The 263,002-nt window shown below is 42.0% G+C and overlaps 2 protein-coding genes, 1 long non-coding RNA gene and 1 pseudogene across 11 annotated transcripts; 3 read left to right on the plus strand and 1 right to left on the minus strand.

Annotated features, from left to right (window-relative positions):
- Nucleotides 1–1,346: 1,346 nt before the first annotated feature.
- LOC110083189 (protein NipSnap homolog 3B) lies at nucleotides 1,347–34,417 on the plus strand. 6 transcript variants are annotated; one of them, XM_020801443.3, is made up of 7 exons: nucleotides 1,347–1,527; nucleotides 7,017–7,224; nucleotides 8,716–8,874; nucleotides 9,901–10,050; nucleotides 16,635–16,721; nucleotides 20,310–20,433; nucleotides 29,653–30,101. In XM_020801443.3, exons 1-6 carry the CDS (start codon nucleotides 1,459–1,461, stop codon nucleotides 20,384–20,386), a joined length of 750 nt encoding a protein of 249 aa, XP_020657102.3. In that variant the 5' UTR covers nucleotides 1,347–1,458; the 3' UTR covers nucleotides 20,387–20,433; nucleotides 29,653–30,101. The 6 variants fall into 6 exon arrangements, 5 of the variants coding, with proteins under 5 accessions (XP_020657102.3, XP_072848083.2, XP_072848082.2 ...); XM_072991982.2 differs by lacking the exon at nucleotides 29,653–30,101 and adding an exon at nucleotides 25,790–25,911; XR_012084243.2 differs by lacking the exon at nucleotides 20,310–20,433 and adding an exon at nucleotides 34,346–34,417 and having other exon boundaries at nucleotides 1,348–1,527; nucleotides 29,653–29,780.
- Nucleotides 13,141–13,293, plus strand: LOC140705152 (U1 spliceosomal RNA; annotated as a pseudogene).
- ABCA1 (ATP binding cassette subfamily A member 1) lies at nucleotides 20,659–145,735 on the minus strand. Of its 4 annotated transcripts, XM_072991979.2 has the most exons (51): nucleotides 145,421–145,546; nucleotides 141,906–142,269; nucleotides 124,409–124,551; nucleotides 119,312–119,405; nucleotides 117,636–117,777; nucleotides 115,906–116,024; nucleotides 94,341–94,462; nucleotides 93,883–94,074; nucleotides 88,797–88,883; nucleotides 80,803–81,043; nucleotides 80,451–80,590; nucleotides 79,091–79,207; nucleotides 73,655–73,843; nucleotides 72,353–72,558; nucleotides 72,082–72,258; nucleotides 70,680–70,902; nucleotides 68,281–68,502; nucleotides 67,499–67,703; nucleotides 65,797–65,907; nucleotides 64,243–64,414; nucleotides 64,014–64,145; nucleotides 61,686–61,825; nucleotides 60,797–60,934; nucleotides 59,179–59,399; nucleotides 57,150–57,222; nucleotides 56,081–56,283; nucleotides 54,669–54,717; nucleotides 53,488–53,598; nucleotides 52,544–52,692; nucleotides 51,562–51,686; nucleotides 50,360–50,458; nucleotides 49,086–49,275; nucleotides 47,425–47,519; nucleotides 43,918–43,950; nucleotides 43,248–43,353; nucleotides 42,827–42,901; nucleotides 42,357–42,526; nucleotides 41,476–41,653; nucleotides 40,958–41,073; nucleotides 40,719–40,863; nucleotides 38,005–38,128; nucleotides 34,373–34,502; nucleotides 33,491–33,611; nucleotides 32,768–32,830; nucleotides 31,103–31,209; nucleotides 30,269–30,410; nucleotides 29,399–29,533; nucleotides 27,437–27,540; nucleotides 26,188–26,280; nucleotides 25,101–25,344; nucleotides 20,659–23,594 (listed from the first exon to the last, which is right to left on the minus strand). In XM_072991979.2, the coding sequence occupies exons 3-51, from the start codon at nucleotides 124,472–124,474 to the stop codon at nucleotides 23,454–23,456; spliced, it is 6,777 nt and encodes a 2,258-aa protein (XP_072848080.2). In that variant the 5' UTR covers nucleotides 124,475–124,551; nucleotides 141,906–142,269; nucleotides 145,421–145,546; the 3' UTR covers nucleotides 20,659–23,453. The 4 variants fall into 4 exon arrangements, with proteins under 4 accessions (XP_072848080.2, XP_020657095.3, XP_020657099.3 ...); XM_020801436.3 differs by lacking the exon at nucleotides 141,906–142,269 and having other exon boundaries at nucleotides 145,421–145,735; XM_020801440.3 differs by lacking the exons at nucleotides 141,906–142,269; nucleotides 145,421–145,546 and adding an exon at nucleotides 144,840–145,376.
- Nucleotides 145,736–165,834: 20,099 nt separating this feature from the next.
- On the plus strand, nucleotides 165,835–192,541 carry LOC140704186 (uncharacterized). Its single transcript, XR_013541384.1, has 3 exons — nucleotides 165,835–172,313; nucleotides 172,438–172,560; nucleotides 191,101–192,541. It is a non-coding gene; the product is annotated as an uncharacterized LOC140704186 (long non-coding RNA).
- Nucleotides 192,542–263,002: the final 70,461 nt, after the last annotated feature.

Here is a 263,002-nt window from a genome sequence, read left to right on the forward strand (position 1 = left end):
GCTGTTCTATCTTTTACTCCATCAGGTCAATGGAGATGAGGGGGGGTGCTCTGTTTTTCCCCACCTAAGCCAGGACTACAAGCTTCTCATCCTCCAAAGGTTTGCCATCTTTGAGCAGGAGAAGTGCTGGAATAGCTCAGTGCTTTAGCTACAGATGGCTACAGAGCCAGAGATTAAGATTTTGATTCCCCATTGTGCCTCTTTTACAGGGCCTGGACTTGACGATCCATAGGGTCTTTTGCAGTTCTAAGAGAATACAGTAATTTATAACTCCATGGTTCACAAAGTGAAGACAGCAAGAACGCCACAAGAGATGTGTGAGACAGGAGGTCCAGCTCAGGAAGAGTAGCTGGAGAAACATAAAGCCCCTTCCTTTTTCTTCTTCTAAAATAAGCCAACTTATTTTGGAAAGTGGTGGGAACAACAGAACCACAAAAGGGCAAAAGAAGGAAGATGAACCCCTCTGCTCAATGGAGGACTGATGGGCGGTAGATGAAGAAACTGAAGTGGGATGGCACAGTCCTGTCAGCCATGCGGAGAGTTTTTTTTGTCTCTGTTGTTGTGGGATAAACTTTACATTGCATAATTGTGAGAGCTATTACTTATAATAGGGTTAGGAAAGGGTAGACCTTCAACTGTTGGGCTACAACGCCTATCAACTCTAATAATCAGTACAGCCAGTAATGCAGAATGGTGCAAGTCGCAATATCACAGCCTCTACCACTGCCCACCAGAGCTATAGCAACAATTCTTGTTTCTCTTACATTAATAATAATTTATTGTCATTGAACGTATATACCCTGTAAACACATACAACGAAATTCACAAAGAACTCTCAAGAGACCAGACCAAAACACTCACCCCCCCCTCATAACAATTTAGGTGTGTAAATACTGCAGTTTTGAAACCAGCACTAAAATCTGAAGCCCAGGAAGGAGAAATTCGGCTAAAAATCCCTCACTTCCCTCTCCTCCTATCTTTAATTTGCATGCCATCCTTCGCTCCAAATAACTGGAAGTGTGTCTTTTAAGAGGGAGTTAAGTGGATGAGGGGCGCGCGGGGGGGGGAGGGCTTCGGTCGCTGTTGCACGGACGTTGTTTGTGGAAGATAGGAGCTGTAGTCCCGACAATATCTGGGGACCAAAGCTGGTAAGGTATCCTAGCCCAGCATTCGATGGGGGGGGGCAGAAGCTTTTGCCTCCGTTCGAGGGCTGATGTCCCTCCATGAGCGAGAGAGGCAGTCGCCTCAGCAGCAGAGGTGGGAGGGCGCGCGGGAAGGAAGGGGCAGGAGGAGGGGGTGGCTCTCCGGCGTCAGACGATGGCGAGGGCCGCGCCGCCCAATGCCTCGCTGAGGGGACTTGGGCAAGGGGCGGGTCAGGCGAGGCAGGCGGAACGGCCCGGCGCTTGGAAGAGGGCTGAGGGGCGTTGGCTCGCAGCTCCTTCTCCTTCCGCATAGACCATGTTGGCCTCGCTGAGGCTCCTCAGGGTGGTCGCGGCGGCGGCAGCGCCGAGCGGGGTTCCGGCCCAGGTAAAGGAGACGCGGGAGTGAGAAGGCGTCCCAGAAAGAGGTTAAAATGGCGCCCCTCCTGAGTTGGGGGGCGGTCGTCGCCTGGGACGGAGTTGCCCCCTTTTTACCTGAGAGGCGCACCCTAAGGGCGAGGAGCTGCCCCTGTGGGATTTCTGCCTTGCTTCCTTACCTCTTAAAGGCTCACAGAAAGGGAAGCACTGAGGTGGGGGGAGCTGAAGGAAACAGCTTTAAGGTCCGGATGGTGGTGGGGGCGGGAAGCAGTGGAAAGTACCGTGAGAGCAGTCACGTCGAAGGAACCCTCCGGGAAGCCCGCTGGGCTTTTGCGGCTCCATGATGCGGGAATTTGGGCCTGGGGCTGCTCCCACTTCCAGCCCTGGCTGGAACTTTTCTATTACGAGGGGCTCCTCTCGGGCTGGGACATGGCAATGGTGCCAGGAGCCCTCTTCCTGTTCTGTTGGGGACATTGCACCGTTGGTTTAATATTCCAGTGCAGTTTGCAAATAAAACCTAAATAGACCGAAACATCAGAACGATTGCAATCCGTGAAACCACCTACGTAGGACTGTTGCTGTAGCCCACAAAGGTTCGTGTCCAATGAAATCTTAAAGTCTACAAGATTTGTTGTTCTTACCGTCGTGGTTTATAATTTAGTCAGGAAAGGCTTGTTTGAAGTGAAACGCAAACCGATTGTGTGGAAGCAAAACAATATGGATGCACGGGCACCCAAACTGGTAGGGAATTAATTCCATAAGAGTCGGGGCTGAGTTGCTAAAATCCAGGGATATGTTTTGTATCCCAGGTCTGTGCCAAAGAGAAAAAAATAACCTGCAGTATTTGTCCATTTTTGAAGGGATCCAAAATAGCGTTTGAATCTAATCTAAGACTGTTCAAAGCTCCACGTGTTGCCTCGGCACTTCTGGGGTTAAAAATCCTGGGCAGCCACTTTCGTTTCAGAGGATCCAAAGGTGAGTGAGAGCTAGGCAAGAGTCCTCCATTGATACAGGATGGATTCATGAAAGGGAAGGGGAGCTGGGCAAGGAAGAAGGTACAAATAGGAAGGAAATGTCTGCACAGTGGAGGTTGAGCAGTCCTCGACACCACTGGGTTTCATCCAAATCAAAACACTTTTATTCCCCCCCCCCATTTTTGCGTATTTGTGCTATTCAGACACATAAGAATACAAATGTTTGGTTGAACTACAAATGGCTCAAATGGAAATGGTATGGCTGCCATTTGGTAAGGTAGATGATTCAGACTGAATTGGAGTGGATGGTATTTGTATGCCACTAATTTTTTTCCTTTTTAAAAATGTTTATTTATTAAACACAGACAAACATACAAAACAAACACAAAACATATGTGGGGAGAATATATCCATCTAATATATAAACCTGACTACATAAACCATATTGCCCTACTAAGCATCTTTAGGCCATATCCATTTAATATGTAATTCTGACTACATAAACCCTAAAGATTAACATTTGTATGCCACTAATAAAATCTCTGCTCCGAGCAGCCTCCGAAAGGACCTCAGGGCTTGTGCGACCTCTTTTCTGAGACCTCAGGGTACTGAGCAGGTTGTTACTAAGACGAGGATCTCTCTGAGATCACTCCAGATTGTTAAGGGGAGCAACAGATATTCTTCCACTGGAAAGAAGTCCCTATCCAGAAATCCCAAATTCTGAGATGGAAATACAGTACATTGTTTCTAGTTTTTCTCCCCACCTTAACAAACGTGTTGGCTATTCTACTCAAGCATATTTTCTCTCCCACACATCTCAGTCACACATTCTGATAGCCCTCCAGTTGTTAACCGAAACTCCTATCATACCACTCCATTAATTGTGCTGCCTAGGGCAGAAGAGAATGGTAGTCCATTCCTGTCTGGAAGGTTACTGTTGTCCACCCTAGTCTATATTAACTCCATACTGCTGATTAACCATCAAACTGTCCATTAGAGATCTTGAGAGAACAGTAGTCTACCATACCATTCATAGAACCACACAACCTTCTCCCCATGGGTTCATAGGCATCTCAGATTTCTGTGTAATGCTTTGAAAAAGTAGTACAGTCATGGCCAAAAATACTGGCACCTTGCAATTCTGTCAGAAAATGTAACCCTTCTCTCAGAAAATTGTTGCAGTTGCAAATGTTTTGATACTCACATGTTCATTTCTTTGGTTTGCATTGGAACAACACACACACACAAACAGAAGAAAGGTCAAATCTGATACAATGCCACACAGAAACCGAAAAATGCGCTGGCCAAAATTATTGGCACCCTGTCTAAATTGTGAGAAATAATTGCCTTTCAAGCAGGTTATGCTCCTTTAATTTGTATTTATACACAGATGTTGCAAGTTAGAGGTGAGGGCAATATAGTAATCACACTTGCAGCCAATTAAGATGGGGAAACTTGACTCAACCTTTGTGCTCTGTGTAACACTGAGTATGGAGAAAAGAATGAAGTGTAAAGAGTTCATGGATTTGAGAAAAAATTGTAGAAAAACATCAACAATCTCAAAGCTACAAGTCCATCTCCAGAGATCTTAATGTTCCTGTGTCCACTGTGAGCAATATCATCAAGAGGTTTACAGCCCATGGCACTGTAGCTAACCTCTGGAGGTGGACAGAAGAGCAAAATGACTGAAAAAAATTCAACGAAGGGTGGTTTGAATGGTGGATACAGAACCCAGATTAACTTCTCAACAAATTCAAGCTGATCTGCAGACACAGGGTACAACAGTGTCATCTCGCACTATCTGTCACCATTTGAATGAAAAGGGACGCTATGGTAGGAGACCCAGGAGGACACCACTGCTGACATAAAGGCATAAAAAAACAAGATGAGTATGCCAAAACGTATGTGACAAAACCACAATCCTCCTGGAAGAATGTACTGTGGACAGATGAGACAAAAGTAGAGCTTTTTGGTAACGGACATCATGGCACTGTTTACAGTGACTTTTCCCCCTCTTTTTGTGTGTTCCAACACAAACCAAAGAAACGAACATGTGAGTACCAAAACATTTGCAACTGCAACAATTTTCTTCTGGAAAGTGCTGATTTGCACCTTGCAAGACAAGATGGGCCATCCTGGCTTTTCATATGTTGCTGCAGTGCATCACCCATTAACCTAACCAGCAGAACCAATGGTGAGGGATTGTAGGAACTAAGAGTCCATCTGGGGACTCTACAGTTGTCCACGCCTGCTATCAGACATAGCCTAGTGGTAGCCAATACGGTTAGGACTGGGCTGGTTGAAAATTACTGGTTTTATTTTTGTTTGTGACTATTGATCCCTTTTCCATTACTTACATGTGCCCTAGTTTGTAACTATCACGCCCCAAAATACATGCTTTTTGAATGGATTGGCTTTCTTTTTTTTAATGGCATTTCTTCAAGCCTGTCTTTTTCTTTGGTTTGGCAACTGTGTGTGTTTTCTGGTGTGAAGTCGGAACCGACTTATAGCAACCTTAACAGGGCTTCCAAGGTACATGACATATTTGAGGAGTGGTTTTATCTGTTCTACTGCCCCATGAACTTTCCAAAGCCAGGTGGGGGTTCAAACTCTAGTTTCCAGGGTCATAGTCCGTCACTCTATTTGCTACACCACACCACATAAATGCTGCTATTTAATATATTTTGAAATGATATCAGAGATGGTAGCTTAATTGCAAGGCAATTATTTATTATCCTAGCCTTGTTTTGAGGTGCTTAGGCAACATATATGACTTTTCCTCTCTGCTACCATTTGTCCTGAAATAACTGAGACAGATAAAACTAGGTCTGTGATAGATTGGGCCAACCTCAACCAATATGTTTTGTGGTTGAGTGGCAAGTCCTTCCAGTCTAATTCTTTTCTTCTAACATGTTCGGCCCTATAACTGCCTCACAGTGACTTTACCCAGCTCTCAGTGGTCTCTCTCAGAAAGCAAAAGATGAAACAGCAAAGACTGGGAAGCAGTAGAAATAATAGCTCTGAAATATGAACTGTACATGTCTCAGGTGGTACCAGTTTACTTTCTGGTAGTTTAAAAACAGTGTAGAAGCATTTAGACAGCTCAGTCTTTTATGATGAAGGCAACATTTACACAAAGTATAGAAGCAGTTATTAATAACTTTCTCAGTCCTTTGTTGTTCTTTAAGCTTTAATTGAGTTCATTGGTAGCTGTCAATACTTTGTGTTCTGACGATGCACAGAGATTGAAATAATGTTAATGTGAAGATAGTAAAAATGACCTTATTGCCACATAAATTGAATTTAACTGGAAAACAAATCCAGTTGGGTTATATCTATGTAATGCACTTTCTAATCTTTGCATAGCTCAGATATCTGTGAGATTAGGAAAGACCAAAGTGCGGGTCTAAAATGTAACCTGAAATACTCTTTTGTACTAGGTTACAGATGTGTACATACGCAACTGGAAGTAAGACATGCAGTGGTCAGTGTCCTGTCCAGTATTTATTAGCTGTAGAAGCTGCTGCGGCAATGCAACTGCATGACATGGTCAGGCACTTAGGAGTGGTAGGTCATCAAATGGTTATGGCAGCTTTCACACTTGAGGTTCTGTGAATTAAATATTTAACAGGATACTGTCCAGTATGATTTTCTTCAATGTTTGGATTGAAAAACCCATGATTGCAGGCTGAAGTGAAAGCCCACCCAAAACTGATAATAATAGTACAGTAATTACAGGTGATCCTTTCCAGGGTTTCTTAGATGTAAAGTGCAACAGAAAAAGTGCCTGAGAGGGGCTAAGCTCTGTGGGAGCTACAAGACATTGTACTGGTAATTCTGTGAGAGACACCCTGTATACTACAGAACCTAATGGGCAGGACGACTACCAAGCCCCAATGCCTTGCCGTTCCCATGAAGTTTAGTTCCTCCCAGCTGCTTCCTTTGTCTTTATGGACTCAGCAGCATGAGCCAGATGGAGCCTCCTTTCTCCACCTCTCAGTGATTAAAAACAATTGTGAACATTTTGATTTATCAGCTAAAGCCTCTCAAAGTCTAGCTGAGGAAATTCCTGTAGACATCTGGAGACTAGTCCAAAAAAACCCCAAAATCTGAAAGTCCCATGCCTACAAGCCATATGCCTATGGGAAGCCTTCATAAGGCATGAGCATACTGTACTAGCACCACTTTGTGCTCTAGCAGCTGGTATTCAACAGCAGGCTGCCTCTGAACCTAAAGGTAATATACTAATGTCATGACTAGTTGTCATGAAGTAGTCCTACAGTTTTGTCTAACCCACTTCTAAAGATATCCAGACTGGTGGTTATTACAGCATCTTATGGCTTCAGTTTACCTTACAATTTTAGCTGCGCAAGATTAGCCAGAATGGGCTTTGCATCCTGGCTGCTGTTGCCATCATAGTAACCAGTCTCTGTCTTATCCTTCAAGTTCATACTGCATATGCAAATGAAGAAATTGAATTTGTGGATCATTTTCTTACATGTTGTTTCCCCCCTCCCCATCTCAGGTTTCATCATCTTTTGCTACAGGGCCCAGACAAGAGGATGGCACATTTTATGAGTTTCGTACCTATACAGTTAAGCCAGACAAGATGAAAGATTTTCTGGAGCTGACAAGTAGAAACATTCACCTCCGCACAGCCCATTCCCAGATGATTGGATATTGGACCTTAGAATTTGGGGGACTAAACAAAGTATTCCATATTTGGAAATATGGTATGCATAGATCCTAGTTCCTTGTATATATCTGAGCAGGTAATAAGACTGTTGCTTTGGGCCTTCTGTGCAGTGTTCTCTTGGTATTCACAGAACGTGGCAAGGAGTCGGTGCAGAAGCTGTTATGCCACTACTATAACTTAACAAGGATGTTTCCCATAGCAACAGATGAGGGGCAGTAGTGCCTTTTGGGAGGCTGTTTCACCTGTGCTCCTTCAGTTATTGAACTCTTATTGCAGCAGAATCAAAGGCATTTTAATTTTGTATCACTAGAATAATTTGGAAGGCACAATAATGCCTTTCCGGCACTCTAAGCTTATACCTGCATGCTGATTTGGAGTTGGTACACCTTTGAAACTGGAGATTGCTACTGAATTTGGGGGAAGGAACAGGATAAATTCTACAAAGCCTCCATCCGACAACCTTTGTAGTTCTCTGCCCTCTGGTTAGGGAGATAGCATAAATTGGTACATGCAAAGCACTAACACATCTGAGAAGTGTGGAAAGTTATATTTTCATTGCAAGTTTTGCTTGCTGTTGCAGGCCTTTCAAAGGGTGCAAGCTTTACTTGGTAAAGAAACCCAACTGAAACTTCAGCTGATTAACCAGAGAGATTTATTTTAACTTATGAAACTATGAATTGTTGCTTGGTTGCTTGTTCAGAAGCAAACACTTGCTAATTTGTTGTTATACCATGCCCAGTTCCAGTTTTCTTCTGTCATTAAGAAGCAGGTAGGTATATGAAAACTGAACTACACATCTTGATTCTGGTTTGCCAATAGGAGTTGGCTCTTTCATGTTTTGGACAACTCCCAGAATTCTCCAAGAAGTCACCAGGCAGAATTCTTGGAATTGCAGTCCACAAATGCAAATCTTCAGACCTCTAGATTTTGCCCCCCAGAAAAGGGCTTTTGGGTTATTTACCTCTGACACAGCTATGCTCCCACCATTGGCTTCTCAGGCCTTTGTCTTCTGTTATTGATTAAAAGGAAAAGCGGGGGGAGAAGCAGCTGTTTTTGTGATTCCTCAGAGTCATAGTTCTTTGGGAGACCATCCTATATAAAGCCAAATGGGCAACAAGACTGTAACTCCCAGCATTCCCCATGCCCCAGAGGGCCTAGCTCTTGCTGGTTGGTCAACCCCCCAACTCCCATAGGAAACCATCGAGCCTAGTTATCTTCCCCCAGACCTCCTTTTCTTCCATTCTTGGGCAAAGCCAAGCACAATAATTCCAGAGAGTTTTTCAGGTGGCTGAAATATTTACACAAAGTTAACAGACCTTCGTTAAGAGGGTTTGGAAGGCCAGCTTGCGAAGACAGCATGGCAGCAATGGAGAATAGCAATTGGGATTCTCAGTTTTCTTAGCTGTCATTTCATTTACCCTACAGTTGTCATTTTGTTTGGTTTGGACACTGGGAAGGTAACTCAAATGACTAAATACACTGGGTGTCTTTCTCTAACAAGCCTAACATGCCTTGCCTTTCTTTGCAGGGAGTTTTGCGCAAAGAGCTGCTGTCCGGACAGCGTTGGCCAAAGACCAGGAATGGCAAGAAAAATATATGTCTCAGATGTTGCCTTTGTTAGACAAGCAAGATAACGAAATTGCCTACCTTGTGCCTTGGTGTCAACTTGGGAGGCCTGAAAAGGATGGTTGGTTTGTTTTGCAGTGTTTTGCTTTAAAATTATTGACTCTGCTATGAAATGAGTTGCTTTTCCGCATGGAATTAGAACTGTGGACAGATGGCAGTATTTCCTCAGTTTTTTTTTTCTAAAGTACAGTAAATTCTGCCATGCAGTGGGTTTCCAGATTGCTTCGTTTCTTTCCAGACATAAAGACCAGGAACTTGCTTTTCAAAGACCAGGGTTCATTAGCAGCCCAGTAATGGTACATGCCATTTGTGCACCACCACTTCTGCTGCTCCTCTACATTGTGCAGTGGTAGGAAGTGTTCATGTGCATTATAGTGCCATTTCAGTTCAATCAGAATGATTATGCAGCCCAGCTAGATCTGTCCAACTGTGCACATGAATGGAGCACGCACCAGAAAGTGCACCCAGAATCCATTGCAGCGTGCACAGTCACTCAACCAATGTAGGGGGAGTTCTCGGAGGACAGATCAGTGACTCAAGGGTTTTTTGAAAGTGGAAGACTACTGCTTTCATTCAAAAGTAACAGCACTGGTGTAGGTTTCCCAATGTTTATACACTTTTCAGTGTTTCTTCCTTCATTATAACTTTTTCTTCTAAATTCTAAAAGGACTGCCTGCATTTTGCCCATCATTTTCCCTTCCTACTCCAAGACGCTCTGAATTCTGTGGTTTGTGTGTGCATAGCAATGTGTATGTTTCATTATTTTGCATGGTTCCCTTCACTTTGCAAGGTACGAGGCAGCTGGAAGGGCATTGTGAAGGCATTGAATTCATGCCTCCAACTGCTAACACCCAGATAAGCACTTTTTGCCTTTAGAAAACTCGTGAGTTTCCACAGTCGCTCAAATTGTTTCTGTTTAGTCACAAGGATTTTGAAGCTTTTTAAAATTAAAAGCTCTAAATTCTGCTCATGTCCTCTGTGGGTTTTCATTTGCAGAATATGCACTAATCTGACTAAGGTCTATCAGAAGGCCATTGCTAATTCTAGACGCCTTGCTTCTAAGATTTTTCTCCTATTTCTCTTTCAGGAGTTTATGAATTGGTTACCTTCCAAATGAAACCTGGTGGACCAGCAGTATGGGGCCAGTCATTTAAAGCAGCAATTAATGCCCATGTAAAGACAGGATACACTAAGCTGATTGGCGTCTTCCACACAGAATATGGACAACTTAACAGAGGTACATACAGCATATAATAGTTTTTAGGACAAACGTGTGCTGGTGACTGCTGGTATTTTGGCAGAGGAATGATCAGAATATTCACTTTTAAAAATGAAGTTATGTAGGCCTTGCTTCGCTGATAATGGATAGTAATTCTGATAGAAAATAAGAAAAGGCCTACAGAACTCCTTTCATTTCCTAGGAATTCATTATTTTAACTATAATAGCAAAGGTTGGGAATATGATGATTTCCCAGGAAATGTCCAATTCTAGGCAATTTTGAAAATTTTGCCATGATGAAAGGTCTCATTAGGACCTTCTGTACACCCAGGGGATTTTCTACTAGGGGTGTCACATTCAATTTTTTTGGACTCCGAATCCAGGAGTTTGGGGCAGTGGATGGGGTTCTTCAGAAGATGAAGCATAAACTCCAATGAGACCACTGCCTCTAGGAAGTATTGCAGCTGCTTTTTCACAGAAAGCATTGGGGCAGGAAATAAGGCCTAGAAGAGGGCTCTACCTTTCTCCAGGTGAATGGAATGAAGGTGTTGGCAGGTGTGTGTTTGTGGGCTGAAATTCTGAGACTTGGATTCCAAAAAAAAGGGAGACTACCAAAACACATTTCTCTTTTCTGCTGTCCCTGAGAACAACCACAACTATTATTTCCCCATCTTTTTGTTTGTTTTTGCACAATTTGCTCTGCAAAAAGCAGCAAGTTTTAGGTGTCAAGAGTTTTTTGAATTTATAAGCTTTCCATGTTAGTGATAATCCGCTAGCAAACACCCCACACACACAAAAAATCCAATATAGATCATTTTTATCTAAAGGGCGTCTGCAACATTATTTCAAAGTTGGTGTGAAAGACAGCTGATTTCCAAAGGTAATTAGGTCTGGAGAGAGCCTCTATTGTTAAGGGCTGAGATAGGAAGCTTTCAATGAGAGCACTTATCCTGTCCCCAAAATTAAAAAAATAGCCTATCTGCAGCATTTTTCAAAGAGTTGGAGTGAAAAGCAGCTGATTTCCAAAGGAGATGAGGAGTGAAGTTAGCCTCTATTGTCAAGGCAGGAATCAAAAATAGAAAACTTTCAGTGAAGTACTATTTTTCTTTGTGGTCTCTGTGAATGCGCACCGATGGGTTTTAGTGCGCTTGTGCAGAGAGCCTCAAATCTTCTAGAACTTAAACACATGTTGTTAGGACCTCCCTCATGTCGCTCTTGAGCCCGCCCACAGCATGGAGTGCCTCAGTTCCTTTTTTGCCACTGCTGCAGAAGTACCTCAGCTTAAGAGCTTCTGTTTCCTTTGGAAATTACTTACCGTATTTTTTGCTCCATAAGACACACCTGACCTTAAGACGCATCTAATTTTTAGAGGAGGGACACAGGGAAAATATATTCTGAACCAAATAGTGTAATAAAATATTTAATAAACTATAACAGAATAACATTTGAACCGTGTAAAGTGAACAGCAGTCAACAGTGGCATTAATATAGACCATTATCAGCCAGTGATAAGACCTATACCACTCTACGTATATTTTACATTTCCTTTCATCCACCTGCTCCCCATGCTTATAGAAATGTATCAATGACAGATGAGATTGTTGTGCAACTCTGCCCAGCTACAGCTCAAGCCTATATTATGTTAGAAATGGTTTGTCTGATTTGGCACTGCATTGAGAGGTCCCTTTTAGTTGTGTGGAGGATAAATAGTGGAATTAAACTATTTAACAGCTGGTTTTCCTTATTTACTTTAGGTTATGCAAAAGAATAGCAACACAAAGCTTAACCTGATCCCATTCACCAGCAGTAGCACATGCTCAGCATAAGACCAAATCTCCATTTTCTGACAAAGTTGAACGTTTATAGCATGCAAGGCACAACAGGTTAGGCAACACAAAGCCAGGAACAATGTTCTTGATGACCCAAAAAAAACCCTGAATACAAACTATAGTAGCTGAAATCAGGAAGCAGGTACTGTAATCCAGTTAGAAGTCATGAGGCACAGTTAGTTTCCTTGCTGCAACACCCTTTGGAAATACATTCTCTATTAGATGCCCAAAACTAGTTGAAAAGTTTGCAAATTGAATCCAAATTTCCATAGAAATGCATTGAAAATTAATTAATGCATTTTTATGGGGGGGAAAGGTCAGAAACTTTAAAAAACTTAAAAGAAAGTCACTTACCAGGTACTGTAGACTGAGCCTGGCTCTTCACAGTGCCTTGGTAGACCCCAGAACAGCCAAAAAGAGCCCTAAACAGCTAAAAGCCAGCCGGCAGCCATTTTGTGCTCTTCTCCATGCTCTTCTCAGCTCCTTCCCCCTCCCCTCTCCCCACCTAACAGCTGATCGGCTCTGGTCTGAAAGGCTTTGTGGAGAGCTTTTAAAGCAAGTACCCCTATGCACATTTCTACACAAGCAGGTTTCAACTCAAACGAGCACCTTTTCCCCCAAGCACAGTTTAACCCAAAACAAGCAGCTTTTAAAGTAAAACAAGCAGATTTTTAAGACAAGCTTTGCAGACAAGGGTTTGCAGACAGCTTTTAAAGCAAGTACCCCTATGCACGTTTCTACTCAAGCAGGTTTCAACTCAAACGGAGCACCTTTTCCCCCAAGCACAGTTTAACCCAAAAAAAGCAGCTTTTAAAGTAAAACAAGCAGATTTTTAAGACAAACATGGACGTTTCTACACAAGCAGGTTTCAACTCAAACAGAGCACCTTTTCACCGAATCACTAACCCCAAACAAACAGCTTTTAAAATAAATTTTACATTTTAAAACGACAATACCAGGCAGTCCCAGGTCTCTCTCCCAGCTGTCTCTAACTGCTAGTCCAGCAAGGAAGCAGACAAGCAGCCTCTTCACTAACAAAGTTTGAATTTCCCCGCTTTCCCTGCCTTCCCTGCAAATTAGGTATGCTAATATCTGTGCACTGGAGGATTGTGGGAGAAATATCCAGCCCCTGATGGGGGTCCTGTGAGGCACCCCAAAACACTGAAGAGCTCTCCTGGCCTCTTTCGGGACTGGGGCTGTGCAACCCTGTTCATATCAAGAGGTGCAGCCTTTGGGAGACAGGGCACAGAAAGGGGCAGGAGTTGGAGGGGCCATTCTAACTCGTACCTGGCAGGGGAGATACCATTATTGTAAATGTGGTTTTCCCAGGGTAAGGCTCATCTATTGCATTTTGGATGTGCTGACCTGTGATTTTCCCAAATGTGGGGAAATCAACTGCCTAAGTGGGGGACTGTGTTTGTAGTTTCCCCTGTTCTTTCTAGAATTATTCTTTCCCCTTTTGTTCTTGGCTGTTTTCACTGCCTGCTGCCATAGGCCTGTTAGCCTTGCTGGTTTTCCAGGTGGGCTGCAGGAAACATCCTGGAAAGCCAGCAGTGCAGAATGGTGAGGTCCAAACAGCAAGCAGTCTCTGGTGCTAGTTCAGAGGCTCCCAGCATGGCAGTAGGGGGCTTCTGGGTGATGGTGGTGGAACCCCTTTTTTACTATATTTGTTCCATAAGACGCACATACTTTCTCCCCCACTATTTGGGGGGGATGTGCGTCTTATGGAGCAAAAAAATACGGTACCTTTGTTGAATCCTTTTTGATCCGGACCTTCCTCGCCTGATCCTTCATGAATAAAAAGAAGAAGAAGGAAAGAAGAGTTAGAAAATAATAACATTTGTTCCCGCCCTTTTCTCCATTGGGCCTACTCCCTTTTTAATGGCCTCATCAGGCCCCTTTAAGCGATGTGAATCCTACCCAAATAAAATAACACTCTCGGACAGGCATTCAAAGTGTATTTTTTTGCTTGGGCGAGGCACACTAACCTTCCTTGTGCCAGGCCTGCAAAAACTTAATCAAACCAGCTCTCAAGCTTAGGCTCCAGCAGTTGCAGTCCTTCATTTCAGAGAAGTCCCTCCAACCATCTCAGGATGTCACCATGGAAGCCTTCCAAACCCACACTTCAGAACCCTCACCAAGCTCCCAGAGTTGTTCCCTGACTGCCAGGCCGCAACCTTCGAAGAGGCCTAAAACGGCCACTATGTCTCATCCCTCGATACCGAGACTCAAAACGGCCTCAACTCACATATTGGTATTGACACCAAAGTCCACCTCAATACTGACACCGAAAAAGAAGAAGAAATCTTCGACTACGCATAAGGCTAAGCAGCCTACGGATAAGTCTACACCATCTGCTCCAACTACAGATCAGCTTCAGGAGGTGGTACGCCTTGATCTATTATCTGGGGATGAGGATGTCTCTCTCCCTTTGCCTGACACTGTGCTCTCCCCACAGTTCAGTCACTCTCCTGACTGGGGGAATACCTTGACTGAGGTTACTGTACTGGCACAGGTGAGCCCATAGTCTCCACCTGGGTCCGTCCCAGGCCATACTTCAATGCTGGCACTGGAATCAGATCAAGAGGATCTTCTTAGGAAGAGAACACAAAAGATTCACCATATCGAGCCTTCAAGAGATACCGAAGGTTATTGATAAAGTGCCGCATATTTGCATGGAACCTGAGTTACAATATCAACATCACAGCTTTAAGAGGGTGTGTCTCAATGATCATCCTATGTACTACGAGCCTGAAATCTATGAGCCCGACTGCTATTACCACCCAAAGTCATACAGATTTAGACCCTCGGTACTGGCGATGCTGCTCATAAGTCTACCATCCTGATTTGCCTTCTCTTTCACCCTTACCCCCTCGATACCGGGCACAAGTTGACCGATACCTGTCTTCTGAGGATGACTTGCAGGCCATCCCACTGCCTCCATCTCAATACCACAAAAGACTCCCACCTGCTGATCAGGAAGTTGCCCATTCTCAGGTGAAATGTCCGCATCATGCAATGTTGGTACCGACCCGATCTCCCTGAGCCCGTACACTTCCACAGGTTTAATCTTCGGCTTTACAGATTACATACTGTGGACAGTGACCACCGGAACTGATTCTTCACCACAAATCTAAGAAAACAAAAGGTAAAGAACATTCACTGGCATATAAGGAACCATCCAACTGACTTTCGGTGTCAACTAGAAGGGAATTGTCTCATCACCAGATCAGATTCCCATCTCTTTTGATGCCAACACTGATTACTCTAATGCCAAAACAGTGAGAGACTCCCCAACGAACATTCCCACTCCAGACTGACATCATGGAGAACCATGCTCCATCACCCTTGGAGGACTTCACGTCCTATTCACAATTGAAAATTAATGGATCTGGCAGTCGACCAACTGGTGTCGGAGGAGGTGAGCAAGGTCTTCAAAGACATCACCCAAGACCGGAACCCACTGCTTCATTTGACCTTTATTTCATATCTCCTTAAACTTATTAAGGAATCTTCGAACAAGCCATCCTCAACCCCACAGATCCCCAGAAGAGTCAAAAATTCATACAAGACTCACTACGATAACACTAACTTCCTCTCTAAGCATCTACTTCCCAACTCATTCATAGTGGATGCGACCCAAAACAGAGCCAGAAATCACTCTGCATCTGCCCCCAACAACAAAAAAGGAAGGAAGTTGGATGTCATTGGCTACCGGGTCTACTCACTTGCTGCTTTTATCCTGAGGGTGGCTACTTAAACTGCTGCCATGGCTGTTATTTAAAATTTGATACAAGATTATTGAGAAATCCCAGTTTCTTTTCAAAGAGATTGCTTAAGAAGAAAACTCAAGGCAGAACTCTTCCCCTTGGAGAGAACAAGCAACTGTAAGATTCACATTCCTTACTGAGTAAAACATTTCATAAACTTTTAATTATTCTAGAAGGAAAACTAATAACCATTGTGTGTGTTAATTGAGTCTGATACAGGTGCTCAAATGAGTGAATTCTTCTTTTTAAAGGAGGTCTTTATTCATCAGAGCCCTTTTGTGAATGATGTCCTATTTGTCCCCATGTAAAATAGGAAACAACTACAGTGGTGCCCCGCACAGCGAGGTTAATCCGTTCCGGATTAACCTTCGCTGTGGGAAACATCGCACTACGGAACAGAAAAAGGCATTGGAACACATTAAACAGCGTTTAATGCGTTCCAATGCCATAAAATACTTACTGTTGTGCGATGTTTCCCAGGGGCCGGCAGCCATTTTCGCGTCCTCCCCTCGCACAACGAGGGTGCCAAAATGGCTGCCATCAGCTGTCCGGCGGGTCCAAAATGGCCGCCAGAACAGCCGAAAGGGGCCGGGGTGCAGCGTTTTCGCGCCATTGGTAAGCAAGGGGAGCACGCGAAAACGCTGCCGGAAGCCCCAAAATGGTTGCGCGCAGCCATTTCAGGGCTTCCGCAGCGTTTTCGCGCGCTCCCCTTGCTTACCAAGGACGCGAAAACGCTGCACCCCGGGCCCTTTCGGCTGTTCCGGCGGCCATTTTGAAGCCACGGAACAGCTGATCGGCGGGTCGCAAAGCGAAGGTCGATAAGCAAGCAGCTTACCGACCTTCGTTCTGCGATTTCCCGCCTATACGGGCACCGTTTTGCGATCGCATTTGCGATCGCTAAAACAGCCTCGTAGAGTGAATTCATCGCTCTACGAGGCGCCCGTTGTGCGAGGCACCACTGTAATTCGTAGCAATGTTTAAATGCACTTTTCCATTTTTGTAGTTCATGTGCTTTGGTGGAATGAGAACCCAGATAGTCGGGCATCTGGAAGACACTATGCACATGAGGATCCCAGGGTAGTGGCTGCAGGTAAGTAAATTTTTTTTATTCTCCCTTTCTTTAAAAAGCCCATAAATTTCAACATTGCTTAAGTCATAACTTTACTTCTATCTATCTTAATTCTTTTTCAGTTCGGGAAAGTGTTCAGTTCCTGGAAACACAGCAAAACTCTCTCCTGATTCCTACAGCTTTTTCACCATTGAAGTAGTTTTCTATGCTTTCTAATGGGAACTACCTTTCTATTGTACTGTTAAGTGAGTTTAAACGCCACCATAATCAAACCACATTCCTTCTTGTTCAGAGATCTTGTTGTCAGCCCTGTCTGTATCTCCCCCCCACACACACACGCCTTTTCTGGCTTGCAGCAATCCATGTCTCCCTCCCTTTCTGCATGTCACCTGGCAGTCGAGAACATGTCCTACCTAATAGGAATTACAAGTTTACTAAATTACATGTAAGCTGGTTTCTTCATGCCCAGCTGGCCCTCCTTTAGTAGTTAAGATCCGCAGAAAAAAGGGAATGCTATAAAGTGCTTGGAAGGCTGAAAATATGGTGCAGTGTATTTGAGAGAAAATGACACAGAGAGCCGCATGGTCCTTTACATCACTGGTTCTTAACCTTGGGTTACTCAGGAGTTTTGGACTGCAACTCCCAGAAGTCTTCACCACCAGCTGTCCTGACTGGGGTTTCTGGGAGTTGTAGTTCAAAAGCATCCAAGTAACAAAGGTTAAGAACCACTGCTTTACATAATGCAAATGTGGAGAGCAATACCTTTATTGAGACCACTAAAAATCAGATATTCAGTGCAAGCTTTCATGAATAAATTCACTTTCTCAGGCATGCACCAATATCTTGTGGAGAGTGCGGAAAAATTATGTCATGGGAGAATATATCTGTGAAGATTATCAGTCATCCGTGTGAGGTTATTCAGAAGTTGAGTCATGGCAACTGGGTTTCTTGTTAGTTTGATATATCAGGGATCTCCTACCAATTATCCTCAGACTGAAGAAACTACTTGGATGAGTAGCAAAATGTTTCAACCTAACAAGAAGTCCAGGTGCCGTGACTCAACTTCCAGATGTCATGGGAGAAGTTCCATGAATTTGTTCACGAAAGCTCACACTTGAATATTTGATTTTTAGTGGTTAAATAAAGATACCACTGCTCCTACATTTGTCTTTAAGAGAGGTATAATTTCTCATGGCATACTCACATTTATTTTGCACCACTGCCTTGCCAAATCATGTTTATGGGAAGTTGACCACAGGGAGAACAAATACATTTACATCATGGAAAGTCAGTCCTTTTTAGAGAGCCTTCACTGTTTCAAAAAGTCTTCACCTCTGTTGTTCCTCAAGCTCAAACATTACATCTCCCTAAGACGGATATGTACTTGTCTGCAGCTCAGATACATTGTTCTGTCATCAGTTTAAGCAAAGAGATGTTTTTAAATTGTATGGTCCAGCTTTTATTGGTCTAAATAGATTCCAGGAACCTTTTACAACACAATTTAGGGAGTCGTAGTGTGAACAGTGTCCAAGGAGTCATGAAAATGACACGTTTATCCTTTCCAAAAGTTGGTGGGAACCCACCTGTGAATATATTGTAGTTTCTGGGTAGCATATGCATCCCCTCTCCTTTTCGGTATGTAGGAAATTTCAGGTGACTCTTCCTAGGCTGAAAGGGCTGGTAATGGCTTGTTAAATGATAAAATGGTGAATGAATTGATTGTTTCTAAATGCTATTGGCAACTCACATTATTTATATATTATGAGGATATCATGGAACACATTTGGAATAACCAGGTGAAAAACAAGATATTCCTAAAACATAAATGTTCAAAGGTAAACATTAAACATGGATTTTTTTTAAAAAAAGTACAGTTTGTACTTACTTCTGTTTTAACTGCATGTAATGTTTCAGGTTCTTTCCAAAGCATCCTTACTGAGGCAGTTACAATTTAAAGTGGAGCAATCAACCTTGGGGGCAGAGGGAATAATATGTTTATACAGATGGTGAAGAGTTTATTCGTGCACCCCACGAGGAAGGTTTTAGCTGTCAGCCTCACTGGCTGAAATCATTCTGTTAAATATTGCCTTTTAAATGATGGAAGCCATCTTGGTTCCTTTTGAGGAGAAAGGGGAGGTAAAAATAGTTTAAATAAACAAATAGTAAATATTATGCATGAATGCATTATTGGACTCTGCTTCTTCAAATGCCAGTGAATGGACAGAGTCTTGAATGCTCTCACAGCTAAAAACACAATACTATAATTTTCCAGTTTCTTAGAGAAACACTTTTTGCCATAAGCTATTTATTTAGTAGCCCACCTCACCATGTGCTTGTAGTGTTACATTAAGTAAACGCAGACTATGATACCTTATGTCAAATAAAACTCAGAGGTGCCCTTTATAATTTTTTCTGTAATGACCTAATGCAGCTGCCCCCATGGAAATTTTTGCAACTTGAACAAGACCCTTCACTACAATAAGGTAGCATATGGGGGGGAAGGGTTAAGGCTGTTTCCTCTCTAGTGCCCAGGAGCACTACATGCTGGTATTATGCTCACCTGCTGGAATACTATAATAAATTACCAACATTCGGCTCAAAACCTGCAGAGTTAGCATACAGAATTCTCTTACCCTGTTTCATAGATATTTCTTTTCACATGCATTATGCAAAGCCCAGGAGCCAGAGGTAAACAGCAACATGTTTCTATGCCTTGAGACACCTGAAGGTAACATGTGCTTGGAAAGGTAACAGGGGAGGGAGGCTAAAGAGATCTGCATGGAGGGGGTTAGGCACCTTTCATTTGGAGGCTTGTGGTTTGAGAGGGTGGAATGCCCAATTCCTCCATTTTGACATAAGCTCCACCCATTAAACAGGCTGTCTCTGCCACTTGCTGCTATGGGAGGATGAAATAGCATTGCCAGAATGAAGTTAGATAGTATCTTGGGTTGGGGAAAGCTCACATGTAGAGATGATGAAGAATCCAGTAAAACCAGCAAGGACAGTTATGATTCGAACATCATCTGGCCTTTGGAAAACCTTACCAAGGATGGTTCCCCACCTCTGCATAAATGAGTAACAAATCAAAATAGTAAGCCAGGTTTGTGGGAGAATCACTGATCATCACTGCATGTTGACTGAAATAAACCTTATGGAATTCAATTAGATTGATTCTCAGGCAAGTGAGATTTTTGGGGAGGGGTGGTAAAAGAGAGCAATAAAATAATTTCAGTTTGCCAGCCATAACCTAGGATTCTCTTTTTTTTTTTCATTAACAATAACACAAATATATACAGATGTAAAGTTAGGATCTTAAAATGTAGTAGCAGAAACACTGTTACATGTTTATGCTGTTGTAAGTCCAGTACTGTAAATTTCAGCAGTGAATGGTTATCAGTTGAGCAATCAACTTTTGTTTTGTTGTATAAAAGTGACATGACTGCTATGTGACAATTAAAACAAGTGTTGACTTCTTAACTGGCAGCAGTTCACTGTTGGAAGCTTAGCATTGGACTTATCCTGGTGGGAGTAGCAACAGGATTTTGGCCAGCAGTTATGAGTATATACGTTACGAGATAATTTAGTAAGTTAAGCTATCTTTTCTTTCAGGTTCCCTATTTAAGGTTGCAGGTCTTACACATAGTCAATGGCACATTCTCATTGAGTTCAGGAGGTCTTCTGAGTAGGTCTACAGGATTGCACTATTAAGCTTCAATTCTAAATAGATTTATTTGTAAGTACTTCTCATTAAACAGAGTGACTTGTAAGTAAAAATTAAATGCACCCTTATGTTTTCATCCTGTAAGATCAAATGTGGGAGCAAAGGACAGAATACAAGAAGTAGTAACAGGATTCCAAAGTTGAGATGCTCAGTATTGTATAGATGTACCAGTAAACAAAAATGTCTTCTAACTTGGAAACAGCTTTATGCCACAATTGTACAGTACATGCACAACCATTTGTAGACAACCAACACTTTATTGTTTATTTTCTTTACTGGATACAAGGCAATTAACAAATGCCTATCAATATTTCACAAATAGTTATTAGAAATACAAATATATATTTTTTTGTTTTTTTCATAAAAATGACCATTGAAAGGTTTTAACTTAAATTGTGTGAGAGATAAATGGTTCTAGGTTTTTGCAAAGTTAACGGCATTCCAGTGCAAAAATAGATCCCATTACAGCTAGTGTAAAGTGCTTGGAATGAAGGACCAACCATATTAAATGGAGGGGAGATTGAAACCATAGAAGGAAAAAGCACAATAATACATGTTAATCTTCAGTATTTTTGTTTTTCAAAAAGGAACAGGGGCTCTCTAACAGTACAAATACTGCAATGGGTAGGTGGAAATTTCACCCCATACATATTAAAGTGGTATATGTTCTCAACACGTGATCAGTGGTTTGTTTAACACATTAAGCACCAAGGATAATTTTGGCTAACAACCAACAGACAGGAAATGTTGTACAAAGAGGCATTATAGATGTTGAGGCAACTGTACCACATACAGAGTGGTAGTGTTCGGTGTAGGGTCAAAACTGATTAGCATGGATCCCCACTCCTACGATGAAGCACTTTTAAGCACCACTGCTTCTAGAGAAAGAGTCAAACGTGTTTCAATTTCTCCTACTAAAATCAATGGGGCTTGCAATCCAATCCTTTATATGTCTGTTCAGAAATAAGCCCCTTTGTATTCTGTAAGGCTAACTGTTGAGTAAATGCTAACAGGATTGCCACCTGTGCTGTAATCCTGTACTGCTTACATAGGAATAAGCATCCCAAATACAGAAGAGCCTTCTCATGAGTGGACATCTCTTGAGTAGACAAAGTTTAACACAACCTTTGTCAGATTATGTTTTTTCTTGCACAGAATTGCAGGTATATCTTAATACAGTATAGCAAAAAGCACTCCTGATGGTGTGATGAAGGACTGGGTCTCCTGCCTTATCTTAAAATAAGCCATGGTGACCATTGTGTAAAAGCAGTAAAGTTCTCTGTGCATCAAAATTGTCAGATAATGCTAATTAGAAGGGGAAACACCTACTGAGCTGTTGAGGTACAACAGCTGCAACAGTTTTGCAGTTGGGGTGGGGTGAGCTGTGGGGAACAGAAAGGGGAGTAAGAGGAGGTAGGATCCAAAATCAGGCCCCATGTACTTCAAAACAGTTGCAGTTAATCTCTTCAGGGTTGTGCGTAGCACAGGATTCAAAGATCGTCCCTGCTGAATCTGCAGATACAAAGCCTTTTTGTTGATCTTAAGGCTCTCCAGGCTGATGAAGAGGCACTTGTGGCCATGTCTGCTGCCAACAGTTTTTATAAATGCATCTGCTTACATTAATTTTTAAAAGCCTTGCTTCTTCCTAATGAGCAGTCATTTTGCGAGACATCTTTTAAGCATCAACTTATATCTCATCTTTTTGAATTGAACCTAAATGTTCATTTGCTCACTGGGACTGTTGCTCTCATCCCCAACTCTGGATTATTTTTCTGCAGTCTAGCCAGGAAGGGGTAGTGCAACAGTTGTGCCTTCTTGAGCAAGCGAAGGGCAGAAAATGACTGCTAAGATGGGTGGAGCTTTTCCTCCCAGTTCAATTTACAGCTTAAAAGGCATTTGGTTGGCTGTGCAGCGTAAGAGGTGGCCGTTGCATGATTTGGCAGTCTTTATGTGTAGGAAACCTTTATGTCGTGACATTTATGGTCGCTGAAAACGGGTAGGTGTGTTTCCTAGATTAGAAAAATCCTTTTCACGTCTGCACAAATGATGCTTTGGTGCATCAAGATTTTAGTGGCAATAGGGACATGACATGAACAATGATTGATATGAACAGTGATTGATAGGACAGCAGGCACAGAGCTCCACAAACATTGCTGAGTCACATCTATAAATAATACTGTAGCAAAGAAATAGATAAACATGAGTCTTCAATAGTAACAGTTGAAAACAGCGACAATTCCACAAAATCATTGTGGAAGAATAAGTAAATTGGTCACCATATAGTTGCAACAGAACTGCTCCCCCCTCCCCCTGAATGTTTGTATGGTTGATATTTGACTCTGGTACACCTTCATAAATATGTTGACTCAGGTGGATGCAAGTATTGAGGCAACATGCTTCCTGGCCCATGGTTAAGACCATTGATAGTTTTGTGCAAGTCCCCCTGATGTTGTGTAGGTTAACCAGGCCAGCAGCTAATACTTAAAAACAATGTTGCAGTTGTGTGATGGCGACACTATAGTGGTTACTGTGGTGTTCTCATTGCCAGCAATGAAGATGGCACCCAAGCAGCCCCAGTCACCCCACACAAAGGGCTGTGCACCCCTTGGCATGGCAAATAAATAATCACTGGCCAAGCATTGTCTGGATTGTTATGCAACTTCTGACAAAAAAACACTGAAATAGAAAGAAAGAGACGTATGGTAGAAGACCATATAGCAGCAGGTGCCACCATACGAGGATTTCACAGAGTTATAATGTAGGAACAACTAGATTCAAATCTTTCACTAATGAACTATACAACAAGGCAACATCTCCAAGAGGCACCGCCTCTGCAATGGAATATTGTTTTCTTTGCATTGAGTTGCATTGCATTGAATGGTTACCAGTAGAACATCCAGTTTATTGTCTTCCTCTCTGTATCCACCGACTCTTGGCTCTTGGGAAGATCCCCTCCACATGCTATGGAAAGGAGTACTATCTCCCCCTCTGCTCAGTACTAGAGTTGCTGCACCCTTCTCAAAAAGGGCTGCTCATACATAGCTTTCCTTCACCTTCTCATCTTGCAAGAAGGAATTCAGAACTGCAACGTCTACCACAGTCTGGTTTTTGTGTAATGACAAGTCCTTTGTGTGGTCATCATCACTTTGGTCCTTGGCAAAGTTTACAAATACCTAGAAGAGACACAGAAGATTAAAAGGCAACAAGTTTGTATGTTAACAACAAAAATAAATCTAACTGTTGCCCTCTTGTACTTTTACTGATTCCAAAAAAGCCTAGAACCAATACATTAAACAAAAACAGTACACAATTATGGCTAAAATCCTCTTCATGTTTTATAGATGTATAAAGGAATTTGTGCAGCATTTTTGTCTTCTGGTGCACTCTCCATTGCACAAATGACTTTGCTATCAGCTTGCCTGCTTGTACAGAAGAGAGCCTGCCAGAGGGAACCAACACTTATACAGTTGTCCTTAAGCAATTGTGGGTGCAAACCAGTGCTTAAATTCTGTTGGGTGAGATCTGCCTGCACAACAGGAAAAACAGCAGCAGTACATTGTGCCAATTAAAGGCTTTTTTTTGCACTTCTAAGGTGTTCTCAACTTTGTGTTGTGACTGAGCCACACACTGAAATTGGAAAAAGAATTCTATAAATCAGACACCTAAGGTGGAGCTGCACAACAGAATTTCAGCCCATTCTCCAAAGTACACTCAGAAAAAAAGGACAAAGGAAAACCAGACCCAGAATAGCAGCAACAGACAACATCAAATGCAGTTAACACTGAAAAAAGCAGCAGTTTTAAAAATTATGTTTTAAAAATTTGCCAACAAAAGAACATATTAGGGTTGTAGCAGAAGACATTCAAAAGGCTGTCATTTGAGGGTTGTGTTTCAGAGCAGCAACATAAGAGCAAACGAGGTCCTCCTTTTGAGTTGCCTTTTAGTTTCTCTTAAAATGGATCAAGACATGACCACATAATACAGCTGGCTCAGGCAACAATTGCTACTAACCAATACTGTAATGCAGTAAATAATTTGGTGGTAGTAATGGCAGTTGTGAAGCCAATGATGCCTGACTAAAGGTTCCTAAGAGAGCCTTCCTCAAGCTGTGTGACTTCAGATGTTTTGGGCCACAACACCCATCAGCCCTGACCATCATGAAGGCTGCAACTAGGCACACACTTCTCTTTGACAGAGTTCTGTTTTACAAATGCACCACATATTGGCTACCAGCTTTTATTTTCTCCTCCTCCACTACATCTAAATTAATTTGTACAACTTTCTCAGCCCTACTACCTTTCATGTCCGTACTCTCTCAAACCAAGTGACCAATTTTAAATACTCATGTACAACTCAATATCCTTCACCCCCAAAAGCCCACCTCTACAGTCTTCACTTACAAGGGCTGTATTTAGCTGGGCTAAAGAGCCAATGAGGTGGCAGACACTAAAGCTGGCCATCCCAGTTTCGTAAGCTACTTGGCAAGTCATGGCTGCAGTTGAAATTGTTTAGTGTATCTCCCGCACTAAGGAAAGTTGGTTTCAAACCAAAAGTTGGGCGTTAAATAGAGGAAGCTCTACTGCCAAATGAATCAAATGCTCATATGGAAAACTGAAATGCTCTGGAATTTCTAGTCCATCAAATATGAGGAATGTAAACCTAAACCATCATAAACTCACTTGGTCAAGTGTAGTCTGGGAAACGGAGTAGTCTTCTATATGGAGTCTCTTTTTGTTCTGGGAAAGGATGCTAAATATTCTAGCCAGAGAAGATGGAGAGGACGGGAGCTGATACTGCAGCATGTTGCGATGCTTCTCCTTCAGGACACTGCCCGGAAAGGCAAGCTCAAAAAAGTCTTGAACAGGTTTCAGATCAGGGTTTGCCCCTGCTATTCGCACTACTATTGTGTAGCCATCTCCAAACCTGAAAAACGGAGAGAAAATTCAGCATTGCACAATTGCCATTGCCAGGCAGGCTTTCAAGCCAGCACTCATCAGGTCTAGAACTTTTATCTGCCTCTGAAGTGGAACTTCACTAGCCACTTTTATCCAATTTCCCCTTAAAAAGTGGGTGTAAATGGTTCGACATGGGTCTAAGCCATCTCTCTTGAGACATCTTTAGAAAACCATTTAGAAGAAAGATTGTGTCAGGAAATGGAAATCCCTAGATTTGCCACATCACCCCAGGGAGTTCTCCAAGTAAATGCAAAAACCAGTTCTATATATCACCGCTAAAATTTAAACCTTACTGGGTGCCTTGGAATTTATTCCCATTTAAATACATTAAACAAAGGTGTGTTTATTTTACAGAGTGTTTTGGTTCTTTTATGTTACAATAAAATTGGCTTTTCTAATCTGCATTCCTCCAGAAATGCTGATCTGCAACACCCATCATCTGTAGTCAAGACTGCTAGCTATGCTGACTGGGCATGAAACATGCCCGGATTATGGGGAGAATTTGGTATAAGGGATGGAAAAGAATATATTAAAACTTGCATTTCCTTTATCTTTGTTAAATTGTAAGATAGTGTATTTTGGGTCTTGTGTTTTTATTATGCAAATTTATTTTTTTTAAGAAATATTTTGTTACGAGATTTATTAAATAACAGCCTTGAAAGTAAGTAAAATGGTGCCTGGCAAATGCAGTTTTATCTGAAGTGGTTCATAGAAATATTTCCATAAAGAACCTGGATGTTCATAAAGAGTCAGAAAATCATCTGTGTATGTGTGAGAGTGAGAGAGAAGAACAAGTGTAAAGCAGCCTTACCTGTTCTTCAGGTGCTGGACGCTGCCGAGGCACCTGAACCGCCCATTGACCATGATCGCCATTCGAGTGCACAGGGCTTCACATTCTTCCATGCTGTCAGCAAAACAGTGTGTGTGTTACATACCATCAAGCTGGAACTAACTTACAGCAACCTTAGCAGGGCTTTCAAGATATTTAAGGAGTGGTTTTACCAGTTCTCCCCCCCCCCCCCCCGCCAAAAGTGAATATCCATGGCTGAGCGGGGATTCTAATCCAGTTCTCCTGAGTCCTGGTCCATCACTGTATCCAGTAAACCACACTGGGTACACACAAATGAAGTATCGTTTGCCTAATTACATTGTAAACCACCACAAGAGTGCTTTAGCACTGTGGGCAGTATGCAAGTCAAAAGAACAACGTCAACAATTATTCCAAAGACAGGATCCAGAAATTTGCTACAATCATTTATGCTTTAATTCCATGAACGATAAGATGCCCAGGATATTTGGGCTCTTAAATCTTTAAGGTGGCAAACTGTCTTGTACCATATTGAAGGTACATTGGTTCCTCTTGCCCTCTACTGCCCACTCTGGCTGGTAGTCATTCTCTGATCTGATGACCTCCAGGTACAGATGTGAAATCATCCCACTGCTCCTGAGGTGGTTCTTGCATCAGCCCTCCCCAGCATGATAAGACTGCACTGTAAGTATTTATCAATCTCCCTCTTGGCTGAAGCGCAAGACCAAGACACCAAAGGATTCTTTCTTATCTTGTTATTTTGCAATTTGCATAAATTATCAAAGCAATTTGCACAATCCCATAGATCACTGAAAGTTTTTACAAAGGCTACCACTTTCCTGGAGATTAATGTTCTATTTTTCTATCAGGTGTTTCCAAGACCTAGTGTATACAAAATACATCCAATACCATCTAGTTTACACAACCCACCAGGCAACAGTTATTGTGTTTTCCAGCAACGGTTGAAGCTGAAATAAATCTATTGGATTCCAGTTGAATTTAAATACAACTCACTTAATGTTTTTACTGAAAGCTGCCTCACCATGAGATTGGACTCAAATGACTATCAGGATGTCTTCCAACTCTACAGTTCTACAATTCCATGTTTTCCCATCTGTTTCTCATTCCTATAAGCAACCCATGGAAGACTAAATGGCTTCTGTAGCTCGATCAAGGGGTGAGGAGGCAAACCCCCAAAATTACAGAGGGATTACCCAAAAAAAAAGCAATTTAAAGATCCCACAACACACACCTGTGAGATGTAAGGACCACAGATCTTCCCTCCTTGATGACACTCAAGGCACAGTTCCACAAGAAACGGCGGGCCTTAGGGTCCATCCCTGTTGTTGGCTCATCCTGCAAATTATAAAGAACACAGCGTGGATTCCATCACTAGCATCAGATAATTCTTCTGTGATTTCAGAAACCAGCTCTGGTATACTGGCCACAGGTGACAAGGATATTCATGGGATTAGAGGATGTAATTTGATGACACTATAACCACCATGGCCCCATTCTATATAATTATGGGATATGTCATTTGATAAGGTGCTTAGTATTTACTCCTCTAGTGCTGTAGTTAAAAGGAACATACTGGAACTTTCTACAAGGAATTCTAAGTATTCCCAAACTACAATTCTCATGGTTCTATAGTCTGTAGCCATGGCAATTAAAACTGTTGAATTGTTGTAACAGTGTAGTGTAGATACTTTCTAAAGATGCTTCCAAGCAGAGGGTTCCAAGCACTACCAATATAAAGATATTAGCCAAATGTCTGTTGCTTAGCATAATAAAGCAATACTCATTTAGTAAGTCAACTCTTTCGGTTCTGTTGATTCACATGGGGCTACTCAACTGCAGTTTAACTATATTAAGTAATTCACAGTTAAGAGTAGACCCATTTAAATCAATGGAGTATAGAGTTGACTCATGAAATCTTCACTGATTCAATGAGCCTAATTTAGTGCAATTTACTACACCAACCAACAGGATTTTGGCCAATATGTAGCTGTTCTGCCTTTTTCTCTTCAAGAAATTTTGTGTGGAAAGAAAAATAATAGAAAACACAGTGGGAAAACATCAGAAGATTACAAATGGAAGATGACACTATCTGAATTTTTGCTATGAAGAATTCTATGAATGAGCTATCCTGTTTCCCCGAAAATAAGACCTAACCTGAAAATAAGCCTTAGCATGATTTTTCTGGATGCTTGTAATATCACCCCTACCCCAAAAATAAGCCCCGATTAAGTGACACCCCGCCCTCCACCATTGTGCAGCAACCAGAAGATGACATGACTGTGTTTGAATAAATGTAGATTGTTGTACATGAAAAAGTAAATAAATAAAAACATTCCCTGAAAATAAGACCTACTGCATTTTTGGAGGAAAAATTAATATAAGACCCTGTCTTATTTTCAGGGAAACATGGTAGGGTAATTCCCTGGGAAGTCTTGCCTGGAAGGACCCCTAATCTTGACACACATTCCTGCCCATTACAAAGGCAAGAGTATTGACTAGATGTGGCCAAAAATTTGGACGGTACTTTTTCAGTAGGATTTTGGATGCTGGCCTCCTAGAAGAAGTTTCTCTATACAGCCTAGTCATGGAGACTAACCTTTAGCAGCATGTGTGCATGTGCGCACCCACTATAACGCTCTCAGTCTCTGATATGTTAGATTTTAGCAATGCAGGCCTCTTTAATTATTAATGTCAAAGAGCACTCAAAAATACAACTCCCCATGTGTGGTAGCAAAGAGGAGATATTTTCTTCCGCATTCTACCACCTCAGCCTGTGTTACATACAGAATACCTCTAACCAGAAATAGAGTTAATTGTTGTATGGCTCAGTAGTTTAGGTCTCTGGCTGCGGAGTCAGAGGTTGGGAGTTTGATTCCCCACTGTGCCTCCTTGAGAGGGGCTGGACTCGATGAACCATAGGGTCCCATTCAACACTGCAGTTCTAAGATGATGATGATTAAACTACACTGCTAGAATTCAAAGCTTTGGAAATGTAGACTGAATAGCAACACTACCAACAACTAAGAACTTTTATTCGGAAGGATTTTAATAAGACATCTTTGTGCTCACATGCTAAGAAGAACTGATAATTTTATGTCGCTGTTCTTCAAACCAAGTGGTAGTCACCGCATGGCTTCCATATTATCGAGAGAACAACAGACCTGTCTTAGCTGAATAGCTTGCCCATACTCACTAGGAACACCACAGGAGGCCCTCCAATGAGAGCCATTGCAGTTGACAGCTTGCGCTTGTTCCCACCGCTGTAGGTGCCGGCACATTTTTCTGCGTATTTGACAAGGCCGAGTTTACGAACAGCCCACTCACCAACCTATCGGAAGGAAAGGCAAACATAAAAAAATATGCACAATTTCCACAAAATGCTCCTTGCCGTGTTTATGATTCTTATTCCTCTCAGGCTAATTTTTATTCTTCTGTTACCTGCTTCAGGTCATGGGATTCTGTATTCTGACACACAACCCTACCTCCACTACCCTGTTTTCTTCAGATGAACAGATCCTACCAACAAAAGGATGAACTGGAAGCAAGTAGATGCAAATTCAGAGTACTGTAAACAGGTACAATTGTATACCTGACAATTATCCTCAAAATCCTACAGTACTATATAGGTTGCTGATTATTTACTATTTCATCTAGAAGCTAATTCAGACAGATGGTACCCTTTTCCAAGTCTTCAATTGTTTTCATTCTATCTACCTGTTTAAGATCTCTTTGTGTGGATTCAAGATTTTGTCTAATTACCATCTGACTCTTTGAAAATTCTATGTAAGAATGCTCCCAAAGAATGAAATAACTTTCTTCTTTTAGGTATTTTGATTTGAAGAGATGTCATTTGGGGCCCACTTTAAAGCCTTTTTAAAATATAAAAATGGAAGCAATTTTAATGTGTAACATTACTGATGCAAGGCCACCTCAAGCATATAGTGAAGTGACATATAAATGTTTAAAGAGAATAAACACTGTAAATATACTGTCCTGTATCATCACCCCTGTGAAGTTTGCAGGTAAATCAGGTGGCCCCTTCCTCCTGCTTCTATAAGTTTACCTTGTGGACTTCCTTCTCAGGAACCCCTCTTAAGAGTGCAAAAAATTCCAGGTGTTCCCTTCCTGTCAGCAGCTCATTAATGGCATCAAATTGTGGACAGTATCCCATGTTCCGGTGGACATCTTGGATGTTAGATAAAATACTGCAAAGAGGGAAAAAATTATTTCTTAAAGGGTTGTCAGTGTTCCAGCAAAGTATGCAGGGTGGATCACACTGTACCATCTTTTTTTTTTTTTTTTTGGAAGCAATAGATGCCAACACAAAACATACCTGCATGAACAAGCCTAGGTTATAATTTTGAAAGCAGGCATCAATTGAAGCATCAATCACTGGAAATTCTCTCTGTCCCATCCTTTGAATTTTCCAGATTTCACCCTCTGGCTCTGGCCAAGCTCACTTTTTAACCTACACAACTATGGCTTTAATAAAATGGAAAACTCGTATTTCTCAATAGGCTAAATTGTGCAAAGAGTAAGTAGTAAATCCTGCCAAGGATATATATATCCCTGACCATGCTATTACCTTTCAAAGAGCTGATCCTAAAACTGAGGGGCAGAATTTGCTGAGTTTGACTAACATGTACACTATTCTGTATGTACATATATGATCAGAAAATTACGCATTCTCCTTATAAGCATTCTGTTTATTACTGTATGCTTTTCTGATCATATTTATATTAGATGTCAAATATTATCTTTTAAGAATAGTTTAATTTCTCTTCTTGAGTACAGCCTGATTGGCTATGAAGCAATAAAGTATCCAAATTGTACACAGTCAGAAAAGCAAAGCAAAGGAAGAAAAGCTTTTTGTAGACAAAGCCTGTTTTTTCCATACCTGTTTCCTTTTAGAAAAGCATCTCCTCCTGTCACATCTGAGTCTCCCGTAAGCATCTTAAAAGTAGAGGATTTTCCAGCACCATTCACTCCCAGGAGCCCAAAGCACTACAGAATATTAGAAGACTGGGTCAGCCCCTGCATATCTCTTCTTTTCCTCCCGTTGCCCTCTTATTTATTATTTATTTATTATGTATTTATTTTATTTATTTATTTTATTTATATCCCGCCTATCTGGTCGGGTCAGGACCACTCTAGGCGGCTAACAACATAAATAATACAATAGAATTGATATATAAAACAATTATTAAATAATAAGACATTATACAAGGTGGGAGGAACAATAAGAGGGGAAAAAAGGTGTCAAGGGGCGTCAGGGATTATCTGATGGGAAGGCCTGCCGAAACAGCCATGTTTTTAATTGATTCTTAAAGATACCCAGCGAGGGGGCCACGCGAATCTCAGGAGGTAAGTTGTTCCAGAGGCGAGGAGCCACCGCCGAGAAGGCCCGATTTCTTGTCTTTTCCTTCCGGGCCTCCCTCGGCGTTAGGCTCCTCAGCCTCACCCCCTGGCTGACACGAGTGACACGGGTAGATCTTGGTGGGAGTAGGCGTTCCGCCAAGTATCGAGGCCCTAAACCGTTTAGGGCTTTATACGAAAGCATCATCACTTTGAAGTCGATGCGGAAATGGATGGGCAGCCAGTGCAGTGTGGCCAGAGTGAGTGAGATATGTTGGATTTTTTTCATTCCACTAAGTAATCTGGCCGCCGCGTTCTGCACCACCTGTAGTTTCCTCTCCCAGTCCTTTTAGTTTTGCATCACATTATTTCGCACTGGCTAAAGTTCAGGATGAACCCTTGCATTTGTGTCTCATGACTGTTGGCACAACAGGCTCAGGGAGGCCTGAAGGCCTTTCTCTAGGAGACTGAGCAGCAAACACTGGGATTGCTTAGATCAAATCTTGGCTCTGCCATAAAACTACTAGGTCAGGTTCTCACTTGGCCGCAGTTTCCCCTGTACAAAACATGGGATAATATGAGTGCATCTGACACATAAGCAAGAATGAGGAATCTAAACTCTGTGTGCCTGAGGTCCTGTGAACAGGTTCTCCATCTTGCCCTGAACGTCTGTAAGAAGCACCCCTTCCCTAAAGCATTGGCTTACAGAGCTTCATGTAGGGATCCAATGATGTCAGGGGATGTGGCAATGCCGCCAATGTCATCCAAGCCACAGAGGGCTGTAAATGTGGGAATCTACCTTCCTCCACCATTGAAAGATAGCTCTCCACCTGCATTTGTAAAGGCTTGAAGGACACATGAATGAAGTACAGTGGTGCCCTGCTTGACGACGATAATCCATTCCATTAAAATCGCTGTTAAGCGATATTGTCGTCAAGCGAAAGAAAAAACCCATTGAAATGCAATGAAAACTGATTCAATGCATTCCAATGGTCGTTGTCTTCTGGAAATAGGTCCGGAAAACAGCAGGTGGCCATTTTGAAACCTGATGATCAGCTGTTTTTGATTGTCGTAATGTGAAGAATCGTTTTGCGATCGCAAAAAACTCATCGTGAAGCAGGGTAATCGTCAAGTGGGGCACCACTGTACCTGAAAGCTACCCAGACCACACTAAATAAGCGCACATAGAAAGACTTGAGAGCTTTACCTCTCCAGGCGGAATTCCGACACAGATTCTATCCACAGCAGGCTTTTGTTTCCTTTGGTATATCTGGAAAGAGAAACAGAAATGTGCTGATAGTTAACAGCTAAGTTAACATATTTTGCCTGTTCGCTTTGTTCCTATGCAAAACAGGTCAGCAGCCAAAATGGTCTCTCTGAATTTCCACACTTCTCAGACAACGTCCAAGATTTCTGTCATGTCTGTAAATTCAACTGTGATTCCCTCGTCTATATATTATAAGTCCCTTTCAGAAGAACTGCTCCCATGCCGATTCAGTCCGCTAAACAGAAAAGCCCCAGCCAGGTAGCCTGCAAGATGGTTTGTCCCACACCCTAGCACAGTGGTTCTTAACCTTGGGTTAGTCAGGTGTTTTCGAACTGCAACTCCCAGAAACCCCAGCCAGCACAGCTGGTGGTGAAGGCTTCTGGGAGCTGCAGTCCAAAAACACCTGAGTAACCCAAGGTTAAGAACCACTGCCCTAGCATCTGTTTCCCAGATGGCAGCAGCCAGCCAGCTCCTGCACTTGCTTCGTTATTTCAGACATTCATCCAGTGAAGGAGGGACAGCAGCTGCATTAGGTAGACCGCTCCCCATGCGTTAGTGGCAGCATGCTTTGGAATCAGATCCTTGCTAACATGGATCATGGCGAAGAACAAAAAGTCAAGTTCCTGTACACGCTCTGCCCCGCAGACACGCTCCTCCTCTCACCTTGGTCAATTCCTTGATTTCTAAGATGTCGCTTTGCCCACCACCACTAAGTATCCTTTGCCTTTCCCTGTTCACATCTTCATCCTCTTCAATCACAGGTGGGAGTTTTGCATTGACAGGCCTTTGGAAAATGGGGGAAAACAGCATATTACATGGAAGAAGGTCTGAACATCAAGATATATCAAACAGAAAGACAGATGAACAAATTTCAATTCAGAGATGGGACAAACATACCATTTTTGTTAATTTACAATGGTGGAAACTATGTTCCCTGTTCAGGGCCAACACACCCTAAAGATTAACGTACAATTTATTCAGAATTAAAAAAAATTACTCTTGATTATAAAATACAAAGTGGGAGGCCAACAGTTATCTGCACAACACAAAGAACACCTGTCATGATTTTGTGGCCAGATGCCGTTCCCTCGATGGGCTTTGTGGCAAACTCAACTTTGCCTGCACACAGGGCGTGAAATGGCCCATTGATGGAGGTGTCACATTAACAAATGATTATCTGTGAGATTAAAAGGCAGCCTTTAGTGATGAAGAGGGATGCAGGAGGAGACAAATGCATGGAGATCTGGAGGAAGGAGCAAGAGGAGATGAAAAGGATGGCAACTACTAAGATTGGCGCCGTGGCCAGTTCTAGAAAAATGATGGACATCTATTAAAACGATATGAAAAATGTAGAGTGGGTTTCAGACACTGTATTGCTCCCTTCTTTCCCCCTCTTCTTTGAAGGAGAAGGGGAAAGGGGGAGATGGCAGTGGGAACTGCTTTTCATTAGTTTTTTCTTTCCCAATGAAGAGCTTCACCACTCAGCCCATCCTCAAAATCTCCTCCTGTCCTTTCCAGGTCCATTGCTATGGATGTTTCTCTTACCTGGGTTTGATAAAGAACCTGTACTGGATGAGCACGGTGATGAGGAAGAAGACCACCCCTTCCACGGCCATGGCAAAAAGGTTCCGTCCCACCAATTTCCAGGAAAGAGGGGAGACAAAGCGGTTCTCGCCTGATAGGGGAGAGCAGAGGCACTCATTCCACATCCAGAAACCACCAGAAAGATCTTCAGTCACAATATTGCATACAAATAGCTATTGCTGTTAACAGACTACAGTGGTGCCTCGTTTAACGAGTGCCCCGCTTAACGATGAATTCGCATAGCGATGGCAAAAAAGCAATTTCTTTTGCCATCGCTTTGCGATGTTGCCTATGGGGAAAAATCGCTTTGCGATGTTTTCCCCATGGGCCCCATTTTCCCCCAGCTGAGTGGCGGGAGCCTCCAAAGGACCGCTCCCGCTGCTCAGCTGGGGGAAAATGCCGGTGGTAGCCTGGGAAGGACCCTTCCGAAGGGTCGTTCCAAGGCCACCGCCGGGATTCCCCTTCGGAGGGGGCATTTTCCCCTAGCTGAGCTGGAGCCCCGCTGCTCAGCTGGGGGAAAATGTCGGCGGTAGCCTCGGAAGGACCCTTCCGAAGGGTCCTTCCGAGGCCACCGCCGGGATTCCCCTTCGGATGCCTAAAAGGCATCCGGACCCCCGCCGCCGCCGCCGCTTGGATCCGCCCCGCGGCCGGCTACCCCCGCCATGGTCGGACTCTCAGGAGTCCGACCATGGATGGGGTAGCCGGCCGCAACGCGGATCCAAGCCGCGGCGGCAGGGGTCCGGATGCCTATCAGGCATCCGGGGCTAGGATCTGCCCCCCGGCCGGTTCCCCTTCCATGGTCGGACTCTCAGGAGTCCGGCCATGAATGGGGTAACCGGCCGGGAGGCGGATCTAAGCCCCACCGCCACCGCCGCCGCTTGGATCCGGCCCCCGGCCGGTTCCCCTTGCATGGTCGGATCCGACCGTGCAAGGGGAACCGGCCGGGGGCCGGATCCAAGCGGCGGCGGCAGCGGTAGGAGCTTGGATTCTCCCCCCGGCCGGTTACCCCATCCATGGCTGGACTCCAGAGAGTCCGACCATGGAAGGGAAAGCCGGCCGGGGGGAGAATCCAAGCAGCGGCGGCGGCGGTAGGAGCTTGGATCCGGCCCCCCGCCGGTTCCCCTTGCATGGTCAGATCAGACCAAGCAAGGGGAACCGGCCGGGGGCCGGATCAAAGCCCCTACCGCAGCCGCCGCTTGGATTTGCCCCCCGGCCAGTTCCCCTTGCATGGTCAGATCAGACCAAGCAAGAGGAACCGGCCGGGGGCCGGATCCAAGCGGCGGCGGTGGCGGTAGGAGCTTGGATTCTCCCCCCGGCCGGTTACCCCATCCATGGCTGGACTCCAGAGAGTCCGACCATGGAAGGGAAAGCCGGCCGGGGGGAGAATCCAAGCAGCGGCGGCGGCGGTAGGAGCTTGGATCCGGCTGGGGGGCGGATCTAAGCTCCTACCGCCGCCACCGCTGCTTGGATACGGCCCCCGGCCGGTTCCCCTTGCTTGGTCAGATCAGACCAAGCAAGGGGAACCGGCCGGGGGCCGGATCCAAGCCGCGGGGAGAGGGTGGGGGGATCCGGATGGATCCCACCACCCTCCCCCCGCGGCCTGAGGAGGGTGGGAGGCATAGCCGGACTCCTCGCCAGGCACCGCGGCTCCGATCTGATCTGAGCCGCGGTGCCTGGCGAGGAGTCCGGCCATGCCTCCCACCCTTCTCAAGCCGCAGGAGGTGGGGGGGTGGGAGGCATGGCCGGACTCCTCGGCAGGCACCGCGGCTCCGATCTGATCTGAGCCGCGGTGCCTGGCGAGGAGTCCGGCCATGCCTCCCCCTTCTCAAGCCGCAGGAGGTGGGGGGGGTGGGAGGCATGGCCGGACTCCTTGGCAGGCACCGCGGCTCAGATCGGATCGGAGCCGCGGTGCCTGGCGAGGAGTCCGGCCATGCCTCCCACCCTTCTCAAGCCACAGGAGGTGGGGGGGTGGGAGGCATGGCCGGACTCCTCGGCAGGCACCGCGGCTCCGATCTGATCTGAGCCGCGATGCCTGGCGAGGAGTCCGGCCATGCCTCCCACCCTTCTCAAGCCGCAGGAGGTGGGGGGGTGGGAGGCATGGCCGGACTCCTCGGCAAGCACCGCGGCTCCGATCTGATCTGAGCCGCGGTGCCTGGCGAGGAGTCCGGCCATGCCTCCCACCCTTCTCAAGCCGCAGGAGGTGGGGGGGTGGGAGGCATGGCCGGACTCCTCAGCAGGCACCGCGGCTCCGATCTGATCTGAGCCGCGGTGCCTGCCAAGGAGTCCGGCCATGCCTTCCACCCCCACCCCCACCTCCTGTGGCTTGAGAAGGGTGGGAGGCATGGCCGACTGTGCTTGCAGCACCGGGCACCTCTTCCGCTGCTGCAAGCACAGTCAGGGCAGCCCTTTGGGAGAAGCCAGGTGGTGGGGGAGAAGGCAGGAGCCGATGCCGTCTTCCCCCCCTCCCCCGAGGCTTCTCCCAAAGGGCTGCGCCCGATAATGGGGGAGAAAACCGGATAATCCGTTCCTATTGGAATGGATTATCCGGTTTTCAATGCATCTCTATGGGAAAACACGTTTCACTTAACGATGTTTTCCCATAGCGATGCTTTTTTTGGAACCAATTAACCTCGCTATGCGAGGCACCACTGTATACTGTTTTCTCATACACAGCTAATGTAGAGAGACATAATTTAGCAGTCAACCTAATCACTAGCAACCCCTAACAGAGGTATCTGAATGTTCCAAAAGGTGCTAAAGATTCAGGGCTCCTTCATACATTACACAGGACAAAATGTAGTTTGCCGCACAAGGTGTGTTGTGTCTGTGAGCTGGTGTAGGGGTTGGGGTGGCCAACTAAGGTGCAGGAGTCCTGAATGCAAGCCATCACTCTGTTTGGGCCATCACTCTGTTTGGGCCAGCCACAGACTATTCTGTCTCACAGGATTGTTGCCAGGACAAACTGAAAAGGAGGAGATCTGCGTAGGCCACCGCAGCAAAAGTAGCGTAAGACTTGTAAGAGAGAAATAAATAACCCAAATCCTGCCTGCCTCATGAGCGCATGTGGATGATGCGTGTGTTTGCAAATGTACTTTCTTCACACTTCACAGTGGTTAGAGATTCAGTGAAAACATCTGAGATGAGCAACATAAAGCTGTTGTGTGTGAACTGGCTCTCTTTTAAAGCTTGTACACTTTATAGCTGCAAAGGTAAACAGCTACAGGGACTGTGTGGGCACTGCTTGCTGTGAATTCTCAAAAGCAAAACTGGTATCAGAACACGATTTGCAGTGTGAGAAAGTAGAGAACTCTAATTCTTCTCTCCTCCCTTCAACCAGTAAACCCTGAATAAAGTATGCAAAACAGTAGTTTGAATACGCATAAAGAAAACGTAAGCATGCAAATTAGCTCTACTTGCACGATGTTTATAGGTTGCAAAATCCAGGTCTTTTCATGAATAATGTGGATTTCCTAAGTGCAAAATTCTCACTGCCTCAGCACAGAATGAACCCTGTGCATCCTGTCCACAGTCCCAGACTCCTCCTCCTGCTACCGTACTATTAGAGACCCCTGTGGAAGCAACAGTTCGCTTACCAAATCTTTCCAAGGCATCAGCCATCGCTTGATTTTTCACCATGTCAATCAGGCCACGGCCCAGACAGAAGTGAGGAAAGATAAGAAACACGGACTTGAGGGTATCGTTGATGTCGTTCAGTTTCTAAGGACACAAAAGCAGCAGCAATCAAATGCCTGAAAACTGACAAAGAAGAACAGATGCCAAAAAGGCAGGAAACCCTGCAAACATATCCTGAAATAGTCAAATGAGAACTTTGGAAAGCCACTTTTGGGGCACTATCAAAAAAGCATCACAGGAGTGCATCTGCACAGTGAAAGCTAGTTTATTTATGGTGTCTCTTCTTAAAAGATTGTCTGAGCCCGGCACGGCGACACAGGCCTTTCCCACATTCTTTTTTTGGGACTACTGTGATGTGCAGGCTGCCTTTGTTGTTGTTGTTTCGACTTGCGTACCACCTCATAGTACAAGAGTGATCTCTGGATGGTTTATAAGTTACTTATGGAAGGAACACTTTGCCCCCGTCCCCACCCCGCAAACTGGTACTCGTTTTACCGACCTTGAAAGGCTGAGTCAGTCTTGAGCTGGCTCCCCAAATCCATTGAGACTGACCTCAGGCTGTGAGCAGAGGCTGACCGCAGCACTGCAGTTTAACCACTGGACCACAGGGCCCTTCTGAAATTGTTTGGAAACTTCAGTGGGTTCAAAACACTGCTTCCCAATGATGTAGACTGTAGCTGGTTCCAGGTAGCATCCGAATTCCCCCCCCCTTTTTTTTTGCAACAATCTCAGCAGCTACTTGTTCCTCAGCACCATTCAAAGCGTTTTTGACCTATAAAGCCCAACAGGGCTTTGGTCCAGGCTATCTAAAGGACCACTTTCTCATAGGAGCCTGCTGCAGCATCTGAAATCTTTGGCAAGCTCTATGGGTGCATGCGTCCCACAACCATCACAGGCACATTTGGTGAGGGGGCGAGAGAAAGACTTCTCAAAGGTCCCTCCCAGGTTAGAGAACAGACTTCGAACAGAGACTAGGTTCCCCCCCCCCCCTTTTACCCCCAGCAGGTAAAAAGGGTAGGTGTATTGTACCAAGCTTTTGGCAACTGCCTGGCTACGGAGGAAGCGGCTTTCAATATGGCATGTACATCTTAAAACTTTTCCTTTCTTCAGTAATGTGTTTTTACTTTGCTTTTAGCTTTGTTTCTATTTTAATATGGCAATCCATTTAATTGTGTTTCCATAGTATAACTTACTGCATTTAAATTTTTTTTAACCTTTCAGTCGTGTCTTAAGGGCTACTATTGAGAAAAATGTGGGATATTCAATATGTATGTAAATAAAATATTTTTTTAAAATTTATTTTTCTAAGTTCTGAGGTAGATATGCACACTCTTGGAAATGATTTTGGAAATCTTAAACAAGATTTTAAAATCAAGCACTTATCATATTTTACTTTGAAGAAGATTGCTTTTAGTTTATAAGTTGGCTTAGCACTGTTGGAGTAGTAAGGCAGAACTGGAAGCACCTTCCACAGTGTTCAGCCCAAAGGTATTTTTCCATTAAATTCTGCAACATGATTCTGCATGCTTAAAACAAATTCTGTCTCTTGATAGCCCTTTATGTGATGATCAGCAGGAAACTACATTAATAGCCTCACACTATTAAACGAAAAAGAAAAAGTCTCCTTTTAAGGCAAATTAATAACATGGCAGATGAACAGGGGCTACTTTTCCAATGCTGCTTTTTTTTTAAAAAGTGCAGATAATTTTCCAAAGAGGCAAAACTGAAGGCTAACATTCAACGTGCTGGTATACACATGTCTCTCAATTCTGCTGTAAAACTGAGCGCTCCAGTCCAGGTTATGCTTGTCCTCACCCAGACTTTCTCTGACTTACACCCATGTAGTCTTGAATTCTGCCTTGCAGGAGCATGGAATGTATCAAATTAGAGTAGAGGATGGTCCACCATTAGACACTTAAGAATTTCTGTTCACCTTTTGTTTGTTTGTTTGATCAGGAGAAGTTACTAGCCCTGCTATATCTGGAAGAATGCAGAAAAACTATCTCCAGGTGACTGACTAAAGGCTTATACAAATGCAAACAGCAGGTAGAGGATGGGATCCCATATTTGGTTGCATTAGTAGGAACATTTCACAAGCAGAATTCCATGTGAGTCCCTGTCCCCGAGCACCACTCCCACCTCTCACTCCTGTGATTTCCCTTATTTTGGGAAATCACTGGAGGAGCAGGATTTAGTCAAAATTGCCTCTCCTGCTTTCATTGGAAAAACCTCACCTCTGCCTGTAAGCAAGAGGAGTCATTCATGCAATGGACGCCTGATGGATAGCCAAGCCTGTATCTACATTGTTCTCAGTACCTATTCCATACATTTTCACCTACTTTCTGCTCCTAGGTTATGCAGATTTTTGTTGCCATTGTTGTCCATCTTTGTTCAGATACTTTGCTTCAATTATACATAACAATTTACAACTTAAATAAATGAAGAAACCCGGGGTGGGGGGGGGAGAGATAAAGCCAGCTTGCCCATCAACTGACCAAAATATGACATTTTGTGTCCTGAAAGCCACAGTTACACTGGGCATGGCTCAACTTCCAGATTAAATTCACATCACATAGGTTCACCTTTTCCCAATGAGTAAATAAATAAAAATCAAGCAGAGCAAAATTGGGAAGGACTATTGTTCATGTTTTGTTTGTTTTTGATGAGAACTCACACTGTTGGCGAACAGTTCCAGGACAAAAGTAGCGACACTTCCGTTGATACCAATGAAGAGGTTCACACTGGTGAGCACCACATATGCTGTACTGGGGATCTTGAACACAAAGGATGCTGGGTACATAAGGGGTGTGATGGACCACCTGGCAAAGAGAAAGGAGTTGGGCCATTAAGGAGCTCGCTCCCTGCACCTCAATGGGTCCTTCTAGCACTCTAGGCAAAAGAGGCCTTCCTTACCCATAGAGCAAGAGGAGGAGAGCCAACACTGGAAGGTTGGTGGAAGACACATAGGATTTCTGTTGGAAGCAGATGAAGATGATGATAACCAAGGTGGCAGGAACGACATAGTTGCACTGTAAGGTTAAGAGGGAAAAGAGGGGAGGTGAGAATAGCTCCAAGCTAAAGAGTATAAATTAATGTTGCATCCCAAAGGCAGAGATTTCTCAACCCTAAATCCAGAAATGTAGAAAACTAAGTTTCCGCAGGTGTATCTGCAATGAGAGAAAGATGGCACAGCAAAGCACCAGTGTCCTCTTTAACTGCTTCCTCGGCACATGGACCTCTGCTCCACGCAAAGAGAGTTTGTTGAATTCCTGAACCACCCTTTCTGTCAAGAGTCTCTACTAGCATTTTCAACAAGCCAGGGCATAACTGCAGACACACGTGACACACTTCAGTTGCACTGCATCTGCTAGAAGCAGCACTGTTTCGGTGGTCGAAAAAGGGTAGGAGGGGAGAAACAGATACAGACTTACCATGTCCCATACAAAGTTAGCCAGCCAGTAAATCACCGGCTTCACGCCACTGATGAACTGCAGGTGCTTGGCCTTGCTGACTCGCTCCTGGATCAAGAAAACCACAAAGCTGGCCGGGACAAAGGACATGGCAAAGATGACGCAGATGGAGACCAAAACATCCACGGAGGTGGTCATCCTGAACAAAGAGAAATGTTATGGAGTGACCAACTGGCTTTAGCCTTGATTGGATGGATGTACATGAATCCATTCACACAACTAGATCTTTCATTTAATTAAAATGTCTAGTTTTCTTCCTCATTGTTGAGAACCAGTGTAGTATATTGCTGGACTGGGACCTGGCTGAGGCAGGTTCAGACCTACACTGAGATATGAAACAGGGTGAATTTGGGACATTCACTGTCAGCCTGACCTAACAGAGTTGTTGTAAGGATAAAAGGGTATAGGGAGGACATCCATGTATGTGACTTGGGAGCAAAGGTGGGATACAAGTGTAACTAATAATGAGTGGCTGGCTGGATAGCTCAGTGGTTAAGGTAAGTTGGGAGTTCAGTTCCTCTCTCTGTGCCTCCTGTGAGTACAGCCAGCCTGTGTGGCTTTAGGTAAGCTACAAAATCCCAGGGCATTCTTAGAGGAAGAAGGAAATGGTAAACCATTTTTGAGTACTCTCCACCTGGAAAACCCTGAAAATAGTCACTGTAAGTCAGAATTAACTTGACAGCACATGATCATCATCATTAGTAATAAATGAATGAAACAACTATCACTGGGGTAAGCCTCAGAAACAGCACCTCTTTGATTTCAAGAATGTCAACTAGTCTTCCCCATATTCCTGGCTCCCTTGCCGCCCGCCCCACCCCTACTATCGCTCCAAGACGTACAAGGCAACTTCGGAGAGCTGTTGCTTGGTGAGGTTGAGTGGATGATTGTAAGCCGTGATGCCGTAGTCTGTAGGATTTTCTCCATCTTGCAGGTTGGCCCGGAGGATGGCATTGTTGATGACATTGAGGAAGGCCCCCACGGCATGCCAGCCCTTGTTGTTGAACCACACCTGAACAAGGAAATGTGACACATGTAAAATCCTGACAGCCCACTATCTGTCTCCTCCAACCCCTGCCCATCCTCTTGGTGTGTGTGTGTGTGTGTGTGTGTGTGTGTGTGTGTGTGTGTGTGTGTGTGTGTGTGTGTGTGTGTGTGTGTGTGTGTGTGTGTGTGTGTGTGTGTGTGTGTGTGTGTGTGTGTGTGTGTGTGTGTGTGTGTGTGTGTGTGTGTGTGTCCACTTAATCAAGCCACTTAAAAGTTTTCTGAACAATATGGCTCTAGCTCTCTGAATGCAGCAACAAGGCGCTACCTTTACGTTATCGTTTGTGTCCATGCCCTTCAGGAAGCTCCCCAGGCTGTTAAGAAATCGTTCTGCAGAACCCCCCTGAAAAAGAAAAATACACATTACAAGTCAAAGTAAGTTTATGTCAGGTCCCTTAAGCTATAACCCTACACTCATTTTCCTGGGAGTGATTTTTCACTCCACTTGGTTGAAACTACCATCTCAGTGGACACGTTGTTTTCTTGTCTACTTCTTCGTTTTATTTTAGGGGAATCCTTCTTCCCCATCCCCCAAGAGACCAGTGTTTTCCTGTCACTCATGTGATGTGAGAGTCAGCCTGGACTCTGAAGGAAATTTCAAAACCAAGTTATGAAATACCTCCCGAATATTGGAACCAGCCCAGTGGGAGGAGATTTCCTCTAGAAAAAGAAGTATCTTTATTATTTACCTTGACTGTTTTGAGGATTTTCTTCACCTGCTTGATGGCATCATTCACTTCTTCATGTCGAGGAAGCATAACGGAGCTGCTGGCTCCCAGGGAAAAGCCACCATACCTAAGAAACCATGACAACAACCACTGTTAAAGCACAGATTGACTTTTGCCTATACGTCTCCCACCATGCTGTAAAAAAGGGTTTGACCTACATGCGTGCAGGTGTGTTTGTGTGTAATTTCAGGCTTGTGTTTCTTGTTTGCTGCCTAGCAAAATGGGATTGCGTTGACAGGCCACACACTCATCTGGCAGGAGGGCAGCCTTTGCTATTCTAAACACCTGCCATCTGAGGCAGATGCCTCCATTTGCCTGAAGGTAGAGCCAGGCTTGCTCCAGGAGTAACGCTGTTCCTAGTTTCACTTGAGCGAGGGATGCTATGCCCCGCTTTCCCAAGGCAGTGTTCCACACATGCCCCTGAGTCACAAGATCTCTCTGTGCTCAGCTCCACGGTGTGACCCCCGTGAATACGGACTCCGAGAACAGCGACTGAACAGGGAGAGTCAAGATGGAAGGAGCTCGAAAGCTTATTGAAAATGTGAATATCACTCTGAGGAAGCAGTAGAGACTGGGATGCACGGGGGGTGAACAAGACTTACAAAAGTTAAAAAAAGAAAGCTGTATTTACCTGAATTCATTCACCCAGATCTTATTCTTCAAACTATGGAGGCAAAAGGAGAGAACAGTGCTTGTTATAGTAGGAAGACCCTCTGCAAGAACCACCCAGTCCCATATTCAGCAAGCACTGTGACAGAACACACTGGAAAATAAGGGTGCTTTTCAATGGCAAAAGTGCTGTCAGGCATCATTTCACACAGCCACAGCATAATGTGTAGTTTACCCCCTAAAGCAGGGGTTCCCTTCCTTGGGTCCCCATATGTTCTTGGACTACATCTCCCAGCAATCCTGGCCAGTACAGCGAGTGGCAAAGGCTTCTGGCAGCTACAGTCCAAGAACATCTTATTTCCCCACGTGCACTCTGGGTGGGCAGAGAGAGAGAGTAGCTCACTTGAGAAGACTGCAATTCCCAGGTATCTTTGGGGAAGATCTGCTTCCAGGAAGCTTTTTCTTTAATTTTTTTAAAATTAATTTTTCAATATATCTACATTCAGTTTGTGCTTGTTAAACATTGTGTTACATGAGTAGCTTATAATTTGTTTTTGTGTCTTGGTGTCTTCTTAGTTGTCCCTTCAAAATTTATACATTTTTAAGCACTTAATCCATTCATGTGTGTATTTTAGTGTACCATGTTGGCTACTATCATAATATTGCTCTCACAGTATACAATGTTCTCAAAATCTTCTAATAAAATACCTAATAAAAGCAATTCTGGTTTCAAATCTATATAATTTTGAGATGATTTAACTGCAACTTTGCATTTTATACCAATAATAACTAAATAGGTTCCTAACACATAAAAGATGCTATCTAAAGCATTTATGCAGATTTTCTTCATATAACGTATTTTTCGCTCCATAAGACGCACCTTTCCATAAGACGCACCAATTTTTTAGGAGAAGAAAACAGGAAAATATAATCTGTTTTCTTCGCTCCATAAGACGCACAGACTTTCCACCCCCCCTGTTTTGTGGGGGAAAACTGCATCTTATGGTGCGAAAAATACGGTAATTGTTTAGCAATTTCTATCTCCACATTTTCTGTCATGTCTATATCAATATCACATCTAAGCTTGAAATAAGGATTTTACCTCATCCTTATTTCAAGCTTCAATTTACCTTAAGAACCACCGTGTTATGCCTTTACCCTGATTAGTGATCCCTTATTTCAGTTTAATCCCTTTTCTAATATATATATAAAATATGTCCCCTTGCAATTCAAGAAGTTAGGTATATACATGTTTTCACCGTTGAAGGCCACCTTTTTTTTCCTTTTCATCTTTCTAAGTAACTCCTTCTCTTGTTTGTCTTTTCCCAATTCTTATTTCTATCTCTCTAAAAATTCTGCAGTCCCTTGTACCATCTGAGATCATTTTAATGCACTTGATCTATCTCCAATAGATCTTCCAAGCTATTTTTAATTAAATCTGCTGGTTCTCTCCCCTTATCTTCCCTTAGCACACCTAATGCTCTCCTTGGCTCCAGGGTTAGAATTAGATCTCCTAAATGTTCTCCTCTGATTTTCTCTAGCCCCTCCTTTGATTGGCATACATTATCCACCACCCTCTCATCTCCTTGTTCATTATTCCCTGTCTCCTGTTGACTACAGCCCTTCCTTAACTGCTCATTGAATAACTTCACCTCTTTGTTGTGGGATCTCACTACTTCAAAAATTGCCTGAAGGATAGATTTTGTTTCATCCCAAAATTTTCCTTGTTGTAGCATTGTGTCCCAGATATTTGTATTCCAAGTGAAAATTGTCCATTTGCTTAAAGTAATCACTCCAATTCCATGAATATTTGCTTCCACTTGAATCCAGTCTCAGATATAAAGGGTTTCCCCTGATTGAAGGCTCAAGGACACTTGCTCACCAAATACAGTGGGGTCTTGACTTGAGAACTTAATCCGTATTGGAAGGCGGTTCTCAAGTCAAAAAGTCTGTAAGTCAAGTCTCCATTGACCTACAGTGCATTGAAAACCGATTAATCCCGTAACAGGCCGTTTTTGTTCCATTTTGGTTTCTTTCTGGTCTGTAAGTCAATTCTCAGTCTGCAAGTCAAACCTAAATTTTGCGGCCAGAGAAGTCTGTAACTCAAAAAGTCTGTAAGTCAAGCCGTCTGTAAGTCAAGGGTCCACTGTAGTTCACTCGATGTTTGTATTCATGGCCTGATGTCTTTTGTAATCCAGCCACAGAGGCAATCCATTCCGGTATTAATTCTGTCCTGGCCTATGCTCTAGTCAAGTTCACCCAGGATACAGTTTAACAATTCCACTTTGGCACGATTAGGCTTTCTAGGGTTAATTTGTCTATACTTCAGTTCATTCCTCAGGAAAAAAAGGAAGTCAAAAGCACCGTAGAGTGCTAAAGGTCATTGCTCTGGGCCTTTTGCCAATGCTGTAGATAACTGTAGCCATAACATAGACAAGTTCAACTCCCAAGAATTGTTTAGCTAATGATGATTTTAAGAGAAAGATTTCTTAAGTTTCTAACACCAAAGTAATACCAAAACTTCCTTCCTTGAAGTATAATTAAATGTCTAATTAATGTCCAATTTATTTTCTTTGCATCTCTTCCCTCTCTCCATATCCACTGCTGCTCTATAAGTAGTGAGGATATGAGGCACTATATCTGTTATAGGAATTGTCTCATCCAGGGATAGTCATAAAGCAGTACACTGATAAAATATATTTCTCACCCAATGATAACAGTGATGTCAATTAGCTGATTTATCGCGTCTCTATTGCTGGCTGCCGACAACTTGCAAGCAAGCTGTTCAGCTGCTTGTTTCTGCCCGCTGGTTGTTTGGAGAGTTTCCCGGATCAAACGGTGGTAATCACCATCCCCCTCGTGATCAACAGGCTTCTCCCCTATTTCACCACCTCTTTAGGGTGGGTTTAACCCCCTGGTCCCAAACAGGTCAGAATTCAGCCCAAGGGACAGAGCTCTGTCCTCCTGCTGCTGTTTCGTCGCTGCGTCAAGTTGGAAGTCCAGAGAACTTTTGATTATAGTCTTGGTTTCAAGACACAATTTAAAGGGAGCACTTCAAGAAGTATGAGGAAGGGGACTTTGAAAATGCTTGAATAATTGCCAAAAAAACCCCAGGTACTATATACTAAAAGAGAGAATGCCCTTTGAATTCTATTATAGTTCTATAAATTTCCTGGGGAAAACGCTGGCACAGGAAAAAAGCCTTATAATGGATACCTGTCATATGACCTGGTTCTTCTGATATTGCCCACCCTTATTGTATGGGCAAGAAGTCTCACTACAGGACCTGTTGTGCCATGGAGAGAACATCAGGGAGTCCAGAGATTATTATTTTCCATCTTAATTTCTTAAAAATCCAACTTCAGCCCTGCAGCTTTAATGCTACACACCTTTACATAATTCCTAGACACTGAAGCAAAGTTAAACCCCACCTAAATTCAAACCTAGGTTGTTAAAGGAGTACTCCCCCACTCAAGCAAGAGTAGCAACAGCAAAATGAGACATACTGGGCATCTAATCCACAAAATACCTTTTCCTAATGATCTCAGTGTAGGTCTTCACCAGATAATCAGAGATGTTGCGGCCCGTCAGGTTCTGCAGGATGTCTGTGGTATTCTGTATTCTCTGTGGCCAATTGGCAGGGGAGGGTAATAGAAAAAAACCCAAGAGGATATTGCTCGTCATAAGGCAATTCAATAATCATAATCTAACATTATGAAGAAACACAAAGCTTTGGTTGAAAGGCTGACAGAATTTTATCAGCTAATTACTGGGAAAAACAAGACATAAAATTGGGAATTGCAGCAAAACACAGTAGCATCTTTGAATAAGCAACTTATTCTGGATGTCCACTAGAAGAATCAGTTCCTGCTAGAGACCCACTGTTTTAACAAGAATTGCAACCTTTTGTTTTGTTCCAGAATAGGAGAAGATCCAGTGTGAAATCAGTGACAAAGTATATGAAGGGGGAAGAACCACCTGCCCTCCAAAAGTTTGTTTATTTACTTATTTATTATTTAAACTATTTTTATCCCCCTTTAAACAGTTGGTTATGTGCTATTGCTTTCAGGCAGGGATAGAAAACAAGTCTCCATTAACTAAGATTTCTTTACAAAATTATCCAATGCGCAGATAATTTCCAAGATTGTTAATGAAAATGCATGCCAATCTTCTGAATAACCCATTATTGGGAGAAAAGCACAAACATCCCTTTGTTTCTCTTTTCAAAGTATACACAAGAATGTGTACAAGATTAAAATGTGAAACACACGCACACTGAGAGAAATGCATCCATAGTAAAAGGACATACAAGAAAAAGTGTGAACTCCCTTGCAGGAAGAGAAAGAAGTCATAAGCAGGCCAAGAATTGTGGTCGGATCCTGCGAATGATCTGAATTCCCTCCCTCCCTCCCCTGGACAAGGGCTGCTATATTTTTAGGCAGTGATACTCCTTCCTTCCCTGACCTCTGCCACCCCCAGCATCCCACAGAAGGAGCTGGGATGTTTTCTCCCACAAAAACTCTCTCTGGGGATGGAAGGGTGCAAATAACTAATAGAAATAAATACATGGACAAATTTTCACATCCCTATTTCTGGCATCCTTCTCACTGACCAGTCTGAGTGCAGCTGATGCGAATTGTGTTCTCTATCGTGTTCAGAATGGTGTTCTGAACTATAGGTTACAGTTTAAAAGTTTCTCTCATTTGCACACATTAAGCATTATTTATTTTATTTTATTTTTTGGACTTATATACCGCCCCATAGCGCTACAAGCACTCTCCGGGCGGTTTACAATTTTTAATTATACAGGCTACACATTGCCCCCCCCCCCAGCAAGCTGGGTACTCATTTTACCGACCTCGGAAGGATGGAAGGCTGAGTCAACCTTGAGCCGGCTACCTGGGATTTGAACCCCAGGTCGTGAGCACAGTTTTAGCTGCAGTACAGCATTTTAACCACTGCACCACGAGGCTCTTATCTCATTCATAAATACAGTATAGATTACACTTCACCTAATCCACCCTTCTAATACTGTTCACCTCTTTATGCATTTCTCTTTAATCTCAATTTGTCTGATTTCAGGAGGTACAAGTGGGCTGGCCTTCTTAACAGGCATTGGCAGAAAGACTCATAGGCTAACTTGTCCCTTTGCTCCCCCCAAAACCCCAAAGCAACCAGAGTTTGCTATACCTGGGGAGGAGGTAGGCCACCAGCTCCTGGGGGACACTCCGGAAGCATTTTCTTGATCTTCTCGCTGCTGCACATGCAGGACGGGGAGGGGTTCTCCATGGTCCAGTTGCCATTTTCCAGTATTTCCCTGGCATCCGGGGACACAGGAGCAGTGGTCCATTCTTCTTCTCCCACAGAACAAGGGCTATCTCTGCACAAAGCAAGAGCCAGAAAGACAGCATCACCAACACTTCAGAAGCCAAAGGAGTCAACTGTAAGTTCCACTGAATCAGTGGGCAAAATTTAGTTGTGACTTAACTACACAAAACAACAGGATTCTAGCCAGTTTTCGAATACAGAATCAGGTTTGGAGCAAAGCTACCATTGAACTAAGGGTTCAGAAGATACAGTGGTGCCTCGCTTTACGATTGCCCCGCATTACAACAAAACCGCATTACGACGATCTTTTTGTGATCGCAATTGTGATCGCAAAACGATGGTCTGAATGGGGTTTTTCCACTTTGCGATGATCAGTTCCCTGCTTCGGGAACCGATTCTTCGCAAAACGACGATTTTCCTCCAGCTGATCGGTGGTTTCAAAATGGCCACCGGGTAAATAAAATGGCTCCCCACTGTGTTTTTGGACGGATTCCTTGCAAGACAGCCACCGAAAATGGCCGGCCTATGGAGGACCTTCGCTGGACGGTGAGTTTCCAGCCCAATGGAACGCAGTGAAGGGGTTTCAATGCGCTTTTTGTTTTCGCATTACGTTTTCGTTCTACAGCGATTTCGCTCAAACGAATTAATGTTGTAATGCGTGGCACCACTGTACCAGGAACTATAAAAGCTCTGTCCCAGAACATCAGCAGTTTCCCTGGCAATGGAGGTTTCACCAGGTTAGGTCCGGACACTTCCAAGTGATTCATTGCAACCATAAGGAGAGAACTGCCCTCCCCAAGCTGGCAGAGTCCACATCAAACTCAGCCAGATGCCCTGTTGTCTGTGGATGATGGTTGTTCTGCCACACATCTGGTGGACTCCAGAATCAAAAGAGCTGTGTTAGAAGGTTGCGAGGGGAGAGGTCACACTTCACAGCCCAGCATCATGTTCTGCCTCTTTTGCAGAATAATGGTGGATGAGATGCCTAGCCAGTTGTTACCAAAAAATCCATGATGCAGAGTCCAGTGATATGTGAGTGTTGCTTTGATTTGTTCCAGCCCTTTGTCTTCTTCTGGGCCCACCTCCCCCCCCCCAAACTCCACTTGTCACAAGGAGCCTGCACGAATTCTACTTACGGGATGGAGTGCCCACTCATGCAGCGAGTCCCGAAACCAGGTTTGCTGAGGAGAGCATTCAGTAGCTTCTGTGTGCCGGTGTCTTCTGGAGCATCATTGCTGCAGATAGATTTTTTTAAAAATAAAATCATACATCAAGACTCGGGTCTTTGAACTCATATGCAGCCAGAGATAACAGCAATGTGTAAATTGAAGAGGAAGGAAAAGTTCAGGAAGATGAAGCCCTTTGCTTCAGACAAAACGATGCACACCTGTGCACTGCTTGCACAGAAACCATAAATTTCTCTGTAATTGCATAGAAACCGACAACTGTTGCTAAGCACAGGCACCCCAGTCAATGTACTGGATCTTTTCCCAAAGCCCACTCAGACACTCCGTAAGAATCACTATCAGTGTTAATTTGCATTACACTGTTTTTTGTTTGTTTGTTTGTATTCAGAAGTACTGTGGCACTCTGAAGACTAACAAACTTATTTTTGTATCCCCTTGTGTGGATTATCATCCCTTTCTTCTGATGCATGGAGAACATGCATCTATTTCCATGCGTCTGAATCCGTGGATTGTAATCCGTGGAAACTCACATAGAAATTAATTTGTTAGTCTCAAGGGAGCCACAACACATTTGTGTTTTCTTAAAAATCCAACTTTTTAAGAATCTGAAACAGATTAACACAAACTCCTCTTCTGAAAATTCCTACATTGTAGATGCAAGTAGAATTCTATGCAAATATGATTTTTATCTGCCTGAACTTGCAAAGCAGTTCTCTCCCCCCCCCACCCCTATTTAAATAACATTTTCTCATCAGAGTACCCCCAAGTCTTAATGTTTTCAGGCTGGAACCTCCTGGTCTGAACTAAGATCACTGTTCACTACGCGTAGATGCAAAACGTCTTCTGTAGGACATAGCCTCTTCCTTCCTTCGAGACCCTGGGGTGAGCTTCCCATCGGCCTTTAGGGATCAAATGAGGATCTTCTGTTTTCAACACCATTCTACAGATACGTTCTGCTCTTTGTGTACTGCCTCCTGCTCTGACTGTCTCCAGCTCCCTTGCTTATGGGCCGCATCCTGCACATGCACTCCCACGTTACTCACCACCCCACCGGACTATACTCCCACCCTTTACCCACTGAGCCTCCCCCACACCCAAACGCCACGCGTGCCACTTCAATGTTGCTTCCTTTCCTCTGGTCTAATGTGTACCTGATAAATGTGTACTGCTCATCATACATCCACGGTTGCAGTTCCAGGCTTGGATATTTACCAAAGGGAGGCACAATCAAACTGAACAGGAGAGCAATGCAAACAAAGACAGCTGGGAGGACAATCTGAAATTGCAGAAGGAGGGAGGGAAGAAAAATTCTCTTCAGATGTTCTAAGGAATAAGAGTGTAAAGACCCAGCCACAGAATCAAAAAGAAGCAGTCGCGGACATACAGGCTTTTTCAATCGCACTGCCCTCTGGTGGCAATGAGGCTGAACTGTGCCAATGCAAAAACCCACATTTAAAACCAAATAATTTTATTACAGTACTTTGTGGTGAAAATCCTTTCAAAGGGCACTGGATGCCAACTGCACAAATGCTGCACCATAGAGTTGAAACAAAATTTAGTTTTCTGATTCCAAAAGCTGAATGTCGACACCAGTATGTGCCTTGTTGAGATCGGCAGAATAGATGATGTCCACACCGTGTCCTAAATCATATTGCTTAGTTTACAGTCAGACATTATCAGACCATAATGGCTACTGCATGTCAGCTAATCAGTCACTGTCAAACAGGAAAGCTGTAGTGATACCAAAAGTCTTCTAGGGGATTGAGAGGCACCATGGAAGTGCAGTATTAAAAGAATTTAGTGTCCCTCAAAGGGCTTTGCCTTCAAGGGATCACCATTTTGCAAATATACATTTCAGAACTTTGACACATTGGGAAGGGGACAAACCTCATACCCTCATGCACTGTAGCTTCAAACTGGACTTTAGATCCTGTACTTATTCAAGATTAAACAAATTGGGGGTGGTGGGGGTGGGAGAAAGTAACTGCTAGCTACATCTTTAAAGTGGGTCTGCATTGACCCTCAGTTTCAAATAGTGGGTTTATCACACACACACACAAGGGAGAGAGAAAGAAAGGGTTTTTGAGACACCAGGGCAATGTTACAATTTGCAGGCAGAAACGCTCCTCTCACCTGGGCGAAAAAGCCCTTTCTGCTACGTTTGGCAATAAGCAACCTCTTCCAGAGCAGGGCTACAAACTGCTGCTGGGTCAGCTTCCAGCCCTTCATCTGGCTGGATCCTTTGCCATCCATTCCACTGAGCAAGTCAGTCTCCCGGGACTCTGCGAGGAAATAATGGCAATTCATTAAGACGATCACTCCCTTCTTCTGGGTTGAGGGATCACCCCTGGATAGGGTATGTTCTCTGATTTCAGCAGATGTGAGAAAAAGCACAAACTAGCAGGCGGGAGGAAAGCAACCATTTCACTTAGCTACCCACCCTAACGCCTTGGGTGGATCAAAGCAAGCAGCAACTCAAGAGAAGACTTTCAGAGATATCTGTGTTCCAACAGACCTGAGAAAGCCCCCATCGATGCTGGTTGGGCTCGGAATGCAAGCCGTGGTTTGTGGCTGCCTCCTTCCCCAAATCTCCTGACATATCCAGGAGGAGAGAGGGCCGGGAAAGATGAGGCACTTGCCAAAAACAAATTCACAGTTGCCACAGACAACCGGGCAACTGCATTTCAGAAATGCTCAACTTTATAAACTTCCAGGGACTAACACTCTAAGGAAGGCTCTTTCTTACTCTCCATTCCACATTTAGATAGATTTTTTTTCCTTCTGGTCTGTTTCTTGCTTGTTTGTTTGGGATATACCAGGACTAAGCTGTTTCAAACATAAATGCAAATTACTGCATTACTCAGACTTTATGACTCCCGCATGAATGTGTGGACTTCCCTAAAAAGGAATATAAGGGACTATGGATTTTTAAACAGGATCACATAATGAATCTGTAGGTGTGCATCAATCAAATAGCATAGTTTGCCATCAAACAGAAACACACCCTTTTGCTGTTGAATTTCATTAGCGATAAGCCAAAAAGACATACAGTGGTCTTCCCTCTGCCCTCTGTTTACCTGGATCTATGTCAGAATCATTGGAGTCAAAAGCATCATCTTCAGTGAATGGACGAAGGCAGCTTTGCCTGTCTCCAAAGGGACGACTTCTTCGGGCAGGTAATGTGCCATCTGGAAAAACGAAAACAAAAAACACTTGGCTTACAAGCTGTTCGACCACCAGCTCCAACTTTTACGCCCTGACAGGAGCAAAGGTGTTAATGAAACAACCATAAGTGCCTGATGGTTCCCTTTCATGTCTAAAAGCACTGCTCAGCCAAGATGTTCTCCAGGCAAAAGGGACAGAAGGAAGTCTCACACGTGTGTGTACCTCAAGAACAGATGAGATCCTGGTTCGAAACTGGGCATGAACAAGAGGACATCAGAATCTATGGGGGCTTCTCAAAATTTTATCACCGAACCCTGGTGTGAGGTTCCTGAGGCAAACTTAACAAAATGACTCATTGTTTCATCACTGTTCTAAGGACCTTTTTTCTTTCATCTTTGGCATCATTTTCATTACGGCAGTGTTACTCATAGTATGAGAACTGCAGGCTCAAATTTTTGTATGGAATAATTAGCAGATTATGTCAGTGCCATAGTGTGAAATCACTAGGTCCTGTAACTAGGTGCCTATCAGACTATCCAACCATCAAAATGCTCTTGGTTTGTCTTCAGGGGAGAAAAAGTCAAGTGTGGGACCTAGTAAAGGTATTACTGACTTTTTCTGCAAGGTTTCTGTAGACCACGTAAATAGGAACTCCATTTGAACACCTCTGCTCTAGCACTTAGCTTGCTAAAAGACTTGCGTGAATGACACGGCAGTCACCTAAAGCCACCCCACAACGTTTCCTGATGGAGGCTGTAATAATCCAAACCTGCTTTACAAATGTATCACATCACTTGGGGCGGGGAATCTGTGCTCTTCATCCATCTCCTAATATTCCTTGCCAGCATTGAATTATGGGTGTTCTAGTTCAAAACATCTGGAAGACTGCTATGCCTGCTGTGTCTTGCATGGGTTTTGCTTGCATTTGGGCTGATTCACAAAGGGAAAGAATTTCAAAGAGAATGGCCACGTTTGCCATGTGGAATAGTGAGGTTTTTTTGGTAGACTCCATGCAGAGACCCATAAAGTCCGAACAGAAATAACATCCTTAGAAGCAAAAGTTGCATAAAATCATATTTACAAACAGATTTACCTGAGGTCTCTGCATCCACACCATTGTCTTCTGCCACTTTGAGAAATATCTGAAAGACAGAGGGATTGAAAATTACTGAGTAAGCTGTTTTGGACAGTAGCCATATTGTACGGCATCCTTCCCTTCCAGTTCTATTAGACTACAGTTCTAGTTATTCCCAGAAAGAAAGAAATATGGTGTTGGGAGTTGTGGTGCCACACATCTGGAGGATGCTAGTTTGGGGATGATTGCTATAGGGTTATATTTTAAAACTGTGTAAAGCTCTTCAACCTTATAGCATGCAAAAACAACACAGGATTTGTGCACCATCAGGATGAAAACAAATTGGTTTCAGCTCATATCCAGCTTTATTGAGTAGAATCCACTGTTACATTTTCTCCCAAACTAACACAAACACTGTGGGGTGCAGGCCAGAGAATCCCAAACATTTTTACAATCTGCCATGAAAAAGCTCTTCAGAATGAGAAAAATATCATTCTCAGCAGGAGTCTGCAGTTTTTGGGATGCTCTACCCAATACAGATTAAACACATTCTTTTTTTTAAAATAGCTCTTTAAGTTTTATCCTGCTACTATTAATCTTTGGTTTACATAAGAAAAACTATAACTGTGAGGGGTACTTAATTTCTTTTTCTTTTACATTTTGTTCTTCTTGCTGTCAGCAACCATGGGAAATGTATACAGATAAATGGAGGGGGGCGTTTTAAAAGCTCCCTGCATGTAAGAGCTGTATGTTCTAATAACATATTGTGTCTCATAAGACTGAGTTCACAGGCTGCAATTGAGAGCGTCCTATGGCTGAAGCCGATACAGCTCAAAGGGCTTGAAGTATGTGCTTACAGATCCAATGGTTGGGAGTTTGAATCCTGACTGTGCCTCCTGGGAGACAGACCAGCTCAGATCCCCCTGAGTATGTGTGGATAAAGAGGGTTAAGATCTCTGCCACTTGCACAGCCTTGGGCAAGCTTCACAATCCCAAAATGCCACCAGAAGGAAGGGCAAGTAAACCACTTGCAAGTACTTTGTAACTAGAAAATCCTGGGTCACTGTAAGTTGGAGATGACCTGATAGCACATCATCATCACCATCATCGTCGTTGTCGTCAATGGATCCAATGTGATTGGATCCACATAAGCAGCAGGGACCTCTGAGTTTCAGCTCCTTGTATCACAAGGCAACTTGCTTTTCGTGCGGTTTAGAGGCTCTGTGCGTAATGTGCCGTGCAGAAGTCTCTGACCTATGCTGAAAAAGGACACCCGCTGCGCATGGCTCTGTGTGTGTGTAAAAGAAGAATATCTGAATCATGGCCATTGGGGGAGGGCGGGAACTGCATGAACCATGCCATATCTACCTGAACACGCAGCCATCACAACACTTGAGAAAAGCTCCTGTCCCTTCCCATTGTTCACATACCTCCTCCAGAGTAGTCTCAGAAATGCCATAGCTGGAGATGCCCAAGTCAGAGAGGCGGTCGTCGATCTCATGGAAAAGCTCCACAAAAGCTCCTTCTCTAGCTGCTTCATATGGCAAAACATACGTTAACTCGTGGCCAATGTCCTCTACCAGCTTGGCTTCAGGAACATGTTTCGTAATGAGATTGGAAATTGCAGATACATCTGGAAGAATGAAGCTGCCATTAGACTTCTCTGATGCCGGCAGTTTCATACTGTGCTGTTGTACTAAGAGCAAATAACCATGCTTTAATATTCGATGTTTTAGATGACTGGCATGCCTGTTCCTCTGCCCACTCTTGCCATGGTTAAGATAAAAATCCTTTATTTGTTTCAAAGCACCTAAGTTCATGTGGGGAGTGTGTGCAGGGTGATCAAACTTCACTTCCTGTAAAAGGAAGAGCTGCTCCTGTTCCTGGAAGTGTTCTCGCCCAGCAGAAGCTTCCCTCTACCAGTCAGGACAGTGGTCCCCAACCTTGGGCTTCCAGATGTTCTTGGACTGCAACTCCCAGAAGCATTCACCACCACCTCTGCTGGCCAGGATTTCTGGGAGTTGAAGTCCAGGAACATCTGGAGGCCCAAGGTTGAGGATCACTGAGTCAGGAGATAGTAGGATTCCTTCTGAACCCCACCCCACTCTGCAATGTCTGCAATGCCCCCCTCAAACTTTGCTCTGGAGGGAGGGACAGAGAGCGGGAAAGGCGGTGTGGAACATGGGTATGAAAACTGCTTCCCTGAAGTTTCTGGTAGCAGGAGCCTTCAGAACGACAGGTCTGTTCCTGCCGGCAGAAGCAAACTCTGGATGTGAAAGTATCCTAACCAAGTCAAACAACATATTTATCAGTACTATAAGTCTTTAGGGGATTATGCGGGTGAAGTTGGGTGGACATTTCAGGAAGAAACACTATCCCAAAATAACCCATCGTATCTATGGATAGTTAAAGAGTTACACTCTATCAGCTTGAACTACTGTTGTCTGGAGTGTACGAAGCAATCTGAATGTTTCACAGTTTACTGGAGGGAAAACTTACCTATTGTCAGGGTGTCACTTTCATGGTCACTGCCCAGCCCAGCATCAGAGCTACTCTGAGACACACTGTCTTCCTAGTTAACAAAGAAAGAAGGAAAGAAGGAAAGAAAGAAGGAAAGAAAGAAAGAAAGAAAGAAAGAAAGAAAGAAAGAAAGAAAGAAAAGAAAGAAAAGGGTGAACCAATTGTCTCTGATCTGAAAGGAAGTCAAGATTTAAAAAATGGAAAAATATGCAATCTTCATTTTTTAAAAAAAACTATAAAAGAAGACAATGACGTCTAAGCAGCTATATCCTTAAGAATGGGGTTTTATTTCTAACTTGAGGCCAAAGCACTTTTCAACCCAATCTCTTTTTGTCAGAGCAAACTCAACGTGGGGTAGGATGAAAGTGACATGTTTCCTCTCCCACCCCAGCCTTCACTGGACACAGAATGTAACATTCTGTGTCCCAAACTTTGTTGTCTGGATAAAAGATTTAGGGAGGTCCTACACTTGTGCAACTCCAGTTTGGGATTTTGTAAAACTCTGGGGGTAAAATGTGCTCCAGTGGACCCCACTCCTTAAGAGGGTCCCCTTCTTTGTCTTCATCACTCTCGCTGCTCACCATCTACTCACTTCTCTCTCTGGCTATAACCTGCAGCACCTCTCAGGGAAGAAATTATGGAGGAAGTATTTTCCCTCCGATTAACTGATTCTCCTTCTATAGTAGAGGAACCAGACTTGCAAACTAAACTTGTGTTTACCATCCAATCACAAAACAAAACACATTAAAGACAAGAAAGAGAGATGCAAAAAGCATTGTGCGATGACAAATGGAAGTTGTCTGGATAGCTCAGTGGGTTAGGTCTCTGGTTGTGAAGCCAGAGCCTGGGAGTTCGATTCTCCACTGTGCCTCCTGTACGTAGAGCCAGCCTGTGTGGCCTTGGGCCGGCTGCACAGTCCCAAGATGGCCCCCTTGAAGAAGGGGGATAGTACATCACTTCTGAGCTGCCATAAAACAGAACTGAGTTGATGGCACACAATTATTATTTATTATGACAAATGGATATCCTCCACTAGTTGAGGGAGCATCTCTTCTGAGCAAATGCAAAACAAGGACAAAGTATGAGGAGATTCCTGTTCCTACTTCTCTTTCTGCTTGCTCATTTGGAAAGGGCAGGTGAAATGGCAGCAGGAACTAAAGGGAGAAGCCACTAGTCCATAACATTCCAAGGACTGGAAGTGGGTCCTGTTCCCCCCACCCCCCACTGGGACAAAGACCTCGGCGAGTCCCAAGAATACTGACCCTGAACATTGGCCTGATGCTTTTATTTTCTGATGCATTTATATGTGATCTTACTACTTTTTTCATAATTAAAAAGCAGTACAATTTAAAATACGTATTATAAATTTTAAAGTGTAGCTGAATCAGTTGTCATATTAAAAGGAGTAAGTAAAAACTATTTTGAAACATCAAAATAGAAATTTTCATTAACGACAGAAAAGTGAAGCACATTCTAGAAAGCCCCTGTCCTAGCATTCAGTCAGTTGCTTAGATAGGAAGTTCTTTGCATGCTAGCAGAAGAACACCAGTAACTCCCAGTTCAGCTTCTGTGTGTAATGAGATGGTGAGAGGAGGGCATCCAGGACCATGAAACTAATGCCCTTTTCTCAAACACAGAAATCCCATAACAGAAAAGCATCATCTGAAGAGTCTCAGATTGATATCCCATCTCAAGAAAGAGCAGCATCAGCCCAACTTTTGAACACTGGCGCTTTAGAATCTCAAGAAGAATGCAAAAACCCCACTTATGTATCATTTTAAGCACCTCTTTGAAGAAAGCAAGCAAAACTGTTCAGCAACAATGCATTAGCTCCCCTGAAAAGCACAGTCTACAGTGGAATTCTATTATCAAGTTGTACCATTATACACTTTTTCTGGTTATGGCCTAAAGAGAATGATAACCCCTAAAGAATCTACCAGTGTCCCCAGTTAGGTTGTTTTCAGAAGGAAACGGACCGCCAGCCAGGTAGAGCTTCCAAAAGCAGTACCTTTTTCAGGTATGAGACCGTGCCGCTACTGTTTCTGCAGGAACTCAAAGAGGAATCCACATCCTTCTTGACAAGGGTGAGATAGTAACCTGTCCCAAGCTGGTTCTTCAGAAACAGAGAGGAACCAACACAGCACAGTTTGCCATGAGAAATGATAGCAATTCGGTCTCCCAGGATGTCTGCCTCATCCATGTGATGCGTCGAGAGAATGATGGTGCGGCCTGAAACGAAGAAGACACACCAAGTGCATTGGACTAGTAGGACCACAACGTAACCAGAGGTTTTCTCTAATGGAGCACATGAACACTTTGTTGTTGCTATGGGCCAGGAAGTAGCTCCCGATTTATGGCAACCCTAATAGTGCTTTTGAGGTACATGAGATGTTCAATGAGTGGTTTACCCTCAGCACCCCTCCCTGGACTTTCCATAGTTGAGTGAAGATTTAAACCCAGATCTCCTGAACTCTAGTCCAGTACTCCACACACTGACTCTCAAATCAGTGGTTCCCAACCTTGGGTAACCCAGATGTTCTTGGACTGCAATTCCCAGAAATCCCAGCCAGCACAGCTAGTGGAGAAAGCTTCTGGGAACTGCAGTCCAAGAACACCTGCATTATCCAAGGTTGGGAAATATTGCCTCAACTGATAGTTTAAGATGGTCCAGAACATGGGAGAAAATAGCTAACCACTAATGTGGCCCCAATACTCTCCCAGTAGTGTGGCCCCAGTCAATTGGGGTGGGGGTATCCCAAATAAAAGAGATCTGACTGTAGATCTCTGCTGACCCATCTAACTGGGCTTTTAATTTGGCTCTATTCATACAGGGCTTGATTAAACCCCAACAATTTGTCAAGCCATTGAGAGGCAGGAGAATGTGAGAAACTTTCGGCTCTTTGACCAACTCTCACTTTGCTGCCAATAGAAAATGGGACTGAGAGCCAACTATGTCACAGGCCCGCAGCCAAACCAGAAACCTATGTGACATGGTCTAAATTGGCCACGCCACCCTAATAAGACCCATCCCATTCAATACGCTAAGCTAGAGATGTTTAAGAGCTTCACATTCCCATAACACCTGGAGGGGGTGTTGCTTCTCTTGCTACAGCGGGTTATTTTCTGATTATATTTTATATTGCATTTTAATCCCTCACCTAGTTGTTGATTCAACCAGAAGGAAATCACGTCTGGCCAGGATTTTAACGGGAGGTTTCTTTTAGGTCAACAAAAGAACTGGTTTGTTCTTTCAGACTGTTTGCCAATTTTTCTCCAGTTCCACTCCTAGACTGGTTCTCTCCCCCTCCCACTTATTATACATGACCGCCAACTTGGCATGATGCAAGATATGATCTATCACTTCTAAACATGTAGAGATCCTGTTCTGCTCTTCAACCCCTCAAATCATCTCCTAGCAGGCCAGGCAATTTTTCAACTATTAAAAATGGATACTGCTGCAACATTCTGTCCTCCACTGAGTGCATTACCTAGGGTTGCCTGGGGTTGAACTTGATACTTCCTATATGCAAAGATTTCTCTCTGCCCACTGAACTATGGCCCTAAATTGAAGTTCTGGTTCTCATACAAAGCAACTAGACCTTTTTACTGGGCTACAAGAACAGTACCTTGGCGATATTTCAATAGGAGCTCCCAGATCCCTCTGCGAGAATATGGATCAACACCAGCTGTTGGTTCATCCAAAATGACAACTTTAGAACCACCTACAAAGGCCAGAGCTATTGAAAGCTTTCTCTGCATGCCACCTATGAAGCAAAGTCATATAGAACTCACGTTAATCTACGATTTAACACAGTATCTCCACATTTTAGTTTAAACTCAGGGTGTCTCCAGAAATGCCAGTGTGAACCTGCAGGAATACATAGAGGGCCATAACCAAGACATGTCAGGCTAAAACAAGAGTGGGGCCTCTGTGATGCTCTCGAAGCTGCTGATCACAAATTCCTACAATCTTCACTACTGGCTGTACCAGTTAGGCCTTGTGGGACCTGCAAACTGACGGCACCCACAGTTGTCCATTACTGATCAGTTAGGTGGCATTTTGAAAAGGCAATGGTGTTTTAAACATAGCTGGGAAATGTTTAGGTTTATTAAGGAAACAATTAAAAAACAACAACACCTAATTGTCAAGAGATAAAAATAGTACAAACTTCAAAGTACTCAGTAAATGTATGCTAACTTGAGATAGGCTCAGTTGACCAACAGGTCTGTACCCAAGTTAATGCCATGACTCTTAAAAATAAAGAGGGGTCATATCAAAGGTATTGAAGTGGATAGAACATGCTGGGATAGTGACAAAGAAAAAGCACCATATTGCCTCCAACAGCGCAGGCGGGTCAACTACAATTCCACTTTCAGCTTAAGGCAGAAGAGCAGATATTTATTCAAAGTTTGGAGCAGTCTGTTTGCAAGGACCTACCTCATCCTGAAAGCGCTATGCCTATGCAGATAAGATAAGCAACAAGATATGATCGGGGAAAATTAAATTAAATTTACCAGAGAGTTTACATGTCTTTGTTTTGAGCTTGTGAGGCAAACCAACATCGATGACCATCTGTTCCATCTCCTTTTTCACCAGCTTCTCTGACAGCCCCTTCAGGCGTGCATAAAACCAGATGTGTTCCTCCACTGTCAACCTAGGTGAAGGGTGTGACACGTACTTTTAGACAGAAAAATTAAGCCTGCTTCTCAGATGTGAAGACTGCAGATGTGAACAGCAAAATACAGTTTCTAAGGCTGGGGCCCTAGCTAGAAACAGAGGATGCCACCTGCCACTAAGTCAGACGATCCCCCACCCCCGCATCCTCCATCGAACCTCTGTCTACAAGAACCATCATTTAGGTTTCAGACAGAGTTCTTTTTTTATCGCCAGCCATTTGATCCCTTTAAGTAGAGATGCCAGTGAAATGAATCTGGGACATTCTGCATTGAAAGTATCCTTTTAAAAATGAAAAACAGCCCCAGAAGGCTTCAGGCTATTTTTATAGAGGGGCAGTTGCCTAACTAAACAGAGACAGACGATCATACTTCAGACATATTGTGAGAAAACAAGACTCACTGGAAAAGACAATAATGCTATGAGAAGTGGAAGGCGGCAGGAAAAGAGGAAAACCTTAATATTAATAGGGTTGACATAGATAAAGGAAGCCACAGCCTTTAGTCGCAAAACCTGAGCAGGACTATTAATGACAGGGCCTTCTGGAGGTGACTTGATAGTCACTTCTTCTTCCCCAGAAGAAGAAGAAGACAACGACGGAGGAGGAGGAGGAGATATTGGTTTAAACTGTTCCCCACCAACTCAAAATCAACCTCCCAGAAGCTGTTTTGCTCCATCACAGATGGCAAAGCAAGTGTGCAGGAAGGATAATTATGAGCAGAAAAAGGTATTTCACATTTCGTAGTACAACTTGCTGAAAAGATTGACCTTAATCCAGACCTATGCATTTTGTGATGCACCAAACTGAATATAGAGCCCTCCAATCGTGTACTCTCATCTTTCATGTCCTTGACAACAATCCTTCTTTTGCAGTTCCAGACAGGGAGCCAAAGCAGAAACCTACGAAATGCCTCTTTAGCACAGGAAGCAGCCCTGTCTCAACACCTGCAAATAAACCCTTTTGACTCTACCTCCTGCCCTCCAAGGAATATTACAAGGATAAGAACAGGGGAGGCTTTCATCCTCCATGGCTAGAGACGACTATACTAGCAAGCTTACATGCTGGCTGCAAGTGTACCATAATCTGGTGTCTCCATGCTGATGAGTAGAACTCCAGAAAACAACTATAAAATTCTACAGTAAAAAAAAGCCCTCTAAACAAAATTTGGAGTTCCTAAAATTACACATAGGACGGGATATTGAGAAAACTGCTGACTGCTGAACCTCCAACTAATTCTGTATGGAAATGGTGTTGCAAATGCAAACGCTATTCAGAACGCCCTTGTTCATGGAAGCTTTCTTGCCATAATAAAATATTTCCGAGATGGCAAGCAAGGAGGTACTGTTCATGTAAATGGTCACTGCAAAACCCAACATGAGAGAGGCTGTAATAAACTGAACTGTAACTATTTACAGAAAAGCTGGCTGCCAACATTTCATCACATGACAGTGTGATCAAAAGGCGGCCGGGTTTACAGATGCTTCAGAGACACTTGCAGAGCTTCAGAAGAAAAAGGAAGCTGATTCTCAGTGGAATTCAACCCCATCCCAATGATGTCCCCAAGTGTACCCTCTAACTTCTCCCCTTACAAGGGCAGGTCGCTTCTGTGGACCAAAGGAAGGCTAAGGTGGTAGAATGGATTGTCCACTTCAGATTACAGGTACAGTTATTTTTGAATGTGTTACTTTTTTAAAAAGTTCCTACAAAGAAGCAAATGAGACATACAGAAAGAGGTTCTATGACAAGATATCTGCCTGCAGTAAGAAGTTTATAAAAGGAAGTCTGAATGCCAGAAGTTTGTAAATGTACTATACAATTATATAAAGCATAAAAACTTAAGAAAGCCATCAAAAACACAAGCCTTAAGTGTGACACTTCGGCTTTTTATCATGTTTTTTTTTCTGAGGCAAATGCAGACTTAAGTATAAAACACTGCAACTGGGGGCCCTTCTTAAACTAAGACCAAAAAGAAACTGAGATTCTGAGAAGGGAAAACTGCAACACGTTCAGTCACATTTTGGCCTAATCAGAGGGAAGGGCATTACACACAAGGGTCTTTTCAAGCTACACGACAGAGTGCTCACTCTTCCGCCTGCCCTGTCCTCAGGAAACTTGACCAGTTATGAAACAAGATACAAGGGAGCCGGGAGGTCACCATGTCACTCACTCATCGAACAGTACATTGTGCTGGGGACAGACACCCAAATTCTGCCGGATGTTGTTGAGTTCAGAACGGATGTCTTTGCCAAGGATGAAGGCTGTCCCCGATGTCGGGGGAAACAATCCAGTTAAGATGGACCTAAACACAAAAGAAGGAAAGGTTAGTTCCGACATGACCGAGGGAAGATGGGCTGCTGAAGGCATTTGCCCGCCTAATAAACAGTGCTGCCTCTTACATGGTTGTAGTTTTTCCAGCTCCATTGTGTCCCAGGAAGGAGGTGATTTGCCCTTCGTAGAAATTCAGTGTCAGGCCATCTACAGCCAGCTTCTTGCCATCACGGTATACCTTCACCAGGTTCTGAATGGACACCCCAAGGCGAAGATGACTTGGGTCTTCTTCCATACAAACTGTGGAAGGTGAAGGTCAAGGAAATCTTCTCAGTGATGCAGGTTATATCATAATATGTGCAAGTTATTCCAGTCACAGGCTGAGCAACGGTCAGAAAAAGGAACAAAGGGTGAACTGGGATATGAGGACAATGTGGCAATTTCCTGAAGTCGACATGGCTGGAGAAAGCTAGCTGAGTGCAGCAGGGAAGTCTGGTCTGTTGGAAAGGTTTTCATTAAAAAAGCCCACAGGGCGAAGTGACTAGATTTGGTCAGGCTAAGTCAAACCTCCTGTTGCCTATGGGTAGGCTCAGGGTAAGTTTACTTTGGCAATCACAGTGGAACACAAGGGCCCGAGCATTTCCTTACTAGATCCATGTAACCCATCATTCTTTTAGCAGTAGTGCAACTGGCTAGATACATCTCTGCACGTTTACAAGCATGGCACAGAATGAATGGCCTTCTTCAGGTGCTGTTTGCAGCGTTCAGAATTATGCTGCACCCATCGTCAGTTTGGAAAAGCCATTTTTGGGGGTGACTACAAGCCCCAGAAATCACTCAGCCACCCCATGGCCAATCATTCTTCTGGCTGATGGATCATCCAAAAATAAAGAACTTATCCACTTTGTTTTCCTGTAGAGACTGAATTCCTATATTAGAATTAGGATGCAGAGGTAAAGTGTGCCGTTCCTGAATGAGCAGACCCACTCAGCTGTTATGGGAAAGCACCCAGAGTTAGACCTGTCCTCTATGAATTTGTTCTGGTCCTTTTCAAAGTGATCAAAGCTAGTGGTAAGCATCTCATCCTGTGGTAGTGAATTCCCACAATTCTACCTTCTATGATGAAGAAGGGCTCCCTATTGCCGGTACCTGCTGCCAGCTGTTTGCAATAGAGGATGCGAAGTTTTAGTATTGTGTGTGGTTATTCTGAAAGGCTACTCCAGCCAGGGAGCAGAAACGTCAAAACCCTTTACTATCAACTTCCCAAGAGCCATTACATATGGAAATCTATCAAAAAGGGAAGGAGCAAGGACAGGAGCATGAATGTATCCACTGCTGGTGCCCCATTCCTTCCAGCCAGGTTGATCTCATAACCCACATATCTGAAAGGATGGCAAACAGCTAACGCAACTTACATGTGTGCCTTGAGATTTTGAGTTACTTATGAGAAATGCTTGGGGAAACAATGCATATGTGCAAAAACATCCTTTAGTTAAAATATCAAAAGGTCTTGGCAGGGGTCTGAGGTGGCCACAATCTCCTGTGGTGATAACTCTAAATAACAAGAGTTATTTAATCACCACCACCACCCGTCTTGTTTCTTCTCCTTCGTTGGAGCTCCCTCCTCCTGTTTTTCAGCAAAGACCAAGCGGTTTTCCTCTGCTGGCAAAAAGGGAACTTACTTTCAGATGACTTTGCATGAACGGAAGGCAGCTGCTGTTCCTTGGGCTTCTCACCACACCAGTACGATTTCATAAAGGGGAAGTACCAGGGTCTGGGAATGCCATACTGGCCTAAAGAGTAGGCAAAAACAAATCTAGGTAAGAAAGTGGGTTGGAAACATTTGCAAAATTTCTCAAAATGCTCGATCTGGGCCATAGCACAAAACACTTTTCCGGGTTGAGAGATGAGCCTGCCCACCTCACCTGTCACTCCCACAAGGGATTATTCAAGAACCACCACATATGATTTGAGTGCAAAGGTGGAAAGAGGAAACATCAACACCAGGCTCTTTCTGTTTGCGATCCAGTATTGGAAACCGGCTTCTTTTAGCCAGCGTTCAAATATGTTTCGTATCTTTTGAGAATTTCCATTTGTAGAAAAGCAGCTGAATTTGCCCCAATTTGCCCTGCTTTTATGTAGACTTAAATGGAGTGATTTGGCTTAACTGGGAGGAAGGAGCAGGATTCTCACTTCTCCTTTTTAGAAAGCAAAGGGACACAAATCAACTTAGCAAAATTAGGAATGCTTGAAATCGACTTAGTCAGTAACATACCCTGCAGGCAATGTATGCACAGCTGCATCAAAAGGCACAGCTAAATTCACTATTGCAAGAAATGTTGCTGTTCACTGAGCTGAACAGAATGAAGAAAAGACAGGTCCGGTGGGAAAATCCTAATGTTATAAGATCTGAAACACTTCCTCAGAAAATGAGATCTGCCACTTATAGTGCAGTCCATGTTTACTCAAAAGTACATACTACAACCATAAATGGAACTCACTTCTAAACTAATCTGTACAGGACTGCAACCTGACTCAGATCCAAGTATACTGAAGGAACATCATTTCAAGCCCCGTGAAATTCCTCACCTTTAGAAAAGAAATGACTCCTCTCTCTCTTTCTCACTCACTTATGTTCTCTATGATTCATATAAAAATTCTCTGCTGTCCTTTTCCCTTGAAGCAAAGTATGTACACACAATTTGTACACACACACACACACATACAGAGAGAGAGAGAGAGAGAGAGAGAGGACAGAAGGACAGGCTGGTTGCTAATAAAGACAAAAAGAACCCATTTGTGCTTCAGCTTCTTAAATCAAGTAACCATCACCCTAGTTTTGGGCAATTCGTCCAATCTGTGAAATTGCCTGGCTTGTGCAATTCTGTGTAAAAAAAAACCTCACAGGCAACTTTTTACACAGAATATTATTCTTGCCAATACTGAAATCCTGTCCAAACTACCAGGAAATTCTTCTGCATTCTTGCTAGTGAGGTGACGGATTTTGCAATTCCTTGTTCCTTCTGCTACGAGACATGCAGTGATTCACAGTCTTATTTCAAGTGCGCACTAGGAGTCGGTGCGAATTGCTCAAGCAATCAGATTGCCAAATAAACCCCCATAGTCTCATAGTGGCTAAACTGAGTTTACACACAGCAGCTTTAATCCACTACACACAATTTGGCTATGAGGGTAAATATACATGTGATAGTAACAGCCCTGAGTTGGACTGGAAAAGAAGAAATTGCTCCTGTTGCCATGTACCCTTCACTCTACAGCTGTTGCTGTAGCTGCCATGAAGCCCCCTCACCCCAGGATCACCTGGATAAGCAGCCCCAAAGTAATGGGGGCAAGATCAAGGGAGATTAAGGCACAATTCCTTACCTGGAAAGACAGACTCAATATACCAAGTCATGATCCCGTAGAGCAAAGTATCAAGCAACATCATAGATGTTGATGCAATCAGGTTGAAGTCATTTTCTTCCTTGGGGCTTTCAAAGACATTTTCCCACTGCACCCCAATCCCTTGCTCTTCAAGCAGAGAGACATACTCGCAGCCGTACCCCAAGGCTACAGGAGAAAGCAGGCTCTGGAGAGAAAAGGTGCCAATTAACGTCCTTGGTCCATTCACTAATTATATACATGGGGAAAGCAATGGGTAAGAGCAGCCCCCTCGACAGTCATAACAGTCAAAGAGTGGGATCCCTATGTAGTAACAGACTAGCATGTGCCCGTTTGTATATTGTTCCAGTCAGCATGAGATCCTAGTGTAACAAATGACATGCTTCTTTACTGCCTGAACATCACCCATTCAGTACTCAGGATGGTAATCAGGTAGTGGAGAAGCCATACAACTGGCTCCACTCCTACCATCTAAAAATTCTCCCCTTTCTCTGCTATTAATACATGAATCCTGTTTCCACTTAATTGTTAAAAATTCCAAAAAAAGAGAAAGAGTGCCTGAAAACCACATAACGTGATGGAGAAAGACACATCTAAACAAAGCATTTGAGGGGCTGTGGGGGTGGGGTGGGTGGAATTGGATGGGGCCCAGATAATCCTCTCGGGAACACTAGTGGATAAATTTTGGGGCTCTTCTGTTCAACGGCATGCCCATTTCGGAGGAGCCCCCTGCTGTCCTCGCAGCCCATACCCTGTTCACTCACCGCAAAGATTTTGATAGAGAAAGTGATGTGGTCCTCCCAGGCCATGCATAACACAAAAGGCAAGTACAAGGTGAAATAGATGATCCCGCCACAAGCTGCTGCCAAGTTGGCTTTGGAGAAGAAGGTGCTGATGAGGAAGCACTGCATGATGGTCACCATGCCGAAGACGGACAGGAAAACGAACACCACACTGGGATCACTGTAGGGCAGCAGGTTTCCTTTCTGGAGGAAGAGAAAGCCCACCATTATAAGCACTTATTAACTCTGAGCCAGTCCACACAGTAATGTCAACAGGAGCCTCATCCTTGTCAGCATCACTTCTGAGATGCTTTTATAAGGTCCAGAAGGCATTTGCAATCTTTCTTGGGCCTTTAAGAGCATAGCTTCCCTACACTGGTTTAAAATATTTTTGGTTGGGGGAAAAAATCATAATTACTCCAGAAGCCTTCGCTGTTATACTGAAGGGCCATCCTCTCCTCCATCCCAGCCTGTTTCAGGTCCAAAAAGCAATTGGAAGGGTCTCTTCCTGCCTAATGTGAACAAGTGAGGATCACGTATCTGTTACTGATTGGTATTTGTGTATGTGTTTGTGTGTGGCGAGTGTGCAGGATCTCACCTCCCTGACCAATGTACTTTCAAGCATCAAACCTATGCCAGCTATTCCATCCGTGGCCATTCATGGTACCTGCTCACAGAAAAGGACCCTATCTTTGAACTCCTTGTGTTCTTTCCGAAGACATGCTAGAGGACCATTTGCTTGCTTGCCTTTTTAAAATTTGCAAGGAATCCAACCAAACCTTTCAGCCTCAAAAAAAGTCTGTGAGGTAAGGGAGTCTGAAGGAGAATGACTTGGCCATGGCTGGAGCTTTTCAGCTGAGCAGGAAGCTGAACCCGGCTTTTTCCACACTGAAAAATGAACACTTCAGTCCCTGTACCATACCAACTCTCCCATAGTTTAACTAAATCAGCTGGTCCAGAGCATAATCATGGGTTTTCTGTGCAAGAGGATCTTTGTTGCTAAGATCTATTGCCCTGCCACCCATCCTGGTATGGATATCTTCAAGGCCACATGATTGGTCACCTAAGTCCACCAGTGTGTTGATATGATGTGCCTTCCGGTGGCTCCTTCTGCTGAACCCAAATCATGATTTGAAGGAAAGAAAAATGTATTGGAGGGCAAAGTGCAAGCCACACTGATTGCAAAAGTCAAGACTAATTAGTCCCGAATAACTGACTAATAAATAACTCTATGCGGTATGGAGCCTGTACAAGCCCAACTCACTTCCGTAGGTCACTAGAAATGGGTGAGAGTTCTGTTTGGTTCACATTTTAATGTGGACTGAACCAATTAGGGGGAAATTCTCTCAGAACCACATGAGAGAAATTAAATTGGTTGGGGAAACATACTGAATGGAAGAAAGCTATACCAGAAAGAGAGAGAGAGACATAGATACGGAAAATGCACACAAAAATAATTCTGGATTCTCAGCTTATAAAAACAACATCAAAGTGACATGAAAACAAATTTGAACTGATAATCCACAGAACGGAGAGAAAATGAAATAAGACACATTTGTTAAATCCTACCAATTATCAAGGAACACTCCCCTCTTTCCTTTCTTGGTGCAGTTTCAGAACAGTGACACTGGGGTGCAGATGGCATTAGGGTGGATTTCAAAAGCCTTAAGATGTTCCCAGTTGCTAGTTATAAAACATGGGGGTGGTGCAAAATGGCAACTCCCAAAGAAAAACCAAACCTATTATTGATTGGCGCTAAAGTGAGGAATTGCTGATGTAGACTGGCGACTTTTTGCTATGTGTCTGAGTAAGAGGTGCCAGCTCTTCTGCCCCACGTAGCCCTGGTTTACTCGACCTCTTTAGGTCACAGCCTGAGCTACTTTGGGTTACATATTTACTCAGCAGTCTACAAAAGGTCCTTAGACATTGCGATTAAACCCTGTAGAAAGAAGCAAGCCAGTGCATGCAAAAGGGTCTTGCACAAGGACTAGGGAAGGCAAGGTACAGGAACAGAGAAAGCCCCCTCAAAAGGGGAGATGGGGCAGAAGACGAGAATTTTGGCATCTGTTTTGCTTTCCCTTTGTGCCCTCTGCGGCAAAGAAGGCAAGAGGCCCCAGGGGAAAAAACCTCCCAGCTCTGATATTCCAGTTGGGCAACTCAACAACATTAAGCAGCGGTTGTAGAAGGACCTCATTTTCAGTGTGGCCACTCTCTCTAGCGTCATTCATCCTACACAAAGTCAGTGAAAAGGTTTGCACCTCGACTCCCATAATCTGGTTCCCTGCCCCTGCCTTATATATTTAGCTACGGTGTTCAATCGACTGTGACGACATAGCATCCCATCAGCAAGAAAAGAGGCCAAAAAGTGAAGTCCACGTCACCTTGAGGATCACTGTTAGGAGCCCCGCACTCATGAGGAGTGGGATGTAGCTGCTAATGAACCAGCTGAGCCACAGGATGCCATTGTCCAGGCCCATGATCCTCATTGTTTCTTTCAACCGGGCTTCCTTCTCATACACAATCCCTTTGATAATCACGGCCACAGAATAGATCCAAGCCAGAGTCATGAAGAGGGGCATCGACCGGCTTGTGACACGGAGGAATCTGAAAGGGGAAAGGGAAAATTACCTAGGATTGACACTGGGTTCACAAGAGACAAAAGAAAATGCTTTCTAATTGAACATGTGATTTACTTCCACAAAGAATGAATACAGCTATCTTCTTGGAGACATTTGCCTTCACTCTGAGATGGTCAAAGGAGGCTTCCAAGAACACTTTCCTCCTTGTGCATCTTAACGCTACCCAGAGCCTCCATCAATGAGAGCTGAATACAGTGGTGCCTTGCTTTACGATTGCCCCGCATTACGACAAACCGCATTACAACGATCTTTTTGCGATCGCAATTATGATCGCAAAAAGATGGTCTGATGGTTTTTGTTTTTGTTTTTTGTTTTGCTTTGCCATGATCAGTTCCCTGCTTCAGGAACTGATTTTTTGCAAAACGGCGATTTTCCTCCAGCTGATCGGCAGTTTCAAAATGGCCACCGGGTAAATAAAATGGCTCCGCGCTGTTTTCTGTGACGGATTCCTCGCTGCACAGGCACCGAAAATGGCCACCCTATGGAGGATCTTTGCTGGACAGTGAGTTTCCAGCCCATTAGAACGCATTGAAGGGGTTTCAATGCGTTTCAATTGGCTTTTTATTTTCGCATTATGACGTTTTCGTTCTACAGCGATTTTGCTGGAACGAATTAATGTCGTAATGCGAGGCACCACTGTACATGCCACTCAGCATGATGGAGAACATAACTTTTTAAAATATAGTGATGGTTAATAGATGCAGAGAGACTACTCCTGTGGGTGTTTCTGGTTCTGCCATGATTCAGAGCGATACTAGGGGCACACTCAGCCCTATGATGATCTAGGCCCAAAGGTGTCACTACAAATCTAGGGGTTGTATATAGTCCTCTCTTGTCTTGAAGAGTTTACCAGAAATAAAGCAGGCTATAGCTCACTGATGGGGGAAGGACATCCAGGTTCCTGCACTGCTTGTTCCTACACTATGTTGTGTGTAGTACAGTTGATGAGCTCATCACAGATGATAATTTTTTAATATATTTATTTTCCTTCATTTCAATTTATGCTGCCTGTGCAAGCATCACAGCCTAGACCCCACCATTTTTGAGAAGCAGTCATACCCAGGGAACCACAATTTGGGCTCAGGCTACCTTAAAGAAAATTCAGCTCTGCCAGGAGCCTTTTCTTTTACACACTAGCACTCACATGTCATCCACGTAGCAGGGATAGGGCATCTGTTGAACATAGACACCTGTCTTCTTCTCAGAGCCTGTCAAAGTCCGGATAATTGCCTGCTCTATGACGTCTTGCAGATAAGCAAAGCCTCCCCAGATGTAGCGCATGTCATCAAAAGGATCAGCCCGAGGACCTGGGTCCCAGTACCTGCAGCAAAGCAGAAGAAGAATTTGCTACTGAAAATTCTCATCTCAGGTTGAACAATCATGAACTTTAAAAAGACCCTCTATGCAATGCTCACCCATCCTTAATCTTGTTTGTCCTTTCCACACTGTCAATGTCCATCCGTATCTTGTACTTCACGTGCTGGGGTAACATCTTGCTGCTAGGAGCAACTTCAGGGAACACAATGCCTGCCCAGAACCGCCTCTGATCTAGCAGTTCCATGGACTTGTTGATCAGCCGCCCCTCATTTGGCATGGCTTCCAGTTTGTCCAGGTTGATACACTGCAAAGAGGACAGACAACTTTATTTGAAACCAAAATTTTGGAAGACCAAATTATAAAAGCATGCCAAAGGCACATGGAGTTCAAAGTTCAGGCAACTTACATTTTTTGGAATGCACCAAACCAATCGTTTTCTGGTCTAACCACACTGTTACTATGTGTCTTTTACTATTTTTCATAATATTTTATTTGTTTTTTTGTTTATTTGCCTATATAACATGTATTGATACTCTCAGCTAAGAAGACGTAATCAAATATACATCAAGAACCAACAACCAAGTGCTACACATCATTATTCCAAAATCAACTCTAGGTGAAGAGGACTAATTGCCACTGAAGACGTAAGGAACAGCAGAACTTCTTTTTTTAAAAATCTGCAAACCAAGAAGCCACAAGGCAACTTTTCCAAAAGCAGTTGGGCCACGGACTCATTGTTCCACTCTTTGAGCATACGAGTTCCAGCCTCTCTACACAAGCAAACTAAGGAGGCCCAGGGTTTATTTCTTGCCAAACAGCCCCCACCCTCAAAACCCCAATGTTGGCCCAAAACAGCCCTTAGAATGGGAACACACAGTCTTTCTGGTATCAAAGGCCATGAGTGAAGTTGACTCAGGATTCAAGAGTCACATACAGTAGGTGTTAGAAGATGGATGTGTACCCAGCCACGAGAAACCTTCTCTCCTCACCAGAAAAAACGTAGACAGTCTCTCTCCATCTGCCTCCCCTTCCACAGAAACAGCAATCTTTATGAGGACCTCTGAGGAAGAGATGATGGAAGCGTTTTCCATCCCCTTTTCCAGAGACCCTCACACTTTGATTGTGATCAACGTTTCAGGCAACGGCCAGAGGAGAAACGGCTTCATTAATGATGTGGGAGTCAGGACACCAATGGGTGGCCACAATTAAGGCCTTGAGGCCCAGAGGTGATGCACCCCCTGCTATTTCCCTACCAGGTTGTTCTACACATCAGCAGGTATTTTACCTGTGAATCAACTTGGGCAAAGCAAAAGAAACAGCCCTGATGGATAAATGAGATCAAAAGTAGGCTTCTAAAACCAACAACTCAAGAAATATCTAATTAAAAGTAGAAGACTCACCTCCATATAGCGGGATATGCTCATAACAATAAAGTCAGTTTCATTGAAGGCCTCTCGCCAGTTGTAGCCTGAGCCATTCACAGGGTGAACATCTTCTGGGTGCTTTGCCAAGAACACAGAAACTTTCTCCATGGTCCAACTTGTACCTACCAAGTGGTGGTTCCAAAAGAGTCTGTTCTTCAGTAGCGTCTAAGATTAGCAATGGGGTGAAGAACATCAGTTAAATCTGCTCAGAAGCCACAGAAAGAAATTCTAACAGCAATTTGCAGAGCTACAGTCATCTTCACATACAACGATCAAAATCAAGTGGCATTGTTACCTGACTGGTATCCAGGTATCAAATTGGAGGCAAGTAACAAGTGAGGTACCATAAGTAGAAAAAGCAAATTTCCACAAATCTTTATTAGATATTAGACAAATTTCCATTTAAAAAAACACAACAGATTTCTCAAGAATAAAAGAGCTGTTGTCTCAGTCAAGATCTCTCTATAATTTGCAAAAAAATTAAAACAATGCCTTTTGTTTTTCTTTTCTTTTCAGGTGAACAAAATTTTGTTCCTAATCTACCTCCAACATCTCTCAATAGAACTCATCTTATGTGGAACAGGCCACACCTTTTAGTAAAATGTTAATGGGTTTCCATTTTGTCTACTGGGGCTCGTTTTGACAACAACTGAGTTTAAGGCCCTGATTGCCATTTAGCAAACCGGTTAGCTTAATGAAATCCAAATGCCAAAGTGACTTGCTCGACCACATGTCTTCTAGACATGGTCCAAGATGAATGTCAGCTAACCTTCAGTGTCTGATTTGGGATATGGCCGGGTCAGCCAAATGCATCACTTTTTCAATAAAAGCCAAATTTCTTTGCATAGCTCACATAGGCATAAGGCTACAGCTCTGATCACAGAAAGGCCTTGTCCTATAGCAATGTCATTAAACAGGACACAATTTAGGTTTGTGTGTATGTGGTGAACACACACCTTTATGTTCATCTCACAATGTTCAGAGAAGGAATCTTTGTGTCACTATTTCTAATTTCCCCCACCAGATGGAAGCCTCACACAGCATTTTTAGTAAATCCAGTTGCTCCTCGTTGTCCCCAATGAACAACGAACAAAGAATGCACTACTGAAAATTAGGGAGGCTTATGGAAAAGAAAGAAAGAGTTTCAGCTACTTCATGGTTGTTAAGTAGAAATAGCTTAGTACAAAGGGCTCTCTCAACAGATCTGGACAGAGGCGTTGACCAGGCACAACAGGGTACGAATGTAACCCCAGCACAGGGATCATTCCGTAAGGTAATGCCAAAGATGGTGCTTCACACACAGCAAACCAAGGACACTAATCAGGCAATTTTATGCCTGTCTATGCAGAAAAGTAAGTTCCACTGAGTTAATGGGATTTATTCCCTGGTAAGCATATATACAACAGCAACCTAACTGGTGCTCAAGAGTTTATAAGCAGGCCTGGTTCTGTTAACAAAACAAAACAAAGTAAGGCAAGGCAACAACCAAAAAGGAAATATATATTTTTTAAAACTCTACAATTTATATTTATACAGTGTATGGGTACAAGGTATAAAAGGATTCAGAGAGCAAGCTGAGACATCACAGTAACCAAACAGGGCTTTCTAGTGATCTTTACAAGTCAATGATCCAATATTGCCTAACTTGCCATTAGGGAGGCTGAAGTGGCCCACCTCAGCTGAGGCGGGAGGGGTATCAATAGGAACTAGTGGGAAAACATCAGTCATCCAGCTTATTGTTATGAGCTTGGCATCATAAAAGAGTAAGTGCCTCAAGCACCCAAACACTACATAATATGTATGGCCATAACAAAGAACTTCTAAGAAAGATAATCCTCTGCACTGAGAGTGCATTTGTATTCCTTTTCATAGTGAAGCATGTATGGGGGGCAGCTAATGAGGTAAGTGCTTTGCTATTTAAAAACATTGCACACAGATTGGCCTGAGAGGGACTTCTGCGATGGAGGGAAAACTCAAGATACACGCACATACAAAAAAATGGGAATTTTATGAAATTAAAAGAAAAAGAAAAAAAACTGTGTCATGGAACTCTGGAAGAACAAAGACAGGGTTTAGGCATAAACCCTTAATGGTTGGGCAGTCATTAGGCTGGATAAATGTTAATTTTCCCCCTCCCCAAACTTTACCCTTTTCTCTGGTTTATAGTACTAAATTAAATGGGTCAAACTGGAGGCCTGCAACTACCATTGGCCTTCCTGAAACAGGCTGTGTTAAGCTGGGTGTCCCAGTCACTACCACCCACCACATGGGTAGCCCCAGGAATCACCCTGAACCCAAGAAAAAGGGCACAGTTGCTCCCCATAGTACGGGTGTTTTTAAAATATGGCGGAAGCTGAACGAAGAACTACAATTTTTTTTCTTCTCTCCTCCTCAAAACATCATCCACTGGCTTCTTTCCAAATAGAAGTGAAGATGTCGAACCTAGTTACTGTACTGGTGAAAAATAACGGAACAGTAAGAGCTTAGATTTTCAGGTGTTCCTATACCTCCTCCTCCCTGCAGTCACCCCCTCCATCTGCTCCAAGGGGTTGGAAGACTTCTGCTGATGGAAGAAACTAATTAGTGCCCCATGATAATCTGATTAGCAAGATAATTTAGGTGTCAGCTGGATAGAACAACTGTCAAGTGGATGCACAGTTGGTTACAGAATCATATTCAGAGAGTGCTTATCAATGACTTCTTCTCAAACTTGGAGGAAGAAACAAGTGGGGTAGCACAAGGTTCAGTCCTGGAACTAGTGTTTTTAAAGATTTTTATTAATGCTTTGGCTAAGAGGGTGTAGGAAGCGCTTATCCAATTTGCAGATGACACAAAATTGGGTGGAATAGCTAATAACCTGGAAGACAGGAACAAAATTCAAAAAGATCTTGATAGGCTCATGCACTGAACTAAACAGGGATAAATGGAAAGTTACAAGATGGAGGATAGTTATCTCAGTAATACTATGGGTGAGAAGGATCTTGGAATTGTTGTAGATTACAAGCTGAATATGAGTCAACAGTGCAATGTGACTACAAAAAAAGGCAAATGCTATTTTAGGCTGCATTAACAGAAGTACACTCTCCAAATTCTGTCAAGTATTAGTTCCCCTCTATTTGGTACTGGCTAGGCTTTATCTTGAGTACTTTAAGAAGGATGCTGAAAACTGGAACAAGTTTAGAGGAGGGTAATAAGGATGATTAGAGGACTGGAAACCAAACTTTATGAGGAAAGACTGAAAGAACTGGCTTGTTCATCCTTGAGAAAAGAAGACTGAGGGGAAAATAGGATAGCACTCCTCAAATACTTGAAAGGTAGTCACGCAGGGAAGGCTCAGCATCTCTTCCCAATCATTTGGGAGTGTAAGACGCATAATAATGGGCTCAAGTTGGAGGAAGCCAGATTTCAGTTGAATATTGGGGAAAACGTAACTATTCGAGCAGTATGTCAATGGAACCAATTACCTCAGGAGGTGGTGACTGCTCCAACACTGGGGCCATTCAAAAGAAAATTAAACAAACATGTGTCAGATAGACTTTGATTTGTGTTGAAATGGGGGCTGGACTCAATGGCCTTACAGGCATCTTCATTACTCTCTGATGCTATGATTCTTGCTTCCCCCGCCCCACCCCCTGCAGGCTTTGTTTTCTTCCCAGGTCTTTTAACAGCACCTTAATACTTTTACCATTTTAAGCATTAACCTCCTATTCTCTGCTTTTATTGCCTTTGGGATTTGTTTCACTCTTTTAAGTTATTTTCAGCTCTGCAGGAAGAGGCAGTCTCAAGTTCTGGTTTTGCTTGCTATATTACTGCTGTTCTTAAAACCTTATATTGCAATTGTAATTTATTGATTTTCTATTACTTTAAATAGTTCAATTGTACATTGCCCAAAACACCTGTGTTACTGCTTCATGAACAAATGAAACAGTGAAGCATGCCTTGCGCTAATGCACTTTTGTTTTCCCATGTTTGTTTTCCCATGAGCTGAATACCTAGCTACATAACCAGCCCTTACCTCAGATACAATTTAGAGAGGGAATGTTTATTCCCCACATATGACACTGAACTTTTGGAATAATTGGTAGATTTTTATGATAATATTCACACTCCCCTTTCTGATTATTAATCAATTCTGGAAATGGGAAAGGAAGACCTAAACAACTGATTCTGTCCAGCTGAGGGGGGAAGGGGTCATATACCAGAGAAGCTGGCTTCCTTTCTGAAGCACAACTCCAAAGAAGACTAAGTATTTTAGTGTATTTTAAGAATGCTACCACTAGAGCACGTTTCCCACTGTCGCAACTGACCAGTTGTGTGGCTGCCAAGTGTGTCTCCTGAGGAAGCCGGCCAGAGAGATGTTGTTTCCTGACAGGGATGCAGCCAATAATGTGATGTTCTTCTCACATGGTCTGTTCCACATTCCCTTTTTTTTTTCTGAGAATTCGGGTGAGATGCCCTTTCCCTAAGCAAACTGAGTTGCCATGAGAAAGCAGTGAATTAAACGAAACAACTGTGTCTCCCATCTAGATCTGAATGGGTTCTTATAGTTTCCAGGAGGAATATGTTTAGTGAAACCTTGATTAATGAATGTTAGTCCCTGTACTTTTCCTTCCACTTCCGTTCTGTACATTTCATGGCAGATACAAAATACAAAGCCAGGACTCCCAGTATTAACCTCGAGCACTCTGGCTACTATAAAACACTGGCTCTCCAACACCAAACACACAAACTGCACAGCTCTCTCTGGATTAGAAGGTTTTCAGCTGAGATTACAATACTAAAGGTCAAGATAATTGAATGTCATTATCCCAAACAGCTAATTAAATCTATCAGTCTTGTTCACAAAACTGGGGTAGTTATGGGAAGAACTATACTGGTTTCTTACATTACAGCAGGTGAGATAAAATTTAACCACATCTTACCCTAGTTCAGAGCCCTGTATAATGTGACTACAGCAGCATTCAGCATAGCAGAATGTGAAGCCTGCCTGTACGTGACTATCCCCTTCATTTCACATTCGTCTCGGCCCTGTCCTTGGCAGATGTACAGTCACAGCAGTCTGGGACAGGGGTTGATTTATGCACCAGTTCTGAATCTTGCCTGAGAGGTGAACACTAACACAACAGCTTGTTTGGCCCTTCACAAAATCATGAAGAGAAATCATGAAGGAAAAATTGTTTTCAAAGAGAAAAAAAAACTCTCTCCTCTTCCCCTCCCATGACACGGTCATGTTGTATAGTCAAGAAAAGCCCCCTGACACAGACTTGGCATCAAAAAATGAGCTACAATTATATGTACAGCCTACAGACCAAAGTACCAATGACAACTTTTAAAATACATAGATTTCAGTCACTTCTTGTAAATAGTCCACGAAAAAAGGAGAAGGAAAAAAACTAATTATGGCATGCTGACCCGGATTAGATCCATTTCCTGGCTCTTTTCCATGAACGTTCTTATCTTCGGCTTTATTTCTTCCCACATCCCTCCAAGATCACGGAAGACACCAAGCTCCTGGAATGTCTTGTTTACCTGACAGGATAGTGAAAGGGGCAAAGGGAACTGTGAAAATTACAAAACCAACAGAACAAACGAGCAAAAAGCAGTTCCCTATTTCCCTTCCACCCTAAAAAAAATCAGCATTGGCTTGCTTTATCTCTCCAAAGCCACAATTCAACATTTTTTTTCCAGAAGTCAATACACAGATATCCAGTCATCTCTTCCTCTCTGGGTGTTCTTTAGGAGTGTGCTGTTTTATGTTTCTGGACTGCAATTCCCAGAATTCTCTACGAAGTCCAGAAGTTGCAGCCACATACCCAAATTGGTTTTTTTTAACCTCTACCATTAGCTTCTCCTGCTTTTATTTTTTTGTTATTGATTTGGGTGGTGGAGGAACCACCATGGTGCTTCCTGGGAGTTGTAGTCTCACTGCCCATTAGAGGACACCTCCAAAAGAACTACAACTCTCAGATATCTTTCTCTTTAGGCCAGGGAAGCCAATAGTATAGGTAAAAGCCCCCAAAGGCCTTCTCTAGAGGAGTGAAACCTACAATTGTGCTCATTTGGGTTTGTGAGCTGCAGCTCCCAGAATTCATAGAGAATTCTGGGAATCGAAATCCACAAATACAAATTCCTAGTGTTGTTATTTTTAAAAGCCTAACTTTCAATGTTGAATTATTTTATTGGATTCCTGCTCTTCTGCTCATGGAGCACTAAGAAAGGCCTCCTTGATTTTTCCTTTGCTAGCAGCTGTTGTGATGTAGCCGCTTCTCAATGGTCTGCCTATAGACATCCATCATATTTCTGCTCCCAACGCATCCCTCAAAATGATGCTTTTAATGATATAAGGTCATTCCAAGATGCATTGCGATGGGAATTTATGGCTGCCTTCAGTTAGACACTGCTGCTGCAGCCATCATTAACCAACCAATGCCACCCAGTCTCTTAAATACTTTCATTCCCCCCCCCCCCACAAATGGATATTGCCTTCAAGTCCCCTACATATTTGTGCTGGCAGCAACAAAACAGAAAACAACCAGCCAAATGTTGTCGAGTGATAACCTTTATCTCAGCTTTGATCCCAGAGCAGCTACTGCCTGAAATCCTTAACTCAAGAAATGGCGAACAGAGGAGATCAACCAGTGTTCCTGAGCTGCAGCCACTTTCCAATATGTACACAGTACCTTTCAGTTACCTTTTCTGCACATGCTGTGATAGTCTGGTAGCAAAAGGACAACAGATGGCCTTTTCCTGAAACGGGTGTCTGTGTTCTTACCTCAGACATGACTGTTCTTGTTGCTGGTGTATCGGGTGTATATAAGACCTTGCCAACCAGCAGTGGTTTCAGGGCCCTCCATATAATCCTAGAGAGAGGGCTGGATTCCAGTATCTTCATTTTGTCATTGCAGTAAGGTGCTTTAAAAGAAACATTTGTTGTTTTTCAGTGCTTGCAAGAATTAGACATATAACAACTTCCCTTTTTGACCCCAGAGAGTCCACTAAATACACAGAAATCCCGTCTTCCATTTTTATGTAGTTTCTTACAACTGTGACAAGAAAAGGGACAGGGCTCCAATAAACTGTTAAAATAAAATACGTAGACAGTGACCTCACTGGATTCTACTTACTGGTGCTGTTATCATAGAAATCAGTGGCATCATCTTCTGTACTGTTGCTTCCAAAGAAAGCTTTGTAGTTGTGGTCTTCGTACCAGTTGAGAGACTTGATCTGCAATCCTCCTCCCTCAGGGTGGCCGCAAACAATTCGTGATACTGACTGATATATCTCAGGAGAAGAAACGGTGGTGTTCATGTTGGTCAGCAACATCACCTCCTGCCTCATGTCGCTCCAGCTTTTTATACTCACCAGCTGCCATTCACAAGAAAAGATGAAAACTTAATGAAGACTCTTCTACAGATTAGTACTCATGGGTTCACACTCAGTGCCATTGCTCACTACAAAATTACATTCAACCAAAAATCTCTTGGCTCAAAAAACAATACAAGTTGCTACCTAGTCATACAGAATGCCATCCAAAATATAATTTAGCTATCAAAACAACAACATGCAACATCTTATTGCAATCCCTTAATACTAATTCTTCTTAAGATCCCAAATTCTCTATAACATTATTTTAGGTACAAGTAAATTTTGGTCCCCATTCAAAATCCCCATGCAGTGTTTTCATGCGGTGTTTCTTAAGCTATACCCCTTTTGTCACTGTTTCTGGTGGAATACAGATAATTCAAAAAATGTGTCTTCATGTTGCTTTGAAGATTATATTGCAATAAAACATAGCCATGGTGACCACCCTCAAGCGAACATGTGACGAAAAGTGCTGCAAACTGTATCATATGTACCTAAAAATGTAAGTGGTTACATACTAACTGCTTATGTTGGTTCAAAACCAGTACAACATTGTTTTTCTTTCAAAGAATGATTCATAATGGATACATGTAAATACTGTGTATATATATATTCTCCCCACAGTAGAATGTCTATCATAATGCAGGAATGATCTATGGAAAATAGCAGGCCATGAAACTAATATTGTACTTAGAGATAATTTCTGCCCTAGAGATGAGTATGAACTAGCAGTTTGACAGTTTCTGCCAATTCATTTTTCATCCAAACATCTGTTTGGACAAAAAAACAAACCAGCACAAACTGCCAAACCAATGATTCGTGCCCATTTTTATAGATTTAGAGAAACAAAATGTGTGTAGATTCATCTGCAATTGGTCATCTAGAAGAGGAGGTCACATGGCTTATGAAGACTTTGGAAAAGTTCCTAGCCCCATTGGCTGGGCAGCCTCTGAGTCCAAAAAAGTAGCATTTCCAAACTTTTTGTATGAACTGCTTTATGTTCAGGATGTTGAAAAGACATTCATGGCATGTTTGCAAAATGACCATCACTATGGCAGGCAGGGAATTTTCTTCATTCCCTAGCACTTAACGGGTGCTCATAAGGATTAAACACTCTTGTCTCAGCAACTTCACCTTAGGTTCCTGCCATTTTCAAAACTTGACTGTAACAAAGATATATGGTTAATACTATATGCGTATACCTATGGAAGGGAAAGAGTGCATTTCAGGGTCTTTTGGGCCATCTGTCTTGTACACCAACACTTCCTCCCTTATATGAGTTACAGAGCCTTCTGTCACTACAACTGAGCACCCAAGGGTAGCACTTCTGCTTTGCTACACATGTAAGGAAAAATAAAGGGATGCAATCAGGAATGCCACGTGGGTGGGAGGTAAACGATCCCAACCCGTTGCTGAGTCTCACCACAGAGTGATGGGATCATATTGGAAACTATGTTTTTGTATGGACATTTTGACTGTAATCTACCTAGTGGGTATTCCCAGCCCAGCATGCAAATCCTCCGAACCAAACCTAATGCCCAAACTGCTTCCTCTTGTGTTCAGAAATACTGATTTTCCATGAAAAAAAATGGAATGTTTCCCCCCAAAGGAATAGAGTTCATTCATCCATAGTCATAAGAGTTTTCTCTCTTACACATACACATGTCCAAATATTCCTATCCTCCAGGTAAAAGAATGGGGCAAAATATCAGAAATTAATATACCAAACTAACAAGGATGTAATTCTGTTTACTCCCTAAGACATCCTCAACCAACCTGGTTCTCTTCCACTGTCCCTTTTGCACTGGGTGACAGAGAGAAGAATCTGAAAAAAAAATTTTTTCTGTGGAGGCAAAGACCTGAAGCTCATGTGATGGCAGGAGAGTACAAATTACAAATACATCCAAGTAAAGAAACACTGCAGCTACTGAAAAATGTGACAGAGTGATGATTAAGTCACATTCCAAGTCACAACCCCCTTCCTCATATTTGTGTTTCCCCTTCCTTCTAAGAAACTTTGGGCTAGTCCATTTTATTCTCAGAATACCCCTGTGAAGCAGGCCAGTAGAAGAGATTGTGGGTTTTCCTCCCCAGCGACTCAGCTTTGTAGCTGAGTTTGAACTTAGTGCCTTGCAATTCAAGTCCAATACAGCCATGATGTCACCCTGGTTCTCGGTATCTTCCCTTCTGTCTATTCTTCTTGTTCTGAAAGGTGATGGTCTGCGGCTTAAAGGAGGTGGACAGGATGCAGCCTCAGAAGGCATTATGACATTCTGATAGTTCTGTCACCCCTGCTGTCTTAATCTGCCATTTTCATTTAAAGGAGGAACTGAAATAATAAAGGACTTTGGGGAAATCTGACACCGTTGTTGTGACTGTACAGGAGCTGACAACCGTACTAAAAAAAGAACACACCAAGTCTTTAAACCTGAATGACAGTATACAAGGCAATTGCTTTCTGAGCAAAGGATTCAGGTTTGAAAACCCTGATTGCAATCCAACTTCTTTTTCATTTGTTTCTCCTTCTAGAAAATAAGACGTCTTCAAAATAAGTAAGAATTGGATTGTCACACAGGTAAAGAAATCCTGACCCATTTGCTGCACAAATTTAAACAGAGTATTCAAATCAATGAATTAGTTTATTAACTGATTTATTAATTCTGCTAGAGATGGCAATTCTTTGCACAATTACCCAGGCCCCACTGAACACAGTGAAACTTATCAGTAATAAAACATTGGCAGGATGGTGTTGCATATTATATCCCTGATAATTACACACACACACACACACACACACACAGAGAGAGAGAGAGAGAGAGAGAGAGAGAGAGAGAGAGAGAGAGAGAGAGAGAGAGAGAAGGGGAGGGGGAGAATCAAAGCTGGGTATGCATAGAAACATGCTAGTAAAAATTCAGATAATGTCAATAACCTAAAACCTCATTCAGATGACTTTTTTGAATAAACAATGCAAACAATTAGCTTTAGGACATACAGTAACTGTGTCCAGCCAGCACAATCAGAAACAGTGCAATATTCAGTCAGCATCATTCACTCATTAACTAGTGAGAATTATTCACTCATTCAAAGAGGGCATCAGCTTATCTTTTAGCACAATGTAAGAGTGTAATACAAACTTCAGTATATTAATTTTTTTCTAGCAGACTGTGGAACAGACTTTCGTGTTTAGAAGACTCATAAGAGTGATTATCAGGAGTTGTTAATCCAAACAAAACAACCGTATTGCAGCTGCCAATTGCTGACTGCCCCAGTCCAAACAGTTCTAGGTAGACTAAAAGATCAAGACTATGAGGTTTTCCTATTTTCAGATCTACCTGTGAAGGTGGCTTAGAGGTGCCTTTTACCAACTTAAATATGCTAGTTACAGCCATGTCTAGACATTGCAGATTTTGCCTCAGTTCCTCAAAAGCCTAGTCCCATTCTGGCTTGATTACTGTCATACACTTTACATGGGACTACCCTGGAAAACAGTTCAGAAAATTCAGCTAGTGTAGAATGCAATGCAACAGGAGCTGGTGGGGCAAAGTGCTTGGGCCATTTCATACCAATTCCACATAAGCTATCTTGACTGCCTATTGCTCTTAAATCTAACTGAAGATGCTGGCATTGACCTCCAAAGCTCCTGACACCTCTCCCTGAACATTAAGATCAGCTACGGATCTATTCACCCACAGGACTAGTTATGCTGGTGAGCATTAAGGACAGAACACCTTGGTTTGGACACATATATACCGAGTTCCCTCCCCTTGAGAGATACTATTAACTCCTTCCTTTTAAAAAAATTCAGACAGACCCTAAATAAATTTTTAAAGCCTCCTTTAAATCAAGTTTACAAACATGTAACTTAAAGACAGATATAAAGGTCTTCTAATGGGGTAAGCAGCATGAAACAGAATAGTTGTATTGCTCTTTGTGTTTTATTATTAGAAGTGTGAATGTTGACACTTCTTTAAAAATGTGGTGTTATGTCACTTTGGAAAGACAGTTGTATTTTGAAAAGTGCTATTCACAGTCGTGAAATAAGGACAATAAAACAACAGAATCTAGAGCTATAGGCTCTAGATTCAGCACCACTGATCTTCTGGCAACACTTAACTTCTTCAAATAACATATTCTAAAGAAGACACTGCAACTTCTCTTTCCTATTGTCCTGTGCTGTCAGATGCTCTTAATGAGTCAAGTAAATGAGTAACAGAATGGCAGGGAGATATGTGGGAACTGAAAGTGGGTCTCTATCATCATTTGCAGCCATTATTGTCACTTGCTGCTGAAGTCACACTGAAGCTTCCAAACGCAGGAGGCCTAGTTCATAAGCTACTGTCTGAACGAGACCCATGGCCTAATATCTGAAGGTTTCACGGCATCACCAATGTGTGAAGCAGGAAATTCAAAGTTTTATGCAGTGAGAGCCTCATAAGATGGATTTTCCATAACTCTCTCCTGCTTCCAGCTGCTTGGTTTTAATAAGTGTGCCTAGCTTCGTACAGAACTGGTACGTCAAGGTTGCCACCTGGCTCTGAATGGTTTTTATAGCACCATGCTAAGCTTGAGCCTTTGGATATAGGCGATTTAAAATTTGCATACATTTAAATAGATTAGTATATGCACATAAGTAGTGTCTGGAGGCTTTACAGGCCCCCACCTACTTACCCCCAGACAGATGGTAGCACTACTAACTCAACACCCACCTAGAGAGATTAAATAAAGGCACGAGGCCTCTATTCCTATGTGTTTTTGTTACAGAATATTCAGCAAACCATACCATGAAAAGCAACATTTGGTTGTGTCCTTAAACACAGACTTCATGCTGCACCCTGTAGAAAGCCCTGAGGCTTGTTTTGTTTTTCTCCCTGAATATTAAAAGGGATAGAGGAAAGCTACAGGCTACTGCTGGTGACAACGGCCAAAGAGAAGTCACATTCCTTAGCAAGCCCGCTTTACAGCCACATCAGCAAACAGAGTCACATGCTTCTGATGATTTATTATTTTTATATCAGACAAGAAAAAGAACAAAACACCACCAGCGCTGACATGATGTAACAGGAAACAGCTGTAACCAGAAAGCCGCAAGCAAACATTTAGGAAAGTTTAACACACTGCAATTTTATCTTGATTCCAAGCAGATTCACACCAGAGGTTCTAAAATTCAACAGAAGACCACTGCCTTGCAGGAAATAACTATAAGGAAGGAGCAAAGCTGGGGAACCCTCCACTCTCCCAAACTTTCTTCTCTTCCCTTCCTTCCTCAGTAGAAGAAAAATCCTGTACAACCTCAAGTGACCTAACCCAGCTCAGCTGAGAGGTTACTGGAGTTCAGAGCTTGAAAGTTGCAACTGGCGAGCTTTAAAGGGGAAGGGAGGGGAGAAGGAAGGAACAATAGGTCCGCTTGGGACTGTTTTTTTGCGGCTGAAAATGTCTGCTTTCTGACAAAGGACAAAACAGATTTTAAACATAGAAAAAATAGTTGTGGGTTTTTTGGGTTCTTTGGCCGTGTTCTGAAGGTTGTTCTTCCTGACGTTTCGCCAGTCTCTGTGGCCGGCATTTTCAGAGGACTGGAGTAGGAACATTGTCCATGCTCTGTTGCTGTTTGTTGGATAGCGGAGTATTTATAGCTGTTGTCTTTTTTCAGGAGATAGGGTGATCAGCGTATTTTTTGTTGTGATAAGGAGGGGGAGATTGTTACTGTGATTGATGGGTGTCATTAGCTAGTCTTTTTTGTGCAATGATCCTTTTGGACATGAAATTCTATTTCAAAATACTGAAGTACTGGACAACACCAGCAACCACTATGTAAGACTCCACAGGGAAGCCATTGCAATCCATAAACATCAACGAAATTTCAACAAGAAGGAAGAAGGCCTAAAACTAAACGCGGCCTGGCTCCCAATACAGTATTGAAAAATACAACGAACTCTGCCCAGCCACAAAGACCAACTAATAACACCCTTCAACCACAGTAACAGATAATCTCCCCCTCCTTATCACAACAAAAAATACGCTGATCACCCTATCTCCTGAAAAAAGACAAAACCTGTTCCCACAGCTATAAATACTCAACTATCCAACAAACAGCAACAGAGCATGGACAGAGTTCCTACTCTAGTCCTCTGAAGATGCCGGCCGCAGAGACTGGCGAAACGTCAGGAAGAAGAACCTTCAGAACACGGCCAAAGAACCCGAAAAACCCACAACAACCATCAGATCCCGGCCATGAAAGCCTTTGAGAATACATAGAAAAAAATACTTTATGTAGAAAATCAGCCAGATCATACAGCACTTGGGAAAAATTCTACAGCATAACATCCTCTTATTCAAAAGGCTTGCAAAACAAGGCTGGCTTCGGGTGCCCAAGCCAAGCCAAACTGGTAAGCCTCCATTCCCCACCGGTGTGTGTGTGTGTTATGTGTCAAGTTGTAAATGGCTTATAGGGACCCTAATAGGGCTTTCCAGGTGATATATTTAATGACTGGTTTTACCAGTTCCATCCCACCCCATGAGAGTTTCCATGGCTCAACAGGGATTTGAGCCAAGTTTCCCAAGTCCTGTCTGTCACTCTACCTTGGTACACCACACTGGGCACGTTTCCATTCCTCACTACCACCACAGATTAGACCAGCTCTAGGTTATTCCACCACATCTTGATTTCTGGCTCCAGATTCTTAGAGGTCTGCCTATGTGTACATGGTGATATGCACATGAAGAAGAAATTAACAAATCCAAGAATTTCTATTCAACTGAACTTCTCTTTCCACTGAATGCTAGACTGTTTTGACCTATATTTGCACCAGCTTGTGAAAGACTGAAAAATTCATTTTTAAGGAGTCTACCTAAATAATTGGTACATATTTCTATGCCCAGTTTCCCTAACCCACATAAATTTTGGTGCAAAGTTTTCTTAGTGTGCAGAATTTTTACAAGCATTTTTCCTTAATGCCTTTCCCGGCCATGTATTTTAATACATATGTCATAGAGTCACAGAGTTGGAAGAGACCACTGAGGCCATCCAGTCCAACCCCCCACCATGCAGGAATGTTTTGTGCACATATGCAGAGTTGTGGAATAGACTGCAAAATTCTTTTTTTAAAATGTGGATTTGGGAGCACAGGTGTATTGGCTTACAAATTTAGCAAATCCAAATTCAGTACATATATGTACAAAATGTGGATCTGACATATCTCTCCGATATCTCTAAAGACAACTCTTCTCAATACCTTTTTTGATGCTTCCCTCCCCCTCACACACACCACCAGCGGGGCATCTAACTCAATTCTCAAGGTATGGTTTAGCATTACAGGTGAGTATATCACTGACTTCACAGATCTGCCCAAAGGTAAAAGGTAAAGGTTCCCCTTGACATTTTTAGTCCAGTTGTGTCCGACTCTAGAGGGCGGTGCTCATCCCATTTTCAAGCCGAAGAGCCAGTGCTTGTCCGAAGACAGTTTCAATTGCCACATGGCTAGCGTGATGAGGGAACGCCTTTACTTTCCCACTGAGATGGTACCTACGTATTTATCTATGTGCATTTACATGTTTTCGAACTGCTAGTTTGGCGAGGAGCTGGGACAAAGCGATGGGAGCTCACTCCGTCACGTGGATTCGATCTTATGACTGCTGGTCTTCTGACCCTGCAGCACAGGCTTCTGCGGTTTAGCCCACAGCGACACCACATCCCCGATCTGCCCAAGTCCCCAGTAATTTGGAAGCAGCTGTTGACAAAGGATCAGAAGATACACTTTACCTCTCTAAGGAGCTTTCCAAGACTCTCCATCAAAGTTTCCACAGTCCCCTTAAGGTCTTCCATAGTTGAATTGGAGATTATCCCTTTCTGGAATGACAAATAGGAATCCAGTTGTACATCAGTTGCAAGTAGAAGAGAAAGGTAATCAAACCATTATCTAGTTAAAAGTGCTGCCATTTAGTGAGAGCAATGGGGAAGTCCTCCTTCCTGCATTTTAAGAAGCAATCTATTGTTGCTGTAAGCAGTTATATAAAACAGGCATTTGTATTAGTCACAAGACTCAAGGATGGTTAATGCTTCTAGTGCGCTGTTAACACTGAAACAATTGCTGCGAAATCTATAAAAGAAATTTAAAAGGATAAAGGTTTGTAAAATACACCAGCCAACCTCTTTTTAGGTCCTCACATTAAATAAGAAACCTATCAGAATATCTCATAGGAGGGGGATTTCCACACATCCTACCAAGTCATCTTGGCATCTGCTCCAGAGGACCGAAAAAAAAACCCAGGGTAGAGTTTCAAGTGCTACCAAAAGCTTGTAATTGAGGGGAGAAAGAGAGCACCCCCATTGCAAGCAGCTAGGAACCATGTAGGAAGAAAGGAAATGACCTTCCCAAAGATCTTCTGATGGGTTTCTTCAGTCAGTCCAAGGATGCAGTAGAATCCCGCACCGGGGCGGCGCGGCGGCAGCTATATATAACATGCTCAAACTTAGGTTTTCGCATTTTATTGAATCTTGACGTACCACAGCAAAGAGATATTAACTTGAACCCTTAGCTATGCTGTCAGGAGATTATGGTACTTATAGTTCATTGGCTGAAATGCCGTTGCTTAATACAGTAAACCACACTAGAGTAGGCTCAGTAAATCAGTGGGAATTCCACTGATTCAAATGGACCAACTCTAGTTGCAATTTGCCAAACTAAAGACTCACCAAATTCCCACTGATTAAATGGGCCTACCCTAGTATGACTTACTACACAAAGCAATAGGATTTCAGCCGCTCTCTCTCAAGACCAACATATTGGGAAAGGCTGTCCTAGTATTTGACATCTGTCTGAAATTCTTTTTATCCTGCGAACATTGTGTGTCTCTTCATGGTTCCATGTTAGAGAAGAACAATTAAGTCTACAGGACCTGTCTGCTTGGATTCAAATTACACCACATGCCATTATCAAGTGAATTTTTGTTTTCTAGGATTCCGCATACTGTATTTTTATTCCTATTTGCAAGGCTACAGGCATTTCTCTTAAGCTATGGCAACAATAAAATGTCACCTAGAAAATTCACAATCAGGGCGGGCAGAAATCAAATATTTTTTAAAATAATCAAATTGATTTCAATCACAATTTAAATTTTAAAAATCGATATTTAATATAATCAAAAATCATTTTTTAAATTTAAAGCATTACTCAAATTAATTCCCTGTTTAGAATACACACACAAATAAAGCAGACTTTGGAAGCTGTTCCAGGCTTCCGTGAAGTATGAATCACAATCACTTAGAACACCACCCGCACAGTACAGCACAATATTCTAGGTCAGAACTCCATAGAAGGATGTCCCACAAATGATCATTACTTTCCATTGCTTGTCACAACCATCTAGGAAAAAACAAACACTATGTAACTGGTTTACAAAACCTAGACAAAGGTTCTGTAATAATCATACTAATTATCTGAAAAGGGCAAATTTTCTATCTTCATCTTCATAATTTAGAGATTATACCCTCATCTTGTTCATGCATTAAAATGAGCAGTTTCGAGATGTGAGAAAGCACAGGGAAAAAGTACACTAAAGGTCATCAACTCCTCAACCACATCTGTCCTGCAGCTGCATAACAAATAGCAAAACAGGAGTGTGAATTTGGTTACTATTTAGGAAGAAGAAGCAACAAGAGGAAAGAGGAATGGAGTTAAGAGATTACTACCTACTCCAGTATATCCAGAGAATAAAGCCAAAGAGCTACTTGGGTTTAAGTGAGGGAAGCTCTACTCAAGTGCGTAATAAACACCTACACATGTGTTTGGCAACACATAATGGATTTTAACCATACTAAATCTTTTCAGCTGCTCATTCACAGCTGAAAGGCTGTGAATGAGCAGCAATCCCACTGAAGAAGAAAAAGACAATGGTAATGATTGACCATATACTGTACAGTGGTGCCTTGCTTAATGGCGATAATCCATTCCAGGAAAATTGCCGTTAAGCGAAAACATCGTAAAGCAAAAATAAAAAGCCCATTGAAACGCATTGAAAACCTTTCAATGCATTCCAATGGGCTTAAAACTCACCGTCCATTTTCGCTGCCTCTATAGCGAGGAATCCATCCCTAAATACAGTGGGGAGCCATTGTATTTACCCGGTGGCCATTTTGAAACTGCGGATCAGCTGTTGAAAAATCATCGTTTTGCGAAGAATCGGTTCCCAAAGCAGGGAACCAATCATTGCAAAGCGAAATTCCCCCATTTAGACCATCGTTTTGCAATCACAATTGCAATCGCAAAAAGATTGTCATAAAGCAGATTCATCATAATGCGGGGGAATCGTAAAGCGAGGCACCACTGTAATAATAAGAGGAGGAGGAAGAACAACAATAATGGTAAGAATATCCTTTAACTACCCCTATCAGCACTTGTGCTGACGCAACAAATGGACAATTAAGAAATGACTACAAACAACTCATGATTCAAGACTCACTTCCCTTTTTCTTTGCTAGCACTGCTTGTGGAAAAGCATCCACCATTATAAGACTAGGAATACATTATAAGGAGTGTCTGATGCTGGTCTGTCTCAACAAGGCTATTTTTCCTGCTTTCATATCTTTATTCTCCCCCACCCCCTTAGCCTGGAAAGTCCCTACTATAGGCCTGGCACATTATATTTCTTTAGGTACAACGCTTCTGTCTTACTTGTATTACTTTCTGAAATTGCAGGGGTTTGTAAACAAGTTTATTTGATTTGTTTTTCAAATTCCTCCTTTAAGGGGCTGAATCCTTGCCCTTTCCTATGTAAGTAATAAAGACCTCCACCTATCTTCAGCCATTAACTCCAGAAGGCTTCAACCAGGTAATTCACAAACACTAGGAAAGCACACACTGTTTAAGCAAATAGAGAAGAGACACTGTCCTCTGAAGATGCCGGCCACAGAGACTGGTGAAACGTTAGGAAGAACAACCTTCAGAACACGGCCAAAGAGCCTGAAAAACCCACAACAATCAGAGAAGAGATTCTCTGCTAAGGTTATCTCCGCTTGACGGCTGTAGCAGCAGCAAAAAAAAGTGCAGGACAAAGAGGTAGAAACACATTTCCCAAGAGCCCTCATACATCTCCAGCACTGTCAAATTGCAAATGGTACAGCAGCTAAAGAGTTCATCAAATGGATATGTACAGTAGCTAAACTCAAGCAAGTTCCCTGTTTTTTAGTACAGTGGTACAAAGAGAATATATTGCTTGCAAATACAAACATCAGTCTCACAGAATTTAGTCTAAGTCCCAAATAAATAAGGAAGGTGGTGACTGGAAACAGGCATTACTACTGAAAGGACCCTGACTTTAGGAATATCTCTTGAGAGAGCTTACCTGCTATCATCTCTGTGTGATTCTGGGGGAGGGAAACGAAAGGTATGCCTTTTAAAACTTCCCTAGCCTTCCAGGGTCTTTTTTTTAAAAAAGAGTCTTAAATGAGGTTTTAACTCACAAATTATATATGCCTTTCTGCTTCATTGTTTGTATTTCTGTTTGACTGTATTGTATTTTGGTAATTTTAAATCAGATGCCAGCCACTCTGAGAATCGCTTAGGCTGAAAAGTGGGGAGATGCATTTGGAAGCAAGCAAATATAGGGCAACGGAGTCCCAGCAGGTAAGTGAAAAACAATGTTAAGGAAAAAAAAACCTTTATATGTCAGACGGAACAGCAAGAAGATTCTAGTCACATATCCTATGCTTTTGAATAGGAGAATAATAAAAAAACTAAAACTTAATTCCGTGTTCCCAGAGAGATGTAAAAACAAAATAAGGCTTTTGATTTGTACACAGCCAAGCATTTACGGTATGTACCGACACCCTGATTTCTGTACTGCTTTCTCCCTGTTTTAGCTTTTTAACTTAACTTAAACCAGAGGTAAGTTGCCCTTTCTTCAGGACAAATCACCTTCTAGATGCACTGTCAAATTGCCCTGAAAATGGAAATAGGGAGGCTGAAACATTCTGGGTGGACTGCACTGATCCTTTTGCCACCCACTGCATATAAGCTCTGCAGGCTCTCCAGGGCAAGGGACTCCTCATTTTTCCTTATAATATAGTGTCTTGCACATTGATGACAAGGGATGCCAATTTCGCGATTCTATCTATCTGAAGCACTTGTTTATCACCTCTCTACCCAAGAGGGAGCTTTCCACGTGACTTATAATAGATAAAAACAAATAAAAACAGATTTAAAGCATTCATAAAAGAAATTAAAGACGTCTCAAAAAGCACATCTAGACCTTCTCGGAAACCAGTTTTTTAAAATAATCCAAAAGACCAGAGACATAGGCCACTTGTGATCATAACGGAGAAGGGGAACATATTCACAAACACTTTCTCCTTAAGTCACTGGTACCAGGAATCATTGGTCACTTCCCACATAATCCGCTGGTGAGTTCATGTCACAATACTTATGCCCAAGAAAATTCTCTGTCCCTTCACAGAGTGATACAAGATTATATTCCTGCCAAACATGTCAAATATGAGCTGTGGATTATAGATAGGAAACTCCCTTGAGATGTATAGTCTCCCTCTTTCCCCTCCTTCACTTTTGAATCAAATTCTTCTCCCATTCTTCAGTTAGCATTGACTATGGTTTAGAGTTACATCAGCATCTACACTAACCATGATTTCAAATTGTGGTTAAGACAGGAACCAGTGTCACCTGGCTGAAAGCAATGTTCATTTAAATCTAACTTTTGGTATACGCTGCCACGGGTATGTGGTAGTGTGTATCACTGAGTGCTACATTATGTACTATGTAATGCTCTGCTGTTTTGAAAACTAGGACTGTACTTTAGTGAGTGCAAATAAAAATGCGAGAGACAACATTACTTACCATAATTGGTTTCAAGATGTCTATATTAGACTGAAACACTTTCTCTGCAGAAGCCAGTTTTTCCTTAGGCAAGGTGCAAACCAAGGCACTGCTGACCACATCAACCAAAGGATTTTTAATAATAACAAGCTCTGACAGCCTGGTCGAATTGCAAAGGTCCTTCACACTCATTCGGTAGCCAGACTTGATGATCTAAAAACATTTATCAGAGATTACCAAATGCTGTCTGTAAATCACTCCTGAGATTTGAAGTTTTTCCCACTTCACATTCATAATTCTTAACATGAAGAGTCTGAACTTTAAACAGGTTTTTCCCCCAAAAACCTTGGGACCTCAGATGCTATCAGCCTATAACACCTATTATCCCTGATGGGAAAACATATCTTGGAGGGAATCTCCATTGCTCACTATACCAAAACCGACAATATACACAAGTATAGATGTTTGTCCATTCTTACCTGTTGGAGGTTGACCTCAGCATCCAAGATTTTATCTATGACAAAGTACGGCAAGGAAATATTGTGATAGAGGAAGTCAGAGAACGTCTCATTGTCAACTAGGAAATCCCGGATTTTCACACCTGCCAGATGAAACATTTTAAAATAATTATTCTCTATTTATTATTATCATTCTTGCTCTTATTATAGCTTTTGATGGTGACAATTCAGCATAGCTGGGTTACAGTATTAAACTATTTCTACAGCCAGGGTACATACAGTACTCTCCCCAGAGATCTCTGAAAGTCATAGTTCCGTGGTAAGAGATTGTCAGAATTCTTACTAAACTGTGACTATCATGGATGTGTTGGTAGAGACAGGACTAATAAAATTATGAAACACAATATATAAATTTTGTAGTGAGGAGGAACCTGAAAGAATTCCCATCTTGCCACTCAGGCAAATGAGCAGAAAATGCTTCTCCACGTGCATGGCTGTTGAGGGAGAGGTGAAACATCCTTCCAACTAAGTGGATGCTGTTCTAACTTCACACAAAGGTTCACCCCTAAAACACAACCTTCTGAAATGCTGAAAGAGTTTGCTACAGTACCTGAACTGCAGAGAGGATAAGAGGGCCCTTGCACACCCACGTTTTGAAGTGGGCTTTCTCAGCCACTGCTTATGAAGCATGCTTCATTCCTACTCCACTCTCTGTTCAAGGGACTCTCATGGGTCCCCCTGCCAAGATTTCTCCACTATGTGGAAACTGGGGTTTATCTCTGAATTGGTTGAATTTGAGCTGTCTCTCCTGTCAGTATATGTTCACTTCCTAAATCATGGGGATAAAAGTAGGGAAGAATTATAGAGGGGTAGCTAGGTCCCTTTAAATTTTCTGACATTTCTGTTTGTTGTTATGTGCTGTCAAGTAATTTCTGATGTATGGTAACTATAGGAATTAATGACCTCCAGGAAGTCCTGTCATGAACCACTCCTGCAAATTAAAGGCTGTGGCTTCTTTTTTACAGAGTCATTCCATCTCATGCTAAGTCTTCATCTTTTCCAGTTATCTTTGTCTTTTCCTAATATCTTTGTTTTGTACAGTAAATCTGGTCTTCTCTGTATTTGTCCAAAGCATAGTAACTTCAGTTTAGTCCGTTTAGCTATTCTTTGTAGACTGCAACGGAGAGCAATATCAGGGCTTAGGCTGGTAGATCTTTGAACCATTTCTCCGTCTCCCTCACCCCACTATAACTGAAGCACTGGCTGAAAGCAGTAAGCAAGCTATCTTTCCAGGAAGCTCATCCACCATTACAATCCACCATTACGTATTATTGTACTGAGGAACCTGTAGTGAGCATCCAAGCCACAAATCTGATGATTTCTAGAATATACAGTCGAAATCACTGACCTGCATTTATATATTCTATGCCTAATTATGTACAGGCACATCTCTCCCCCCCCCCCTTCTTCAAACATCCAGCCAGAGGAAATATGATTGACTCCAAATTCTGCACATTAAAAAGCATGTAGTAAATATTCTTAATGTTGAGGGGTGTGGTTTTAGATGCAGGACCTCCATAGCTGCTAAAAGTTCATCTCCCCATAGCTAAAAGCACAGCTTCTGAAGCAATGAATGCAACACAGCCTCTGTTAATTACTTACTCACACTCTCTCATACTGCCAGATCCCGAGAGAGGGCAGCAGATGCTGGACTGCAAGAGGCTGACTGAGATTTTTTTTGTAAAATGTTAATTAACTTGACTGCTTACAAGAAACACTGAGAGTGCCAAGGGGGCTGGAATGAGAACACCATAAATCTCCACAGAGCTGAAAGAGAAGGCAAACGGAGAGAGAAGCAGAGGTACTGCCACCACCGCCTCTTCCCCTTTATGCCATTCGGCATTACTATTGTGTTACTCAGACCTGACTTGGCAGGAGAAGAGTCTGGTTGAAAGAGTAATGAAGAAAGAAGAAAGAAACACTTCCCATTTTTCATCTAAACACGAAGGCGGTGGGGTTACTATCGGTCAATGCTCTCCAGCCCAGTTCTCCTGTTACAGGTTCCCTGTACGTTTTTTTGTTCTACAAGCAAAATCATCGCTTGTCACTGGAGGGCTTGAGGGAAAAGCTGGGCGAGAGCTGACAGGAGGTTATTCTAGGGTGAAGTCTTTTCAGAATTGTTTAACAGCCTACTTGGGTTGATTTGGCCGCAGAAGGAAGGGGCACAGAAAAAAAAAGTGCAAGTTATTATTTGATGCCCAGGCGGCAGAAACTTTCCAGACACTTCACCGAAACCCTCAAGCCATTCCCCTGAGCTTGAGGACAGAGCTTTGCTTGCCACACAGCCCTCTCCTGGATCCCTAAACTAACCACTAGCCCTTTGGACAATATACTCTTTCATCACCAGTGCGAAAGTAAAATTCAAGTTAAACTGAACTGCCATTACAGTATATGGAAGGGGGGGCTGCCTACCATCTTGTAATTTGCCCCAAGTACTAAAACATCTTAGACTGGCCAGGCAAACTGGGGGGGCGGGGGGACACATAGACCCGACTTCTACATAACCAGTTATTCCCAGGGATACATCCTTTTTCATTCGTCTGGTTGGCAGGGAAGCTTAAGATATCATGAAAACAAATACTAGTGGCTGATTTTCATGTCACCTTTACACCTCCCAGAAACTGGGTGAGGTGGGACTGAAAAGGGGCCATATCATGGGCTACTGCTAGATCACCAAGAGTTTCTCAGTGCAAGAAACAGTAGCATCACAGCAGCTGGGAGTTATAAGCATAATGTAAAAAGGAGCCTTCAGGCCATGGGTGGAAAATGTACTGCCCTCTGGATGCTGGGGGGCTTCAGTTCCCATCACCTGCTATCCTGGCTGGGGATAATGGGAATGGCAGTCCAGCAGCAACCAGCATTTCACAGCCTTTCCTGTTCTGCCCTTAACTCCTATTTCTGCTATGATCTCTTTGAGCAAACCTGGCTCAAATTAATTATTACAAGAATGGAAATGACAACAGTTACCAAGGAATGGAAATGGATACAGGTTTCCAAGCTTTTAAATACAGAAATCTTATCGAACAGTAAAAATTAAAGAAGAAGGAAAAGCTACTACAAGGCTATGAAGGCAGTGGACCCATGGTCCTCAGGAAGACACAGAGTAGTGGCTCCCAACCCTGGTTAACCCAGGTCTTCTTGGACTGCAATTCCCAGAGGCCTTCACCACCCGCTCTACCAGCCAGGGTTTCTGGGAGTTGCAGTCCAAGAAGACTAGTTACTGATATAGAGGATCCCCTAAATGCAGTGACTAGCTCTCAACCAAATGCAAAAATAGATGATATCTTTATAGGCCACTAAAAATCATCATACAATACACACACTTTCATGGATTAAAACATCACTTCATCAGGTTTGTACCAGTGTGAAGAACTTAGAAGTCCAAAGCTTGAAGTCCCAAAGTACATGGCATGATAGATTTTTGCCAGGAAACCTGCTCTTAGATGTTAAGTTAAGCAATTCTTGGCAAGATGGATTTTGTCAGGCATCTCTCTCTAAGATGTAAGTCAGGAGTCTGGTTGCTGTTTTATGGCAACATCTTAGGCAGCTGTGGATCGAGTGTAACCCAGTTCACTCAATCCACAGCTGTCTAAACTCGGACTTTGGGACTTCGTGTTTTGGACTTTAAGTTCTTCACGCTAGTACAATCTGATGAAGTAGTGTTTTAATCCACAAAAGCTGATGGATAGTATGATGATTTGGGGTTTTTTTAGCGGCCTATAAAGGTATTGGCTATTTTTGCATTTGGATTTTACTTTGTTTGGACCAGATGGCTACCCTTTGCATCAATAGTTCTAAATCTTTTGCACCCTCCGTATGGTTTGCATTTTAGCTCCCAGTTTTCTCACCACTGCCTATGTTGCCTGCCTCTTTGGAGAGCTGGAGTTCAAACCATCTGGAGGGCCAAAGGTTAAGAACCTGTGCCCTGTGACTCTTTTATCGCCGTCCAAACAAATGAATGGGCTACCTTCAGAGGCAGGCCCTTCCTAGTGCAAAAGGACCCACAATGGCCACGCTGTTCCTCATCGCCCACCACTTTTCCCTTCTATTTAATTGATAGCAGAAGTGTGGAAAAAAGGTTCTGATGGCCTTTGGTCAGTGGGAAAGAAAACTCAAACAAGAATATTTAGGCTGGCCTGATGAGCAAGTTTAAGCCGTGCCACAAAGAAACAGGGCTTACTAGTGTGGTTAACCAATGATTGCTGGCTGGCTAAGAAGGTTTTCAAAATACCTAAATGGTTGCCAGAAGGTTAACCTGGACCAGGTTTTTCTGTTTAGTTTTGTTTATTTTATTTATCTCTTGTTCCTTGGCCTTCTGGCCTAACAAACTGCAAACTTGAGCCCTAACTCATGTAAGTGTGGGTGAGTTGGAGAAAGGCTGAAAAGACGGCAGTTTATGAAAAGGATGAAAAGTTACTGTTTTGGGCTATAACTCCAAGACACCTCCTGTCGCCCTTCAAGTCCATGATGGATACAAAATTGTCAGAGTTATGATCCAATTATTTTTTAAAAAACACTTTCTAAAAGTTTGTTCTGTATACTTTGGTCTCTCTTTCCATCCAATGCTCATCTTCTTGCATCCTTCCAGGTCTGTATCCCTGTCTGTGGCCCCTGCTTATTCCTGCCTTTCTTCCTGCCATGACTCTCGGTGGCTTCTCTTGCTTAAGTCTGTCTGTGTGCCTTATCTCTGCTCCAATTATGGGGTAGCAGGATGGAGAGAAGCACGTGTGACCAGAACTCCCTTCTGCACCAGAATCCAGCTAATGTTGCAACAACAGCAATAAAGCAGAACTAGACAAAATGTTAAAGAGTTTTGCAACCATATCTCCTGGTTCTTTAAATCTTTGTAAAAAGACACTGTTAGAGCATAATCAATAATTCCAATTGGATTTTAGCCCTAGGGGAAGGGATTTTAATTCCCTCCCCTTATTCCCAAAAACAGCACTGCCTTCATTACAGCTGTTATTTGCCTCCTTAGGAACAGCCTAAAGGTACTCACAAGTTTTTGCAAATCAAGCAAACAGCATATTGGAAAGAGGGGAACGAATTCTGACTATATTGGGTTTTTACATCACCAGACTTTATCCATAATTAGCAGCAACACTAAGCTCCAGAAAAAGAAAAATTTGAATGTTTTGGACTCATGGTTCAGTCAAGACCCTAACAACTCTCTGTTTCTTAAGGCAGCCCCCCCCCCCCATTATAAACACATAATAAGAGTCAATTCTAGAAACAGCTAAGTTTATGAATAACTGTGGGCAAACTATCTGTCCAGGAGATAGTCATGCACTGTCTGCCAACTCTCAAATCTGCCACCCAGCAAATTCCTCTTCCAAATTACTGGAAGGGGAAACTCCTGGACTGGCTCAGTTGTGGAACTAAGGTAAACTTAGCCTTTGAGTCGCGTGGCTTTTGGAATCCCCTGCCCTTACACAAGCTTTGATCAAAAGGCTCTATGTACACCCAGATTACAGAGGGTTTTAAAAGATCATGCACAGAGAAAAAGAGCATCAATCCATCTTCTTGTTATCCAAACAGCCCACACGAATGTTACTTTGGGTGTCCTCCAGCCCTGAAAAGCAATTTAAAACCACAAATAAACTTGCTGACATTGATAGGATGAATCAAGAACTCCAATGTTTAACATTTGCTGTTTAGGGCCTATCCTTAGACAATGAACAAATCACTAGCGCTCTTGCAAGATTTAGAAGGCTTATAGGATGAAGAGGGAAGGCACGCAAAGCACACGTAGGATCTCACTTTCTGCAAGAACAGTAACTAAACCGGATAGATGTAAAGCATCTCCTCCGAAGTCACAGAGAATACCTGTGGCTGGCAGGATCCAAAGCTAGCTCCAAATGTTTGCAGCCCTCATTGTCAAAATGCATTTCTCCAAGGGGCATCAGGGCATTCAAACAGCATGTGGGCAGATGAATCACTGCAAATGCTGCTCTGAACAATTCCAGCCTTCAGTCATTAAAGGCAAACTTAGCATAGGGGTAAGAGTGGTGGGAGGTGGGCCCTCCGAGAAATCCAGTCACTTATAACCCTTGTGGAAAATCACACTTTTCAGTAGTGTTGGACAGGTAAAGTTATTTTGTGGATTTTAAAAATTATTATTTAATAGGTAAACGTAAAGGTTCCCCTTGACAATTTTTGTCCAGTCGTGTTCGACTCTAGGGGGCGGTGCTCATCCCCGTTTCCAAGCCATAGAGCCAGCGTTTTGTCTGAAGACAATCTTCTGTGATCACATGGCCAGTGCGACTTAGACACGGAACGCTGTTACCTTCCCACCGAGGTGGTCCCTATTTATCTACTCGCATTTGCATGCTTTCGAACCGCTAGGTCGGCGGGAGCTGGGACAAGTGACGGGAGCTCACTCCGTCGCGTGGATTCGATCTTACGACTGCTGGTCTTCTGACTCTGCAGCACAGGCTTCTGCGGTTTAGCCTGCAGCGCCACCACATCCCACCTAATTACATGTATATCTTGCCTTCCCTCCAATAAGTTTGAAGTAGTATTCATGGCTTTTCTTTCTCTGCTCTTTTATCTCACAATGACCTTCTGAACTAGGCCAGGCTGAGAGAGAGTATGTGGTTCAACTAGTATCACTGAGTCTTTGGCTTAGTGAGTTAGTGAGTTTCATGGCTGACTGGGGGACGTGTAACCGGATCTCCCAAATCTCTGCTTAGCTCAGAACTCTAAGCACTCTACAACATGGACACTCTTCTTGGACCTTCCCTTAACCTCACAGACTCCTACATGCAAGGATCACCCCTGTGTGCAAAAGAATGAAACTCTCCTCTGGCCCCAGGAAAATGTGAACATGCAGCACTAACTTAGCAGCAGGCATCTGACAGTGGGTATGAAAGAATGAGACACCAGGTAATCAATCTCATTGGAAGCTCTGAATTGGAGCAGAAGGTGTTGGCTGAACTGCAGATGGAGAAGCCATGTTTCCTAAAGCCAGGCTTAAAAAGAAGGGAAGGCAGTGGCTATGAAAGTAAAAGCACAGCTCTTGGTTTGAGTTGGTTCAATGTAGGAAGAGATAGCTGGGTCCAGGGCAGTGTCTTTTGCTGGTACACTGCAACTCAGCCTAAAGCAGTTTTAGTCATTGACTAGCTTTGAAAAAAAAAAATCCTCCCAACATGGCAAGATGGGTCCTGGGTATAAAACAGATAATGGCCAAAAGTCTAAGAAAGAGATCATTTTAACAACAGGAGCTTTCAAAAAGCCCTCTGACCATGACCTACTGTCAGGAACAATGAGATCTATAATCCAAAAACATCTGGAGAGAACCAGGTTGCCTTCCCCCCCCCCCCCCAAACTGGTGATGATTAGATGAGATGCTTATAAAACACCCTGATTGTATAGGCAAGGGGAAAAGGTCAGGTAGGATCCACAGGGCTATGTCCAATGTTAGTTCCAACTAGAATAGTCTCACTGAATTCAATGGAATTGATGTTACTTATAATTCACATTATTTTCAATGGGTCTGTGCTAGTGTGGACTAACCTACTGGCTTTGGCCCAGAGAATGTGAGACACAGAAGAAGCCTCTGAATAAATTGCCAACCTGGACAATGTTGTACTTTGACTGAAAAAAAAAAACAATAAGCAAATTCTCAGCACTCAAGGTTTTGATGCATCTATCCCTTTAAAAGTATAATGGAAAGGGATTAGGAAATCTAAACTAGGCTTCGTTGTTGTAATTATTTTCCCCTACATAAAATAGCAGATTAACAGATTATCCCCTTATGGATATCATTTTTGTTATTTAAAAAAAGAGTGTCATCCAATTAAGTTATAAAATCTCTGTATAGAAAAGTTCATTCTGTGTTATTGTCCAGGGTGCTCCAACAAAACAAGGACATACTGTGAACAATAATAGTCACTAGGAAAGCTGCTTGTATTTTAATACAGTGAGAGCAAGTCGACCCAGATAACTGGCTCATTCTTACATTTTTAAATGTAAAAACTTGCACCCCAAAAGCACAAAGGACTGCAAAAAGAAGCTGAGCAATGGACACTGGCCAATGTAAAAAGCTGTAGCTAGCTGGCTCGTGCTTTGTAGTAGACCCTGTAGGTGTAAGAGAGGCCGGGAACTTGTTGGTTAGGATAGTAAGCCATAACTAGAGCAGACCCGCCGAATGAACGGAACTGACTGAGGAGATGGCTCACAAAATTCCTACTCATTCAATGGGCTTACTCTAGCAGCAATTCACTGCGCTAAGCAACAGGATTTTAGCCGCTCTCTGTGACTGGCCTCAAGCCAGTCACGATTCAGACTGAGCTTCCCCTCATCATCACTGAACCAACTCACACAGCAACAAACGACTGTATTCTTCTTGTGATGTCACTCACGAGCCAGGAAACCTCATTCTAACAGGTTTGGGAAATGCAATGCTTTTAACATTACCAACATCAAAAGCTACCACATACCAAGCCAGACCACTGGTTCCTCTAGCTCAGCAGGAGTGGCAAACCATAGATGCCCCAAGGACTAAGACTAGCTCTCTGGGCTTCCTTAGATGGCCATGCTCCTTTCCCTGTGAGAGCACAGGGTGGCTTCCCCGATTTTGTACTGTGTTGCCCTTCATTCCAAACAGCTCTAATACCTCTCCTAAAGCTTCCTTATTAGGAGCTTTAAATTAAAATGTGCTGATTTTTTTGGAGTCCATCCTTTTGCTTTCGGCCCCATCCACCAGTGGGATGTGACCACGTGAGATCTCCTCTAGAACTGCACTGAGATCTCATGGTACATATAATCCGCACCCACCTGAGCCTTTGGGCTACACTAGCAGTAGCTCTGCATAATGGTTAATGTATAACTTTCCATTTTTACTGGGAAATGCTGTGGAATGGACCTGGAGTTAGACCACTGAATTATATTATATTATTTATAATGCAATATTGTACAATCGCTATACTGCCTGTCATGGCCTTTCTCATAATATTTATCACAGCCTTAACCTAATGCTTTGCAGATGTTTTGACTACAACTCCCATCATATCCAGCCAGCATACAGTCCAGCACATTTGCAGGCTGTGTCCAAGGCTGATTCAAAAGACACTCTCCCACTTCCTTTTTTAAAAAGGAAAGAGCTTGAACCAAGGCTGACTAACCAGCCACTTTGTTAAAGTGAGAACAAAATCATCTACCGCAGCTTGTCAAATAAGAGCATTCAGGATATAAAATTTTAGCTCAAACTGTAATCCATGGAACAATTGATGTCATAAAAATTTAGCCAGTGAGATATGGTAAATTTAATGAAGAGAACCATTATCAGTACGTGGCATTCTGCAGTTGCTCTGGGGCGGGGGGGGGGGATGGGATGAAATTAAACATATAACCCCTTATTTTAAAAATAGGTAGACAATGTCACCAGTTAAATAACTTTAAAAAGTGTGCAGAATCAAAACAATATCAGAAAGAGAAAATCCACCCACTTTTTTAATCAGATCCAAAAATGCAATCTGAATACCTTGTGGCACATGCCAGTATAAGGCATTCTAGCAGCAATAAATAAAAACACTCACTGCTGTTACGTCCTGCAATCAGGCTGGAACACATCACACTATGTATATGTCATACAAAATGTTTAAGGTTTGCAAACTATGAGGATGATGTGGTACAGGTGAAAAGATTTAAGGAGCGGGGGAGGTGAGGTTAAGTATCTGTACCAGACAAAATACGTACGTTCTAATAAATAAGGGTTTTAAAAGCTTCAGATGACTAAAGCAAAGCCAGACACTGAACTATACTCTTTTACTCCTAAATTAATCTGACGTCATGGATGATAAATGTTTAACTGCCCTGTTGTTACGCTCTCTCCTGGGAAGAAAAAGCAATGAGAAGCAGCAAAAAAAAAAAAAAAAAATTACACTCCACCCCCAAGTTACTGTGCTATCTCTTTTCTCCAGGAACAACTCTACCTTCAGCTAATGTCATATCAATGTACACACGTGTGTGTGCATGCAAGCACACGCACATTAGTCATGTATCACTATCTGCCATGTGTGAGGCAAAATTAAAGGAAATGCCCAGAGATAATGAGCCATCTCTGATTGTTGCAACTACCCAATGAAAGCCAGCAAGGCAGGGGCACAGTGCTTAGCCTTCACATGCTGTGTCATGATATGCAACCATCAGTCAACTTAATTCCAGGGCTCACTCCTCTACAGAGCTGCTAAAGCAAAAGTATGGGTACACCAGTGTCCCATTCTAGCTGAGTTAATTCTAAACCTTCAGTCACTGTCTGTTGAGGAGTCTCATGGTGCAGTGGTTGAACTGCTGTACTCCAGCCAAAACTGTGCTCACAGACTGGGGTTCAATCCCAGGTAGCTGGCTCAAGGTTGACTCAGTCTTCTGTCCTTCTGAAGTCAATAAAATGCGTACTCAGGTCACTGGGGGTGGGGGGAATGGGTAGCCTACATAATTAACTTGTAAACCACCCAGAGACTGCTTTAAGTGCCATGGGGTGGTTATATAAGCAGCACGCTTTGCTTTTTGTGTGTGAAAGTATGTAAGAAAATGAGAAAAATATGGAGATATACCAGCTCCATAAAACAAAATAAAAGCTCTAGTCTCCTGCTTATTTCAAATGTTGTCACGAACCTCATCAATGAACTGTATGTCTGTACCTTTAAAGCTTCTCCTTTAAATAAATTGTAGTTTTGTTTGTCTGAACCTTAAACTGTGATGAATCTTAGTTATGTTTATAAGAAACAAACTAGCATCGTAAGCAGTGGATGGTTTCTATTGACCATAGTTAAAATGAACCAGAAGTCATGTTTGGTAATATAGCAACCTAAGCATGCTTACCAGGGGAGGGTGGGAAACCTAGTCAAATGCATCTGAATTAGTGATACCCAGGTACTGTCAGTGGGTCTACTTTTCCATTAGATCGAGAATTCACTGGTGCATGTACCATCAAATTATTGGTATAAGATGCTCAGCAGGATTTGGCCAAGATCCATCTGGGCATCAGCACAGTATAAGCCTCTCTCACATGCACACATGGCATTGATATGTAAGTGGAGCTCTATTACAGAGAGATAATCCTTGCACAAGGAAGGTCTTGCAGCACATGGGGCATAAAAGTCCAACAGATTGCACTATGCCCATTGTCAAAGCTGATAATCTCAACAGGATCCTAACCCTAAAGTCTAAGATCTACTGATCCCACATTTAAAAAAAGATCTCATGGCAGGAGGCTTAAATTCAGTGTTTCAACTTCTGTCTTACTCTCACAGAATGTTTAAATATGCTGCAGCTCATGGAGTTACAGAATCTGGCTGTAAAGCCAAGAGTCGAGAATTTAATTCCCTTCTCTGCCTTCCAAGACAAGAGCCACCCTGTGTGGCCTTGGGTAAATTACACAGGCCCAAGATGACCCCAGAAGAAGGGAATGTTGAACCTCTTCTGAATACTCTATAACAACACTGAGAAGGGTTGCCATACATAGGAATCAACTTAACAGCATGCAGTTGTTATTCACATGCAAGGATGATGGAGGGAATGTTCCCTGTATTCTCAAGCCTTGCTTTCCGAAGCCAAATCATTCTATTGAAAGAAACTGATCACTTGCAAAAGGCAACAGAAAGATGGGATCTATTCAACAAGTGGACTGTATCGAAAGGCAGAATGTGAATAGCATATATTGAAATGAGAACTTAATCTAGAAGGCAGAAAAGAGTAAACAGAATAATTTTAAAAATTTGATATGGCAATAGGTATAGAATGGATATTAGCATGCTATTGTCTCCCCTCTTCCTCATTAATTCCAATTCCCTTTTTCCTTTCTGTCATCCCTTATGTTAAAAAAATAAAAAATTCTGGGGGGAAAAAAAGAAAGAAAGAAACTGATAGCTTGATGAACCCTAAAAGACAGACAAGTCTGGATGAAATAGATACAACACGGATCAACCTTGATAAGATGGTTTGAATGATAGCACTATTCTTTATCAACAGAATTTTCCCACTAATCAATACTAAATTAAAGCAACTATGCTTTTCAAGTCCAAAGTCTTACACTTCACAGAGCTTTATAACCAACTATTCATTTTGGTTGTCAAAGAGCAATTTAAAGATATAGTAAGAGGCTTCTTGGAACCAGCCAAGGTTCTCTACAGAGGCATTTCTTGTGATTTCGGAGAATTTCCACTACACGGCTTCCAATACTTCATAGATTAAGTCAGGGAAAACACCTGTATTGTAACTCTTCCTATGTTGCCTTAGTGTTTATCAATGCCATTATTGCAGATTTCAAGTGGCTTTTCTTGGTAGCACAGCAAAAACAATGGTCTTGTCCTGCCTCTATTTCTGAAGCAGACTATATTAACATAATTTCTTCTTATATGCCTTAACGATGCATGATTCTGTTGGGTTGATTTATCACTTCACTGATGCAGATCACAACAGTTCCAATACAGTACTGCCCCTGTGCTAATAGTTGCTACAGTCAGTTCATCACCCAGAGACTAGTCTTCTGGTGATGAGCCTCATCACTATTTGCTACAGGGACTCTACTCGTACATGCCTGGCCAACTTGGAAGAACCTGCCAAAGTTTGTATGCCAATGGCACAGTCTCAGAGAGCCTACGGTAACTGCCATGCCACAAGCAGAAGGCTGGAAGGGCTTTGTGAGGCACGCATGTGCACGCACGCACACACACACACACACACACACACACACACACACACACACACACACACACACACATCCAGTCTCAAAATCTTTCATCTCACCATGGATTTCCTTTTTTAAAAATAAAACAATTTTTTAAATCAACAATCAACAGCATTTGTTACCTAGATGAAAACATTCTGGGAAAGAGTGAAATATCTTGTTCAGTGTCATTTGTGTGGTTTTGTTAGGACAACTGAGACAAAACCGGCTTAGGGTGTGACTACACTGTAAAGCCAAATTGGAATGATTCAGCTTGGCTGCAATTTGGTTCACAGCCTATATTACATTTGATATTGTAGTCAGTGCTCAAACAGGGTTACAAATTGACTTGGGAGTGCCGCATTCATATTGGATGCAATGCAATTTCAGCCCACAGTCCTCCTTCTTTCCTTCCTTCCTCTGTGGATCCTTTTATGAGACATAAATACAGGAAATAACAACAACAATGGCCTAGAATAAGGTGGTAGGGTGATCTTGCACTAATCTTATATATGTAAGAAATTAAAAAAAAAACTTTGGAGAAAGAATGGGGAAGAGGCAAGAATGCAGGGGGAGTACTCCCCCAGTCCTGGACATCACACTCCAACTGCCTACATCACTCAGGCATCCCCTATAGACAGCCCTCCACTCTGCCTTTACAAGAACATATCATAATTAACCACATGGGGGGGGGGGAACCCATTCAGATCATTCCACCTTGAAAAAGCAGAAGCCTCCCAGCGGCAGAGAAAAAAAGACACATTGGGAGTAAAAAGGACTGGACTGATTTCAAATAGCCATTGTATCATGTGGTCAGTAAAAAGATACTTCAAATTCACTTGTTTTATATGCAGCACAAATCCTGCAGTATTCGATCGTGTAGTCGTAGTCTTAGCTGCATCCTTGCTCAAGTTGGGCCAACAGCCTAAGAGCACGAAACATGCAAAGCTACACAGTGTGTTTTCTCAGCACGATAAACATTTAACAACAGAACATAAAAGGATATTGTTGGCCAGAAGTGCATTTCCCGGTACTTCTTCTCCATAAAAATATAATAAGAGAAGAAGCTGAGTCAGTGAACGTGCCAGTTCTGCTAGCAGAGAGGCCTGAACAGGGTCAGTCAGGGCAGATGCAGCTCAGGTTCCTGGGGCTGAGAGATTGGAGATGGAGGGAGCTGTTCTTTAAGGGCCGACAGGACAAGTTACAATTTCTAGGATATTATCAGGGAAGGCAGCAGGAAACATCTGGCCTTCCAAATATTTGGGACATCAGCTCCTAGGAGGTACAGCCAGCATGGCCAATGGCAAAGAACTGGGGGACTTACAAAGCAAACTATCTGAACAGCCAATTGCTCCCCACCCCTGATATCCACTGTTTCATTTTCAGTTCTTTGCAGCAATAAACCCTGTCCAGCTTGAGAAACAGGAGAGGAGGAGAAAGATGCGAAACCCAGTCTGCCCTCAACACAGTGGCACTCTGATGGGTTGGGCTACATCTCACAGTACCCTAAGCCAGCAGGGCTGATGCTGATGGGGATGCTGACAACTTTTATCACCTAAAGCATCTAGAAGGCACCACGTGGGGGGAGGCTCTTGGTACAACCACAAGAAGTAATAAGTCTGACCACTCTTCATTTTTTATGAAACTTCTGCTGAAATATTGTTAGAGCAGCTGCTCCTGAATGCAGGTGTGTTGCTCCCCCACAATATGGAGTGTTACCATAAAGCGGTTCCAAAGCACCTGCTTTTGAGACCTGCTTTTTTGTTGTCTTTTGTTAAATCAAATGAAACGACTAAGGAGAGTGAAACTATTCAGGACAGTGCAATCACAAAATCCTATTTGTTTCAAAGAGGGAAGCCTAGCTCACTGTTGGCCTGTACATTCAGCGGTGATCCAAAGGACCCCTGCTTTGCTTCAGGTAAATCCTGAATCCAACTAATTCAAAACACTCAGAATTCATTTAAATCCATACAAATTTTCAACATGTGGGCTGAGAGATTATATGTGGACAAGTCACACCTAGAACTCCATTTGCCATTTGTGCCACAAAGCTAACTTTGAAAAAGATGGACACAATTCAACATTTATTTCTGGTAAAGCAAAATACCTTTCCCCAAAAGCTTTAAATAAAATTGCTTCCTACTTCTGCAACACAACCAGTCAAACATTCTGTGCTTTTTTTTATCTCAGTGAAGCTGTGTATGTGATTGAGGATTTGGCAAATACATATCAAAAGCTGGGGGATGCTTAAGAATTGCATTCAGTGGGTCCACAACTGGTATTTTGACAGAGCAACCCATCGACATCAACAGGATCTCAGCATGTTGGCTTCCAAACCAGCTTTGAGCCACCAGAACGTACACACTGAAGAGTTAGCTATTTAACTGCAAGTCAGACAGAGGTTGGCAGCCAGCCAATGTCAGATCCAGATCTGGAGCATATTCAACCTTCCAGGGTCACCAGGGTGAACTGCTGGACCAAAGCCATGGTTGCAAAGTGGGACTCGAGCAAAAGGCAGAAGAACCGAGGGCAGAAAGTTCTGCTCCGTTAACCAATCACAAGCAGAAGACAATGCTCACAGTACTAACGTTATTAATTTCTACGATGCCTCCGTACTGATCCAAACAAACAAAGGGTTGTACAGTATGCTAATCACATGGGCAATGCCACATTCCTTCCATTTTCAGCCTATGGAATCTTATGCAGCCCAAGCACAGACAGTTCACACAATTCAGTAGGTTAAATCCCAACCCTAAGCTCCGAGTTCCTTCATTTCAAGCCTTGGGGTTAACAATTTCTGGCCCATGGTATGCCAGAAACCAATTTGTCCAACTGTGGCATGTGAGGCTGGCACGGTAACCGGCTAGAATCAGATGGCAACAGCACAGATCACTGTAAGCTCTGACACGGATAAGAGCCAAAAAGGGTGGCGTGAATCAGCCCTGCAAGGAAAGAACTATAGAGCTCAATCTAGAAGTAAGGGGCCCATTGCAAGGTCATAGTCAGTCATTGGATACTACAACTCCTATAGGCAATGCTGGCTGGAAAGTTGGGGGAACTGCAATTTTAAAAAATCCTTAGAAAATGATGCCACTTCTGGACCCTTGGGCTCTTAAAGAGAAAAGGCTGAAGGAAGTGCAAGCTGATAGCAAGGTGCCTTGTTTTTTGTAAAGGCCACGCTCTCAACATCTTGACTCAGGGACAGCTTTTAAAGAGAGGAAGACAATGGCACTGTGCTGCATCCTACCTATCCCCACACATTTGGGCTTGCCTCTGAGCCAGAAACTGACTCAGTGGAAGAAACTATATCACAAAATGGTATGCAGCTGAAGGGGAAAATAGCATTTGATTCCTAGACCTTGTGAGAAGTGGCTAGACTAAAATGACAAGCAGTGCTGTCAGATTATCAGACAAGCAAAAATAACACCTTAAAGTCATAGCCTAGAAGCCACAATGAAATTGATGCATGGATCAACAAGAACATTCAACACAGGTGGCAAAAAATATGTCCTGGAATGCCATGCTGTGGTCACTATTAAACAAATGCAATTAGCTATGCTGCCTTGATTGCAATGGTTGCTCCCATTGAGCCTAAGCAAAGGAGTCTCTGAGAAAAATGATCCAGAGTTTTAGGCTGGGTTAGCATAGGTGAAGGGAGCTACCAAACCAGGCAACCTAACTGTAGAAAGGACTCATGGCATCCCACTATCTCAGAGACAAACATTCAGAAGAACCTCAAAAACATGTTTCTCAAGGATTAAAATAAGATATATAAAAACCTTCAAACCTCCAGACACTGTAGACTTCAAATCCCAGAAACCTCGGCCATTGTGGTCAATGGTGTGGGGTTTAAGGAAGCTGTAGTGTAGTCCAAAACATCAAGAGGACAAAATATTCCCCTCCACTGTCTTAAAGGCTGACATAAACCTTTCAGAAATAAACAACCAAAAGTCAATTATTTAAGGGGGTGGAAATAAACTCAGAAACAAACCTGGTACCTATGATATCTTACAGTGATAAAATTCTGTTCCACTGTGTCTCTAAAGGGCATATTCTTTCCTGTAACACCCAGTTTAGGAATCAACAATGCAGTTGTTCTGGGGGGGGAAAATCTGAACACTGCTCTGGTTCTCATTGTTTATGTTTTTATTTTTTTAAAATTATACCCTGCCCTTTCCAGCTGCAAACTCAACCAACGGACAAGAAAAAAATGCAGTTAATGTAACCATTTGAAACATCCTTCGGAACACTAAACATTTAAACATGGGGGAAAAAACAGCAGAAAATGAAGACCACAAAAGTAATTCTGAATACTTCAGATACTCCCTTAGGTGGCTCATGACCTGAGCGGACTGGGTGTGTCTCAACTCAAAATTGGGGGTGTGGATGCCCTCCCACTTGGTCACAACTGTGCAATAAATATTCCACCCAAAAGCCAGACAGAGTCAAACAGGGCATTTAAAAACATGTTTTCAAAAGCAAAGTTTCTGTCACTCTCTAGAATAAAATTTACAATACGCTGGAAGACAGAAATAAATTTAAAGAATTCTTGATAGGCACAAGCACCCGACTGAAAACAACATAATGAAATTTAACAGGGTTAAGTGCAACGTTCTACACCGGGGGGGGGGGGGGGAACCAAGCACACAATTAAAATATGGAGGATACTTGGCTCAGTAATACTACAAGCGAAAAGGATTGTGTTGTAGACTGCAAGCTGACCAACAACGTGATGTGACTGCAAAAAAGGCAAATACTATTTTAGGCTGTATTAACAGAAGTATAGTCTCCAAATTTGGTAAAGTATTAGCTACCCTCTAGTCAACACTGGTTAGGCTTCATCTAGAGTACTGTGTCCAGTTCTGGACACCATACTTTAAGAAGGATGCTGACAAACTGGAGCGAGTTCAGAGGAGGGCAGTAAGGATTATTAGGGCTTTGGAAACCAAGGTCTGTTGGGAAAGACTGAAAGAACTGGGCATGTTTTGCCTTGAGAAAAGAAGACTGAGAAGAGATAGTATAGCACTCTTCAAATACTTAAAAGACAGTCATACAGCGGAGAAGTAGGGTCTGTTCTCAATCATTCCAGAGTGCAAGATGCATAATAATGGACTCAGGTTAGGCAGTGGTCTCCAACCTTGGGCCTCCAGATGTCTTTGGACTTCAACTCCCAGAAATCTTGGCCAGCAGAAGTGGTGGTGAAGGCTCCTGGGAGTTGTGGTCCAAAAACATCTGGAGGCCCAAGGTTGGGGACCACTAGGTTAGAGGACGCTAGATTTCAGCTGAATATTGGGGGAAACTTTGTACTTGCTAGAGTACAGGTAATGAGCACTGCAGCGCTGGAGGCGTTCAAGAGAAAATTAGACAAGTATCTGTCAGATATCCTTTGATTTGGATCCCTGCATTGAGCAGGGGGTTGGACTAGATGGCCTTATAGGCCCCTTCCCAACTCAGTTATTCTTTCATTTCTATGAGGACCTGAGATGGCCTGTTCTGGAACCTTAGCATGACTCCAGAAAAGCTCAGCTAAGTACTCCTCTGGAATTTATTTATGGTTCTTACCAAACATTGATTCCATTACTCTAACTATAAGAAATGACTTTCCATTTTCAGTTTTATAATTATTTCAAACATGCATTTGCATTCTTGAAATCCCAATCAAAAAGCTCTCTTTTTCTCTTCACCCTCTTGTTTCACTATCCAAAGGTGCAATCCTAAACCCATATAGCTACACTGAACTCTAGGTGACTTAGATACACACACACACCTGGCAGAACAGCTGTTCAAGTGCATTTGCAGAACAGAGTTCTTCCTCCTTTCCCAAAGCTCTAGAGGGAAAGCTCTTTGGACTTCTTTCCATTAAAAGGATCAGTAGTATACAGAGGTCCCAAGCCATTCATCTCTGCAGTCAACATTTCTACTTGTGACCATCTGTACGTAGTACTGGCATGAGCATCATACAGGGCATCCCCAACTGGGTGCCCTCCTGATTTCAGGCAACAACTCCCACTATCCACAGCCAGCATAGCCCTTTGACTTGGAAAAACGTTTCCCTTAAATTTTCTTACCAATCACATAAGTGAGAACACTATCATTACATGTAAGCTTTTGAGGTCTCCTCTCAGCTTTTGGATAATGCATCCCGAGTTCATTATTGTGGGCATTTCCCCCACAAACCCATTTTGCCGGAGATGGAGCCCTGCAGCTATAAGTCATGGCTAGAAGAGCTTCTGACTAATGTTCCTGGAGACTGTGCGAGTGCAACATAAAGAACAAGCACACTTTTGTTCACTACAGTCTTCACTAACAATATAGAGCCTGTCATTCAGAGACGTTCCAAATTACAGCAAACAATGTTCTCCTTCAGTTTTTTTTTAATGTCCACTGATCTAAGCACAATTTGAAATTTGGACTGCCATAATTTGAACTGCCTTATCAAAGAAATATGTATTTGACCCAGGAGCTGTTTTTCTAATCAATTTGCTAGCATTTTCTAGCATTAGTTTCAAAAATTTCACTTTCGTTTTATTATTATCCTTACTGGCCACAATCCTGCTGGTGAGTTACGCATACATTAAACTGTGCAGTTCGCCATGGCAAACTGCTGCTAACTAACAAGCCACTAGCCACAGTATTAAGTGTGTGCCTGTTGAGCAACTAGCTGCATGCCTCATAGTTCAACCAGTTTCCCATTAGTAACAATTCACCACCGTGACAATTCACCGTCTGCATGCACCAACAGGATTCTGACTATAATAATCTACTGTTGCAACACAGCTCAGATTTCAGAATTGGAGCTAATGTCAGAGATCACAGTTTACCTCAGTCATAAACACATTATGTGGTTTTGAGCACCAATTTTATTCAGTCTCCACATGTGTACATATAGCATGCACAGATGCTCAAACACATGTTGAATAAGGAGGCAATAACAGCAACCTATTGTAATAATTACTGAGATAATGATTATAAACACTTTGAACATTTGAGGAGCAATGCACAACTTAACCATTGGTCATATTCTTCTTCTTATTGCTCAACTACATCAGTTTTTCAAAGTGTTAAAATGAAAAAATGTCAATTCCACTAGAGGCTAGGGGACACCAACAGATTCACCTTCTCTCCTTCCAATCTCACAAAATTCTTATTCTTTATATATGCAAATACATGTGCTCACACATACGCTCCTATTAGCCACACAGCGTACTCAGAAAAACATAATATTCACACTCATGGTATGCTGACCCCATTTAATACTGCAAATTAAAAGTTCAAGATATATTAAGTCTTCATTTGCTGCTCAGTGTCATTTAAGAAGCGTTCAAATTCCAACTGAAAATGATTTATCTCTGGCAAAGGTATAGCCTAAAGCCTAAGTCCCAGCACAACATGAATGTCTTCAGCAGCTCATCCACACACACTCTTAAAACCTGCTCTGAAAGGCAAAAAGCTATTCTGGAACAGATTTTGAGGATGCATGAGGAGAGACTGGCACTAACAGAAGCAATTCCACCAACAGAATAATCTCACTAGATCCCATATGTTTAACAGGGGGAATACATTGGCTATTTACTCCACAGTATAAGACAATAACATCAAAGTAAAAAATGGGGACTACAAAACATAAGCTAAGCATGGAGAAGCCCAGTGTTTTCAAGCAGGAAATTGTCTCTTTTGTTCAACCAGCATATGGTAGTTTATTTTGCTCCTATTCGGCTGGCATCACTTTTCTGGCACGTGTGATCTCCTGATCTGATGCAAAGGGGGTGGTGGTCATAAACATTTTAGCGGGTGGAGAACTACATCAGTTCCTCTCAGCTGAGCATCTTTTGTCTCAATTCCTCCAAGCAATTATTCTCTCTTTTAAAATTACGCTTGCCAAAGGTAGCACTGTATGAGATAAGCACTATTTCACTTCAGAATTTTTAAAAAAGAAAAAAGAAAAGAAAAAAGAAGATGAAGGGAAGGGGTAGACCAACTGGAAAATTCCAATCTCAAGCAATATGCCTTTCCCCTCACAATTACAGCTTTCTGCCTCTGCCTTTAGTGACTTCCTGCAATATGATGGTCGATTGTATTACTGTGGATGGCTACCGCAAAGCAAAGTTGTGTAGTCAAATCCTTAGCTTTAAGTCAGTATTTACAAGTGTGGACATTCAACTACAGAATCCGCTCCAGTAATCTGATGACGTGCTGGTTGCACACAGTTGTGTACCTGATCACATGACCCGACTGCACAATCAGGCATGTGACTGCATACAACATGTATTTTGTTAGATTGCCACTGCAACTTAAATATTGAACAGGATACAGGCCACAGAAATTATATGCTGTTACCGTTGACCATGCAATGATTTGCAAATTCTACTTCTGTTGTGTATTTATATGTATTGCAAAAAGTAAAACTGCAATAAAATGAAGCAATGTGACCTAAACATTCCACTGGATTTTTCTCACTTCTAGCTCTCCATATCACTTGGATACACACACTAAAAAACTAATAATCTGACTATAGTCCAACATCACTATAATGGCTCCACTTTTGTGCAAAGCTTTCCATTTCACCCAACTATCTGCTTCAGGCCACCAATGCCATGTACAGGTCTGGAAATGAACATGTTCCCCCTTTCTCCACCTCTCTTTTAGATAACTGAATAAGGCATTTATTCTCCACATACATGAAATATGAGGTCATGTTTTACGAGCCCAGTAAATGGAGTTGGCCTGTAAGCCCTTCCCGCGCATCTCTCATTTAGGCATTGTGGAATCCGTTTTTTAAGGGCCTTTTGCCCAGCCTCAAAATCACTGCCATGACATCACACTTCAAAACACACCACACACACTTTGTTCCATTACCTGTAAAAGATTTCCCAACTTTCTGAAGTTTTCCCACGACTGTCTCTGCATCCTTGATAGTGGTGTCATGCTGGCTATACAAGAGCAAGCGTTTGGCATCAGAGAATAATCGGGAAACACTGACGCAGTTCAGGAAACAGTAAAGAAGCAAAAGGGAAACAGATGGGAAAAAAATGTTAGTTTAGGTTGCATAACCCCATTTCTGTTCTTTGTAATGCAAATAGCTAGATTTCTGAACCCACAAGTTCATCTGTGCAAGTCCCACTGAAACAGATGCACTACTGCTTTATTGCAAGCTCATGGTCAGATTTTGTGTTTTACATCCCGACTGTGCAAAACAAAATGTTGTTGTTGTTATTGTTTACTAATGCTCCCTGAGCCTGTTATAACTCTTGGAATTGTAGTATAAAACAGTAAATTTTCCAGGCTTTGTTTACTTCTTTTACTCTGGTTGTAATTTGAGCTGTTTTAGTTCTGTGATTATTTTGCCTATGATTATTTTAGAGCGTTTTGCATTTATTGACATTACTGGTATTTTAAGGCTCTGCTTTGAAAATAAACATAATTTTATTTTGGGCTGCTGCATTTTATTGTTACCATTTTGTTTTTCATAAGTACATTGCCTGGTGAGCCTATGCTATAGGGAGACTCGTACATTACACTAAACCACCACAAGATAATTTTAATAAGCTTTAGGCTGGCGGGTTGCGCCTGGTGTTAATTAGCAGTGGCGACACATAGATTTTCTGTCTCAGCCAAGAAAACATCTAGGGCTGGTGTGAGGGCAGACTGAGTGGGGCAAATCTTGCAGTCTTGATTACGTTTTGAGGAACTGTTCATAGAAATGTTTTGTTCTTTTACATCACAAACTAGTCATTCCATTCCATACCAACCTCTTTTAAGGGTATAGATGCCAAATGAAGTATGAACGTTGATGCAAGCAGTTAGTAGTGTCAAACATGGCCTCAGACAGGGAGTACATGTGAACACTGAGTCTTCAAAAAACCAGGAAAGAGACTTGGAATATTGAAGGGCAGTTTGCTTCCATTCCAGCTTTAGACAGCTTGTTTCTATCCCTTAAATTGTGAGATGGGTAGAATCAAAGCTTAGATTCTGGAAACTGTAGAAGAATATAACTCTTCCAAGTTCTGAGTAAAATGTTGGTGGAAAGAAAGGAGAGATGCACGGGCTCGACTTTTGGATCTGCCTCTGTCTGAGTCCTACCTCTCTCAGACATTACGTTTCATAAGGCATATGGATTTTCTCCTCCTGTCACCAAGGCTGCCAAGGAAATATCCCAGAGGCCTACGGGACCATACACCAGCCTCTGCAGGGATATTCTGGTTTATTAGATATAGGTCAGCAGCTGCCTTTCTCCATGCAAAGGTATCTATGGCTGCAAAAGCCTTTGAGTTGCACAGCCTGCTAGGGCATCAGGAAGCAGCAAGCATAACATGTGCTGCATGTGCACAGGATCTGTGTCTTCTGCCTGGATAATGCCACCTCACCCACTTCAACCCCTTTTCCATCGTTTGCTGCCTTCCCAACTACAGTTTCTTAATTTCTATAAAGAGAATCCCCCAGGTACATAAACAACAACAACAACAACCAGCCTGTACTCTTAATAACGCAACGTACTGCATGATTGCTTTGCCTCAATTCCTCTCTACTAGCCCTCAAACTTCTCTCTGAGCAGGAGATTAATTAAGAAATAAATGGCCAGCACTCACATTGACTTGTTAAAATTCCCAACAGTGCCTGGTGACTCCCCAGGTGTTGGGTAGCGGAAGCAAGGGTTGTTGGCATTGCAGATAATCCCCTGGACCCAGGGCAGTGTTCCAGCTGAAGGCATGGCTTTGTTTGGAAAATGACCTGGAAGGCAAAGAGAAATGTACAGCACATTATATCACATCATCAGGCCACTTCTTCTCTCTTTGAAAAGCCGTTCCTCTGAAAAGTCAGCCGTTTCCTAACACAGGAAGTAATTATGACATGAAGGGATTCCTTCAGGAAGTATTTCTCTACAACAGCCATTTCTCATGTTCACAGAGAGTGTACAACAGTGGTTCTCAACCTTGTGCAAATCAGGTGTCCTTGAACTGCAACTCCCGGAAACCCCCAGGCAGCACAGCTGGTGGCAAAGGCTCCTGGGAATTCTAGTCTAAGAAAAACTGGGTTACCCAAGGTGGGAACCACTGATGTATCAGTGATTAAGAGGAGCCAGACACAAAAGAAGGCAGGGCTCCTTAAACAGTTCTTTAGAACAGTGGTCCCCAAACTTTTCTGAACTGCAGACTGGTTGGGGAGGTGGGGGTCTGTGCACGGGGGAAGGCGGGGCACCCCCCATTTGTAGGTGTGCATGGTGTGCTTGCAGTGGAGGAGGGGTACACTCACATGCATGCAGGGGGTGAGCATGGTGCACTTGCAGGTGGGTGTGGCACACTCGCAGGTGAGCAGGGCACGCTTACGTGCACGTGCGGGTGGGCGGAGCACCCGTACATGCAGGTCAGCGGGCCATGTGTGCATGTGGGGGGCAGTGTGTGCTGGGGGAGAGATCTGTTTCCGTGGACCGATCCTGCGAAGGCCACGGACCAGCAGCGGGCTGCAGACCAGGGGTTGGGGACCCCTGCTTTAGAAGACACAATTTCAGAAGCTGAGCTTGTAGGACAAGCTACATCTTCTGCCATTCTCTCTTTTATGCAGCTATTCAAGGAGCAGAAGTCCTATCCGCTTTTGCATCTGGCCATGCTCACCATATAGGTAAAAGGAAATACCATATGGGAGAACATGAACCTGATCAACAACAGATCCTAATGAAAGAAATTCAGAGCTTATGAAAGTTATCTTTTTGGATGACAAGTCTCAGAATCTCCAGGTCAGTACAGCTACTAGCTATGTCGACTCGGGCACTTCATGATCAAGGTAAGCCAGCTAAGCTTAAAAAGCAACTTCTAAGCACTCTATTTCAGTTGAAAAAGAATGGCTGGTGTAATTTATCTAGTTCAATGGCCTTGCTGGCTAGGCAATCCTGGGTAGAAGCTGTGATCCACAAAGGTCATTTTCCAAGGTATGGAATATGCTTGTACCCAGTGAGAAATGAACTCTTTGTCAACTTCTTTTCAACTTTTCTACAATTTGTTTTCAGTTATGAATCAAGTGTTCAATAAGACACCAACTGAGCTAAGAAATGGTGGAAACACTCAAGTTTCAGAGTAGCAGAAACTATCCCAACTTACCATTTTACCCTGAGCTTAACCTATAATCAAGTCCTACTGAACTCAGTGAAACTTAATTCAGAGTAGCAATTTATGGAACTGTGTTATCAACTGCTTACATCCAAGTCTGAATTCCAGATTTTAAATATTTAAAATGTTTAGTGGTGTAAGTTCACGTCTTTTATACTTACATTCGTGCTGCTCATAGGGTGGGTAAGACAACCGCACAGAGATCAGTATGAAGAAGATAAACAAAGGCCAAGCAATCTCAAGCAACAGCTGGATCTAGAACAAAGAATGCAAGAGAAGCAACAAAACAATGAACATCACCTGCACTCGGTATCATCAGGAAACTGAGGACAATGAGCCAAATCTTCCACAAGCATTGCCTATCTTTGCATTTGTGTGAATATAAAATCACAGCTGGACAAGTTTATAGTTGCACAGAGCTCTAGATTTCCATTTCTGGCAGCACAGAGCAGCTCACGAAACATATCTCAGTGTTAAATTAAAAAAAAAGTAGATCCCCTTTTATGGGTTATAATGAAATCTATATAATGGATTTGAAAGACCCTTTTTAAAAGGGCTTTCACCTCCACACCAGGGAAAGGAACTATAGAATCCATACTGTGGAGTGCACAGAGGGCTGTGGGCACACCTTCCCCACAAAATTGGGCATGTCTGAAGTGTGGAAACTGGGCACATTTCAAATGCACGCACGACACTTCTTAAACACACTTAGGTCAGATGGGAAAGCACATATAATATGAAACATGTACAAATGTATGCATATTTGAATAAAAGCAAAAGGATAGATTCTGAATAAAAGGATAGATTCTGTCCTTCCCAAAGCCAACAGCAAGAGAACATGGCACCAGGGCAGGAAAGAGACAAAGTCCACAGATGCAAACTTTGTAGATCTGCATATCCCTACTGCACAGATACAGTGATTGGTCCACCACATAATCTTTCTAGATGCTCTGGAGAAAAATTACGTAACAGCCTATGCAAAGCATAGAAACTATAATCTAGGAAACTGTATCAGGGAATGTACCAGCTTTGAATAAGACAGGTATGGTCCTTTTCTTTGTGAAAATGCAAGAACACCATGTTGCAAAACCCCAGAGCTTAAAGATGGCACTATACCCTGACCTGGCTGCCTTCGCTCAAATGAAATGCTTCATGAACTCATTTGCAAAGCTACTGTGAAACGTATCCTGTTTCAGTCCTTATGTACTCTATCAACATGTGGACATTTAAAATTAGGTAACTGACATTTAAGGTACAGCTATGGTATAAAGGAGGGCAAGGGAAGTTACTGTACCTCAGCTAAATCTCAAGTCCCCCTTCCCCTCAAATGCTGTAGCAGTATCTAAATACTGTAGCAATATCTTAAATACTGTAGCAGTATAAAAGAGGTGAATTTACACCATTTAGCCCATATCTTGGTCTGAAGGAAGATAACACGGAAAAACAAAATAAAAAAATAAAGAAAACAAAACATTGTAGCACCTTAAAAACCAGCTGCTACATTTTAATGTGAGTTTTTGTGGGCAATCCCACTTCCTTGGGCCTTTTTCTTTTATTTTTGCTTGATATGCCAGCACAGACTAACACGGATACCTCATCTAAAACTGCAGCTATTAAAATCTTACTGAACTTAAGCAGGTCTGACTCCCAGCTACTACTTCAATGGAAGACCCTGCAGGAATCCTACACAGAACACCTTAGCCTCTGTGGCAAAATGGGGAGGGTATAACTGTAGCAAATGCACGAGTTAAATGATTTTCATGTGATGATCCACCACTCTTTGTCCCCATTCAGTGTTACCAGTGGCACTAAACCACAAGCCACATTGCGACAGCTAGCAATTTTCTGGCGTTTCAAGGCCAAAGTCTGTGACCTCGGGGCAGGGCCCTGTGATGTCGCATGAGGTGGCCTCTTTAGCAGCAACTGCAAAATGGTCTATGTATAATAGACAAGGTAAAGACCCAGTGAAGCTGTGAATTCAGCAATAGCGGCATCTGTCAGGGGTGCTTCTGAGAAATGTCCAAATCTCAGGTCCTCAGGACATGTCAATGAACCACAGAATCCCACACTCTGAGAGTTTAGGTCCAAAGCCTGCAACTTCATGGACCCTTCTTTCCACCTCTCTCCTATAATCACTTTTATTGTGTGTGCCACTGGGCAAGAGTTTTTTAAAAACTTTTTTTACTCAAGGCTGAATAGTTGTGTGTCCCTGAGTACAACTGAGGCCCTCCAGGGCTTTGATGAAGGCAGGACTCCATGAGCAATCAGGAAAAGAGGCACAATTCTGTAAAAGTGCTAAAATCCTGCTATTTTCATAATTCAGGCTTAGGTGATGAAACAGTACCACCTCTGCACAAGAGGAATGTATCAGCATGCATGGGGAAAACCCAATGTAGTTCAGTGACTAGAGTGATGAGCGGGGCCTTTCTGAGATCCATATTCAAGTCCCCATGGAGCCATGAAATTCCACGGGTCTGACCTACCTGAAAGGGTCATTATGAGCAAAGACTGGGGAGAAAGAGAAGCATGTACAGCACTTTGAAGCCACTACAGGAAAGGTGGGATATAAAGGTAACAAGTGATAAAAAACAAAAACAAAATGGTGATAAATTTAAGAACTCTGAATACTGGAGGAAGCATGAAACAATTTAATGAATACTGTGCCCACAGTCAATTACTATTCTATTATCTCTGAGTGATGAGAAAATCACAAATTGGGGGGGGGGGAGAGGGAGGAACTGATTGGCTTAAATCCAGAAGAGCAAGTATTCTGTGTAGCAACTTTCTGTTGCAGATTCCACTTGCTGTTATTCAACTACCACACTCCACTGTTGTAATTCAGTGTACATCATTCAGAGATTTCCATTTCAAATTGTTACTTAAGTTTTTTGCAGCTTATTGTGGGTTTGCTTGAAAGGTTCTTTGCACTATAAGAGCTCATCAAGTTAACAGCTTAGCTGGCATTTCCCTTCCATACCAGTTTTCCCAACGGCAGCAGCTGAAATAAGTATTGCAAAAGTTGGGTACAAAGCTCAGCTTGACATATGCAGCTCAAGAGTTACATTTGTGCTGCTGGAAGACATCCAGGACAAAGTATATCCTGGCTGAACCCTGTGGGCAGAAAACAATCACAAGGGCTGAGCAAACATGCACACACTCATCTTATTCACCATCTTTTCTTGTTCATTTATCTACCCGAGAACAACCCGCTATCTAAGATGATGATGCAATCTCCTTCAAGGATAGGCACAATATTAACTTCAACCCACAAGCTGATATCCCTGCCATCAATTGGGCTTGATGTCACTGCCATCCTGGCTGCTCCATCACTACAAATCTTCATGAAATGTGGTGGCTCATCAGAACCACCTTTGTTTGGGCATAATGCATGGGTAACATCTGCGCCCACCTGTTTACAGATCCCGTGCCCCTGATCTAGACCATGACGGCACCAATGTTTTTTTAGCATTGCATCTGCTCAAACAGAAGTTCCAACACTGCATGTGTGCGAAAGAACGGAGGAGACACAAGTTTCCTTCCACCATGTTTGAATCCCAGCACTAAGAAATGAAGACCAGGAGGTGACCAGGCAGGGGAAAGGGCATTTACACAATGATGGTTGAGTGTGTTTGGTCAATTTCATCAGAACTTGGAGAAGTTACTGTTTTGCGTTACAGCTACAAGAATCCTCTCACCACCATGGCCTTCAGATCTTGTTGGACTCTCATGAGACCCAAGCCAATATCGCCACTGCTAAAAGATAATGGGTGTTGAGATCCAGTATCACTTGGAGAGCCATAAGCTGCTCACACTTCTTGCATACTTATCTATGGTTGTCTACACGAGAGATTCACCCTCGCTTCCCTCTATCTGCATAAACTCAGGTAACCATGGTACCTAATCCGGAGCAGATGTCACCACCATCTTTAGCCCAGGAGCCATATTCTTTAGCTCCAAATTCTTGGGAGTGGGTGGTTAGGGGCACAGTTCACCTCCTGAAGATCTGGGCCAGATCAGCAGGGAGGACGAGATAGAGGATCTCCCCTTGAATTTTTTTTTTATTATTTTTGGTTTAACACTCAGCCCTCCAAGAGCTGCGGAGAACTCTAAGAACCTTCTTACTGTATAGTGACATTTCAGTTGATTTTAATCCAAGTATTGCACGTGTATAGATCATAGAATTTTTCTTAACTACCAGCAGAGCTTTATTTTCTAAGATGCAGCTGACTTGGGATTTTTGTCTTGTCAGGTACTTCTCTGTGGTAAAATTCCTAAAGTTCTGTCATGTTTTTTTTAAGTTTGTACAAGACTGCTTACCCCCTGCGTTTGCCACACTCTGTACAAATCCTACTCCATTTTCCTCATTTGAGCCACAATTGTGTATTTATTTTGCCAAAGAAGAAGAAGAAGGAGGAGGAGGAGGAGGAGGAGGAGGCTAATAGTTTAAGAAGGCTCTTATATCTGAAAGGATTTTTATCTGCTGATTGGCTAAATAGCTGAGCGGTGTACGTAGGTATCTGGCTGTGGAGCCAGAGGTTTGGAATTCGATTCCCCACTGTGCCTTCTGAAAGTAGAGCGAGCCTGTATAGCCTTAGGCAAGTTACACAGTCTCAAGGTGCCTCCAGAAGAAGAGAAACCGTTTCTGACTATTCTCTACCTTGAAAAGCCTGAAAAGGGTCGCCATAAGTAAGAAGTGACTTGGTGGCAGCAGCGGCAGCAGATGAGGATGAGGATTAAAAATGCCAGGCACAGACAATCAAAATTATAAAAACATTGGCTGGTATTACCTAAAAAGATACAAGTTTTAACCAAAAACCTAAGTATGTTAAATATCAACGTAGTATATATGCTGTTCTTAATATTGCCCATTTTTTGTATGGTGTTGTTTCTGAGATCTGCAACTGCTTATAATAATGTGTCAAATTTCTTGACACTGTTACCAAAGCCCCAATGACTACAGGGACCACTGAAGTGTGTTTCATGCATAAGCAAGATGTTTCAATTGCCAGGTATTGTGTTGGTTTTTCCTATTCTTTATTTTCAACTCTGGCATCTCCTGGAATTGCAATGTCAATGGACTGGACATTTCTCCATTCTGTTACAACTGTGTCTGGTGTGTCATGTTCAAGGTGTCTATCAGGTAATATCCAACCTCCAGTAGGAACAAAATCAGAAGAGAGAAAAAATGCTATGTCAGAGGTCAAGGAGAAAAATGCTCTTGTCTAATTCATGAGCAAAAAGCAACCATATTGTCTTACCGTTTTCCTTTTCCTACAGGTGAAATTCTTCCACAGCAATAATCCCAGCTGTGTCCAGAAGTCCATCTTCCCTCTGTATACGCCCAGCAGCACCACCACAGATGGCAACAGCACACAGCAGAGACACTGTGGCTGGTCATCAACTAGAAATTAAAAAAAGGAGGAAGATTACCGACTTTAGTTAATTCGCAAGGAAAAACAAGCAATTCCAAGGATACACATTCAGCTCTCTGTTTTGTTCCACTGTATCCTTAAGAAGTAATATGTGACCCTGTCATGCACACCTCCCATAAAGTATACAGGGCACTGCCCCATGTCAGGCATACACTACCCTCAGGGGGGTCAGCACCTCATCTATGCTCACTTCCTGTGATGTCAGAAGGAAAGAGAGATGCTTTGGAAGATTTTGTGGCATCGCATCTTTCCCCTTACCAACCACAGTGGGGGCACCATGTGCTATTGGATACAGGTGCCATGGAATGAGCCATGTGCTGGGTTGATTTGCTAAAGATGATGGCAGGAGAACTAGTGCTAGAAGGCCACATGTTTCTCACCTCTGTCTATGAGCAATGTACAGGCTGTTTACTGCTCTGAAGGACAATTCAGATCATTTTAGTCCAGATTTATTGCTTATATAACATAATTCATCACCAGATTAAAAAGGCGTAATAAATAGTATATAACAACTAGAATTTTAAAATGCATCAAAATTAACTAAATATACTGTAATTAAAATAAGTAAACATAAACCAATATGAAACCAAATAATTACCCCCCATTTAAAAAAAATCATCAAATCTAGCAATTCAAACCTAAAGTTAAAACTTAATCACACAGTTTTTTAATTTTAGTTTTTAAATGGCAGTAACCAAATATAAATTGTTATGAGGACAGCATTAATTACTGGAAACAACCAGACATCTCCAATACAGCTTAGGGGAAAAATCATGTATGAAATATATAGTGGCAAAAAACCAGGAACTCTTCTCAGTGAGTTGGAACCAAGATTCAGTCATAGTAAGAATAGACTTATTAAAACAACAGGACTTTAGTTATGGCTAATGTTAAGTCCCATTTCTTTCAGTGGATTTATTCTAAGTATGATAAATCTGGATCCAACCCAGGATCTTAAGATCCTTGTCAAAAGAAAAAAAAACCTTCTATTTTCATAAGATGGCCTATTAGTGCAGATTTTTAAACAAACCAGTAATGTACTTCTGTTGTGTAAGCGACCAGTTGAACAAATAAGAGAGAAGACCCTTGACCTCAGCTGAACTACAACAGCAGAATCATAAAATATGGTTCCTTAACTAATCTGCTCAGGAACTGTAGAGGGCATTAATGGAAAAAGAGCAAGACTGAGCCTTCTCTACAAAGTGCAAAGATAGGTTTAGCAATATGGAGATTTGGAAAGAGTGTCTGCTAGTCAACTATTTTTGCAAGAACAGAGTACTGTATGTCCAAGTACCAATCATTACATGCATTTTTATACCGCATCTCTCTTTGGCATTTCTAATTCTTTGTAGAGATATTTGAAGTAATGGTTTGGAACTGGAAATCCTTGTTGCTAGGATGTTAGTTGCCAGAAACTGCTAAAATGATGCTATCCCCACTTTAAAGGATTGGTTTCACTAGGTGTGGAAATTTGTAGACATGACCAAGGAGGTTTTGCAGAGCCACCCCAAGGACAGCAGGTTTCTCCCTCTACTGACTTGTTGTCCTCCAATGCATAGGAGGGTGAAGGGTGGTTGGTTGGAATAGAACTCTCTCCTCCACCTGGGGTAAAAACACCCACTTAAATAACAACTCCAAAGTCTTTGCTTTGCTCTCCATTGCTGGCTCAACACGGTGAAGACTAGCAACTGCTCTCCACTGCATTAGGAAAAGAGTTTTCCCCATCTTTGCTACCTCCCAGGTTGTTGTTGTTGAAGTAATGAATACACACATTCAGTTAAAAATGGCCACCTGAATGGACCACCATTTACAGATTTACTGAAAGCACCATAAAGGGGGGGAGGGAAGAAATCGACATGAAAGGGCCCATCTCATATAACATCGGGAGTTGCACTCAAAAGTTACCTTAACTTTTAAAAGGGGGCTGTGATTCCTTGCTGGTGTACTGCAGATCTGTTGACTTACAATCCCAGTGGCCAGAGATCTTAGGAATAATGGGCTTGTAGTTTTCACACATCTGGAGAAGGCCAGGTTGGGAAAGTTGCCCCAAAGCTCTATTGCTTGCTCATTTTAGGAACTCTGACTCAATAGTAGCCCTACTCAGTAGCGATGAAAACGTCTGAATAAAAACATGAAGAGTGGGAATACACTAGCCCCTAACCTCCACTTCTGTCACTCTGTAAGAGTAGGGGGTCCCATTCAAAGAGCCACTGAGGTCCATAGAGGTTCTCCAAAATTCAACTTTCAGACACAGAAAGCAACAGAACTTGAGATGGTGGTGAAGAGGCTACCACCCTCTCTTTCTTCACGTTTCCTCAGCATGCCTGAACAGAGCTAGCACTGCGTTTTAACTGAGGAAGCTGAGAAACAGAGCAAAGATCTTCTCCATGGAAATTATGTCTTCAACCACCGGGCTATGAGCCACCCCTTGGTTAGAAATTGGTTGAGAAATTCTGGCTGACCATCAGCTTACCAGATGCACAATCCTGTTGCTAAATATGCCAGCTTCAGGGAAATGCAAGCTCTACAGAACAAGCGCTACATCTCCACAGTTCAGAAACTGTGGTCCTAATTTTATATATATATTTATTTATTAAATTTATACCTCACCCCTCTAGACCACGTCTACTCGGGGCGGCTAACATAGATCTTCTGGAGGGAGGGTTGTTCTTTCAGGGCACAAAACTGTGAGGCAGTTCCAAAGAAATAAAGGTTTTACTTCTGAGCTCCCAATAACCTAAAAACAATCCCAACTCCCCAGTTTTTTCCAACCCAGCATGTTCCAGAAGTGTAGAACAACAGTCCCATACCCCTGGATTACGGTGTGGGCAATAGGATTTGCAGGACAACAACATTTCAAAATTGGAAGAGGCAGCCCTAGACACCCTGACCACTCTGCATGTTACCATATTTTCACAGTTGTAAAATCAGGGGTGAGGGAGAGGAAATCAAATGGTGCTCTTGGAATGAGTTGCCTTATTCCTCTCCACAGTTGTACAGTACTAAGCAAACTTTCAACAGCCTTAGGGAAGAAGGAAGCTTTGGCAAACAATACAGATGTTTGCTCTCTGATGAGGAGGGGGAAATGGTGTCTGTGGCTGGAGGACCTTTCCCCTACAAAATAACTGTTTAGTTTGGGACAGGCAATCTTACAAGACTCCCTGAGAGCAAGCAGCACAGGCTTTTGCCTACACAGTATAGGTTGTAGGCAAGAGACTTCCCTAGCCCAGGAACTCCCCTTTCTTTACCCATTTCTTTACCCATGAGCCACAATGACATGGCAAACATTGTGTCCTTTGTGAAAAGGTTAAAAGAGGATTTCCAGCAAGCAGAGCCCACTTGTTTCTTTTCAAGCAAGATTCTAGCACTTATGGTTTCAGAGATGTCCAGGTTACCACAGCAGGCCTACAGGCACTTCAGTCTGAGGATTCAAACCTCGCTCATGCCTCTCAGCTCCCCTGTGACTGCACATAGGTGCAGACTGTGTGGACGTGAAAACGGCAGAACATAGTACTGTACCTCCAGTCACAAGTGTGCAACTTTTGATAGTTTGCTTATTATTAATTTGTTCTCTTGCCTTTCATTTAATATCTCTAGTGCTGAAGGCAGCTGACGTACATCACAGCAAATCCATGGACCAGCGCTACCCAGAATCCCCAGTTCCGCCGATCAGCAGTCAGGCTCCTCTGTATAATCTCAGCCTAGTTCCAAGTCACCCCTCTGCTGGCAGGACTGCATCCCAGGGCATAACATGGACAATCCCAAGGCTATGAACGATCGTGACAGTCCAGCATGTGTGCATTTCTTTGTGAAATTTGCCTTCACTCTATGCAGTACTTTGAGCAGCTTTCAACATAATAATCTGAATACAGTACACATAACCAAAGAATTCAGAGCAACATTTAAGTACAGGAGCAGCTACTTCAGAGATACGGAATTTACCGCCCTACAGAGACAGCTGCAATACAGCTCCTAGCATCCCTCACCATTGGCTATGCTGACCAGGCTTTATGGGGGTTGCAGCCCAACACCTTCCCCATCCGCCCCCCTCCCACGGACTGCACACAGTTGCTGGCTTCATTTGAGCTTCAGCCATGTATCACCCCACCCTTGGAACGGAAGGACTAAGAGACTGTCCTGTCCTCCCACCTCCTAATGTGATCGTCTGCAGGGCAGATCCAGAGCATTCTGCTATGCAAACGTCAACTTGTCCTGCTGCTTCTGATGTGTTGTCCTTGCTCAGAGAACAGATAAAAAGATCCCAGTCTTTGGAGGTTGGTGGGGGAGGGGGGGAATCAGACCGGGCTCTTTCATAAGCAGGGTTCAAAGGTTGGATCCAGCTCCAATTGCAACTCCTGTCTCCTTCTCAAATGTGAGCTCTTACCAGTTTTAAAATACACAATGACATGGCAAACATTTTTAAAATGTATACAAAGAACACTCAATTGCAGCAAATGCTGGTAAACAGTCCTTGGCCTCAGGAGTGGTCATTTTTTATTTATATTTTCTTATATTCTTGGTTTATGTGGCACAACTACCGTGGTCTTAAGATTGCCCCCTGATATGTTCTACTTTTCCTGTTTAGGAAGGCCAATGGAGGTTACCTTGCCCATAGGTCTCTAAATTCCTGGAGACCACATGGATATCTCAAGAGCTGATCTGCCCACTTAAGACCGATTTTCACAGGGTTTGACGCCCACAACACCAAACTGTGTTGTTGCATGCATGTACAGACCCTCACAGGTAAAGTTGGAATTTCACAATGCTTTTCAATGGAGTCAGTCCACAGAATCAGCAACGAGTCATCAAACACTGAGTAAGCAGGTGAAATCCATGCATGTGCGAAACAACCCCACAGTGAGCTATTTCAGAGTTTGCCTGTTGTTTTCTGCAACAAAATGTTTCAATGTTATGATCTATATAGTCTCCACTACATGTACAACCTACTCTTGGAATGTCTTATTTGAATTTTCTGCAACCTTATTTTAGTATTGTTCAACATTCCGTTTTGCATCTATTTTTTTAAAAATCCATATAGTGAAGATCCTTAGGGCAGTATATACACACACTTATGTCCACCAGTCTGAAGAGACATGCATGCAACACGTACACACAGAGTACAGTGACATGCCACATTGCTTCCAGTGTAGAATGCATGGTGGCAGACATGTAGGCCTGAGGAGAGGGTGTGCTACTCATTCAGACACAGACCACAGCACTCTGTATATCCAGTCCCACTCAGTCATCAAAGTAAACACCCAGAAGCAACAACTCAGTCCCTCAACTTTTTGCTGAATGGTTCACAAATGTTTCTTTCAAAAGAACCATGAGTTGCCTATAACAGACAACCATCATAAGTATTAAATGAGTGGGTGCAGAATTTAGAGGAAATGCATAAATTTGTTTTCTGCTCTTTTTAACAAGCAAAATGTCATCTCCCTTTTTAATTTTTATTAATTGAGTTTGAGCAGCAAAATCGGGCTCAAGCTGAAAATATCTGGGACTGTGCTAAGTATTATCCATTCACAATTACACTGCTCCAGACTTATTACAGAAGCATGAAAAAGCACTCTCAAAACTATCCACACCTTTCATTGAAAGACTTCGCTCCATCATGTATCAAACCCCTGGATTTCCCTCTTCCAAACAGACTATGCACTAGATCATTTCAATTTCCATTGCATTACTTTATTACTCTGATTTGTACCAATTTCAAGGTTGCATAAGACATTTGCCCTGACTGAGCTACACAAGCACAGAACAGACATGATGCGTGTCTCCCAAGTCGGACTGGCAACCGGAAGTGCACACAAGGGCTATGCATGGAGTTTCCACACCAAAGTCAAGCCCTGAGAGGGTGAACATAAAGTCCTCCAAAAGGGACTGTCTGAAGCCCCCATTTCAGTTCTTCCTTCATAATGTGATCAGCAGGACTGTACCTTTCTTTTAGGCAGTGCCACATGTACAATCTTGCTGCTCCACGTAGACTACATTGCATCAGAATTATGAAACAAGTCAGGAAAGCTACTGAAAAGACATTCTCTTAAGAATAAATTGTCTAGCACATCACTCCTCAAAGAGTTGTGTGAAACATCATCAACCTCACACACCCAAACACACAAGAGACAAGAGAGAATACACTATCACTTCTAAATTACACATAAGATCTAAGTATTTTTCATTGATATCAATGAGCCAATTTGTTGCAAGGCATTCCATCTGGTAACCTGTCCATAATTTAAGGTAATTGTTATACCCCAAACATATGAAGACTGAAAGGCTTACCTGGGGCAGCACAGCGAATATGGACCTTCAGCACGCAAAATGGTCAACACAGTCAGCTTCTTGCTCTCAATGCAATAGGAAGCACTGCAGTCCACACCAGAGTGCTGTGTGTCAAACAGCGGTGGATGTGAGCTTTGACCCTCAAATCTTGTGGCCAAGCCATTATCAGCTGAATGCAGCTGATATACCCAGTTGCATTCTAGGGAATGCAAGAAATGGGGAAGCTGGCTTCTGTCAGCCAGATTTCTGAAGTCTCCTTACAGTTTATAATCAGATTTGAAATGAATTCATCAGCAATTGACCTTAGAGCCCCTGAGATTTTGACACAACTACAAATACTATGACTTGCACTGTATGCCTTTAAGCATTTTTAAAAGTTTTCATTCATGAAATTGCAAATGTAACAGGACTGAGGACAAATGTAACTGCCTAATATAAGATAGTAAGTGTACACATAGGGTTGTCAAGTGGTCTTCCATTTGGGTCCTAATGAGAGCAGAACAGAGAAAATGATCTTTTAAAAATAATTTGCTCATATTATGCATTATGGTGTTCAGAAAGCAATTTGCTATTATTGCCTGTTGCAGTGTTGAAAAGGTACTTTGTTGCGTTACTTGTTGGACTGCTCATCAATTGCCCTCTATTTAGTAGGGGGATAATGAGATTTTGAACATGGAGAAGCTTGGAGCTCAGAATATGTCTACAAGGCTCTATCTGGGACTTGACATATGTAAAAGATGCTTACACTGTACAGTACAAAAGATAGACAGACCTAAGAGATATACTTGTGATACTCCCTTTATATCATGCCTTGAGGCCTTTATTGCACACAACCAGAGGATACACAGTTCTACAATGTGTACTTATCAAAAATACTGCATCACATGGTATAACTTTATCCCCTACACAAGTACCAACAGCCATCTATCAATCTCCACTCAAGCTGCTCTCCAAAGTCATAAAGTATTTCCTAATTAGTTTCCTTTAGATGTTTCATTAAGTCTAGGAACTTCAAAATTCCACACATGCACTCCACTGTTGAGACTTTCTGATCCAGTACACAAAGAATTAAATAAAATGATTCAGTGACTGAAATCCAGGAGTAATACACAACCAGAGAAGACCCATTGAATCAGTGGAGATTTGGTGAGTCATGTCCTCCGTAAGTTCCACTGATTCCATAAGAATCACACACAGAGTTCTAGCTCCTGTCCTCCAAAGACGCCGGCCACAGAGACTGGTGACATGTTAGGAAGAAAAACCTCCAGAACACGGCCAAAGAGCCCGAAAAACCTACAACCACCATTGGAACCCAGCCATGAAAGCCTTCAAGAATACAATACTTTCATTCTTTCTTTATTGAATTTATTTACTGCTTTCTATCCATCCATAAAATGGTTCAGTTCAGTACTGCATCCCACCCACAGTTGAAAGCATCAAGGAAGTTTATATAGTAATGAACACAACATTTATCTAAATATGCCAATTTTTTAAAAAAACTAAAGCAATAAAATAATTACACCAGCTTGAAAATACTGTGATAAAGAAAAGCTACGTGCCAACTTGAAAACAGACTGCTAACCTCCTCTGCTTGTGTTTACCTTTCTTGATAAAGTTCACAGCTAGATATACTTTGACCAAATGCATGAGTGATTTTGTTTTTAAGAAATGTAGGTCAGCTTCCAACCCACCAACTTGTAAACCCTTTGGGGAAAAGCTCCAGTTTATAGAATTCTGAAGTCACATTTTGTTCCATGTTGTTAATTCAGAGAGTACTGTTCTTTAAGCAAAACAACAAATACAACAACTAGAGGAAAAGGGACCACGTGTGTTTTTTGCCAGTCAGATAGCATGGTGGAATTTTGTTCACTAATAGTGAAACCTGTCCTAAATTCTCCTGCTCAGTGCATCTTACTTCCTCATTGTGCCATAATCCACTCTCTCAAGTGTTGGTACCTGGCTTCAAATTCAAGATTGATGCTGACATTTTTATTAAGCAAACAGCACCAGATGATAGAAGAAGTGTCAGATTCTCTCCCCATTTCATGTAGAATCATCCCAGCAGAGGCTGCACTATCTTCCTCCTACAAATTGTCTAAGAACAACAATCCCAGGATAAGCAACATTTATTGATTCATTTGTTTTATTTGTATCCTGCCTTTCTCTACTACTTTGAAGACACTGTATACAGTGCAGCTCTCCTCTTCATCTTAGGCTCACAATAACCTTTGTGATTTAGGTCAGGCTGAGAGATTGCTATTAGCTCAAGATCTCCTAGAAAGTTTCATGACAGAGTGTTGATCCAAACCCGAATCCTTCAAGCTCCAGTCTAACCTTAACCAATACACCATACTGGCAACCTCAGGTCTGGCTACAAATTGGGAAAAATGTGAACGGATCCACTGTGAAGTTGCACCCAGGAAACGGGGGCTCCCCAGGTATGTCTGCTTTAACTGGCCACACAAGAGTCAAGAAGGGGAGGGGAGGAAACTGGTGATCCACCTTTGTTTGCAGTTTGTTAAGGTGGGTCTATTTTGACCATCCAGATTTATAGAAGGCAGAGCTACATCAGAGCTACCTTAACAAGCTGCAAAAAGCTACCTTAAGAAGTTACCAAAGCTGAGAAGAGTTACCTTAACAAACAATATCTTTCCCCACTCTCTACTGATTCCTTGCTCTCTCCAGCTGCCCTGGCACATCAGTCCTTACTCTAAGCCCTTAAAATAAATGGTTTGGAGACAAGGGATAATCTACTGAGGGGAACTGGCACCCTCGTGAGTGCCTCTTTGCTTCCTCTCTTCTCACCTTGTACTCGGAAGCTGGGAGGGTCAGCTTCTGTTTGCCCATTCAGTACTGGCTCAAGCATTCACACTGCCTGAAAACTGATGTGAATGCATTCAACTGAGAAAAAAATAGATATGGCAGAGGGGAAAAAGTACAGTTTGGAAGGAAGAACACCAAGCTGATTCACACTGACTTGTTTAACTTGTAGTCAACAGAAAATAATACGAATCCAACCATCCCAAACCTGGGGCATTTCCCAAATTATCTGTCAATGCACATGCCCCCTGAGTCTCAGAGTGGGGGGTTTCTGCACTTCAAATAATCTCCCATTCTTCTTCTGCACTCCTGGTAGAACAGGGGCAGAACACACTGCCCCAATGCATCAGCATAACAGCTAGACCAAAAATTCAAGTGCAACATGGAGGTCTATGCATTAAAAAAAAGACAATCATCAGATATTTGGGAATACTATTTTTGGAGTACAACTCATAAAATCCACCCTGAGTGGCATATCACTGGCCAAGCTGGCTAGGGTAAATTAGGAATTCTAGTCCCCAAAAATTAACTTTGCCAAACTCTGGGAATCACTAGCTTCTATAAAACCACACACACAAAAAAAATCACAGTGACATCATTTATGTTCTTATTCTTAAAAATCCTGATCCTGAAATTTCATCATGTCTTTATCAACAGGCTCGTAACATAGTGAGGATAGATCACATAGTTAGCACACTTAATTGGCTTGTAATTTCACCATAAATCTAAGGACATTATTCAAGTCAGGCTATTTATTTCACTGACCCTGCATTTTGTCCTTTTAAAACTATAAAACATCCAGATATAATTTTTGCAATACATCTACATAAAATGCTGGGCTCCTAAACATTGGCACTGAAAATAAGCTAAGCCTCACTCTGGCAGGAGACCATTAATGTTTTGGAAATGGAAAGCTATTTCACTTTCAGAAACAACAGATGACACCAATGTTTATGAAAGCTGACTTCTGAAAGAACGATGTAAGATTACTGGTAATATACGAAAATAGACTGCAAGCTTTTCCAATCAATGAAGAATAGAATACTGTAAATACCTATGATGGTGCAGCTTGAAAATAAAGGCATAACTGACTAAGTCTCTCTAAACGGTCCAAGTTGAAATATGCTCTCTCATCACATAGTCCTACCCCTACAACCAGAGTTTCAGAAAAATTTCTTTGTGGACTACAACTCCTTGAGTCTCCTAGCCATATATTCTGGCAGTTGTCATCCAAAAAAAAGGAACTTTTTGAAGCTGCCCAAGCACTGAAATGTAGCCAACTGTTAGGTGGAGAGAATTATGTACGAGCAAGTGGAAGCAATTAAAATACTTAGTTCATTGTATCCCTATCCCTTTGTCTTATTGCCAACAGTCATTTGAATTAGATCTGATTATCACAAACCAAATTTGGACACAGAACTCCCAATAAACATCATCTTAGCACTGCAGTGCTGGAAGGGACCCTATGCATCATTGAGTCCAGCCTCTGTCAAGGAGGCCCAGTGAGGCCACTGAACTCTCTGGCTCTGCAGCCAGAGACTTAAACCACTGAGCTATCCAGCAGTTTTATACAATGTGGTGGGTTGCGCTGTGGGTTGAACCGCAAAGCCTCTGGGCTGCAAGGTCGAAAGATGAGTTTGTAGCTTGTACCAGCTCCTGGCAACCTAGCAGTTCGAAAGCATGTAAGAAAAATACGAGTAGCATTTACCACCATGTGGTACCACCACGGTGGGAAGATAACAAGGTTCCATGTCAAGTTGTGACCACGGAAACTGTCTATGGACAAACGCTGGCTCTATGGCTTGGAAACAGGGATGAGCACCGGCCCCTAGTCAGACACGACTGGACTAAATGTCAAGGGGAACCTTTACCTAAATACCAAATGCTGGGGAACAACAGTGGTAGAGGGTTGTTTTCATTCTATCTTGCTGGTGGATCTTCCTTGCAATGGAACAGGGAACGCAAGGCCCACCTGCTGATACTGGACTGCAACTCTAACCAGCCCTCATCAGCACAGCCAACAGCCAGCTGCAGCCCAACAACATCTGGAGAACTACAGGGTGACACAATGTCCCGCAAAGGTCAGGGACAAACGGGACCCTGCCCACTTCTCTCTTCTGGAATCCTGGCAGAGTGTAAAGCATAGGCCATCAATCAACACTAGTAAAACATTAAAGGAGACAAGTGAAGGGAAGTGGGGTGCTTGGGAATTTTCAAACAGACTTTTGGAAAAACAAGATAAAGAAGCTTCAAAGGGTTGCTCAAGGAAAAGAGGTCTCTTTCAAAGACCACAGATGTTGTTTGCATTGCCCGAGTTCAGGGATCAATAGTAAAGAAGTAAGCCAATAGCCACTATGCAAGACACGGAATATGTATCAGGTCAGGAGGCCACTTCCATTCATTCTACAAGCAAGAAAGGGAAGGAGGGACAGTGAACAGCCCAGGAGTCAGCTGGGTTTCTGCCTCATACTGGAGCAGTCTGTGGCGTCACGCTTCCTTAACAAAGGCTCAAAGTGTAGGCCACATCATGCATTTCTGTTGCAATGCAGCTGCTGCTGAACATTGGCTTGGGTGCACTCTGGGGCTCCTCAAAATTGCATAGCAGTTACATCCATGGTAATTCATGGTACAGGGCTAAAAGGGACAAAGTCCCTGCCCTTGTTCCTTCTGAGATGAACTACTTACTTCACAGCAGTTGGAAGAGAAGTGGATTTCTCCATGAACTTGTTGCATGCCAGCTCTGTTGTAATGCAAAGAAGTGATTTGGTCTTGAACTGACCGTTTTAAAAGCATTTACTTTGCAAAAGGCCTGCTAATCAAGTGTTAAAATGGACCAGTCCATATTTGGACTCTCCTTATTAGGTGAGGTGGTTAAGGGGAGTGCCATTTTCCCACTTAAGAGACACTTTTCATTACGTACTAACTGCTTCATCTAGTTGTGCCCCAAGATCAACAGTGGCAAGAAATGCACACACCATTCTAATAGGTCTCTCTGCCTGTTCTGTTCCATGTTAAGGTTCACAAGTGTCCACACACACGACCAAACGGGATCATCCAGATGCTTTCTGCGCCTTGCATGAACAAACAGGACTGTCAATCTGGTTAAAATAGATAATTAACCCTTTCAAATAGCAGCAGAGCAGTCCAGTAACTTTAAACTGGAATGAACCGGCAGTTCTCTCTGAGAATTTGGATACATAAAGTCTCAGAAGTTTTTCATTAAGGTCTTCATGTTATATAGTTTGAATACCATGACACAGACATATTATTTATCATTCTAAAAGAACACATTCTGTACTCCATTCCACCACCCCCATTTTTTTCCAAGGGGGGGGAAATGGCTTTGGGGAAAAAACAGGGAGGAAAACTGGTCCCCCCCCCCCATTTTTCCAGTGTTTTTTCCAGGCCATCCCATCTCTAACTGGCACATTAAACCCTCACTTTTAGTGCATTCTCAAGACATTAGGAAATCTACAATCTAATAACCAAAAATTACTACTCACTGCTAGGTTACAATATACTTGTTGTCTTATTTGCTGTGAGCTACCTTGATTCCCTTATGGGGAGAAAGGCAGCAGATAGACAGACAGACAAGCCTTCTTAATCAGAGTGTCTTTCCCACTTAATTGGCTAAAACCATCTAACTGAGCAGTTTATTAATCTATCCATTAAGTCCCTTAAATGACAGAAATACTCTTTATTTTATGCAAGGTGCCAAACTAGATTGTTACTAAACTTAATTTAGATTTCTTATTTCTACAGCACTGCTCACTCTGCTGTTAGAAATGGAAACCAGAGTTTTATCAGGAAACCTCTAAACCCTGCCGTCAGCAGATCCGTCCCAGTTTGTTTTTCCGAAAGAATGTGCCCACAAACAAGCTCAAAAAGTACTCCAGTAAAAGTAAAGAAGTTTTTTTCCCCTTACCTAGTGCACTAACCGCACCCTAATAAAGTTAACAGGGCATTTAGAAAGTGGCCCTTTATTCGATTAACTTGTTTCTGTGCAGCACAACAAGGATAAAGTTTGAATAAAGTCATTCAGACTGGTGAAGAAGGAGGCCAAGAGATTGGTATTAAATCTTCTCCTTACATTTTTAAGAAGCATTTCCCCAAAAGCCAGGTCAAGGGTTACTTGAAGAAACCAGTATAAAAATAAAACCCATGCAATGTCATTTAAGTTTGGCTAAACAAAAGGGCTCTGTTTGAATTACTTCTTTAGTGCTTTTTATTTCCTTACAGAATTACATTCCTTTGTCTGGGGGGGGGGGGAAGGCAAGAGTCAGCAGTTTTGCATCACTCTATCTTGTCTCTTCTGCCACAGTCCTTGACACAGGATCATATGATTTTGTCTCAGGTGAAATATGCAAAGGGAACAGACTGTGCACATTGGTGAATCATACGTTCCATACATCAAAAAACAGGAATAAATCAGGTTTAACAGAACCATTCTTAAACTCTTTCAAATGTTTGCTTAAATTAAAACCCAAGCCTTTGCACTTGTCGTACTCTAACATAATGAAGAACATTAAGTATACTGCCCACTTTCAGTACCTATTAGATACTGTTATTGTTTCAAATTATATGCCACCCCATAGTACTTTCTCTGGGTGATTTACAATGTAACTATGTGAACAATGCTTTGTCCCCCAGCAAGCTGGGTACTCAATTTACTGACCTCTGAAGAATGGAAGGCTGAGTCAACCATGAGTCAACTACTTGGACCTGTTGGGACTGAACTCAGGTTATGAGCAGAGGCTTGGTTCCAGTACTGCAATTTAACCACTGTGCCATGGGGCTCTTGAGGAATAAATTAAATACAGATTTAGAAGGCTAATTCACATCTCACATCTTCTGTTACCCTGATTTTCTAGTTAAGATTCTGGGTCAGTCACACAACTCCTAACCCTTCTGGCCCAACTGCAGTCTTGCAACTGTGGAGACTGTAGTGTAGAAGCCTATAGTCATCCTCAATCCCTCACTTGAACCTCAGAAGTAACAAAGGAACAAGTTACTTGGAATGGATTTATTTTTGCAACAACTATGCCCAAACTAGATTACATTTTAATTGTACTGTAAGGAAGTTATAGTTATGCAGCAAAAGGATTTAAAGTAACTATTCCTAGGTTTGTTTGTTTGTTTACAGTTACAGGGTATAGCCTCACTATTCATAAACCGCCAGCTTGTAGCATTCTGGTACTGTTTTTTTAAAGAACCCATTTAGTTACTTTTTGAATAATGTGTAAGTAATAAAACAATAACCTTCAGGAAGCCTTGGAACTGTAATTACTTTTTAAAGGTAACATTCTAAGCTGTGCTTTTTCCAACTGAAAATCTACTGTGTTAGTTGCCTCTTTTTTATAACCTAGCTTTCTTCCAGTGAACTCAAGGTAATATTCTACTCCCTGCTTTAATCAAAACCACTGAGAACCCAATTTGGTCTGCCTAGCTTCACCCTCCGGCTCCTTATTCTTATAAGAGCATGGCAAAGAGAAAGAACTTATGCAGACAGAATGATGGAGATTTCCTACAAAACTTTTAGAATTTTGCATAAATAGGAGTTGCAACAAATACATTTTAGTTTAGAGAAGACCCATGTGCTTGAAGAGCATATTCATGCCCAATGCATCTCAAGTTGCAAGATTGTTTTTCAAACAAAAATGCCTCATTACCTGAGACAGCGATGTTATGAACTTTTATCAGATGAACACAGTCAATTTACTACTTGCAACAGAACTCATGAGCATCAAATGCCAAGATAGTATGAAAGAATATAGTATGTAATTCAAAAGTTCCTCCTTTGTTTCAAGTATTTCAGCTGATGAAGAGTTTAACAAATTCCTAGCAGATAGATTCTACTGACAGAAAAACTCACTACTAAAATGTAAGACCCTCAGAGTTTCATGGGAAGGATACAATTTGTAATAAACAAATCATATTCAGACTGAGTAATGGCACCCTTCCTGTTTGCCAGCTTTGGAAGACTAGTGCAGAGGAAGAACAGACAAGCTGCAAGACACACTAGCTACATGTGCTCAAACTCCCATCCACACTATCAGCTCCAATCAACCAGAGACAACACTCACATCCGCCACATTAACAATATAGATCTATCAGCAGGAGCCACCCAGTTCTTCATCCGTAGCACAGATCTGGGGAAGGCCTCACAGAACCTAGAAGACTCTGGATAACCTGGAAAGGCATAGTATAGATGAAAGTGTGTTTTCATCCAAATGGAATGGAATAGTTACATACAAAGCACTGTGTGAGAATATAACACACTGGCACTGAACATCCACATTGAGATCACTATTATGCCTACTTAAAAGCCAGGACTATAAAAAGTAAAGTTTGCAACAAGATGTCTATTGCTTAATTTACTGAAGTGTAGCGAAAGATTTGTCACAGAAGATATGAAGTGATGGGAAAAGAAAGCTAAAAAATAGGCAAGATTAATTATTTGTTTATAACTGCACTTAACAGCCTAATGTATGTTACACATGCCGGAATAAAACTATTGACTTCTGTTATATCATCTGTTACCTTGTCAAGAATACAAAAAAGGAGGAAGCTTTTAGAGGCTGATTTATTATGTTGGGTGTGCCAGACATTTTAGATTATAGAATATACAGCAAGCTTACTTGTCAACAAAACCCAAAAGAGATTACGGTATTTTAGTCCCAGGTTCAAACTCACTACAGCAGAGACAATTACTGTATACCCGATGATGCTGACCCTTAATGCCATACAAAAGGTGCAACAAAACTTCATTGTTTTGTCTGGCTGTTGGACCTTTGGAGTCTCTCCATTATATGAACAACTTTAATAACTTTCTTAAATCAACCCATTATCACAATGCAACACAAACTATTAAATCAGTTATGAGTGACAAAACTGATTTTCTTGGATATATTTCTACAAAGTGTATTCTTCAACGAGAAACTGATTCCAAGGAACCAGAAAACCATGCACGATCACAATTTCATGATAGTTTGACAAAGGTGGAGGTACCTAATCCCACCTAGATTGTGATAACTATATGTACTTTTAGTCAACAGACTCAACAGTACTGCAGTCAAGCCTCTGTCATGACCTGAGTTCAGTCCCAAGGGGTTCTAGCAGCTGGCTCAAGATGGGCTCAGCCTTCCTGCCTCCCACAGTCAATACAATGGGTAATCAGCTTACTGGGGGGACAAAGTTATTGTTTGCATAATTACAGTATGTTGTAAACCACCCAGGGAGTGTGTTTAGCACTACAGGGTGGTACAAAAGTCAAAACAACAACAGAGCAAGCAGTGCTCAATACAGGAAGGAGCAGCCGCTAGACATGCAATCTCCACACAAGCTACCTCGTTCTCCATTATATTTTAGTTAGATTAAAAACAAAATATAATCACAACCACACACAAATAGATACCCACATCATTCCCCAAAATATACACAATTTTATTAATGAAGTATTTCAAGGTCATAATAAGACTACTAATTCAATTAGTCTAATTAACTCAGGATATCCAATGGGGTGTAGTGGATTAAATGATGGACTAGGATTCAAGAAGCCTGGATTTGACTCCCCGTTCAACCATGAAAAGCTCAGCAGAAGTGCAGAACTGGTAAAACCACTCCTTCAATATCTCAATTACCTCATAAAGTTGTTATTAAGTCAGTTCTGCACTACTCATAACTTTCTCATTTTTTTACTTTTTAAATTTGCTTTTATTAAAGACATCAACATTGCCATCAGTGCAAAATCCCAAAATTTTCCAGCCCATTCTTATACTTCTGGAACTTTTGGTATTTCCTTGCATTTTCCCTATGCTAGCCTAACATCACATAACTACTTAATGTAATACACTCCTTTTGTATTCAGCGTTTGTGTCCATGTTGTTGCAAGGCTTCTCTATACATTGTGCTTCCTACTTCAGGGAAGAGAACTCAAGGAAACAAAACATGAAAGGCACACTTGTTAGAGTCTCTCATTTGGAGTTTAGGGCTGCTTTGTGTCAACACAGCTAGCAGCAGTTCAGCCTCTGACAATCAGAAACATTGTGGGGAGCACAATTCCCCCTTTGGAAAGCAATCATATCTACACCTCTTATTCTATAAAAACCTTAGAAAGTTAGTGTTTATTTAAGAATTTCTGTGTGATACAGAAGATAATACTGGTTCCAGTCCTATCTAACTAATGCAGAAATGCAGAGAGCCATGGCTGCTCCCTTACCTTTCAAGAAGTAAAGCAATATGTCTCCTGTGTTGTTCTCCAGAGAGGGTTGAAAAAGAAATGTCAGCAGCAAGAAAGCGTCATCAGCTATCCAAAGAGTAGGTTGAAATGAAATCAGCCCAAGTCAGAGCAAGTAAAAAAAAAAAGGTCTTGGAAACCAGAGGTGTCTCTACTCCACCTTCATCTTCTTCAGTCTATACTGACATGCACAGAGTTGCTCCGAACATTTTGCATACATGGATGCTACAAAAAGAGGACACTCCAATGTCACCTCGCCCTCTTCACCTCTCTGACTTGTCATGTGCAGTTTGGCGTCATCAAGTTACGAGTTTTCTTTGCCGTCTCCTGCTATATTACATGAAGGCTGGTAGGCAGTGGAAGACACATAATGAGCGAGAGGCAGGAGGGAGAAAAAATGGGAGAAAAAAAGACACAAGGCTTCGTCGACCAGTGGCAGCCACATATGTTCCATAACATCTAACTCTGGCCATAAAGTTTTTTCAGCATGTCAGTCTTTCATGAGTCTTTCTAGACTGACAGGCTGATGGAGACAAGCAGAAGATTCGGGGGGGAGGGGGCTGGGTCAAATTCTCACTGGCCAAGTTGGGTGGGGCATTCTGTATTTTTCCCAAACACGTCCAGATGCAGAATGGATTCACATGAAGCACATGACCTTGCCCTCGGTTTTGTGTCTCCTGGACAAACCATAAATACTAGGGGCCTTTTAATGTTGCTCTTAATGGTGCTGCTGAACAGACATTCGAAGGACGCCAGCACATGATTTTACAGAAGAGGTAATTCAGCTCTGTATTCATATTCCGAAAAGTGAGAACTGTAATTCTAATGTGGGACAGGAACTGCTGTTAGGTATGGGCTGACTGCAGCATCCATTTACAATATGTTGAGGAGCACATATTCCATGGGCAGATACACCTCCCAACATATCGCTTTAATTCAAAATTGCCGGGTGTCTTTTTATCTCTTAGGAACCATCATTAACATGACTTAGTTTTTACTCAATATCATTTCACCCTTTATACAATTCTGACACAAAATTCACTGCCAGCTTCCAAGGTATAGCACACTGTACTGCAGGAATGGGTCATTTTTAATGACAAGGACACATTCCTTCATGGTTGACTGGGGAGGGAACTGATGCCAGTTTTGGCCAAGGTCAGAAAAAGGGATCCCATCTCTTCTCTTTCTCTGCCACCTCTTCCTCTCTTCCACTCTTTCTCTCTGCTGTTCCTTTCTCTCTCGCATTCTCCCTAACCAACAGGCTGCTTCGGATGGGACAGCTCATTCTCACACAGAACTGATACTGTGCAAAATGATTTTCCAATCAAACCAAACGTGAGATCATGCTAGGGTCTATTTGGAGCCACCGGATCACAGCTTGTCTACCACAGGGGCCGTGGCTACCATGCTGTACGGTATTTGATCTAGAGAGACTTGAATTCAGAGCCTTGCTCGGCCACTAGGTCAGCTGCATAGCCTTGAGCCAGTTGCCATATTTCAGCTTCATCTACCTCACAGCAAGAATGTAAGGTCCTATGCCATCCTGAACAGCAGGAAAGATGGCATGACCAATAACAGCTCCTATGCATAAAATGGTATGACGATTAAAGAAACAACAGCAGAATCCACAGATGTCATGGAAAGTATTCCTAGGTATATTTCCAAGAATACTGAATTACTACAGAATTCTTTCTTATCCAGCAGACGTTTTTTCTATTAATTTAAACAGTCATTTCTCATCTTTCCTCTGAGAAGCTCAGGGTGGAGTTTGGCACATTGTTTTCCCCACTCTACTTCATCCTCACAACAGCCTTGTGAGGCAGATTTGAGTGGGAAGGTATTTACACATTGAAAGTCACCTGACAAACATGATAGTGGAATGCAAAGTGGAATTCAAGTCCTCTACTAAGATAATTCATGCACAGTCTCACACATGATGTCAAGACTGAAGAATAGAACATGTTGCACTATACATAATTCTGGAAAAAGTATGGCAAGACCTTGATCCCGGTGGTTTCTGTTTTTTACAAGCCACCCAGTTCCTGCTCAGCCTTGACTCACGAGAACAGGAAAGGAAACAATGAGTTCCACAACAGAGATAGGGACAGAACAGCAGACAATTTTATTATTAAATCATTGTTACTGTCACCATCCTCTTATGCCTTTTCTCCTCACAATAATTTTTTTCCTGAGGCCCCAGTTTTTCTGACAGCATGGACTCCATCTCAGAAATGAGGAACATTCCTCAAACAAGATAGATTTGCATACATTTTTTTGTTTTTTGCCCGGCTGATGGCTTTCATTAAGCTGTCATACATAGCCGAGGTTACTCTCGGTCATTTCTGGCAAGTTGGAGTTGCTGTCTGTGTCTTTCTTTTCCTCCTCGGCAGCTTTTCTCTTTACCTCAACAGCCCCAACTGGAGGCACCTTCTGATAAAGCAGCAGCAGAAAAAAAGAATGTGTGAGGAGAAAAACAGACCCCTTCTAATGTAGTTACTTGCAAAAATACTTATTTGTTCCTCTCTCACACACACACACAAAGAGCTGCCAAGACATTTTTCGGTCTTCTGCTGAGAAAAATGGTTAACACTCTTCACATCCCTCCAGCAACTTCAGTATAATGGTGGTGTTAAAAAAAAAGCCTCTGGAGTGTTTACTAGGGGAAAAAGGAGGAATAACAAAAGAGACAAAGAAATAATGCAGCAAAAAATAATAATAAAATTAAATATTGACAGTGCAAAGGCATTCTTCTTCCCCTAACATTTCTGTTCTTCACCAAGTGTGCCAGCTTTGTTTCCCCGTTTTCTTTGTTTTCTCTATGGGAAATCAGCCTCAGAAGTTCACCCTCTGCTCAGCATCTGCCGTTCTACATCCCCATGCAACGGTCAATTACACAACAAGAAAAGAGGGACTTACAGCTGATTTATTGCTCCCCGTGGAAGGAAATGCTCTGCTCTCTGCCGGTCCCAGGTTGTCCCCAAAATCATCAACCAGCCCTAGGAAAAACGCCCGCCTCTGCCAGTCAGTGCTGGCAATACCGGACTAGATACAGGAGCGCCCTCGGGTTCTCAGAGCGGGCTCTCCAAGAAGCCCAGCCGCCCTGCCTTCTTCTGCTACGGAGGCGTCGGGCGGAAGGCAGGAGGGGGAAAGGAAGCTGCCCTCTGCACATTCTCAGAGGTCTTCTTTCCTAGTCTGGCTTTAATTTTTTCGCACAGGCAGATTAGTAGGAAAGGGGGGGGCTCAGCTCCTGGGTCGCCTTCGATGCCAGTCGAGCGGCGGCTCTCCAAAAACACTGCCGTCGACGACCTCGGCTCAGTCAGGACATGATAAGGACATGCTCCGAGGCTGGAGTAGCGGAACGAAAGGGAAGGAAAACTTCAAGCCAATCTCAATAGGGACATTGATCTCCATAGGAAGACCATCACATAAATCCGAAATCCGTTCCTCTTACACGCACACAAACCTTCCCCACTGGGTTACACACAAGAGCCCCTTACCTCTTCGCCAGCTTGGCCAGGGGGGTCAACCTTTCTTTCCACTTCGAGCAAGAGTTCACAGAATCCCAAAGCCGAATCCAGGCAGCCCCTCCGCGGGATGGGATGAGAGGGTTGCTCGGTCCACCAGCCGCCTGTCCCTGCGCGCTCCCCCTACTGAGGAGCAAGTAAAACACCGGATTTTTTTTTTTTGAACCCGGAGCTCCTTACATAGATCCCGCCGGGGGCTGTGCAACCGAGGTTATTATCGGTCAACCGCGGCTTCCTTTCTGCCGCCGTCTGCCGCGGCTCTGTTTATGTATTTCAGGCACTCGCCGCGAGCACGTGGAGGCCGAGCCCGCCTCTAAAAAGGGCCACGGCGGCGGGCGCAGCTGGTCCAGCTTTCCGAAACCAGTCCAAGGTGCTGAGTGGGCATTTTCAGGCCAACAGGACGCGCGTGGGTTTTCTCGGCTATGCCTTGGACACTAGGCTGTGTCTGAACCAGTCGTTTTACTTCAGAATATGTCTGAAGGATATTAGTCGGATGGACACCACATCCTGGGGAATGTCCTCCCCAATTCCTCACTGCTTTTGGGCTGTGTCCCAGGGAAGTGAGTCCTCCTGTATCCAATTCAAAAGAAGTATGTACTCATTTCCCCCAGAGAGCCAGCACAATTTTCTTGGGCTGGCTCTCTCAGAGAGAACAACAAAGGTTGCCTAGTTCCCCCCCCCCCCACTTCCAACAGCAAGCTTCATAGTAATAACCAAGCCATATTATTAGGGCTCCTAAAGGAGAAAATCTCATAAACTCCTCTCCCCGGGTATAAAAATGCAATGAAAATAAAACTCTGTAAGCAACTACAGTACTGTACTTGCCCCCCTGTTGCAATACTGATAATAAGCTCCTTGGGTTGCAACAGTGGCATTAGCACAAGGGAGAGGGAGGCAAAGCGGAAGGGTATGGAACAGGATGAGGCATTGGAGGACAGAGTTGTGTGCCATATAAGCTTACCTCATATTCTCTAAGGAATTCTACTGTCCTCAGCTATGGTGGAAGATGCTTTCCTGTCTCCACATTGAAGCAAGATCCAATGGTCAGCCCAACTGACTTCTTGTTCAGAGAATGGGAAAAGAGAGACACCATGTATTCTATCATCTAAGGCAGCTGTGGTGCCTCAGCTCTGCTGTGGTAAGTCAGCCCCCATATCATTCTGCCTAATGATATGGATCTGTATGGGCAATGGAAGGACAGAGGCAAATATGGCAGGAAATAGTCCCAGGGTGTAAAATTAAGTATTAAGTATTGGGACTCGACTCACATTTTCATATTGGAAACATAATGAGTAAGTTCAACTAAAAGGTTTGAGACATAAATTACACATGGAACCGTGGTATAGAAAGGCAGTATCCATCTAAGTACCAAATTCTGAAGGTAAACTATTTATTTATTTATTTATTTATTTGGTTAGTTAGTAGCGGTGAGGTACAGGGAGATTTTGGGTGAGACAAAATGAGTAGACATGGTCTAGAGGGGCGGGGTATAAATTTAATAAATAAATAAATGATAAAGCCAGGCAAATTTGAACAAGAAGATATGAATCCTAGCAGATTTTGGAAGGCCTCACTTTACACGGTATGGGGTAAACGAATTGGGGAAATAACAAAATACAGTACTAAAAATACCTATTTGCCCCCACAGCATACTTGATTTATCCAACAAAATAACCTTGTGGGGAGGGGAATCTCCAAATTAGCAGGTACATTTTAGTTGTACTACAAGAAAAATAAGCTATCATTTCCTTCCATCATAATAATAATAATAATAATAATAATAATAATAATAATAATAATAATAATAATAATTTATTGTCATTGTAAGTATATACACAGTATACCATACAACGAAATCATAACCATTGCTTATGATGAGCTCCTGGAGGCATCCAGGTAGTGGCAATCAAGAAAAAAACAAAAACAAATCACTACCACCCCACACCAGAACGTTTGACACAATTAATCTTGGCCTTGTCCACCTGGCTGTGTAGGTATTGTATTACTTACCATTTAGCAAACAAGACAGATGCACAACAGTTTCAGTTACATGTTTCAGCATGTATTATTTCTATTTCTGCCTCCTCTCTTTTTGTGCAAGTATATTGCAGATTTTGGATTGCACAAATGTAGCCCCCGGAATGTTTGCACACTTTATCATTCCGTCTCAAGTCTTGGAAATAATGCTTTTTTAAAAAAGACTACAACTCCCAGAATCCCTCAGGCAGCATGGCCAGTGACTATGCTGGTTGATGGGTTCTGGGTCATAATAAAAAAAAATAACTTTTCCAATCTTTTTTATGACTGCACTTAAGAATCAGCATTAAAAGGTTCCCTGGCTGCCATGTAATGGCTGCCTCCTGAGGGTCCTTGAAGGCAAATTTCAGTTTGCTTTCAGCAGCCATGCTGAGTGCTTTGGATTCTCTATGTGATGGCCTTATCACAAAGCTCAGAGTTGCCTGTCATCTTACTCAGCTCACACTTTTTAAAATCCAAACAATCTGGATGGATTTAGATGACACCAACAGCCTTTTGATTTGGTGCCAGTCCCTGACACAAAATAATATGCCTGTAAAATCTGAAGCTGAATCGAAAACAATTGACTCCATTCTTCAAGTGGCACATGCAAGCCCTGCAGAACAGCTGTCACTCATAAACTGGCAGAGCACACTCTTGTTTATTAGAAGAAACTGATTCAGGGTTTTCTGGACGCCCAAAGTTCTCACAGATCTGCTTGCTACAGCTCTGCATGATTAACTGTTCTGGCCTTGCTTCTTCTCAATTAGCTTTCACTGCACACAGGTAACTTCTGCATTAGAAATTATTGTTACAGTCCAGTCCTTCCCCATGTTAAGGCATAGCTATCTTACTCATTTGACCAATGAGACTGATGTGATAAAGAATTAATTTACTCTTAACCTTGTATAGAGTAAACCAGAGGGATGGAGCCTATGATCCTCTAAGACCAGTGGATCTTAAGCTTAGGTAACCCATATGTTCTTTTACTAAAACTCAGCTGTGCTATCTGGAGTTTCTAAGATTTGCAGTCCAAGAACATTTGGGGACCCAAGGTTGAGAACCACTGCTGTAAACGCTGGACTACAACACCCCTCAGTTCTGGCTAACTTTAGCAGTGATGATCTGTCTGGTAACCAGGATTCTTCTCTAGTAATTCATTTATTTTGAAGAAAAGGTGGCCACCAACAGAACAACACTTGAAGAGTATAATGGAGGTTTACGAGAGGTCTTGTTTATATTGGCTCCTGAGAGACAAAGCTTCATTGCTGATGAAATGGCATCTCTTTTATGGAGAAATAATTAGTGCTGTTGCATCTCCAGTAATGAAAACCCAGCATTTATAATTAATTTCTGAATGCATAACAAGAAATACAAGTGAAGTTAATGAAGTGATGCAAGGGGTGTTCATACATGCAGAACTAAATGTTGGAGTAAGTATGCCATTTTCAAGAGTATAATATTGGCTTGGGTGATATATAGTGTACACAAACAGGTGATTTAACTATAAATATAACAAAGTTCAAAACACATAGGCACCAAAGCTATCCAATTATCATAAAACTATGGCTACACTGCCCATTTTAAAACATTATAAAATCATCAGCAATTGAAATTAATGTAAAAGGCTGTAACTTCAAATTCTTATTGAAAAATGAGGTCTTAACTGCCTGCTAAAAAGTGTTAGACTAAATATTTCCTTGCCAAAACGTTCTACTAACCTCAGTGCCACCACAAAGGAGACCATGACCGTCACACAGGAACACACAGAAGACATCAGGGTGAAACCATTATGCTGAGCTGTAACCCATGGATTTTATTAACAAGGAACTCCAGCTCCGCTGACAGGGTGCGCACAAACTCTCAGAAACCCTGGACAGCACAGTTGGTAGTGAAGGCTGCAGTCCAAAAATACTTGGGTTACCCTACATTGGGAACCACTGTTGTAGACCATGACTGCTACCACTGATGCCATCAACATTCTGGCAGCCTCATGTAGTGCTTGCCATCCTTTTTCCTACTGACAATGTGGGCACCATATTGTGGAGCAATAGTGGGTCATTTCAGATTGTCAGTACAGAAGCACAATATCCTAGATGTTTGACTGACATCAGTTTTTATTAGAGTTATAGCAGCAGTTCCTTCTCCCTTTGTCCCCACAGTCCCACAGGGCTGAAATTACTTGCCAGCTTGTGGGCCCAGTTCATTTCATTGGAATTCTCCCAGAGTCCATGTTCTGGAAGACAGGAAGGAGGAAAGAACTGAGGCACGGAACACAGCCCTTTAAGAGGAGGTTTGTATAAAAAAACAGAATAACTCAGCCTCTATTGGTTGTCTCTTCTGGTTCCTCCCCTCACATGCTTTTCCAAAGCTGTGGCAGCATCCAGGCTAACAAAGGCTTGTCTAAGCACATGACTGGACTTGCCAGTACCAAGCTGCTATTGTCAATCAAGAAACCTAGTGAGGGTATAAACCTTCTGGCTTGGTCTCACCCATCCTCTTCTTCCAAGAGAGGCAGCAACCCCTTGCTTTCCCCAATCCCCTCTTTTATTCCCCTTGGCCCCGCCTCCCTCTCATCAAGATGTCTGTCCTTCAGCTGCAGAAATTTCCTCCAGCTGGCCTGATCCTGAAGAAACTCAGCCTCAACAAACCTGGGAAAACTAGTATTAAATTTTTGTATTAACTTTCTTTTTGTTCATCACTTCCATTAATGTTAAATGAAAGTAGGAAAGGATTATACAAGGAGCTCAATGAATCTTGTTCTTCTGATTTGTGCACCCCAAACACATTAAACTATTTATTTACATCTCATTTTCCCCCCAGTGTGAGCTCAAGGCAGTTTTCATGTCTCTCTGCTTCCTCACTTTCTCTTCACAACAACCCCACAGGGTAAGGTCGGGCTCAAAGAGAGCAACAGACTCAAAGTTACCCAGTGTGTTTCACAGTCCTGCTGAGACTTAAACCTTGATTCCTCATGTCCCAGCCAAACACTCTTCACCACTGCATGAAAAAAGTGGTGACACTGGTGGGAGCTATTGTGAAATGTATCTGAATAACAGCAGGTTAGGGAAGGTTGGCCTGGAGCAGACTCTAATTAAGAGCACAGAGGAAAATTCTCTCTCTCTCTCTCTCTTGCTTACTTTTGGTCCTCTTTAAATTAGTATTGGGAAGAGTGACAAATTTAGTCCTCTTGAGACTGGAGCTCTCAAGAAGCCATTTACAATGTTAAAGAATCTCTAATCACTTCATTAAAATCCTAAGTAGATTCCAGAACAGAATTCCCAAAGGCGAGAAACAACTGAGCATCTAAACAAGAGCACTTCACAAGAGATTTCCCTATAATTCATTTTTTCCAAATCACATATATTTTCTTTTGGTAGCCAAAGTTTTAAAAAATGCAGTTGCAAATGGGGGTAAGGGTGGTGAGTCCCCTATTTTAAATAGAAGAAAGGTTAATTTTGCAAACTGTTAAATTCATAGGGTCCACTCGGTGTACCAGCTCTGCCAGCAACATACCTGTGCTTTTTGACACATAAGGAGAGTAAAAGCTTCAAATAATCTGAGTTTTGCATGGTAGTTTTATTCTTCACTCATTTGAGAGCTAAACTCTATTTACAGTTGAGTTGGTGAGTTACGCCTGGATTGTGCTTTCAAATTGAGTAGAGTACAGAAAAATTACCCTTTTTTTTGGCTGGAGGATTTTGGGAGTTGTTATCTCAAAATGTAAAGCATGGGTGGGGGTGGGAAATTGCCTCAGACACAGATATTGAGAGGTAGTGGAAAGGCAGAGCCATATGTGCCCTGCACCCTGCTCTGTGCTCCATAAATTACCTTTCCGCTGCCCTCTGGTATGGGAGTGGAGGATACTGTGGTCTTCCCATTGTTGAAGGAAATGTCATCTGCCAGTTTCCAGGTAACACCAACTGTGTCAAGCTGATGCCCAAGGTCGATAATAACCAGAAATGGAAACATGGTGATCAAGTGAGAACATATTCTACAGCAGTGGTTCCCAGCCTTGGGTGACCCATTGTTCTTGGACTGCAATTCCCAGAAACCTTCACCACAGGTTGTGCTGGCCAGGGTTTCTGGGAGCTGCAGTCCAAGAACACCTGGTGTATCCAAGGTTGAGAACCACTGTTCTAGAGCAATACAATCCAGGAAAATTATTGGTCTGTTATGTAAATGGATTTTTATTTTCCTCATATCATTTTAATTAAATAAAAATAAGGATTTTAAAATACAGTATCTTAGAAATTTTTATGCACCACCATAATCTTTCTGAGAAAAAAATATGGAAGAGGAAATAGTGGAGAATCAAAGGGTGAAAGACTAGAACAAAGAGCAGAAAGTAGAAAGATTTTTGTGTGCAGGGGTGTTCATTGGTTTGTTCTGGTGTGGCAGGGGTTTTTTCCCTCTGTGTCGCCTATTTGTTGTTGTTTTTTGTTTTTGTTTTGCTTTGCTTTGTTTTGAGTGTGTTGACAGGATGTAAATTTGGATGTTTTGTCCATCTCTGCATGTAAAAGGTAAAAAGGTTCCCCTTGACATTTTTAGTCCAGTCGTGTCCAACTCTAGGGGGTGGTACTCATCCCGTTTTTCAAGCCGTAGAGCCAGCACTTGTCCGAAGACAGTTTCCATTGTCATGTGGCCAGCATGACTAAGGAGTGCCGTTTTACCTGCCCACTGAGGTGGTACCCATTTATCTACTCGCATTTAAATGCTTTTGAACTGCTAGGTTGGCGAGGAGCTGGGACAAAGCAATGGGAGCTCACTCCATCACGTGGATTACGACTGCTGGTCTTCTGACCTTGCAGGACAGAGGCTTCTGGGGTTTAGCCCACGGCGCCACCACGTCTTTTAGCCTATGTATGCATGCAGGCTTGTATGTATTTGCATATGCCTTCTGCAAAACAAGCAAAATGTATTTTTTTGAAGACATATACTTGATTTGGCATTGAGAGTTCAGACCCTCCCAGCCTCCATGCTTTGTATTCCATTTCTTGGCCAAATTACTTGTCTCTGGGCCCCATCGGATTGCTTTTCGTGAAGTGAATGTTGGCAGAGAAAGCAGCCCACAAAAGTGTTTCTGTGTTTGTAGTTCAGTTACTACTTCTGTTCTGCCTTAGATCCTCAGCCAAGTTACTTTTCTTTCAGTTTCACCATTTTGCCCTATGTGAAATGGTTGCTTTGCCAGTGGATACAAAAAAATGTGGTAGCCAATTTCTAAGAGTCTGTCCACAGTGGCATATAGTTATGATATATGGTTCCTTGATAGCACTGTTTGGAATAGAAATAAAGACCTTGCCTACTTGTGTTTCTAGTTAAAACAATTCATCCTTTCCCTTTAAAAGCTGACCCATATCTTCCTGGCCCAGGGCTGGGTTGTGCAATTTTGGGGGACAATTCATTGAGATGCAAAATAGCTCTTCGTGGATAGGTACCAAGAGATCAAATCGATTGCATTGAAGATAAAGACCTTCTAAGTGCTGGCAGGATCGCACCAAATTTCCCACTGTGGACAGGTCTGGTATTCCAAATGTTCCTACTGCTCTTCAAAGGTCGAGAACCCCTCCTGGGTTCTATACAGAAAGGATTAGAAACCGACTTTCCACAAAGAAATATGAAAGGTGAACTTTCAGGGAAGGGATCCAGGGAAGCCCTTGATATTGCTAGGTCACCACAAATCAGACTGATTTTATATATTTATGTTCAGTTTTGTTCTCCCTTTGTTGCTTCCAACACAGCCTATGATGTTTTTCACAATATGTTTTTGCAATAAAGCTGCAATGTGTGCATACTTGTCATCTTGCCATGAAACCTCTTGAAACAAACTTAGCATTCAAGAAATATAAATGGAAAGGTTGATTCCCCTATAATTCATACCAGCCACAAGTTTAGGTTGCAATCCTGTATGCCGTTAGGCTATTTAAATCCCATTGGGATTTAACCAGTCCAGCTGTGCGCTGGAGTGTAGCCTCAGGAGTTCAATTTCAAGTAAAGAACTTGTGAATAATAACTGATCTTTGTATTGTTAGTGCTCTCTGTTATGGTTCTCTTTTCTGTTGCCATGGAGATGGTTTCAAGCAGTGGTGCTCTCCTGTTCTACAATCAACGTCTGAGGCCTTATTCCTTTCTGTTGCTTTGTTGCTCTTACTAGTAGCCACAGAATATCCACTCATGATCTCAGCTTGCCATCTTTTCTGATTTTTACTAACTATGCTTTTTTTAAAAAAACACTCTACCAGCATTCTAATACACCAGGATATGTGGCCCAATATGTTTTGACAACAAATAGTGCAGAGTGCACCACAGACATCCTTGGTGAATTTATAATACTCAAGGCTGGCCAAGTTGTTTTGGAAGCTGAGAAATAACACAGACACCTTTCTCCCATCCTGGAAGCAAAACACCTGTTAAATGAAAGTCTGATTCTGCTTTTTCATGACATTAAAATCTACTAGTACACAGATTTCAGGTCAACTAAGGCCCATATATACAATGAAGCAATAATGACTGTATCCTTATGACTGATATTCGTTTGTTCTTTTAAATGCAATATTTTGCAGACACCTGTTTAGAGAGGGGCATGCACCAGTTGCTTTCCCTCAAGTCATTTTTCTGCATCTTCTATTCCCGTCAACTTTTGTCTGCCCTGTTTTAAAGAGACCTGAAAAGCTGCAAGCTTCCAGAGGTAAGAGAAGTTCCTGCTATGATACTCATAGACAATTAAGGATCTTCTATTTCAAACATTAGATGATCTCTAGAATGTCTGCCTCTTACCTTAATTGTATAGGCTATTGTACTCCAGACAGATCATGAGAAAGCAAGAGGAAAGAGACAGTCATTCTAGGAGGTGAATGCAGTAGGAGAAAAAGACATCAAATGTGGTGGTTTTCATCAATAAGAGAAGCACAGCCCAAGGGAAACCATTAATGATGGGATCTTCTGAAGGTCATTACTTAATAGGCTGGTTGTACATCAGGAGTCACTTAGTGATAAATAACAGCAATCGTGTATGTTTCCCAATTGAGTATGGGCTAAGTTTTAGTTTTGCTTCTTTCCCAAAAAAATTCAGAAAAAAGGCCCAGGTCATTATGAAGAACATAAAGGGTCAACACAGGGCTCTCCAGTTGTTGATGAATTGGCTAAACTGACTAGAACTGCTAAAAATTGTTGCAACTATATCTGAAGAGCCACAATTGCCCATCACTGATCAGGAGTCAATTCAAGTGCAGTTTGCAGTCTCTACAAAGACAAAAAAAAAAAAAACCCTTGTAACTCTACCCCCACACACCCCACTGTGACTCTCCTCTTAATGGGACTGAACTAGGTCACCAATGCAGTCTAAGCAGGTACTCACAGCAGGCAGAAGGAGCCTGGCATCACAATGCCACCACAATTGGTTTTCTTTCTTTCTTTGTTTTTAGGTGTCTGACAAAACTGGTGCCTCAGCTGCTGTCTTTCTCGATTTAAACACTCATGGTAACTGAGATAAGCAAACATAGACTGAAACAGAGACAACAGTGGAAGAATCAGGGATCAGTTGACAGGAAGACAGAGTTGAGCATGGCAAACTTTTCACTCTGGGACGATGTCTCTGATGTCACACAGTACTGGTGTTTTAGAGTCTGTGCTGTGTTTCCATAATTAACCAGACACAATAAGTGGCAATGGTGGCTTGGAGTGTTGGGTCATGCCAGCTACTACGTACTAACAGAATTTCCAAGATTGAAGACTAGAAACCTGAGAAATGATAGGAAGGCTAAGAGTCTATGCAAGCATGGGGACAAATTGGGCAAGACCTACAAATGAAGGTTCATGCCCATCTCTACTCCTGACATTGATTTTTTTTTCTTTGTTGCTGTGTGCTTCTAGTTTTTTTCAAGCTGAAACGTTTGATCCAGACTTTTCCATGTGTGATCAGTTGTTTCATTCTCCAGAAGGTAAAGGTGGTCTTCTGGTGATGTGGTAAGCTGGGCATGATATTTTGGACAGAAGGAACACCCTCCCACACAATCTTCCTCCCTAACAACCCTGAAGTATTTTTTTTACTTAAAAAAAAAACCTATACAGTTTAGTGTTAGATAACCTTATCACTACAGTGATATACCAATTTAGTGCTAGATTAGCAACAGAGAAGGCCCTCTCCCGTGTCTGCATCAAGTACACATGTGAATGTGGTGGGACTGAGAGAAAGAAAGGCCTCTCCTGATGATCTTGAAGCCCTGGCAGGCTCACAGAGATGCAGTTTGTTAGATAGCTTAGACATAAGCCATCTAGGGACTTATAGGTGAAAAGAAGCACTTTGAATTGTGCCCAGAAATGGATCAGCAGCCAGTGGGATCATGTGGTTCCTGTAACCAGCCCCAGTCAGCAATCTGGCTACTGCATTTTGCACCACAGCACACTACTGTGTTTCCACAGTATGCGTGTATGTTTCTGAACTTCAGAAAATTGTCCCTTTTCCCTGGCCCTGTGCAATTTTTTAAATAGTCCATCAGCATTACAATGAGCCATAAAAGAATAGCCAGAGGTTGACAGAGGGTAGATAAAAGGAAGGCAGATTTGGGATGCGGCACAGGTCAGCCAATGTAAGATTGAGGGGCCAGTGGGGACACTGGCACCAAATCAATCTGCAGTCTCCCTATGATCACCTAGTCAAAACAGAATTGTAAAATATGGGGGGGGGGGCTGTGAATCAAACCTCACAAAGCGGAATTGTTCCAATTCAGCTTGTGAGTGTAGACACACCCTCAATGAACAACCATCAAAACTGAGCATGCTACAGTATCACATGTGTATTAGTCAACCGGTGCAGTCATCAGATTTTTGCTGAGATCATAAAACTGTAGTCAGATCTCTTTGTAAGTGTTGAAGTGACTTAGAAAGAGCAACCTTTCCCATTATAAGCACACCCAGCTATTTTGTTGTTCCTTTGTCACTTTTTTCCAAGGTGTTTGAAACAATTTTAAAATCCAGTTATAAGAGGAGAATGCAGGGACAAGTGTACACAACATGAATAGCATTCCTCTTTGAAAGTTGTCTCCAACTCTGTGGCGAGGGGGAAGCCTCGCATTTATGTTCAGCCTTTTTGCCCGTGCTTTTAGCTAAGAGGCATTGCCCTTTTAAGAAGAACCGAAAGTCATGTATTTTACAGGCAAGAAGTTTATTGGGAAATGTAGCTGTTCTGATGAAGTCACTGTCAAGGGCTGTGGAGGGAGAGAAGACAGAACCACATCTTATGTATTGCATGAACTGCAGTTCTTTTCTATTAACACGGAAGCTATTGTCTACACAAAGAAAGAAGCAGTTCATATAAAGGCGGCTTCAGTCTGTTTTCCTCCTTTTAAAAAAGCGATTTGCTGGAAATGATGGCAGAAGCACTTGCCAAAGATTTTGTATGGGAAGGACTGTGTGCAGACCATTGTAAGGGTTTCAGCTTCCAGAGATGCGATTTGCTTGCTCTACAAATGTAGGTGAATGCCTTGTTTCATTGCTTGAAACATTAGCTTGACTACAGAAACCAATAATAGTGAGACTGAGGTGGGGGATGTACGAGGAAAATGGCTTTAAAAACTAGAATTTGCCCAGACAAATCAACTTCCAAACACAGAACTATAACAAACTAGCAAAAATGAACCAGGGTCTTGAAGATGGAATGAACTATTTCATCCTTTTCCTCTGGGTGCATTTGTCTACAATTCCTATCATGTCCTTGTCATACTGAGTGTGGATGATGGGGGTTGTAATAAAATATATTTGGTGGCTGCTCTAGGCCAGCCATTCTCAATCTTTTTTTGGCCAGGGCCATAAAGATCATATGAAAGAACCATAGGCCAAATCAGACCTATATAAGTATGTGCCTTGTATAAGGCACATAATGAACCTTATAAGGTGGTGTGTAACTTTTTTCCCAGTCTGTGCCCCCCTTCAAATGTGCCAGGGGGCCCCCGGGGGCCATATGACCCCCATTGAGAATGGTTGCTCTAGGCAAGGGAAGCTGCATGACACACACTACCTGCTTCTTAACCATGATAGTTCCAGACATTAAAAGCTGATATGGAGGTTCCTGGAAGATAAAGCAATCATTGTTGCTTTCTATCATTCTTCAAAGATTGTTCATGTGCTGTGCTCTACAGGAAATGGAACAGAAAGTTTCCAATAATATTGTTAACTGGGGCCAGCTATCTTTGCCCAAGAGAACCAAAGGCTGATTAAAATGTACTTAAGTCATCATCCTCATCCTCCCCACTTTTTGTAGCATTCCAAATGATGAAGAAATCTAGAGATGTCACAAAACCTTCCTCACAATTTTGTGCATAATTTGGCTGCACTTAATAAAGTGGCAATGGGGGCATAGGGGAATGGAGGCAACAGCTTTTGACTGGAATTTGATTGAAGCCTGAAGCTCGTGAAATATCTGCACAGAAAACAAGCAGGATCAGCGGTGCCATGATGTTTTACAAAATCAGGATCCTTTTCTATATTTAGCATTTGCTAAATGAATTTGTAAATAATCACAGTCTCTGAATTTTTATCAACCCACTGCTGTGTATGTTGGAGGCTTTCAAATGTGTACTGTATACAGTTGCTTAAGGAAGACTTTTGCTGGAATGCAGGTCAGGATGACTAGATGTAAAATGATGAAAAAGCACAGCGGCAAAGATTTCCATTAATCTAGTGTATGGAGAGATCCTTGAAAATAATCAGATAGCATTCAAGTTCCAAAATTCCTCCATGGCTGAACATTCTGAAACAAGGTGAAATGATAAATCACCTTTTTCTACACCCCTGAAAAATGCTGACTATATTAGGTAAAAGCTTTGCATGGGAAATGTAATGTCTGCTAGGACCTTTGTACTGTACTGAGCTTCCTTTACAGCAGGGACAGATGGGCAATAGGGGCCTTGACGTATACCTAAAAAGACAGCCATTGACATGCTGTCCTTCAATCCAGGGATAACTTGGAACTAAACAGGAGGACACTTCACTCCAAAATTGTGGGCACAACACCCCCTGATCTGATCCCAAGTTGCCTATGCATTAGATCTGCAGAGGTATGTTGCCTAGAAAGTAGAAGGGCCACTTTCCACAACATGAGAAAGGAGAACAAAAGAGAATACTAATCTGCATAAAACTGCATATGCTAATTCACATGGACAGATGCATAATTGGAAACGGTTTTGATAATGCTAAAATAAAAACTATATATTTGTAACTCAAGTGGGAGGACTGTGACAAAGGGACCTGTGTGTCTACTGAGAATGTCCAGGTGCTCACTATGGATTGAACTTCAGGGTCCCTGACCTCTCTCCATTCTGGTTCTTTGACCAAAATCCCTTTGTATAGTTATGTCAATCCAATATAAACAGTATAATTTTTGGAAGCAAATTGGCTCGAGTTAATAAAACTTTGTAGACATTGCATACGAATCTGAGTGACTCAGCATGCAACTCATAGTACCTATGATGCTTCCTTAATTCACCTCCAAAAGTTACACAAAATGTGTTACAGTGGCATAACTACTTAAGAGGATTTTTGCCAGTTTTCTTAAACTAAACATGGACTTGATGACCCTTCAAATGGTAAACCACTTCAAAAGGATTATTGTCCTTTGGCAGCCCTTCAAACTGAGGACTATCGCTCCTGAAAGAGGATATGTAACCACCCTACTGGAGAACAAAATCCATGGCTGGACTGCAAACAAGACACAGGCAAGGTCATTCCAATATCAGCCATGCCCAAACCCATGAGAGAAAGGAGACATCCGAGGGGTGGGGGAGAGAGATGCTCATTAGCCACTTAGAGCAATAGTCTGTTCTAACTAAAAGAAATCAACTATTATTCTCTCTTTACCAAACACCACAGGGGCTCCAGGGAAGCAAAGTACGAGAACCAGCATGTAGTCCACCGGATTTTGAGTTGATGCCATGCAGTAACTACAGTTGTGCAGTCAAAATAAAGTAGCAAAACTTCCCTTGCATTGCACGGTTTCAGACTATGTGTGTTTTGCATGTTTGAATGCATCATACTTTGAAAAAAATGTATAGAAACAGTAGCATGTCATTGAGAGGTGCTCTACCTAATGTTTACCTAGCATGCTGTTTTACAATATAGAAAACATGTCTCTATCCTCCATGGGAAATCTATCCAACATGGAACCCTTCCCCACTTACCATGTGAAGCGATACAGTCCAGGAAAAGCTTTACCTTTTGATTCTGCTGATTCTATAAATAGTGTCTTGGTGACCTGCATGGTCATGCATTTGTTGTGGATTCTCTGAATTCACAGTTGAGGCCTCCTTGATGCTACTAATTATTCCCTTGGATGCATGACAAAAATTATCCACCACATTAACCAAGACTAACACAGCCAACAGTCTGAATTTTGGCTTACCCTGAATGAGCTTTGACCTTCAGATGTCAAAGATCTCAGTTCACATCTCAGCTCTTGCAGATGGTCGAATTCAGATACCCAAGATATGACTTTTCCTTCCTTGATTGTTTAAATCTTCCCTGCTCTCTTTAAGTTGCCCACAGGGAGAAATAAAACAGACATCATTGTAACATACTAAGAAGTTGGAATCACTCTTCCAATGTTCATTTATTAGAGTGCCTATAATTTATTTCCTATACCCCACCAGTTAACTATTGGTTCTTCTCTGATTGAAGTTTAGAAAAAAATAGGTTTTTAATTACAATCCACAACCAGCATTCTGGTGTCAGGATCTGGCCCACACTGCCCTGTCAGCTGCAGGACTGGGGCCAGCCTGACTGAGGAATGGCCTGGTGTTTGCAGGATCAGGCCCTGGCCTGTGCAGCAGCTGCTAGGCCACTCATGAGGTTCACCTGGAAACCTGGAGGGAAGACCTATTTAAGGAGTGGCTCTCCTTCACAAAACTTGCCTCAACAACAAAGGTCTTTAGATGTGCTGTGCCTTGTTGTTCCTGAGCGTTGGGAGTTCCTGTTCTTGCCTTGATCCTTGCACTTGCCTCTGGCATCTCTACATCTGGATTCCAGTATTCCTTCACCTGTTCCTGCCCCTTCCTTAATCATTGCTTGTTTCTGCTGGTCTCTTGCATCTCTGTGCCTTGTTCTGGCTCTGTGTCCCTGGTCCTGTGACCTGGCTCTCAGCCCCAGTCCCAGTGTTCTTGCCTCCCAGCTGCACAGGGAGTGTCTTTGGACTCAATACTCTGTATGGTAGACTGGGTCCTGGTGCCCTTGTCCATGGTGAGAGGCTGTCTGTGATACCTTGCATTTTGATAACTGGAAGAAAGAAGTAACTTTTCCAGGCTCCCCACTGAACATGTGCAATTCAACAGCCATTATTTCTGTTGTAGAGTTTTGAAATTTTGGTTTAACTTTCCTCACCTGTTTAGTGGAAGTGTAGGGATTTGTCAAGTAAAATAGCTCCTAGTTCCCTGATACTGTAATTTATTTCCTATTAACTGGCACTTAGTCTCACTGATTTACTCTGAAACATTAGTAATAGAATAAAAATGTTTCATTTACTAAGAAATGCAAATATATCAACAGTAAACTAATTAACATGACTGCTTTTAACAATTCTACGTACTTCAATATACTTTTTACCAACATTTCCTACCAGCCACTGTCAATGGACATTAACAGATTCTCTGAAGAAAAGGAACTCTCAGCAGAGAGCTGAGGCTCTCCTTGAATTTAGAACACAGGAGAGAATGATTGGTTAATGGTAGACAGATTAATAGTTATTCCCAGCCTAGAAAAGTCTCTCCCCAGTCAAACAGACTAGAAGACACCATGTGAGGAGGCAATAAACTCCAACAATTTCATCCCTTATTCTTGTGATCTGGTTGTTTGTCATTTGCCTCTTTTGCAACAAAAATAAGTAAATTCTTTTTGTCTTATTTTAATTTAAAAATGTACATGGAAAACTAGATCAAGGCTGCCAATCTGCAGAAGGCGTCCCATATCTGAAATGCAAGTATTCGCTTAGAACTGGAGCTCACAACCTGAAGCTCTCTTTAGGTATTTTTAATCAGAGTGGCATCACTTCCCACGTGTGCTGGGTTGCAATTTGCAGTGTTTCTCACCATTGGCTGTGGTAGGTAAGTCTGAGGTGAAATAAAACCTAATTTCTGGAGGGCAACCATTTGCCCACCCCTGTAAATTTGTAAGTGTGTTAGTTAATTAAGAAACAGAAAATGAACATTTTCTCCCACCATTCCCACTCCCTCTACTTTTGTCCACACTCTCTGAGAGCTTTTGCATGCTCAAAATTGTCCTGACAGCAAGAATTAATGAAAGGACCAGGCTAAAACCAAACACACCCCATTCAACAGCATATTTAATGTTTTTATGGGAAACCTCTGGTCATGACCTGACTAGTCTAGATCAAAATTATGGAGTTGCTGGTGAATAAGATAAATCTTCCACTTTCAGTCCTGTAGACAACAATAACTAGGAAATCTTGTAAGTGATGCTCTGCTATAAGTTCTTGTTGTTGTTTAGTTAAGCCATGTCCAACTCTTTGTGACCCCATGGACCAGAGCACACCAGGCCCTCCTGTCTTCCACTGCCTCCTGGAGTTGGGTCAAAAATCATGTTGGTAGCTTCAGCGACACTGTCCAACTGTCTCATCCTGTGTTGTCCCCTTCTCCTCTTGCCTTTACACTTTCCCAACATCAGGGTCTTTTCCAGTGAGTCTTCTCTTCTCATGAGATGGCCAAAGTATTGGAGCCTGAGCTTCAGGATCTGTCCTTCCAGTGATCTATAAGTACCGTATTTTTCGCTCCATAAGACGCACCTTTCCATAAGACGCACCAATTTTTAAGGAGAAGAAAACAGGAAAATATAATCTGTTTTCTTCGCTCCATAAGATGCACAGACTTTCCACCCCCCTGTTTTGTGGGGAAAAAGTGCGTCTTATGGTGCGAAAAATGCGGTAGTCCCTTTTAATTTAACAGTGTCCTGCCAAGTACAGTTTTAAACACATACCGTATGTGATCATCATATGAAGCCCTGGAGATCTGCCAGTGCTACCTATGCTAGAGAAATCCTTCCAACAAGTGTGCCAGTAATGCAGGTGGAAGTCACTTTTAAATGCTGGATTGATACTGTCAAATAACAGAAAAATAGAATCAAATCTTATGGAAGGAATTAAATTGATTGTTTCCTAGAATGCTGTTGCACCTCTCTGAAAAAGACAAATCAATATTTTTCCTTCCAGTGCTCCTCAGTTTTCACAGTAGAAATGTCCTGGCACTCATTTTGCTAGAAAGATAGTTTTAGCAAACCCGGGTTTTTCAGATTGCAGCTCCCATTTTATTATGTGGCTATGGAGATATAATGCAGAAAATTAATTCTGGCATGCTCTGGAGAGCATAAGCATCCACCTAATAAAGTGTACCATTAAAATGGCTCTCCCCCCTGCAGGGAGCAGGGATCTATTGTTATGGTCCGCCCTCGAAGGCTACTGGATCCGGTTGGATTCCAGGATGCCATGAGAGGTATTATGGCTGACCTGGCTGGCGCTCCTGTCGAGGCTCTGGTAGATGGCTGGTTTGCTGCCGCGACTAGGGCTGTTGACATGATCGCACCTAAACGCCCTCTCCGCCGCAGAGACCGCCCGGCCCCCTGGTTTAACTGGGACCTCCGGGCGAGGAAGCGGGTCAGGAGACGGCTAGAGCGCAAATGGAGAAAGGCCCCGACGGATTTTAACAGGATAGCTGTCAGGGTCGCTACTAACCTTTATCTTGCTAAGGTAAAGGCTGCTAGTAGATCATACCTCGCTAACCGGATAAGCGAGGCGTCCAACCAGCAGGCAGAGTTATTCCGTATAGTACGCGACCTTTCCGGAATTGGTCCGGGCGATGGGCCTCCCCCTAGTTTCTCGCCGGACCAATTTGCAGCATTTTTTAAATCAAAAGTGGAGGCCATCCGCCGGGACCTCTCACCTTTTTTGAGTACGGTGAGTCGAGCTGAGATGTCCAGCGCTCCGTCTTGTCCGGTGATTTTGGACACCTTTCAGCCTGTTACGCCTGACACTGTTTCCAGGGCGCTCGACCGCTGTCGTGCCACCACCTCCTCTTTGGACCCTTGCCCGGCCTGGCTAATCAAAGCAGCCAGGCCGCTAACAACGGAATGGGCCACAGCAATAATAAATGGGTCTCTCCTTGAGGGCAGATTTCCATCTGCCCTGAAGGACACACTCATTAGGCCCATTAGGAAGAAACCTAGTTTGGCGGCGGACGAAATTGGCAATTACAGGCCCGTCGCCAATGTTTCTTTCCTTAGCAAGGTAGTCGAGAGGGTGGTGGCCGACCAGCTTCAGGCGCTCCTGGATGAAACAGATGCCCTGGATCCATTCCAGTCGGGCTTCAGGCCGCGCCATGGCACAGAAACGGCTTTGGTCGCCCTGTGTGATGACTTATTGAGGGAGGCCGATAGGGGCAAAGTGTCCCTGTTGGTCCTCCTCAACATCTCAGCGGCCTTTGATACCATTGACCACGGTATCCTCCTGGGGAGGCTCTCCGAGTTGGGAATAGGTGGACTGGCATTGTCCTGGCTCCGTTCCTTCTTGGAGGACCGTCCCCAGAGAGTCCAGCTTGGGGAGAGAGTCTCGGCCCCGTGGTGCCTCAATTGTGGGGTTCCACAGGGGTCGATTATCTCCCCAATGCTATTTAACATCTATATGAGGCCGCTGGGTGGGGTCATCAGGGGGTGTGGTGCTTCATGTCACCAGTATGCGGATGACACGCAGCTCTACATCTCCTTTTTGCCAACTGCAGGAGAAGCCGTTCTGTGCCTTCAGCGCTGCCTGGGGACTATACTGGGATGGATGCAGGAGAACGGGCTTAGGCTGAATCCGGACAAGACGGAAGTACTGAGGGTGGGCCCTCCCACAGTCGGGGATTTGGGAAACTCCCTCTCTTTCGGGGGGGTGACTCTCCCTGCAAAGGATGGGGTACGCAGCTTGGGGATTCATCTGGACCCGGTGCTTTCCATGGAATCACAGGTGGCATCGGTGGTCCACACCGCCTTTTTTCATCTCAGGCGGATAGCCCAGCTGCGGCCCTACCTGGAAGTGGGGGCGCTCACCACCTTAGTACACGCGCTCGTAATCTCAAGATTAGACCACTGTAATGCGCTCTACGTGGGGCTTCCTTTGAGATTGCTGCGGAAATTACAGGTGGTGCAGAATGCGGCGGCCAGATTACTCAGTGGAGTGAAAAAATTCCAACATATTTCGCCCACTCTGGCTGCATTGCATTGGCTGCCCATCAGGTTCCGCATCGACTTCAAAGTGTTAACACTTACGTATAAAGCCCTAAACGGTTTAGGGCCTCGATACCTGGCGGAACGCCTATTCCCACCAAGTTCTACCCGGATCACACGGGCGAGCCAGGAGGTGAGGCTGAGGAGCTTAACGCCGAGGGAGGCCCGAAAAGAGAAAACAAGAAATAGGGCCTTCTCGGCAGTGGCTCCTCGCTTGTGGAACAACTTACCTCCTGGTATTCGCGGAGCTCCCTCGCTGGGCACCTTTAAGAATCTATTAAAGACCTGGATGTTTCGGCAGGCCTTCTCACCAGATTATTTTTGATTTTCTTTTCCCCTTTATTGTTTCTTTATTCTAATTCTTCTGTAATCTGTTGTTTTATTTTATTGTATTTTATCTTTGTTGTTGGCCGCCTAGAGTAGTCCATCGGACTAGATAGGCGGGATATAAATTAAATAAATAATAATAATAATAATAATAATGCATATGAGCAAAACAAGCAAACGAAAACCACTTTTCAGTTTCTTAGAAACTTACTGGAATTGCTTGAAAGAGCAAAACTACATATATTGGACGGGGGGGGGGAATGCAATGGAACTCAAAATGGCACCCAAGCATTGTGGTTCTGCACATCTATGGTTCCTTTGGCTCTGGTTCAATCCCCATTCCTTGACCACCTGGTGTAGCTCCCTTCTAACAGCTGTCTATGCCTTACCCCTGATAAACCCATGCTAATCACTCTTTAATTCTTTCTTCCCAGTGTGAACAGTAGCAGGTGCCTGATTATACACCTCACTTACTTGGAAGCTAGAAGGACACATTCCATTAAGAGTGCAGCCACTGCTGAAAACGGTAATGACATACATTTGATACACACATACCCTGCTCCTTCTTCACCATAATGTCTAAGAAAACTCAGCTATGCCATGACATTGTAGTATTGTGTATTTTCTTGACACTATTATGTCCAACTTTCATTAAAATTACAAGACTTGAATATTCATAATCCATGACTGTTAAACTGAAATAGTCCCTACTCCTAGTCACAGAACTATATCTTCTGTGGGAAAGGACTTCAGTCACCAAGCCTGCCCACCCCTTGACAAAGCAGGAAACCCACAGCTAAACTGTCTCTGGCAGATGGCCATCTAACCTGTGTTTAAAAGCCTCCAGAGAAAGAGAGTCCACTTCCCTCCAAGTTAGTCCGTTCTACTGTCAAACAGCTTTTACTGTTCTTTCTAATGTATTCGCGGAGGCTTTCACGGCCGGTATGTAATGGTTGTTGTGGGTTTTTCAGGCTCTTTGGCCGTGTTCTGAAGGTTGTTCTTCCTGACGTTTCGCTAGTTTCTGTGGCCGGCATCTTCAGAGGACTGAAGTAGGAACTCTGTCCATGCTCTGTTGGTGCTTGTTGGATATTTGAGTATTTATAGCTGTGGGAAACTGCTTTTGTCTTTTTACAGGAGATAGGGTGATCAGCATGTTTTTGTTATGATAAGGGAGCGGGGAGGGAGAGATTATCTGTCACTGTGATTGATGGGTGTTGTTATTTGTGATTCCACAAATAAAGTATTTCTGCCATACATCAAAAGGGTCACAGACCGCATGGGGAAACTTTTGAAAAAAACACAACCTACAAACAGTATTCAGACCCATCACAAAAATACAACAAATGTTATGGTCAGCAAAGGAAAAAAGGGACCCCCTCACCACTGCAAGAGTATACCGGATACCGTGCAGTTGTGGACAGGTATATATTGGAACCACAAAATGCAGCATTCACACCAGAATCAAAGAACATGAGAGACACTGCAGACTAAAACAACCGGAAAAATCAGCAGTAGCTGAACATGCCCTAAAACAAACTGGACATAAAATTCTATTTCAAAATACTGAAATACTGGACAACACCAGCAATCTGTATGTTAGACTGCACGGGGAAGCCATTGAAATACATAAACAGAACTTCAACAGGAAAGAAGAAGGCTTAAAACTAAACACGGCCTGGCTCCCAATTCTGAAAAATACATCATGCAAAAGGTCAACGAACTCTACCCAGCCACAAGGGCCAGGGATCATTGCACAAAAAAGACCAGCTAATGACACTCACCAATCACAGTGACAGATAATCTCTCCCCCCTCCCTTATCACAACAAAAACAAGCTGATCACCCTATCTCCTGAAAAAAGACAAAAGCTGTTTCCCACAGCTATAAATACTCAACTATCCAACAAACACCAACAGAGCATGGACAGAGTTCCTACTCCAGTCCTCTGAAGATGCCGGCCACAGAGACTGGTGAAATGTCAGGAAGAACAACCTTCAGAACACCGCCAAAGAGCCCGAAAAACCCACAACAACCAGTTCTTTCTAATGTTTAGGCAAAAATTCCTTTCTTGAAATTTGAAGCTATTGGGGCACACTGAGCTAGTGCGGTGAGTCTGTGTTATTAAAATACCCAGGTGCCTTTTTTGTGTGTCAGCTTCCTGTTCAATGGGACACTGCTCAGTCATGTGCTCTTTGACTATAGCAGAGAAGTCTTTTGTATATATCGTCAGGTGAACAGCTGAGGAACAAAAAGGGAGACTTCTGTCCTAGTCTCTCCCAAAGGAAAAGAATGTTTTAGAAAGTTTGTTTGCTGGTGTGACAAAACCAGACTGAGGGAAACTCCTTGGACCACCACATACTGTAACCCTACCTTAAAAGCAATTCTTCGCCCACCTCTTGGGTGCCATCTGCTACTCTCTCTCACTTTAATAAAGCAACGTTGCTGGGTAAGAGACAAGCATATTTTGCAGAACCACCACAAGGTCAAATAACTGTGTTGTTTTCCTTCACAAGCACTTAGTTATTGCAGTTTCTCAGAATTCAAATTAGGGAGGATAAAAGACTAGTGTAAAAAATGTTTTGCATGTGACCATAGGCAGGGGACACATTTTTGGGTGGTAGGGCATATTTACAAATGTTTGGAACATTGTTGTGGCATATCTGTACTTGGCTCCATTGTCAACTTCTGCCCCTCACTAAATAAATAAGAGCCTCGATACTAGCAATAATTTGGACCAAGAGGGCAGCACTTCAGGTCTTTTAGATGTTAGAATTCCATTTCTATCATTCTTTACAATTCAATATGGGGGCTAAGGCTGATGGATACGCTGGTTGAACAGCCTCTGACAAGCAATATGTTCCCCACTCCAAATGTTAATATAAACAGGCCCCCCAAGAGCTCGGATGAGGTCCGGACTGTTTCACATTGGAAGCCCCCCCCTCATTGTCTGGGGAAATATTTTAATGTAAAGAACTACCTGTTAAAATGTTTTTTTTTTTAATTCTTAGAATGCTTGACAGTCATGCATCTCCCATGGGGAGTTGGGACACAGACCAAACAGCTGTGCTGTCCTCGCCCCCACCCTAGCGCCTGAATAAAGGTTTTTGAACCTATTGATCAACTCTCTCTCTCTCTCTCCTCTGAGCTGAAAGACAAGATTTTTGAAGAAAGATCAATGCTGCACTTTTCTGTCCATATCAGTTTGATTTTCATGGCATTTTTAAAAAATCAACCTCCACATAAACTGGTACAAATCTGTAGTGCAGGTTTACCATGAGCACTGAGCAATCATTTGAAAATATACTATGTGGATGAAATCACTTTGTGTTGCGAAACATCAATCAAGGACGTATGGTAATCACTGAGGTAGGATGCCTGTGGCTTCCTGACTGAGAGCATGCCAGGGAAAGGGGAAAAATATTTTTTTCTGGAGCATTTCTCCCAGAACCCCACTGCCAGCATGGCCAGTGCCTGTGTCGGCTGTTCCATTCTGTTAGCTGTAATCTTTTCTCATCTCTGGCACATACTCAATGTCAGACTCTGCTGTGCATGTGTTGTTCTTTTCCGTAGTGATGTGCGGATTGACCTTGAGAATGTTCATTGTACTGTGCTATATATTCTAAATTCTGCAGTAGTTCTGTTGTTGTTGTTTAGTTCTTAAGTCATGTCCGACTGTTCGTGACTCCATGGACCAGAGCAGGCCCTCCTATCTTCCACTGCTTCCTGGAGTTACTAGTCAGGCATTATAGCTAGAAACCACATAAGGTTGTATACATGGGAGGGGGGGGAATGAGGGGAACACATGTAAGCCACATGTTCAGCATTCCCTTTATATGGAAGTCACTCAGACCATTGTACATTTCATCATCACATTCATGCTCTAAAGTGAATGTGATTACAGGTAACCTCACAGACGTTTGCCTTGAACAGACAAAGGTCGAAGTGACTTGAGGAGGAGAAGTTTCAGGGTGACATTTACTTGTATCTCAATGTCCCCTGCTCCCCATTGAAACCATTCAGGTTCCAGATTTCAAGGCCATGGAATTGTGGGCTTTAGAACAGGATATTGTAAAAAAGGGGGGGGTGAAGAAGGAAAAGCATTTGCAATGTGGATTGACCCCAGGATCCAATAATTTATTGTATCAAGAGGATAATCAATGAAGAAGTCCTAAGGCAAATAAATAAAACTGAAAGTCGTAAAACATATACAAGTCACACAACAAAAAAGGTCATAAAAAGTATACAGTACAGAAAGCTATAATATTTTGGCCATAAAATAAGAAATCAAAAAATACAGAATGTTCCATTGGATCATTCATGGTAAAATAAATGGGAGAAGAAGCATGGAACAAAGAAAAATATTTTGGCTAAAAACCTTGGTTTGGATGTCAGAAAGCATCAAGACCAAACTAGTTACAATGATTTCCAAACTCCCATAGGAGAGGAACAAGGAAGAACAGGAACCTAATGGCACTTATAATCTTCTCTGCCTGTAACTGCTTTGGGATCCTTTAAAGGTTAAACAGTCAAAAGACTGCCCCCATCCCCCACCCATTCCCTTTCTGCATTCTGCCTACTGTGAAGACAGAAAAACTAAAGCACAAAACCATTCTAGGACATACTTTCAGGGATGATGCTGAGGAATTTTACACATTGCAACATTTTGCTAGAGCTATACTGGAGAGGGGCTGGGGGAAGGAAAGCTGCAAACCAACCAACTGAGATAAAACTGCTAGACCATCACACATAATTTCCTGTAAAAGGAATAGTTGCTACTTGCAGCATAGATTACTCACACACCCTGAAGATTTGACCGATAGTAACCTCCAGAGCACAAAGAAATAGACTCAGCAAGAATAGAAAGCATGCTATTTCTCTGCCAACATTCAGCAGGAACAAGTATGGGGCTATCAACAGTCTAAGCTATGGAAAATTTAACCTTTCAAGAAAATGGTACAGGAGGATGTGGAATTTGCACCAAAACGTCTGAGAACATACAACAAAGATAATTTTATGCCCAAATCATTCACTTAAGCTGAACTGTCAGATATTAATGTGTGGAATTTTACCTTTAACGTGATTTTAAAATCAACTCTATTTCCATAGTGTATGTTACAGAATATTTCTTTTTAAAATTACCAATATCAATGAAGTTCAGTTTCAGAATCATGTGTTTGATCCAGTTTTTGAAATCAAGTGCCATGATGAAAATAGCACTAACTACCAAAACTGGAAATCTACGAGGGCAGAATTGGGATCTCACTGACTAATGGATTCAGCTGCAAAAGACTGATTTTTCTCCACCTCTTGAGTTGTTCTTTTTATTTAAAAAAAACACTTTATCCTTATATTTCTTAACTTTGAATTTTTGTGTTGTTATTATAAATGATGACTGACAGAGAAACTGTCGCTGCTATAGAAAGTGATTGTTGTACTACAGAAAGTGATTGATCACTTAATCAAGAATAGTGACCTACCTACACTTAAATGGGAATCAGTTCCGTTGTATGCAACAGGATTTATTTCTCAATATACTTGGCCATATCAGCTGGCAGCACTGGGAGATGTAGCTCAGCATGCCTGGAGCTTAGTAGGAAGGGATGGCACTTCCCTATGCTTGAACCATGGGCCACCAGCAGCATTAGGTTGGAGAACGTCTGCATTTTACTATAAAGCAGGGATGGATCATGCTGCCTGGGGATAATGGGAGTGGTATTGTCACAGATGGTGACAGCAGCCATGAAATTAAAAGATTTCTGCTTCTTGGGAGGAAAGTGATGAGAAACCGAAACAGCATCTTTAAAAGCAGAGACATCACCTTGCTGACAAAGGTCTGCATAGTCAAAGCTATGGTTTTTCCTGTAGTGATGTACGGAAGTGAGAGCTAGACCATAAAGAAGGCTAACTGCCGAAGAATTGATGCTTTTGAATTGTGGTGCTGGAGGAGATTCTTGAGAGTCCCCTGGACTGCAAAGAGAACAAACATGTCCATTTTGAAGGAAATCAACCATGGAAGGACAGATCCTGAAGCTGAGGCTCCAATACTTTGGCCATCTTATGAGAAGAGAAGACTCCTTGGAAAAGACCCTGATGTTGGGAAAGTGTGAAGGCAAGAGGAGAAGATGATGACAGAGGACGAGATGGTTGGACAGTGTCATCGAAGCTACCAACATGAATTATACCAAAACTCCAGGAGGCAGTGGAAGACAGGAAGGCCTGCCGTGCTCTGGTCCACGGGGACACGACTTAACAACTAAACAACCACCACCTCTGGATATCTTAGTGGTTTAGTATGGAGCCAAAGGTTGGGAGATCAACTCCCCACTGTGCCTCCTGGGAGAAGAGTCAGCCTGTATGGGCAAGCTGCAGAGTCCCAAGGGCACCCCAGAAGAAGGGACAGGTAAACCATTTCTTAGTACTGTACTCTACTTAGAAAACCCTGGAAAGGTTCACCACAAGACAGAAATGACTTGATGGCATACAATTATTATTAGCTCTGAAATTAGGTGCTTTCATAATAAGTTACTGCACCATTAACTGGACCCCAAAACAAGAGCACTTTGGCTAGAACCTGGGAATTGGAAGATCTGGGTTCAGATGTCCATTTGGCCACAAAACCTACTGAGTTTTGGACCACTTCCTCTGTCCTCTTCCAAAACTTACTGGCTTTGGACCAGTTCCTCTGTCTCAGATCAACTTACCTCACAGGATTGCTATGAGAGAAAAAAAATGGCACATACATGCATCCCGGAGGAAAGGTGGAATATAAATGTTAACTAATAAGTTCTGACTTCTGGTTGCCCTTTCCAAGGTTTTCCATGTAGAGAATACTCAGAAGTGGTTTATCGTTTCCTTCTTTCAGGGGTCCTTTGGGACTGTGCAGCTTGCCCAAGGGAACACAGGCTGGCCCTTATGGGATGCATAGCAGAGAACTGAATTCCCAACGTCTGCCTAACTCACCAAGCTACCTACCCAGCCTCGGAAATGTTAAATGTTTTGTTGTTTGTTGTTGTTGTTGTTGTTGTTGTTGTTATTTAGTCGTTTAGTCGTGTCTGACTCTTCGTGACCCCGTGGACCAGAGCACGCCAGGCCCTAAATTCTAATAACTAATCAAGTCGATATTTGGTTGCCATCTCACTCATAACAATGAAGGCCGTGAGGCGAAAGTATTGAGGCAACTGGCAAGAAACTCAACTACACCGAAAAAAGAACTGGGTCTTTGGGCAGTAACGAGCTGCAGAGAAAAAAAAAAGCAGTCAAGAGCAAAAGTGAGAATTCCTCCGCTTGCCAGTTTTCCGTGCCCAAATCCCCAAGCCTGGAGGGGGGAAGAGCGAGCTGTGAAGAACAGAACGTTACAACCCTCCTTATAACTAACTCCCTTTTGTTTTTCAGCAATTTTAGCGGAGGGCCTGGGAGGGAAGCGGAGGAATCAGACAAGGACGCTCCGCGCAGGCTCCGTGCAGGCAGCGGCGTTTGAACTCCAGTTACCCCTTCTCGAAACGCGCTGAAGCAAAAGTAGGTGAAAGGTAACCCCGTGTCATTGCTCTCCCAAGCAGCCGCGGCATTTCTACGCATGCGCCGCGAGAGGTTCGCGCAAGCATGTGCTTTCCCCCCCCCCCGTGTGTCCCACTCTGTCTTCCCTCCTCTCTCTCTCCTCCCCCCCCCCCGCGCATGGGGTGGTGAATTGCGAAAGGAATATATGGACCCAGCCGGCAGGGTGTTGTTCTCTGGGTGGGACAATCCTGCCTGCTTGTGTGGTTTTCCTTTTGGTTGGCGTCATCTTTTTTTTGTTCTCCGAGGAGGGAGCTATTTTAGGATTACTGCCTCTCTACCCCCCCCCCCGCGCCCCATTTCTGCCATCCCTTGAATAACAGGGATCCCGATGCCTGTAAAAACGGTGTGACGAGAAGCAAAGATTTTAAAAAACAAAACACCATTTATTAGTTACGTATGAATCCCATTCCTCAAAGGGTACAATATTGATATACTTTCCCTCACATTTCTCTTAGTGACATTTCTATCCTGTTCCTCAAAGGGGCATAAGAGGCTCTCCTCCATCCCACTTCACCTTCACAACAACCCTGTGAGGTAAGCCAGGTGGAGAGAGTCCCTGTCCCAAAGCCAGCCCATGAGTTCAGGCTACCAAGCCTGGAGATGCAAATCGTGAGGGATGCTTCACCTGGTGTCTTCCTCCCATCTCTTGTTTGTTTGGTGGTGTACAGGATAAAAAAAAACAAGGTAACAGAGAGATGCCAAGTTCTATTAATTAAATAATTCAAAATGTGTTTGCCCTGCCTTCCTGCTTAAAAAGACCCAAAGCAGCTTAGTCATTAAGACAATATTTAAAGCTAAAGAACAGTAAGCTTACAAATACTAAAAAGGATCAAAGAAATAGCACTCAAGAATGGCAAACAAAAGAAATACTAAAAACACATTCAAAGCAGGTAAGACACAACAATCCATTCAAAAAACCCACTCAGGCAGCCACTCAATGAAGGAAAGCTTCCCTGAAGAGAAAGATCTTTGCCTCCTTTTGAAAAAACACACAGCAAAGATGGGGCCAGCCTGGCCTCCCGTAGGAGGGAGTTCCAAAGCCTGGGAGCAGCAACAGTGAAGGCGTCTCCCATGTCCTTGCCAAATGTACCTGTGAAAATGGTGGTACTAGGAGAAAGGCCTCTTAACACGTGAGCAGGCTTATAATTACATTCTGAAGGAAACCAACACTGAGTGCTCACTGGAAAGACAGATCCTGAAGCTGAGGCTCCAATACTTCAGCCATCTCATGAGAAGAGCAGACTCCTTGGAATAGACCCTGATTTGGGGAAAGTGTGAAGGCAAGAGGAGAAGGGGACGTCAGAGGATGAGATGGGTGGGCAGTGTCACCGAAGCTACCAGCATGAATTTGTCCCAACTCCGGGAGGCAGTGGAAGACAGGAGGGCCTGGCGTGCTCTGGTCCATGGGGTCACGAAGAGTTGGACAGGACTTAATGACTAAACAACAACAAAAGGCTTATAATGGGAGTCGTGGTCCTTGAAGTAGCTTGGACTCAAGTTGTTTAGGGCAGTGGTCCCCAATCTGGGCCTCCAGATGTTCGTAGACTTCAATTCCAGAAATCCTGGCCAGCAGAGGTGGTGGTGAATGCCTCAGGGAGTTGTAGTCCAAGAACATCTGTAGGCCCAAGGGACCACTGGTTTAGCTACTTTATAAGTGAAAACCAACACTTTGAATTGTGTCCAGAAACAGATTGGCTTAACTACCCTGAATGAAAACAGACTTGAACAATATTTGGTGTTTTCAGCATGCACTCCCTGAATACTTATTAATGAGTTTCAGAAATATCCTTTAATAGGGTTAATGCCCATGAAAGAAAGTGCTAGGGACTTAACAGTTGCCTTTTGTCATAATGTACTTGTTGAACTTATTCATGAATATAAAACTTACTAGATGTAAGAACATTTGCCCACGTGTGAGCTGCTTTGGACTAGAGAACAGCCTCCATGCTCTTTAAAACAGCAGTTCACAAAGACAGGACCACAGCTTGGAAATTACTTACTTGTTGGTGATTCTAGGATTTGTAGTCCCCACCCCACCCTACCCCAAAGAAAGAGCAACATTCCCAAGCTCTGGGCAGAGCCGACCCAAGAAAATCTGAGGCAAGAAGAACGTGGTGCCCCACTGCAGGTATAGAAGCCAACTGTGCTAACAGCAGGCTGTTCTTTCAACATTAACAGCAGCCAAGTATCTTACCCAACACATCTCAAAGGCAGCAGTCTTGTTTAAGGGGTGCCAAAGTGTCTTCTCTCCAAAAGAGGGAAATACAGTAATGGGTGTGGGAAGAGGGCTACTGCTGCTGCTTTCCCAGCACTTGTTGCTTCAATAGGGTGGCCTTCAGCAAGACCATGGGATCTATTCAAGGATTTTTTTTTCTAGCTAGCTATCTTTAAAAATCAAACACCCAGTCCAGAGTTAGCTGGCTAAATTGGAACTGCAACACCGAGTGCTTCCTCTAAAGCATTTCTTGACCTTACGGCAGCATATGATGCTGTCCACTATCAACTGCTGCTCAAAAAGCCCTACTTCCTTACTAAAGGTTATGGCTGAACACAGTGGTTCATCACCTTGGATTCCCCCAGATGTTCTTGGACTACAACTCCCAGAAACTTTCAATACTAGCTGTGCTGGCCAGGACTTCTGGGAGTTGTAGTCCAGGAACATCTGGGACCCAAGGTTGGGAACCACTTCTCTAAAGTGTCTATCCAAGTATGCAGTATGGACTAACTACCAGCCACCAGTTGGTTATTCCAGATGATTAGTAGCCTGTATTTCATGTTTTGCAGATAGGCACTAAATACTTCCAAAACAAAGAACTGCATATTTCAGAGACCTTTAATAAAATCCATACAATCAAGATCCAGGGTTAATAAAACTGCTGCTGTCTTTGTTCATGTGCTTTTGGTAGCAGCCCAAGACACAACACTTGAGTAAGCAATGTAATCATTCATTATTCCTGGAATGATGATAAGCAACAGGAAGATTCTGAAGGCATAATGAGTAGTGCTGGATTTAACAGATTGTTTCATTGTATAAGAAACTATTAAACAGAGATTAAAGAAGAGACTGTAAATGAGTTCATTTCTTTCTCAGATATCCCTGTCAAGGTAAAGGTGGCAAGCCTATGAAATCATTTATAATATCCAGACTTGAAAGGACACATGAACATTATTTTATAGTAATACCTAAAGGGGGGGGGATTGTCTTTATAGAACATTTTGTTCTGTTCTTTGGGAAATAGAGGTTAATAGACTATTGCTGCATGTTTTTGGTACCAGAGCAAATGGTAGCTTAGGGTAGCCATAGTTTCACTGGAAAAGTGTTGTGTTTGGAAGGTTAGTTGCTTTCCTATCTGTTCTCAGATCTCATTGTAAAACTGCCAGATAGCTCAGTGGCTTAGGCATCTGGTTGTGGAGTCAGAAGATTGAGAGTTCAATTCCCCGCTGTGCATCCTTAACAGAGGCTGGACTCGATGAGCCATAAGTTCCTCCAGCCAGAATCATGTTGAAGTTTACCATGTGTGTGTAAAGGCAATCATGCAAGTGGTTTTTCTTTTTCCCAGGCTGCCTATAACATGATTGATTGCGCAGTCAGGGGATCACTTGGTATGTGATAGATCGGCTGGGAAACAGCTGTCACAACCTGCCTGAATGCCCTTATGTAATGGGAGAAGCCAACAGGATTTTGGCCACTGCTTTTATTTCTTAATAATTGTGTTTAGAATTGCAGCCTTTAATGGGACATGGATGAATTAATGTACTGCCTTCATAACTTGTCCTTTGATTCTCACTAGTTTTTCATCCCTGCAAGCAGGGTAGATTTGATTTAAATCAAATTGATTTAAATTATGGTTTAAATTTTAAAATCAGATCTTTAAATGGTTTAAATCAAAAACTTTTTTACATCAATTGTGATTTAAATTGGTTAAAAAAACAGCTGATTAAAAATAATTGATGTTTACCCACTCTGCAAGCAAGCAGAGACAGGAAACTTTCTTTTTTTTCAATAATAAATTTTATTGAATTTTTTTACATACAGAAAACCACAAGATACCAAAAAAAAGAAAAAGAAAACCAAAACGAAGAGACGAAAAGAAAAGAAAAAAAAGAAGATCATATAGCAAAGAAAAAAAAAACCTAAATTAACCCCTCTATCTGAAGTGCCCCCCCCCTTGGAGTCAAAGATTCCAGCCTCATTAGTCCTCTATTCTCCCTATATCTGTTTACAGCATATACTAATAAGTTTCTACATGTATCCTAAATTTCACCCTAAACTTCAGTCTTCTTCTGGGCCCAGAGATATATTAGTCCCCAGCTTTGTTTTACATAATCTCTTGGCTGTTCCCGCAATGCTTCTGATAGAGTGTCTAACTCTGCCATGTCCCATAGTTTCTTTAACAGCTCTTCCATCGTCGGAACCTCTTCTGTTTTCCATTTCTGGGCCCAGAGTAATCTAGCTGCTGTGAGTATATACATAAGACAATGCTTCAATTTATTGTCATTTACACCTGAAATGACATTCAGTAATGCCATTTCAGGGTTCAGCTCTAATCTCTGCTGTATAATTTCTTTTACTAAGTCCCATACCTGTGTCCAATAGATTTTGACCTTTTCACATGTCCACCACATATGGTAGTAAGTTCCGACCTTTTTCCTACATTTCCAACATATGTTACTGTTACCCTCTAACATTTTTGCTAATCTTATGGGTGTATAGTGCCATCGGTAAAACATTTTGAGTACATTTTCTCTTAAATTTGCTGGTTTCAAAATCTTATTGCTTTCTTTCCACATCATTGTCCAGTTATCAAGATCTACATTGTACCCAAAATTTTTTGCCCGTTTTATCATTGTTTCTTTCACCCTTTCATCTTCTAGTTCATATTCTAATAAATAGGTATACATTTTCTTAATTATTGCTTCATCCGTATATAACCACAGTCTGTCTACCTGAACTTTGCCCTTAAAAAAACCCACAGCCCTGTCTTTTTTATATCTTGATTCTAATTTTGCCATTGACCACCAGTCCACCACTATACCCATTTTTTCGAGCTCTTGTTTGCAGGGACAGAAAACTTTCTTGATGGTGCTGGACTCCAACTCCCATCAGCCCTTGCCAGCATGTCCTGTGGTTGATTATGATGAGAATTGTAGTTCAGCCATTGATGAAAAGTCAGAAGTACTCCAGCTGGTAGTAAAGAATGGCTGCTGATAGCAATGCTATCAATTGTTTATATTGAACAATAGGACTGGACAGTAAAAGAACTGATAACAAACTTATTAATAGCAGTAAGAGTAATCATAGCAAAGAATTAGAAATGAAACCTTGAATTTTAGGTAAATGATTAATATAAAGAAATTTGGAATATAGCTGGTCATGGTAACTTGTGATATTGAGGTTTAAAAGGTCTGGGGGGGAAAGAATATTTTTATTGATATTTAGGAAGTTTTTACTGGTTGTATATTAACAAAAGGGAAGGGTCAGGTACCTCAGAAAGAATCTATGCTGTTTTTGAAGTGGGATGGAGCTTTGAAATTGGAAACTAATTTAACATCTCTTTCAATAGTTCCGGTGGAGGGCTACAGTTTCTTGTAATTCTGTAGTTTAAGTTGTTTTGTTTATATATATATCAGGTTTTCTTTTATCTTCTGTTTTGTATTGTTTGTATTCTTAGATATTTTCCTTGTTTTGTTCTTTTGTTTGTTTATTTTTTTAAAAGGGGGGGGCTACGGGGTGGGTGGGAAGGAGAATGGCTGCTGGCAAGTAGTCTTTACCCAAAGGCCCTTCTCAGAATGAAAAAGCATTGCCATGTCTTAGTTTTTAAACGACTTCTTGTCCCCATGAATCAAAGAGTACAAATCCACACTAATGTAATCAGTCACTTTAGCTCTTGTGTTCTTCTCCCTTAACACACTTCTGTAATGATACAGCATCCTGTCCACCGTATAGTAAATGGGGAGGGAACTTTACTGATATATTTCAGGGGGTCCTTCCCTGGAGAAGTATAATTTGTCCTGTCATTGTTAGGCATCCAGCAACAAGTAAAGGCATTTTGTATTTAAGATGGTTCCAACCTGTTATTTTGAGATGCATATTTTTCTAGTAGAGGCCTGTGTATCTCATTTTTTATTAATGCTTCTGTTTTAATGATTGATGTTATAATAATAATAGTTTATAATATGGTTCTCATTATTTGGTTGAAAGCCACTATCCTGGCATACTGCGTGTGTGTATGCACACACATATTCACACACACACGTGTGTGTGTGTGTGTGTGTAAATCAGCATAGAGTATTGTGGCATCCGCCCAGGTCATGAATATTCATATATTAATCTGCATAGACCAATGGGAGTGCTGGAGGGGCGGAGTCATGAGATATAAGAGACTCAGCAGGAGGAGGGGGAGTTATTAGATTGGGAGATCGAGTGTGTAGAGAGTTTTGGAGTTTGGGCGGGAGAATGGTGGTTGAGAGGGATAAAGGAGAATGTTTAAGAGTTAACAACATTGCTTGAACTTTCATCATCTGTAACAATACACAATTTCTGACTGGTTCTTTTAAAATGACATATGGCCTGGACCTCAATTATTAATACTGTAATAGGTAATGTTGATGTAATCATCTGAGGGGCAGCTGAGGCGTACATAGCGTGAGTTCTAAGTTTGGTGAAACAAGCGGGGGCCGCATGACAAGTATACTTCCAGAATAGAAGCAATTTCGTGTAACTCTGATTTGCTCATAAATTCCTTTTATATTACATTACAGTTCCTTTCAACATTTGCTCTAATGTTTCTGATTTAGGATGTTATTGGATTTTTATTGGATTTAGGTTTTAGAAATGGAATTTAGTCTGTAAGTAAAGACTGAATTTGGCAAATGCAAGGTGGTTTTTTGTTTTTGTTTTTAAGAATGTTGATGCCGAGCAGGGCTTTCCCGAGACAGGTTGTTGTCTGCATAAGACAAGAGACCTTCCCTTCTGTTGCTTGATATCACGTAGACCACTGGTTCTTAACCTTGGGTTACTCAGGAGTTTTGGACTGCAACTCCCAGAAACCTTCACCACCAACTGTGCTGGCTGTGGTTTCTGGGAGTTGCAGTTCAAAAACATCCGAGTAACAAAGGTTAAGAACCACTGATGTAGACTGCCAGTTGTGTTACACTTCAACTCCGGCAATAAGTTGTGACTGTATCACACCTGTGGTTAACAGGCCAGTTTAAGAGTGCACATTAGGTTGTGTGGTATATACACCTAAGCCCTCCAAGAGAGTGGAAAGCATAGTGTGCTCAGGAGAAATGCATGTTAAACTGTTATTGATGTAACTCAGCAGGGTATTTTTGGTGGTGACCTACCATTGGTACATGTCTCAGGCATAGCCTCTAGTTTTAATTTCCAAACTGGTACTGTTTCCAGTTACAGACATTTTTTAATGAAAGTAGCAGGTGAATCTGTAGGAAACGTCTTGGCTAGACAGAATAAAAAGACTAGCTGTTGTGGGGGGGGGGGGGAACTGAGAAAGCTGAGAGCACAGAGATAGATGTTTCTTTCTCTGTTCTAGTTTTGTTAATGATTTGCATAAGAATTTACAGGGGAAACCTTCCCAGAATCCTGAAAGAACGGCAAACACACTTGAGTATATCCATTTTGGCACCTATCCTTGCAAAAGTTCCAGAAAGGTATGTGTGCAGAGCTTTAAAAGTTACTTACAGATGCAGATAACATGCCTGGGCGTGCAATTCCTGCCCTACCAAAAAAAAGCCATACATGAACACCAGCTGGCTTTGTTTTGTGGGTGGCCACCAAAAGGCAATTGCAGGCTTTGTTTTGAAATATGATTGCTCAATTATGACGGGCGGCTGGAATCATGTCTCTGGAACACTGTCCGCTTTAAAGACAGAATGTTATAAATCAGAGTTCAGCCCATGATAGCTCAGTAGTGGCTATGGTAGCAAGGGCTGATTGGAATTGCTGGCTAGGGCTGATGAGAACAAAACCTGAAAGAACAAACATTTCCCAGTCTTGCTTTAGAGGAACTCAGCATATTATGTTTGTACAAAATTCTAATTGTGTACAAATATGCCCAAGTCTTGCTTCAAAAGTAATGGCAGTTCCAGGAACAGATATGATATGCCTACCCATGCATCTCAGACCAGGCAATTGAGCACGCTGACGCTGAGAAAGGCCTGGAGGGAGAACACTAGGAACTGGGCCTTCTTACTTTTGGAACCAACTTTTGCCCGATATTCACCTGGCCCCTTTGCTGATGACTTTTAAGGAACTCCTAAAAACTTGGTTATTTAGACAGCCCTTTCAGACTGTTCCATCAACAGAATGCAGGGAACTTACTAACCATTAAGCTATTTGATCACTGCCATCTTAAATGTTTTATTAAATGTCTTGCAGTATTTTCTGTTATAATGTTAGAATATGTCAGTTTGCTTTTATACTATTTTGACCTCTGATGGCCATTCAATGTTGTCTTACTGTATCTGGTGATTGTTGTTTTAATTTGTTATAAACTGCCCAGAATGGCCTCAGGCCAGATGGATGGTAAAGAAATGAAGAAATAAAGAAAGAAATATGTTTTAAATTAACTTTAAACCTCCTCCCCACACACACAATGGTTTCCTAATTCCCATGTTCACTCTGCCCCAGATACTGCTAATGGTTGTTGTGGTTTTTTTGGGCTCTTTGGCCGTGTTCTGAAGGTTGTTCTTCCTAATGTTTCGCCAGTCTCTGTGGCCAGCATCTTCAGAGGATAGCACTCTGTGCTCTCCTCTGTGCTGTCCTCTGAAGATGCCGGCCACAGAGACTGGCGAAACATTAGGAAGAACAACCTTCAGAACACAGCCAAAGAGCCTGAAAAACCCACAACAACCATTAGATCCCGGCCATGAAAGCCTTCGCAAATATACTGCTAATGGATTACACTGCGTTTTCTACCAAGACATATGAAACAACACTCTGCACTTTGGCGTACTGAAAGATCCTTGTGCAGTTGTGGCTGCAGTAGGATAGTGCTTTCAGAGGAAAGATAAATAGCAAACTTTTAATGACTATGTAATTTTCAAAAGTGAACATACATTTACCCAATATATGCCATTTCCTACAGAAATGATGTTGGGGAACAAGTATTATGTAGCAGAGGTTTATATCATATTCTTTGGCTCCATAGCTTCGGTCACTACTTTTGTAAAGATTCAGCTGGAATAATATCCACATCTTAACCCTTCTGTAGTGAATACATAAAATAAATAAACCAAAAAAAACCCCATAACTCTCAGGGAAACGATTGCTCCTAAGAATACTGAGCGAGAGCCCTTATAATGATGATCACTGTTGCAATAGTATCCCAAACTGTAATGCCATGACAAGAAATTGGGAATATATCTTATCCAGATAGTAAGAATGTGGCAAGAATTCAACTATATGACTGTCATCCAGTCTTGTGAGTCCCTCCCTCTTCTGCTTTTTCAGGCAGGGCGCAATGGCCGTATGAAAGGATGAGTCACTTAGTGTCTGCTTGTAAATGTGACACTGGGGCCATTTCACCAGGGAGACTCTTTGTGGCACCTTATCTTTGGCAACCAAAACATCCATCTCAGCTTCCCATCCCTTCTCTGTTCTTTACATTCAGTATGCAGTGGTGCCTTGAGCTGCAAACTGAATTCGTTCCAGGATGATGGTCATAACTCAAACCACCATTTCTCATAGGATTACTGTACACTGAAACGCGACTAATCCATTCTGGCCGTTTTTTGGCTGTATCTCAAGATGCTGGGTCTAATGGAACTAATGCAAAAGCGGTTAATCCATCCACTGGGGGAGTCTCTTTTTTTTTTTTTACCTAAGATGATCTCTAAGGTTTAAAAAAAGGGCAGGAAAGGAGGGAAACTGCCTTTTTTCTGGTCATATCTCAAAGCATCGATCGGAAGTCAAAGCAAAATTTTGCGACCGGAGCTGGTCGTAACTCGAAATGGTCACAAGTCAAGACATTCGTAAGTCGAGGCACCACTGTATATACACACCAGAATGTCATACGTATTTGGGTCTCATGATTTATGTCTTTGTGGGCTTGGGTGGATAGTTGTGTTTTTAGTTGCTGTTAGTCATCTGTCCATAAATAAATATTAAAAGCTAGGAACTTTTAATGTCCTAAAAGTTGTATCAGCAGTAGGTCAACTGAGATGTGCATTTGGAAAAAAAAGAGAGAGAAAATTAGACAGGTACCTATACCTATTTATTTTTTAAAATTGACAACAGACAGTCCCATGTAAGACTATTTAAGGATTAGAAGGTGCTTGGCTTCCATACTTAAATCAAGCTGCTCAAACCACATTCAAACAATTTCTTTTTTGGCAGAATTGCCTCTTCTTCACCTTCATGAGTAGCAGAAGTCTGCAGGCCATTTGACTGCAGTTTAAAATGCACAATGAGCTAAGCCGCTAGCTAAGTTGTGTGCTTCACATGCAATCATGGTGAAAGCTGGAGAAGGTGGGAACAGAAGCTTAAGTTGTACTTAACAGACACTTAAATCACTGGTTCTTAACCTTGGGTTACTCAGGAGTTTTTGACTGCAACTCCCAGAAGCCTTCACCACCAACTGTGCTGGCTGGGGTTTCTGGGAGTTGCAGTTCAAAAACATTCGAGTAAAAAAGGTTAAGAACCATTGACTTAAATGACCACTCAGCCTGAAGATTTGAGTTTCGCCTTTCAGGAGAGGGAGATATGACTGGGCATTTGTGTAGGTAGAATAATTGCTTTTTTAAAAATGCACAGGTTTTAAACTGTAGAATTTGCTACTGCAGACTGTAGCAAAGGCCACCAAAGTGTGGTCATCTTTGGATGGGGGTGAGACAAAATCATGAAGGATAAAGCTACAAGTGGTGTCTTGACTTGAGAACTTAATCCGTATTGGAAGGCGGTTCTCAAGTCAAAAAGTCTGTAAGTCAAGTCTCCATTGACCTACAGTGCATTGAAAACCGATTAATCCCGTAACAGGCCGTTTTTGTTCCATTTTGGTTTTTTTCTGGTCTGTAAGTCAAATCTCAGTCTGCAAGTCAAACCTAAATTTTGCGGCCAGAGAAGTCTGTAACTCAAAAAGTCTGTAAGTCAAGCCGTCTGTAAGTCAAGGGTCCACTGTATCAGTAGCTAGATGCTATCCATTATGACTCCTCACCTTTGGAACAATCTCCCTCCTGAGATTTGCGCGGCCCCTACCCTGGGCACATTTAAAACTCAGCTAAAACATGGCTTTATGTTAAGGCCTTCCCTCCTGCCAGCATTTAATTTAATTTAATTTATCTTTCTTCTTTATCTATTATTTATGATTTATGTTATGTTTGTTAATTGATATTTTGAATTTATGTTGCTATAATTGTATTAATATTGTTGTTAGCCGCTCAGAGTGGTATAGATTTATCAGATGGGCGGGATATAAATCAAATAAATAAATAAATAAATAAATGACTATGCATTACTTCCTGTACCAGAGAATGCTGTGGGGACACACAAGCAGGCAGGTTCTGTTGCATTCCTATCCTGCTTCTGGGCTTTCATTGGCCAGTGTGTATTTGGGGGGAAATGGCTGTCTAGACAGCTATTCAGCATGGATCAGCACAGCTCTTGTCATGTTTTCTAGAAAATAAAATTTGTGGTCTGAACCCTGTGGAAAATTGCTCTGAAGGCATCTTAAATTATCACATGCATTCTACAATAGCAATAGGAAGCAAAGGTTAGTTGACAAGTGGATGTACATTTCTTGATCTCTGATCAGTAATTGAAGACGTAATCATAATGTTCCCTTCATAATGTTACATTCCTATAAAATATTTCTCAGATTCAGGCTTCTTATTAACACTAATATCAGAATCAGGAGTCAGAGGGAGAAATTGTCTTCAGTGCTGGTCTCTTAAATAAAGTCTGAAAAACAGAGGCAAATGTGTCCCCTTAGGCTCAGAGCATTCTTCAGTGCTTGTCGACATCTCATGAACTGGAGGCTAAAAATACATTTCTCCATGATTCTACCTCCCCCCCTTCTCTACTCCTGTGTCTCATTTCATGCACAAGGTGAATGACCTCTTGTAACCCTGAACAATTTCAAAGCCACTAAGTAATTAAGGCATGGCCTACACAAAAGAAAATGCTCTCTTAAAACCGGAGAGGTAATAAACATTAATTATGTTAAAAACACCTGAGTGAGGCATTCCACAATAGAAAGATAGTCCAGTCCATAAGCAAGGCTGCTGGGAATTCAAGTGAAGCTGTTGCCTGAGGCAGCAGACTGGAGAGCAATTTAAGATGTGGTAAATTTTTAAACGGGTTTCTGTGAATTTGCTGTTTCTATAAGCTCTTGCCTGTGTCCGGTGCAGATCAGCCTATTCCACTGATAGCAAAGAGAGATTAACTGTGTCCGGAAGACAATGATGTACCTCATGTGATTATTTTAGTGTATATGTACCCAGTGAGCTGGATTTAGACTTAGGCCCTGCTCACATGAGGGAAATGTTCTCTAGTTATCACCCAACTACAGTAGTTCAATACTTTTATTTCCAATCACACGGTGCATAGTCAAGATCGAGACATTTGCCCAGACAGCAGTCTAGGTAAAGGTAAAGGTTCCCCTTGACAATTTTTGTCCAGTCATGGTCGACTCTAGGGGGCGGTGCTCATCCCCGTTTCCAAGCCATAGAGCCAGCGTTTGTCCGAAGACAATCTTCCGTGGTCACATGGCCAGTGCGACTTAGACACGGAACGCTGTTACCTTCCCACCAAAGTGGTCCCTATTTATCTACTCGCATTTGCATGCTTTCGAACCGCTAGGTTGGCGGGAGCTGGGACAAGCGACGGGCGCTCACTCCATCGCGTGGATTTGATCTTACGACTGCTTGGTCTTCTGACCCTGTAGCACAGGCTTCTGCGGTTTAGCCTGCAGCGCCACCACATCCCTAGACAGCAGTCTAACTGTGGAATATTTCCCCATCTCCTAGAGGGTTGTGTTATTTTGTACCTTTGTTGCACTGGTGTATTCCTTATTGGGATTTCCTGTGTGCATGACCCGCCCCACTTTGAAGAATCAAAGCCAAGAAGGTGGTTGCCGTTACTGCAGCATGATTTTTTAATTATTATTATTTAGTGCCCTATACATCAATATGTTGGTAAAAACACGTCACGGGGCCTCCACCATTACATGATTATCAAGTAATATTTTTAAAAATTTCTATGGAGAAATACATTGAACCATTGATATGCTACTTCGTTTCAGAATAGAAGCCAGGAAGGCAGCCGCCATTGTTGCGGTGTGCACATATTAATTTTTTTAAATTTTATCACGTCCAGTACATCAATACAGTGGTAAAAAGTATGTATTGGGAGGGGGGGCACCATTGCATTATTGGCAAGTAATTTTTTAAAAAAATATTTTTGTGGGAAGATACAATGAAATGTTGATATGCCAATGTCACCAAGGGTTGGGGGGGAGGGATTGTCAGTATTGCTGCATGGATGTCCCATGCCCATTGTGTGTAGTGCATTTCTGCAGGAGCAGCCAGTGCAACAGAGGACATTTTCTAGACAGAAATCTTTTCCCAATCAACGTTTCCTCTAATTTTCAGCCCTGCTTGATGAGGTGCCCCTGCTGTGCACAAGCATTTGATCCCCCCCCCCGCAATGGGGTTCCATTGCGACCAGAACAAAAGAGGCTGGAAATGATCGCTGTGGGTGCACAAGGGAGAAGGAAAGCTATGCGGAGGGGGTGGCGCCACGTGTGCTTCTGCAGTCACTCGCCTTAGAGGGAATCATGTTCTTGATATATCAATGTATTGATAAATATTATAATTTTTGATATAAATATAGCAAGAGAGAAATTAAACTGGTACCATGGTATAGCTCACCATAATGATTCAAATACGAGTAAATAAAGGTACAGCTAAAAGTTCTTGGGACGTTCATCCCAGGATATAAACCATGTAGCAACAATTCAGTACAACAGAGGTATGGAAAGTATCGGAGGATCGACAAAATATTTCCCTTATGTGACCACAGCCTTAGTCATAATTAGAGTATTTTTATTAGACTTAGTAAAACTAGTTGCCAAAATCCTATTGCTAAGCATAGTAAATTGCACTAGAGTAGGCCCATTGAATCAATGGGGATTTAGCGAATCAAGTTCTCCATATGCACCATGGGTTCAAAGGCGGCTATTCTAACTGTGATTTAATATGCTAAAGTCAGTTGATGTTAGAGTAGGCCCATTTGATTCAACTGAAGAGTTGACTCAGCAAATCTCAATTGCTTCAGTGGGCCTACTCTAGTGCAATTTATTACAAGAAACAACAGAATTTTGGCTAGTAATAAGTATTTCTATATACAGTACTGTATCTGTACTTTATTTGGTCAAAATATCACTTAAAGCACACACAAAAATTGATTTCTCAAGGTGAGGTGTGTTTCTTCTTGCCCTGTGCCTTGGAGTTGCAAAAAAGCTACTTTTGAAGTTCCTTTCAATTCTTAGTCACAACAAACATCAGTCTCATTGATTTCAGTACATCTGCTCCAAGGAGGACTAATGTTGGCTTTATCTGTAAGAGTTGCATTTTTAATTTACAGAAACCATAGAGGAGAAGGGTAAAGCTGTTTTTGCACAGTACCAGGAGAATCACAACCCGAACAGAGCAAACAAGAAAGTCCTATGCCACACAAAATGTGCGTAGCAAAATTAACCAGAATCTTTCTCCTTAATTTCTACATGGAAGAGTCATTGTTTCTTGTGGAGAGGCATTCAATTGTGCCATTCCTTTGTCTGCAACTAAAGTAATACAATCCAGGGCAGTTTTATTATCTCCTGTCTTGTTGGGGTGAACTTGGCTGAATTGCCTGTCCTATCTGATAATGGATGTATTCCCTTTCATCAGTGGTTAATGTGCCTGATATAATAAATCGTGCTGTGTAGGGGATTAAGTTTAGAAATCAGACTTCTCTAAAAAGGTGTAACTTACCTGGAATGTGAAAGTCTGATTAAAGCAGCTAAGATTTTTGATACACACATAATGGAAATACCCTTTGTGTTTTTTTTTTTTTCACGTTGTTTGCAGGAAGAGAGGGGTGAAACCATTCGATGCCTGGCTGCACAAGCAATTGAATTGGATTTGTTTGGATGCAGAAGCAAATTACTGCCTTCAGTTTCTGAAATGAAATGGCACAAAGAATTGGATATGAATGAGAACCTTGAACATTTCCATCCATTAAGACAGGAGAAAGTGCCTTGTTCAGTATATACAAGCTGTCGCCACAGTTCTCAGATGAAAAAAGAGAATTTCCTCAGTAACACTGAGAGCAAAGAAAAACCTACCATGAAGCAAATGAAGGCTGCCATCTTAGATGGCAGGTTTTGAGCACTATTAAAGAGGGTAGGATGGGACTTGGCAAAAGGTAAATCAGGATTAGAGATGGGATATTTGTATTCGTAAATGAATATAAATATCTCAGACCCAGCTGGCCAGAATACCCAGTCCCGTCTCCCTGACCCATCCACAGAAGGGTCACTATGCAGCTAGTGCGGCCAGCGTCCTGCTCCTTGCGTCAATGCTGGATGAAGCCCAACTGGCACTCATCCGCCTTGCTGCTCTCCTGGCCACTCTAGTCAGGGGATGGGATGATGACTCTCACCGCTCAGCTGCTGAGTGGCCAGAAGAGCAGGAAGGCGGGGCAGCACCAGCTGGGATTCATCTGGCATTGGCGTGACATGCAGGACGCCGGCTGCATGCCCTACGTGGTGACCCATAAGTGGACAGGTTGGTTCAGGGAGGTGGAACTGGGTATCCTGACCACCTGGGTCTCTAATTAGGATCTTTAAAAAAATCTCCAAGTTGACCCATGGTAAATATCTGACTACTAAGACCAACTGGAAAATGACTCGCCATCTCAACAGTGCCCCTGCAATGAAGAAATCTTGGGGTAATCAGAATCCAATTTTTCATGGAACCTCTTTTGGAGCTCTTTCCACTTCTGAAACAAATTCCTGGGCTCATATGTCTTTAACTCATAAGTTTGTGTCTTTCAGCTGATTTGATTGTTGGGTTTTGGAATAGAGCCAGTCTCTTTCCCATTCAACTGATAGTTGAGCCTTAACTCCAGCACTTACAAATCTTGTCAAACATTAAGTTTTTTTCACTACAGTCTGAAGAATGCCATGCAACAGAACATTCTTGAAGCTTCTGTGTAATAAATGGAGACTGGCACAGCAAAACAGACCAGTACATTTGTTCCCTGTGTTGATTAATAAGTGTGTACATCGTGGAGTTACTGCTTCAGGCACTAACATGCCTCACAGTGACTCTGACTGAGCTTCCAAAGCTACCTAATTAGTAAAAGCTATAGCAACAGGAGGACTTTTAATTTAACTCTTGTGTGTATATACAATAGCACCATTGTTACTTATAATTTCTCTTTTCCAAACTTTCACTAGAGTGATAGCATGCGTCCAACTTGGAAAGAGAAATCAATTGGCAATGTTTCTCTAAGAAAAAACTGTACCTTACAGATAGAATCATGAATAAGGGCGTTGGAAAAGGCATATAAGGTCATTGAGTTCAACCTCCTGCTCAATGCATAATGTTCGAAGATAAAATTATGTTAATGTCCCAGAGACATAATTCTGGCAGATCTTCATGTCTGAGCAATCATATTGACCAGCAAAGCCCACTTTTATCTCCCAGTGGCCTACCACAAAACAAAGCTAAGCTTATTTGCAAACTATCATAGATAGTTGTGGCAATCAGAGGCTTCTCTGCACTTATGTCATTCCATCATCTAATTAAAGGCTAATGGTAACGTATAGTGTGACTCTAATAGAAGGATGGGCTACTTTATTGGGACCAGAGGCCCAATTTTAATCCCACCACCCACTATGGGCTGAACTGAAATGAGCCGATGCCTACTTCCATGGGCTGCTCTTATCTTAATCATGCTTCCTTGAGGCCTCTGGGAACTCAGTTCTCCTTATTTTAAGGGGGTGTCCATCTGCGTTCTCTCTTCATGGTTGCCAAAACATAGAGAGACAATATGTAGACTGTGAGCCTTCCCTTCCCTGCTACACAATCTGTCCAAAAAAACAAAGCAAAAGCAAAACGGACCATTGTACAGTACTATGAAATTGAAGATGGCCACTGTCTGAGTCTTCCTCTTGTGCTCACAGATTGAATCCAAGAAAGGCACTTCTGTCACCAGTTTGATTCCAGGAATTTCCCATGCGTGCACTCTGTTTAACAATCACCTTATAGGACAGCAACAGTACTTGTATTGGCCTGCAGCATTCACTGCAGCACCGTGAACCATCATCATGGGATTTTAGAGATCCTTTGTGAAGGCAGTGGTGCCACCAAACTAATTCCACCACCTCCAGATTCTTATTTAGCTGCCAGGGTGGATTCATTACTGCTTATTAGATGGCTCTCCCTCCTTATGTCACAATTAGCCTCCAGTGGAAATTGTTCCACTGCCCTCAAGCCAGCGCCCTTGTTTCACCACCACCTGTCAGTCAGTTTTTGTAATTGATCATATTTTGACTTCCTGAGCTGAATGTTGCTCAAATATGTCCTTCTTCATGTACCAGTGTAACCTCTGCTGATCTTAATCTATTAATATAACTTCTGCTAGCTTTATCTCCTGCTCCTCTTTTATTTTACTGACAACTGACAATTTTACTGACAACTGACATTTTAAAATTGTTGTATTTATATATTTATTGTTAATACTATAAACTGCTCTGAGCATCATATACCAAGCATGAGAAATGTCTGGCCTTCCAAGTATTTTTGGACTGCAGTTCCCATTATCCCCTCACCATTAGCCAGGTCAGATGGGAGTCACAGACCAACAACTGAGGCCACAGTTGCTCATCCCTCTTATATCCAGAGAGATAATAATAATAATAATAACAACAACAACAACAACAACAACAACAGTAATAATAACAACAACAACAACAACAACAGATGATGATGATGATGATAATAGTAATAATAATAATAATAATAATAATAATAATAATAATAATAATAATAATAATAATAATAATAATAATAATAATAATAATAATAATAATAATAATAATAATAATAATAATAATAATAATTTGTGCCATCAAGTCAATTCTGAATGATGACAACCCTTTTCAGGATTTTCTAGGTAGAAAATACACAGTAGTTTACCATTCCTTTTTTTTGGAGGAGCCCTGGGACTGTACAACTTGCCCAAGACCACACAGGCTGGCTTTTCTCTGTGGGCAATGAATGAACTCCAAACCTCTGGCTCTGCTGCCATATACCTAAACTACTGAGTTGTCCAGCCAGCTTGAGACAGAATATGACACAGCAGCATGTTTTATTTATTTAAAATTATTTTTATTTTCTGTTTAGAGACAGAATATGACTTTAAGTAAACAGTTAATAAAACACTGCCATGTTTAGGGGTGTGATTAATGGCTTCATTTCTTCCTTTACTTCCAGAGTGACAACTACATCCCAAGACCTGAACAGTTCACAGAAGCATAAATCTGGGTTCTTATGACCCTAATACTCAACAGTTTGCAACAAATGCCTATATGGCTAAACCAACATCCTTGGAAAAGATAAACAGCCTCGTGTTCAGAGTTGCTGCTGCTAGGTAAGAGGAAATGCTGTCACGTGCGATCCGTGATGGCTGATTCCCATATGGAAGCTGACCCTTGGGGCTGGTGAACTTCTGATCACAGCAAGATCAAGATGAAGCAACTTCATGTCACACTGGTGTTGATGAGCTGAGCTCTATGTATCTTTATGGTTTCTTTCTGCTCCAGTAATTAAACTTGATTCAGCAAAAGTGTTAACCTCTTCCACAGTTTTCCTCCCGATGGTTCAGTGCCAGTTTTATTTAATTAGTTATACTCTATGGAACTGGGGTTTGGGACTTCAATGGCCCAGTGTGCCCGATGGGAGAAATCCAGGCTGTGAGGCCTTGAGCAAGTTACACAATCTCAGAGAGTCCCCAGAAGAAGGCATTGTTAAACCACTTCTGAGTTATTCTAGATCTTTAAAAACCCTGAGAAGGGTCCCCGTAAGTCAGAATTGACTTGACAGCAGACAGTTACAGTATTATGTATCTTTTCCTCAGAACAGCTAAAAGCTTACTATGAAGATAGATCAGACATTCAAGAACATTTGGCTAATTCTGAGTATCTCAAACATGTCATTATATGTTAATAGTCTGGTGATAGCAATTTTCACAAATGCAAGTTGCATAGCTATTATCAAGGAGTATCGAGATGAATGACGTTTGAAATAGAAAAACTGTAAACATGAAAAGAATGTGAGGGTTCTGTCTCTGGGCAGAGCATGGACAGTATTCAAATCATTTTGAAACTCTAGAACATTCTTGCGCCCATTTCATTTAACCATTTATTAGCAACAACTACTCCTCATTTATGAGAAGATTCCTGATGCAGTTTGGATAGAATGTAGAAGTAATGAATTAAAAGTAATGTAGCTACCTATGCTAGTTACTTTGGGGGGGGTAATGTGGCATAACAAAGTTGCATTTTAAAAGCAACATATTTATTTATTTATTTATTTATTTATTTATTTATTTATTTATTCATTCATTCATTCATTCATTCATTCATTCATTCATTCATTCATTTATTTGCTTGCTTGCTTGCTTTCTATCCCACTCATAGACCAAAGGTCTACTCTGGGTGGTTTACAAATTTAAAAACAATAAAACCAATAAACATATATTATAGAACCAAGGAGGCAAAAGTATAAGAAATTAAGATACGGCAGGAGGGAAAGCCTGCCCAAATAGCCAGGTTTTAAGTTCATTCCTGAAAACACCCAGAATGAACTCTAGAACTCTAGGCAGCCACAAGGGCCAGGGATCATTACACAAAAAAGACCAGCTAATGACACCCATCAATCACAGTGACAGATAATCTCTCCCCCTCTTATCACAACAAAAAACATGCTGAATACCCTATCTCCTGAAAAAAGACAAAAGCTGTTTCCCACAGCTATAAATACTCAACTATCCAACAAACACCAACAGAGCATGGACAGAGTTCCTACTCCAGTCCTCTGAAGATGTCGGCCACAGAGACTGGTGAAATGTCAGGAAGAACAACCCTCAGAACACAGCCAAAGAGCCCAAAAAACCCACAACAACCATAGTAAATTTACTTTTCCATATTGGAAAATGTCGTGGCAATGGGTTGCTTTCATTTTAATTTATGGATTATTTTTCAGAAGTAACTTTCCAAGGTCCAGTCTTGAAACACCTTCCAGAAGAAGCTGTGGGTGGAAAAGACAGCCTTGCTGTCTACCTACAACCATTAGTCATTTCCACCGAATAAATTATTTCAAGACATATTGGAAGCCTTCTCTTAAATTTTATTTGCCAGGTTTGACTTTGAATTTCCATTTCTTACTGTTTCAGTTGAACAACGTGGGTTTGCTTGGGTAAGAGAAACTACATTTCTTCAGGCAAAGGTGTGTAGTGTCCTAAGGAGTGTGACCCACCCTGAAACACTAATTAGATTTCACCTAGAATATGAGTATGAATTTGCAACCGGCTTCTCCAGTGAAAGGGCTAAAGAATTGCAAAAGAAAATGATTTTAATAAAAGTAGTGAAATTGCTCAAGGTCAATTTTGTATCTCCCTTTCCATTATCTCTCCCCACTCTTCCCTTTGATCAACAAAGGGTCTGTACCTTTAACAGGTGCTTGTCTGGTTGATGTATATTGAACAGATAAAGCTTTATCCCCAGCATGGTAACAATGTATAAGACTGCATATATAGAATTTGTGCTAAGTAGGGAGTTATCAAAATTCTCAGAAGGGGCACAATCCAACTGATAATTAACAGAAATCTCACTGCCTTTATAGACCCATGGGCCGGAGTCTTCCACAACATTTTGAGAGGGCCAACTTGTAGTATTGTTTCTTGAGATCTTGTGCAACAGGACAGGCAGCTTACAATGATTTCCTGGTTTGATTGTTTTTTAAATTGACGAGATGTTTCTACCTGTAGCTGCTTGTTTACCCAATCATGCCTTATGCTGCAACTAAAAGTTATGCCGAAAAACTTCTGCGACCAGATTTCTAACATGTTATCCGTGCAATTGAGACTAGGACTGATAGTATGTCTTTCTCCAAGCCTCTATTATCATAGTCTCAGTTGTATGAGTAACTTGGAAGAAATTCAGGTGTTGGGGTTAATCGGCATATATGCTGATAGTTCTGCGTCAGAAGACTGTATCTACAAGAGCTGGATGCTGTGTGTGGGTTTGAAAATAAATCAGGCAAGCACTTATTTAGTGGGAAGTCACGTTAACAAGATCTGCAAAGTAAATGACAGGCATTTCGACTTATGGAAGAAACACAACCATCCATTCTTGTCATATTGAGATGTCAAAACGTATTTCCCAGAGCTACACTGTCTAATTGTCATGGATCAAAGAAAACCTTGTGTGACAAGGTCCAAACCTGGCCTCACATGGCTGATGAGCCATAAAAGTCATGGGGAAGTGAGATCCAGTCGCAGCCCCCAACCTGCTTCACAAGAATGTTATGAGAATAAACTGGGGAGCAAGAGAGGCATATTTGTCCCTTTGAACTTGCTGGACGAAAGACAGGGGATACAAATAATTGGCTATAGTTGTTGTTTTGACCTAAATCCTCCAGCAAGGCCTCCCTAGAAATGTCTTGCTTTGCTTCTATGTCAGCCGATTTCACCAACTTCACCAACTGAAAAAGAAATCTACGAGCCATTCTGTGGTGCGGTTAAATATATCTTGATGATCCAGCAAGAATAATAGAATATGCCAAGCCATCTCAGGAACTGTCTAATTACCAGTGGCAGATCCAGGAGTTTACAGAATTGTCTGACATAATGAGAGGACTGAGAGCCAGAATGGGTGGAGCTGTAAACCAAAAGAATCTACATTCTCTTTTATGTGTCATTTACTTTGTTCTAAACAACAGGTGTCTGTCAAAAGAACCAAAACAACCTATTTTTTTTAAACCTAGAGAAAGCACACCTCTAAGGACAGCGTTTGGTCAAGTTCTGGACTTTTTCCTCACAGTGGTCGTGCAGACTGACGGATTCTAGAAGGTATTATAGTGCAACACGGTAACCCCCACCCTCTTTAGAAAAGAGGGACAAGCTATTTCCTCAGAGTTGCTGAAGTAAAAGTGAACATTTAAAGTGATACTCTGTAACTTACTGTATTTTTCTGTGTATAAGACTCCCCCATGTATTAGACGCCCCCCCACTTTTCTAATCCAAAGTTAAGAAATGTAAGTGAGGCTTAGCAAGGGGGAAAGGGATCAAAGTGCTGCAGGATAGTTTGATCCCTGCTTTCCTCTCCTCTTGTTTTTGTTCTCTCCTCAGCTTACTTCCTTGTATAAGACGGCCCTCAATTTTTAGTCTAAAGATTTTAGACAAAAGTATAGTCTTATACACGGAAAAATATGGTAACTTCCAAGTTCCCTGCTGAATACAGCCTGCCTTGTCTTTCACACACAACAGGTTTTAAGGGACAGGCCCCCAGAAAGACTATTAGAACAGAAGAAAATCATACAAATGAAAATTAGCATAGGAAACTTCAGTAATAAAACAGAAGAGGCTAAGTCATACAGTGAATAATAATTTACCTTTACACTGTGAACAAAGGGGGGGGAAGCCATGTGATGTTTGTGCAAAATCGCAAAACAAGGGTGTTGTTTTGTTGTCTTGTTGTTATACGCTGTCACACTGAAACCAACCTACAGCAACTCTAACAGGGCTTTCGAGGTAAGTGAGATATTTAAGGAGTGGTTTTACCAGTCCTACATCCCCAGTGAGCTTCCATGACTGAGTGGGGATTTGAATCCAGGCCTCCACTCTATGATGTAGAGTGACTGGCAATCTATAGTGACTGAGAAAGACAATGAAATCAACACTTCCTGAGGTGGAACTTTGTACCTCAACCTGCTTTTAAAAGGCAATAGACTCCATTTTGGAACTAAAGATGTGTCCAAACAAGATAATTTATCCTGGCTTTGCTCAGATTAAATAAAGCTCAAAAGGGTTGCTTTTTAAAAAATGACCTAAAACGGAGTGTTCCAACTCACATGAGAAAAACAGTAGCCCCTGCTGATGATCCCCAAAGATCTGATTTAATACTGAAAAGGGCTGGGCTCTAGTTCACAATTAGCTTTATGTCACATAGATCACAATCCACTGTCCAGTCAGAGGACCAAAACGGGAGATAAATTGGGATATAGTCACCCTTTAACTTTAAACAACAGAGCTTGCCCTCAGTACATAGGCAGTATGATTTTGGACTATCTTCTGTTTCTCTCCCTCACCCTCAGCTCTGTAACATCTGATGAAGGTTCCTGCAGGACTTGAAAGCTATCCTTTTTATGAGATTTTGGTGGCCTAATGAAAGTGTCAATGAAAACAGGCAGCTATGAAAGAACTAAAAGAGATCCTGGAGTATATTTATTATTTATTTTATTTTAAATATTTTTATCCCACCTTTCTCCTTAAAAGGACCCAAGGCAGCTTATTTAATGAAAAACCAGTATTTAAAAGCTAAAAACAGTAAGTATACAAAATATTAAAAGAATTAAACAAGAATATTTAAAATAGTAGATAAATTCAATATTAAAACACATTTAAAACATTAGAGCACAACAGTCCATTTAAAACCCCTCTCAGACCACCAGTGATTAAGGAAAAGCCTGCCTGAACAGAAAGGTCTCTGCCTGCCTCAGGAAGGAACAGCAAAAATTGGGCCAGCCTAGCTTCCCGTGGGAGGGAATTCCAGAGTCTGGGAGCAGCGACAGAGAAGGCCCTCTCCCATGTTCCCACCAAGCACACCTGTGAGGGTGGTGGGACCGAGAGAAAGGCCTCCCCTCTTGATCTCAATGCAAAGGCAGGCTCAAAGAGGGAGATGTGGTCTTTTAGAAAGCTTGGACCCAAGCCATTTAGGGCTTTATAGGTTAAAACCAGCATTTGAATTGTGCCTGGAAACAGATCGGCATCCAGTGGAGCTGCTGTAACATGGAAGTTATATGTATAAGATATTTCACTGGAGACCAAGGCCAAGATGATCCATACTATGAGGTTCTGAGTCATTATGTACACGGAATGGAAAATGATGAAAGCTGACAGAAAAAGAAAATTCATTCAAAGAGAGGTGTTGGAGAAGAGCTTTACAGATGCCATGGGAGTGTTCTGGAGGCAACTAATGCTGCAAATGAGTGGTTACACCAGCAGTTGGAAGAATTTTATTTGCAGGGACTTAAGAAGCGGCGGGACAGATGTTGCAAGTGCATTGACTTCCTGGGGAAATATGTAGAATACTTTGGCAGTTACAGCTTCCTAGCTCAATTTTTTCTGGGAAAGGCTCAATACTTTTTTCTGAAGAAAAAAACACATTGGAAAAGACAATGTTGGGAAAAGCGGAAGGCAGTAAGAAAAGAGGATGACCAAACATGAGATTGATTCAGTAAAGGAAGCTCTGGCACTCAGTTTGCAGGATAACAGGATTTTAAAGAGACCAATCATTCATAGGGTCTCCATAAGCTGAAAATGACTTGACAGCACAGAACAATAGCAATAAAGGTATCACTCACCCATGTTTTGGACTATTAGACCATGGTGGACTGTAGTGATGGAGTCCATCTAATCAAAAGATATTTATTAAAAGAATCGTGAGATTACATGTCAGGGTTGCTAACACATTTCATAAAAAAGGAAAGAAAAATAATGCAACTTCTCAGTTGCCACTGCAAAGACAGCCACCGTGGAAGTAATGTGTAACTGGTTGACACCAGATTCTGTGGAGTTTAGTCTATATACTGTTGAAGACGTAAGGCAGCTTGTTTTTCTCCTGAGGTCAAGATTCAGGAGGCAAAACAACAGATAATGGACCAGATTTTTGATCGGCTTACAGTCAGGGCTACATTTTTGCCTCTGCTATAGGTATTTCTAAGTATTTCTCCTCCAAGGTAGGCAGAAAGCTCTACGTGGGAAGTTCATTGTCTTGAGATACTGTGCCCCTCAATCACTGACTTTGAACAAGGTGCTTTAGGTAATGAATCAATGCTTATTTGTCTTCATTTATATCGTACCTTTACCATAACACAAGCCAAGAAGTTGGTAACTGCCCCAAACAGTTAACAATGTAAAATGTAGACATTTTGGCTTGGTGGAGGAGAAGAAGGGGAAAGTTAATATGGTATCGGAGAGAGGAGGCAAGTCCTGGTGAGCAATGTTTGTGAGGATGGACTATAAACTAATACTTATTAGGGATTCATTCCAGAATGGGAAATTATATCAGATGCTTGATTCTGTTTCAAAGTATAGTACAACACATACTTTGTGGAAGCAGAGTCTAAAAATATTTTAATAAATAAGAAAGGAAACAGATCAATAGTTGCAAAGGATCCACAGAGGGCCCCATACAAATGCTCAGTAATTTGGAAGGCATCTAGGCACACAATATAGGTAGTTCCTGTCTTTACATAGAGTCCAACAGGTGTCCTGTGACTTGACAAGAGTGCCAGATGAAAAGGGTAGAGGGCAGGAAACACAATGGAAAATAAAACTTAACGTGTCCTGTTTTCCCTTTGTAAGTTTTCTCAGGTTAAAGCAGGAATGGCTGATGACTCCAGTTTCAACAACACGATGAATCCAGTCCAGATTTTAGCCTGCACTTTACAGACACTGCACCTTTTTTTGGGGAGAGGGTTCATCACAGACTAAAATCAAAAGTGGATTCACAGCCTCTCTGAAATTGGACTCACCAGCCACCACTGCATTCAAGCCAACTTTCAATTCTTCTTAAACCGCACTGATTGACTTTTCATTCCCAACAGCCAAAATAATGTTTTCAGGGTGTTTATTGCATTTCTTAGAAACAGGCATGTATTGTTCGTCAGTGTCCTGCATGTTGACACAGCAAATGGGATAAGTAATAATGAGGGTTGTGCAACTGAAACCAGTCTGATTTGGACTGAGTTGTATGAGGTCGGGTGAAAGAGGAATGGCCAGCTGTGGTTGTGGGCTGATTTGAAACATCTTTCAGAATCTTATTGGGTTCTGGAGCACAAATCACTTTTCATGGAGAACAAATCCTTCAGAAATTTTAAAATAGTAAACTTTAAAACTGTATAGTGTGCAAGCCTTTAAAGCTAAATATCTTCCCTCTTCCTGTTCTATTGTCTCTCCAAATTTCATATATATATATAAATTTCATAAATATATATATAAAAGCTTAAGCGCAAATCAGTTATAGGAACTTGTATTATCCAGTTCAGGTCAGTGGGAGCCTTTACGAACCAATTCATATGCAGGGCAGATATCAAATTGTGTGGTGCATAATTCTACCAAGTAGTTACAATATTACTTCCTTTTTATTATGTATAAGATCTTGGATTACTGGAAGGCCTTTTCTGGGCCAGAATGTATTTCACTTGGCTTCTATAACAGAATAATATATTATGGGGAATCTTGGGATGGTTAGTATTGTTTGAGATTTTTAATTACAGAATAAAACAACATAGTGTTGAGCTTGTAGCTACTCAGTGGAAGTAAACATCCTGAGATTGGTAGTACCGTAGTTACTGCTTACTAACTAGGAAATTAATCTAAGGATAATGTAGAAGGAAAAATAATGCCTGTCTCCTAGAGCCGGCTTTCAAATCCGTTTCAGTCTAGCTAAGATAGAAGAGCAATAAGAAATAGGAAGAAAATGGATTCGTGAAAATGTATTTCACGGCCAGAATCTAATGGTTGTTGTGGGTTTTTCGGGCTCTTTGGCATGTTCTGAAGGTTGTTCTTCCTGACGTTTCGCCAGTCTCCGTGGCCGGCATCTTCAGAGGACTGGAGTAGGAACTCGCAGAGACTGGCAAAACGTCAGGAAGGTCAACCTTCAGAACACGGCCAAAGAGCCCAAAAACCCCACAACAACCAACAGGAAGAAAAGCTTATGTTTTCCTTTTCCTGGATGGATGAATCAGGTCATTTTCACTCTCTCCTACATCCAGATTTTGTCATTTCAAGCTCCTTTCACCTCAAATACAAATAAATGTGTGAATACTAGTACATTCTTCTCAAAGATGAGCTGAAATGAAATGTCTCTGTGGAATACAAACCAAACAGGGGCAGATGAAAGTTGTGAAACTTTTATAACCTCTCTAGGAATGTCTCTTCCCTTCCTGAATTGTCTCCAAAAATCAGACTTTTATCTGAACGTGCCTGCCATCTAGAGGTCAGACTGGGGATCACTAGCACAACTTTCTCAAGTTGTTTTCTGGAATTACTTCCTCAGAAGAATACAATCTAACACAGGGGTTTAGGTATCTGGGCTGGGGGTTCGATTCCCCACTGTGCCTCCTGCAAGCAAAGCCCACCTGTGTAGCTTTGGGCAAGCTGCACAGTCCCAAGATGTCCCCAGGAGAAGGGAATGGTCAAGCACTTCTGAATGCTCTCTACCTGGAAAATCATGAAAAGGTTATATCTGTGAAGATTCTCAGTCATTCAGGTGAGGTTATCTGGAAGTTTAGTCATGGAAAATGGACTTCTTTCTTATTAGGCTGAAATGTTTCATTAATCATCCAAGTAGCTTCTTCAGTCTGAGGAGAGCTGAAAAGGGTTGCAATGAGTCAGAATTTACTTAAGGGCACATGATGACAACGATGATGATGATGATGATGATGATGATGATGATGATGATGATGATGATGATGATGATGATGATGATCTATCTATTACCATTTCTAGTCCAGTTCTCTTTTTTAGTATATATTTCCACTTAACAAATAGCTTTAGATAGCTTTAACAAAAAGCCGTCTTGTTAACTGGATTGTGTGTATTATCCTTTGCAGAATTATCCTTGCTGCTTTAGAAAAACCCACATCTTTTTTCTTTTTTTAAAAAAAAATGTCTCTGTTTAAAATTTGTTTTCACATTGATCTGTTGTTTTGTTTTTATTCTAAGATGCCTTCGGGGCCTGATTTTTGCTTGAAAGATAGATGTGAATTTAGCTGTAGTCTACAGAAGCTTATAGGATATAAATCTAGAGGGTCATTCCAAAGGATTCATGGGGGGAAATGGGCCAAAAGCTTCAGGAACACTGCACATAAAGATTCTGCAGCTTTGATGTGGTTCAAATGAGATGCAGCAGGGAGCATGTTCTTTGTTTGTCTTCCCTACTGACATATATATGTGAGAGTCGGAAAGTAATGGTAGTATTAGGAATATAACACAACATAGGCACATGGCCCCTTTAGTGGCATCTCCAACTGACTACACTAGAGCAAAACAAACGTAGCCAGATACATACATTCTCGAAGTGGGAAGACACCAGGCTTGTCATATTCACTTTATTGTTGTTTCCTAAAACCCCAAGATCCACAAACCAAAGTCAACGCAAAAGGCATACACTTGTGGAAGAAGAGGGTGCCCCTGAGCACATGATGGAATTGTTTTTCAGCATTCAAACTAAACAGTATTAGAATGTCCAATTCTGAACTGTATTTTTACATACAAAAGTCCACTCCCAGTTGTTACCACAAGCTTTTGTTGTCCCAGCATCATCAGTGTAAGTGGAAAGAGGATGTTGTTGTCCTCGTTGAGCAATGGGGAGTCAATTTCTTGCTGACCTATTGAAAACTGTGTGAAGATCAACCCCTCTCAGTCCGCTTTCTGCCCACCACTGATCTTGCAAAAGAAGGGAGGGAACAGGACAGGGACCAATTTAGATTCTGCAAGGTCAGAAATTCTGTTCTGGGACAGTTTTGTTAGATAAAGTACATGCAATAGCTATGTCAATATCGTCAGCGGCAGAACAAGCAGATCCATTTCCTCCCTGCTCCCTTGTTTAGACTACTGGGATCTCTTGCCTTGGCACGCCTTGCTAGTACCTAGGGCCATTTAAATGTGGCAATAGAAGTAGTATATTGAGCCAAGAAGTTGGTGAGACCTGAGAAACATGTTTGATCTGAAGAGATAATCTCATGTGTGGTCTGAAAGTGATTAGATCCACCCTTGCCTAAATCATGTCCTCAGGGCACAGAAGAAACAACAGCAATCCTACATACACTTTTCCTGGGAGAAAGCTTCCCTGGACACTGTCAGAACTTATTTCTGAATAAATAAGCTCTGGGTTGCTTCTTTGGAGAGTCTGTGATGCCGGGCACAAAGTTATTTTGTACTTCAGAGTACGTTCCCAGAATTCTACAACCACTGGCATGAAAGTCCTTTCTGCTCCTGCTGCTGAAGTTACTGTTGTTTGATTAGGTAGTGTGCCATGCGTCACAATTTTAAGAACGGCTAAAGTAAGGCTTAAAGCTTAGAGAGAGAGAGAGCAAGCCAGCCAGCCAGCCCCATGGCACAAGTCAAGACATTTTAAAACATAACAAGCTGCTTCAGCTGACAAGGCAAATTTATGTCTGCAGGACCATGTGCATGGCTGTTTGTGTTAAATAAATGCAGACAAGAGTTTGTTTGTTTTTCCCCCCCCTCCTTTGGTCAGCAGAGGATTTGCAAGGGGTGACTAATCAGTGTTGATCTTCTGCACACTCAGGCAACCTCCCTGCCACCATCTGAAAGTAGCTGTTGATCTTCATCAGTTTGAATCAAGGCTTAGGCCACTTCATACCCACAATGCATTTTGAAGATGTTGCTAATACTGTGTGTCAGGGGATAGAGTCGACCAGGGTACAGCTTGGAAAACTTGCTTTTTTGAACTACAAAAGCACAGACATCACTATTGTTAGTATGGCCTATGACCATCCTGGCTGGGGGTGAGGTTCTGTTAGCTGTAGTACAAAAACAAAAACACACCCATCTTCCAAGCCCTGATCATGGAAGATGCAAGTATCCATCCACAGGCAATGTGTCAAAATCATTTTACAGGCCAGTTAGTGCTTACACATTGCAGCCCTTTGCTTACATGTGACCCATGTGGAGAGAAGAGCCCTTCCATATATTTTTACATCAAACCAAGCCTGGAACTGGATGTTTGGTGATCATCATTGGAATGGAAAGGTCTCCCCACCACCCTAATGATGTGAGTCACTCCCTCTACTTGACCCATGAGCCATCAGAAATCAAGGGCTTACTGCTGGAACTGTCGATGTTATATGTTTAATTCTTCTCATCATAGGGGAAAAAAAAGAAGTTTGTCAGGGAAGTGACTTCATGGGAAGACAATGGGTGATGGCATTGCATCCTATACTTCCTATGAATCATGGAGAGCTAAATGTGTGGATTACATATAGATTTAATCTGTTAACTTTCCCTTCCCCATATTTGAATATTTTTAATCTTAAATTCTTTCTGCTGATTTTATTAACACATTTGCAGATTCTGGAATACTCTTAGCACAAGCAAGCTAAATAACATTCTTACACATGTACCCAGTATGTGTTGGGAAGAAGAAGAAGAAAGAGGAGGAGGAGAAGGAGGAGGAGGAGAAACATTCATCCTCACATTCTTTACCTCCAATTTATGAAGAAATTTGGTAAATGTGAGAGGTTTTTACTGAAAAATCACTCAAACCCTCACTCAACTATGTAAAGCAGCAATGGCCAATGTGTGACATGTGGGCTCTGTGTGGCAACCCAGGGGCCCAGTGTGCCCCCCTGCAAGCCCTCCCAATTTATTGAAAAAGAAAAATATTTCAAAAGCTCTCTTTGTGCGCTCTGATAGCTGTAGAATTAATTTTTCTGTGTTTTGAAAGCCCTCCAAGCACCCTTGTGATCCTCTCTCTCCCACCCTTTTGTTTGTGTGTGTGTGTGTGTGTGTGTGTGTGTGTGTGTGTGTGTGTTTGTGTGTGTGTGTGTGTGTGAGAGAGAGAGAGAGAGAGAGAGAGAAGGACTAGGGTGGGGCTACTGGTCTTCGCCTCAGGGTGCCAGATTTAGAGGGCATGCCCCACCCCCTGTGGTCTGTCTATTGCCACACAAAATAGTGGTAGGCCAGACCTCCAGGGTAGACACAGATTTTCAGCAGTGTGCTGGGGGACAGAGGACAAATAGTATACCAAGCCGTCTTAAGCCCCAGAGGGCATGTCCACCTGGGGCTCAGTAGATGCCTGGTCAGGACAAAATGAGCAGGAGGCACTTCTGTCCATCTACCTGGACTGTCAATAGACCAGGCTTTCTCTGTCAGAGGAGAGGTCTGCCAGAGCTCTACAGATTACAGAAGCCAGATGTATCTACAGAAACAAATATACTGTATATGATTGTAACTGCTGTCCAGCCCAGGGGCCTCTCTCTCGCACTCTGAAAAATACTTCTGATTTGTTTTTAGTTTAATAGCTCTGGCTATACAGCTTGTTCTCTGTAGGCAGGGGAGGCTGACAAGTATTCAGCATCGTTATTACTTGTATTATTTTCTCACTGTGAATTGCAAAGTTGTGTTGCTTGGCCTGTTGCAGAGTTTTGAATTTTGGTTAAATTCCTCTAGTGGTGCAGCACAAGTGTAGGGAGTCACAGAGCAGAATAGCTTTACGTTCCCTAGAGCAGTGGTTCTTAACCTTTGTTACTCGGATGCTTTTGAACTGCAACTCCCAGAAACCCCAGCCAGGACAGCTGGTGGTGAAGGCTTCTGGGAGTTGCAGTCCAAAACTCCTGAGTAACCCAAGGTTAAGAACCAGTGCCCTAGAGCAGTGATTCTTAACCTTGGGTCTCCCAGGTGTTTTTGGACTGCAACTCCCAGAAGCCTTCACCACCAGCTGTGCTGGCTGGGGTTTCTGGGAATTGCAGTCCAAAAACACCTGGGAGACCCAAGGTTAAGAACCACTGCCCTAGAGTAGCCCACCCCTTAACTCCCATTTACAATCTCAACAGCTCACTCTGAGACTTTAGTAATAAAAAAATATATATTTTTAAACTTACAGTTATGAAGGAGCCTTGTGGCACAGTGGTTAATACTGCAGCTAAATTCTGTTCATAATCCAGGGTTCAATCCCAGGTAGCTGGCTCAAGGTTCACTCAGCCTTCCATCTTTCCAAGGTTGGTAAAATGAGTACCCATCTTGCTGGGTTACGGGGGGGGGGGGGGGAGCAATGTATAGCCTGCATAACTAATTTGTAAACCACCCAGAGAGTACTTTAAGCATGTTTTGCTTTTTGAAAGGATCAGAAAGCAGATGGACAAACATTACTGTCTTCAGTAACAGACCTCTAGAAGGAAAGAGCGCAGAGCAAAAAAGTGGGGCTCTATTTGAAATCACAGGCAGGAGGAAGCTATTGCTTAGTGCTGGATGGACTGACAATCACCCCAGACCAGACAGAGCCCTCCCAGCCATTCCTACTAGAGGCAGCATGTGAGGTTGTAAAAACTCCGACATGGCCAAGGTGCCAAAATAACTAAATAGTGGAAGGGAGCTTCTCCAGTTATTTTCATGGGAATCCTGAGAACAAGTGTAGCTTACCAACATCTAAGGATGCGAGTGTGTGGTTTCTGGTGTTTGCTCACTCCTGCTACATGGGCATTTCTGTTTGCAACAGAAACTTCAGCATTGATTCCAGGCGTAGTGATAAGCCATTTTAACACAGTGGCAAACAAATACTTACATCATACAAGGTAAGAATTTATTTAAAGAAGATTTTTGTGAGATGTACATGAAAAGCTCCTAGCCAGAGCTCAGTTCACCCAACCAAGAAGAGGTGAATTGCTGTATCTTCTTTGTGATGTCACAGTGAAGGCCAAACTCGCCTCCTGGCACATCTGCAGTCCCTCCAGCAGAAATGTTTGTGGTTGCAACATCTTCCTCTTTCCCCTTCCCTGTCAAACCACTCTTTGGTGGCATGGCTGCCCCAATGCAAAGGAAGGCTCCACGACTCTACCTAGTGTCTTCCCTGTTGTCAGGATCTGGGTGACGGCAGGGCTTCCCTTTCACCACCGCCCTGGCAGCTGCAGGATCAGGGCCAGCTATGTCCCTGGAAGAGCACAGTGTTTGCAGGATCAAGCCCTACCAGGGCAGCGGCAGCCAGGGCTCTCATGAGGTCCACCTGGGAGTCCTGAGGGAAGGCCTACTTAAGGAAGGACTCTTGTTTTCAAAAGCGGCCTCAGTCTTTGGCTGTGCTCTTCAGCCCTGGTGCTCCTGCTCTGCATTCCAGTATTCCTGACCCTGCATTCCTGCTCGGTGCTCCTGCTGCCTGGTTCTAGTGCTGGTGTTCTGGTTTCTGCTCCTATCCTGGTTAGTTGATTGGTGTGTGACTTTGGGCTTGGCTCTCTGTGCTGTTGCCTGGTTGTGGTGCCCTTGGCCCCGCTGTTGAAGGCAACTGTGTACAATCTTGGACCCTGATACCTTTCTCTAGCCTCCATGTGTATCCGAGAGGCACACAGGGATTAGGGTGTGAAGATGACTTTAGAGCCTCATTCTGCAGCAGCTTATTCACCAGGTGAAGTAATTTAATATTATTTTTTAGAGGTAGAAGGAGATGTTTCCTATGTCATTCAAGGCTAATTTGGATTGTGGAGACGTCTTAGGCTATAGGGGTTCTGGATCTAAAGAGCTTTGTCCCTGGCTGCAGTACCAATTACCAGTGTCTACTATATATAGTTTGTTAATAGGATACAGTGGGGTCTTGACTTGAGAACTTAATCCGTATTGGAAGGCGGTTCTCAAGTCAAAAAGTCTGTAGGTCAAGTCTCCATTGACCTACAGTGCATTGAAAACTGATTAATCCTGTAACAGGCCGTTTTTGTTCCATTTTGGTTTTTTTCTGGTCTGTAAGTCAATTCTCAGGCTGCAAGTCAAACCTAAATTTTGCGGCCAGAGAAGTCTGTAAGTCAAGCCGTCTGTAAGTCAAGGGTCCACTGTACTGTTGTGTCTCTGGGTTAAGGGAACTGAAACATTCCAGAGTGGCAGACTTGTATTTCCTGAGGTGGGGCTGTCTTTGCATCTCTGAGCAAGTCTATGGTCTGGGCTTTCCTTCACTCGGAACTGTAATGCAGGAAACACAGAAGACTAAATAGATATATTCTATAGATGGGTAGAACCTGTGTGATGTTAGCACTGCTGATTGTAAATTGATCTTGCCTGCCACCAACCTTGATGTTGTTTTGGTGCCAAGCAAAGGCTTTTTAGTTTTCCCAGGGTCATAAAATATTTTGTACGTGGCCTTTATGCTGCTTGATATTTGCTTCACTTCCATTGACAGCACTTTTCTAATACGGTGTTTGGATGTTTTTGTATGTATTTGTTTTACCCACCTGTTTCATTTTTCTGTAAGCTGTCGTGAGAAATGGTTGAAAAGATACGGTATATTTCAAAGAAAGATGTAAAATAAATCATAAGTATCATTGCACTTCGTGACATATGCTCTAAAATGAAATTTTACGGAATATAAAACAGAGTGGTGCTTTCTATTTCAATTTGGACTAAAAAACGGATCTCTGTTTTTGCATATATGAGTATGTAGGCTAGTTCTTGGAGAATGTGGTGGATCAAAAATATTATATTCTTGTCTTACTTGAAGGCTATTTACCAGCATTTGGTTGGCCACTGTATATACGCAGAACATTAGGCAGGGCTTTGCATCCTTATACCGAAGAACAGAACAATGTGTAATTTGCTCCTAAATCCACTAGAGGTCGTACAATATATAATTTGGGGGGGAAAGTACTGTATACAGTACTGTACTGTACAGTATATCAAAACCAAAGGAGAAATGAATTTGATTTCCTGTTACAGAGTCATGCAGATATGACTTGGGTCAGAGGACAGCCCTTCCTCTATTGATGATTTTTGTTAAAATATGCAAAACAAGGTCTGTTTCAGGATTTAATAAGAAATCAAGACAGTAGCCCTATAACCTGGGAGCAAGCCACATTTAACTCCCATGAACTTTCTTCTCAGTAGACCTCTATAGGATTGCCCTGTTGAGGATTGTCTAAAGTGATTAGTGCATTCATGTTCCAAACAATTCCTTCAGATGTTTCAATTTCTGTAATGCAAAAGCCAAACTTCAACATTTCCATCCAGTTCCAGTCTGGAAATGAGGTGGTGTTGTTTAGTCGTTCAGTCATGTCCAGTTCTTCGTGACCCCATGGACCAGAGCATGCCCAGCCCTCCTGTCTTCCACTGCCTCCCAGAGTTGGGTCAAATTCATGTTGGTAGCTTCAATGACACTGTCCGACCATCTTGTCCTCTGTCGTCCCCTTCTCCTCTTGCCCTCACACTTTCCTAACATTCAGGGTCTTTTCCAGGTAGATTTCTCTTATGAGATGGCCAAAGTATTGGAGCCTCAGCTTCAGGATCTGTCCTTCTAGTGAGCACTCGGGGTTGGTTTCCTTTAGAATAGTCAGTCCCCATTGCTTCATACTTTGTGGATGGGTAAAATCAGTGGGAAAGGGGGGAAAGAGAGATGTAGACAGGGAGCGGGTGGAGGAGATGGGCTGAGAGTGAGAGATCATGAAGCAATTGGATGGATGTGGATAGGTAGTATCCAGAAAACCCAGTCCATCCTAGTACATCTAGCAGCAAATACCATCCCCATCTACAGTGACCACAGAATAACTGGAGGCACTACCACTGAGTGGATGAATTGAGTGAGGTACTTTCTGAAAATGTCCCATCCTAGTGCATGTGGATTAAGACCCTGCTCAGGTACAAAATGTTGCCTAAGAAGCCCCATTCAAAGCAAAGGGGCTTGCTTTTCCATAGAAATGCAAAGAATTTGGCTGTAAGAGAATCGGGTATCACCATTTCCCATGATATTCACATTCATTTATTTTGTCCCATTGTTGTCCTTAATTAAAAAGGCATTTGAGGCACTAAAATGCACAGAGGTTTAGGCAGAAATCAAAGCAGAAGGAATGTCTATACTGTAGATAACAATGGCTATTTATTTATTTATTAGATTTATATACTGCCCATTTAGAATGTCTCTACTCTGGGCGGTTTTCTTACACCACTTGGAACCTTGGAGGGGGAGTTTATTATTTGCCTCTGGGCTGTGCTGTTAGAGAGAATAAAAGCTGGAATACACATTTTTAGATTGCAGTCCCTTGTTCTGATTGCAGAGTTTGGATAGAAGGGAGAATAGAATATCACAGAAGGAAAAAAATTGTTTTTTTTCAGTTAAATTTTTTCAGATAATCAAAATCAGAAAATGCTTTAAACAATCGTGAACAGTAACACAGGTGCTGGCATAAATATGTTGACAGATGCTGCTTCCGATAGTGGCATTTTCCATGCTTGGACTGGAGCTAGGGCTCCATGCCCTGCGATTCACACCTGCCCTGGGGCTCCTTCACTTGTTAAAGCTTCCCTCGGATGGATGGCCTGAGCAGCTTAGCTCTATTCACCACATTGAATGCACTGTGGAGCATTCAAATGGTCCCACATCATGGTGCTGGCAGAGTGCTATTACAGTACAAGCCGCCTTCACTGCCAGAGAAGCCTTCTATGACTCATCTGTATACATAATGGTTACCAAGCTACACTGTGGCCAGGGGCAAAAAAGAGTCTGGGCAGTGTGTAGTGGTATATTTGGAAGTGGGCATGCTCATCATTACAGTCTCCATAACTACCTCCCCCATCTTCTTCTGCGTTCATGTCAGAAACATGATGGTGCTTCCAGAGGGCCAGGACCAGCCAGCAAAGTGCTTCAGTTGGTCAGGAGATGATCCTTCCATCTCCCCAGCCTTCCCCATAAGGAAATCTATTTAAAAACTGGACGCTAGATCAGTCCATATCAACAAATGAGGGAACCCTGGTGGCACAACAGAAGTTGCCAGCACAACTACTATGCTTACTAAGATCATCTGGCAAAAGAGCCGAATCTAAGTAAATATTTTTTAAAAAAAAAATGCAGAGAGGAGGAGGAGGAGCCAGGGAAGAGCCCATTTACCAACTTAAATCCAACCCCTCTCAACCCAGACTCATAGCTCCTATGCTGGCTCAAAGTTAGGCCAGGATCAGGCCAGTCCTGAGTAGAGATGGGCACGAATATGGTTCAGCTCAGTTCACTGCAGTGCCTACACAGGCATTCCGTGGGCGCCATATATTTCCCTCCCCACCTCTGCTTTTTTCAGTTAAGAAATTCAGATGATCAAAATCAGCAATCAATTCTGAACAGAGTTTTTGATACCAAGAGGGTGGGATCCAGTGGCTAGGGTGTGTTTTGCCTGTTCACCACCAGCAGCGCGCCCTTCCCTCCTCCTCCTCCGGTGGCTGCCTGGTCAGACAAGGAGGTGGGAGAGGGAAGCTTGCTATGTTGCTGGTGATTGGACAATCATGCAGAGGAGGCGAGGGAGGGGAGTGTGCTGCTGCCAGTAAATGGGTCATCACACAGAGGAGGCAGGGGAGGGAAGCATGTGGGGCCCATGGAATACATGGGCAGGTGCTGTGCCAAACTAGATCAAACTGCTGAACTGCAGTTCATGCCTATCTCTAGTCCTAAGTAATTTCCAACATCCCTAGAGTAGGAAGGATTTAGATTCAGTTCTGTGAGTCCTAAACCATCTTGGCTGTTTAGGATTGTGCCCTTAGTTCTCTGCGGTAGACCAAGTTTGAGGAAAAGAAATGCTGGAGAAACACCTGGGAAGAGATGGATAATTGAAAGGTTTTTTTCCTTCAAATTAACACCGAAAAAAGATTTGTGTTTAGCCTCATTAAAACTTCCTCTTTAGATTTAGCAGGGTGCCACTGAATGTTGGTAGTTAACTATGACAATTTTTTTTAAAAAAAATTCTTCTCCCTGAGAACACAGCAGGACACTAGATAGCCACAAACAGTGAAGGGTGGGAGACTGCAAGTAGACCACTCCTTTCTCATTCCATCTCAGGATATCAGGCAGACGCCTTTGGCTACAATGTCAAGCCAAAATTTCTCCTCACTCCCATTTTTTTTTGGTAAGATCTTGTCTGTGGGAAAGATCTGAAGAACTCAAAAACCTTCACAAAGGTTTTTTGTTTTCTTTTGGCTGGACTGAGAAATGTACTGCCATGCTATGGATTCTGAAACGTATTTATTTAAAACATTTTAATATTATCTTGCTCCTTTAAAAAGGACCCTAGGCAGTTTACACTATTAAAAAAGCCCCACTATTTTAAAGCTACAAACATGAAGTCTACAAATATTTGACAAAAATTAAACAAGTATTATATTAAAAATGGTAAATAAAATGAATACTAAAATGCATTTAAAACAACAGAGTACAACAAAAGCAAGAAAAACACACAAAAAACTTTTTCAAGGCATCCTGTGTCCCCCACAAATGAACCATTGTGTAACTGAAAGAAGACTATATCAAATGTTCTGCCTGAAGAATTAATGCTAGCAGTTACTGTGATCATCTAAAGTTTATGGATGCACCAAATCATCAGTTAGGAGGACATACCCAGTTTTGCTCATTTCCCCCCTGTAACAGAACCCAAAGTATGACATCATTCCTGCATGTCAATCAGGGAATGGAGCAGGAGGGGTGGAGTGAGAATGACAGTTGGAACAGCTGGGAGAGACAGTTAGGGGTTGGAATCAGAGAGAGAGATGTTCAGGCAGAGTTAGGGACCAGAAGTTATTAAGAGAGTGCTAGGATTCAGGAATAGCAAAAAGGGTTAAGGAAGAGAATTGAAAGAGTTAAAATATAGTGAACAAGCAGGAATGAATGTCTAAGTATAACAAGAAAAATATTGACATGATCTGATATACATTAACACCTGATTTATTATACATGAACATATGGAACAGTTATATTTGATTCTCCTTATGATTTGTTCAATAATAAAAGAATAGTTATTTAAAACCCTTGATTCCTGAAATTGTATGACCCTTTGGGGTGACAGCTCCTGAGTGTGTGGGATTTGATTTGGTATTAGGATAATACCTGGTGGCAGCGAAAAGGGCATATTTACCTTTGTGGAGCCCAGAGGTATAAAGGGCACAAAGGGGGATCGCCACACCCCCAAACTCTTCATAGCAGCATTTGGAGAAATGTACATGGAGAAGAAGTGTAAACCATGTTGTCTAGTTTAGTGACTCTCAACGGGTGGTACATGTAGTACTCACAATAACTAATCATGACTTCCTTAACGGTCATTCTTCCTCAGTCTCAATGTCATCCTCTATGTGTGATACACTGTGTTCTGCTAACCTGTCCTGACACAGATGATCAATCTGCAATCTTTGCACATGCTAGCAGTAACAGACACTCAAATGTTTCTCCTCATTCCGGGTACCCACTGCCCACCTACTTCCCACAGCTGAGAAGTCAATAAGAGAATGCCTCTGAACCTATAAATGTCCTTCTGAAAAAAAGTGGTGGGATTCAGGTCCCTTGAGAGGGCAATCAGTGGAACAAAGCTAACAAAGACAGAGAACAGCAGGTCTGAACAAACCACAGAGAGAATGGTCTTTGTTTAAGGCTGGAAGCCAGCTGGAAACATTACAGATGTCATGGGCTTGTCCTAGCACCGCATGACTGAGTCAAGTATGGGCTGAATGCTGGGGAAAGCAACCAATAATAAATAAACAGATTTTGTTTGCCAAGATACAGTAAATGGTACCTCCCCAAAGGTAGATGGTCCCTAAAACTAGCTAGATGATCTCATGACATAAAAGTATGCCAATTAGAAAGTTAATAACCAGCAATTTGCTACCCTTTCATAACACCTCAGACCCTCTGCCTCTGTAGTCTACATAATGATAGCGCAAATGTCCTCTCCTCCAGACATCTTATTAAAGAACCAGAATTATTCAAGTATTTCATCTTTAAAACCTGTGCACTCTCCTTGCCTAGCATAGCTCATCTTTCAGTGATTGTAACAAGTTATCACTCAGCTTTGGAGTGGGGAGATTTTAATTGTGCCTCAGATAATGTTTGGAACATTGGCTTAAAACAGTGGTTCCCACCCAGTGACCCGTGTGTGTGTGTGCATGTGTCCACACTTCAGACTTCAGCTCCCATATGCAAAGGACAGGGGTTCTTGGAGTTTACGTCCAAAAGAACTAGAATGTTGAAAAATGGAGAACCACTGGCTCAGAACATTCTGCTTGCATAGGTCCTCGTTTTCTTCTTCTTTATCCAAATCTTTTGCCCTGATATTGTTTTTTAAAGAAGAATCTATGATCCCATTTTCTGGATAATTGTTCTGCTCAATTGCCTCTTGCAGCACAGATTTCTTTATACTGATAAACATCTCTTGGATGCTTGAATGCCAGAATTAATTCTGTTTACTTTTCATCTGCTGCTAATTCTAAGGCTTTGTTAGAAGAGTCACATTCATTCGCTTCGCTTGCCACTACCTGTCTCTCCTGGTCTGTATTAGTGTCAGTCTTTAGTTCCTGAACAGTAGGAGAGAAAAGAAAGAGTAGTTGAGGAGAAGTAGTCTTTATCGGGCCATAAATACATTTTTGGCTGACCTACATATATCTGTTTGATCCTATAAGGTTTTTTGGATTTTATTTTTATGTTCGTTTATTTTGCCTGTAACAATCGGAACTAGCAATTTCCAGCTTTTCCAAAACGCCCAGAACAGCACAGAGTTGTTGACTGTATGCAGAAAAGATGACATAAACCCAAGAGTCCAGGAAAAAATCCATAAATCCTAACATACATATAAATCAATAGCGTAGCTATCCAGGAAAAGAAGCTTAGATCACCACGTACTATAGGAAAATATTGCCTTAATTATTTCATTACTCTTAGCATTCAAGGGTAGCCAGCTGGACAGGAGACTCGCAGTCAAAGAGATTGAATTTGACTTTTGTTGTGCCCTTGTCAAAATCAGTCAAGGCATCAAAGATCTAGTCAAGTATTATTTGTTAGGAAAACAATACTGTATTTTTGAACTTCGGTAACCTTTTATTTCTGTTGAGGCATGTATTCCCATAGGGACCTGCTGTTAGGGGCAGAAAGATGATAGTAGATCATCACATCCCTGGATCCCAACAACAACAACTTAACTCACAATATCTGTCTCTTTCTTCTTGCCCAGTGGCTCCTTGGGTTGGGCAGCTTACTGCTGCTGAAATGACCATTGCGGAAAGCCTCCAAAATTAGGGCAGGAGACACATGAATGTAATCAATGCTTGCAATCTTTGCACCATGGAGTTAAGGAATAGATAGATTCTGCATACTAAGGACACACATCTCCCTTTTTGAATGGAATTTGAATGCAACATATTATATCAGTGTCTATTTTTCTGCCACAAGAAGACCACTTTTGGTTTCAAGTCAGCCCTTTGCAAAACATTAGTGGTGTGCTTACCAATGTACCTTTATGCTCTGTTCCAGAATGGTTTTAATCTAGATGGAGGAATCCAGCACTCTCATTTTTTTAAAGCCTTGAACACCTATTCAATCTCTTTGACTTTGAGTCTCCTGTCCAGCTGGCTACCCTTGAATGCTAAGAGTAATGAAATAATTAAGGCAATTTCCTCCTTATTGAAGTTTCCTTGGGCAAATAAAAAAGGTGAGGATTACAAATTGATAGCAACCATAATGTCTGGATCTACCTGCAAAATTCTGTGAACAAGGCAAGACGAAGTTAGAATTTCATCTGGAAGCATCTGTACCCCCAAGCAAAAGTCAAATTAGCTCCACTTGGCTATACAGGATTAAGGAAAATTTCACTTATTTTTTTAAGGCAAATACTGCATTGTGCAATAACAATCCAAATAGTATACATGGGTTTCTGGTCATTGTTTCTTTAGAGGCTTCTCTGATGATCTGATTCTGTGTGAACCCATGACATATTCTTTATCTCTAATGCAAATATAGACTAGAAGCATGGATTATGGAAAAACAATTTAAGACTGGATAGCTCAGTGGCTTGGATGCCAAGGGTTGGGAGTTCAATTCCATGCTGTACCTTAGGAGAAGAACCAGCTTGTGTAGCCTTGACAAATTTACAGTCCCAGGGCAGCCCAGAGAAAGGGAATGATAAACCACTTCTAAGTGTTTTGTATCTAAGAAACCCTTGAAGGGTCACCATAAGCTGGAATCGGTTTGACAGCACATAATTATTATAAAAGTTCTGTAGAACTGAGTGGGATTTATTTCCAAGTAAACATGTAGGGTTATACTTCCATCAAATATCATACAATGGTGAGTGAGTATTTTAAATATGAACTCATACTGCAGTTCTGAGCATATTTACTGAAGCACAGGCAACATTACCTAAGCCAACTTTTCACCTAAGCTGCTGTGCCTAGGAGAGCCTTCTGTGATAACTTAAAAGGTCACTTTCTCATAAATAATTTGTTATTTTTTGGAGGGAAGTAATTTTGACTGAACACAATTGGATTTTCTTCTGAGTAAACCTTGCACAAATTTGCTTTGCATGTTTGTGGTGTTAACATCCTGCGAGTAGTACCATCTCCCATAAAGAAACAGAAGAAATTAATTCAGTACTATCAACGGTGAAAAAAACTGGATCTAACCTTAAAGACTTTGTAACACTAGGAAAGGTATGTTGTCAGAGTACACTCGTTAGAGTGTCTTACAGCAAGTGCCTTAAGGGACCTACCACTGAGGATTGCCAAATGGCCTTTGAAAAGAAACTCCCAGTATGCCCTTGTGTCTTTACTAGCTGTCCGAAGATAGATCTTTGACCTTCTACATTTCCGTCAGGAGTTATAGGTAGATTGCTTCATTTGATTTTGTTTTAATTATGTAAACCTGGATTAGTGAGATCCACTGTAATTTTGCACTTGCTTCTCTTGCTGTATTATCTGGTCTTACTGTAGCTTCCACTTCAGTTTTGTTTACACCTGTTAATGACTGAGGTAGAATCTTCTGCCCCCATATATGTATGGGGGGGGCAGAGGATGTAATAAAGTTATCAATATTATGCAAATTAATCTTCAGTGGGCAATGATTCTGACAACACGTGTTCGCAATGACAGCCAGCACACACAATTGTTACACGAGTCTCTCTGGAAGGAAATTTACAACAGAGATTTTGAAGGCCAAGTGTTTCCTGGCATGAGGAAGAAGTGGTGGGAGAAATGCCACCTGCTTAATCTCTGTGTGACAGGCTTGTACCAAAGACCTTAGGAGCACAGCCTATTTCAAAGATGGCAACCCTTCTTTACCATTTTTGAAATGTGCTGAATTTATGTTCAGGAGTAGTACTTTAAAAAGTTACTATTTTGGACAACAGCTCTCAGTTCTCCATGTCGGGTGAGTGATTCTGATAGATGTACTCCCCCCAAAAAAGTAGCTTTTCCAAGCTCAGTACAAGTAATGAGTCTGAAATCCATGCTTATACCACCCTAAAGTGAAGTGGTGTAGTATAGTGGGTAGAGCGTTGGGCTGGGATCAATCCCTGTAGAAAATCCTTGGTGGGTGTCGGTAGTAAATCATCCCTTGATGTCTCACCTACCTTAAAAATCCTATTAGGGTCACTGTTACTTAGAAGTGACTGGATAGCACACAACAACAACAACAACAACAACAACCCCAATGTATCCTTATGTTTTAAGTGGTTTGAATATTGACGTTTAACTAATTAGGAGAAATAAAATCAAATATCAAATCATGATTGTTGGGGAAACAGACAGTCTGGCTTAAATACGTATGCTCCCTTGGGGAACTGAACACGGAGAGAACTGCCTCATGGAATTTTCAGCAGATTTGTTAAAATTTATGACAACCTTAAAATAAAAGTATTTCGCTAAGTGTTTAGAAGGCAAAAGAGGGTTATAAATATTGCAGCTCCAGACTGCTACTGATTTACAGAAGAGCAGCGCTGTGCTTGCCAGAAAAAAAAAAATTGATGTCAGCTGAGACCTCACAAAGAAGGATTTTTGTCAGCCCCTATGGTCTAAGAACCAAGCTGCGTAGCTTGTCCTTATGCAGAAGCATTAGAGTCTGCAGCAATTGTCAATATGTCAAGATCTTACAACCAACAGACCTCCGTGCTGTTCATGAATATGAGATGAAAACAGAAGAATGGCTGGCAGCCATTGCTACTGCTACTGTGAGGGCAGGTAGGTCTGGTCTTTAGATAACGTGAGGCAGATTGCCTCAGATGGGAGATTTGGGGGCCACCATGACAGTGCAAGTTACTGAGCATATTATTACATGTTCACATCCACGGATTGCACCATCTGGAATTTTCTGCCTCAGGCATGGTGCTATGAAACAACAAATCCTTTCCTAAACTAAGGGGCAACTATATGTTACAGAGAATTGATTGTTACGCTGAAATCATCTTAGCTTTCCACAAATGTGCTTCATGTAGACTTTTATGTCTGAGAAGTCAAACTGGCAAACAGAGTCTGTGAGTAGGTTCTGAAGATCAGTCACACAAGTTTTTATTAATAATTAATAATAATCATCTGCCATCAATTCAATTCTGATTTATGACAGCAAGCTAATTCATCCCTTGGTGGGAGGATAACACAAGTAGAACCACTCTTTAAATATCTCAAAGCCCTATTGGGATTGCTAAAAATCAATTTTAGCAATTGTTTTTTAACAATATAACTTAATGGCCAAAATCCTGTTGTTTATGGTAGTCAGTTGCACTACTGTAGGCTAACTAAATCAATGGTGAGTCAACTCTTCTCTAAGTTCCACTGATTCAAATGGGCCTACACTAATTGTACTTGCTATTCTAAAATAAGTCACAAAGTAGGCCAATTTGATTCAAATGAGCTTATGGAGGCGTTCTCATCAAATCCCCAAGTGATTAAGTGGGACTACTCTAGTGCAATTTACTATATAGTAATCCTGCAGTATCCATGGCCAACCCCCATAGAAACAAACAAAAACACAAAACACTATAGTATCAAACACTGTATATTGTATGATCTCTGGTTTCCTCTTGTGGCCAGTTCTGGTAAATGCACCCTGAAAATACATATAAATATATATTTCTGGGTTTTTTTATTTTGTATTTTCAGGCAACAGATAAATTAATCTGCAGATCCTGATTCCATTGATAGGGGGTCCTACTATACTAATAAGGGACGTGGTGGTGCTGCGGGCTAAACCGCAGAAGCCTGTGCTGCAGGGTCAAAAGACCAAGCAGTCATAAGATCGAATCCACGAGACGGAGTGAGCTCCCGTTGCTTGTCCCAGCTCCCGCCAACCTAGCGGTTCGAAAGCATGCAAATGCAAGTAGATAAATAGGGACCACTTCGGTGGGAAGGTAACAGCGTTCCGTGTCTAAGTCGCACAGGCCGTGTGACCGTGGAAGATTGTCTTCGGACAAAAAAAACCACTGGCTCTATGGCCATCCCCCTAGAATGGAACATGACTGGACAAAAATTGTCAAGGGGAACCTGTACCTTTACCTTTACTGTACTAAGTAACAAGGATTTGGGCCACTGTGTCTGTTATCACTTGTAAGCTGCCTTGGATCCCTAGTCAGCATAGAAATGAAATATCTTTTTTTCTTCCAAAAAATTCAAATTACATGATGTGAGGAGTGCTGCTGCTTTGATAGTGACATGCAGTGTGCACTGTAGGTGCCCTACCATTGAGTTACAGGCCCATCTTTGTTGCCCTTCCACAAGCAGATGAAGACCTTTCTCTTCAGGCAGGCTTTCCCTTAGTGACTGGCTGTCTGAGATGGCCTTTTTAAATGGAGTGTGCCTTGTTGCTTCTAGTTGTATTTTTTATTATTGGTTTTATTTACTGCTTGTAATATACTATTTGTTGAACCCTTTAAAAAATATTTATATTCCAATTGTTTTTAGCTTTTAAATATTCGCTTTTAATGATTTAAGGATCTGGATCCTTTTAAAGGAGAAAGGCAGGGTAAAATATTTTAAATCCATAAAATAAATTCCATGTCTCCATTTCTGACAAGTGTGTATTGATGTATCAAATATTCAGGCCTCTTTTATACATTGGAGCCAGAAAGCCATTTTGGGGGGAAACTTCTAGCTCTGGATTTTCCCCCCTGAGCAGGAAGGAGAAGACTTATGATGCAGTAGTGAAGGAGGAGATAGCTTTAGATGGCAGTCATAGAACTAGGATGCCCAAATGAACATTACTGTAATAATAATAATAATTTATTGTCATTGTAAGTATATACACAGTATACCCATACAATGAAATTCACGTATAAGGCAAAGTCTTGAAAATATATTGCTTTGGACTGCAGCTCCCACACTCCTCAAGCCAGTTTGCCAATGACTGTGTGGTTCTGGGATTTCTGATCCAGAGAAGTAACTTTTCTAAGCTCTCTCTCTCGGTGCAGTACTAGTTTTCATCTGGCCAAACCAGCTGAAATAGCCATACTTGGGAAATGTAGTTACAAATAACAGGCTTCTACTTATTTGATAGCCCTCTAAAAGAAGAAATTTCAGCAGACGCCGGTTGTCTTGCACACTTATTAAAGGCACAGGAGTCTCCTCTCCTTTTCTGCATCTGCTCACCCCCTATAGAATATGGGGGCAGGAGCAGTGTGGAAATCAAACGGAGGTCTTGCTTTCCTTCCATTCTGCAACAGTAGGTTAACATGATAGATGCTGTCTTGGTAGGTTTCCTTTGCCATTGATCTTTGTCTGGACGGCTCAGCTTCTTGACAGCTCAATCCCCAGGAGCTGGCTTTGCAAGCCGGTGGTTAAACAGCACCAGGCATTCTTCTTGAGCTGCATGGACCAGGGGGGTTGATTTGTGTGCTCATGTAGTCACACCTGTTCAGTGTCAAGGTCTAAAAACATGGCAGACTCAACACAGGAAAAAGTTAAAGCCGGACAGAGTTGTGGAGAAAAACACCCGGCTGTATGGAAGGCAACATTCTTGAGGGATGACCCTTCAGAAAGGGAAAGCCAGGAAGCAAAGAGGAAGTTTCCAAACCTTACAGCAAGGGAAAACCATCTCTAGGTGAGCAGGGATGAGTTTGTTAAACCCAACATGTTTTAGCATAAATTATTCTTCATGGTCTGTTTGAATAAAAATTCTCAGCCTGGTATGTTTCTAGATAAGGCTTTTATTGTACCTTGTTCCCAGAACTGAATCCGGGCAGTGGGGTCTTTCGTTTGTAACCCTCTTATTTCTCCCATCATTATTTCTACCTTTTTTCCTTCTTTCTGTGGATATTTGCAAAGGAGGAAAAGACAGAATAGCTGCATAATGTCTTTTGATTGATAGTAATGGTGGTATTGACCTATAAAGCCCTAAAAGGCTTGAGGCCAAGGTATCTGAAAGACTGCCTCCTCCTGCATGGACCTGCCTAGAATTGGAGTTACTGACTAACAGCCCTGTTGCATCTTGGGAAGCTAGTCTGATAAATACAAGGCGTTCTCTGTAGCTTCCCTTTGTTGAATTCCCCTCTTCCCCCCAAAAAAGCCAGGATGGCTCCAGTCTTTTTGAGCTTCTGATGGACAGCCAAAACTGTATTAGTCCAAATAAACACTGGATTATTTATCTATTCAATTACTATTCAAAACTGTTTCAGTCTGTTACTAAAAGGTGTGCAGATTTGTGAATTTTGCACTGCAACTCCCAAAATTTCTCAAGCAACAGCAGGATTTGCTGGAATCCTGTTGGTGTTTGCATGAGGTATGTGTAATTTGCATGGCTAATTGTGACTGACAGGTGGCTGGGGTGCATTTTGGTTGTGTAATCTGGCATGTGACCAGACCACCTTATTAATTAGTTGTGGCAACCTTGTATGAACACCAGTAGGATCCTAGCTAATCAGCTTAATAAACATTTTCTAATATACCTGGAAGCAGAGCATGGATGTATCTGGTTTGCTACCAGTATCCAATTACAACTAGTTATTTATAATTAATTCTCTTTTTTGTAGTAACTGAAGGCATATGCAAAGCACATGAAAATTGTAACTCGACATGGGATAGCTTCATTTTGTGATGTAATTGCAACCTTTTATGTATTTTTGCTATTGTGGAGGACAATACGGGGATGCAGAAATATCACATGGTTCATATGCTGACTCACTCTGCTTCATTATGCTCTGTGGAAGGTACTGAGGTGACTGATGTAGATGGGAGAAGAATGTGTTTTGTATCATAGGCCAGGGGTTTATAGCAGGGGTCCCCACCCCCTGGAAGGACTGGGCCACCGGGACAGATGAGCGGCAAGCAGGAGATGAGCGGTGAGAGAAGTTCCGCCCCCTGTCAGCATGCTCCTATTAGGTTCTAATGCCTCTGCTGATCTAATAGGAGGCGGAGCCCCAACTGCAGCTCACCTGCTTGCCACAAGTACCCAACCCCCCCCCCCCCGTCCTTTGGAGAATGGTCTTCAATTAAACCGGTCCCTGGTGTTAAAAATCGTTGGGATCCACTGGTTTATAACATTCAGGTGCAAGAGTGAGTTTTAAAGTAAACAAAAAACAACTCTTTTAGTAACTTTTTGTGGAATGGGAAAGTAAATATTTACTTATTTTTAAAAAATATATAACTGTAACAGTAACTGGTTAGTTTTCTGGGGACTTCAGAACTGCAACAGTAACTAATTGCTTTTTAAAAAGTTTCCAATTGTGCTGGGAAGGTACAACATATGGTTTAAGTACTGTATGTTCCTCCCTTGTGCTACCTGAAACTTTTTCCTATTTTAACCATTGTGCTGGCATATCTGAAGTGCTCTGTCAATACTTTTCAGGTAGCTGGCAGCAAATCTGGCATTCCACTAGTGTAACAAGTCCTATGGTGAACTCTATAGCCTCTCAGCGAGCAGCTCTCATGTGTAGCATATTGCCTTTAATACATTTTGTCTTCACAGTTATTTGATTTGACTTCTTTCTTATTAAGACCCTTAAGGAAAAGAACCAAGTGTTTCAGGATGTTAAAAGGTCAAACTTAATTTCAAATTTACATATTTGTCGTAGCTGCAGTCTGATAGTGTACATATTTAATTTAGATGTCTTACTAAGTTCACTGGGACGTATTCTGCAGTACTTTTCCCTTCTCGATTCAAATATTCTGCTTCCTTTGTGCCATAAACCATAACAAAAAGTTTAAAAGGTTACATGCGAAAGAATTACGCAATCACAAAAATATAATCACAGCAGTAACAGAACAAACCGAAGATGATGGTAGAAGATCTGTCAACTTAAACATATCACACATTACATGTTCAGCTTTCATTTGTGTATTCAGTTAAAACATCTTTCTCCATACTGTACAACAAAGTAGTAGATAAAACTCTCTGTGTGAATCTTTTTGTTACTCCTAACAAAGTTTGCTTCATATAACCAGTAGTCACATTTCTTTGATAACAGCATCCTAAATGAAAAGTAATACTATAGTGTTAGTGCCCATAATAAGCAATTGGTGGTTTCCTAGCAAACTAAGACTTCTAGGTACCAGATACATACTGTGGTGTAGTGGGTAAAATGTCAGACTCAATTCAAGAGACTTCGGTTGAGTTCCCCACTCAGCATGGAAACCCATGGGTGGGGGGAAGTGGTAAAACTACTTAATCTTTAGACATTTCACTTACCTTGGAATCCCTATTATAGTCCGTATAGTTGATGTGTGTCTCTGTGTATTATGTGAGAGCACATAACATACATACAGCAAACTAAGAGCATTTCTCAATACATACATGGGCAAATCAGCTAAACAGCTTCTTATTTTATTTATTTATTTATTTATTTATTGTATTTATACCCCGCCTATCTAGTCATTTCGACCACTCTAGCGGTAACAAGACTGTGCCATTGTTTACTTGGGTTCTCATTTCATTGGCTACTTGAGATAAATCACATGGCGCCACAATAAAGATGAGCACATTTTAAAATTTCATTTGGCATTTTTATCTTTGGAAAATAATTTGTGGCAAAGCCATTTAATTGGATCACTTGAGCTATTTTCTGGAACCAAATGGACAGTCTGGAGGAATTTGAACATAAATGTTCTTGTTGATAGTTCCTTGGGAGCCTGTATTCCGGCTTATACATGAGTTGAAGGCTGTAATTAAACAGATACAAATATACTCCTGTTTCTTCTGGAAACATTGCTGTTTCCCTTGTTAATAGTACCTTTGGGAGAAAGTCTAGAAGAACTTTTTGGAACTTATCCTAAAATGTTTTAAATACAGTATTATGTGAAATTCAAGATTTGGCACCAGGCAAAACCTGTGGGCAAGTTTCCCTCTAAGGTGCATACCTGCGCATAAATGACTCTGCCCCCCTCTGCACAGCATTCCTCCTCCTCCACACACCCACAGTAATCGTTTTCAGCCCCTTTGGTTCTAGCCATGACAGAACTCCACATGAGTGTGTGGGGAGCTAGAGTCCTGCTTATGAGGGGTAATGTCGCAGCCGGAAAATTAGAGGGAACATCACCTGTGGGCCCAACATGTTTTTTTTTAAGAGATATTGAAATTTGGCACTGCTTACTTTAGCCCACCAGACTCCAAAATGCTGAACACCAAAACCTGCTTAGTACATGTGTACAAGACCACTGAAGAGCACTGGGCACACCTTCAGATAGGGCTTGGAGACAATTCTGCCTCACACACCCTAGAGACCTAAGGCTAGACAGATTAGCTAATATTGGGTTGGATGGACCCGTGGTCTGCTTCAGTATAAGGTTGCTTCTTAGGTTCCTATGTTGCATGGGTATACTCAGAAGTAAACCAATTATGTAGAGAATGGGGACTGGACCTCTTAAGTTACTATACATCTGTTTATTTGTTAGTTAAAACATTAGGTATAAACATTCCAGTAGTTGTGCATATGTAATATAAATATTAAATATTTGTATTTGCTACAAGTACCTGACTTCACCTGCATTTAAAAACCCGTTATTTTCACTCAGTCTGACCAGCTTTTTTACTTTCATGGTGGCTTTCCTTTTCCCCCTTCCACCCTGATACTCATTCAGACTGTGCCAATTATACCTTTTTTAGACCTATCTCCTATTCACCTCAACACTATTTCTCTTTTGTAGTCCATTACTCCTTTTTCTTCCTTAGTTGTCATGCTTTCCACCTCAGTGTTTGCTCTGTTTATCCTTTTGACTTTCCTCCTTTCCTCATTAGTCAATAGAAATTTCTCTCCCTTTCTCTGTCTTTAAAGTCCTCTCTCCATTAAGATTTGTCATATTCTAGTTCCCTCATCCCAGGTATCCACATTTGTATGTTATACAACCTTACTTGATGACTATGCAAATCAAGATGTGGGTCATCAGAAAGTTGACGAACACGTTCCTACCACCATTAATTTCCCACATAGATAGACTGTTTTCAAACTTGCTTCATTTTTCTTAGAGGCCGCATCCAGTAAGGGGAAATTGGAGCAGCCTGGTTTGCACTTTAATGGTTCTTATCTTTAGTGCTATTGATGCTATCTCTCACTTGGGTGACCCTTCCATTCACACTGACTGATGATTCCCCCCCCCCATAAGGATCCAGACAGGTCTTCGGGTCTCCTCAATTTGTCCTCCTTTTGACTAATGACATTCCCCTTTGCACTCCCTTTCCCATTTTATCCCATGTCCATAATTCAGTGGGTCACAGTGACTTTCTTGGTCGTTGCAGTTAAATAAAGTAAGCAATATAGTGAAACAGCGGTGCATCTGTCTAGCATAATACAGATGATACTGCCGGTGCATCTTGTTTATTTAGAACAGTGTTGCATCAATAGGAAAATATTTTTAAAAATGTAAAACAGAGTAGATGAAAATAGAGGAGAGAGGTTCTCCATCATTCTTTTAAATGCCATGACCCATCAAATAGATCACAGGGTCACACCACCCACGGCTCTATTTTGGTGCAGACGAACCATCTGCATGACTAATTAGGAGTGCTCTGACTCACACAAAAAATCTGTAGCCCTAGTGCTGGAGCTCGACAGCTCTAAAAGAGGAGTGGGATGGATGTTAAATCAAAACACATGCAGAAGCCATGATTTGATTTGAACCAATGAGCCCCAGAAGTGAGCTATATATCCATCTGGATGGGCTCAGTGTCTTTGTATTTAATGCAGGGCTGCACAATTAGCAGCCCAAGGTGTTTTCTGCAATCCTGTGTTCCAAAGAATGGCGGCTTTATCACAAAGCTTGATAAAATGCAAATCGTGGCATCATGCTTGAGGTATCTAAATTATCAAATTAGTTTCTATGCTTAGCATCACACCCACATCCCATCTGCAGGAAGCGAATAATCATGATGGCCTGTTCAAAGGTAAGGGGAGTGTAACATGTGTTACACATACAGCAAGAACCAAACTCTGTGTATATCCACTGAAGGCCAAATGCACTTTAAAATATTGCTGCCCATTGAAAGAAGAGAATACAGGAAACAGCCTTCTGCAAAAACACACTTGAGGAGTGCAACATTAACCATTTAATACCAATGCCACTTATTAGCCTGGCTGCACGAAATGTCTTTGTACAGTGCAGGTATTAGTGGGTCATTCCATAGTTTCAAATCTTTTAAGGCCCAAGAATGTAATGTCACTTGCATCTGAGAATTAATTGGCTAAACACAATGAAAGGCCATAGAAGGTTTGTTTCTTGTAAAGAAGTTGGGCAGAATAGTAACTGCATGTTTCATGGGTTAGATATATCACATACCAGGAACAGGAATTCAAATTTATTCTCTCTCTATTTACACATACAAACACACTTTTGCAATCTGGAAGAAAAACTTTATTGGGAAGAAGGTGGGTTACACTACTGAGACGTGTATTGTTCCAGCAGAGAGGAAGGCTGGAAGTGAAGATTTAATTATAGAGAAAGTGGTACATAGTATCTCTGTGTCTCTGATCCTCACCATATTCTCCGTTACTAGCTTACACATGCACAGAACCCACCCACCCCCAATTCCCACTTGCCTTAAAACATGCTCATTCCCACTTGAAATCATTTGCAAATATTTAGGTCATAGCTCAAGGCCTTCTGCTGTTAACAAAACTTTATATTCTTGAGGAGCCCTCTTATTCCCAAGGAACCTGGTTTCTAACATTTAGTGACTGAAGTGGTACTGCAGGCTACAGACAGATTGTAATCGGCCGCCTACAGTAGTCCACCACGACTAGATAGGCGGGATATAAATTAAATAAATAAAAATAAATAAATAAAATAATAAAATAAATAATCAATTAAAATGTATTAATCTATTTTTCAAATGACCCAGAAATATACATGTTTAAGGTTTCTTTCATCTACATACTAAGTTCCAAATGTCTAGGTTTTGTGGTCTTGAAGTTCTGGAAGATATAAGCACACACATACTTCTAAAGAATTATGATTATACTCTGCCTTTTATCCACTGAGACTCAGGAAATGTTCTTGGTTCCCTTCTTCCCCACATTATTCTCAGAACAGCCCAGTGGTAGGTCAAGCTGAGAGAAAATAGTGGCTCAACTCAGCTCTTAGCTCTGTGTCAGCTTGTGCTTTATCTATATCCCAGCCTGGCATTCAAACCAGTGTACAGTACCTCACTATATGATACCATTTAGAAAGCTATGGTACACATAGTTTCGATGAAACTGGGAGGAATCAGAGAATAGAATTTATTCATTCCATTTCCTCTTGCCCCCATTATTCAAGCATGGTCCTAAATTTCCAGTCACTGATGAAAAATGCAAGCCCTTACCCATTGTAGGATTCCTGTGGACACTCCCATGTCCAAATCTTTAGAGCTTCTTGCTTACAATAACCCCTATTAGCCCAGCCTGTCATCAGCATTGATTGCTCCACAAGCAATAGGGCATGTTTTCAGCTTCTGCAGAGCAAATGTTGACTATATCAGTTGTCTCTCCACTAGCAAAGGGGCTAGGAGACATAATATGCGGAGACACCCAAAGTGACAATAAAGTCAAACGTGGGCTGTGATGTTGTCACATTTAGATGTTTGCTCCATTTTTCCTCTTTTTTGAATCATCACAGAGAACTCTGACTCATGAATCTTAAACAGAAGGCAGGACGTGCTCTGCATTATTTTATATATATTTTTGGCTTGCTTGGACCGATGAATTCATTCCACTCAGAGAAAAAAATATAGTGAGAGTTGGCAGCCAGTCTAACTGCAGCTCTGAAGCCTTTTTAAAATCTAAGTTTCATACCAGAAAGAATGGCTTATGTTGTGAAGGCCACAGAAAATGTCAGATCTGATAACGTGTACGATGTATCAGATGTAATGGTCAAAGCAGGAAAAACATAAACAAAAATACTTGATTATGTCCTCAGAACATGAAGCTTCATTTATGAAAGTTGGGTTTTTAAAAAGGCCAGGCCTATTCAGCACTTCTGACACTGTCTTAAAATTGATTGCTAAATTTTCTTGAGGCCAAAAAACTGTATTTTTAACAGCCTCTTGATGTGCAATCACTGGCAGATAATGGGCAAAGTCCTGTTGACAGTTGTTACACAGAATAAGATTGATGACATTATCAATTCTGGAGGAGTTTCAGACTTTAAACATTTCTCACAACCCAAATTCTTAAGGCTCCCTTGGGATCCCTTCTCATACTGGAGAAGACATTGGAGGCGATGGGACTGGGTGGGTGGATGAAGACTTAAATTTCCAAAAATCATCACTGGTGAGATAATTTTAAAAAATACACCCACTCAAACTTCTTCTATCTAAATACTGTACCTAAGAAGACAAAAAAGAAATGTAGGCAGAGGAAAGAGTTGCCACGGATTCCTGTGACCACAAAATGTTCTGGGGAAGCTCTGTATCGTTCCCTATGGTTCCTCCTTCCCCCCCTGCCTTCCCTCTCTCACTGCCAACCCTCTCTCTTTCCATCACGTCACTTTTTCTCCCCTTCTCTCCCCACCCTGTGGCTACTCTGTTTTTATTTGCTCAAAGATATTTATTCCTGCGGTAAGACTAAAGTTCCAGTTGACTCTCTTGCCCAGCAGCAAACGCCATTCATCGCAATGAGCCGCAATTGTTTCAAGAAGTACTGGCAAGAAATTTGGCAATGGTTACAGAACACTTCAATTAGCACATGCAATCAGAGTTTATGAAAACTTTCCTACGTGAAATAAGCATCTTAAAGGTCCCATGTCGTCTAAATGATAGGATGGATCACATTTCAAATAAAAAACGTGTGTAGTAGGGATCATTTCCTTTTGAGGAAGCAGTGACAGGCATTTGAAAAGTAACTACCAAATTTGCCACAAGCAAAAAAAATTACAACTATAGGGAGTTAGAAATGACTTTAAAGCAGAAAACTGAACTTTAAAAGTACTCGTCCAACCTTTTCCAAATTTGGCATAAAGGAAGCCCGTACTGTGTGCAGTCACTTTGCTGAATATGAACCTGAATCTGTTCAAGAGTTAAAACTTCTTGTGTGGATTGCCACTTCCTATCAGAAATGGATTCCAGATTGTTATTTGAACTGGTCATATAATACCAGAAGTGTACCTCCGTGCATCTCTGACTGAGTGGATCAGAAAAGGCAAAATATTTGGGTATTCTATTTTACCAGTCAGTAAATGAAAGGGATAGTGTTATGGCTCAGCCACTTCATCCACCTCAAAATTATCTGTTTTATGTTGAGTATCTTTGAGGATGAAATGAAGTAAAGTGAAATTATCTGGTGTAGAAAGGGAATTGGGGCAGTCAACAATGTGTGTGTATGTGTTTATCCCCTTAGAACAGTACTTCCTTTTGGGGCTCCAGATGTTCTTGGACTACAACTCCCAGAAGCTTTCACCACAAGCTGTGCTGGCCAGTATTTCAGGGAGTTGTAGGCCAAGAACATCTGGGGATTCCAGATTGGGAACCACTACCCTAGAAAGCCTGTGCTCTGAGGTGCTTTTTCAATTTGGACATATTCAGAATGGTTGCCAGCATGAAACATGGCCACTTTCTTTGCTGTATTAGTGGCTGTCAGTGTAGTGGATCATAATTGTACAGTTACATTAAAGGACACACTTTTCCAGTGTTGACAATTTCTTCAGCTGCCCATTTTATTTGAGAGGTGCAATGCAATACCTTGTACAGAAAGGACAGTGATTGAAACGTGGCTTGTTAAAAACATAAAGTCACAGTATGCTGTTCCATGCAATCCCATTTTGAAATCTGAAATACTGGGATTTTTTCCCCTTTAAAAAAGAATTTATTTATTTTCTAAAACAACAACTGGGAGTGGGCACTTTTTGCAAATTTCAGCAGTCTAAAGGGCTTTCTGTACTATTTTGGGGGGGGTTGACAGGGAATAATTCAGTTTCTTTTTAATTGGGAAAAAGACAAATTACTTTCAGATAAAATAGTTCATGAATCAAATTATTTAGTAAAACAGAACTGGGGACAAAGAGACCGGGAACATTTTTAGAAGACTGTTCCTTCTCAGATTGCTGTGTCAATTCGATGGATTTTTTTTTAACCTGATTGAAATATTATTTTTCTATGGCTCTGTATTAACACTGATTTCTACCAACTTCTCCTAATCCTGCATTGCGGTTTCTTCCCTTGTTTTCTCTAACCATAATATCTTGAGGGAAATGCTGGAGTTGCAGATACAGTTATCAAAGCCCTCAAATGTAAAGCATTAGCATAGCTGATGGCACCGTTGGTTGAGTGTTGATCTGAGCCAAGGCTAATTACCAACTTCTTTTTGAAGAAGAACACCTGTTGTGTAAGGTTCCCTGTGTGGTGACATTTTTGTTTCACATGTGACTAAAGTGCCTGGAGCCCAAAGTCGACCCACTTTTGATATGCTGTCAAAGAAGAAACAAAGAACTCATTAAAGTAATGAGAAAATTGAGTTCACTGGTATATTGAGCATTCCTCTGTTTCTCTATTTGATAATCTGAAGGAAGCCAAATTCAAAGAACTACATCACCTACTGCTTTATTCAGAGGCGTGGTCAAGGTAAATATGTCTTTTAGGCAGGATACTGCCTTGTTCTGCCCCCATTTTTGTTGCTTGTGCATGGGATATACATGACTTTATTCAGAGTTGCTAGGTTTACATTGAAGCTGAGTTTGAGGAGCAGGGAACTGTGCAGCTTCTGAGTAGAGAAGGGGGGTACAAACACCCCCACACAGCTGGAATTAACAAGAGTGAAGCCAGACTTTCCACTCAAGCGTCTGCTGCTAGCCCTGGCCCTGTTCTTCCTTCCGATGGCTCCAGAATGCTTGGTCCGCTAGCCACTCATCAGCCTTGCAGGGAGACTCATCTTCCCTCCTTCTGCCAGGAGTGGCTAGCCAACCGGGCGCTCCACTGCTGCCACTGGTGGATGTGTGAGGGGACACAGGGGGCCAGACCCTAGTTAACTCCAGATGTGTGGGGGTATTCGTATAGGAATACGAATACCCCCATCTCTACTCCTGAGGCATTTAAAAGCAAGCCCTTCTTGTTGTTTCCTCAAGTACTGTATATGCTTTGCTGTGCAGTGTTCACATGTAGAAGGGCAGTTGGAGGGCCTCTGAAGTCTCCCTCAGCAGCTGGACCTTGTGATACGGGTAGGTGAAGCAATAGTTCTAAGTTCACAGGGAAGTAAGAAACGAAGAGGAAGTAAAGTAGAAAAACATGAGTCAGTGTTACTAGGAGGAGATATAGAAATACATACTATGGGCATATGTTTGTGATAGGTAGAATGTGAGCTTTCCGTGTTGGTCAGGACTGGCCAGAGAGACAGAAAGGGTAGTGTAGTGTCGGATATAAAATGTACTGTCAAATGTTTGAATGCCAGAGACCACACCCGCCGAGGTGCATCTCTCCATGCCTGCAGACATGAATAAAATTCGCTTGCTGTAAGACTTGGTGTGTGTGTTTTTTCAGACTATCGCACATAACACTTGGACTATGAGTTTCACCCCCAGCTCCACATGCTGCTACTGCTGCACCATGTGTTCCTGCGCTACTTGGCACCTTCATCCTTGACTTTTGTACTCTTCCCCTGGTCACCAAAAACCCACTATTTCCAAGATTAGAGAGGTGCCATTGTACTACACTATCACTACCATTCCTACCTTGGGATGCAGGTGCTAGAGGTCTTTTTAAAAGAAAAAAAACACTAGCTTCAGAGTAGGAAGGGTCACTAAGTGTGTCAAAATAAATCAAGAGGTTTGGGAGCCACAAAAAGGTTCAGCAAGCAATTCAGGGGAAAGTCTTTGTTTATTCCTGCCCATAATGGTGTAAAAGAAATGGCATCGGGGGGGGGGGTTGGGAAAGAGTCCCATTTAAAGCAGAGTTTAGTGGGGAATATGAAACATAAATGTCAAGCCCAAGTACACATTTGGCAATATATTGTGGAAATTCCTTTAAGAAGTATACTTGGAAAAACAAGAAAAGGACCATAGCACAGGGGTAGAGAAAATCATTTGCATGCCTGAAATCCCAGACTTCAGTCCCTTGTATTTTGAGTTGGGACTGGAGCAAGAAACTCTCTTTTGAGAGTACAGTATCATAGAATATCGCTATCAGACAATGCAGGCCAGAGATAGAAGTAGCATCCATAGGTTTTGGAATAGAACTCTCGTAAACTACAGCCTACAAAGTCAATGTTTAAGTACTATGGATAGTTTAGTTAATATATGTGAACAGTGCCAGATTGTCCATGTGGGTACAAACTCTACTGATCTAGATAGAAGGACGAACTTGTTATTATGCAACTGCCTATATTTTATTGGGAAATCAGGACTGGTTGTGATTCCGTTGATGGTACACTTGCTAGCCAACTGGCAGGTATCATTTTTTAATGTGTGAAACAGCTCTAAACAAAATAGTGTTGGTAGCTCTAGAACAGTGGAAAAATGGTAATGTATAAATTAGGCTTAATTTATAAACATAGTATTTATTACAAGAGATGGGAAACCTTTTTGGACTAGAGTTCCCAGAAATCCCCAGCCACCATTGCACAGAAACATTTCCCAGCTCTGTTTTTCAGTCAGCTCTACTTTTTCACTCAGAATGCATGATATACCTGTGGCATTCTAGTTCTATATGCCTAACTCCAAGTTGAAGTCAGGTTGTCAACTAACCCACTGGTTCTTAACCTTGGGTTACTCAGGAGTTTTGAACTGCAACTCCCAGAAGCCTTCACCACCAGCTGTGCTGAGGTTTCTGGGAGTTGCAGTTCAAAAGCATCTGAGTAACAAAGGTTAAGAACCACTGAACTAACCCATCTCTAAAACTGAGAGAGGGGGCAATTTCCTGTATAGAGGTCTTTCCACTATTGGCCAATGAAGAAGATTCTACAATTATCTCCTCTGCTGTCCTACAGACCACTGGTTCTTAACCGTGAGCTACTCAGGAGTTTTGGACTGCAACTCCCAGAAGCCTTCACCACCAACTATGCTGGCTGGGGTTTCTGGGAGTTGCAGTTCAAAAGCATCCGAGTAATAAAGGTTAAGAACCACCGCTACAGACTATCTGTTTATGTAGGGATGCATCAGAAAATTGGCTGCAGATGGAGATGAGGCTACTCAAAGCAGAGTTGTAACTGGGGCTTTGGCCCAGGACACGAAAATATAGAAGGTGCAAAAATTTGCTACTAGAAAGGTGAAATGCCTGGTATTTGCAACCATTGGTATTTGCCTCCTGGAAAGGTGTGGACCTGCCTGTCTCAAGCATGAATAATGTCTCCTGCAACTCATCTTCACATGAAAGGAAACACTAAACAGGCAGGGAGGGAATGGAACCTCCTTCCTCTGTCGGTGCCAGTCTCATGGGCTCAAGGTTAACCAATAGGGCAGCAAAGCTCCAGGCACCAAAACTGCTAGTTACAGCACCTGACGATATCCCTTCAGGCAGCATGACGACATTTTCAAAATGGAGGCTGGGCTGCCAGTCACTCGTAATTATTATTTTTTGAAAAATGAAAAATGAAAGCCAGTAATAGACACATCTGTACAGGAAACAAATTGTCTGAGGAACAAGAGGGCTGTGTGCCTGTGATGTCCAGTTTGAAAGAGAGCACTGAAGATCTATTAGACAGACAGGAACCTCTGATTCCTAGAAGCTTATCTCACCCACCCACTAGCCCCCTGATCCGACAATTTGTTAAAGTGCCAGTGAAGTCATCCAAGACAAGTGCACAATGAACATTGTCTGCGGCTGATGGAAATTTATGCCTGCCTCCCCTTTGATTCTCATGCGTGTGCTGGCTGCGAGTGTATTTGTATTTGTCTTTTTGGCTGCTAGTTCCTAAGAATCCCATGGGGAGAACAGACACGAAGGTGGGGAGGGCACAGCTGTGCCTTCTGTTGTGTTGAAACAGAGAATACTGTGACATTTGGAAATCTTTCTGGGAACCAAAATGCCTAGGTTAAAATGATTTGTTTCTGCAATCATGGATCTGGAAGCATTCCAAGAGGAGCATGGCTAGGAGCACAAAACCCGTTCCTTTCATTCTGCTGAGAGCTCGTTAGATTGATGGCTAGCAGTACAGCTTTGACAGACAAAGCCCATCAAGACATAAATAAGAATATCTATTTGTGCAATAATAGGCATGCCTTGCTCATGCAATCGGATGCACAATTGTAGGATGGCCAATGGCTTACAGAAATTATAAGAGGCCCAATCTGGGCCATCCTGAGCACTTTCAAGTTGATTCAGTTTCAGGGCTCACTGATCAAAAGTCCAGTGCAGTGCAACAGCTGTCTGGTGAGGAGTAAGTTTCACTGTGTTCAGTGGGACCCAGTTCTAGTTCTCAGTATCACATGCTGACATTTATCCCCCTGAAAACAATTGAACTTAAAAATGCTTAATTTCACCTTAATTGTGTCCTGTGTTTATAGGCCCACCCCACATAGGACCTAAAAGAGTTAGGTCTCCTCGAAAAGAAGATATATTACACTACAATGCTTTCCTTAACTGAAGAGCCCAGCTACCAAGGAAATGCCCTTGGTCTTCAAAAACTGCACCTGGTATGTGGTGAATTTAACCTTTGCTGTTATGGATCAGTCTAAAACTTTGTTTGAGACGTTATACTAGGGCTGGGGAACCTGAGGCCCTCTAGATGTTGTTGGACTACAGTTCCCATCAGCCCCATCCAGTCTGAAGGACCACAAGACAGTGTTATTCATTAACATCTGGAGGGCCAAAGGTTCCTCAGCCTTGTGTTTCTACAGTGAGAGAGAGCCGGGGGTCCAAAACAATAGAGTTCTTTTTCTTGTGTTAAAAAAGGAGAATTTGAGGAGCTGCATCTGTCCTTCTCATAGTGTCACCACAGTGACCTGAAAATATGTTCTTGCCTTGAGACTCAGAAATATATCTGCAGTATGCGGCTCTGAACACCCAGTGAGGGCTGATGGGCCAAAGATACACAACATTTTAAGCTCTGACCTGAAAGAGACCAAGGAAGAGCTCAGCTTCATACCGCTCACATACGCCTGTGACAACACTGTGTCTGTCCCACCATTAGCTCTCCATACACTTTGAACTTCAACTTCCAGAAGCTGAGGCCCATGGCCAAGGGGAGAACTGGTGCTCTACAGCAGTGCTCAGAAACCTTCAGACGGGCCATTAGATGACTCTCCATTTCAGTTCTTCTGAGGCACTGTCTTGGGAAACTTGAGAACCAACTGGGGTAACCCAAGAAAGAGCTTTGTAAGCAAAAGGTAGGGGCACAATGGCAGGAAGCAGAACAGACACAAAACAGAAATTGAAACCAAAATTATTGTGGTTATTGCGAAGACAGATGTATTTCAGTGTGAACTGTCATGAATTACAATCCACTGCAGACACGTGAAGTATTTGGTCACCAGTTTGGAAGGGATTGTCACTCTCGAATTGGCCTTCTCAACCACACTAGACGCTGTTCCAAGTCCTCGATAAAGAGCACGATACCATAGTCTTTCGAGACTGAAGGATGCCATCGAATATATACAAGCATACCACTGTTGAGGTTGGGACACAGTGAAGACAGATACAGGCACAGAGGACAGAATTTCAAAGTGACAGTAGCACCTTTAATACAAGTAAAGTGCTCTCAAAAGGGATGATTACATAAACACCTTGACCATTTGCTAGAGAGATTGTATTCTATCCGGTAAGCAGAGTTCCCAGAGTCAATAACTCTCAATACACAAGATTGCAAAGGAAAAGGCTTGATATAGCTAGTGAACGATGAATCTTTGGTCTGTAGACACACTCTGGAATGAGTTAACCTCAGCTGTCTCCCACTCGAGTCTCCTTTTGAAATTATTTTTTTCTACAGCACTCATTTTCAGCTCGGGAACAGAGTATCCCAAGAGGGCAAAGTGTTCTGAAACTGGCTTTTGTATTTTGCCATTTCTGATGCCTGATTGTGTTGTATCTATTTCCTTAGAAAAATATTGTCCCCTTTCTCTTATGTAGAATGCAAAGAGCCACTGCTGGCAAAGGATGGTATAAACCACATTAACATATGAAAAAGTGAACCTTTATTTGGCAATAAACAAATGCCAGTTTCTGAACACTTCGACCTCCTGGGATATTGTTACTAATCTGAAAGTGACTGTGTAGAGAAAAAGAATTACAAAAGGTGACTTCACTAGGTGCCTACCCCTACAATATACAGTATCCTTGTATTTAAGCCTGGAGCTAAATATTTCACTTTGTATGACTAAGGAAGTAGATAAGCAGTGCATGAAATAATGTCACACTGCAATACATTCGCTAATCATTAAGAAGCCCCAGTATTTCTCCTTGTGTTTTTGTTAGGCATTCTGAAAAAGTCTAGCACAGCCATATCTTTGAAAAGATTGGCAATCATTGACATTCACCACTGATGGGCAACTTGTGTCCATTCTGAAGTTGACAGACTGCAACTCTTATCATCCCTCACCATTGGCTTTATTGGCTGTGTTACATAACAGCACTGATGTTACCTGTCTGTCATGGGTTTGGAGGGAAAGTTCCATCCTATGGGGAGTGGAAGGCGGGACATCAGGAGGAGGGGCTGTACTGTATAAATATGTGGAGTGTGTGTGAAGAGTTTAGAAGATGCTGAGACAGACTGTGAGACACTGGGTTGGGACGAAGCAGCAGCTGGGGAAGAAGAAGCTGTTGTGGGAGTCTGGGTGTCTGACAGGGTACTACTGTGTGTCAGAGTACCAGCCTGAAAGGTTCAGGGGTCTGTTGGTTAGCCAGAACTGATGGGTTCAGGGTCTGTGCTTTAAGTTAAAGGTTCTAGGTGAACCCAACTGTATGCTTGTGTGTGTGAGAATAAGCCACGTTACTTTATTTTATTCACCTGATTGTTTTATTTACCCTGTTTGTATTTAAAATAAACCTTATTCTTTTATTGTTTAAAAATCCATCCCTGGTCTGTGTGACTTATTATAGGGAATGGTTGGTGGCAGCTTAGTAACTGTGTGATAGATCCCAGTAGGTCTGGGTTTGTCACATTGATTGGTGTCCAGCGTGTGGGATACGACTGGTCCAGTTGTCCAGCGGTCCAGCAAAGCCTTGGCAAGTGTGCCCAGAGCAAGGGGGGTCTAGTCAGGGACAGTCTGAGGCGCGTAGGTAATCTTCTAGGTGTACCTCACGGGGAGGTGCACTAGTAGAAGAACGTGCCAACTGGGGAGACTTAGATTTAGGTGCTCTGAGGCAGCCTAGTTTTGGCGGGAAAAGCTGAGGCAAATCTGCGTAGCAACAGTGAGCTAGCTTGCCAGCTGAGAGGCCCAGCAGAGGGGGGTAGGCTCTGACTCGATACTGTTGCAACTTTAGTGCTGAAGAACAGCAGCAATCTCTAGGGAGAGCTGGTTCTGAGGTAAAAGGAAAAAAAGTGGTCGTTTTATTTTGAGGCTTGACTTTTTAAAGCAGCCTGTTCTGAGGGGGGGTATGCCCTTGACTCGAAGCCAAGTAGCAGACATGAGTGAGGTGAAAGACCCCCAGATTGACCAAGGTTCTGAGGATGAATTTGGCTCAGTGCAAGGTGACAGCACAGGAGAGCAGGACCCAGAACTCAGAAAAATACTCCTAGCCCAACAGCATGAACTGAGGGTGAGGGAAATGGAGGAAAGATTAGAGAGAGAAAGAAGAGAGGAAAGGGAGAAACAAAGGCAATTTGAATTAGAGAGAGAGAGAGAGAGAATGGAGAGGGAAGAAAGAATGGAGAGAGAGAAAATTGCTCTGGAAAAAGAAAGGATGGCGTATGAGTTAAGAAAACTGGAAATGATGAACCAGAACAATAATAATAATAGGGATTCTGAGGGAGGCCAACTGTCTAAGGCTGACCTGAAGAAATTCCCTGTGTACCACAAGGGAGATTGTCCTGAGGTGTTCTTTTCCTTAGTGGAAAGAGCGTTTGTGGACTTCTCAGTGAGGGAAACTGAGAAGATGACCATCATGCGTTCTTTAATCAGTGGTAGCCTGGCTGAGGTTTATGCCGAGATGCCTGAGGAACGGATGAAAGATTTTGCAGAGTTTAAAAAACTGGTGTTCGCAAGACATGGGATAAATGCAGAGCAGCTGAGACAAAGGTTCAGGTCCCTCACCAAGAAGCCAGAACAGACTTTTACCCAAGTGGGGGCCCAATTGGTGAGGCTGCTTGAGAAATGGCTGTCGCAGGAGGGAACAGAGACCTATGAACAGCTTAAAGACTTGATAGCCCTGGAACAGTTCTATTCAGTCCTGCATGGGGAATTGAAATTCCAGGTGAGGGAAAGGAAACCGAAATCTGTGGCAGCAGCCGCAGAGATCGCGGATTTTATCTCCCAAATAAGAAAGCCCTTGGGTGAGGGGAAATCTGTAGGTAAACCCAAAGAAACCTACAGCAAGTACTCTCAGGGACCAGGGAAAAGCCAGCAAGGGGGAGGGGCCCATGGTGAAGGGAAGCCCTCAGGCATGAAACCAAGCCCTCAGAATTTGGAGGGAAAACCCAAACAAGAGGAGAGAGAATCAAAATACACCAGAAAATGCTATTTCTGTCAGGGAAAGGGTCATCTGATCTCAGAGTGTGAGAAATTGAAGCAGCTAAAAGGAATGGTGCCTCAGAATGCTAGTGGGACCAAGCCAAAAGCTGTGTTCTGTGTCCAGAAGGAGCAAAGCTCATTGTCACAGAGGGAGCCTGTTGCCATGACTACTCAGTCTGGAACAGCTACCTCTGCTGATCAGGCTGAGGAAAATGGTCCTCTTATGGAGGTGAAGCGCTGCTTGCTGATAAAAACAGATTCTCAGTTGTTTGAGACAGCAGGGGTGGACGTAGGAATACTTGACCGTCAGTATAGGGGGCTGCGGGACACTTGTTCCCAGGTAACCCTGTGCCATCCAGATATCATCCCTAGGGAGTTTATAATCCCAAATGAGAGCATAAAGGTAGCAGGGATTGAGGGGCAGGTAATCTCTCTGCCAGTAGCAGAGGTACCTGTCAACTTTCAAGGCTGGAGGGGAGATTGGCGGATAGCGATTTCATCGACTCTGCCAGCAGCCGTGCTCGTGGGAAATGACCTGGCTGAACATGTGAAACGGGTGCTAGTGATTACACACTCACAAGCCACCACAGGGACAGTTCAGGGGGGTAATGATGAGCCAGAGACGGAAGCAGGTGGGGGAAGTTCAGAAGCTGTGGTGGAAACCTTAACCACAGACAGCAGATTTGGACAGGAGCAGAAGGCAGACGCCACTCTCCAAAAGTGTTTTGAACAGGTAACTGACGCCCAGCTAACACCTGAAACCCCAGTGAGATTTCTGGAGGAAAAGGGGATTTTATATAGAGAAACCCTGAGGAATATCTCAAAAGGGGGAGATGGGATCAGAAGTCAGCTGGTGGTACCTGAAAAGTATCGCCCTATGATCTTACAAAGGGGTCACTCTGACATGTTTGCTGCGCACTTAGGAGTGAACAAGACACAGCAGAGAATCACACAGAATTTCTACTGGCCTGACATAGGGAAGCAGATCAGGGAGTTCTGTAAACAATGTGATGTGTGTCAAAGGCAGGGGAATAACCGCGACAGGACCAAAGCAAAGTTGTGCCCTTTGCCTGTGATTGACACTCCGTTCAAATGCATAGGGGTGGATATAGTGGGACCTTTGCCCAAGGCCACAAAGAGGGGGAACAGGTTCATCCTAACAATTGTGGACCATGCCACAAGGTATCCTGAAGCCATACCCTTGACTAACATTGAGACTAACACAGTGGCCGATGCTTTGGTGGGGTATATGTCCAGGATGGGATTTGCCTCAGAGATAATCACAGATTTGGGAGCATCGTTCACATCAAAGCTCATGAAACGCTTATGGCAGATCTGTGGAATTAAGCACAAGGAAACCACTGCCTATCATCCTGAAAGTAATGGGTTAACTGAGAAGTTCAATGGGACTCTAATGCGCATGATTAGGGCTTACTTGGCAGAGAATCCAAACAATTGGGACCAGAAGCTGCAATCCCTTTTGTTTGCTTATCGATCAGTGCCACAAGCCAGTACCGGGTTTAGTCCATTTGAACTTCTATTTGGGAGACGGGTGAAAGGGCCCCTTGATTTGATCAAACAAAATTGGGAGCAGATCACCCAGGATGACCCACAAGACGTTGTGACTTACATAGACACCTTGATGAATGACCTAAGGAGAAATCTAGAGCTGGCAGCAGAAAACCTGCAAGCTCAGAAGGTCAGACAGAAAACATGGTATGACCACAAAGCTAGAGAGAGGCACTTTGACCCAGGGGAGGAAGTGCTTTGGCTTAGGCCCTGCAGAGAGAATAAACTGCAGCTCAAATGGGCAGGACCATATAGGGTCATTTCCAAGATGTCAGACCTGAACTACCTAATAGAGCAGGAGGAGAACCAAGCAAGGAGGGTGGTTCATGTGAATGCCCTAAAACCCTACTACAGAGGGGAACAGAGGGTTTTATTCGCGATAAAAGCAGCTGAGAGTGAGGAAGCGGAATTACCCTTCTGGGAGGGTAGAGGGGAAGTAAAATACAACCCAGAGGAGGTAAAGATCAGTCCTGCACTCACCCAAGACCAGCAGCAAGAACTAAAAATGCTGCTTAATAAATATCAACAGGTGTTTTCCAACAAGCCGGGGATAGTGAAGGGAGTGATGCATCGGATCCACACAGGGGATGCACCCCCGCAGGCAGTATCCCAATACCGAGTAACGGGACCCTATAGGGACAAGGTGCGGAAGGAGTTGGACGAAATGCTGAGGGAGAACATAATCGTCCCCTCTTCTAGTCCTTGGTCCTCTCCGATAGTCCTTGTGGACAAGCCTGATGGGAGCATTAGGTTTTGTGTTGATTACAGGAAATTAAACCGTGTAACCACTCCTGATGCCTACCCAATGCCCAGGCTAGACAACCTGATTGAAACCATAGGGGGTTGTCGGTTCATCTCATCATTGGACCTGGTAAAGGGATATTGGCAATTAAGAATTGATCCCAGGGATCAAGAAAAGACTGCCTTTTGCAGCCCTTTTGGTCTCTATGAGTTTCGAGTCCTGAGCTTTGGTCTCAGAAATGCACCAGCCACATTCCAAAGGCTGATGGACCAGACCTTGGCAGGGCTCAGTGACTTTACAGTGGCCTACATTGACGACATAGGGATCTTCAGTAATACCTGGGAAGATCACCTGTTACACCTGGAGTTAGTGCTGCAGAGGTTAAGTGCAGCAGGGCTAACAGTAAAGGCCAGCAAGTGTCAGCTGGGTAGCCCAGAAATAAAATACTTGGGTCACATGGTAGGGGGAGGAATGATAAAACCCCTGGAGGCCAAAATAGAAGCTGTTCGTGATTGGCCTAGACCCAACACCAAGAAAAAAGTCAAATCATTTCTTGGGTTGGTGGGCTACTACAGAAAGTTCATCCCGAGGTTTAGCGAGATTGCGGCTCCGCTGACCGATCTGACGAGGAAGAAGGCTGATGACCGCATCCCGTGGACCAGCAACTGTGAGGCGGCGTTCCAGAGGTTGAAGGAGGCGCTAATCAACTATCCAGTCCTGCGTGCTCCAGACTTCGACCGGGAGTTCATCATCTACACCGATGCGTCTAACAGCGGGGTAGGAGCAGTTCTGTGCCAGGAGGATGAGAATGGTGACCAGCATCCAGTGTCCTACCTGAGTAGGAAACTTCAAAAAGGTGAGAGACATTTGGCAACCGTGGAGAAGGAGTGTTTGGCCATAGTCTACGCGATCCAGAAGGCCAAGCCTTACATCTGGGGAAGACATTTTGTTCTGTGTACTGACCATTCACCATTGCAATGGTTAAAGACAATGAAAACCCACAATAGCAAACTTATGAGGTGGGCTTTGAACTTACAGGACTATGACTTTGAAGTGAAGGTGGTCAGAGGGTCAGTGAACTGTGTTGCTGACGCCTTATCAAGAAGACCTGAAGACTGAAGACGGCGAAAGAACATGGACTATATGTATATAATGAAAACAAAAAGTTAAAATGTACCTGGTTTTAAATTGGTTTGTATTAATAAAGGTAAATTGATGTAATGTATATGGTAAATGTTTAAATGCCTATTTGAAATGTTTAACTTAGAATGTAAGTAAGTATAATATGGTAGGTATAATTGGTGTTGTGTGTTTTATACAGGTTGTTTTTTTGGGAAAAAGCACCTTAGCTTTCCCCCTACAAAACAACTTATAAAGAGGGGAGGTGTTACATAACAGCACTGATGTTACCTGTCTGTCATGGGTTTGGAGGGAAAGTTCCATCCTATGGGGAGTGGAAGGCGGGACATCAGGAGGAGGGGCTGTACTGTATAAATATGTGGAGTGTGTGTGAAGAGTTTAGAAGATGCTGAGACAGACTGTGAGACACTGGGTTGGGACGAAGCAGCAGCTGGGGAAGAAGAAGCTGTTGTGGGAGTCTGGGTGTCTGACAGGGTACTACTGTGTGTCAGAGTACCAGCCTGAAAGGTTCAGGGGTCTGTTGGTTAGCCAGAACTGATGGGTTCAGGGTCTGTGCTTTAAGTTAAAGGTTCTAGGTGAACCCAACTGTATGCTTGTGTGTGTGAGAATAAGCCACGTTACTTTATTTTATTCACCTGATTGTTTTATTTACCCTGTTTGTATTTAAAATAAACCTTATTCTTTTATTGTTTAAAAATCCATCCCTGGTCTGTGTGACTTATTATAGGGAATGGTTGGTGGCAGCTTAGTAACTGTGTGATAGATCCCAGTAGGTCTGGGTTTGTCACAGGCTGTGGATGATGGAATGTACAGTCCCATAACATGGGGGGGGCACTATTTGCCCACTTCTGCCTTACAGAGGGATTCTTTACAAACTGTGCACAATTAACAACTTTATTGATGTACTATATTGGATACTTGAAGCTGGAAGCATCAAATGATGTGTGAATCAGCTATCATTGCAAATAGATGGCATTGCACTTTCATAACACCTGAGGCAAACTCACTCATTCACTCCTTTCACATTTTTATCTCTCTTTGTACCACTTAAAAAACCCCACTGAGCCTTAAAAGCTACTTTCATCAATACAAAACAATGCAATACCATAAGTGAATCCTTTAAAACGAGAATTCATAACAATAAAACAGAAATGTTAACACAGAGATTTTCTGTACATGCCATTCACACAGTCATGAAAAAGTCATCAAGAGACGAGAGACACTGAGAGAAGGATATTAGTGTTTGAACTGGCCCAAGGTTTCCCTGCCTCCATTGATTAGAAAACATGTCCTTTATGCAAAATTGCTTTGGCATGAACAGAAAGCTCTTTTGCTTGGTCAAATTTTTGCTGATTGTGACAACATATACTTCTGGAGTATCTGTTACTCAGAAATATGTCTGGAAGGTGGTGGATTTGTGTTAGTGTGTGTTGCAGAAGGTTGCAGATCATCTGATGGTTGAGGAAGGGGAAGAACTTGTTAATGTGCCTTTTTGAACGATAACTTCTGGAATATATGGTCAATGCGACTCAGAATCCCCACATTTGCAATAGTCACGTTGCTTCAAAGGTCTGGGAGTTGCAGTCCAAAAAAAGGATATTTTCCGAATTTGAGGGATGGAGCTGCTTGCCTTGTATGAGCAGAAGGAAGGAAGCTGCTTGGGGCAGGGAGGGTCAAAAAGGCTGGACTTCCACCATTGAGTACTTGTCCACTGAGCCCAGTATCATGCATTTTGATTGGCAGTGGCTCTCCAGGGTCTCTGGTGTCTTCGGCACAAAACCTTTCCATCAGCTGTTCTATACTTTCCTTGGAAAGATGCCAGAGACAGCTGCATTTCCTGCATGCAAATACTTTCCAAGACCAATGAAAACACACCTTTGGATATAAATCATTGTCCTGTTTAGCCTACAGCCTTAAGTTAATCCTGCTAAGTTTTCTACTTGTTGTACAGCACACAATTTATGATGCCTTCTCAGAAATTCATAAAAAATTGATTTCTCCCTGTAACTTTTTATGTTTTTATTAAAATCCATACTGTCTCATTAGCACTGTCTTCAGGCTACCTTATCTTTAACATGCTGCATATATCCGTCTGTTAAAAATTGCCTATAAATTTCACTGAGCAGGCACCTCTTGGCAAGTTTAAGATTGCTATACACTATTTATCATTCACCTTCCTCCCCACTTGTTGAAACATTTGCCCTCCCCCCTCCATATTTCTTGTAGTGAGGACCCCACAAGTGAAGAAGACAGTTAGAATATCAGAATGAATGGATCAGAGTGACGTTGACCCAGGTTACATCATTTCCTACCTCACCGGCAGATTTAAAGCAAAGCACAATTTTTCTGATTATGATGTGGCAGCCCTACAAGGAGGTGGAGGTGAAAGCTTGGGGAGGAGGGTAAGAACGATCCATTAAGACCAGTGACAACATTAAAAATGGCTATTTCCCAAAGAAAGATAATTCAGGAGGGCTACATTTTACTGCTAAGAAAACAACTTTTAGACACAAATCAGGGCAGCTTGGACACAAGCAGTTGAACTATGTGGCAAGTAAGTATGCTTTGAGCCCTCAAACCATATCTACCCATGAAAGCTACCATATTTGGTTAACAAGCAGTGAGTAGCTGGGCTTTAGGTATTAGTTTGCAGGTATCTGGAGTTAATTGAGTTGTTCTTATGTGCTTTCAAGTCGCCTCAGATTTCTGGTGTACCTATGTATGAGAAAGTGTGGTGTAGTGCAGTGGTCATCAACCTTGGGCCTCCAGATGTTCTTGGACTTCAGCTCCCAGAAATCCTGGCCAGCAGAGGTGGTGGTGAAGGCTTCTGGGAGCTGTAGTCCAAGAACATCTGGAGGCCCAAGGTTGGGGAACACTGGTGTAGTGGATACAGTGATGGACTAGCCTTCTGGAGAACAGGGTTCAAATCCCCACTTGGCCATGGAAACTCACTGGGGGAATGGAACTGTTAAAACTACTGCTTAAAATATCTCTCCTTGAAAGCGCTATTAGGGTCACTATAAGACAGTTCTGAATTAGAACACACACACACCCATGAATGAGAGATCTCCAGAATATTCTGTCCTCAACAGCCCAACTCAGTTCTTGCAAACTCAAGCCTGTAGCTTTTTGGGGGGAGAAAAATCTCTCTCACCACACCTCTTTTCTTTCAACCTTTCCAAGCACTATTGTCTTTTCCAGACACTCTTGCCTTCCCATTATGTGCTCAAAGTAGGAGAGCCTCCATTCCATCATTTTTGCCTCCAGAGATAGTTCAGGCTTGATTTGATCTGAGACCTACTAGATTGCCTTTCTGGCAGTCGAGGATATCCACAAAGCAGCACCTTATTTCAAATGAATCATTTTTCTTGTCAGCTTTCTTTATTGTCCAAAGAGTGTGGATGATCTTCGTCTTAGCCTCCATAAGAGTAACTGAATCAATTAAAAATCAATTGATTTGAAGAGATATCTAAAACAATGATATAAGATAAACAGCAATATGTCTCTTTTCTGTTTTTCTTGAAAATCATTCAGTTCATGGCCTGCAAGGCTACAAATGAAAGGTGTGCATATCTTTCAGTTTGCTGTCATTGGAGAAAAATGCAAGTGGCAGATTCTTGTTTTCTTTTTCTTTCCCCCTTTTTAATTCTCTGGAAATAATGTGTATCTCTGGAAAATAATGTGCAGGAACACACTTTAATCAGGGAGAAAATGCATACATTAAAAATGCATTAAAAAGTACACACAATAGGAAAAATATGTCATAAAATATGCATGCATTTTAATGCAGCCGCCTCTCCCATGAAGTTTCACAAGCCAATTTGAAACCAGAATGGGAAGAAAATGCTGGTGGAGTTGAGAGAAAAATAACTGAATTGAGACTGAGAGATTCCCCCATTTTTGGTACCAGTACCACCGTAAAACAGTGGAGGCAGGCCATGCCAATGTCATAAGGTGGCGAATCCCTGATACGTTTAAGTGCATTCATTAAAGTTGCTGTATCGGATCCTAAATTTATTTTGAGGATATATTTCAGCACCTTGGTTAGCTCTTATGCAGTATAAAACCATGACCAGCTCCCACTGCTGCAGAATCTATTTTCAGGAAGGATTCATGAATGGGAGACATGCAGATTGGTTCTACTGTTCTTCACTGGGATGTTCACTGGTTATCCTAAGGCAGTTCTAAGTATAAATATACAAAGAATGTGTTGGACCGTAATGATAAAGTAAAGAATGTGTGGAGTAATCCTAACACAAACCCACATCTTCATGGGCTCAGCAGTGTGACTTTCCTTGTTTGGCTTTCTGTCCATTCTGAAACAATTTATTTGGAAACCATTATGTTTATACTTTCTGGGACAATTTGTGGAATGTTATGGGCACCTGGAAGACAAATATGCCTGGATTGTGCATTCATTACAAAATTATTCTGGCTGAGCCTACCATATAAGCACCAAGTCAATGGCTGTATTAGTCCTTGTTGACTTATTTTATATTTAATACATCCTCCAGATGAACAATGGCTAGAAATGATGATAAATAAAATATTCAAATTTTCATCAGAACCTTATCTCCTTGAAGTTTTTTTTTTAAAGGTCTCTTAAAGGTAAAGGTAAAGGTTCCCCTTGACAATTTTTGTCCAGTCGTGTTTGACTCTAGGGGGTGGTGCTCATCCCCGTTTCCAAGCCACAGAGCCAGCGTTTTGTCCAAAGACAATCTTCCGTGGCCACATGGCCAGTACGACTTAGACACGGAACGCTGTTACCTTCCCACCAAGGTGGTCCCTATTGATCTACTTGCATTTGCATGCTTTCGAACCACTAGGTTGGCGGGAAAAAGGTCTCTTAGGCTATGGCTATTGATTTGTACTGGGAACAGAAAAATCTACATTCTAGACCCCAGTGAACAAAGGACCTCAGATAAAGCATCCCTGATAGGTGGCCACCCAACCTGTTTAAAATCTGCACTGAATGAGAGTACACTCCTGCCCGACCAGGCAGCTGATTCCACTGCCAAATGGTTAAATATTTAGTTGAAATCTTTCTCACAACTTGAAAAATCATTACTTGTGGGTGTATGCTCTTTGGCCACCAAAACCACGCCTGCTCCATCTATGTGACAGCCCTTCAAATACTTGAAGATATATGTCATATCACCTCTCAGCCTTCTTTTCTCCAGGCTATACATGCCAGGAGAGTAAAGCATTTGCTCCTCTCTCTCTCTTGGCTCACCAGATTGATTGTTTTTCCAGTGAGTCTTGTCTTCTCATGATGTGTCCTGGGAGAATCCTCCACAACAGCAATCGGTGAAAATGTCATCCAAACAAAACAGCTTTCTTTTTAGGCAGAAATAATTTGCATAAAAGACCTTAACTTTTCTAATCCATGCAGATGGAGAAATGTTGGACAACTTCAATTTAAGTCCATGCTTTGTTTATTAAGTTGATCCAGACTCCATTTGATTGTTCTTGCTTCTTGAGATACTTCAAACTAAATTCAGTGGCTCTTAAAACTTAGGATGCAGTTCACATTACTCAGTCAAGCAGCAGTAACTTCATCAGCAGGAGCAGGAAGGGCCATCATTTTTGGAGGTGGGGGTTGTAGATGCCTTCAAGCAAAGCAGAGTAGTTCACTCTCCACTGCATTGACAGCAGGGAAGTTACAGATTAGAAGGAATAAATTAGCATTGGAATTCTTACAGTACTTCCATTAACCATGGAGAATATGGTGACTGGGTTTGTGGGAAGCACAACCAAGTTCGGTGAGGCAGCACATGGTCCTTCTCTTCCTCAGAGCTTCAAAAATCTCTGTGCCTTGAAAGTTGGGGGATTCTTGGAGCTGTAGTCCAGAAGAGTCACCTTTCAAAGTTCTGCCACATACTATACTGTAAATGAAGCATTTAAAGCAAGCATTCATTGTAAAACAGAAACATTAACACTGAGATTTTTGATAGGAACTATTTACACATTCAGCTGAGTGATACCAAAACATGAAAACTCAAGAGAGTTGTTTGTGACATTTATATGCCACCCCATTAGTGCATAGCACTGTATGTGCTCTGTGTGTGTGTGTGTCTGTCTGTCTGTCTCTCTATCTCTCTATCTCTCTCTGTCTGTCTATCTATCTATCTAATCTATCTATTTATCTATCTAATCTATCTAAAATGACCAAAAGAGAAAAAATGAAACATTAATCAAAGCAAGCATAAACCAGGCAACAGCAAACTGAACAAAGTGGCATTAAGCCTGATAGTGCAGCATTTCAGAGGATCAGTATAGGGGTAAGTAAATTCAAAACACGCTGCCATCAAAGGAACATCTTCAACAGCCTTGTGAAATTAGGGAGGGAGAGAGCCAAGGACAGCTCTCCTGGGAGGTGATACCAGAGAGATAGTGCCATCACCAAGAAAGCCCAACATCTTCTAGAAGATTTTCTGGCTTGATTTGTCATAACCACCTAGAGGAGTGTAGTCATGAGACGATCTGGTGGCACACGCAGGAGGATGATCTTGCGGAAAAGCAATCCAACAAGTAGGTGACTTCCTCCGTATGTGAACTGGCCCAACATTTCTCCATCTACATTGATTAGAAAAGTTAACATGGCCCTCCCCTCCTCCATTTCTACTGCCGCCAAAGGAAAGGGCAAGCCCTGTTTGGCCACCCCTCTCCCCCACCCCAGTACTTATGAGGACCACAGATAGTGCAGGAAAGACATGCTGCCAAGGACAGCACCCAAGCTTCAGCGTCCCAAGGCACCCCCAGAAGAAGGGAAGGAAGTGTCAAGCATTTCTCAGTACTTTCTACCTAGAAAACCCTGGAAAGGGTCACCATAAATCAGAATTGACTTGACGGGACACAACAATTATTGTTATTATTAAATAAGAACTAGAAGGATTTGAAATGTGAATTTATAGCAACATAAGATGGGGTTGGAATCGAGAGTAACCAGTGAAGAGGCAGACAGATAAAAACTGAGGAACTATAGAAGATACAAAATAGAGCAAGATAGAATATTTTGTTTAGTGATTGGGAAATGAAAAATAGACTATTACAGCTGATAGTTCAAGAAAAATAAATAGGAAAATAAGCACAGAAAGAACTTATTGGCAGAAGAACATGTGAAACTGATTTACGTGCACCACAACATTGTTGTTTAGAATTTTCTCATCCAGTGTTACTATGAGTATGGTGAGATCTAGCTTCAGTATGAGACAAGAAGGCAGACTATGGATTAGAGAAAGATGAGCAAAGCAAATGTAGGATGGAATGCCATCCTTTAATCTCATAGATGTCAAACTCTTACCAGCATGGGATTATTTCCACATGTATTTTCTCCCTTCCACACTGTCAAGAGACTCTTACATACTGCGGAATATTCTGGGGTGCACTCTATGGTGGAAAAACTTATTAGTCATCAAGGCTGGCTCAGGATATTTTGCTGTCTGATGCAAAAATTCCCACCTTTTCTAGATACAGATGTGAACTGGACTGGAAACAAGTTTACTTCAAAATTGGCAATGGGGCAGTATCCTTCACTTCACCTAACAGCATCAGCATAGCAGAAGCCCATGACAAAGACATGTACAGTCATGTGAAAAAGAAAGTACATCTTCTTTGAATTCTATGGTTTTACATATCTGGGTATAACAAAAATCATCCAGTCCTTAACAGGTCTGAAAATTAGGTAAATACAACCTCAGATGAACAACACATGCCATATTATACCATGTCTTTATTTGTTTAACAAAAATAAAGTCAAAATGGAGAACTTGTGTGAAAAAATACACTCTTACTGCTTCCATAGGAATTAAGAGGCTAAGTAGCAGCCAGATGCTATTAACCAAATGCCCTTGAGTAACTGATCATCAGCATGTGTGACCATCACTATAGAAGTCAAAGTTTTAGCAGTTTGCTGGTCTATAGCATTCAGGTCTGTGTTAACACAAAGCCAAGGAGAGAAGCAATTGTTGCTGCCCATCAATCTGGGAAAGGATAGGCCATTTCCAAACAATTTAAAGCCCATCATTCTATAGTGAGGAAGATTATTCACAAGTGGAAAACATTCAAGAGAGTTGCAGATCTTCCTAGGGGTGGATATCCAAGCAAATTCACCTCAAGGTGAGACTGTTCAATGCTCAGAGAAATTGCCAAAAAAAAAAAAAAAAGAGTTACATCTCAGACTCTATAGGCCTCAGTTAGCATGTTAAATGTTAACATTCATGGCAAGTACAATCAGAAAAAGCCTGAACAAATATGGTCTTTTTGGAAGTGTTGCCAGGAGAAAGCCTCTTCTCTCTAAAAAGAACATGGAAGCATGGGTTAGGGTTACAAAGTTGCATATGGATAAACCACAAGACTTCTGGAACAATGTCCTTTGGGCAGACAAGACCAAAGTGGAGATGTTTGGCCATAATGCACAGTGCCACATTTGGTGAAAACCAAACACGGCATATCAGCACAACCATCTCATACCAACTGTCAAGCATGGTGGTTGAGGGGTGATGATTCAGGCTTGTTTTGCAGCCACAGGACCTGGGCACATTGTAACCATTGAGTCAACAATGAACTCCTCTGTATACCAAAGTATTGTAGAGTCAAATGTGAGGTCATCTATCCAACAGCTAAAGCTTGGCTTAAACTGGGCCATGCAACAGGAAAATGATCCCAAGCACACCAGAAATCTACAACAGAATGGCTGGAAAAAAAAAGAATCAAATTGTTGCAATGGTCCAAAGTCCAGACCTCAACCTGATTGAAATGCTTTGGCGGGACCTTAAAACAGCTGTGCATTTAAAAAAATACCCTCAAACCTCAATTTTTAAAATGTATTTTTATTATTAGTAATAAGTTACAATCCTCTAGTCAAATAACAAAAAAGAAAGTAATAATTAACTATAAATACAGTTGCACTTCCAATAATTTTCAATCCTATAGTATATTAATAATATTTAAAAATGTATATATGCTCTACTTCTAACCCTACAGTTATATTAAAAATCATTTAGAAAAATTTGGGGAAATAACAGGACTAACTATTAACTGGCAAACAACACAAATACAGTAATGATGTTTAATTATAATAAATATGAACAAGAAATGTTTGTAAATAAATATGGTTTTAAAATGTGTAATTATATTAATTATTTAGGTATAAATGTTAAAGTGACTCAAAAATTAAAGGAGCAAAAAAGTGATATTAAAGATAAATTGCAGGAGTATTCTAAATTGAAACTATTGTGGTCTGGAAGAACTGCCATGATGAAAATGAAAATATTACCAAAAATTGCTTTTTTATTCAGGATGCTCCCAATACAGTTAGAAGAAGATTTTAAGTATTGGCAGGTATTAATTAATGGAGTTTGCAATCAAGATAAAAAAATCAAGAATAAATAAAAGATATTGGTATAGGGCTCAAAAATGGAGGTTTAGGTATTCCTAATATAAAAAATTATATAGTGAATCCTTTGTTATATATAATATCTCCAATAAATCTATTGGAGATATTATATATAACAAAGGAAGGTTAATTTGGTGGGAAATGGAATTTTCAGAAAGTTATTTATTTATTTAATTTATATCCCGCCAATCTGGTCGGTTAAGACCACTCTAGGCGGCTAGATGGGAATAATTTATTTATTTATTTATTTATTTAATTTATACCCCGCCTATCTGGTCGGTGAGGACCACTCTAGGCGGCTAACAACAATAAAATACAGTAACAATATAAATAAACAATTCTAATTAGTAAAAACACTACAATACATTACATAGAGTGCAAAACAGAAACAGTAAAGAGGGAAGAAGGAGGTCAAGAGGAATATGATGGAAAGGCCTGCCCAAACATCCATGTCTTCAATAATAATTAAATAACTAATAGTAATTAATGGGAATATTGAAAAATATTTGTTAATGTAGTAAAAAGAAATACAATAAATCAGGTGAACATCCCTTTTTTAAGAAACATGTTAAATATCTGGAACAAAAGTAAAAAAAAGTTGTGTCTGTTTACTTCACCACTAAAATTAGTGACCGATATAAAAAATTTCTCAGCAAACTCGAAGGGTTTAGCTGATTTAAGGACAAAAAAGTTGCCAGAGTGAAGGATGATTAAAATGTGATTGAAGGATCAGATTATAGTTAAACTTCAAACTAATAAACTACCATGGTATAATTATATCCAGTTAGATAGCTGGACAAATGAATGGTTGAAAACTAATGGCAAATGTAGAGAATGTACTAAGTATGAACAATTTCTATCATCATATGAAGACATGCAGAAAGATGCTTTGAGGAAGGGAGTAGTAAGTAGAATTTATAATCTAATTTTGGAACAAGAGGAAAAAGAGACAGAAACAGAAGGTTTGAAATTAATTTGGGAAATAGATTTAAAGACAGAAATTAAAACAGAGGATTGGACAAAAATTTGGAAGATGAGATTTCTAAGATTAATGTCGGTAAGAATAAAGGAAAATGTTTTTAAGATTAATTTAAGGTGGTATATGACTCCACTGAAATTGAATATAATAAATTCAGACTATTCTAAGTCCTGCTGGAAATGTGATGAAGAAATTGGCATGTATTATCATATGTGGTGGGAGTGTAAATGGATTCAGAAATTTTGGAAACTGATTTTTAAGGAAATATGTGATATATTTGGAAAAGATATCGAATTCAATTCTAAAATTGCTTTGTTGTCAGTTTTTGATAAGATAGAACTTGATTATTGCTCAAAAGAATTGATTTCCAATTTTATGACAAGTGCTAGATTCTGGAAAGATAAAAATGATATTAGAAGGTTGGTATAATGAAGTATGGGGCATTGCATTAAATTGACTACTGAACTTAAGATGAAAAGAGGGGAAATAAGTTCAAATATTTTTATGTTATTTGGGGTAGATTTGTTGAATTTATATTAATGAAAGGAAAGGGGAAAGCCTCTAAACAATTTTGGAAATGAGGTTTGTATTAATAGTACAGTATTGTTCCAAAGGGTCCCGTGGGTATGGGGGAGCACTGTAGTTTAGACTGTATTAGTAAGTATTTTATATTTGTTTTTGTTTTGGAAAATTTAAAAATAAATAAATTAAGAACTAAATACTTTTTAAATAGTTTGTATAGACTAGTTGTCTTATACTGTATATTGAGGCCTTCAAACCTCAATGAACTGAAGCAATGTTGTAAAGACTGGCCAAATTTCCTCCACAACTATGTGAGACTGATAGTCATACAGAAAATGATTACTTCAAGTTCCAGAGACCTTTGGGTAGAGTGGGCGGCATATAAATTAAATAAATAAATAATAAATAAATAAGTTACTGCTGTTAAACTACAAGCTATGGAAGCAGTAAGGATGTACAGTACTTAGTTTTTCACATATGACCTCTCCATTTTGGCTTTATTTTTATTAAATAAATCGTGACATATGTTGTTGTTCCTTTGAGGTTGTATTCACCTAATTTTCAGACCTGCTAAGGACCAGATGATTTTTATTATGTCTTGACATGTAAAATAATAGAATTAAAAGAGTGTGTACTTTCTTTTTTACGTGACTATGCATTATGTACAACTTTGGCTCACAACAAAGTGATACAATGGGGGCAAATGATGCTACTGCCTGCTTTTGCACACCTGCCATTTACCTAAGGTGACTGCCTCGCTCCACAGGACCAGCCTTGTTAGACAGCTTCACACTTGATGTGAATTGAACACAACTGGTTACCTTTCTTCTTAATAGGCTTTCCGAGTAAATAAGTAAGTAAATAAATACTGTTAGCAAAGTTGATGAAGAGCATGGTTACCTGTTTGGACCCCAACTAAAGTGGGCCATGGTCATTTTGGGTGGAGGATTCTGAATGTTGTAGTAGAAAAAGGTATACTGTAGTTTCTGAGCTTTGTTTGTGGAGTGAATTCTTTAAAGGTGTGTGTGTGTGTAGGTGTGTGTAGGTGTGTGTGTGTGTGTGTGTGTGTGTGTGTGTGTGTGTGAGAGAGAGAGAGAGAGAGAGAGAGAGGCTTCTCACTCTGAAAAATGCCCAAATCACTTGTGGTCTCCAGTATAGCTAATAAACAGAAAAGAAATGACTGCATCAAGAATGGCCATTTATTTCACCAGTCTTTGGGCAAAAGGAAGTGGGGGTACTAGATATTATTTTACCTCCACCCTTACCCTCCACTGAGAACACTGAATTTGCAGTGATGAATGCTACCTGCTGTGATGTGAAGAGCAGGAAGTGGTACACCATGTCCCCTCATGGCTGTTTGTCCCCTCTTCCCTAAGAAAACAAATGATAGCTCAGCTCAGTGTCATCCCTTTTCCCCTTTCCTTTTTCTTTTAAATGACTTTTCTTCCAAAGATTTATTGCAAGAGCTTTACAAAAGATTTGTAGCCAGTCCTGTTCAGCCTGTAGTATTACATCCTCGGTGCCACAACCATAACTCTCCCAGAGTGGAATGATAGAAGCTTGCAATGGCTAATAATGTATTATGATGATACTGTCTACGCCAGAAAGATGGCAGGGTTTTTTTCTTCTTCCATTTTTTTGGCATCTCATTTGGTTTACATGAAAGTTTTTCTCCCACAAAGCTGAAACAAATGGTGTTTTCCTGGTTGTGAACATTAAGACCAAGTAGATTAAGCAACAACAAATAAATTAAAATAATACAGTTCCCCTGTCACTGATGGGCATGTATTTGCCAGAGACTGGATTTCACAAGGAGCTACAAAAGGGAGGATTTTTAATCTTTTACTTGAAGTCTGGGAACCTTGGATTCTATATGTTTCAAAATGACAGGTAGTGAGATGTCTGACAGATGCTTAGTGGCCTGTGCCAAATGAGACACATTTTAAAAAGTGTGCCCCTCCAGGTTCAGCGGAGGCCCGTGGAAGGGCTGGCTGAACTCCCACAACAATAAAATGGGGAAAGAGTTGAAATAAGGGTGCTTCTGGGCAGATGACTCCTAAAGTGGGCTCACAATGAAAAGCCACTGGATAGCAATTCCACAAATATTTTCCGTAACAGATTTTTCCTAGTAAGGAAAAAAGATGAAAGAAACAAAGGGAAAACATGGGGCAGTTATAAATTTTAGATACATAAAAAGAATGTAACAGAGTTCTTTACTACATAAAATGGAGAAATGTCAGGAGGTAAGATAGTATTGGTGCACCTTTGCTGTCCTGTGTGATGATAAACCATAAGAATTTTAAGAACAGCTCTGAACTAAAAGTCCATAGGTCCATATGATACAGTCAGAGGCCTATGGGAAGCCCACAGGCTTATGAGAGCATAAGCTTCATAGCACCCTCCTATTCATGTGCCCCAGCAACAGAGAAACAGAGACACACTGCCTTTGATACTGAAGGTAATAACCAGCATTTGAGTACAGTATATGCTCCAAAAACACTGATGACCATAAGTAAAAACAAAGACTCTGTGTAAAGAAATACAGTAGAAGCCAACAGCAAAAGAGAGGAAAAAATGATGTATCTTTCACAAGATTCAAGAAATGAGTGGGAAATTTAAACTAGAATTAGTGGTACTAAAAGACAAACCAGGGAATGTGTTATCTGAACAGGATAAAATAAAGAGAAGATGCAAACACTATGCTTAAGAACTATTATGCAAATTCCTTTGAAGAAGAATCCTGATGATAAGGAACGGCAGACAACTTTGTCCTCCATTAATTTATCTAACCCCTTTTTAAAGCTGTCCGTGTTAGCGATCATCACTCTGTCACCATCACCACCCCCATACCAATCATCACCATCATTGTCATAATAAAAAATAATAAAGCTAGCAACAATAAAAATAGCAACAGTGGCCAAAATCCTTTTACATAGTTATGCCAGCATAAAGCTAGCAACATAACTTTTGGGAGTGAATTGCTTCCAGTTAAGAATTAATTGTAGATGTCAGCTTCTTGCTTGCTAAGTCATATAATTCAGTACACAAAAGAAAATAGTCACAGTGATTTTTTACTTTCAGGTAATTCGCCTATAAGTTAACCAGTCAGTGTTATGCTTGCATAACTACAGAAGAGGATTTTTACTAATACATATCTCTGTTAAGGACAAGATGTTTTGAAAGTCACACATTCATAGGGTTGCCATATGTTGGAAGCAAAATGATGGTACATAACAGCATAATAGCTCAGCAGATGTATGTACCTGCTTACTTCTATTGTACGACAAAGAACTAAAACAGACCAGTGTCTTGGGTTGCGGATTCCATAGTTAAACTACCTGCTGCATGAAAAAGTACTGTATTAATTGCTGAACTGCAGATTACAGCTTCTTAGCAAAATAGGATTATCAGGCTGAAAACTCAGTATGTCTATTGGGTTCAAAAATTGGGTCAGGACACAACAATTAATTTCTTCCCTACTGGTTAGAAAACAGCAACAATGAATTTAAAATGTGTTGCTAATAGATAAACACAAATGATGTTAACATTTTGAGTAATCCACCTCAACATGCCCTCTAATTTTCAGCCCCAATGGACAGGTCCCTGCTTCTCTCTTGTGCAGCTTCACTACTGCTTGCACATGCAACTCTGCCCCCCCCATGCGCTGGGTTCCATTGCAACTGGAACCTAATGCAATCACTGCACAGAGGAAAGCTGAGTTGTGTGTGCTCAGCTTAGCAGTAACCTTGATTCCCCTAAATTATTTAATATTAACTAATACAAATGAATATCCTCCAACAACGTAATTTATTAGCATTTTTACCAACTGTAACAGGAAACTATGTAAGAGTGCTTCTCAATGTATGTTTTCAGAACGACAAGTGGATGAATGGATGTATTATGCGCACAAACCCATTGTCAGAAGAAAAACAGTGAAGCCCATAGGATGAAAGAAGAATTCAAATACCATCATGGGCAATTGTCTCTTGCTAGTATCAGCAGACAGATTACCCACATCTATGAAAACGTAAAGATCCAATGGGCAAACTACTGAGGTCACCAGATCTCTGTAATAAGCAAGATGGTGCTGGAGAAGAGCAAAGGTTGATAGACTGGTTTCATGTTGAAGTCATGCAATGTACACCTTCAGAAACTTTAGATAGCATGAAGGAAAAAGAGGATGGGCAATGCATGTAGTAACTGCAGTACTTGGTGGGAGTGAATTATAGTGGACTGGGACATTGAAGTGGACTGGAACAGAACTTTGGAAATAACAGATTCAAAAGAAATTGTGTGACTCTAATACTGATGCAAGATTTTGCATGAACAATCAGGCTATAATGCAAAGTGTGACTAAATAATATCAAGATTTCTTGGAAAACTTATCAAGATAACCAGCGTTAAGGTCTATGCTCCAAAAACAGATGCTGAAGACGGCAGATAGAAACAAAGACTATTATTACAATAATCAGTGCAAACAAATAGCAGTGCAAACAAATAGAAGAGAACAAGAAAAGAGTAAAAATGGAGATCTTTTCTACAACATCCAAGAAATCAGTGGAAAAGTTGGGGTAGTGAAAGATCAAGCAGGGATTGTAATATCTGAGCAAGATAAAATAAAGAGAAGATGGAAATAATATACTGAAAAAATATTATATAGAAGTGATGCAAGGATTACAAATTCAATTGGGGAAAAAATCCTGCAATTAAGAACCTACAATTTTAGAAAGCAAAGTAAAAATCACTTCAAACCACTTGGGGGGGGGGTGGGAAACAAATTCTGTTAGGACAGAATATGGAACAAAGAGTGGTTTCCCATAGGCAAGGATGACAGAGAATGGTGTATTTTATCTTCCTATTTGTTCAACCCATATACAGAACATATCATACAGAAAGATGTACAGTATTAGATTCAGATGAAGGAAGAGTGGAAATTGATAAATGAATATCACATATAAGATAGGCAGATGATATCACATTACTGGCAAAAAGTAACAATTGAGATGACTACTGATGAAGGTATAAGAATGTGCAAAGTTGAGATTGCTGCTGAAAATAAAGTAGATAAAATCATGACTATAGAAGAATTACATAAGTTTAATATTACCAATGAAGAAACTGAAATTGTTAATGATTTTCTATATTTTGGTTCAGTCATCAGTTCAAATGGAAACTGTAATCAAGAAATCGGAAGACTGAATCTTGGAACAGCAGTTATGAAGACTCTAGAAAAGATCCTAAAATGCAAGGGTATGTCACCTGAAACCAGAGCTTTGTGGATACCATGGACTGACAGAAAGACAAAGAAATACATCCCAATTCAGGTCAAACCTGAACTCTCCCTAGAAACAAAAACAACTAAATGGAGGCTAGTATGCTTTGGGTATACCATGAGAGGCACTGGAGAAGACACTCCTGTTGGGGAAAGTTGACAGCAGCTGGAAAAGAGGAAGTCCTAACATGAGCTGCATTGATAGGACAAAGACAGACACAGCCTTGAATGTGCAAGATCTGAATGGGTCTGTTAATAACAGGATGTTTTGGAGGTCACTCATTCACAGGATGGCCATCAGTGGGAAGCGACTTGGCGACATATAACAACAGTGCATTCATGAAAAAAAATAATGGGAGAGGATGAAAAAATGGGACACTGACCCTAGAAAGCTTGAAGTTCTAGCAAATAGGCAAACAAGGTTTGATTATGTTCATTCCATGGTACTGGGGCTTCTCTTTGTTTCTGTACAGACACTGATAAAGACACTGTTTATACCACCTCACGTACCATAAAACTGAGCAAAGCTAGCAGGATATTAATGACCTATATAGTGAAAAAAAGCAAGGACAAGACTACTCAAAGTGTGGCAAAACAAAGAGGAAGTAAGAAGAATCCAATCATATGTTTCAAGACAAGTTCATATCCAGATTCTAATAAGGACTTCCTAATTGGCTAGACAGATTAAGTCTTACATTGACTTGCGCTGGTAGTTACATACTGTATTTAACTTTCATATGATAAGATGGAATATTTTAATCCTTTGGAGTCAGGTTGCATTGCTGAAGTCGTACAGAACTAGACCTACAGGTAGGTATTCTATGAAATAGTTGCCTGCACAGTTGTCAATAAAGTCCCCCAAACTCAACAACTTACTATGTACTGTATATTATTTCCTTTAAAAAGGCAGGATTTTTTTAAAAAATGCATAAATCTACTGATTTTGCCACTGTGATACTTTTTTGTCCTATCCAGTGTAATGTGTTAGTACAAAAATGTCCCACACTGTTTTCTGCTAAGTTATGATTAGGTGAAAATCTTGGCATGAGGTGGTTGTCAATAGCTGGGCTTGATCTGGATAAAATCAGAATTTCTTCTAATGGGGAGAACACTAGAATTTGCCACATTCTGGGAATATCCCACAATTTTAAAAGTCTATAATTTATTTCATTTAATTTTGCTTCACTTAATTTTATTTTACCTTTATTTCACATTGTGTTTTGTAACTCTGGGTCTTTGAGTGAAACAAATCTAATTCTGCACACACTAATACTTCTTTGGACATGGGAAATTTTATATTCCACGATACATATACATTCTCTTTGGGGTCAGAAATTGCCTCATTGCCCTTATAGTGCATTTTAAAGAAAACTAATGAATGAGAACTTAACATAAAGCTGGAGTCTATGCCTTTCAATATTGTTTTTCTCTTTGTTTTTTAAATGGCAGAGTGTGCAGATTATCTTTTAAAACCCAGGCCATTCATATGAGACACTTTAATAAACTGACGCCCTTCTACAGCAGAAAATATGTGACAACGTCTTCATTTCTAGCCTTCTATCCCCACAATGTGTCCTTTTGCTTTCTTCTGCAGAAATAGCCAGGAAATAGTTGAGGGCCCAGGAGGGAGGTGAGATCTTTTTGCCTGTCACACAATGCTCATCTAACATGAAAGGCACTTCATCATCATTCTGAGTTTAGTGACTTTGGCTTGCTGGCCCATCATCTGTGCATCAGTAAAATCTAACCAGTTTGTCTAGTAACAGAGGAAGACAATTGTCTATTGATAAAATTAGTTGATAGATCACAGTAAAAAAAGTGACTGGGTAATAAGTGTGTTAATACACTTGTAGTAATACGTCTATAGATATAGGTGGCACACATAGATTCAGATACAGTATTTTAACAACTGCTACCTGCATAGATAGCAAGACAGTTTGGTTGTGTAGGTTATGCTTTACAGTGCTGGTTACAAAATAAACATGTGCATTTTTAAAAGCTTGCTTGGAGAAGAAGCACTTTTGAAAGGTGTTAGGGCTAATTCTGTAGAGGTGAAGCCACTTGCCATTAGCACACAAGTTTTCTTTTCCATGATTCATCCCACACATGCAAATCTGTTCTATTTAAGTTTACTGTAAAATGATTTCAGTCATCCTATCATCTGGCCTCTCTTTACTTCCAACTGGCCTGTATTTATAGAAGAGCTATAATAATACCATTCTGTCTTCTTTTCTGATACGTTTGATTGAGTTAATACTGTCAGAAAGCCAGATAAGGCACGTGTCTTCTGTTCCAGCCTGGCTGTGTGCGCTCAAAAGCCATTAAGCAAGCCCTGAGGCATTCAGCAGCAAAGTAAGGAGCAGGGAAAGGAGTGAGTAACGCCAGATCTGGGCCAGAGCCCAATGAATGGGAGTGTTCCTTTTAAGACTCAACAAACACCTACTGAGATTTTCCGTGGGAGTACTGGTTGCTGGATTAGTGTTGAAACCTCAGTCCAGAGCTGGGGAAACCTGGGTCCTCCAGATTTACAGACCTGAGCTCCCAGAAGCTCTAGCCAGTCTTACAAAAAGGTAAAGGATCATGGGAAATGCAGTACAAGTATCTGGCCTATACCAAATCTCCACCACCACCCTTCCAATTTCACAGACAGCTGGGAGGAATTTAAATGCACAGCATTCTGGCTTGGAGTTCATGTACCCTAGGCTTAACTGGAGGGTCTCCATTTACACCTTCTCTCTTCTGAGGACCTTGTTCACAGGGCATGTTTTCAGTGAGACAGCTGAGCAACAGATTCCACTTCAGTATTTCTAGATTTTATCCCAAAGTTTAGCCTCTACCAGCTAAAAATTTAAGAAAAAAAGTAAAACTTTTAAAATTTTAAAACTCCTTCATGCCTCCTCCCCACAAAAAAGCTCCATCCCTGAAGAGCCCCTCTCCCCAAGCCCAAATAAACACCTCCTCCATGGCCCCTGTGCCCCTCCAGTTCTCCTCCACCTTTTTGCATTCCTTTTCCATGACTCAGTCAGGGCTTGGAGGCATTTCCCTGCCCAGGTCCCCTCTCCCTTCAGTGCTGCCGTCGCCACCCGAAAGAGTGGGAGAAACAGGTGGAGCAAAAGGTCTGCTGCTATGGCAGCAAGAACTTTTCAATCCTGCCACCATCTTGGACATCAGCGTTGCCAGCATGTACCACATGTTTGCCTCATTCAGGCCTCATTCTTTGAGCATGACTAATACTTGGGTCCTAAGGACTGACACCAGTCCTCCAAAGGTGGATGCAGAGTAGAGAGAAACAAGCTAGAATAACTCTTTTGAAGGGGGCAGGAATGATGCACATGCAAAAAGGAAAATCCACCTAAAAGGGGGTGGGGGTGGTACAGAAATAACTCTAGATAAAGGTTCCCCTTGACATTTTAATCCAGTCGTGTCCAACTCCAGGGGGCGGTGCTCATCCCGTCTTTCAAGCCATAGAGCCAGCGCTTGCCTGAAGACAGTTTCCATTGTCACGGGGCCAGCGTGACTAGGGAACACCGTTTTTACCTCCCCACAGAGATGGTACCTATTTATCTACTCGCATTTACATGCTTTCGAACTGCTAGGTTGGCAAGGAGCTGGGACAAAATGACGGGAGCTCACTCCGTCGCGTGGATTCGATCTTATGACACTCTGACCCTGCAGCACAGGCTTCTGCGGTTTAGCCCGCAGATTGAAACTGTCTATCTGTGGCCAAAAAGGATTAAAATAAAACAGCATTGCGTATACTATATTTAATGTAATCAATATAAAAACAACTGCAACAAAACCCCTGCAAAATAACTTTGTGATGGCCCTGGGGTCACGACTCTAACATTGGGAACCCTTGTACTGGAGTGTTAATGTACGCCAGGGAATACAATGGAAATTAACTCCCATGAAAGCATTCAAAGGGTTGTGCTGTATACTGTCTTATCCTGGGTGTCATAATAACTCCTTCCCCTATAGATAGTCTGACCCCAGGGCACAAAATTGACCTCCAGACTACCAAAAATATCCACTCTGCATTAACCTTCTCTATGTCTGTAGAGCAGTGGCAGGAACTGTTGCAACATATGCAAGAAGAGGAAAGGAGATATTTTTAATCTACTTCCCACCCCCTACAAAGCACCTGTAACCATGAAGTAGCTTTTGGGCTCAATGGTAGCCTTCCAAACATTATTGCTCTGCAGCTCCCTACACAGGCAGTAGTGATGGCATAGGCAATTGTTAGTAATCCAGCAATATCTGGAGAGCTACCAGTTTTCCACCACTGCTGTAGCCAGAAATGATAAGCTTGAGAGAAACCTATTACACACAGAACAAGCCTGTGTCTGTTTACTTAGAATAAAGCCCAACTAAATTCAATGAGGCTTACCCCCAAATCAGTATACAGGATTTAGGATTTCCTGTTTTCTCAAAGAGCACTCTCTTTTGTCTCCCTTGAACTGCTTTTCAGAATACCTTTGCTATATCATCTCCTCCTCTCTTCCAATCCCCTTTTTCATTAAGCCTCTAGCACAATTTCCTACTTCTCACATTTCAATCAGGATAGAATTTTTGGAAATAAGTTCTACTCCCATAATTTGGTCTGGTGAGTTCTTGCCAAATTATGCTAGTAGAAATTCTTGAATTCCAAAAATTCCATTCCTACGCCTTCATTTAACTAGACTTAAACCTAAGTATAAGCAGCTGAAATAAACATATTCTTCCCACTTACCCATGCTTCGTCACCTTCCAGTATCTCTGCTGTCTTTCTTGTACTGAATTCTAAACTCCAAAGGCAAGCTTTAGTTTATAAAGTGCCACATCTATTGATGGTGCAGATATAGACATAAAATAGGTGTATTGTATGGGAGTTAAGGGGTGAAAAATCTGCTTTCCAGTGGTAATCTTGATATGGCTTGGCCTCAACAAGCTACTAGAACTATAATATGCCAAATTTGCATCAGAGTTGATTTTCATTACTATGTGCCGCTTTTCTAAGATTTTTCCCCACACATCAAGAGTGTTGAGTACCTACTGAAACATCCACAAAATTGGTTCAACAGATATGCTGCAGCTTTGCTATGTTGTTTTAAAATTACTATTTTTTTTCTGGTTCTAATTTCTTGAGCATGTTGCCTGTGGTAAAAGCAGAAATGGGCTCTGACCACAAGCTTCCAGTCGCATTTCCTCAGAAAGATGCACAGGATATGCATATCATCTCAGAGAAAGCCATCCGTGCTGATTTCAACGTGCAAAATCATTTCTGCCCTTGGTTCCAATCTCTCCTTGAAGGGGCAAACCTTCTCGTTCGAGTTCACAAACATCAAGCTTTTTCTTAGGGAGACTGTCATCAAGGACATTTTATTCTTATCTGGATGAGCAACTGACAGAGAATTACAGTAGCTGATATTTTGCTTTAATTCTTTGATGACAGCCTTCTGAATTAAAGCAAAACGCAACACAAATGTTAATTCCGATCATGGGATAGGAGAACACACAGGTTTTTGCGACCTGCGTTATAGGTGCGTCTCATTCCTACTTTCCGTTTTCCAGTCAGTCTTCTTCCCCATTTCCAATCAGTAGATAGACACACGAGAGAGATATAAAGGTCATTAAGAAATCAGAAAAAATATATAGGAATATTGCCCATGAAAATAACAAAAAGACAAGAGACTTGCCCAAGGTCACGGAGGGATCTGAGGACCAATAGAGAGCAAAGCTGCAATCTGTTCCAATCTACTCAGAAATACGTCCCACTGAATTCAAGGCGGTTTGCTTCTACAAAGATTTAAACCATTAAAAAGAACGAGCGAGGATGTTTAGAGCTAATGCAATGAACTTCTTGCTGTACTCTCCTTTTCGGTAAGTAAGCAATACTGGGGGAAAGCATGAAAACGGAGATGCGTCAGTACCAAAATAACAACACACGCACAAACCAACAAACACACACACACACTGACGAGCCGGAAGCGAGCCGGGCATTTTTAACGTGAGGAACATCGTCGCGTTCGGCCTCAGCAACCCTCCCCCCCTCCCTCCATTGCGGTGATCCGGACAAGCCGTTCTCTTCG

The sequence above is a fragment of the Pogona vitticeps genome, chromosome 2 (assembly GCF_051106095.1).
Source record: "Pogona vitticeps strain Pit_001003342236 chromosome 2, PviZW2.1, whole genome shotgun sequence".
Classification (NCBI taxonomy): domain Eukaryota; kingdom Metazoa; phylum Chordata; class Lepidosauria; order Squamata; family Agamidae; genus Pogona; species Pogona vitticeps.

Excerpts from the sequence above, each read along its gene's own strand:
- ABCA1 (XM_020801436.3), bottom strand. The coding sequence starts at position 124,474 with ATGGACTTCTGGACACAGCTGGGATTATTGCTGTGGAAGAATTTCACC. Across the intron at positions 43,951-47,424 it reads ACTGAGATCATTAGGAAAAG|TTTGAAGAATAAGATCTGGG; the intron begins GTATTTTGTGGA and ends TTGCCTCCATAG. Across the intron at positions 27,541-29,398 it reads GGCCTCCTGTGGTGTTCCTA|GATGAGCCAACAACAGGGAT; the intron begins GTGAGTATGGGC and ends TATAATTTGCAG.
- LOC110083189 (XM_020801443.3), top strand. The coding sequence starts at position 1,459 with ATGTTGGCCTCGCTGAGGCTCCTCAGGGTGGTCGCGGCGGCGGCAGCG. Across the intron at positions 1,528-7,016 it reads CGAGCGGGGTTCCGGCCCAG|GTTTCATCATCTTTTGCTAC; the intron begins GTAAAGGAGACG and ends TCCCCATCTCAG. Across the intron at positions 7,225-8,715 it reads ATTCCATATTTGGAAATATG|GGAGTTTTGCGCAAAGAGCT; the intron begins GTATGCATAGAT and ends CTTTCTTTGCAG.